The sequence below is a fragment of the Leptidea sinapis genome, chromosome 3 (genome assembly GCF_905404315.1).
Source record: "Leptidea sinapis chromosome 3, ilLepSina1.1, whole genome shotgun sequence".
NCBI lineage: Eukaryota > Metazoa > Arthropoda > Insecta > Lepidoptera > Pieridae > Leptidea > Leptidea sinapis.
Genome location: NC_066267.1, coordinates 14,173,098 through 14,461,455, shown reverse-complemented (window position 1 = coordinate 14,461,455; position 288,358 = coordinate 14,173,098). Strand labels below are relative to the sequence as shown.

Here is a 288,358-nt window from a genome sequence, read left to right as displayed (position 1 = left end):
GCGCATATACAACTGCGTAAAAAGTCTATCTGTTCATAATTATTATGTGATTGATACCTTAATGCATGATATGTGATAAAGTAAGTTGAATAAATAATCTGCGAGTAAGAGTAATAAAAGTTGCGAGGAGGTTAAATATAATTTGAAGGCTCTTCCTCCTCGCGTCGGTTTCCTCAGTGCTGAGGGTCGTGATCATCTCGACAGAGTACTTTGTTGCGTATTATTTGCCGCCATCTGCCCCTGTCGGAAGCAGAGTGTAAACCATCGTGGACAGTGGTTTCAAGGGCAGTGCGAATCTGATTGGTCCATCGCATGGGGTTCCTTCCTCTTGGTCTTCTTCCCTCCACCTTCCTCATTACCATCAGTCTCTCCAGCTTGTCTTCATCCCTTCTGACGATGTGGCCGAAGTATTCTAGGACCCTACGCAAGCAGATGGTAGAGAGCCTAGTCACAATGCCCAGCCGTATCAGGGCATCGAAACATTAGTTCGGTGTGCTGTCCAAGGTATGCCCAACATCCTTCTCCAGCACCACATTTCGAAGGCATCGATTCGATTTCGGTCGGCTTTCTTTAATGTCTATGTTTCAGCGCCATATATGAAAATGGAAAACACCAGTGAACGCACAAGATTGGTCTTGGTTTTTATGCTGATGGTTCTACTCTTCCATATCTTCTCTAATTGTGACATGGCGCCTTTTGCCATGCCGATCCTACGACGAATCTCTCCCTCGCAAGAACCATCGTTGCAGATTTCAGAGCAAAGGTATTTGAATCTGTTGACCATTTCTAATTGTAGTGTTCCGGTAAGCTCGAACCTGCCAAACCGATCCACAACCATAACCTTAGTTTTAGACCTGTTTATAGCGAGACCCAGCTCAGCGCTGACGCTCTCCATCCTGCTAAGAAGTTCATGCATTTCAGCCTATCCAGCTATCTCATTTTTTGTCTGCTTACTTAAATTCTCCGGTTTTTGTTGGAAAAAGATCACATTGATTTGACAATATTTATAGCGGAATATTCAATACTTTAGACGGAGTTCCATACGTAATTGGTCATTGTCTTTTAATAGCCGGTAACGTGACATAAGGTATCATATGTGGGACCCCAGTACGCGTGGATTACATGTTGGGAAGTCCGTAGTTAAAGGAAAGGGGAAAGAGGGACATTGCTTAAATACATCAAAGTTATATATATATCGGCGCAAATACTACAACACTCCTATTATAAAAACGAGAATACTACAATTTAACAATTTTCGTTAGAATTAGTTCATAAATCATCATGCGTGCTCGAGCTGTCGGACCACTTTGGGACGTCGTTACGCTGCCTGTGGAATATACGAAGGTGACAAAATACTAGTTGCAGTTTTCTTTCGATGATCCAATTATCAGTGATCACCAGCAAGTCAACAATTGTAACGTCATCAGTAGTGACATCACACCTTTTAAAAATAACATAGAGGGTCTTTCTCCGTCATAAATAAAAATATATAGAAAACACTTATATGTCAAATTCATACAAAAACCAGGCTTAAACGAATCAATACTCCAATCCCTATTAAATATAGAAATAAACCATTTTGAATATGGAAATAACCGTACAATTATATATTATGTAAATAATAATAACAATAAGTACAGTAAACATTGAAGTATGCTTTAACTACTAGTTTCTGTAGTTACTTGGAATTTTCCCACTGGAAATTTTTAGTGACCAACTAGTGTGGCGTTACCATTATATCCGTGGAATAACCACCTCAACTGAAATAACACAGAAATAAGCAAATGAAAACAAGTGGCCCGGATGAGTGCCCTTAACACGCTCCGGGTAAAGGTATCTAATTATGTTAACATTAAATGTATCCGTAAGGGCACAACGTTCAGAAAAATCTGCTTATATTTTGTATTAACATTTAGGAATCTGTGAGTTTGATATAGATTATTTTAAATTATGTAATTTTTTTTATATGTATCCACGGACGAGTAAAAAGAAGGACTCCGCGCCGTGATGTAAGCAAGTGAAGCACCGTTATGCTAGTGTGTGTGCGGTTACGGGGGATACTAGTTACACAAATTTTTCTCCCTTAAATAATAATATATGGCCACAAATACTTATGTAGTATCGTTTTTACGCTTTTAAAATATTTTATTGAGACGCAAACTGATCTGTCACAGACGATTTCAATTCTCATAATGGCCGGCTGTAGTAGTGTAAGTGGGTGCGTGGGACTATGTATTTACACGTTAATCGGCTTGTTTTGGTGCTACGTTGTTATGTAAGGTGACACAGAGTCCTTATTTTTTTTCTAGTCCGTGTATGTATGAATCAAAGTCTCAGTTTATTCTGAGAGTTACTACGATTTGTAATTTATGTCAGCGAGGAGGTGTACACATTACAACCTACACACACACAAATACATAACGCTTTTTAGTTGCATAAAAGTAATCAATAACTTTTTAATATCTTAGTATATATAACTTTTATCAATTTTAGTTATGTCTTTATGTATGTTTCCTTTTACGCTTACTTACATTTCAGTTAACTATCGGCAGAAAGTATTGGACTATAACTAATAACAAACTATATTGGACATAACTATGGATAGATAAGATCTTGTCATTAAACGGTGATATTTATCTATCCGTTACTAGAGATACGTTAGAGAAAACGGCCGTTAAACTTTAAGAACCCCTAAAAAGCTTGATGTACTGTATGTAAAAGCTGACCGCATACAACGAGGAGCGGCTCGAATCATCGACAATCAAGTCATCTCCGATCGGCTTGATTCTTTAGCATTGCGTATAGATGTGGATTCGCTCTGCATCTTCTACCGCATTTATCACGGAGAGTGCTCAAAGGAGCTGTTCGGGTTGATCCCAGCGGCGGAATTCCACCACCGGACATTACGTGCAAAGTACCATCCGCATCACGTAGACGTCTGGCATTCCACAGCCACGCGTTTTGTTAGCAATTTCTTGCGTCGCACACCCACACTGTGGAATCAATTACCGGCTGCGGTCTTCCCGAACAGTACAACTTAGGGACCTTCAATAAAAAAGCATAGTCCCACCTTAAAGGCCGGCAACGCATTTCGTGACACACCTGTTGTGGCGTATGTCCATGGGCGGTCGCCTCACCTCTCTCCTCTTGGCCTCTTCCCCGGTTGCCCCCTCTTATAATATATAAAAAAATACTTTATGAAGCTTATCTATGTAAGTAGCCGCTTAAAATTAGATTATATAAATATTTATCGTATCGTAAACATAGTATGTAGTTTAGTTATCAATAAAAAATAATTATCCACTAAACTTTAACAATTACAAATTAGTACATTAGTTGTCTTAGCAGATATAATTATATTAATAAATGATTTTTTAAAAAGTATTTTGTAACGATGTTTATGTTTATTAATAATATAAAATAAATATAATATATAATATTAATAAGCTGGCTGTTCATTTAAGTCTGGGTAGTATTATTTCTAAAACGAGCTGTTTGGTCTGTCTAATCTTTTAGAAAAAACCCTTCCATATTTTATATGACCAAAAAATAAAAATGACTTATAATAAAACTCTTCGCCACAAACTTTGATATTACACTAGCCATGTGGCGTTCCTTCACAGTGCTGTTTTCATTGAAAGAAATTCTACAATAAATTCCCTAACCCTGTTTTTTTGATGGTCTTAATACGGTTAAGACAAGGCATCAAAAAAATCACCTTCCTTAAAAGCCAGCATAGCTCCTGTGACCCCTCTGGCTATTTTCTGGTTATTGGGCGATCTATATGATTTACAACATGATCCCAGAAAATGTTCAAAAGAAAATTCAAAATTATTATTAAAAATGTTTGCGTGGTAAAGGTTACTATAACGTAAACAATTTTCTTAATGATACCGCAAACTGGGAACTGAGCGAATGCCCTCGGGCAAATTTATTGTACGATACTACCGGACCAGTGCTGAAGCCTTTGAAAATGATAAAAAGTGAAAAAAAAATATTAGGATGAAACCCATCGGAAACGGAAGAGAATATAACAAAAATGAAAGGAAAAATAAACTACAGGCGATCTGAGGTCAGAAAGTGGAAAAGGGGGGGTATTTTAAGATAAAAAACGGTTAATATCGATTTCCGGCAAGTCCTATGGAAAAAAGTCAAATCGTAAAGTTGTAGGTAACAAAAATATCTACAATATTTGTATTTACAATTGTTTCACATGATCTCAAAATTTTTGTGAAAAATTCAAAAAACCAAGTTTTTGGTTTTTATTTTAATCTTTTCCGCAACTAATTTTTTTTCTTTTTCTTTTGGTGGGTTTATTTCGAATGGGTGGTAGTTTGTGACGTAAAATAAGTGATTTTATATTATATTTCGAAAAAAAATATTTGAATTTAAATTTTCAGATGAATCACCGCCATCACATCAAATGGCGGTGAAAATTATTGATTTTACTAAAATACGCTCACAGGTTATTCCTTACAATATTATGAATACAAACTATTTTATAAATGTGAAGTGATGGTAAGTATATTTTATTGAAAAAAGGGTTTAAAATCACTTATTGAACGTCAATAACTACCACATGTTTGAAATAGTATGCCTCAGACCTGAGAAGAATGGGCGCAAGAAACTCAACAAGAAAATATCAATATTAATAACATAAACTTTTCTAGTGAAATATTGTGGTATATAGGAATAAAGAACCACTTCGGTCCTAAATTATTTACAACATAACGTGCTATCAAATGCACAGTTCACGGATAATACAGTCGGCAATATATTATTCCGATGATCGTACAGAATACAAAAATGGCTAGGAGTATAATTTAAATAAATTAGTGCAATTATTCATCTTTTACGAATAAATAAAAAAACAATCGAATATTATTCCATGCTGAATAAATTATTACACTTTACAAGTGATTTATATACGTAATATTTTAGCTTATAAAATTATTATATTTCACAAATGATTTATACACGTAATCTTTTACGATCAGCAATAAAACATGAAAGGATTATAACGTCAAAAATTGAATGTCGCTACAAGCGCAGATTAGCGACATGATTAATGAGAACCCAGATGGGGATTACAAAATCGATAATCTCTGCAGTTTTCTGGTTATCCACAAAAATTGATTCATTACCAAGGAGTTTCCATGTCTTTAAAACTGTAAAAGTAAGGTAAATAAAACGTTATATTTTTTGGAAAAAGCACAAAATCAACAATTATTCTAGGCCACTTATTATTATGAACAAATGAATTTCTGATATTGTAACGAATGTTGAACTATTACTAGAATTATAGTATTCGATGGGTACTGCCTTAAAGGAATCTTAACCTTGACATACGTAGTAAATAGATGTGTTTACAAAAACATGTTGTTTTTCTTTGTAATGGCTAGACCAGTGTTTCCCAAACTGGGCCTCACAGAGAGGCAATTTGATAGTTAAGGGGGTTATTTAAAAATGGACTCGACACGACTTTAACCTTTTCGCTTTGGGTTATTTAAATGCAATGCTAGATATAGGTGACAAATTTAACAAAAAAGGCAATTTCCAAGAATGTACAAGAAAACTTTCACTTCTGCTTCCATCTTTATATTTAGCTCAATGTGGATTTAGTGCTGTTAAATGATATACTGATTAAAAAAAATGACTAGATATAACGCAACGCGGAGACTTGAGATCGAAGCTAAGTAAATTGGAATCTAATATAAAATATATATGTGTATATGTGCATGTTGCATCAACCGCAAGTGCAACTAAATGTATATAGAAAAATCAAAATTAAAATTATTTTGAATGTCAAGTTTTTCATTATAATATGTTTTGAAATATTAATTACGATGTTTTGATTACAATTTTATAGTGATTTGTTCCTAAAAATTATCTATATTTCTTAGAGGAACAAAAAAAATGAACTAAGAAATATGTATGGTGGGCATAAAAATTTGAGAAAAGTTAAGGTAACGCATGGCCTAAAAACGGTTGGGAAATACTGAACTAGACTGTTTAAAACATTCGACAATTCGTACGACTAGTTAAGTCAGTAATATACTGCATATATACATAAATCAGTCGCTGTAATATATTATAAGTCATTAGCAAATTTGGCACTAATCACCAAATAAGATCAGATCTTAATTTGAATAAAGCCCGGTGACTTCAAACTGCACCCGTGCGCCTAAGACAATCCGTGGGTAACACTGAAAATGTTTAGAACTGGCCAGTTAGAAACATTGCTAATGAAAAATTTTTTGAATTTCAATTTTAGAACTCTTTGGTAACATTATGTAGTATATTGCATTCATTTGTCATTTGTTTTTGTGAATTGTCGGCAAATCTAAAACTCTTGTTACACGTGAAAATGAACCTACGGCGAGAAAATTTTCGGTCAATGATTTATTATGACTTTCGCTGTGGGCTTACTCAACAACAAAGCTATGATCGGCTGTGATTAACATTTCTTAATGAAGCCCCATCTCATGCCGCTTGGTTTAAGGAGTTTAAGCGTGGACGTAGCAATCTCAATAATGATCCGCGTGAGGGACGTCCTTTGACAGCGACTACTGAAGATAACATCAGTGCTGTGAGGCGCATGATAGGGGAAGATAAGAGAGTAACCTATCAGCAGATACGGGCAAGCCTAGGCATTGGTATGAGTTCAAAAAATATAACACGAACATTAAGGCGTCAGGAAGCGTTGTACCAGATGGTTTCTCATACTTTAACCAACGACCAAAAACACCTTCGCATGGACTGGTGTCGCCAAATGTTAGATAAGTTCAACGGCCGTGACTCAAATGCTGTATTATACATGGTCACAGGTGATGAAAAATGGATATATTGCTACAAACAAAAAACCAAAAAACAATCAGCTCAGTGGGTGTTTCCTTTTGAGGATCGGCCAACTAAGGTAAAGAAAGGAAGAAGTCAAGGAAAAAAGATGATTGCCTCATTCTTTAGTCGGAAAGGTCATTTCGCGAGAGTTGTGCTAGAAGATGGACAGAAAGTTACTGCCGACTTGTATGTTGACGACAGCAGTGCCCTCGAATCAGGATCCTCCTTAACCACGACAATGCTTCAGCGCACTCCGCAAAAGGGACTGTTGAATATTTGACTATGGCAATTGTCGAGATAATGATTGATCCGCCATACAGTCCTGACCTGGCGCCCTGTGACTTTTGTTTATCCCCAAGAACTAATGATAAAATTCGAGGTATTTGCTTTACGAGCCCTGAAGATGCAGTGAAAGCGTACTAAAATGCCATAGACGAGACCCCTAAGGAAGAATGGGCCCACTGCTTTTCTAAGTGGTTCCATCGAATGCGACGATATGTAGAGAGGAACGGAGATTACTTCGAAAAACAATAAAAGTATTGGCAACTTTCTACATTAAGCCGTTATTCATTTTCTAAACATTTTCAGTGTTACCAAAGTAATTTTTTTTTTATGGAATAGGAGGACAAACGAGCGTACGAGTCACCTGGTGTTAAGTGATCACCGCCGCCCACATTCTCTTGCAACACCAGAGGAATCACAAGAGCGTTACCGGCCTTTAAGGAAGGTGTACGCGCTTTTTTTGAAGGTACCCATGTCGTATTGTCCCGGAAACACCGCACAAGGAAGCTCATTCCACAGCTTTGTAGTACGACGAAGAAAGCTCCTTGAAAACCGCACTGTGGAGGACCGCCACACATCCAGATGGTGGGGATGAAATCCTAACTTGTGGCGTGTCGTGCGAAGGTGGAATTCGGCGGCAGGAATCAGGTTAAACAGCTCTTCGGAACACTCCCCGTGATAGATGCGGTAGAAGACACACAATGAAGCGACGTCTCTACGCAATGCCAAGACATCCAGCCGTTCACAGAGCACTGAGTCCCCGACAATTCGAGCTGCTCTACGTTGCACCCGTCAAATGGATCGAGCAGATACTGGGGTGCGCCAGACCAGAGATGACAGCAATACTCCATGTGTGGCCGGACCTGCGCTTTGTAGAGCGCTAGAATGTGGGCCGGCTTGAAGTATTGCCGTGCTCTATTAAATTACACTCTTAATCCTCTTGATGCAAAGGGTGTAACCGTTAAACCAAAAGTCCGATACCTGCATTATTCATTTAAAATGTTTGTTCAACTCCCTGCCTTTTTTTTTATAAAAATAAGGGATACGACGAGCAGGATATTCGGCTGATGGTAAATGATACGCCCTGCCGACTGCAATGCAATGCCATTCAGGATTCTTGTAAAACCCAAAATTTCTGAGCGGCACTAAAACTGTGCTCGTTACCTTGAGACATAAGATGTTATGTCTCATTTGCCAAGAAATTTCACAAGCTCGGCGCTTATCAGACTGAAACACAGTCATGCTTACACATAATTGCTTCACGGCATAAATAGGCGCCGTTGTGGTATCCATAATCTAGCCGGCATTCTGTGCAAAGGCAAAGGAGCTACTGGTAACTTTACAATTTATAACCTACCAACCCCAATAACTGCATATTATGAAAATGACTTGAGACTTAGCTCTTACAAATTTATTATTTTATTTTATTTCACTCATTTTTATACTTCTAAATAATTAGCAGCACTAAAATTTGTTATATTTTTTTTTATATGCCAGTTTTAATGCATATATACCTACAATGATAAATATTCACTGTTAAGTGAAAAGGCAATTTTTCTTTGATTAAATCGAGAACGTGTAATTGATTTTGTGACACCTAAGCTCTAGAGAATAATTGAAATCTATTCATTCCCAAAATTCAATAAATGAATAATAAAAACAGTTAAATAAAAATAGCGGGTTGGCAACGATGGAAACTAAAATAATGTAATATACTACGAATTGTAGCAGACTAACGTAGCTCGTAGTAGTTCGAGTTTGCTTCGAAATACATTGCTACGGCACTCCAGCATACAATCAACTTTATTCTTACCAATTAAAACTTCCGCAGCTTATTAAAATAGAAATGACTTCGATATATCGGCGTGTCCGACTTATAGAAATATTGATACTCAGAATTAGTATAGTTGTATAATTCTAGAACATTCCACAGAGATAACTATTAGTTGTTTACTCAAATGAACTGCCTACCATGATGAGATACTTGGTGAAATACAATAGCTCTATGTCAATGGTTGCATGGTTTAATGTGAATTAAAAGAATTTAAAATAAAATATAATATTACTTACGAAAAAGATGTCGACTATTTTAATACGCTAGTACATCGCCTTAAAAAGCTCGTAAATGACATATTTTTTAAGCTTGCGTGAATAACAAAGCTATTAAACAATATATTTTATTCATTGTAAAAAATATTTAATTACTTACGCATGACTAAATCACTATTTTAAAACTTTTTTTATACGCAATCAGCTAATTTATGTTAAGCGTTACTTTCCTAGCAACTTTAATTTATTTATATATTTATGAAAATTTTATATATTTATGAAAATTTAATATATGTTCACAAAAATCGTCACCTTTTTGCTCTTAATAGTGATTTTCATTATTATAACACTAGAAATAAGGGATTGCTTGTAACTAATTCTAGTAGGCTTCATAAGATACATAATAGCTTTAAGGGTAAATGTATACACTTCTACAATAAAGTCCCAGCCACTGTTCAGGCATTATCTATAAATAAATTTAAATGTTTTATAAAAAATTGCTCTGTCGTAAATCCTATTACTCCACTGCTGAATATCTAAATGATCGGACAGCCTGGGACTAGATTGTGATTATTTTATAGCAACTGTACAATATTGTATATTTTTATTGAAAAGAGCGCAAAAAAAAGAATGCTGGGAGAGTTTCTTGCGCCGCTTCTTCTCTCTCAGAGCGCCATTTGTTTCCGAAGCGGTAGTAGTATCTAGTAGTATAAGAAATGACATCAAAAAGAATTCTAAAGGAATCAATTTTGAGAAGATAAATGCCTTTTTATGCCTTTTTATGCCTTTTTTTATTCTTTTGTTTTAATTTTTATTCTTATTAGTATAACTATTAGTGAAAATTTTAAATTAGCGTTAAGTACTTTATTATGTACCTACTTGTTAACAACCTATCTGTAAGTTTAATAAAATAAAATAAAAATATCCTTGCGACGTTGCCAGTCCGTTTCCACGCTACTTCGCGAATTTGCTAGGCCGCTACGGCACCATACTTTCGCCCCACCAAAGATGAATTCATTGCCTGAGCGCAACGTATTCAGTTAGATATATTTAATAGAATATTGTAGACAGTGGAACAAATAGCCGGTACACAATACCCACTAGTCTGTTGGTGAGATTCCGCTAACCACATACAGTGTGTATGACATATTGTTGTTTGTTATATTGTTTGCAAGCAGCTATTTCCTTCGAGACCATATTTTATGTTTTCCCTGTTGGAAACAGCGATAATTTATTTCATCCACATTGAGACCAGACCAGAGAAAACGTTTTCTTTAAACACAGATATAGAAACAGAAAATCAGAGGTGTTATGTGTCGGCGTGATATTAATGCTTCAGATGTAACCATTAGTTATTTTAATTAAAGTCATAAAATAATAAAATTTGAAAATAAAATTTTGGAACGATGCGGGATTCGAACCTCTCGCGTTTCGTGCGAGTGTTCTTCCAACTGAGGCAACCATTCGAGTAACGTCACATTCATCTTTCTTATCATAAAAAACTTATTTTCAAATTCACTCTAGCCTTTAGGTTACCTGTTTATAGGTCAAAACAATAATCAATAACAAATGACTACATTTTGTTATTATTATATTCATACGATGCCTCATTGACTAAGTGAAACTAAATCTATTATCACTTAAATTTTACTGCGAATTTAGGTTCGTGTTACTACCAATTTAATTTTGTGTGACAAAGTGTCATTGTGAAACGTTGTTGAGCTTCAGTAAGCCAATCAAATAAGATCTCTCCGGCTGTCAAAGGACACAAATAACGCAGTTACTCGAACAATCAATGAAGAGTAATTTCATCAAGCTAACAATTCGTGAACAAATTAACATTAATATTAGCTGCAGCATCTTTCACCATCTCATTGTTTCATCTCGTGACCGGATGATATATTAAAATGGTATTAATATCTACAATTAATATACCCCCATTATATTCCAATATACTCTAAGGCTGAGATCTATAGATAGACTCAGACTTTGTGATAATATTAGGGAAAAAAATTGTCTTGAAGGCCAAAATTATATAAAAAATAGGCGCCTATTTCTGCCGAAAAGCGGAAATGTAAGCATTACTGTGTTTCGTTCTGACGGGCGCCGTAGCGAGTGAAATTACTGGGCAAATGAGACTTGACATCTTATGTCTCAAGATGATGAGCGCAGTTGTAGTGTAGTGGTTTTTCAAGAATCCTGAGCGGCACTGCATTGTAATGGGCTAGGTGTATCAATTACAATCAGCTGAACGTCCTGTTCGTCTCGTCCCTTATTTTCATAAAAAAGGTAATTATAGTATGATAAATGTGCAACTATATTGTAAAAATATTCGTTCAGATCTTAAGATAAACTTAACCGTATTTTACGCAATATTTTATAGAAAACATTTATGCAAACCAGCAAATACTGTTTTAAGCCATTTATATTTAGCTCTATCTCCCAAACCAGGGCAGCATGTATTCTGGCAGCGATATCTTTACAAATATAAATTTTCCCTAAAAGTTGCCTTTGAAAAGCAATGTATACAATTTAAAAGTTACAACACTAAGGCCTTTTTATAAAATAACTTAAGTTACAAAAGACTTGTAAAGAAATCGATTACCGAATTGTTTCATTTACTAACGGTGTAATTGTAAATGCGTCTATACTCTAAAACCTGTATTAATACTTAGAATCAATAAACGTATAAAAATTTAAAATATTTTCATAGATTGTAATAGCAAATCTTATATGCACTTGTATTACATGTGTATATGACAAACTCTACATAAATTAGATTTCAAAGAGCTGATGTTTGTTTAAACTTCAACCACACTTTACCCTCGCACGATCTTAATTGTACTTAATAAGTTAAGTTACGGCACTCAACACTTGAAATCCCAAACACTTAAAGTTAGAATTCGATTGCTTTAATTTGAATTTATAATTATTAGCGTTATAAGACAACATTTTTCGCTTGAAACATTCCAACAGTTTATGAAAACTGGACAATACTGTTACTTATAGGTTTACGACGAGATATTTTGAAATTTGAAGATTGTACTTTCCAAGTGATTAAAGATATTTACCTAGTTTGGCGTGGAATAAAATGACATTTACAAGAACACGTTGAGGTCGATATGACATCGGGTTACCCAACTATTTAGAGCTTTTAATAAAAAGAGGTAATGCGTATGCGAATATATAGTTGCCTTTTAGCTTACTATAATAATATAATTGAAATATCTTTAAAGCTCTTCATGCTTGGAAATATTCTTCGATACTCTAATAATTATTTTTATAATAGTAAGAGTTTGCAAGTTATTCTCACACTTTATTGGAAGCCCGTCTTAAAACAATTAAAAAGTAATATAATGTTAAATATTTACAAGTTTCATATGAAACGAGAACAGCAGCAAAACTCTGTGTATTATAAGGCAGTTATTAGCCTGAACATCCGTGATTCTTAATATTACTTTACCTTGGCATAGTAACATTGCGTTAGAATATTTACACAAATAAAATATGAAAACAAAATTAAATTTTATGAACGATGCGGGACTCGAACCCACTACCTCTGGCGTTCCGTACCAGTGTTCTGCCAACTGAGCTGTTCGAGTGACGTATCCTCATAAAATCTTTCATGCTTGTTTCAACTCTCAGGTTGTGGCTTCATCTACAGATGACTACCTACTTTACAGTTGATTACCTGCTCCCCAATATTTTCATATTAGGAAATTGACTTGAGATTCGCTCTTGTAAATCAAAACAATTTTGTTATGTTTTTAAAGTTATAACCCTCACTTCTCTCAGCTCAGTTGGCAGCGCACTGGCACGGAACGCCAGAGGTCGTGGGTTCGAGTCCCGCATCGTTCATAAAATTTCGTTTTCTAATTTTATGTGTGTATTAATGCTAGAAGTGAGGGTTCACTTTAAAAATATAACAAATCGTTAAGAATATTCATTTCACAAAAGCCTCAAAACCGCACTGTAGTTAAACACCACACATTAAGATGTAAATAATTAGGTAATTGAATTTGTGCTTCAGCAATCATTTAAACAAAACTCTATTAAATACTACTTCCGACTCAGCTGATATGAATTTAAAATATAAGTCGCTTGGTAATAGCTCTGTCTTATAAAATCGCCGCATTAATGCGTGGACAATTATAAAAGCATAATTTTTGATGTTCAAAAAGTGATTATGAATCCTATTTTGAAAAAAAAATTGATTAATAAGTTTATATACAAAATATATAAATAATTAGTTCTATAACTATTAGGGCGACAGTTACTATGTAGAAGGGGTTGGTAATTTAAACGCACTTAATAAAATTTAAATATGTATTTTACAGTTTCCACAAATAATTATAATAATAACTGACTCAATACAATTTGGGCAGCGCTGCGTTACCCCTTAGAATTCACAATAAGTAATGCCTACTCGAAAAAAAAAAATTCAAATTCCTAATATCTATATTTGATATTAAAATACAAAATTACTTAAATCTACTTATTAAGGCAAATTTACAATTAAGCTTTATATATGTAAGTATCAGAAAACTTATTTCTACAACCCTATCTACGTGTTGGGGGATAAAACTTTATTATGCTTAAAAAACTAATACATGAGGTCTGTGGAGGGGGAAATCCAGGAAACTGGGAAAACCAGGCTATGCTTTGGCTATTAATCGTAACATATCACTTAACCTAACTTAAGACTAATGACTAGAACTTAAAAGTAACTTAAAACTAAGGTAAATAAATACATAGATATGTATACATAGATATATAATATATAAATATAAGAGGGGTGTGTTTTCTTGGGAGAGGAAATGCCTACTCGAACTTAGCGTCTACCGTGATGATGCTACTAACTGTTAGTTAGCACGGCTGTAGTGCCAACTAACTTACACGAATCAAGTTAACTAAAGATTGGAATATAATATGCTGTTATAGTTATTTCTAATTAATGATAATTATATAAAATAACATTACTAGCACAGTAAGTAGTTAAATTAATGTAATTATTAATTGGGATATCTTATGACAGTTCATGACGTTGGTATCGTAAAACTTAAATTAATCAATATAATATTGCTGACAACTATACACTCAAAATTAGACTACTAAAGTCTAGAACAGATTAAACACTCGAGATTTGATATTGTTCAATGGAACATGACAAGCCTTTGTAGTCGAAAAGCAATATGCTGATGAAATTGTCACATCGGAAATTTGATTATTGAGTATTCAATTCGTGTGATGTTTTATTAAACAGATCTATTGATTTCTCGATGTTTAATTGCTAATGTTTCTATAATCTACTAAATTGTGAAGATTAAATATGTGTTTGGACTCTTTAGGCAAAGAAATTATTCTTGAAAGGCTTCACTGCTATTTTAGATATAATAAATAAATCATATTTTAATAATAATTCAATACATCATTGTGGTTATTATTGTAACTTATAAATATATAAGCTGATCCGACGAACGGAATTGGATAATACACTCATAAATCATATAAGAGAAAATCATTTTTTTCGCACTTTTTCATTTATACAATAAATAACAATGACAATACGTTGATTACTAAAACTTAACTGAATGTAAGTTTGTTTGTTACGCTTTAACGCCAGAGTTACTAAACCGATTTTAGTGAAATTTGGTACAGCGATATTATCCCGAAAAAGTCCGTGGTTCTCGCGGTATTTATGAAAAACTGAAATTCATGTCACACTTTTCAAATTATCTTTTTTTCTTAGAAGGTAGAGATTTAAGATTAAAAACGTTTTGTTGCAAATTTTAAAGGCTTTAATTCTTAGAAACTAAAATTATACAATAGTAACATTTTTAACTTAAAAAAGATAAAACAATGAAAATAGACATTTTTAGTTTAGTGTAAAAAAATTCAACTATATTGCCTCCTCGAGCTCTGATTACAGCTTCGAGCCGGTTTGGCATACTGAACACTAGGTTTCGGAGCCGATGTTGGGGAATATTCTCCCATTCTTCTACCAGGGCCTGCTTTAGTGCCCTGAGGGTAGTAGGTGGTGGTCTGCGAATTCTGACAAGCCTCCCAAGCTCATCCCAGGCGTGTTCAATCGGGTTGAGATCAGGACTTCTTGATGGCCAAGCCATCACGCTGATACCGACCTCCTGAATATACTCTTGTACGATATGAGCCGTGTGTGGCCGGGCATTATCATGCATCAGCATCGATCCATCACCCATATTTGCAAAATATGGCCCTGCATACTCATTGAGAATCTCTTGAGCATATCTTTGCCCAGTGAGGGTGCCATTTTCTATGGCTACTAGCTCTGTGCGACCTTCTGAAGATATTGCAGCCCATACATGTACACTGCCTCCACCATATTGGACTCTTTCTGAGATGCAGGCTTGAAGGTATCGCTCACCAGGTAGCCTGTAAAAACTTCGCCTTCCATCAGAAGTGTAAAGGTAGAATCGAGACTCATCTGCAAACAAAATTCTTGACCATTCTTCTTCATCCCACTGCATGTGTTCACGGGCGTATCGCAGTCTCGCTACTCGATGCTGTCTCTCGAGTTTTGGGCCACTCGCTGGTCTTCGGGGTTTCAAATTTGCTTAGCAAGTCTTCTTCTCACTGTACTGTCACTAATGTAGTCCCTCCGGGTCTGAAGTAGCTGTTGCTGGACTTCAACTGCATTTTGGTGGCGATTTCTTAACACAGTGGAAATAATATAACGATCTTCTTGGGCACTGGAACACCTGGGTCTGCCATTACAAGGTCTCCTCAGATGGTGTCCAGTCTCTTCGTACCTTCGCTTTACCTTCTGGACCGTTCGTACCGTCACACCCACCATTCTTGCAGTGCGACGCATACTGATCCCTAGTTCCAGAAAAGCCATGATCCTAGCACATTCTTCAACTGAAAGAGGCATGATAAATAAATTTTATGTGCTTTTTAGCATAAATTTTTAAAACAAGACCCATCGATCTTGAAAAAAATTTAAAACAGAAAGAAAAATGTGAATGGTAAAATTGTTATTCGGAAACGTCCACTTTGAAAAAGGAATGGTTTTGTTTTTGAAGTTTTTTTTTCAGCCAATTCTTAAAAGAAGGTTACCGACTATAAAGTTTTTATGTACAAAATTAAATTCTCTTTGGAGTCCTTTTTATTTCGAAAGTATATCTTGTGAACTTAAAACGTTATCCCAATTTTAAAAGTGTGATACTTACTTTTGAAGGCCAGTGTATATCAATAGTAGGTTTAGTTTGCCATAGCAATCTTCCTCGAAAAGATTCATATAATATGTTCGCAATGGGAGCAAAAACAGGAACCGGAACGAGAGCACAAACGGGAACCGGAACTGGAATAGAACATGAGATAATCATCAATTCCAAACATGCTTATTATTTTTAAGAACCCTTTATCTACGCGGACGAAGTTACGGGCATCAGCTAGTCAAGAAATAAGGTAAAAGTAAGAACTATACAAGTATTGATTGTTTGTATTGTGTAATTGATAGTATTGTACCTTAAGATAATTTAAGTTGTATTTAATATTTTGATAGAATTTTAGCCATCGAATTGAAGTGTTCTTTAACGGCCGTTTTCAATAACCTTAGTTTAACTTACTAGAGGTAGACAAACCTATATTTTTACGCTTACTTACATTTCAATAACCTATCGACATAAAGCATTAGACTATGACATAACTATGGATAGATAAGATCTTGTCATTAAACGGTGACAGCAATGTATCCGTAACTAGAGATACGTTATTGAAAATGGCCGTAAATTGACATAGAGTTTACATAAAAGAGTGGCCGTTGAGTTTCTTGTACGTTCTTCTCACGAGGAGGACAATTCAAAATCACTTAGCTTAAGCCTGATTGAATAAATTTATTTGACTTTGACTTTAATAACATATTTGCTGATTCGTTAAAAGGTATTGGATTGAAAACTTAAGGTCTGATTATTGTAACACGTAAATACACTAGCTAATGCGACAAACGGCAGTAATCCGATACACTTTATTAGATAATTAACTTAAGGGCGGATTATTATATAGAAATAACCCGCTGAGTTTCTTCTGCCCTGTTCTTCTCAAATCTGAGGCATACTATTTCCAATGGTTGGAAGTTTTTTGACGTTCAATGAGTGATATAAAATCCTATTTTGTATAAAAATATTTTAATTTGAATATAATGGAAGGCCTACCAACAGTTCTTTTTCCAGTACGTGGTTGTCATTCGAGGACCTTACTTCCCCAATCTAGCCATCGGTCATCTGTTCTTTGAGCTGTGTACCCTGCCCATTGCCACTTCAGTTTCGCAATCATCCATATATTACAAAACATTATGCAAGATGAGAATTATAAGTCATTTCTACTTAAGCCATGTATGTTCTAGTTTTACATTAGATTTATTAATCCCATAAATTTATACAAACCGTTTGTACATCGCTATGAATATAACATGAAGCCTTTTCGTGTCCATTCGAGAGTAAAGCATTATATAAAAGTTTCGACATAATAAATTTATCTCACTTCGTTGTAGTCGAATGTTTTAGGTTACAGATTAAATAAAATATGACCGGTTTTCCGAAAAGCTTTTAAGAGACGCTGTCAAATGCCATGTATTTGTAAAGTTTAATATATTTGCGGTCTGGTTAAATTTTGTATTATTTTATTTTGTTTTATTTATTATTGTAGAATGCCAGTGGGAGGCTCTTTTGCACACGATTCGGCGAGATTATGTGTAAGCATTATTGTGTTTCTATTATTACTAGGTAAATTAGACTTAACATCTTGTGTCTTAAGGTGACGACCGAATTTTTCCAGTTTTTCGGGAATCCTGAGCCGCAATGAACATCCTGCTCGTCTCGTCCCCTATTCCCATAAAAAAAATAGGTTACCGTAGTGTGCAAAGACAATATTTTGTGTTTCGGTTTGAAGGGTGCCCTTGCTTGTTAAATTATTGGGTTTAAGATACTTTACATCTTACGGTGATGGTCATATAGTGGAACTTCATTATAATGGGCAGGAAGCATTACCTACCATTCACTTAATATCTTACTTATCTTGTTAATTTTTCCGATAAACCTTAGCCTTAGAAACTGTTATTAAAACAATACAATTAATTCAAATTCAAATATTTTTATTAAAAATAGGATTTAAAACCTTTTTGAACCTCAAATTTACAATGTATGCCTCCGACCTGAGAAGACCGGGAGCCATAAACTCAGCGGGCTTATTTTTTTCAATAAAATTTCATAACAATATAATACCGTAAAATTTATTATTACAGAGACTGAGGGCAGTCGCTCCATTCGCGATCTGTGGTATCATTAAAAAAATCATTTATGTTATAGTAACCTTTACCTAACAGACGTTTTTAACAAATCTTTTGAACTTGGTAACACGGTTACGTTTTGTACATTTTCTAGCATCATTTTGTAATAGTTATTTATGCAACTGTTGTGTAATAAGCGGTATTAAAACACGAATGCGGATTTATCTCACGAGGCGAAGCCGAGTGTGATAATAGTATCACATGAGTGTTTTAATACCTAATTATCAACAGTTGCATACAAGACTTTATCTACACCCAGAATATGAATCCTCTAAAAGATTCTGGAACAGTTAGCTTACTGCTAACATTAAAACACCAGTCCTAGTAGTAACCTAATATCATTCGTTACTGATTATATACAAACAAAGTAAGAATTAATGAAACAATTATTTATTTTAGTAGTAATTTACATTTTGTATAGTGCAATAATTAAAATTCACTCGAATATAATGTTCTTTTGCATCGTTTAAAATGAATTGCTCATTTTTTGTAAACAAAACAATAAAAATATCTAAGAAAAATGGCGGGGATTCGACAAACTTTTTTTTACGGCGCGCGACGTTCTGGTAGTGTGGAACGCGCGTAAACGAAAATGTTCTTTTTTTAAATTCATACAGATACCACGCATCGAGCAATAAGAATGTGGCTGTCTGTTGAAACTCTTTGCGAATGAAAGGATAAAAAAAACATAGGAGTGTTGTTATGAAATTCAGTACAACATTATAACACTCTTTTGGATGATGTAATAGTTATTAGAACATTGGGTGTTTTATTGTTGGCAATAAGCTAACTGTTTCAGAATCTTTAATAGAGGATTTAAAGCATGGGTGTAGATAAAAGCATAAACATCGCCCAACAAACGACTTACTAACTCGACTTAACCGAGTAGTAGGAGTAACAGGTTTATGTTTGATCTTTTAATGATAAAAATATTACGACATATTACTAAATATTAATACTAATTATACACTGTGTAACTATCGGAATGCTATTTATTGCTCTCATTTCTACGTGACCTAAATACAGACATCACAATTACTGTAGCAACGGACCCGGTGTAAGATGGATATACGAATTATTAGAGTACATGCTGCATGTGTTTCAAGTAAAAAGGTTTTGTTGATTTTTGAAGTAAAAACTTCTTTAGCGGCGTTGAGCACTTTTCTTGGGATGGGTATAAAATGCTAAACTCGCGTCAGGACGCGTGACCTGATCTAAAATTCGTAAGACAGTCATTGAAATTATGGATGAAAGATTTATACTTTTAACTAATTATGGTTCGGCTAGTTCAACTTATTGATCATACGGTTATTGGGCCAGTGGTTGAATCACTGTGATTGCGAAGCCGAATACTGCGAGGTCGCGGGATCGAATCTCAGCCGTAAAATATTTAAATATAAATAATAAATAACGAATACAGTACATTCACACCTTTTAATGAAACCAATCAAAATTACCGTTTATAAACTGTCAACCACTGACGTCACGCAACCTTTGAAGTGACAAGGATCCTTTCCCGCTCCAACCAGGTATATATATTTAACGTTTCCATCGACGTCTTATAGCTAAATTACGTTAACTGAGCACTGGTAATCAAATGAGAGAAACCCACACGTACTCAGCCACTCGAACACTCGGTGTGAGTGGATTCAATCAATCTAACAATACAAGCCTGAACCAACCGTATTACTAATTACACTATTGTTTGTCTAACGTACTGTTTAACCTCTTCACTATCCTTAGGGTTATCTAAATAGGGAGCAGATGTAATAAGAGACCGTGTGACTATTAGGGTGATTACTAAATAATTATATTATTCGAAATAGCCAATTTAATGGAAAAAATATCGACAAGCATACGATATAAGAAGAAATCAAGTATTTTTACATTACGAAGGTCACACTTGTAGCGAATGAGTGAAGAAAGAATGACTTATCAAATATATTAGGCAAGTGTGTGTGGGCAAGTCAGACGCGAGAGACCTCGTAGAACATTCGTCGACCAAATTGGGGACGTTTTGAGGAAAGGTAAGGTCAAAAGAGTAATGAATGTAGAGGAAGCGCGTGAGGTTTGTAAGAATAGAAGCAAGTGGCATTCTATTGTCTCTGCCTACCCCGACGGGAACAAGGTATGTGTGTGTGTGTATATGAAGGTCATGTCAAATGTGATTAGTAAGGATTTTGCGCGTTGGCTATTTTAGAGTTCACAATAATCACAATTTCAAATGTAATTTGTACCAAAATTTATGAACTATGCGAAATCCGTACCTCTCGGATTCCGTCCGAGCGCTCTTACAAACTGACCCAACCATCCAAGTCACGCATCGACCGTAAATCTTGGTATGTCTTGTTCAACTCTCAGGTGGTGCCTAATCCCAATTTAGAAATGATTGTCTTTCGTTCAATTCATTCGTGTCATTAGTAATTATATTATGTGGATCGGACGGCGATCCATTGCTGGAAAATCTGTTTACAGAGTGTACGTGCTTAAGGGGTGATTTCTCACACTGTGTTATCATTTCTGAATTAATGAATTAATCATTGACAAAATTTGCATTCAATTCACAATTCTATTCATTTATCGCTTATTCTCGGACTACTCAACCTCCCACCACTTCTTTAATAACTATTATGACTGTAATTTTAGGGCTTATTGATACTTAATAAAAAATCGTAATTACGTCTATATAAATGAAGTAGCAAAAACAACTTTATCTTTTTTCTATGCCTTCTTAACACGAGTGGAGGGGGTACGAAGCAGAGTACAAAGAAAACCACGAACACTAACGAACAACAACGGGTCAGCATTTGTTAAATAATTTTTAGATGTGCATTGTGCAAGAACCTCTTAACTGCATAATATGAAGTCCTTGTACATGTTGCTAGGATGATACGATTTCAACCACTATTAAGGAAATTACTATCACCGCTGCCATATTTATATTATCCTGGTGTCTATCTATTAATACTTCATGAGCATAACGTCAGAATGTATTATTATGGTATAATCATGTCATACATAAAACAATCCCTTCTTCAACAATGATTGCCTTGTACCAAAACACTGTATAATGCTTTATGTGTCTGCCTCTTTTTACTCTCGCATTTTCGATCCATCGACTTTGTAATCACAACGATGCTAAAGAAGTTTTCAATTTAAAAACTATTGAAGAATTGTTAATTGTTGCAGGAACAGTTGTAACATTAGTTCTAGGATATATTGTATGAGGCACGCACGATCCTGTAAGCAAACTGTGTAAACAGTTATGCAGCAAATTGTATTAATTTAAGAAGTAACTGTTTGGTCATAAAAGATAATAAATAGAGGAATAATTTATATTATAAATAATATAGACGAATAAAAAACTAATACTACCAGTGAATGCGAAAACGGAAAACCTACATACATGAACGTTTTATGAAACGCTTGCAAAATGAATGGTGAAATAAAAATATGTTCGCATTGGTATTAGAAGTTGTACAGAACTCATGCGGCCGGAATGCTTTGAACTCTTTGAGGCGAAATATACTGAATGATGTATTTTAGGATTTGATTTTGTTGAATTTCTATTTGCATCCTTTTATTGAAATGAATTGAAATCAAATATAGAGATGCGCTGCTGTGATTCTATTTAATTTTATATAAATAAACTATTTTAGGAAACTATAGCCAAGCTAGCGAAATTGATTCATCTTACAAACTACCCCAACACATAGCTAATGTACTGATACCTGACTCATGTGAAGAGACATCAAATTATCAAGCAATGAAAGTATGGTAAGCTTTTATGTTGTGTAACTTATCTCCAACCTCCCTCAATAGAGTGTACCAATATAATAAAACAAAAATTGCAACCACACAATATGCCTCTAGAAAATGCAGATATTATACATCACTGCTTTGCATCTAGATATCTAATGTGGAATAGTTAATTCGTAGAGTAGCTACAGGTTCTCCAGTGCCCCCCTTGGAGACGATATTTTTATGGATAACGCTATAAATTAATTTAGCCATCTGATCGTCACTTATTCAAAATGTAGAAAAGGCAGGCTTAGTCAATTGTCAATAAGAGTTAAAAGCTACAATTCCGATTTAGAGTGGAAGAATTCGAAGTTAGCAGACAAATGCAACGAACAGTTGTGTAAATCCGATTACATTTATTGGTTCGTGCAAAGCGCTGAAGTTGCCTCAAATGGATGTTGCTTTAACTTTCCTCATTTAATAAATCTTCCCTTTGTTTTTATCGGGCAACTTATGTTTTAAGAGAAATTGTAATTTAATACACTGGGAAAGTAACCTGTGCGGCTTTTTCAGACGATGTGATCCTAATTTCGAGATAAAATGTACTTCAGACAAAAAACGGCTAGCAATTATTCATTTGGTAAAAATAATTAATAATGTAATTTAAAAAATACAATCAATTTAGCTTTAACGTTATTCTAGTTAATTTTTCTATATTGACATGTTTTCTTTTCTATGAGAATGTTTAGTTTTGAATAATGTCAGTTGTGAAGTAAAATTTTATTTCTAATTCTATTAGATATTCATATATTATATACTAGACATTCCCACCCGCTTCGCTGGGTGAATTTTAAAAGTAAATTATTTAATTAAGGAACCTTGGAATTCGAAAAATAATATAGCCATAAACCATCTAGGATAAATATCGCATCGAATTGTTGGTAGTTTCATGTCGATACGATCAGTGGTTTAGGCGTGAAAGAGCCTCAAACAAAGACCGTTTTCATTATATATAATATAAAGGTGGTAAATATATATTGCAAAACGTAATTCGATGATTAAATTTAATCTTTTAGCACTTATGTGTCCAGCAATGTATTACCACTTCACAATAATTTTGGACACATTGTTACGAATGGAAAAGCAATGGCTTTCCACTGATCAATAGATTATCACAAAATTTGAATACTCGATATTCGGAAACGACAGTTTCATTAGTATATTGCTTTCCGATTACAAAAGGCCTGTCATGTTCTATTGAACAATATTCAATCTCGTGTGTTAACGTGTTCTCGATTTATTAGAATAGTTTGAATAAAATTAGTATCGTTTTAAATGGCTAGTGTTAGGCACCGTTATGTTATGACATATTTCGTAATAGACCTTAAGGGGTAGATGAATTCATAAGTTTGTGACAGAGGCGTGCATATCACATTATAGGCATTTAGGCCTACCTCGTTGCGAACCTAAAAAATATAGCACTTGTGTTAAAGTTAATTTAGTTTAATTCGCTTCCGTTAATTTATTTCCAAACTTCTATTGAACACCCTGTCATAAAAAATTTCCTAACACTAGATACTAGTTTGTTAGTTAGTTTAGCTGAGCTGTTTACTCACTTAGCCTCTTGATTGGGCCATTGTGCGTTTTTAAAATGTCTTCTTCCTCCAACCAGCCCAGATCATTCCAGAAGTCTAGCAGTCTTTTTAAGTTTCTGGTGGTTGGAGTACTTAATACCTACGGTAAACAATCTTCACTTATTCCAAAGCTCAACTACGACTAGTTAGATCCACAGTGCCTACCTTGCCAAAAAACCAATGCACGCCGCTAGTTTGTGATTACTCTGAAACATTATACCATCTAAGGTTTCCGTATCGTACTGCAGTAATTAAATTCATGCAATGTTTCTCCTTTAATAAGATAAATCAAAGTTTGAAAAAAGAAAATATAGTCAACAGATACAGTAAACTGTATAATATTATAATCTTTAAAGTATATTTGCTTTGCCCCTTAAAGTTGATTTGATACTCATGTTTTATATGTTTCGATAGTTAAGAAGACGGAAGTAACTGCAAGAAACATGGATCCTTGTAATGATCAACTGTCTCCGGTGCCGTACTCTTCGCTTCTAGCGAAATTAAAAATATGACGTAATTATTCACAGATGGCTTACAGTATTTGTAGGGTAAAGGGGCAGGTCTCTTAAATTGCTAGATCAACACAGTATTGGTAGTTGAAACATTATGGAAACCAAATGAACGTTGTAATAATATTGTGCCAAACAATTTGTTATGTTTTTTTTTTTAAAGTGATAACCCTCACTTCTAGGATTAATACACAAATAAAATTTGAAAAACAAAATTTTATGAACAATTCGGGACTCGAACCAACGACCACCGGCGTTCCTTGCCGGCGCTCTAACCAACTGAGCTAACCGTTTGAGTGACATATCGTCATAAAATCTTGTATGCTTTGTTCAACTCTCAATATTATACTATGGAAAAATTAAGAGTGATAACCCTAATGCTCTAATGAAGAGTATCTAGTTTTATAAAAGTCTTCGAAACAAGATAACTGCTAAGTGTCCAAAAACTTTTTCAATTTTACAAAATAATAAGAGGATAACGCTAACGCTCAATGGGTTTGTAGGTAGCTATTTCAACAAAAAGGCCTTTGGTACTGTTTTAACTTATATAATTACTAGCTTTTATCTACGACTTCGTCCGCGTGGGATAGCTGTTACTATATGCAGCATTTTTTATTTGTTAGGAAACTTTGCATTTGAAATAACACACGCACGAACTAGCCCAATTTTGTACCAAATATAATCATACTCAAAGTGAAAGCATGACGTTGTTTGGACTTAACATACATAAGAAATTTTCATCCGTTACGTCATCCCTACACAGAAATTTTAAAAACGCCAGACTAAATATTTATTTACTTCTTATCAAGTGCCTCAATACAAAGTTAGGAGTCATCTTAAACAATGACGAACTGCCATACAAACTTTCAACCACTATTTCAACCCCTCCATTCATTTTTTCCCAACAAAGGTAGCTTAAAATATCCTTTCCAAAAATCTATTCTATTTCTGTATTAAATTTAATCGAAATCGGTTGAGTGGCTTAGGCATGAAATCGTTACAAATAAACTTACGCTCATATTTATAATATGAGTAGGGATTGTAATACTGTGGCCCAAGGGTTGATATTAAAATAAACTTTATATTGCAACATCACGTAATAATTTATAATATCAATCTTGAACTCCCGACAAATATTATTACAACAATGAATAAAAATACTCATATTGTTATGACATTATCAACACATAATGTTATGATAAAGAACCAGATTATATAATTGTAAGAGAAACAAATATTTTCTCCAATAATAACCTACAATTATACTCAGGCAAATATAATTTTACTGATAAGAATCTCAGCAGTTATGTTTTTATCTAAACAAATTACAAATTATAATGTGAACATAAAGTTTAATGTTTGTTGAACATTATATCTTCAGAGTTCAGAGAAACAACAGTTTTCAGGCAACAGTTATCTGTAACAATTGGTTTTATTATCAAATCATTGTTTTCTTATTGCAATGCTTCTTAAATAATTAATACGTCTGGATAGAGTCTCTTGCTGTTAGACAACTGATATAAACAGGCCAGGAATAATACTTTAGTGTGCTTGAATTGCTGTAGAGGGAGGTTAGTTCTAAACACAATTTTTTTCGACGTTTTCACTGTTGTCATAGTCTATCTAGACCTATAAATGGTTTACGGCTGTTTTCAATATCATATCTCTAGTTACGGATATATTCCTGTTACCGTTTTATGACAAGATCTTATCTATCCATAGTTATGTCCAATATAGTTATAGTCCAATGCTTTGTTTGAACGCGCTAATCTCGGGTACTACTGGTCCGATTTGAATGATTCTTTCAGTGTTGGGTAGTCCATTTATTGAGGAAGGCTATAGGCTATGTTTTTTTTTTCAAAATTAGGGATCCGTAATAAAGATGCTATTTTGTAACACAAGGTGTAAAATCGAAAACCTATTTTTGCGTGCGCTGCAAAAACTATTGACAATAGAACAAAATGATGATACAGGCTATAATATAGGCAATATTTTATTACTAATTAAACTATCGCGTGAATTATACTTTATATGGCAAAACAACGTTTGCCGGGTCAGCTAGTTTATTATATACAGAACAACGTCTGTCGGGTCAACTAGTAATTTAATAAATAAAACTCACAAAGATCATTCATATGAATGAACATGAAAATTATAACTTAATTTTTATTATTGGTTAGTATATATATAGTATATTATTGTAGCATTGTGAAAAAAGACGAAATTGTACTTTAAAATATACAAACTAGATCTACCTATAATACACACTTATTTAATATTAACACATTTAACTTCCAGATCTTCCAGACGTTCACCTCATCTCAGCAGTTTATTGCTGCTGCTATACAGCTGCTACATGGCACAAAGGAACAGACATAAACTGATGATGCCTACTACTCGGCTAAGTCGAGTTAGTAAGTCTTTTGTGGGTCGATGTATATGCTTTTACAACAAGATCCCAGAAAATTTCAAAACAAAAGTATTACGTTATTCAAAAGAATTGTTAAAAACCTTTGTGTGGTAAAGGTTACTATAACATTCTTTCAGACTTTCTTAATGATACCACAGATTGGGAATGGAGCGACCGCCCTCAGGCTATTAAATAATAAGTTTAATTGTACAATGTTACTTTGTTAATGTTACTTTAATTGTAAAACATATTTTTGATGAAAAAAAAAGCCCGGTGAGTTTGTTGCGCCCATTCTTCTCATACCTGAGGCATTCATTTTGGAATGGGTGGTAGTTGACTTTCAATAAGTGATTTCACATCCTATTTTGAATAAAATTATTTGAATTTGAATGTTTTATGTTTTTTTTGCATATTCTTTATAACATCATGAAATTTGATCAATTTCGATAGGTTATTGAAATGTAAGTAAGCGTAAGAGGATAGAGATTTGTCTACCTCTAGTAAGTTAAACTAAGGATAGATAGGTTATTGAAAACGGCGACTAAGCAATGCTTGTTGCCCGGTACAACGGCGGTACGGTGGAGGACTGGCAACGTCGCAAATATAAAAATTTGTGGAGCGGCAATATCGTGAAAATTGTCATAGTGGTGCGGCGATAGCTAATAATGTCGCGTCTGTTCTTCTTAGATCTAATGTGGTAATCGAATGGGTACTAATTAAAAAAAAATCATAAGTATAATAATATGTAATTATCGAAACTTTGTTGTGCGGTACGGTGCAGAAGTGGCATCGTTACGAAGATAAAGATCATTGGTACGGCGGCCGCGTGTAAATTACTACTCTATATTCTGTGGTAGGTTTGCTAGGTCGCGAATAAAAAAAATTGTCGTTGGTGAGATAACAGGCTGGCAACGTTTTGAAGATAAAGCTTAGTAGTGCTTTTGATAGTGCTGTGACCACCTGCATGGCGGTCTAGCGCCGAGGTCTTGTGCAGATCTTTTCGAATGACTGGTAAATTTTAAAACATTAAAATTCTATTGGAAATAAAATCATTTGACTCTGAATTGTTATGACGCCACACCTTAGAGTTTAGACTATTTTATGGTAATACGTTAATACTTGAATCATTCTTCTAAAAACTCTTAGTCTGACAATCATATAGACAAAAAAATCATCTTAACTTAGAATATTCACGTCTAAAGCAATACATATAGTTTCTATGTTGGTATGATTGCATCTCGTGGAGGCTTTCAATTTAGTTGGGAAGCAATTTCCTCAAGATAAACTGTTTTGAGCTGTTTGACTCTTAGTGGAAATACCTTTTAAAACGTGCTGGAAATATTCTGTGCCTGCTTTAACGTCTATTTATTTTAAAACTGCTAAAGTTTTATTATTTTTAATTGGCTGGTTATGCCATAATATTTTCAATTACATCTTAAATGTTATAAATTATGATAAGTAGCGGTATATTTTTTTTGGCCTTATGTTTTCAATTTGTTGAACCTCTTGTTGCCCTCATCCAACCAGATCCGGTAATCTTGACCAGATTATCGGATCATCAAATCAAATGTGATATGCAGGGCTATGTCGATGACTTTGGTTCTCTCATTCGATCTCGCAGGGAAATCCAGGTATAGCCCTCTTTGCGACTATGAGCTTTCTTATCAGGCCCATAGTAAGCCACCGCAGCTGCGTTCCGTATGTCGTCACTGGCAACACAGACTGGTTAAAAACTTTCGTCTTCAGTCCCTCTAGTATTTTAATATGAGTACTTAAAATATATGACCGTATTACGGTAGAGCATATCAAAAAACAATATTTCATTTAAAATTAACAATACCGTTAATTAATTAATGGTTCTTGCGAAAAGTACGCAAAAAATATATAATAGTCACTGCTGTTTGAAGCGTATGACACAAAAAAGATGACGGTAATTGCAGGAAATATCATTGTACTGCAAACGAAAGAAATAAGTATATATTGCTCGGAAAATTGTTTGACATCTTTAGCAAATTACCTCCGCACCAACGGATCATTGAACATACCTGTAACAAAAGTCTTTGAGCGTTTTGAAACGTATTGTTGAAACAAAAATTATAGCTATTCGAAGGTTCTCGTAAGTAGGTATTACATAGGGAAAAAAGATCTCTTAGAAATCCCTTTGCACGTTTTTGCCGAACCTTTCTTCGGGATAATATCTTGAAATTATTAAGAGAATAGTAATAATTTTAACTTGCTTTTGAAGTACACATTTCCATATAAGTGGCAGTAGTGGAATATTTTAATAAGTTTGTTCTAGTTTGAATTTTTAGAGTAAATTTTCACGGTAACAGGAATCCAAATTCGACGGCCTTACGTTAGTTGGTCAAATAGACCATTTGTATCATACTTTAGTTACTTTAATATTGTAACTCATTTGTCTACGGAACCACAACCAATGGACGAGAACAACGAGACAGAGAGACATGAATTTAGAATTAGTTTCTTATAACAATCGTTACTGATAAGCAAACGCTGGCGTTACGCGAACGGCGATATATCGACTTGGGTAGTAAGCTGGTGAATGCCGTAGCGTTACGAACGAACGTTAGCGTTACGAAAACGGTGATTTCTTGATTATTTTGTATATTCATTTCGTTCTTGAACGATTTAGAAATTGATATTTTGTTTTATATCACTTCTGTGGTCAGCACACTCGTTTTTATACTTTTAAATTCGCTACTTGCTTTTTAAGATTGCCCAAGTTGTTTTTTTACGAAAGTAAATTTATGAAATTAATTTAAACCGATGCTATTTTTAAATTTCAAAAGGGGTCTGATATTTTATAATTAATGAGCAAAATGTTAATTTTGTTTCTCTTAGAAATAAGATGTAATTGTCTTTCATTAATAAATTAAACTTCAGCTTATTGCTATTTCTTAAAAGCTTTCAAGGGAATGGGAAACATCAAAGATAAGATAAGAATTTTGTTTTTGTTTTTTTCTTGTAAGTGAAGCTGTTTGAATAGTTCTTTTGAGGGCGTGTTGCAGATCCAATTTTTGTTAGTCTTAGGCAACAAAAATATATTGTACGAGTACCTTTAGCTTATGGAATGGTCTACGCTACCCTCCAACTGGATACCGCAGGCATAGTCAAAAAGTGCGGCAACTAATACAACGCCCAAGTTAGCGTTCTCAAGCCAGTCTCGAATAATGTGTGACGTCGACGTGCCAATGTTCTGATAATTGAAATTAAAATGCTGGGTTGCGTAGTAAAACTTTGTAAAAATAATACTACAAGAAATAAGAAAGATACTGGGATCTCATATCATCAGTAAGTGTTTTGTATTTTATTAATTTCAATGTAAAACAACACCAAGCGTATGTTACAAAATTTGACAGATGTCATTGAGTGTCAATACCACGCACACAAGCATCTAAAAGTTGACGTAATTAAAAATATATTGTTCTTACGTAATGCGGTATCTTTGGAGCGCAGTGGCGAACAATCCTTAATCAATTAAAAAAACAACGTGTTTACGGTTCATTAAACCAAACACAGCGGAGGTACAAAGTAACGTACTTATATTTGACCAGAGGTTGGAACTTGTGGACACTCAGTCTTCTTGTCACGGACGAGTAAAAAAAGAAGGACTCCGCGCCGCGATATTAGCAAGTAAAGTACCGTTATGCTAGTGAGTGTGCGGTCATAAATCATATATGGCCACAAATACTTATATAGTATCGTTTTTACACGTTTTCACAACGCACGACGGCATTTTTAAAATATTTTATTTAGACGCAAACTGATCTGTCACAGTCGATGACGATTCTCATAATGGCCGCCTATCGGCCTGTAGTATTAAGTGTAGTAAGTGTGTGCGTGCTTTTTTTACTAGTCCGTGTCTTCTTGGGTATCACGCTAGATAAAAAGCTTCAGTGAGGTCCACGTATTGCCCAATTAGCAGATAGACTCAGCTCTGCGACATACGCCGTTAGAAAGATTAGAGAGTACACGAATGTTGCGACCGCTGGATTAGTGTTCTTCAGTTATTTTCACAGTATCATGATGTACTACGGTATTCCGTAACGATTACTGTGGGGTCATGCTGGTCTGCTGACATTGATATAGTGTTTGCTCTGAAAAAGAGAGCTGTTCGTGCTATATATCAGATTGTTTATAGACAGACTCTCAAAGAAAAATAAAGAAACAAATATTATGACTGTTCATTGTTAGTACATTAATGAAAATTTAATATATGTTCACAAAAATCGTCACCTTTTGCTCTTAAAAGTGATTTTCATTATTAAAACACAAGAAATAAGGGATTGCTTGTAACTAATACTAGAAGGCTTCATAAGATACATAATAGCTTTAAAGGTAAATGTATATGTACACTTTTATAATAAAGTCCCTGCCACTGATCTGGCATCATCTAAAAATAAATTTAAATGTTTCATTAAAAATGGCTCTGTCGTAAATTCTACTACTCCACAGCCGAATATTTAAGTGATCAGACAGCCTGGGACTAGATTATGATTATTATAAAGCTATTGTTTTATAATGCAATGACAGTACAATATTGTATATTTCTTTAAAAAGAGCGCAAAAAAAGAATGCTGGGAGATTTTCTTGCACTGCTTCTTCTCTCTCAGAGCGCCTTTTGTTTCCGAAGCGGTAGTAGTATGAAGTATATTAGAAATGAATTCTAAGGAAATCAATTTTGAGATAATAAATGCCTTTTATGGCTTTTTAATCTAAGATTGTAACCCTGTTGTAGATTTGAATGTATCGTACAATTTATGAATCATTTTCAAATAAAATAATATTAAATGTTTTATATAATTATTATATACACTGCCTGTTATAAAATTTTAAACGCTTGATAAAAACACGTCATTTAAATCAACTCGTTTAACTTTCATTTCTTTATGTCCTTCACTATTTGAATGAACGTTTAAAAGTCTAATATTATAATAAATACTATGTATTACAAACAGTGAACGCATATAAAACATTAAAATAGATTCATTCAGAAACAATTATAAAATTTCACATCATATTTTATGAAAATTCTTATGATTTCCTAAAGTAAGCCACCTGGGAGCTATCAATGAAAACCTGAGTTTCTAAGCCCTTAGAAATACAACAACATAATGTACAGTGAAATTGAATATCTAATTTAGGTCTACAGAAAAGTCCACGATGGCATGGTCGATCTCTTAAGGATAACATACAATATCCTACTTTTTTAATACTAAAATATTGGCAAATATAAAGCGGTAGTGTAAAAGCTGTTTACACAAATAATTAATCCTTAGCATTTTATCACAACATATTATAAAATCATTCAGATATACGTTTTCGTTTAATTTTAAACTCATTAACTTTAATTACACATTTCCTATGGCTTTATACTACATGATTCCCGATTACATACTAGAAAGAAAACTAGTTAAAAGACACAGAAAAGGTAATAGTCCTTAATACTACCAATAATATCTGCTGTTTCTTTCAAATTCAGTCAAAAGACAAGAATTTCTTGATAGCTTTTAGGATAAGCAAATAGCTGTTAAAATATTGATCTTTTAATCTGCTATCCCTAATCTGCCCTTTGAATAGACATTAGGTTTTTAACTGTCATATAAATTGATCTTTTACAGTATTTCAATTGTTATTCATAACAAGTTACTTCAGTTACTGTTATTAAATAATAGATTGACATATTATTGGTATTAAATTAAACTTGAATTCGTAGAAAGGTGTCATTTAATAGTATTGTTCCTTAGATCATTTATACGTCTAGATAGACTGTGACAGCTGTGAAAACGCAAAAAAAAATTGAGTTTACGGTTAGCATCTATTTTGAGCAATACACGCACACTGACACAAAGTGACATACAAATTGCCAGTGTAAGGCGTAGCTTGTCACGCACACTAAATTAATAAACCTGAACTGTTTTCATCGGTTATCTAGCAGCAAGAGGCTCTATTAAGAGGCTGTTGTTCTATATAATAAATTAAAAATTACGTTTTTCCTCTATAATAACGTGACTCTAAAAAATCCTTCCCTTAATAATTTTATGGGTAACAAGGAACGTCAAAACAGAATTGTGTTTTGTGCTATTAATACACAGATAAGCTTTATAGTTACATAAAAGATTTATATTTTTTAAGTGTTTTTTGTTGTTGTAAAATATGTATTTTAATGTAGGTAAGTATTAATTATCTTGCATGTCAAATATATGAAAAAAAAGTATAAATCTTTCATTCATGATTTCAACGAGTGTCTCATGAATTTTCACGAATTTTCAGGCCACGTGTCCTGACGCGAGTTTAACATTTTATACCTATCCCTAGAAAAGTGCTCAACACCGCTAAAGAAGTTACACTTCAAAAAACAATTTTCACACGTAAAAGCCTATTTTACTAAATAGTTATGAATTATTCATAGAAGTTTAAAATTTAGACTAAAGTAATACAGTGTACCTCGTATTTGAACAGAGTTCTATTCAAACTCAGAACGGCCAATACATCAGAATTGTTACCCTATAATAGAACTTTGTAATAGTTACTCAAACATAAATCAATATTAATGAAATGAAGCTGTTTCTCCGTGAAACTTTACTCATTACCTGATCTTGCTGCCATGGCGGTATGTTATATTCAGATTTATGACATTAATGTTAGAAGTAATTAGATACTGTAGTTGAAGTTTCCTTGATGGTAAGGAAATGCATATTTGACACAAAACGCAAATAATTAATACTATTGATTATATGTTTTTTATGGGAAAGGATTACAAATGATCTCACAGTTCCGTAACGGGCGTAACCAGCCCTGTACTTTCCCCGGGGCGTAAAAAGAATAGGGGAGTCCCAGGCCCATGGGTGTCGTAAGAGGTGACTAAGGGCTTTTTAGAAGTGGGTCAGTCACGCTGCCATCTTATGACGTCAGCACAATCGGGCCAGACTCGTCCGGGTTAATTCCCACACTCGCACAGAATACCGGCGTGAAGTAGCGGCCTAGCGCCGCTATGTTTCAGGCCATCCCTTCCCCCCCCCCCCTCCTCTCTCCACACCTTCCATAAAGGCCGGCAACGCTCTTGTGATTCCTCTGGTGTTGCAAGAGAATGTGGGCGACGGTGATCACTTAAAACCAGGTGACCCGTACGCTCGTTTGTCCTCTTATTACATGAAAAAAAACCTGATGTCAATTGATTACCACCGCCCATATTTTTTTGCAACTGTCTTGAAAGAAAAATAATCACTGTGCTTTTGAAGGTACACGTAACGTCATATCGTCATATCTACCAGTGGGAGGCTCTTTTGCACAGGATGCCGCCTAGATTATGGGTACCGCAACGGCGCCTATTTTTGCCGTAAAGCAGTAATGTGTGAGCATTACTGTATTTCTGTCGGGCGCCGTAGCTAGTCAAATTACTGGGCAGATAAGAACCATCATCTTATATCTCAAGGTGACGAGCGCAGTTGTAGTGCCTCTCAGAATTTTTGGGTTTTTTAATAATCCTGAGTGGCACAGCATATGTATTTATGTTATTTATATTTTGCCTTGTTGATCGACAATTGATTATTTGTATAATGTCGTATATTACATTGATATAAATAAAATTTATTGAGAGACTATTAATTATATTCTTTTAAATTCCTGCACCGCACTTTTACCGCACCATGAAATAATTTACCATTCCCACCATCTGAATGTGTATTCCCACAGTGGCGTCTTGAAGTAACTTCCCCCCTGTTCAAACAAACTGTGCGTTTTTCCAGTATGATATAACTTAGCTGTCTACGAAAAGCACGTAGATCCAACTAAGAAACCAGTCGCTCTATTACCTTCCTATAGAGTATTACTGGCGGTAATCATTAATTACCGCTATTGTTCGGGCTTTTTCAAACAAACTTCATATCTAATTGATAAAATATAGTATCAATTTATAACATACTTTCTTGTGTTATTTGCTCATTTTAATTTATCTATGACATTATAACGGTTCATTTACGTGCCACGAAACTATGTTTTTGTACAGATTGAGATAAGTAAGCATTAACAAATAATATTTTTATCAAACATAATATCCAGTGTGCTCAATGCCGCTATCCCGAGGAATCACCAAACTAGCACATAATTGAAACCATTTCTTAACGGTTTATATAAAGCATTTATTTCTACAAAAAATAATTGTATATCTACACAATATGAGAAGTAAAATTAATTTTTCTTTACCATGGCCATGCTAATCATTCACTCTAGTACTCAAAAATTGTACGATAAATTATTAACTATTTACCAATACTATTTACCATGAAATAGTTTTTTTTTTTGTTAAGAAAGTTATATTATGTTTATGGTAAATTAAAAATGCTTCTAATAATTCAGAATTATAACTATCTTGTACCTCAAGGCTGCTTGCCTTAATATGTAAATAAATATATATAAGTTTAATTAATTTCCTCTATTCAATGCTTAAATTTCGAAATTTAAATTTGCACGAGGTTATTTCTCAGTCAAAGATATACTTAATCAGTTAAAGTAATAAGATGCTAACTTTGGGTGCTTAGGATCTAAGTCTCAAGAGCCTTTACTTATTAACAACTTAGATCGCTTTTAGGGTAAAGTGTGGTTAAAGTTTAAGCAAATATCAGCTTATGTTCCAATTTGATTTTTAAAGTTTGTTTTGTTTATGAAAAGAAATTATTTGATATGTTATTTCGTTCAATATAAAATATTAACATAAGGTTTTATACAATTTATGATTGAAAGTGCCCAACATGCTGGTAACATAATTAGGAAATAAAATCAAAAAGGGTTTTTAAGCTTCTAAGAATAAATTTCAAACAACACAAAGACTAATATTCAAATAGAAATCGGGCAGAGTAGCGTCCTAAATAGTCAACGGTTGCAGCGAAAATGTGTCGACGCCAGGGAGACGTCGCCTTTTATAGACGTCTTCACCCTGTCCAACTGTCACTGTCAACACAATATAAATAATTAGTCACTACAAACAATCAATAAGAAAACGGACAGAGTTTCAGTGAGATGTTCTACTGTGAACTACGATGACGAACGAAGTAATCGTCACCAACTGTTCTGCTACCGCTTATATAGCGGTCTGTCAGCTGTAAGTAGAGAGAGGTGACGTCACGTCTTGAAAATTTTCTTGTGTTTCTAAGAATATATTAACAGACCAGACATCCATGCAAAGTTTTATAAGTGTTTATCTTTTTTCATTCACATTTAAAACCTTCTTCTTGTTAAGCAAGATTTTGAAGAATGAAGAAAGAAAGAAGTGATAACTTCTTATAGGAGGGTAAACCGCTTCCTTTCTCACATGCATACGGCAGCGGTACGCAGGCTCTCTCATTATAAGCAATTGTAAGTAAGATTTAATAATAATAATACTAATAATGTACATACACATAATTATATATTTAAGTACATTATATATTTAAGTTCAAGTATTGTAATATTTTATAAGCAATAAAATATTTTATAAATAAATAACCTTTCCTCACATTATCATATACATAAAATTTTAGTCATAACCTAAGCTTTTCATAAATTAACAACATTTCATAGTTCTACTTAAAGTTACCACTTCTGTCGGGCGTCCCGAGACGCTCAGGTTTTTTTATTTAATTGATTGATTACTTTTGCAATAAAGATGTACAAATGTGCAACTATGTGTTTTAATTTGTGTAAAATCACGCATAAAGAAATAAATATACAATTCAAATCGTAGTACAAATCCTGCAAAGTATTCTTTGATAGCCACAAATAAGTCATAAGATAAAATGACATATTCAATGTTCTGTAGGACAACTTGAATAATTTTCCCACAGCTTAGGATCAACGGCGTTATTAAATGCGCACAAAAGAAATATAGAGGAGTCACTGGCAGATGGCGCGGGGTTGAAGTTCATTAGGAGAGACAATATACTTAGTCTTGCCATAAATATTGAAACAAATTAAGAACGTCATTTTTTTTTCTATTGACTGAACAGCATCTGTCGGTTCAGCTAGTATAATATAAATCCACTACAACCAGCTACAACCTGAGAGTTGAACAAAGCAAACAGAATTTTATAACGAGGCGGTACTCGAACGGTTAGCTCAGTTGGTTAGAGCACCGGCACAGAACGCCGGAGGTCGTGGATTCGAACTCCGCATCGTTCATAAAATTTTGTTTTTCAAATTTTATTTGTATAATATAAATTGATTGCGAATCCCAATTAAGTTATCACTTCTGCCGTGCGGTCTTAAGCACACACTCTATTTTTATCTCATTATAAGAATCTTGAGTATATAATTAGAATTATGGTTCAGTCAGCTATAATTCACTTAATTTTTATTTAAAGCGACCATCATCACCAGTGGGAGGCTCCTTTGCACAGGAAGCCAGCTAGATTATGGGTACCACAACGGCGCTTATTTCTGCCGTGAAGCAGTAATGTGTAAACATTACTGTGATTCGGTCTGAATGACGCCGTAGCTACTGAGATTACTGGGCAAACGAGACAACATCTTATGTCTCAAGGTGACGAGCGTAATTGTAGTGCCCCTCAGATTTTTTGGGTTTTTCAAGAATCCTGAGTGGCACTGTATTGTAATGGGTAGGGCGTATAAATTACCATCAGCTGAACGTCCGGCTCGTTTCATCCCTTATTTTCATAAAAAAAACAGCTAATGAAAGGCGTGTATATAAAAGCCTTAATGTGCAAGACTTTCATCTTTAATATTTAATAAATCCTTTCTCTACTTGAATGGTGTCTGATTAAAAGCTTATTAATATAACTCTAACATAATTATTACGTGGTTCACTTAGCGCTGCTGCCGAGATATTACTTAACATTATTATGCATGAGAAATGCTTTTAGTGGTAGACATTATGATTATTGACTTTAGACAGATCAGTCGTATATGTACTATTGGTTTACTGATGCCCTGTTATATAATACGGCGTGTATATAAAAATATGTATATATATATTTAACCGCTAAAAGTGTTGTGGATAAAATAATATGATGCTTAAAAATTTGTAGCATTTGACTTGTTGAGTAGAAAACGAGTATGTTGGATTTTTATGACAATGAAGGACGAGACCCTGCACATTACAATGCAGTGCCGCTCAGGATTCTTGAAAAAACTAAAAATTCTGAGAGGCACAACAATTGCGGTCGTCACCTTGAGACTTACGATGTTAAGTCATTTGCCCAGTAATTTCACTAGCTACAAACTAGAAACACAATAATGCTTACACATTACCGCTTCATGGCAGAAAAGGCGCCGTCGTGGTACCCATAATCTAGCCGGCATCCTGTGCGAGGGAGCCTCACATAGGTAAAGAAGAATGTATAGAAAAGGCATAAGAAATGTAAATTACTGAACGGATAATAGGCATCGCAACCTATCCTCTCTTTCAACAACAGACGAAACACGAGCGGTGTCAGCTATTAAGTGAGTTACGAACGCTTTGCTTAAACCAACACAATATCGTATCAACCTGGAAACACAGAAGCTCGTTCCACAGTCTGCTTGTTACCGGAAGAAACTCACCTGCGAAGTTGTGCAAAGGGATAGGGTGTGAAATACCTCTGTCATACACGCTAGTGTCATATACGCTTGGGTATTTGGGATACGATCTTCTGCTAGGCAGAAATAAATTCCAGATTTTTATTAGAAATTTATACCAGACAATATTTGCAGCGAACTCTTAAATGAAATATTTCGTATGAAATCTTGAAATATATTTACTATGAATTGTCAGTATACTTCGGCAACAAAATAGAAAAGCATTCTGTAACATACAATCTGTACTGGAATTCATACTATTGTCTATCTTCAGGAAATTGCAACGATTTCGAACGAAATGAAAGACTTTGAAATACTTTCGTACCTCCTTATTTATGGAAACTTTATCTATACTGTATCTATCTGTAAGCTCTGTCTGTTTCATTTATTCTAAGGTTTTGTGAATGGTAACGCCTTTTCGTTTGTATCATCATCATCAGCCGTAAAATGTCCACTGCTCGGTAAAGGCCTCCTCCTAAAATTTCCACGACGATCGGTCCTGCGCTGCCCTCATCCAACGCATTCCAGCGATCTTGACCAAATCGTCGGTCCATCTTGTGGGGGGCATACCAACACTGCGTCTTCCGGTACGTGGTCGCCATTCGAGGACTTTACTGCCCCAACGGCCATCTGTCCGTCAAGCTACGTGCCCTGCCCACTGCCACTTCACTTTCGCAATCGCTTGGACTATGTCGGTTACTTTGGATCTCCTCATTTCTGATTCGATCTCGCAGGGAAACTCCGAGCATAGCCCTCTCCATTGCCCTCTGAGCGACCATGAGCTTTCTCATAAGGCCCATAGTTAGCGAACACGTCTGCGTACTCTAAGTCATCACTGGCAACAAACACTGGTTGAAAACCTTCGTCTTCAGACACTACGGTATTGGGGACGAGAAAATTTTACGGAGCTTCCCGAACGCTGCCTAACCCAGTTGGATTCCTCCTCGTTTTTATACTGTGATTTAATAATTAAAGATTCTCCTTAACCCCCCGCTTCCCGCACTCTTTCCCTAAGTCCCTCGGCATACCTACAGTCATCATCTGAGGATCACCGCGAATGAAGTTCGAATCAAGGCCGCTATTTATTACGCACACGCATCGTGGCTTACCGCTTATTTTCTACTTAATACTTAATTATTAAGACAATAGAACAACCAGTAAGTGAAAGTGATTGGTGTAAGAAGAACGCTGGAGATTTACACTGTTTCGTCATCTTCGAGCCAGAACAGCAGGCGGTCATCTTATCCTGAACGTCGATAAAGGTAAGACATGTCTTCCGAATTCCTTAATCGCATCTATGTGTATGGTTTTTGAGGCGAATTACCAGCCTCCTTTATACAGTCCAATTAAAATTCAAATTTATAAAACCACTTTTTCGCAAATTCGACTAAACAAATGGTCGTTTATCCTCCAGTGTTCAATACAAGTTTTATTACAATCTTACACAAATTCTACATTTTTGAAATCTTTGTCTATCTGTCTGTAGCTGATGAAAGGCTTGAAAGATATTGCTGAAAATCCTGAAAATGATGATAATGTGATCGCCAAATATATAAGTCTATAATAAAATGACGATATTTTCCTCGCGTATTCATCAGAGTTCAATTCGTAATCGTGCAAATATGTAAAACGATATTAGGGTTAAAAAGCAACCATTAATAATAAAAGCATTGTTAAGAAACTCAATTATAACTTTCCAAATATTTAAATTGTTAATTGTATTTATTTTTTATTCATTTTATAACTTCATTATTACTCAACTAATTTGTCAATGAAACTTATCTATTGTCACTCGAACTTTTATTAAAAATAACGCATTGCTGTAATGAAAGAGCCGGAGCCTACTGGTACAGGTATTATTTGCCTAAAATAAGACTCCGCCCACTAGTCGCTGTTAAGTTATGTTTTTAAGAGAAACAAATGATTTATAGTATTATCCGGTATAGTTACCAACTTGGCTCGGCTAAACAACATTAAAGACAGATGTGCACACTACTTACCGTAATCATAAGAAATTGCAAGCTGATTGCATTGTAAAAAAACTAAGAAAATAATGTAAATTATGAAGAAAATAATGTAAAAGGAATACTTATCGCTTTTTACTCCCGCTGCAGGTGATGATACCCCTCAGTATCATATAATTGATGATTTCACAGGATGATGGGAATGATGACGGAGAAGTATCAATAGTGGGTAGCTATAAGTATGTTTTGTAAGTATTTAGTGATTTTTTGTTTGTAAGACATAAGTGTGGGTTAAAACCTATGACGGAAAGTCAATCTATTTTTGTAATTTAGATTGGTATCCCTTTAAATTATTAATACGTCAGAACTGTTTTATTTTTGTAACTGATTCCATCTAAAGTTATATTTAAAAGTTTAAATGTGTATAAGTAGTCGTTATTGTCTTTTTCTATGTCTATTTCACTTCAAGTTCCTTTTTTAATATGAATATTAAATGTTCTCAATGCTATACTGGTATAGATCTTACAATTATATAAAATGACGAACAAATAAACTATTTCTCGAAAGTTTGTGTAGGACGGGGAGATAGGGACAGAGCAAAAGAAAAGTTTATTATACCAAATCATTTTCACACAATATGACAACATCAATTGTCTAGGAGATCGTATCGAACAGCCTGCGGGTATTGTTATCGTGCTAAAGCACTAATGAGATTTCTATCCCCATTAAACCAAACAAAGCCATATTGTCTTAAATATTCCAACAATAATAGTTCTCGTTTAAATACGTCACAAATTGCTGTCTGTGGAGTTATCTGGTAAATTACTGGCTACTCGAATGATATATCTGTCTGTCTAAATTGAGCAAAAGGTTTTTTATTCAAGAGGCTCACGTTGGGCAGGCAACACCAGGGGTCAAGAAATGGGTTTCCGGCCTTTAAAGTGGGAGTGTGCTCTTTTCTTAAGTCGTGTTGTTAACTGATTCCACAAAATGGCTGTACAAAGCAAGAAATTTCTTGAAAAAAGGTGTTGAGGAATCATGTGGCTTGCAGGTCCGATCCAGGAAAATAATAACAGTAATCAATATTTCAAACGTGTAATTTATAAGGTTTATCTTATAGCCTCTGAAAATATACTCAGATATCTTGAGGACAGGTTTTTATTAAGCTGTTATTCTTGAAAAATGTATCACATACTTAAATTATATAATAAGTGTAGTAATGCACAAATTAAGTTTAAGTTTCGCTAAAAAATTATTTTTGATAACTTTATTATTTATAAAATTTACTTAAGTATATGAAGCAATAATTATCCTCGGTGCTGTATTGAAACTATATATTTATTAATATATTTTTCAGAAAACGTTAAGTTCTAATTGATAAGCAGATTAAGGAATTTTATGATGTAAATTAAATTGTAGGCCTAAGGTGACCATCGAGATTCAAAACTCAACTAATAAAGTCGGGAACAGATTAAATAACCGAGATTTAATGTGGAGAAATGAAGCAAACAGGTCTTTTTAACGGAAAGAAATATTCTAAGAAAATGATTCGTAAAAAATATTATAATTATTATTTCTATAATATTGAGTTTTCTAGTTAATAGTAATTAGCAAATTCGGTCCATTAAATCCAACTTAGATCCGTCGTATATGAAATTACTTTACTACTGAGTGAGTAATTAAGTTAGTATTGACTTAATGAATAATTGAAACAACAATTATTATCGTTATATTTTAGATTTTTAAGAAAAAATCTGAACATAGAGCCCTATTATGTTGTGGTAGAACCGTAGTTCTAGTGGTTAAGGATGCATGGTGAAAACTGAACAAAAATCGGATAAAAAATAAATAAATCATGACGTTATATTTATTGTAATTCTCTCATTGTAATTCTCTCATTATTCTTCAAGGGCTCTTACGATTTGCCCAGAATTGCCCAAACAGCCCGTGTCAATCGGACGGAATTGTCGCGACCCTTGTCAAGCCATAGCTAGAAGGTCGCTTAATATTCTGTTAGGACCGATTATTTCCACATCAGGGAAAATTCATGCAAAGTCATAATTTGCTACACATTTTGCGACGGACACGAACGAATATTTTAATCTTTCTTCTTTTATTTCGAATGTAATTCCTTTAACTTATTTGAAATTTATTAATGTTATTTTGCTTTCTTACGTTTGCACAAACTTTTATAATAAGCAAGCATCATTTGGAGGCACGTTGGTGCCCCCGCCAAGTCGTGCAAGAACAAGCGGCACGGCTATACCATCCTTTTCCCGATGGAGTCAAGTTCATTCAAGTTTAAAAATTATAACTAGTGAAAATTTCTTAATTTTGTCACTGACTGACTGACTGACTGACTGACCGATCATCAAAAGATTAAGGCACTTCTAGAAGATACAGAAGCCCTAAATTAATAATACTATTTAATAATAATTATAATTAGTGTATCAATCAAGGGAAAATCAAATTAACGTGGCACTTTCGAGAGTCACAAGTTTTTAAAGAAAAAACGTTGGACTATTTACAAAAAGAAATGAGGTGCCATTAAAAACATTACTTGTACAAAAACCAAGTCTCGCAACTCAGTTCTTCTAACGTAAAAGGTTGTGAGATCCATGTAATACCAAGTCGGTCAATGTATTTAGTCCCTACTTAATGGAGCTTCTGTATTAAGTTATAACGTAATTAGCTTAATCCGTGAGTAAGTATACTTTGTCACTGTCTTTATTGCTGTGTATAAAAGACAATCATTCATTCCATCACGGTTTAAGTAATGAGACCCCTTCTTTATTACGGGCATTAGACCTACACTAGTTCGTTGTTCGTTGAAGTCGAATATTCGCTATCCACCGTAGTTCGTAGCGCAGCGTGCTACGCATAATGCTACGATGGATACTACATATTTTGTATGGAAACTGGATTCCACACTTATTAAATAGAATAGATTTCAATCAATAAAATGATGATCTATAGTAAAAACTACTAAAAAATGTTTACCATTATACGAAGTTCTATTAATAATGCTGTTATACCATGCCAATAAGAATGGCTATATTTTTATTAAAATGTCACGTTATGCGCTGGTAATTCTGTAGTAGTGGACTGTATAGGGCTTGCCTGATCTAGTCTATGTACTGAATCTATGCGTATATTGACATAGTTAAAAGGCACAATAAAATTATTGAATATATGCAAATATATGCGTTCAAATCCTTGTACAATCCTAACAGAACAAAAAATAAAACGGTGAGAATTGAGCTTTTGTAGTCAGTCGAATTTGTTAAGCAAAAGCTTCAGTTCTGAAAAATGCTTTGAAATTGAAATTTTAACACCTCTACTATCGTTTCCGACGCACGAGCCAGGTCAATCCTATTACGTTGTTATTCTTCTTTTCAAATACCAAGCGGACCATTCTATGTGTGATTTCATTTTAATTCCTGACAGAAGTAACGCTCAGTACTTTTGTCAGAAAAATCAATTGAAATATTTTTTTATCCGTTAAAAAATAATGGTTTTAATTTTTCAATTTGCTCAGTATTATTTTTTGACAATCTCCAAGTGTGTTTGTTTATTTATTGCTACTTTCCTTATAAATAAATTATTTATAACATTTTCAGAATCGGCCCTTGTTCACTAGCGGCCCCAAATACAATTTTAGATTTGTCATTAATTTTTTGTTAAACATTAGTAAACGAAATTCTATGTGTACTTAGTAATTGAGTTACGACATCTGATTGCATGATTTCCGAAAAACAGTAATGTCACATTTTAAATAATATATTAAATAAAAAATTTCTTATGTCAGATGTTTCAACTTTATTATTTCTTTCACATGTTGACCCTATCGATCGAATGGCCAAAGCATTAGCCAGTTAGTTTATTAAATGTTGTAACAAACGCTTCGGTTGAATATCATTCAGGCTGCTACTGAAACTGCCACGTTAAGAATAAGCTTCTAACCGCCGTACTCATAGTCGTTTTAGGAATACTTGAATAGCTACTTAGTATAGGATTAAATTTCAAATCACTCCTATAGTCACCTAAGGATTCCTTAATAGGTCTAAGGACTACATACCTTTAAGTATCGTCGGAACTATACTTAAATGGTAAAGGAATGGTTTTGACGTAAAATATTGAGATAATCGTGTCTATTTCTGTAATAATAAATGCAATATTATTTACTAACTACTAATATTTTACTACTACTATTACTAATATTAAACTTTAATTTAACTAATTAATCAGTGATTAGTTACAATATACACTTCATTTTTAAAAGTTATTGATAGTTTACTCATTTTCTATATGATGAGGCTGTATACGTCTTCAACTAAAGTGAGAAGGCTTCCATCGCTTTCTGTGGAGGTACAGAAGAAGGTTCCACTTCCTGTTTTAAACAGGCTGCCACATTCATTGGCTCAAGCTTTATAAGCGTAACTAATCTTTTGTTATGAATTTCACGAAAATATTCCTAAAACACAAAATCACAACAATCACAGTCTAAGACACTGATATGATACTGACTCAATGGACTACGAATATTGTCACAGTAAAAAATATCCAGTTTATTTTATTCGTTGTTTTCAGACAATTATGGAATTTCAATATATAATAAATTAATATGTAAATAAATTTAAAAAAATATAATGTAAAATGTGTGTTACTGAAAAATTAATTTGTCATATTAGATTTTATACTGGTTTCACAAATATTTTATCTATATCCCTGTCAATAATTAAAGTTCAGCTATATGCTTACATAAATGTGTCCTAAACTAAAGAAACCAAAAGTGCCGTGTCTGGAATAAGTGCTTATTACACTTAACTGAATTTAGTCGTCTAAATTCAGTTAGCTACTTACAAATTAGAAGCTTCTGATCACACTGTCCTAAATTAAGTTACTGTATCAGTTACCACCAAAAAATTGGGCATAACTTAGCCCTAGCCGTTGGCTCAATTAAAAAAGAAGAACATTGGTAACGGACTATTTATTACTGCGCGGAAAGCGAGCAAATATGGGTGTTTTAGAACCAACGGACTTCAGAAATAATCTACGAATGGATTGGATATCGTTTAAAACATTATTCAATCTTATATTTTTTTTTATTTTATTCAAAACCAAGATACTATCCTACGAGACAGTTTTAGTTCAAAAGATAGATTGGTCTTAACAATGAGATTTATTGTAACACGAAACTCATACCAAGATTTAAAATGCAGTTCTGTAATGACCCAAATTCAGTTCTGTAATCGCAACCCCTGCTGACATAAATTATCCCTGAAACTTATTGGGCTATTACTATTATTCGGGAACATAAAAGAAATCTTTGATACGTTCTCCATGCACAAATAGCTATGAGCGACTGAAATCAGTAACTTAATGCAATATGGACTTTCTAAATGTGTTTCTAATTATTCTTCTAAATGAATTAGTCAATCAAAAACCACACTTATTTCTAAATTGAGGATGCTAGCTTGCTGAATGCGATTATACTTGTCTAAATTCAGTAACCACTGAATTCAGACGACTAAATTAAGTGAAGTGTAATAAGTGCTATAGAACTCTCCTTAGTAGATTAATAATACTTATCTAAGTACTCCTTAGCACTAAGATAAGGAACGACTATGAGTATGGCGGTAAACTAGCGAACACACACTTAGATACATCAAAATTGGTCACAAATTATCTGGCTGTCAGATCGTCTATAGTATATTTTAAATCCACGGCATTAAGGATAAGGTTTATCTAACTACTGTCACTTAAAAACATAAATAATTGGGAAATATATTCTCATTTAATACTCACGAATGATTCAAGAATCTTTTCGCTTGAGACTACCTGCTAACTACCTGCAGAATCTTGGTTTTAATTTTAAGCTTTGAGAAAACATTTCTAGCTACGCCCGTGAATATCTTAATGAAGTTCAGAGTGTTTTATGCAAAGAGTCTTCAATATATTTTAATCATATATTTTTGATGCTTCAAATTTTATTTAGAAATGTTAAAGAATTATGCAAATTCAATTTATAACCAAATTTTTTTAAAGATGCGGGATTTGAACCCATGGCCTCTCGGGTTACCAACTGAGTCAAATTTTCGAGTGGCGCATGGTTCGTAAATCTTAGTATGTCTTGTTATACTCTTAGGTTGTGGCTTCATCTGGAGATGATCCAGGAGATCCAGGTCGCGTGTATAATTAATCCTAGAAATGATGACTATCACTTTAAAAATAACAAATTGTTTATCTTAGGAATTATTAAAGAATGTGTAATTTACAACACTAAGGTTAGTTATCTCTATATATATATAACTTTGTTTTCTAAACGACACTCATACTTATATAACTGAGAAATAAATTTTCAGTTTTCACCAGCGAAAAGCTAATATTTAGCGTTTTTTTTTAGTATAATTTGTTAAAAAACAAAAGATTCTTTAAAAAAAAAAACAAATTGTTAGTAAGAGCGACATCTCAATTCAATCTCCAAATATGCAAATATTGGGTTTGAGCATGTCATCAACTGTAAAGTAGATCCTGTAGATGGAGCCACAACCTGAGAGTTGAACAAGACATACCAAGATTTATGAACGATACGTCACTCGAACGGATGGCTCCGTGGAAGGTGGTCCTGCATCGTTCATAAATTTTGTTTATAAATTTAATTTGTAGTTAGTCCTAGAAGTGAGGGTTATCATTTAAAAAAATAACTTATTCTTTAAAAGAATTAAGGTCATTTAAATTATACCCCAAAATCTACGTGAACAAAGGTGCGATCCCATCTAGATTATGTAATGTAAAGAGCATATTATTGTGTAATGTGTGTCATGAAATTTTAAAGTTTAGTAACTCATTATTTTCTTTCAATACACAGAGGAGAGTAATATTGTAAAAACTCCATAGAAGATAAAATTATTTGAATATGGAATTTAACGTTGAAATTCGTATACACTGCAAAGAATATGGTTAATTTAACACTCAAATATTTTCATGTTGAGTTTAAATATAAAAATGTCACTAAGTGCTTTGAGTCCAGAGCTTGTTAATGCAGATGATTGAGATATTATTTACATACTACCAAAATAATGAAAAGATAAGTAGCTAATGATAATTTTGATAAATGGAACACCAGGATCAGACATAAACTTATAATGCCTACTACTCGGCTAAGACGAGTAAGTAAGTCTTTTGTGGGGCGATATATATGCTTTTACAACAGGATGCCAGAATATGTTCGAAACAAAAGTATTACGATATTCAATAGAATTGTTAAGAAACGTTTGTTAAGAAAGGTTCCTATAACTTTCTAATGGGTTTCTTATTGATGCCACAGATTGGGACTCAGGCTATTAAATAATAATTTTAATTGTACAATATTAATTTTGTAAACATATTTTTTATATAATCTCAGGTCTGAAGCATTCTTTTTGAAATGGGTAGTAGTTTTTGACTTTCAATAAATGATGTCACATCCTATTTTCAATATAAATATTTGAATTTGGAGAGTAACTAAAGTCTAAAGACTATAACAATCCCCTCAGTGTAATATTTTATTTGTACACAGTATTAACTAAATAAATCCTTATTTTTGTATTGCCTTTTCTTTCAGATGCCTCGCAGGTGTGAAAAGTAGAGTATTTCTACCTCTGGAATAAAGCCGGCTTAGCCTTAGGCTTGAATACCTGGAGTCGCTCAGGACTTTATGGTGCGTACAGTCTGGTGAAACGTAATAATATGAAATGTGTCATGCAATGAAAGAATTCGCCGTACACTTCGCTGCAATGTATCATGAAAGTTAACATACTATGTAACATGAGATTATGATTATTTAATAGCAATAACAGTACAATATTTTATATTTTATTAAAAAGATCGCAATAAAGAATGTTGGGAAAGATTCTTGCGCCTTCTTCCTCTCACTTAGAGCGCCATTTTTTTACGATGCGGTGGCAGTGTTAGAAATGACATTAAAAAGAATTTCAAAGGAATCAATTTTGAGAGAATTAACGCCTTTTATGCCTGTTTAACAATATCTCATAGTTTGGAGTTTGGACGACTTGTGTCTTGACGCGCACCCAACGAGCATTCCAATCCGCGCACGGAGCGACCCGTGATTTTGTCGGTTTTTTTAACGAATACAAAGCGGCGCGTCTGCGGCTGAATGGCTTCGTAGTGAGGTTCATACTTCATAGTGAAGGCGCGGTATGAGCGCGCTATGCGTCCACGTTTGCAGCGAACAAGCAATGAAAGGTAGAATATTACATTTCATGTTAAATTTCACCAGTCTGTACGCACTTTTACAATACTCGTTTAGCTCATGAGCATTTGCTACTAGAGTAAAGACAAACAAGAGAGAATAACATATCTGAGGAAGATACAGCAAGATAGAAAACGAAAGCGAATCTATTAATACTCTAACTGATTTTTAATGACAAGTTGGAATTTGCTCTTTACTATTTTGAACATTAAACCACGAGAACACACATTGACACATCAAAATTGGTTAAAAAAATGCATTATAATACAGTGCTTTTCTGCCTGGGGCCATTCTTATTTAATTCCATCCGGTTCCGTCCAAGCGCTCTTACAAACTGAGCCAACCGTTCGAGTGACGTATGGTTCGTAAATTTTATTATTTTTTTTCTTTGGATAGGGTGGCAATTTGTCTAGTCCTAATGAGTCCTAGAAACACCGCGCCCAAAATTGAAGTATTGTATTCGTCACTCACACTTATAGCTCGTCTGCAAACCCCGCCGCATTAACAAACCGTATCTTCTTGACGGTAGTATCCAAAACAGCATCAGCATATGCATTAGTGAGCCGCAATCTCAGAGGAGATGAAAAGACGTTTATCAGGCTCACGGCAAAGTCTACAAGTTCTTTCGTTTTAGATTCGACCACACTGAGGTGCCTGCTAGGCGACAGTGCCCAATAAGCATCCTGATGACTATGCATAAGTTTTTCCTGCTCAGTGTTAGGGCTTCGGATGTTTGGCTAAAGCGCCAGGGCGTATCCCCAGAGGCATGGGTTCCAATCCCGCATCGTACGAAAATAAATTTAAACAACAGAATAACAAATTTTGAAATGAAAGCTATATATTATATTTTAAGATGAAATACAAATCTATAGATGCGGGACTCAAACCCGCGCCTCTCGGGCTCCGTCCGAGCGCTCTTACCAACTGAGCCAACCATCCGAGTGACGCATCGAACTAAAATCTTAGTATGACTTGTTCAACTTTCAGGTTGTGGCTCCATCTACAGGATCTGCTTTAAAGGTGACTCAACCCCAATATTTGCATATTAGCAAATTTGCTTAATTTGTTTAGTTAATCCTAAAAAGAAAACTTATGAATAAAAAGATGATGAATTATCTTTTTCTATTACAATTGATTAACAATAAACATTTCTTTATATTACGCTTTTTAAATTATATATTACTCCTTATTTATATACACATGATAATATTCTTGGACATTATTTATATTATAATTGCCTTAACAAATATCAAAGGCTTAACGCAGATATTCAACTTTAACCCTAAAACTATCAGTGAGAGGGTCTTTGCACACGATGCCGGCTAGATTATAGGTACCACAACGGCGCCTGTTTCTGCTGTGAAGCTATAATATGCAATTATTATTATGTTTCAGTCTGAAGGGTGCAGTGGCTAGTGAAACTACAAATGAGACATAACATCTTATGGTTCAAGGTGACAAGCGCAATTGTAGTGCTGCTCAAAATTTTTGGGTTTTTCAATAATTCTGTGGCACTGCATTGTAATGGGCACGGCGTATCAATTTTATTGATTTCTACACTACTTTGTTTAAAGTAACATCTTGTAAAAACTGTATTAATTGAAAATAATTGTTCTTTTCTTTTTAAATATTATGTAATTTAATTTTAAGCGGCTTCACACACAGATAAGCTTCCTAAAGTTTAAGTGTGTGTTAATATATTGTAAGCTATAACTATATTGTATTTTAAATAAATATTATAAAAAAATCAATTATCATCACCTGAACGTCCTGCTCGTCTCGTCCCTTACTGTCATAATTTTTTTTATAAACTGGAGCGTTGATTGCGTATGCGTAGCCTTTTCATACAAAATTTGATCACATTATGTATAAAAAACATCTGAAAACAACATAAATATTCACATTTTTCCAATAATTAAGGAACTGAAAATAAATAATCGTTTTATGTACGCTTTCGACAAAATGAAACTATGCAATGAAAAATGTAAAAGAGCTTGTAGAGTATTCATACAGTTCGATAGCTTTGAGCTCTCTGAACCAGTTAAACTGAATATTTCATGCTATTGATAATATGGAAATATATTAAAATTACCTTTATTGTCTTATATATATTATTGTATTATATATATTACTAGCTGACCCAGCAAACGTCATATTGCAATATAACATATGAAAAAAAAAAATTAAAATTTTGATGCAATCGATTCTCAGACCTACCAAATATATCGTACTACAATTATTATTGTATTCGATTGCCATCTTGCAACCCTATATCGGTTTGGTGGATGCAACACAATAATATTAAAATCGTGATACAAAAATAGTTATAGATCATAGAAGGGCGAAAATTTAAACTTGTATGTATTTTTCAATGCTGAATCACAATAAAAAAAAATTGAGGTGGACTACCCCTAATATTTAGGGGGATGAAAAATAGATAGTAGCCGATTCTCAGACCTACTGAATATGCATATAAAATTTGGTATAAACCAGTTTAGCCGTTTCGGAGGAGTAAGGTAACTAACATTGTGACACGAGAATATTATTTATTATAAGATAAGATATGCAGGTACTTATTTTGAGTTATTCAAGTGCGCATGCCCCAATCAGAAGCTATGAGGAACAGGGAAAAAAAAAAGTGCACAAAAAATTCTCAGGCCTGATTTTGATAGCAACTAGAACAGCACCAAATGAACGCGTTGATTAAAAGAAACACAGCCTGAATTAAGTTTTTTTTAGATACTGTCACAATAATTTCAAAATATTAATTAAAAAGCTGTAAATAGCATTGTCCTATAGCAATTCTAACTTACTACACGGCCTCATTATTTCTGGAACTCGCTGTAACGTGAAACCCCCTTCCGTTCCCCTTTTCACACCCTCGCGCTCGCCTTGTTGCGTCACTACGGTTTGCAGTTTCATTACTGTTACATGTGATATTTTCGTTTAATGGCTGCTTTGTTATTGAGAATTCTAAAGAATTTATTTGTTAATAGTGCTGAAGTATCTGTTGCAATATTTACTTACGTTTTTTACTTTACCCAGATTCTTTCATAATTTTTTTCATAATTATAACAATGATCAGCATTACAACACATACAAAGATAAAATAAACCGTTATTTATTTATTAATAATAATATTCTAGTGATACATGTTTTGCACTAGTAACAATGCAACTATATGACGTCATCAACGTCAGGTCTATTTTACTGTAGTGACAAAGGTACGATAAAGCCAAACATTTTAAAAGATAAAGTTTATGTGTATTTCTGGTATAGTATAACGATTATGACAGTTTTTAGAAAACTCGCTAATGTTCATACTAATATATATACATAACATATCAAGAATTTATTGATAGTCACAGTTTAAATGTTATTTTCTTTTATTTAGTTAAAACATATTAATTAAACCAATACCATCCATCCTTATCAAAATTTATTAAGCCGAGAACAGATTATACAACCGAGATTTGATATTGTTCAATAGAAACTACCGGCCTTTGTAATCGGAAAGCAGTATGCTGATGAAATTGTCACATCGGAAGTTTGGATATTGAGTAGATAATTTGTGATGTTTAATAGCTTACTCATTAAAATTGACATTTAAACAATTTGTTATTTTTTAAAGTGACTTCTAGGATTAATTACACTAATTAATTTTGAAAATAAAATTGACAACCAAAACCTGAGAGTTGAACAAGTCTTATGATCGTTACACCAGTGGAAGGCTCCTTTGCAGAGGATGGCGGCTACTTTATGGGAACCATAACGGCGCCTATTTCTGCCGTGAAGCAGAAATGTGTAAACATTACTGTGTTTCGGTCAGAAGGGCGCCGTAGATAGTGAAATTACTGGGCAAATGAGACCAAAATCTTAAGTCTCAAGGTGACGAGCACAATTGAAGTGCCGCTCAGAATTTTTGGGTTTTTCAAGAATCCTGAGCGGCACTACATTGTAATAGGCAGGGCGTATCAATTACAAACAGCTGAACGTCTTCTTAAAAAAGACACTTTCAATGGGCTCATGCATTCTGACGGCTTGTCGTATTTTGACGTTGTTTGAAGTTGAGTGATATTAATCTTATTTTATTAGTCTATGTACCTATGGTGGTATCCATCCATCCAAAATCCAACCTCCTTTAACAATTAAACATAAGCTGTATTAAAGACTCGATGAAAGTCCCGCGAGACATGGCTGTGATCTGAGAGTCATTCGTTTTCGTTTACGTATCGAATTTTTCTTTCTTTTCCAACACTCTTGGGAGTTTGAACCGCTCTTTGTAATTTCTAAGATCTCAAGAAATATACAACATCAACCTATTTTGAGGTTAAATGAAAGATTTAGTCACTTCATACATATATAATTATTTTAAAAATAATTAAATACTAGGCTGAACCATAAATCCATAAAAATAACAATACTATTAAATTCCACATTGTAATATCGTTTACGTAATCTTCAATGCTGTAAAAAGCCATCGGCATAGACTTAGGCGTTTACTAAAACATTTAAATTTCTTTATTGATAATTCAGATACACTTTTTGGTTATTTATTGTAAAATTTAATACTTGTTATTCTGCATGCAAAAGAATTGTTTATTTTACAGAGCCTAGTAGGGGGCAGTTATAAGCTTGTAGTTATTTCTAGTGTTTACAATATGGTTGTCGCTTGTTTTTCTGTATAAATTATAATGTTTATGTTAGGAGATTGCTATAAATATATTGGCCGTACGTATGGTGTGGGGACGAACCATAGATTAAGAAATTTACTACGACCTGAAAGCTCGATAGTGCATGACCAATTATATTTGTCAATATGTACGTTCGCTAATGGCAACTTTGAAAATACTCAGGAGATAATGCCAAGAGTGGCTGACTGTTTACGACTTGTCAATCAAAATCAGTTACAGTAACAACAAACTCCCTTTCCTTTTCTATCTTGCTGTACATATCTCCGTTAGATATGTTTTGATGATGATCGTTTGTTTGTCCATACGCTAGTATATTGTAAGCGTATGAGACGAACCCGCGCCTCTGTACGCTCGAGGTAACGCTTTTACTGCTAAGCTCAATGATATTATAGTATTAAAAGATATTAAATGTCATAATGGCTAAGCTTAAAAATTAAACTTTTATAATAAAACCCAGAAGTGAATGAAATCTGTTAAAAATAACATAATTGTTTAAATAAAACACTTCTCGCAGTGCCCCTGAAAACTTCACGAAACGTCGGGTTAGCTAAAATATTTATAAAAATGTAACTTTTACGCAAAAACTAATGTGAAAGAACAGTAACAAATTTTATTAAAATGGGTAACACTCGCGTTACTCAAAGAAAATACTAAATTAATTGTTTAAGTATTAAAATTTTACTGCTAGTCTTATATATAAAATTATCGTGTCACAATGTTCGTTCCCATACTCCTCCGAAACGGCTTGACCGATTCTCATGAAATTTTGTGAGCATATTGAGTAGGTCTGAGAATCGGCCAACATCTATTTTTCATACCCCTAAATGTTAAGGGTGGTCCACACGAATTTTTGTTTTTAATTTTTTTGACATTTTTTTTTAAATTTGTTTCATTATGAGTCAGCATTAAAAAATACGTACAACTTCAAATTTACTTTTAATCAACAGTTACTTTTGTATCGCGATTTTAATATCGGCAATACAACGTTTGCTGGGTCAGCTAGTTATATATAACAATGAAAATGGTCTTTATTTGAGGCTCAATCACTCCTAAACCACTGATCGTATCGAAATAAAACTACCACCATTCGATGCAAAATTAATCCTAGATGGTTTATGGCTACTTGTTTTTCAAATTCCAACATTTCTTCATTCATTTATTTCCTTTTAAAATTCGCCCAGCGATGCGGTCAGGAACGGCTTTTTCAATACAAAAAAGATAGTATTCAGTTAAGTTTCTATTTTAAATTGAGATCTGTCACTTCTGGGATTAATTATTATACAAAACCTGAAGATGAGCCACAACCCGAGAGTTGAACAAGGTATATACCAAAATTTACGTCCCACGGAACCCGAGAGGTCGCGGGTTCGAGTCCCGCATCGTTCACAAATTTTATTTGTATTCAGTTAGGTTCCCTGTCAAATACATCGTTAAATACAGTCGAGAATAAAAAGCGCCTGAATCCTGAAGATAAACTAACAAAGCCATATTGTCTACTGACTCTATGTCGCATCGCACAGTAAATGGGATTTTAATACACGTCACCGAAGGATTATGTTGTCGTTGCAAATTGTAGGCAAAATATTGAGGTTAACTTTATTCAGGCTATAAGGCGTCTATCGTCAAAAATTTCTATTGTCTCTCAGGTTATTAAATCGAACAGTATTTTATAAAAGCTTTAGTGATTTAATTCAAATATTGTCCTGGAAACACTGCACAATGAAGCTCATTCCACATCTTGGATGAACATTGAAGAAATTTCCTTGAAAACCGCCAAGTGGAGGAACGCCACACATCCAGATGGTGGGGATAATATGTTAATTCGTGGCGATATGATATATACACATATCTTCTTGAGGATATGTGTTAAGTATTGTAAGAACTATCGATCAGAACTCAAAAAAATATAATGGGTTATTAAAATACAATATCACAAATATATTATATATAAAAATATCAATTTAAATCTCTTTTTCTCTGACTTATAAAAACGATTAAACACTGGTTATTAATAATTAATAAATTGCAAATAGTCAACCCCTCACCTCCTAACGTCAAATTACCGATATATCAATGTAATAGGAATCCACTTACAATAAAAAAAAATATGAGTCATTTAATAAAACCAAAAAAGACATTCCAAAAGACATAACAGATCTCTGTTCGCTTCATCCAAATCTATATAAATATTGATGTTGTCAAGGAATCAATTTTTTTATTTACCTTAATTTGTTAATTGTTCATTTTGTTTTTTGCCTACTTAATCTTAGTAGCTTAACTAATTTTGTACTGTATTTATATGTATAATTGTCAAGTTAGTATAGTAAGTAAATATCTTTAAACCGAAGTTAATAGTTTTATGGTATATATATATAGTTATATATATAGTTGCTTCAAGCTAACCGCTGCAACTGTGCAAACTATTGATTTCTACAGCCTTAAATTCAGTATATTTCCTATTTGAGGTCTGTTATATTGAAAACATAAATTATATTCGAACAGCTCAATTTTGGTATCAACAATACGGTTCCTAGCGGTCTGTTAGAGGGTGCTCGTTAGTGCGGAGATAATTTGCTAAAGATGTCAAAGAATTTTGCCAGCAATATATTTCCTTTTGCAATACGTTGATATTTCTCGTAATTAGCGTCTTCTTTCCTGTATCTTTTGTATGAGGATCCAGCCGAATTTTGTTTATGTATTTATTATATTCATATATTTTTCCTAAAATGATTCTGTTATTTATACGTTATAGGTTTCCAAAACACAAGTATACTTTCACAAATATTTTTTTATAAATTCCAGCTGCGTTTATTTGTAAACCTGTCCAGATCTAGTTCAACCATCTAAATGAAAAAAAAAGAAGTTAAAACATTTATAAAAGTACTGCAAGAAGGGTTAGTCTTCGTTCGTAGGTATTATTATTTTTTCTTTTGTTTCCTTGTTTATTGTATATGTAAGTATCTAAGAATTTTTTATCAGCAAAAGTAAATTAATGATACCAAATCATCGACAACCTTAAATATGGGAAACTCTGTGCGATTCTACAATAAACTCCCATCAAAATCTACAGAGCTATAAATCTTTCAATTTAAAACTTTTAAAGAAATTTAATATGTAAGAGCCTATTATGGAATAGATGTTTATGTAAATGAAAATTTTGGTGAAATGTTACACCATCTGGCAATGATTGCTTGGTAATGTCTTTTAAACGAGTTCAAATGCTAGTCTTGATCTCGATTAAACACAAAGCGATTTCAACAATACTGTTTGAATGTGCTGACATAAACTGAGTTAACATGTCATAAACAATAGAATGTATCAAATACTTGTCAAAACTGCCATCGATAAGTATGAACAAAATCATTTTTTATGACGATATGAGACGAGCAGGACGTTCAGCTGATGGTAATTAATACGCCCTACCCATTCCAATGCAGTGCCGCTCGGGATTCTTGAAAAACCGAATAATTCTAAGTGGCACTACAATTGCGCTCGTTACCGTGAGACGTAAGATGTTATGTTTCAGAAACACAGTAAAGTTTACACATTACTACTTCACGGCAGAAATAGTCGCCGTTGTGGTACTCATAATCTAACCGGCTTCCTGTGCAAAAGAGCCTCCCACTGATCTTAATTGTTAAATGTCAATGTACCTATTACGATAACGACACTCACTGCTCTTGAACGCGAGCAATATGTTGTCAGTATTTCAACGCGTTTAGGATATAATTACTGTGTTAGTTCGTGATGGTGAAATCACAATTTAATCTGTAAACTCGTTTAGACGCGTTATCTTAGTTCAAATTTTAATCGGGTTCTACTTCAATGGTGAAATCGGGCCTAAGTGTAGGTATAGTGAAATAATTTACAGATTGACGATTTAAGGTGATCCTTGTGATTTTACTGAATAAAGATACTCTGTACCTGAAGTATAGATAGCAGAATTACTATTGGACTGGTGTTCAAGTGCCGTTGATTAAAACTCACAGTAATTTTCTGTCTCCAAAGATAAACTCAACGTAAGCCGTGAATACGAATACGAAGAAAAGCTTCCAACTTTACTTGGCTCTTGAAATTTTCTTATATAATTTCGCTTTTGAATTTAACAACTTTATGAACTTTGAGACCTCCATATCGAATTGAGGGAAGAATATTTCTTCCGAGTTTCGGAGATAATAATATTTCATTCGGGAACTGAAATTGAGTTTCTTACATTCCTGAATTCATATTTAGCGTTCATGAAATCATCCAGGCTCCTTTGCACAGGTTGCCGGATAGATTATGGGTACCACAACGGCGCCTATTTCTGCCGTGAAGTAGTAATGTGTAAGCATTACTGTATTTCAGTCTGAAGTGCGCCGTAGCTATTGAAATTACTGGGCAAATGAGGCTTAACATCTTATGTCTCAAGGTGACAAGCGCTGTTGTAGAACCTCCAAAATTTTCGGGTCTTTCAAGAATCCTGCGCGGCACTGAATTGCAATGGGCAGGACGTATCCAACTTCCATCAGCTGAACGTCCGACTCGTCATGTTAATTTCATAAAAAAAATTTCGTTAACATTATTACTTTATGGTAATACAATTCTCGGTGAAGGGCTAGATTATCTGGTGCGTAGAGAAGTCGTTTCATTGTGTGTCTTCTATCTCATTTTCAATCGGCATTGAAATAAGGATATCCCACTGGGTGTCTGGCATTCCTCTACCACGCCGTTTTCAAGGAACTTTCCTTCACGTACAACCAAACTATGGAATGAGCATCTTGTGGGGTTTTCCAGGACGATTCGACATACGTGTCTTGACCAAAAGCGCGTAAATCTTCCTTAAACGCCGGGAACGCTCCTGTCATTACTTTGGTGATGCAAGAGAATTTGGGCGGCAGTGATCACAGCACCAGGTGACCCGTACACTCGTTTGTATTGTTGTTCGTCTCTTCCATAAAAAAAAAACTTTTTTAGACGTGTTGGCGTGAGTGTTAAAGCATTATTAAATTCACGCATTAACTTGCCATTTAATAGTTACTAATGGGTTTGGTTTTTGCTTATCTTTACATATTTATGGCCGGGGCTATAACTGAATAAGCAATCGCTATTAATATAGTTTCCGATGGCAAAATTAACATTTTGAAAGTCACTATCAGTTCTAACCAATAATTCTAACTAGGCATAGGACGCTTGCCGGCGATCTCTACGTGAATCCAGAGCAAAGCTACGTAACATAAATTAACATTGCAGATATGAATAACTTAAACACAGTTCAAACTTACTAAGTTAGAAGCTGTTACTAACATAATATCATATATATTATCTGCTGCATATGTTAATTGTGACGAACTTCATACTAGTGTGCTATAACTAGATAAGCTCTGTCCAAACTGAGGCGAATAACGCCCGGGACGCGGAACGTTTAGACCAATTCGCTCGCTCGCTTAGCCTCTCAAACTGACGCGACTGCCCGCTTGTCATTTTTGGTTCTTCAGTGGAGAAACATCATGCATTGTGAGATCAAACAATCCCGCCGGGCGTCCCGTTCTTGTTTCGCTTCAATTTGAACACGTCCATACAAGTTAGTTGCCACAATCGGCGCGAGCGACTTCCGGCCCGCGTCTCGCGCGATATTAGCCTCAGTTTGAACAGAGCTTAATTTATAAGTATAGAACTAACGAGACTTTCCAGAGTTCTTATTAATGTTTGGAAAATTTGCTTAAACATAAAGTTTTAATGTATTAATTTCGATTAATAATATGAATGAAAATTAATTATTGCGTAAGAAATTATTTTACAAATTATATAGGTGAACCTATCACATGTACAAGATTCATTAATTCGTGGTAGTACCAACCACCTGTCCTTTTGGTCGTGAAAAAATGCACAAACTACCTTCTCCGATCCCGAATCTCACATGAGATTTCCCTTTTATTATGTTTGATTTCTCTTTTCAAAAAAAACAACAATTCTGCAGTATTTTTTAAGAGTAAAAAGAAGTAAAAGAAGTCGAAAAGGAAAATTTTCGAGAAGAAGCGGTGCGCGAGGAGCAGAGTATCTTTACCAACAATCAACGTGATTCCCGGCAGAGCAGTCGGGTTTACCACTGAGTATACATTATAGTAGTAAAGTCCTCGAATGGCGACCACGTACCGGCGGCCTCGTGTTGGTAGGCCCCCCACCAGATGGACCGACGGTCTGGTCAACAATACGTTGGATAAGGGCAACGCAGGACCGATCGTCGTGAAAATCTTTTGGGGAGGCATTTGTCCAGCGGCTGATGATACATTATAGAAGTACAATCTTATAATTATACATGTAAGTTTTTAGTTAAGTACTAACGTGGCGTCACCAAATGGCCCTACAGAAGACCAGTTTTCAAACCAGCAAACATGCTGAGTTGAGACCATTTTTGTAACATAGACAGAATTTGGTTTGCTTATTATTTGTCTCTTTTATAAGTTTTTTTTAAGTTATTTGTATATTTATGTGTACTATAAGTTTCTAATAAACATATTTCATGACGTAGCTTTACTAACTTTGCACTTACGTTGCAATTGTAGTACTAATAAAAATAAACACAAGACTAATCAAATCACAAACAGAGCCAGTTACTGAAACATAAATTAACATTGCAGATATGAATAACTTAAACACAGTTCAAGCTAATATTAAGTTAGGAGCTGTTACTAACTTATGATATATATTGGAAGTCTGCTGCACATGTTAATTGTTACGAACTTGACAGTAGCTAGCAAGGTATAACTAGGTATTTGTAGGTATAGAGAACAAACGAGACTTCCAAGAGAAAAGGAGGACAAACCAGCGTTCGAAACACCTGGTGTTAAGTGATCACCGCTGCACACATACTCTTGCAACACCAGAGGAATCACACGAGCTTGTTTAGAAGTTCTCCTGTGACATAAGGCTTTAATGTATGATCCCCCTAAGTAATATTAATGAAAAACTCTTTGTTGCAATAAAAAATTATGTTACGAATAAGAATACCTTATTGCATGTATTAGAACATAGATCATAAGTTTGTAGTTGTTCCAACAACTAAGAGAGCATTTAAATTTTAACATTTCATAAATTTGTAAGCGTTTTCTTTAAATATACTAGACTCCAAAAAATATTTTTAGAATTTTGTTTTACAATTTTTTTTAATTACTGTTTAGCGATTTGTCTATTTATTTGTGCACTTAAATATAGAGAACTGTTAAACCAAATACCTTTTACACCATATTATGGCAAACTTCCCGAAGCATTTATCATTTGCTTCATTCCAATCGTCTCAAAAACAAAACAGCGGCCAAGTGCAGTCGGACTCGCTCATGACGGGAAAGGAAAATGATATTAAATTATTTTTATTATTATTTATATTTATTAAAAGGCAAAAAATTGTTGCTCAAAATCATACAGCGCAAATGAGATCTCATCATTTATACGTATTAAAAAAATCTACGTACTAGATCACGTTCAAACTAATTTTCGAAGGACGTTTGCATCGTAATGTACATCATATATATTTTTTAGTTTTATCGTTCTCTTATTTTAGAAGTTACAGGGGGCACACACATTTTACCTCTTTGTAAGTGTCTCTCGCGCAAATTATACAGCTTAGAAAAAAATTATATTTCCTTAAATGTTTTTTCTATTTTTGTGTGAAAATGTTAATGCGGTTCACAGAATAAATCTTCTTTCCAAGTTTTAACACTACAGTTCTAATAGTTTCGGAAAAAAGTGGCCGTGAAACATGGACGGACAGGCAGACAGACATGACGAATCTATTAGAGTTCCGTTTTTTGCCATTTGGCTACGGAACCTTAAAAAGTATCACTTTTATTAAAATAATACACTGAGTTTTTCATAACCGTGACTACACCGCGATTCTACCGAGATATTAAACAAGGTTATAATCCAGTAACCCACTTACAACTAACACCAGAGCTGTAACATCGTTATATATTTACAGTAAACTGGGGCACTCGGAAATTCAGGAACTCTCGCTGCAGCCAGGTCCGGATTAGACCGTAAGCAAATTATGTAATTGCTTAGAGCAAGACGTCCCGGAGGCCACAACAAGAGTGTTATATATGACGGAGCAATGAGAAAGGGGATCACTTGCAACACGTTATCGACATAATCGTGCCAAACAATGCATAAGCTTGGACAGGAGACAACTGAGAGCCCTCACGGGGTTCCTCTCCGGCCATTGCAAACTGTATGTGCACCTTGCCAGAATGGGTCTCAGTGAATCAAACCTGTGCAGATTATACACATCCGTCTGGAATGCGAAGCCATTGCCAGAATCAGGCTGAGGATCCTACGCCTTTTAAAAGTAATAGATTTCGAGGATATAATTTAAATTTCGGCACTGTAAAACGTTTCCTAGTTAGTAGCCTCGATTATTTTACTAATCTCATTTTTTATACACAGGGAGTTGAGGGAAGGCGCGCAAGCGCAAGCAGGGGGCACAATAAATCCTAGGATTTAAGTTCAATTTAATCCCCAAATCATATTAATAATAATTACACAGAGGTCAAGTGATTCGTTGTCAGCCTGTGTCGGTTCGGGAAAACTACAGCCGGTAATTGATGTCACAAAATGGCTGTAAGGTCCAAGAAATTTCTCGCAGAAGGCGCGGTTGTAATTAATTTGCCAGACTTGAAGATAATGTAGGTAGATTGTCACAATTTGAGGTAATGTCCGGTGGTGGAATTCGGCTGCTGGTATCAAACCCGAACAAGTTCTCCAAGCACCCCATGATATTTGCGGTAGAAAATGCATATATTTTTAATTATTGTTATGCCTACTTCACGTACATATATTTCACGTTGTAAGTATCTAAGGTACGAATGGTAAGGTCTGAATGTAATTATTACTATTTAGTAATAATTACATTCAGAAATTTAAATATTATCAATACTAGTTTTCTAAATAGTCGTGGTTTGCTTAAAGCATCAAGTAGTCTCAATCCGGCCCTGGCTTCAGCTGTTGCAATATTAATAGGAATTTACTTTTAAGTTTAGTTAAGAATTGATTCAGAAGTTCTTCAGCTTATCAACCTTTAAAAAGTCAGTAAAACAATCATGCACTTTATTAAAAAATATTGATTAATAATATCTTAAATTTCACATTAGACCTTTTATTTTCAAGCATCTCTAGTACTCGTATACAGTATAAATATTGTAGCATATGTACCTAATATCAAAGCTTACACTATCCTTCCAAAAGTTAATTTGTATAAAAATTCTATTTATTTAAAATAATTTATAAAATTATCTAGCTAACATTCCATAATTTATATTATTATTAATAAACGTTTTATGTCAAACTTAAATCTCATTTTATGTTATTTCAAAATTCAAATAAATTTTATTCAATTAGGCTTAAATTAAGCGCTTTTGAATTATCTCTATAAATATTTCTTTAAAATTACCAAATCTACCAGATGATCGGAAAAAGTTGAGCTCGTGAGAAGTATATACAAGAAACTCAAGGGCAACATTTTACAATGGCTGTAATATACATTTCAAGTTAGTTTATAAGGTGCTGCATCTAATATAGAATAAACTGTATAAATATAAATTATCGTATATTGGATGGATGGATTGGATGGATTAACCTTTAGAGCTTGAATTCATTGTTTGTGTAAGGATGCTTCGTGAACATGATGATAGTGATTACTTTCATAATTAGCAATTGCATCCAACAAATGAAAAGAAAAGAAAAAGAAAATTGGATCTCACGATCTACTAGCAGGACGACGCGGTAGGCGACGCGAGGTGGGGAACGCGGTTAGGGGGAATGGTCGCTTCTCAACTCAGGACCCGAGTTAACTTGACCAGCCTGTATACGCCAACATTATAGAGTTTTAAGTTTTATAAAACAAAAATTCAAGCATTTGTTATAACATCAAACGGTGAAGGAAAACTAATAAAAAAAACCAGAAATGGCCATCTGAACTTCTCTATGGAATACTGTTTAAGTATACCACGGTTGATCTTCTCTCTCTTGTAACTCCTTAATATACATACAACAATGTTATATAGTTTTTGCAGGCATATACTTCTTCCAAGCAATCAATAAAAGCTTTTATTGATGTATTTTATTTTTCATTTCTTCTAGCAGTATCATTATTCACTCACAAGACACCTGTGTCTAGGCGAGTACATAAGGCAGTAATTACTGTGAAAAATAACCCTGTATCCAGTTTCCATTAATCTTTTCTCTTCCAAACGCAAAGGTTTTACTAAGTTTCCACTCGCCGTCCGTCCGATTTTCTGTTTGTCAGCGGGCTCTATCTAAAAAAATAAATGCGTTGTTAGACAATTGAAATCTTAAAATAATATAAAATCTCGTGTCCCGGTGTTTGTTACCAAACTCCTCCGAAACGGCTAAACCAATAGGTTTGAAAATTTGTGTGTAGTCGTAGGGTAGGTTTGATAATCGGCCAACATTTATTTTTCGTACACCTAAATGACCATGAAATATATTTTTTTTTGACATTTTTTTTTTATTATGACTCAGCATAAAAAATACATACAACTTTAAATACCGGTCTACGATCAACACTTATTTTTGCATCGCGATTTTAATATAATTCTATTCCATTCATAGACACGCAATAGTTCAAGATGGCAATCGAATTAATGATTATTGTAGTACGATAATTTTGATCTACGATATATTTGGAAGGTTTGAGAATCGGTTGTTATTTATTTTTTATATCAAAAAAATTTTAATTATTGATTTTTTTTATTGCTTTATATGGCAATACAACGTTTGCTGGGTCAGCTAGTATATGTATATTTTTTCTAATATATGAGCGAGCTAACGGCCAGAGGCTCACATTATGATAACTTGTGAGACAACCGCTTATGGACATCCGCAACACCTGGGGTCATGAGAAGAGGTACCGGCCTTTAATTTAAGTAAAAACATTATTGTATTTCGGTCTGCAGGGCGTCGAAGCTAGTATTTTTTTTTTTAGTTTCTAAATTATATTATTAATTATTTACATACAATACAGACACAGAGGCAAAGACAGCTAAACTAGTATGAACTGTGTTTCAGCTGTCAGTGACTTCTCGGTACCAGACATAATTACCTACATAGTCAAATCAAATTATCAAAATCAGATAATTAAAAAAATTATAATTGAAAATATAAATGACTGGGCAAATGCGACTTAAAATCTTATGTCTCAAGGTGACGAGCGCAATTGTAGTGCCGACATAATTTTTGGGTTTTTGAAGAATCCTGAGTGGCACTTCATTATACAGGGCAGTACGCATCAATTACCATCAGCTAAACGTCCTGCTCCTCTCGTCCCTTATTGTCGTAAAAAAAGTTATCTATATATTGTGACTGATTGTTTCAATGTTCTCCAGAAACGCCTGAGTTATTAGGTCTTTTTAGTTCAGTAACTAGAAAGTAAGTACCTATATTCTGATAAGTATATTCTAATGGGTAGGTAGGACTGGCATATTATGCAGGCGTTTCTATTTTTTTTATTTATTTATTTGGAGAAAATAAAAAACAGAACAATTATCTAAAATCTAGGTACAAATAAGTGGCTTATAATATATAATACTTAAACAATTGTTCCTTAGAAATTTCTCACTAAGACTTAAAGTTTCTAATGTGACAAGTACAATTTAATTAACTATATATTACTGGAAAAGTTTAGGTTCATGTTTTGCAGTAATTCTCTTGTTTATTGCATTTTTAAATTGTGCTAAATTAATTATATTAAAATCTATATCAATATCAACAGAGACAAAGTTTTTATTGAATGAATTCATAAGTCTATTAAATGGAGCACGGAAACCTGCATTCGTGCGACATCTATTAACTATAAATGGTTCTTGCGATCTAGTACCAAGTGTAGGTATTCTAAAATTAATATCTTGCAATAGTTTGATTTTTTAAAACGCAGTCATGTCTAGTAATGATTTAATAGTTCATGAGAACTTAATCTAGTTTTATTTAGTCGAAAATGTATAGCACGCAAAAACTTTTTCTGAATTATTTCTATTTTATCACCATAAATAGAGTAATAAGGATTCCAAATCACAGATGCATATTCAAGATATGGTCTTATAAGAGTTTTATAAAGAATCATGTATGATAAAGGCTTTTTAAATGGTTTGGCGGTACGAACAACAAAACCTAAGATTTGATATGCTTTAGTGGTAATATTGTCGATATGAATATCTAATATAAGTTTTTCATCCAGTATTAATCCAAGATGCTTAATTATAGTTACTTTTTGAATTTGGGTATTTGGATTTGGTACTTGGACACTACTATGTTACAAGAGTACGTACTTTAGTCTACTCCATTATTGTTATATTATGTTGTACAGGAAAAAAAAATCTTGAGAACCATCTTGTGGAGAAACCACACACACCCCGATGATGAAGATAATATTCAAGCTGTGATCGTATGATGGATTTCGGTGTTAGGAATCTGTTCAAACAGCCCTTCGGAACACTCACTATAAATATTATGTTCTATTTTATGAACGTTACTAAGTCTTTTGTAATAGTTAAGTAACTTAGCCTGAAAGCCTTTAAATTTAATTTTCGGGAAGATAGTTTACCGGCAACCTTTTTAGTTAACCAAAGCGGCTAGTTGGACATTGCCTTGGAAATATTAACCAAATATAATATAATTAGAACACGAATTGACTTAAGCAATACTGTTTAGACATATTGAATGACTTATTATATTAAAGTACCTTACGCTAAAATGTTGAAATTTGTATTTCTTGTTACTGTTAAGATTAAAAATAAAATACTTTTTAAAGGATTAAAACGCATGCCTATAATTGTACCTGTGTTTTAACATTAGGTTTTAACATTCTTATTAATATTTTATTTAACCCGACGTGACCTTTTTAGAGCACGTTTTTAAACAAAAATCAAATCAAAATCCACGATGTGACCAGAGTCCTAATGCCTAAATGATCCAAGGTATACCTATCATACTACTGCAATATAACCCCGATCGCATCATTCTGCACCTGTCATCCGTTAAACTTAAGCGGGATTATCTCTATTGATTGATTATACTATCCACAGCCCGTGCCGCTTCCTCATATTTATCCTTTAGTACAGATACGAGTAGCAACGCTGCGGTGTTTAATTTTGTGTGATATTTAAAAAAAAGTAATGGTATAAATTTAGTTGGGCACGTCTTTAGGGATGGGTATAAAGCACCGAACACGCGTGACCATCACGCATCGGACATAATATAACTAAGTAACTACTTAACTGTTACCTTTATGAAATCGAATAAAATATTTTCGTTTCTTATTTTAGTTAAGTACGTAGGTCACACTAAAAGTTTTGCGTAACCTAAACAAACAACATGTAAAAACAAAAATATTATTATGTTTATTGCTTTTCAAAACACTGTCCTTTACATTTCAAACATTTTTTCATGCGATCGAACCATTTTCAAAAAGGAGGACCACAGATCTGAAGGCATGTTTTTTACGTGCTGATTGAACGCTGCCTGTTCGGAATTGGTAGAAGTGAAACCTCTCATCAAATATTTGATTTTGGGGAAAATACAGAAATCACAGGGTGCTAGGTCGGGGATATGTGCAGGATGGGTGACGAGTTGTACTTTTTCGGAACCTAAAAATGGCTTGCTTTTGTTGGCCGTGTATGAAGAAGCGTTTTCATAATGTGGGAGAACGATTTTTGGTCGTCTTTCGCGCACTTTTTTTAACACCCTGGGAAAACAAATGGTAGAATACTACTCGGCATTTTGATTTTCAAGTGGAATTGTTCAGATGGGACCCGGAGCTGAGAAAAACAATTTGATCATTTTTTACCAACGTATCTCGCCTGCCTCGCTTTTCTTGGTCTGTTCTCATTTTAAACACCCATTCACAAGAATACTGTTTTTTTTTCGGGTTCAAAACAAGAAATCCACGTTTCGTCTCCCGTGGCAATGTCATAAACAGCATTAGAATGTCAAAGCAACTTCATTAGCATCTGTGAGCACCATTCCACGCGAGCCCGCTTCTGCTCCGCTGTCAGTTTATGAGGGATCCAACGACAAGAAAGTTTCCGAACTTTCAACTACAACAACAACTTCGTGTAAAATTTTCTGAATTTGGCTCATACCAATCCCCAATAGTCCTCAAATTGTCTCATTGGTGATCCGCGGGTTTTTTTCAATTAGCCGCTTAACAGTAGCCACATTAGTTTCGTAGACAGCAGTTGAAGGCGGCCCTCCACGAAATTCGTCAAGTAAAGAAACCCGACCTCTCTCATATTCAGTAAACCTTCGCCTCACGGTGCTCAAGCAAGGCGCTTCTCTTCCAATAGCATTTTGAAGACGAGCGGCACAGTCTTGCGGAGAGAGAGAGAACTTTTAAAATCATAAAAAAATATCGCACTAAATTATTTTCGACTTAATCCCATTTTCGTTGCGTACGTCGAACTTTGATGTGTGATAAAAAACAATTGATAAATGATTTCCCGCCAATTGTCTTTTTTTATTACAGGTTGCAACGTTTAAAAAAATATAACATACCTACGTCATACACCCTCCTTTTTCCACTTCCCGACCTCAGATCGCCCTTAATTTATTTTTCTTTCACTTTTGTTACATTCTCTTCCTTTTTCAATAGGTTTCATTCTGCTATTTTTTTCAAAGGCTTCAGCACTGGTCTATAGGTAATATAGGTAATTAAACAAGATTCCTAACTAACGATCGTTATTTATTTACAGCCGTTTTCAATCTATATAAAATCTATCATTTTACGCTTACTTACATTTCAATAACCAAAAATAAAGGATTGGACTATACCTATATTGTACAAAACTATGGATAGATAAGATCTTGTCATTAAACGGTCCAAATATGACATTTGGCTGAATGCGCATACAGTGCAGAGCCAAAAAAAATATATGACATTTGACTCTTGTCATATGTCACTTATCACTTGTGATTTGTCAGCTGAGGCTGCATTCGACAAATGACAATTCGTGTCGTCAATCGTGATTCGTAGGTATTTCGTTATTCGTATAAAATATAGTGATTTTAATCTCTTTGATTCGTATTGGTCATTGGAATTTGTTAAAATATCTCTAGATTGATTAAAGATAGATTATTATAGTTTAAATTTCAAAATTCAAATCTTGTAAGGATTAAAAAATACAATATTATTGGAAATCGCGAATTATTAGAGTTTTATATATATTATTCTAAAATATAGCCTTCGCTTGCAAAATGTCTTTTGTAAAGCACTTTGTAAGGCGGGTGAGTGTTTTAATTATAATAAGCTGTGAAAAATGGAAATAAGTATCTATAATACAATTGGTCATAAGTTCATAACATCATGGTCTTGAACTTCTTGGTGTTTACGTACCTAACAAAAATCTTTCGTTTTAGGTTGTCGCACCGGTTGTTTCCGTTACTAAAAAGTCGAATTTCTCTACTAGTAAGTACTAATTATATACCTTATTGTTTGTAGGAATAATTTATTTTGAAATATACACGTAAACTTATAATGAATACCAAACTATGAGCTGATTATTTCAATTTGAACTATAACCTAATGACGTAATAAATATATTGTTAGTGAACTCGCGCTATCCAGCTGAATATCAAATGAAACTTAAACATTTGAATTAGTTTCACATTACCGGCTATTCACGTCATCATCCTGTTAAAATGGTTGATTGAGATAAAATTTCCATGTTAACATGATACCCACTAGATCAAAGTATAGAACTACAGTATTTAACACAATAACCAATTAATTTAATTTCAGTCATTTTTCATTCTACCTAGAGCTAGCAGGAATGTGTTCAGTAATGCAGTAGATATCTTATAGTATAAATGATGTGCCTTAAGATACTTTTATTTTAAACCATAAACCAATGTATGCAATTATAACTTTAGCTATAAAAAATATCAACCCTAATCATCATCAAAAAAAATTTTTTCTACCCATTTAATATACAAATATTGCATTTGTAAAGATTATTCTAAAGGCTTATTGTTGATCTTAAAGTGGTCTTTATATTATTAATTAGCTGATGCCCGCAACTTCGTCCATGTAGATAAAAGGTTTATAAAAATAATAAGAAAGTTTGGAGGTGACGATTATCTCATGTCCTATACCAGTTACGGTTCCCAACATATTATATGATTCTTATTTTGAGGAAGATTGCCCTGTCAAACTAAACATAATAATTGTATACCTAGTTATAGGTAATTGACATGGAACCATGGATTTTTCCGGTAGAAAATGTAGCCTATGTCCTTTCCCAAGCTCTAGTCTATCTCTGTACCAAATTTCATCAATATCAAAGAATTAAGTGTATTTTTTAAATACAGTAGATATTATAACCAAATTTAGTGTGGTATTGGGTCATAAAATTATATTTTACACTTCAGTTTTAAGAAAATAACTAACATTTCAGCTGCAGCTGCCTTTGTACCGAGAGTGCAAAAACCAGCCCCAGATTTTGCAGCAACAGCAGTTGTGAACGGAGAATTCAATCAACTAAAACTTGCAGACTTCTCTGGAAAATATGTTGTTCTTGTATTCTATCCTCTAGATTTGTAAGTTTATTTTATATCATTCAAATTTGTAATTCATAAAAAGTTTTTTATATTGAATTAACATAACACAGTAGATTATTGACCAGACTTATCAATGTATCTATGAGCCAATTGAATAATCAGAATGTTTGAATTCTGATAATAGAATTTTTCAAGAAAAGTTGACTGTTACATAATATTATTTTTATTCTACACAATATGTGCTCATATAAAACAACAGCACATACAAATTTTATCTTATATATAATGAATAACATTTTGTGTTTATTATCTGAGGCTTAAACTATTGCTAATAGACACTTGTTAAATAATTGTATTAGAGCTAAAACACTAATTATCTCATCAATAAAGCTGATGTGACTTAAGTGGCTTCAACCCTGCTATAAACCTATTTTAAGTCTTTGATAGCAAAGAAAATGGCCAACATTAATCAGCTGTTTCATATTTGGACATTTGTTTTTCAATGTCAGTCAGTTCATAGCGGTTATTATTTACAATACCTACCAACCTACAGACTAGCTTTGCTACTCAAAACTTTGAATTTTCAACTTATTTTGACATTGACATTCAAAATATGTCTCTTTCCATAGACAGTTCCTCGTTAAATCAGTTAAAATCATGTTCTTTTGTGCGTAATGGCAACATTGCACACACTAGAGACTTTTTAGTTATTCCAGTTTTATCAAATGATTGTGAGTGATTTATCGAACATTCAACTGGGTCTGAACATGTTTTATTAACAATGAGGTGGTAAGACACGAATTTTTGTCATAGTTTGGTTCAATACCAACTGCAAATTTAACATAAATAAAATTGAAAAGATAATTAGTTTGTGTAGCCACTTTAGTTTTATTTGGTTCAAAATATTTGATAATAGTCAACTGATACAAAGTAAGGTCAGAGCAAAATCTCATTTGTCTTGTTCCATAAAAAAAAGATTTTTATTTGCATTTCCGATTGCTTGCCGAATAATTTCAAAACAGCTGCTCTACCTTAAAATGGTTCCACATTGTATAAGTTTTGCATTTATCTTTCTTTTGCAGTTTTCTTGTATTTCCTGCTGTTGGATCAATTGATTTGGTGTAACTTGTTAAAATATATATGCTGCATCTTTTTATTTTAATAAATCCTCATATCTCCAGTAAAGCTTCGCATCTGTCTGTCTGCATCAATAATCATTATCATTTTTAACCATGAAATCCTTTAATTTCAGTACATTTGTGTGCCCGACAGAACTAATAGCATACAGTGAGAGAGCGAAAGATTTTGCTAGCATTGATTGTCAAGTACTTGGAGTATCAACTGACTCGGAATTTAGTCATCTTGCATGGATTAATACACCAAGAAAGGTAAAATTATTCATATATATATAAGTACTTATATATTTTATGACAGTAAGGGACGAGGCGACTAGGACATTCAGCTGATGGTAATTGATACACCGTGCCCATTATAATGCAGTTACACTCAGGATTCTTGAAAAATCAAGTCACCTTGAGGCAAGATGTTAAGGTCTCATTTGCCCAGTCATTTCACTAGCTAAAGTACCCTTCACGCTGAAACACATTAATGCTTTATTGCATTTGTAAAAAGGATAATATTATCCTTTTTACATTTTATTTTTATTTTTCCTATAACTGCTTGCATTATTCTGATTTCGTTGGAGCCACAACCTGAGAGTTGAACAAAACATACCAATAATTACGATCCATGCGTCACTCGATCTATTGGTATGAGCGCTCGGACGGAACCCGAGAGGCGCGGGTTGGAGTCCCGCTTCGTTCATTACCAAATTTAATTTGTAACCAAAATTTATTTGTAACAAATTGTTTATATTTAGAAGTGCTTTTTCTCCGGGAATACAATATAAAGATGAATATTTACATGAGTTCTTTTTAGAGAGATTCTTATCAGCAGAATTAGCACTCATTCAATCACGCAGTTACCAGTGGTAGGCTCCTTTGCACAGGATGCCGGCTAGGTTATGGGTACCACAACGGCGCCTATTTCTGCCGTGAAGCAGTAATGTGTAAGCATTACTGTTTCGGTCTGAAGGGCGCCGTAGCTAATGAAATTAAAGCCAAATGAGAAAATAATAATCTTATGTCTCAAGGTGACGAGCGCAGTTGTAGTGCCATTCAGAATTTTTGGGGGTTTTCAAGAATCCTGAGCGGCACTGCATTGTAATGGGCAGGGCGTATCAACTACCATCAGCTGAACGTCCTGCTCGTCTTGGCCCTTATTTTCTTAAAAAAAGTTATTATTAACTTGTTTTTTTTTTTTGCTATTTTAGTCTTCTTAATTATTATATTACTAACTTGGTGAATTAGGTCAGGTCACGAAATGTTATGTAATTTTTGTTTTGTTGTTATAACTATTTTATTGTCATATTATTATTTTAGTATGGTAACCTTTCATATCTGTATAACCTTTAAGTAGTATGACAATCCACTAGATCACTTGGGGTTCTCCGGAAGATCAGCTCTGATCATATCACCTGTCGGTATGACCAGTATTATGCTGAGGTGAACTCCATTTCTGCATGTTAATAAATAAGTCTGCTTGTATACTTTAAGTTGCGGAATAAAAAAAATAAAAAAAATTCCAGGATGGTGGCTTAGGAAAATTGGACATCCCCTTGTTAGCTGATTATAAGAAAAAAATGTCACAGGATTATGATGTACTGCTGGATGATGGTTTTGCACTGCGAGGTTAGTAATTGTAATCTGTAGTTATAGGCACATCTGCTTTTAGTATGCAGTCTATTATCAAAAAATATTTAATAGAATGCAGATTGAATTATCTATCAATTGGTCCTGATTCTGCATTTCAATTCGCCATTTTTGAGTTCCAAATCCCTATTTTATAATAAACGCCTATCTGTCATATAAACTGACAAACAGACATAAACTTATACCCCCTTATTCATAATAGTCTGCTAACTTAAAGCATTGCTAATTCTCACTCTGTCTTCTCCTATTGACCTAAGTCAGAATGAGAAAAAACACTCCTAAGCGGCTGTTTAAAGTTAGTGGACCATTATGAATAAGGGGGATGTCTACTACTCGGCTAAGTCGAGTTAGTACGTCTTTTGTGGGGCGATGTATATGCTTTTATAACAAGATCCCAGAAAATGTTCAAAACAAAAGTATTGCGATATTCAAAAGAATTTTTAAGAAACGTTTATGTGGTAAAGGTTACTACAACATAAATGACTTTGTAAATGATGCCACAGATTGGGAATGGAGCGTCCGTCAGGCTATTAAATAATTATTTTTTTTTATACAATATTACTTTGTTAACATATTTTTTTAATGAAATAATTTTATTGCACGCATTCTTGAGAAGAATCTCAGGTCTGAGGCATTCATTTTGGAATGGGTGGTAGTTTTTGACTTTCAATAAGTGATCTCACATCCTATTTTGAATAAAAATATAATAATTATATATATATTCATTAAAGCTGTGTTACCAACTAAGCACTCACGTATTGCTGAAGAGCTAGAAGCATTATTAGATTTTTTTCTCAGAAACGCTCACAATAAAACCTTATATTTTAAGCAAAGTTGACATTTCATTCTCTACCTAGAATAAAAAAAAATTCGAACGAAAATGGCTGTACGGGCTCCTACCCTTTGCCTCTCCTAATAATGGACGAAGAAACCAAAACCGGATGGTACAGATGCGTGACGCCATCTTGTAACCGACTTCCGTTGCATGTCGTCCAGTTACCTCATAGACGCGCCTAAAGAAGTTTTACTTTAAAAATAAAAATATGTCATCACATAGTTGGATTCAAGGAACAACGCATTATGGATGCCAAATATGAAAAGGAAGGATGACAAAACCAAAGAATATACAACATTATTTAGGCCAATGATTCGTAAAATAGCATAATATTTGTATGTTGTGCTTTAGGTTCATTTACGTAGGTTAATCTTAAGTGTAGGAATTTCATTGCAATAAGCTGTCCATAATATTAAGTTTTATTAACCGACTTCAAAAAGGAGGAGGTTCTCAATTCGATTGGTATTTTTTTAACCGAATTCAAAAAAGGAGGTCTCTATTCGTCGGTAATTTTTTTGTTATGTTTGTTACCTCAGAACTTTCGCCTGGGTGAATCGATTTTGATAATTCTTTTCTTATTTCGAAGCTGGTGCTTTCCGTGTGGTTCTCTAATTATTGCAATTTTTGTACTTTTTAGTGCATATTATATCTATTGTTTTGGAATAGTTTTTTTTTTTGACATTGATTATTTTTTTGTTAAGCTTTTTAATTATATACATAGTTGTTGGTGAGATGTGTTCGTGTCGCACGCGAAACGTGACAAGGCGAGAGGCGAAGGAGGGGACCGCGGCGGGGGGACACCGATTACAAATATAACAATTATTTGTTACTAGAATTAGATTAATAAGATTGTAAATGGTCGAAATTATTTTTTTACTTTTTAGTGCATATTATATCTGACGAGGAAAGAACCTCTGTATTGTTTTTAAAAGGTGTGACGTCATTACTGTTGACATCACATATTGGTTCTTCCAAAGAAAACTACACGAGTAAGTATTTTATTACTTTCGTTTATTCAACGGGCAGCGTTACGACGTCCCAGAGAGGTCCGTACCGTACGACAGCCCGAGCACGACAGACTCGAGTGTCGACCGTGCGGCTGTTTTTATAGGACCCGGCGCACGTGTCCTATAAATACAGCCGCAATTTTTCGCAGAGTTCTCGGTGATTCTCGTAGGGGATTCGGAGGTTCTCGTAGAGGTTTCGGAGGTTCTCGCAGATTCTCGTAGGTTCTTGACCTGCAAGTATAGAAAAATTTTCGGAGTAGTGCATCTGTTATCAACTTGAGTTGCTTTGTTGTAGTTACATAAACACAAATGCTCTAATTATAACTGAGGGTTCTCAGTGGTTCTCGTAGAGTTCTTGGAGATTCTCATAGATTCTCGTTGAACTGCAAAAATATAAAGTTTTATGAGGCTTTTCGGAGGTTCTCGAAGAGTTCTCGGAGGGTCTCGTAGAGTTCTCGGAGGGTCTCGTAGAGTTCTTGGAGGGTCTCGTAGAGTTCTCGGAGAGTCTCGTAGAGTTCTCGTTGAACTGCAAAAATATAAAGTTTTATAAGGCTTTTCGGAGGTTCTCGAAGAGTTCTCGGAGGGTCTCGTAGAGTTCTCGGAGGGTCTCGTAGAGTTCTCGGAGAGCCTCGTAGAGTTCTCGGAGAGTCTCGTAGAGTTCTCGGAGGGTCTCGTAGAGTTCTCGTAGATTAATAAAAGGTTTTCATCAGGATGTTTTGATTTATAGAATAAAACTGTTCACATTGTGTATCCATCAAGAGTCCGTGGTTAGCACAAGTGTGTAACGTGAGTAGGTCAGAGGTAACACGCTCCAGACACTCGTATGGATCTGTGGTGTGTACGTGTCTAATCACAATTCCACAAGGCTTCCCAACGGTATCTCCATGGTTCTCTTATGGATACATCATGGGTCCGTGGTTATCCAAGTTTATGACATGATTAGCTCAGAGGTACCACTCTTCAGATATTCATACGGATCTGTGGCGTCTACGTGTCTACTCACGATTCCACAAGGCGTCGCAACGGTATCTCTGATGGATACATCAAGCATACGTGGTTATCACAAATGTATGACGTTGTTAGCCTGAGCTACTACCGCCAGAGGTACCACGTTTCAGGCAATTTTCTCGTAGGACTCCCTCGTGGATTTATAAAAGATATTCGTCTGGTTGTTTCAATTGTTGAATAGAGGTACTTCCAGCCCTTAAGCGTCGCTGTATCATGCGAATACTGCGCAAGGTATTATGTAACATCACACGTCGTTCTGCACTACGCATTGCAGCGCACTCGTTCCAGTCTAATTAAGTAGACTTGAATCCTTTATCTTCGCTTCGGTAGATAAAGCACATAAGTGCACCTAAATTTTCTGCATCGTCTCCATCATTTTCATCAAGAAATGACTTGGTATCCCTCCCATCTGATTTCTATAATATGGATATGCTTGCAGTCCTTGTGACCCTGCTTCCAATGGCGTATTGTTATCTACCAACGGTCCCTTCTGCTGGATGTTGGTTGGCCGCAGTTGATCAGGTCGTATCCCACTTCTGATGACGAGGAAAGAACCTCTGTATTGTTTTTAAAAGGTGTGACGTCATTACTGTTGACATCACAATTGCTATTTTGCTGAAGATCACTCATTGGTTGTTACAAAGAAAACTACACGAGTAAGTATTTTATTAATTTCGTTTATTCAACGGGCAGCGTTGCGACGTCCCAGAGAGGTCCGTACCGTACGACAGCCCCAGCACGACTGACTCGAGTGTCGACCGTGCGGCTGTATTTATAAGACCCGGCGCACGTGCTACTCCACGTGTTTTAGCGCCGATATATCTATTGTTTCGGAATAGTTTTTTTTTGACCTTGATAATTTTTTGTTAAGCTTTTTATTTATATACATAGTTGTAGGTGAGATGTGCTGGTGTCGCACGCGAAACGTGACAAGGCGAGAGGCGATGGGACACCGATTTCAAAAATAACAATTATTTGTTACTAGAATTAGATTAATAAGATTGTAAATGGTCGAAATTCTTTTTTACTTTTTAGTGCATTTTATATCTATTGTTTTTGAATAGTTTTTTTTTTGACATCGATTTTTTTTGTCAAGCTTTTTATTTATGTATGTATGAGATTTATGATTGGATTTACGTGATTCTTCTTTAGTTTGATGCGGGATAACAAACCCTGAAAGATATTTATGACCCGCAGTTAAGATTACTCAAAAAAATTGTATCAAAACATGTACTAAATAAAAATAAGGAAAATTATTATTATTAAAGCTAAATTTTCTATTTTAACCAAAATTAATAATAAATCCCACCCTGTTAGTAGAAATAATAGACCCTTAGGTTTAAGACTACTTAATAATACCAGATATCATTCACAAACTGCCCAAAGAACTGCAAGAAATGTACATAAATACCACGAAAACCAAAACTCGCTTTAAAAGATACTTCTTGAAAAAATAAATGTTTTGAAAAATTTAATTGAAAATTTAAAAGAAATTGAATGGCCATAGGTAAATAAATACCCAGATAAACCCGTGAGGTTTTCGTGTTACTTATTTCATAAAAGTGTTATGTATTTGTTCTGTATTGGCCAATAGACTAAAAAAAAATTGCCATTTGGTCCCAAAATTTAAGATAGCTTGGCCCAAGTAGGCCATTTTATGAACATTTTTGTTTACGTGTACGATATAATATTAGTTTGTGAACGGCTTTTTTAAGAGATTTCTTTTATGTTGATTATATATTATTATTGAAATGTTAACTACTGGGCCAAACTTTCTTCAATTTCATGGGACTAAATGGCAACTATTCGCATGAAACTAAAGAAAATCATAAATCTCAGTGTCATTGGTACATAAAAAACATTAATATAAAAAAAAAAGAAATAAGAACCTCCTCCCTTTTGAAGTCGGTTAATAAAATGAAATATACTCATAGTCAAATCATTGTTTCAGGTCTGTTCATAATCGACAGGAATGGGATATTAAGGCACATGTCAGTGAATGACTTGCCTGTTGGACGATCAGTCGAGGAAACACTCAGATTGGTTAAAGCCTTCCAATTTGCTGATAAACATGGCGAAGGTAATGCTATAAACTTTATGTACCTTTGAGTTTTGCCCTGTGCTTCCCCGGGGCATAAAAAATACGGAAGTCAAAGAACAATGGCGACCAGTCATTCCTGCCACTATGTCTAATAGATTTTTTTTTAAATTAGTAGGTACGTTATACCTTTTATTATTGACTTTCTATCGAGGAGCATAATGTTGAGAACTCTTATCTTATTTCGAATTTGCATAATTAAATTTCAAAAATTTACATTTTAATGTCTGGACGTATTTTAAGGTTACAAAAAGAAATAATTGCACAATGTTGCAATATTTATTTTTATGTATTTAGGTTATAATTTTAAAATGATATTTTGGTAATTTCCGAAACACAACATATGGTTGTTATTTTTAGTTGGCAACACCATTGTTTACATTTTTGATCTCGAATTATATTTCCGAGTAAATATTAGCAATAAGTTTTTTAGCATTTATTCTAATTAAACCTCAACCTTTTCTGGGGTGAGGGCAAATATTAAAATATCTACTGTGACTTTTGACATATTTTATAAGTGTCATTATTTTAACTTATTTTCGGTACTGAATTGAATTAAGTGAGTTTTTTAAAAATTGATTTGATTATCCTGCATTTTCCATATTCTATGACAGACTGAAAAAAAAATCAATATGGATTAAGTATCAACGTTCATAATGTAATTATTATGTCCTTAGAAGAAAGGTCTTGTTTTGACACTATAACATTATTACTATTATAACACTAGAAATAAGGGATTGCTTGTAACTAATTCTAGTAGGCTTCATAAGATACATAATAGCTTTAAGGGTAAATGTATACACTTCTACAATAAAGTCCCAGCCACTGTTCAGGCATTATCTATAAATAAATTTAAATGTTTTATAAAGAAATGGCTCTGTCGTAAATCCTATTACTCCACTGCTGAATATCTAAATGATCGGACAGCCTGGGACTAGATTGTGATTATTTTATAGCGACTGTACAATATTGTATATTTTTATTGAAAAGAGCGCAGAAAAAAGAATGCTGGGAGAGTTTCTTGCGCCGCTTCTTCTCTCTCAGAGCGCCATTTGTTTCCGAAGCGGTAGTAGTATCTAGTAGTATAAGAAATGACATCAAAAAGAATTCTAAAGGAATCAATTTTGAGAAAATAAATGCCTTTTATGCCTTTTACTACATACCAATATCTTAGATAATTTATACGTCTAGATCACGTCTAGAGCACTACTTCTGTGTGCGTGACTAGCTACGTCTTAAACTTGCGAATTTTATGCCACTATGTGTTAGTGTGCGTGGATTGCTCATAATAGAGTCAACCTCAGTTTTATATATTACTAGCTGACTAGACAGATTGTTCTGTAGATAATAACAAACATACTACTATACTATATACTACTATACTGTTTTATAGGAATTTGCCAATAATATTTAAAAAACATCAAGAATTATTTCGTAAAAAATGCTCCCTGTTGTTTTAATGAAATTGTTTCACAGTGGAACTGTCAAACCGTGCGTCACTGAGTTTTCTCATAGAAAATATGTCCATACAAAACAAATATTGAAAATAAAAATAATTATGGGTCACAAATCGAAATAAAAACTATCCTATGTCTCAAGTTGGACCAAACTGCACTCGATGAAGTAATCCCTATTTTTTTTTATGATAATAAGGGACGAGACGAGCAAGACGTTCAGCTGATGGTAATTGATACGCCCTGCCCATACCAATGCAGTGCCGCTCAGGATTCTTGAAAAACTCAAAAATTTTGAGCGGCACTACAATTGCGCTCGTCACCTTGAGACATAAGATGTTAAGTCTCATTTGCACAGTAATTTCACTAGCTACGACGCCCTTCAGACCGAAACGCAGTAATGCTTACACATTACTGCTTCACGGCAGAAATAGGCGCCGTTGTGGTACCCATAATCTAGCCGGCATCCTGTGCAAAGGAGCCTCCCACTGGTAAATTAGCTAATATTAAACTCCGTTCATTAGTTTAGGAGTCCATCGCGGACAAACAACGAGTCACTTTATATATATTAGATGTAATTAATATATATTAGATTATATAGACTTATAAATAAATAAGACCGACATATTATTTCTATAAATGTTATGTGTATATATATTGTTTGTTATATATACTACAACTTATATTTTTACAGTGTGTCCTGCCAATTGGAATCCAGAAACAAACTCAGATACAATCAAACCAAGCCCACAGGAGAGTAAAGAATACTTCAAGAAAGCTAATTAATTATAATGATTTAGTGTATACTGCATAATAATGTAAAGGGAAAAATGTAATTTTAAATATATATTGCTAGATAATATTGTAATTGTTTTAATTGGTGAACACTGTTTTAAGCTCGCAAAATTATTAATTATAAATAGTATAATAATAATACTGACACACTCTTACACAAATTATCTTGCCCCAAACTAGGCATAGCCTGTACTATGGATCCAAGACAATGATATATTTAATACAATATACTTACTTAACAATACATGAATACATATAAACATCCATGACTCGGAAACAAACATTAATATTCATCATATAAATGATTGCACCTACCGGGATTCGAACCCGGGACCTCCAACTCAATAGGCAGGGTCACTAACCACTGGGCTATAGGGGTCGTCCTATAGTATGGATACGTATATAGAGCTGCTCGATTTGTCGGAGGCCCAGTGCTCTGTGAACGGTTGGAACACTTGGTGTTGCGTAGAGACGTCGCTTCATTATGTGTCTTCTACCGCTTTTATCCCACCATCTGGATGGTTCGCATTCCTCCACGGTGCGGTTTTCAAGGAACATGGGTACCTTTAAAAAAGTACGTGCACCTTTCTTAAGACCGTCAACGCTCCTGTGATTCCTCTGGTGTTGCAAGGGATCAGCACAGTCTTAACAACATTTAGTAACCTTATAGGTAAATAAATGTAAAGTTGCGGAGCTTTTTAATAAACTGAAATTTGTTACATATTACTATAGTGCGAACTGAGTCATAAAACATTACGTCAAAGGGATGTGACAATGCCGCACAACTCGTTATCGATAAAGGGATGCCACTCGGATGCAGGTAGCTGATGCAGAAGCAAAATTACATTCATACAAAGACGCCGATTACCACACTGAAATGGATACATATATGGCGTGGTTAAAGGACTTTACGAGTTTTGGAGAAACGATCCATTATCGTTTTAGATAATGTAAGCTACCATTCCAAGCAATTAGAACCCATACCGACAATGTCATGGAAAAAAAGTACCATACGGCTCCTTTTTTCCAACAGAAAAACATTCTCTTTTCAAATGCCGACATAAAAAAATAATTAATATTTAAAGTAAAACAAAGCAATCGAAAAAAGATTTTGTGCCAATAACCAACTGGCAATTGAGCATGGTCACGTAGTTATTCGGCTGCCACCGTATCACTGCCAATATAATCCTATTGAATTGGTATTGGCACAAGTAAAGGGCGAAGTAGCATCAAAAAACAGTACTTTCAAAATAGTAGACGTCGATATCCTTGTACATGATGCTATCGTGAATGTATCCAAAGAGGACTGGGCAAAATGTGTGAAGCATGCAGAGGAGTTACAGAATCGCGATTTAGCCAAGGCCATTTTAAGAGGTCAGAGAATACAGCCTCTGATAATAAATTTACATGAAGATGAAAGCGATAGCTGCTCAGACATAGACGTAGATTAATATTTTAAGCTGATCTTTGATTCTGTTTAAAATTTGTTATATGTTAATTTGAGCTGTACCTATAACATTTAATATATTGTATGTTTGAAAGCAGATATTAAAAATACACCCTAAAAATATTTTGCATTATTTTGTTAACCTTTCCTTAAGTATCGACAAATCCCTTCTTTGTTGCACCCAACACTAGCAGTGCGAGCGAGAGTTCCGATATGCCAATAAGTGTGGGCGAGAGATCTGATAGAAATGATTTATGACTCAGTTCGCACGTTTGTAATGGCCCAACTATAGCTTGCTTAGCATTACTAAGGAATACATGATATACATTTTCCTACAGAGAGAAGTATGCGTTAATTTTTTCTTTAAGAGGGTAACACTGAAAGTTGTTTGAACTGGCCACTTGTAAGCAATATGTAATAAAAAATAAGCTATAATTTAGCACTTATTTATTAATTAATTATAAGCACATGTCATCAGTAAGTATTTTATTAATTTCAATGTAAAATAACACGAAAGGTATGTTACAAAATTTGAAAGATGCCATTGAGTGTCAAGATGCCACGCACACACAAGCATCTAATAGTTGCCGTAATGAAACAGCTATAATTGTTCTTAGGTAGTGCGGTATCTAGTTGAAGCGCAGCGGAGACCAATCCTTAATCTAAGCGTATGCTATTATATATGTTAAAACAAATTTGTTAGATTCCTGTACACGAGGCTTTATGGGGTTTACCCATTTTACCCATTAATGTACCCTACACTATTTGTTTTGGGTATGGTCGGATACACTGAGATAAGGTCTAGAAGGGAATTAGCGCTTGTTCTATATATTTTTAAAATTATAAGAGGCAAGTTATTTAATGCGGACATATTAGGGCAGGTTAATCTTCGAGTGCCGGACCGGTACGTGTGGCGCAGGCGTAGGCCGCCACTGCTGGCGTTGCCACGCGGGCGCACCAACCTGGTCGAGAAGGCGCCGATGGAGCGCGCTCGGTACTCTCAACATCGTATCCGAGCAGATCGACCTGTTTTGTTGTACTCTCAGTGAATTCACAAGGATTGCAATGTGGGCTATATGTTATGATAGTTATACATAATAATTATTAGATTAGGTTCTTTAGTATTAATTTTTTAATATAAGATTAAGTGTATATAATTAGATAAGGTACCATATGTTATTTTTTAGTTTATACTCATTTTAAACGTTAATTTATTTTTATAAGATGAATGTTACACTAGCGCATTAGGAATAATCCTGTAAAGCCAGATGTAAGTGTTGAAAACAAATAAATAAATGTTTCTAGAACTGCTGAACTTAGATATTATATTTAGAGTAAAACGGTTAGAACTAGTGTGAATTTTCGGTACTTATTTAATGTCAAGACCTTTTAGTCATTATAATATTGCGTTTGATATCAAGAGATTCGAGCATTTAAAGAAACAACGATTAAAATTAACTAATATCCTACTTTCTACTAAAACGCGGAAGTTTGTAAGACTGTATGGATGTATGTTAGTTACGCTTTCACGCAAAAACTTCTGAGTTGATTTTAATGAAACTACATTTATATAATATAGCTTACACATCAGAATAGGACATAGGCTATCTGATTAAGATTAAGATAAAAAATATAGTGTGAATTATCCTAAATATAACGATAAGTGTCAAGTAGGAATAAAGTTGCCATCTGCGAGCTATTGTGGAGTGCACTGTTAAAACCGTTGGAATCACACGTATATAATGTATAATGGAAATGTTTATCTTTAATAGTCCTACAATAAAGTCTGCGACAGCATAATATAATATCTTTTATGTGTATTATTGCCAAAATAGTGAACCATAAATACTTACCTAGAATAATAATTGATAATTTGTTACAAACGCACGTTTGGTAATAACAAATTGATCCTTATATCAAAACAAATACTTTTATCGCATATGTTATTTAAAGTGGATTAACTTTGTCTTTTACACTACATTATTTGAACAAATATTTTATATAATTCCGACGATGAACAACCGAGTGCGCGATACTATGGTGCGGTCCGGCAGCAGGCAAACAACTTATTAAATTTAACTCAAATAAGAAATTTTAACACGAGGCCGGGACATCACATAGGCTACATTTTCTTACGCTGGATGCAGGCATATATATTTTTGCTGCTTTAAAAAGTCCACGTGGACGACGTCGCGGGCAGCAGCAAATCTATAATATAATAAGCAACAGATGAAGTAAACTGGAGTACCCCAACAGACTCTATTACTACGTATCTTGATAAAAACATATTGTCATCGGTAATTTATTGCTATTTGGTAATAAAATGTTTATCGTTTATCGCAAAATTTAACGATAATATGTTACTTTATCTAGAATGACATAACAGTGCTTATAAGTATGTTATTATTTTTACCACTGATATTAATTTAATCATAGTTACGTCGAAAATTACTTCACGAACTAAATATTATGATTAATATTTGGTAGATGAGGTTCGAGCTTTTCTAGTGGCATAATTTGAAGACAATATTAGATTTTAATTCCTTGATATTATCTATTAGAACTGTTTTGATAATAGCAAAAACAATAGCAAAACTGCGCCTCATTAAGGTAATATCATAGACTAAAGTATAATAGCGAATAGACTACTTGACGGCCCGATAATCCGTGCTTTATATACCTACATAAAATTATCTATTTTTTTATTTATTTAAAATACACTGTAGTATATAGCTTGAAATACAATAACACATACTTAAACTTTAAGATAGAAGAAGCTATATAGGTAAATGTAGCCGCTTAAAATTAAATTAGGTACCTACATAAATAAAAAAATAAAAAGCATTTATTTCTGCTACTATAAATTAATATTAATTAGAACTAAATTAACTATAATAAATAAATTAGGTAGTAGTTTCCAAAACACACTATCTCTGGCTCTTCTCACCCAGTCCGGTCCAACTCGTTGGGTAATAACAGAAAAACAACCGACTTCAAAAACAATAGATATAATGTGCACTAAAAAGTATAAAAATAATTGCGTATTTTTATACTATCTACTAAATGAATCTCATTCTAGTTACTATTATTGTTATTTTTGGAATCGGTGTCCTTCCGCCGCAACCCGCTCTCGCCTCTCGCCTCCTCACGACTCAAGCACATCTCACCTATAACTATCATTGTATGTAGTAACAAACTTATCTTGGATGACACCGACTCCAAAAATTACAATAATCGTAACTAGAATAAGATTCATTAATTAGATTGTATAAAAATACGCAATTATTTTTATACTTTTTACTGCACATTATACCTATTGTTATTTATTTATTTTTTTATTTTTAGTTTTATTGTTATTTTATTTTATTTTATGATTTTTAGTGAATTTGAAGTACAGTAACTAGCAATTTGTCTAAATATGTGTAAATATACTAAATTTATCAATGCAGCAATGGACGTAAGTAGGTACTTTGCAATTTGATTACAGGCAGTGTTCCGTTACTTTGTCATGGATTCCGTAATCAGAACCTAACCAAACTATCTTTGAAGTAAATGCTTACCAATAAAAAAAGGATCAACGAAATCGGTTGGCGCGATATTGAGTTATTCGTAAACTTATCATCCACTTTGCTATACGTATGTATAGCAAAATTTAAGATTTTTATGGTTTGCTCATGGATGCCACTGTCAGATCTGGACCAACTTACAACGGCACCACTCGGGAAGCACCAGCTTTCAAATAAAAAAAGAATTATCAAAATCGGTTCACCCAGTCGAAAGTTTTTAGGTAACAAACATAAAAAAAATACCGACGAATTGAGAACCTCCTCCTTTTTTGAAGTCGGTTAAAAAGGTACCAAATACTTAATCTAGAGATCAAAGCGCATAGAAAGTACCTAATTGACGCGCATATTAGTGTGGTTTGTGCGTGTGTGTGTGTATAGTTTATGTGTAGTGATTGTGTAGTAAAAAAGTTTTATCTCATAATATTCAATCATTATTATTAGAAGTTACTAATCTATTAGATTTAAACATGAACACCTAGCTACGCAACAGACAGAAATAAATTTGATATAATAATTTAATTTAAATGTGGCAACTTGAAATAAAAGTGTTTATTTATTACGATTTAATAACTCACAAGTGCTAACCCTGACTGCTCTGTCGGCACATGTAATCGTTGTTAAGCGTACTCTCACCATACCGCACCGCTGATTTTGTACTGAAGGTAAGGTACGATATAACCTAAATATTTCTCAAGGGATATGTTACCAATAGTACTTAGTTATAACAATTGGGGCATTCCACGTGAAGCGAACAGGTAAAAAATGTTTCCAATTTTAGTTTTATCGATTATGTAATTCATATCTTATAAAATAAAATTCTCGTGTCCCGGTGTTCGTTACCAAACTCCTCCGAAACGCCTAAACCAAGTTGTTTGAAAATTTGTGTGTAAGTATATCGGGTACGTCTGTGAATCGGCCAATATCCGTTCGTATTTGTTTTTTTTTATCATTATTTCATTGTGATTCAACATTAAAAAATACATACTAATTCAAATTTTAACCCTTCTACGATCAACACCTATTTTTGTATCGCGATTTAAATATTATTCTATTCCATTCACAGATACGCAATAGAGTTGCAAGATGGCAATCGAATATAATGATTATTGTTGTACGATAAATTTTATGTACGATCTGTTTGGTAGGTCTGAGAATCATATTCATCTATTTTTTATACCCGAAAAATTTTAATTATTGAATTTTATTTTCATCATTGCATGGCAATACAACGTTTGCTGGGTCAGCTAGTAATATATAGATATATTATATATATTATTATCTATTATATATTATCCCCGAACCAGATACACAATATTTTTGCGGTACTATTAATATAATTCGCGAGCTAACGGGTACTGAAATTTTGACTAAATTAACTAAGTATGCGCTTCTTCAAACCCAAGTACCAAATGTCACAACATAATATAATCAAATAAACAAAATTGTGGAATATATGCTTAAATTAACATGCTTCCTGACTGTATTTTTGGAAATAAAAAAACTAGGTATTTTTTTTAATCTTTTTTTATTTTTCAAACTTTATGTGGAATGCCCACAAACCTCTACAATATACCACTGGACTGGCAGCTGTCAAAGTGATTTTTTCCCTGTTTGATATTCGCCATTTTGGCGCTGTTGGCCATGTAGTGAGAGTCTGCGGTACTAAGACTAGTGAAGACAACCTCAGCTAACATCGATAGATGGTGGGAAACTATTTACAAAAAAAAAACGTGTACTTTATAACGTCGATTCTTGAAGTATAAATAACACGAAAAACTATCGAAATTAATTCAAAATACAAAAATACTTCAGAACATTGAACGTTCCTTCGCAGCCATTTGTATTAATCGTCAAAATTAGTTCTCTGGACGCTCGCGAGCGGCGCTTCAAATAGGAAAAAATTTGCTGTCAAACATATGGAACAGCCTGTCTAGTGGTATTTATACAGGTCAGTGGGAATGCCCCTTGTATTAATTGGCCGAAGGCAGCTGTCTTTATCTGCTTTAAGTAGGTATATTGCAAAAAAATTTTATGTGTGGTCTTCCTTAATTGATATGAACTGTCGTATCAAAATTTTATTGATTACGATAAATAATATTATGATCTCGATAAGAAGGTTTATATATTTCGTAACATTACCGAAATACCTTTTTTAGCAATATGTGTCGTATAGAATTTTGTTTACTCGTGTTTAGGTAAGTTTTTCAATTTTCTAAGGATGTCAAATATGTGCATCTGTCTGTGACTGTAGTGGAATAAAATGTGGGAATAAGACAGCCTAGCGAAACTCTCTAAGAAAAAAGTGAATCACTCGATTGTATGAAACGTGCAGTCATTTATAGATTGACAGATGACAGCTATAATCTTGTATAAAACGGAGATAGCCGAAATCCACTAAGTTTTAAGCAACTGTTCACTTTTTAACTTAGTCGGATTATACTTCGTCGCCAATCGCTATACTGTAATTACTACTATTTCAAACTTATGTGAAACTACTGCACCTTTCATACTAAAGTAAATTTCAATTTTTATTTAGCCGCCTATTATTACGTAGTATTTACAGCCTCTCTGACTTGCATAGTTACTAAAACAGTGTCTCGTCAAACTTAATGTAAATAATAACCAATATTATATGAAAAATTAAAGAATACAGATAAAAATTTGCTACGGCTATCGAGATTTGACATCGTATATATATTTTTTAATTTTCAAGAGTTTTCGTACACTCGTAAGTGACTTTTGTTACCGTATAACGCTGCAAATTTGCCAACTTTGTACAAATTTGCCTATTTCGTCTCAATTACGATAAGTCGCGTTTGCTTAATTTTTTCTTGTTTTCTACCATTCGGTAGTAACTAATTGTTATTAGGGCAATCGATACACCGTCAGTTGTGCGAAAAAAACCGTTAAGGGAAAAAGGAAAGGTCGGATCTTTTTTGCATCCCGCAACCTTTGATATTTTAACTATGGGAACGGTGTTTCTGTGAAGAAATTACATACCAAGTTAAGAAGGTCCTGTCGTTTTTCCGTATTCTTTGTTTTTTTTTTAATTAAAAGATTGGTTTTTATTAAAATAAGTGGGTAGGCAATGCTGTGCAGTGTTTTTGAAACTTGAGTGACACAACTTAGCCTTTGTCTAGGGTTGTCACAACTTGAATATCATTAATAACACATTTTACTAAGATTTAATTGAGTCAGTATTTTCTCACTGATTTGCAAAGACTTCTCCAAAGATTAAACTGAAAACAAAATCATTAGATGTTTTTAGACTGACGTTGTTGACTTTTGATAAAGTGTTCTATGGTCACTGACCTCTGCTATAAACCACTTGACTGGCGGCTGTCAAAGTATTTTTGTGTCTGTTTGATATTCGCCATTTTGGCGCTGTTGGCCATGTAGCGAGAGTCTGCGGTATTAAAACCAGTGATGACAACCTCAGAAAACATCGATAGATGATAAACATAACCATTTACAAAAAAATATGTGTAGGTACTTTATTAAGATGATTCTTGAAGTATAAATAACACGTAAAACAAACGAAATTAATTCAAAATGCAAAATTACTAACCGAGCAAAGCTTAAGCTTAATTATATTTTTTTTTTATTGTTCAAAACATACAAGAGACAAACTGCTAAACAATTTAAGCCATCCTCATGAAATTTTGTTTATGTGAGAAATAGCAAGTTATCTTAAACTAAACTTTAAATATTTTAATATTAAATAATTATTATTCTAAAAATATCCCATTAAAGTCGAAAAAAATTTACATATGACTGAATTAAATGGCAAAGCAGACAAAGCAATATAAAAACAAAGAAAAACAATAGAAATAATGAAAGAATGAGACAATGAGACACCCAGGCTATGCTCATTAGTAAAAGGCATTTCCTAGAGTATGTGCACGGTGCAACGGCACTCATTCCCAAGAAATGTCTCTTACATTGCCCGAAACCAATGCTTTTGTGTTTCTGGTATCTCTAACAGAATGTGGCAAGTCATTTATGGTTGTGGGCAATATATAGTTCCATTTTCTTATGCCATATATGTTTATTGGCTTTTGGCAACTCAAACCTAGGGGTGCGCCAAAGTTCACCTAAAATTTCAACTCCGATAATTGGAAATCCGAAAATGTTCTTCCTAACATTTTTCATCCTAACAATCACAATTCCTAATGATAATTGTTCTAATGTTAATAATTCCGAAGCATTCAGCTTCATTATGTCAGTAGCAATTAACATCTATTATACTTTTATTTGTTTTCCTATATTTTCTCAACATAACCATCGTTTATACTATTATTCAGTCATATCTTTTTTGTTTAGATTTCTTTTTATTCATAATGGACCCACCCATCAGCGATTGGGTACGCGTGAGCAAGCTCTTGCCCTTGCTGAGAGCAAAGGAATGATTTTAAGGCAAAAAAATTGTAATTATCATAAAAACCAATGACGATTGTATATTCATCCAATCGGACTGTGGGCTCTTTTATATGCAGTAAAAAGCATGCAGAGTAAAATCTAATGTTAGCCGAGGAAATTGTACTTGGTTTGACAAGTATTTTATCAACTACAATTCATTAAAATTGGTTAGGTTAGGATATATTAGAACAGTTAAAGCACCGAACCAAACCAGAACCAAATTGTAGGCGTTTCCCCCCATTAACAAATTAGGGAGGGGGGAGGGTAGACTTTTATTTTGGTTTTTCTTGAAAACTGTGTATTACGTTGTAATAAAAGTGGCAGCACTATAATCGTGGACCAAAGCTATATCAACTAAAATTCATTAAAATTGGTTGGGTTGGGTTATGTAAGAACAGTTAAAACAACGCCAGAACCAAATTGTAGGCGTTTCCCCCCATTAACAAATTAGGGAGGGGGGAGGTTAGACTTTTATTTTGGTTTGAGTATGAGTGAAAATATTATGGTGAGTATGTTTAGGGATAAAAGCGTTATGATAAAAAACAGTAGGAGTTTAAATGTATTTACATTAATGATGTTATTAATTACAATTTTCGGAAAGATCGTGTTATGAGCATCGCCGGTAGCACTACAAATAGTATGAATGAAAACTTTAGGATGAAAATTTTTAGGAAGAATGATCATTCGGATTACAAATAGTTAGGAAGAACAATTTCGGGTAATGAACTTTAGGTGAGCCAATATGGACCCCAAATCTAGTATAGTTAGCCAACTTACGCAAATTGGCGTTACGCACCCTAAACACACACACCCGTCACCGTGTTCTTGATTGGCTCTCAGTGTTAATACGCACTGTCGTAAAACGTAAAAAAAACAGTATACAGTAAAACAGTAATCTATTAATATTTATGCTTGTAAAGAGTGTAATTTGTTAGTTGCCCTAATAAATAAATAATCTAATCTTCATATTATATCATATTATGATAGATTTAATGGCACCATATACATAATTATTATGGCTATTCGGTAATAACTGAAAATAACATAATATGGTCTTTGCTGAAGCTAAATTCGTAACTCAAAAGAAAAGTACCGACCAGAATCCAAACTAGATATCTACTAAGTAAATATTACTGTACGATATTATTTTGCAACGAAATTTTATGAGTTTTTTGTTGTTGTATCTAATTATTTATTATATCTTAGTCTTACAACAAAGAGGGAGCCCGCTGAGTTTCTTGCGCGCGTTCCTTTCGACATTCAATGAGTGATTTTAATCATATTTTGAATAGAAACAGGAGCCCCTATACCATACCATAACATCACGCTTAAAAATTGTCTGAAGCAAAACTTTGCCTACGTGTCTATTAGGCACAGTTTTCATTCGGTTGTGTTTCGACCGCGCTTTGAATACAACGCTACGCAATGACAAAGTGCTCAGTGAAATGCTGTCCAAATATCAGCATATCCAAACTAAAAAAGGATGGAGTGTCGTATTTCAATTAAGTGTCCCTTTAAATTATAAAAATTGTGTATTATTCTTGATGTTTTTAATGATTTTGCTGAATAATTATACTTTTATTGCTTAAACAAAGTTCTTGCCTAATCTAGCGCATAGCGTAGTGTAACTACTTCTAATGAGCGTATACTTAATAGACTTCAAACACTACTGCCACAAAATAAAATATAAATTTGAATGAATGTTTTAATCTTATCAGTATAAGTTAACTATCCGTTCCCATCCGCTTCGCTGGGCGAATTTTAAAAGGAAATAAATGAATGAAGCAACCTTGGAATTCGAAAAATAACCATAGTAGCCATAAACCATCTGAGATAAATTCCGCATCGAATGGTTTCATGTTCATACTATCAGTGGTTTAAGCGTGATTGCGCCTCAAACAAAAACCATTTTCATTATATCTAATAAATAAAATTCTCATGTCGCGGTGTTTGTAGTTTTTATTTAATTTTGAGTGCATTTTGGGTAGGTCTGAGAATCGGACAACAAATAGATACAACTTCAAATTTTCACCCATCTACGATCAACAGTTACTTTTGTATCGCAATTTTAATATCGGCAATACAACGTTTGCTGGGTCAGCTAGTATTTATATAGATGTATACGTATATACAACGCCGCTCGGATATTTTTTGACGACCTTTAAATAAGCGAGGGAAGTCTAATTGTTTATGGTACGTCAATGAGTTCAACAAACAAAGTCATTGCTTAGTTATTACTCAATATAATACGGGTGACTCAGATCGTATTGTCAGCTGAATATTACGATATTTCTAATGATGTATGTATGTTTTCAAACAGTATAAGCATCATAGATGCATCAACCTTAAACGGAGCGCAGCCATCGAGTCGAAACAATGAGCTAAAGCAGTTTCCTTCCGACTTCTTATTTGGAGCAGCTACTTCTTCGTACCAGATCGAAGGGGCATGGAATGAAGGAGGTAAGAAACTATTAGGATCTTGCGGCTCCGAGTCAAAGGTAGAACATCTTCCCTAATAGCGCGGATAAACGCAATTTTTGCGCTAGACGCGTGCAGGGTTGTCTACATCGCATCTGCTAACAAATATTTTTTGTGCATAATATATTCTTGTCTCTGTGCTCCTTCTTCTTTTGCAATAATCGATAATAGTTACAACATATTCTCCTCTACCATTATAAAACTGAGGCATGTGTATCGGGGAGCAGCAACTGCTAAGGCATGATATGTCATGCCACGGCATGTGGTACATTACCGCGGTATTTCAGCGACGAGTGTGCGCTGACTGACGGCAAAATCCTTTGCCATCCCGTCCCGGTCTGCGTTGGTCTTTAATTTGACAAAAAATCCTTACAACCTTAATTGAAAATTCTGAGATTAACAAAAATATTTCCTTTGCAAGTGTATAATATAAATAATGCCCCACAGGTAAAGGTTGGTCAATGTGGGACCACCTCGTCCGTACAGCCCCAGAACATATAGCAGATAACACGACAGGAGACGTCGCTTCGAACTCCTACTACTTTTACAAACGCGATGTCCAAATACTCAAAGAACTCGGGGTCAATATCTACAGATTTTCCATTTCTTGGCCTAGAATACTTCCATATGGCCGCCCTGACTATGTCAACCGGGAAGGGGTGGATTATTATAATAATTTGATCAACGAACTATTAGCAAATGATATAACTCCATTTGTAACCATGTATCATTGGGAGTTGCCACAGAACTTAAACGAAAGAGGCGGTTGGCTTACAAGAGACACGGACGATGAAAATATTATAGATTGGTTTGGCGATTACGCTCGTGTTTTATATCGCGAATTTGGGGATAGGGTGAAGCATTGGTTGACGATTAATGAACCATACATTCACTGCAATCATGGGTATGGTTACGCAAACCATGCACCTCGACGATCTTCGCCTGGTGAGGGTTACTACGAATGTGGAAGGAACATTCTTCTAGCCCATGCGAGGGCCTATCATATTTATAAGGAGGAGTTCTCACAAGGAGGACAAGTCGGTATTGTTTTGAGTTGTGATTGGGCTATGCCAAGCACTGATTCTGAGGCTGATGCTCAAGCTGTTCTGGACTATTTCGATTTTCATGTAAGTATTAGGGTTGAAAAATACCAAATTTATTGAATTAGACGTATTTTTGCGGAAATCCATAACCACCCAAATGTTGTTAGTCTTCTTGAGTGTAAATTGCGCTAAGATTTGTCTGAAATTAATTCGACGCGTTTTCGGACGGTCTCGTGCCTAAATATCGAGTCAACATCTCCTGAGGATGCCTCGTTTAGAGAAATTTACACTTAAGAAGACTAACAACATTTTGAAATATACATCCTTATCAATCAGTTAAAAATTGCATAATCAATTTAAAAACAAGATTATCTTATTAATCATGCTAAGTGTGATTAATTCTGTATTTATTTACATTAAAAACTCAAATTGATAGTAATTATCAGCTTCATTGCAATCGTACCCTAATGCAGTTATATGGATAAATTCTCGAAGATCTCTGAATAATAGTTCTTTTTCAGTTTGGAATATACATGGATCCAATATTCTCTCCTCAAGGAAACCAGCCGCAATCACTTATCGACCGCATCGCAAATATGAGTGCTGCACAGGGTTACAGCGAATCTCGCCTTCGTCCATTTACTGAAGAACAGATAGATTATATGAGAGGGACTTCAGATTTCCTTGCCCTTAATCATTATACTAGTTATATCGTATATAAGAATGAGTCTGTAAATGGAATGTATGTAGTCCCTTCTCATAATGACGATGCTCAAATTGGCATGTATAGGGATCCATCTTGGCTGCAATCGATAAGTCCTTGGTTATATGTAAGTTGAACTATTACGGCCTTACAAATAAACTTGGTATAAATTTATAATTGATGATAAACAAAAAAATGCAAAATGTTTACATTATCGTTGACAACACTGTCAATACGATGATAATTCTGAAGTTTTCCGAATGACAAGCTGCCTTGCAAATAAACGTTATACGTCCGAGCAAACAATTCGTAAGCAAAATGTCTATTTGTAAACATTTTACATATTCTTGTTTTATGCTTAGTTATAACTTAATGCCAACTTTATTTGTAAGGCCGTTAGACATTACACTGATTTTAAATTTGTAATCATTGACGTATTATAAACAACTAGGCTCCCAATCGCCTATTAAAACGTCGGCAAAATTGTCCAGGCGCCGTTGTATATACGTATACATTAACTTACTTAGATAACATTAAAACCTTATTTCGTAGCAGTAATGTTCAAAGTCTATTGTATACGCTCATAGGAAGCACATTGCGATGTTTTTTATTTCAACAATTTAAATGTAAATATGATGATTTAAAACGTCAAGTTTTTTCATTTAAAGGGGCACACCTGAAATACAATACTCCATCCTGTTTAAGTTTGGCTATACTGTTATTTGGACAGTTTTTCACTGAATACTTTGTTATTTCGTGGCGTTGTATTCAAAGCGCGGTTATAACAAAACTGAACAAAAACAGGCAGAGTTATACTTCAGGCAATTTTTGAGCGTGATTGTGAGTCTAATTGTTTATTGTTTGTCAATGTTTGAAATAGAATCTAATTTAAGTGCACGATGACTAAGCTTTTCATTTGGTGAGAAGAACTCTAGTAATTCTTCTCTTGGAAACTAGAATAGAATAGACATATATTTATCTACCTTAGGAAGTGACAATAACATCCCTAATAATACTATAAATGTGAATGTAAGTTTGTTTGTTACGCTTTTACGCCCAATAAACCGAGCCGGTTTTGATGAAATTTGGTACAGCGATAGACTAAGGCTTGGGAAAGATCATAGCCATTTTATCCCGGAAAAATCCGTGGTTCCCGCGGGTTTTGTGAATAACTGAAAGTAACGTCGATGAGCTATAACTATACAAATAGTAGGTATAGTTTGCCATAGCAATCTTCCTCGAAATTAGATTAGTATAGTTTGTGGGGACCGGGAGCGAAAACGGGAACCGAAACTGGAATAGGAAGTCGAGGGCATCAGCTAGTAAATTGTTATCCCAGAAAAGATATCAATCACTTAATATAAATAATAATATAATAACTTATAAACTGTTTAATAAAATAACATAATATTGTCACTCGCTATGGTAAATAAATATACTTCAATTCGATTCCAAAATGAAAGCCTTTATGTTTTTACCCTTTGATAATTTATACCTCTAACTGTTAGACAACGTTGTTTGTCTGTTTGTATATCAATTGGTGTTAATGTGCGTGAATTGCTTCACATAGAAGGTAACTGTTAACCTCAATTTATTTGACGTTTTTACACGTAACTCATACAGATATATAATTACCCATACTGTCTATTGTTTTCTATTCTATCCTTCAAAGTTCTTATTGAGTTAAGGGATAAAATTCTCCAACAATTTTTGTGTTAGAAGTTTAGTTCTACCATATTAAATTATTTTATTAGAAGCCCCTGTAGATCCGCATATTTGAATAACTGATGGACAAACAAAACGTCGGTCGCTTGTCACGCACACAAAAGTAATAAGCCTGGCATATTTTCATCGGTTGTCTAAAGGGCTCTATCTGGACGTATAAAATATTATCTAACCAGTTACCTTTCATCTAGTGTTTATTTGATCCAAGCCTTCACTGATACCTGAGATTATAATATAATTAATGTTTTTTTTTAATCTTTCCAACAGGGCTATCCAGCAGGATTGCATAACCTCTTAGTATACATCAAGAATAAGTATAACAGTCCAACAATTTACATAACAGAGAACGGTTTCTCATCAAATCCTGGCCTGATCGATAACGACAGGGTTACATACTATCGTGGATATTTGAATGCTGTGTTGGATGCTTTAGATGATGGCGTTGATGTAAGGGGCTATTGTGCTTGGAGTTTGATGGACAATTTCGAATGGGCTGCAGGTTTTACGTAAGTAAAAGTACAAATTAAAACACTTTATTTCCGAAACACGAAACGAAAATACTATTGCCGCATAGATCACATCGCGTGTGTCTTCTATTGCATTTATCACGGGAGTATTCCGAACAGCTGTTACACCTGTAAAGGGAAAAGTGTAGATAATATTGTAATTGTTTAATCGGTGAACACTGTTTGCTTGCACAATTATTAATTACAAATAGTATGGATACATACATAGAGCTGCTCGAATTGTCTGAGGCCCAGTGCTCTGTGAATCGCTGGATCACTTGGCGTTGCGTAGAGACATCGCTTTATTGTGCGACTTCTACCGCTTTTATAGCGGGCAGTGTTCCGAAGAGCTGTTTCACCTGATTCCTGCCGCCGAATCCCACCTTCGCACGACACGCCACGAGTTAGGATATCATCCCCACCATCTAGATGTGTGGCGTGCCTCCACAGTGCGGTTTTCAAGGAACTTTGATCCACGTACAATGAAGCTTTGATAAAAGCTTTCCTGTGCGGTGTTTCCTGGACTATACGACATGGGAAACTTCAAGCCGGCAACGCTCTTGTGTTCCCTCTGGTATTTCAGGAGAATGTGGGCGGCGGTGATCACTTAACATCAGGTAACCCGTACGCTCGTTTGTCCTCTCTTCCATAAAAAAATGCCACCGATTCTTTTCGTCAGTAAGAACAGTAGGCTTAAAATATAATGTCTCATAAACAGGAACAACCGTGCACGAAAGAACATCTCTAACATGGATTGCTGTATCTACGTTAAATATGTTTTCTTAAGATATAAAAGTGTAAGGTATCTATTGTTACTGTAACCGATTTTGATTGAGAAATCGTAAAAAGTCAGCAAAGCGTCTCATTAGCTCAGTATTATGAGTATTAAACCACTAATATATAATAAAACAATAATATATTCTGAGGCTGGGTGGCACCAACTACCTTATTGCTAACAAACATGTTAAAGTACCGGCTAATCAAAAAAATGTGTTGCACCATTAGAAGTTTTTTAGATGACGTCATAACTTTAACTGTTGACCGTAACCGTCCAATCTTCGTCGGTTAAAGCTATTGTTAATGTTAAATAGCTAAACAGCGACCTGTCAAAAATTTCTAGTAAATATTCGATATTGACTTGATATGTCACTTTTAAATTTAATTTTGCCAAGGAATACGATGGTGCAACACATTCCGCAGTCAATGTTAAAGTAAGCGTTTCTGTTAACATTAAATTTGACTTAAACCTTAACTATGAGTAACTTGACGAACATGCCCTGTGCTCCCCTAGGCATAAATAGAACAGTGAAGTCCCAGGCCCAAGGGTGTCGTCATAGGCGACTTAGGGCATTTACCAGTAGGAGGCTTCTTTGCAGGTTGCCAGCTTGATTATGGGTACCGCAACGACGTCTTTTACTACCGTGAAACAGTAATGTGTAAGCCTTACTCTGTTTCGGTCTGAAGGTTACCGTAGCTAGTGAAATTATTCGGCAAATGAGACTCAACATCTTATGTCTCAAGGTGACAAGCGCAATTGTAGTGCCTCTCAGAATTTTTCGGTTTTTTGAGAATCCTGAGCGGCACTGCATTGTACCAACTGAACGTCGTGCTCGTCTCGGCCCTTATTGTCATAAAAAAAGTAGTAAAAGTTTAGACAGTTTGAAAATCGTTAATCATCTTTATTTGGGCCTATTGGTAATACAATATTGAATGATGTCTTCCCCTTTCTTTAACTCCTGACAACTGTGTGCCTTTATCATCCAAACTCGATACCGCCGTGTTGTTGGATATCGTTCACCCTATGGTCTGCTCCAGTGCATCTTCTACTGTTATCTCTACGCCTCCTCCGTATCATCCGTGTTTAATCCAATGCGTTGTTGGCTAGATGACAGCAATACTCAATATATGGCCGAACATGCGCTTTGTAGAACGCTAGAATGTAAGCCGACTTGAAGTATGGCCGTGCTCTATTTATGACGCCCAGCTTCTTGCTTCTTCCAGACGACCGCGGTAATTGGCAATCGCTCGATATTCGAGATCCAGTTACTAGGTGAGCCATTTAGGCACATGTTGTAGAATGTGTCCGTACTGTAGTAATAGTTGTAAAACTATGTGGTGTTTTATATACTCTTGTGATATAAACTTTTGTAAATAGCAATGAAGGCATTTTAGGCTGAGATTTATGATCCGATTTCCGTTATTCTTCATTAGTTGATGCAGATTTTTTGCCATTTGGTCCCATAAAAATTTGACATAGTTTGGCTCAGTAGTTTTAATTTTATGAACATTTTGTGTGAATATTTTTGTTTACGTGGATGATGTTAGTATAGTTTGAGTACTGCTCTTTTAGGAGTTTTCATGTAGTTTGATTATATATTATAATTACTAACCCGTTTCCCATAAATTGGGTCTTAGGCTACCTGTCATTCATAGCTAACAAACGTTTTTTACGATATTTCAGTGTCTCACAAGAACGTTAAATATGAGATCTAAATTGTTTAAGGCACGCAGAACCTTTCGTAGGCCAACCTATACCTACTTAAAAAAATACTATTTAATATATGACAATTAAAATCAACGAATTCTTATAGTTTACCTTATTAATGACACTAAAAAATAAAAAATAAAATACGTTTAAAAAACCCGACTTCAAAAACTCAATAGTATATGATAACTTTATAGACATTTAATTTAATACACCTCTAATGCCAAGCAAAATGTAATAGCAGATACCTACACTCGCCACGCGTGACTTTAAACAGGATAGCTTCGTCTAAAACCAAACAACCCAAGCGGGCAAGCACCGACTTAAATCCATCAATAGGTAGCACATAAAAATAATAGTATGTTATTAATAATAAAGATATAAGATTTGAATTACAGGTGTATTAAATTAAATCTCTATAAAGGTATTTTATACTTTTGAGTTTTTGAAGACGGTTCTTATAACAGTAGTCTTTTTTTAAGTCGATATCTTGTTTTTATATTTTTTGCTTTACTAACGTCGATAGTTCAGCTGTGTGTAACTATTTCGGCTTACAAGATCCGTTGACCCACAGACTTCTCATGGTGTGGACGAACTTTTTCATAATTTTGAAACATTTCTTCACTTGGATTTTATATTGAGAACTAAATCAGGAAATCGAGGGTTTTATCTTTTTATTTTTAACTTATCAATTAATTAATCATTTGCTATCAGATGTCAAATGACCTTGCGAGTTACATGAATAATAAATAGTCACCACAGACCGTGTGCTTGCAAACAAATGCGAAAAAAAAACATAAGATAAGATCTCAAAAACGGTTAACGCACCTTTTGATATTAATTATTATGTAGATGAATCCTTATCAATATACATAATTTATTCAAACAAAACAAATATTCTTATAACTATATTTACAACACTATGATTACATTAAATTAAAACTATCATTACGTGGAAGCGTACCAAGAATACTGCCAACATTACCACTTTGGATAGCTTGGCTGATCCGTTGACCGAAATAGCTGCCAGCGCTTGGGTTGCCAGTAGCCCTATTGAGGCGAGAAGATAGTACTTTGTACATTCTCTCCTCTGGGCCCCACGGGCCAAATGTACCGACACCAAGATGTAAGACGGCGCAAAGATGTAAGACTCACGGAGACCAACATATTTGCGTCGTTTGCTGTCTTCGGCAGTCGAAGCAGCAGCCCCAGCACCAACTGAGGTAACATGGACATAAGGAGCCAGAGTTTCGACCCAAGTCGCGTCCCAGACCAGCGCCCTTCCCCGTACCCAAGCCACCAGGGTCATTCCATCAGGATGCTTGCCATCGCGGCGGGCAATACCATTAGGCTCTAAAACAGCTGGTATATTAAAAGTGACAAATGCCCTGCGGATGACTTCATTAATACTGGCGTGATGACTGATACGGCCTGCCGATTTTAGGTAGGATAGCCCGTGATGCCCAACTGCATCTACCTGTTTTAAACCTAGCCGGAATGATACGCATATTGACAGTGTCATATTGTCAAGTAGCATTCCAATCGGCGCAGAAGGCAAAGCTTGTAACTAAAAGCCCGACTCATTTTGTGTCACGGTCAAAAGACGAGCAGGCTCTGTTCTGTTAGAAGATGTGATCAAAATATCATCAAAGGCTGACTTACAAAGCAGTACGTATTGTAAGTATCCTTATCAATTGGGGTAGATAAGTTTTATTACACTCGTATTATAAATGATAGTTAAAATTGTGTCACCATTATGATAAAGAATAGTCTAAAATTTAAAGCATATATTTGACTTGGTTCTAAGTAAATCTGAATGTGAAGTTGTAGCATCACCTATTCACTTAGAGTCGAAGATGCCCATCATAAATCATTGGAAATCCCTCTTACATTATCTCAAATTGTATTTTTTAAAGAGGAAGAGCATCTTATACTTATAAATCATGCAAGTAATTTCGAGCTGATAAGTAAAGATTTGTTAGAAATACCTAGTCTTGCCATAAATACTGAAATAAAAGATAAAAATTCTGAACGGCACTACAATTGCGCTCGTCTATTTGAGGCACAAGACGTTACGTCTCGTTTGCCCAGTAATTTCACTACGTACGGCGCCCTTCTGGCCGAAACACAATAATGGTTACACACTATTGCTTCACGGCAGAAATAGGCGCTATTGTGGTACCCATAATCTAGCCGGCATCCTGTGCAAAGGAGCCTCCCACTGGTGAATTAAATTCAGTTAGTAATATATTCCTTGTTTCTTACTCATTTTCTAGATGTGCTAGTCATATTGTTTGTGTGTGTTAACAATGTAGATTTTTGATAGATAAAATATTTGCAATATAAAACTTGTCAACATTATTTTTACCACCATAGTCTGCTTTTAAGACTTGAGAAAGTAGTTGTAACTTTACACAAAACGTATGAGCAGTGCATATTTCGCTGGTACTGCTATCACCATGCCTATGTCTGTTGTAAGTAAGTTGTTGTAAGTAGCAGTTGCACTATTTGGATGTGCAGTGTTCGTTCAGGATAGTGTTATCACTTTAGTTATTTCTGTTGTAACTGTTTCACTCATTAGATGTCCTGTCTATTTATATTTCACTGATTAGTTGTCTTGTAGCTATTGCTCTTACTGTATTTGTAATAATCCTTCACGGCAGTACTGCCATTACAGCTATTATAGTAACAGTTGATCTAACTGTATTTGTAATAATCCTTCACGGTAGTACTACCATAACAGCTATTATTCTAGTAGCAGTTGATCCAACTGTATTCTATTTCTTTCTGATTTCAATTCTATTGATTCTGGTCTAACTGTTCAGGGTAGTTCTGCCATCAGACCTGTTTTTGCAGTAAAAGTAGGACTAACTACCTACTAAATTTTGCCAGACGTTTCACTTTATACGTTTATATTACAATTTAAATAGTGTTTTGTTATAGTCAGACGATAAGCCGAAAATGCTCGATGATGAAGTGAATGCACTTATTCGATCAAAATATGTAAAAAAAAAATATATATCTTAACGTCCTAATGACTTATTAATTTTTCTATATATTTCAGCGTCAGGTTTGGACTTTACCAAGTAGACATGAACGACCCCGAAAGACCACGTACTCCACGAAAATCAGCGCTAGTATACAAGGAGATCATCAGGAGTAGAGTGATAGATCCAGAATATAATCCTGACCCATACGAGACAGACGGAAGCTACGTCATCAAAACCTCCTGCGTCTTTGTAATAACTCTAGCATTACTTAATATTGTATTATAGAATAAATAATTATGGACTATTTACCTGTTTCATAACGTAGTTCGAATGACGATCCAGTGCAGTTTTACTAACGGTTAACTCCCATATATAAATTAAATATGCGAAGTTTTGCAATCTTAATATTAAAATTAAAGGAAAAATATCAAATTCTTGTAGAGGAATAAGGAATATATATTTTTGCAAGTGCAATATTTACGCGCCATGTACCGTAAGAGCTAGGGATAGAACTATGCTACGTGGGGAGAGTAATTTTTTTAACAGTTTATGAACAAACCTGATATTTAACCCTATATTTTCTTATTGTTTTTTAATTAAAATTTTTAATTAATGCTTATATTTTTGGATTTTCGACATTCTGTTTGTATATTTCTGAGTCTTTATTTCTCGAATACAGTATACGATATAATGCATAATAATTAAACACAAGTTACACACTTACGCACTTTAGATACACATATTCATATTAACATGCACAAATGCTTGTAGAAATGACTGGATATTCACTGATTTGCAGCAGTTCCTTTATTGCAGAATACTAAATAAAATGGAATATTACAGTACGATGCTTGTTTCATTATTGTACCTGATCTGTAATCTATTTTGTAGTCGCGTTATCAAACAAAATATGAATGCCCAGCGTTTAATCTCTAAGCTACTTTATGGTAGAAACAATCTCCAATATTTAAAGGTAACACCAGCGATTGCTATGTTTTTAACCGACTTCCAAAAGGAGGAGGTTATCAATTCGATCGGTTTTTTTTTATTATGTATGTACACCGATTACTCTGAGATTTATGATCCGATTTACGTAATTCTTCTTATGTTTGATGCGAAATAGATGCCATTTGGTCCCATAAAAAAATTACATAGTTTGGCCTAGTACTAGGTTTTCATTTTATGAAAACTTTCGTCTACCTGGAAGACATAATTGTTTTCTGTGTACGGCTTTTTTTTAGAGTTACTTTGGTATATGAGGATCTGCACTCGATCTTCTGATCTCATATTTAAATAATAGGATTCAGAGGGTCGAGGTGAATAGCAGGAGATCTCCTGGGACTCCTCTCGGTACCACAAGGGTCTATTCTTGGACATCTTGGACATAGTCATAAAACTAAATCTATTAAATGCAGCGCGCCAAATGTCAAAAATGTAGATGCGAATATTTTATTAAATGGAGAGGTGGTAAAACCAGTGGAATCTGCTGTATTTCTTGGCATTACTCTTGATTCCAAATTGCAATGGGTATATTAAAGGATTGGTGAATAGGCTTAGTTCTGCAGCATATGCGGTTAAGAAAATTAGACGGTTAACTGACATAGATACGGCGAGATTAGTATACTTTAGTTATTTTCATAGTATTATGTCCTATGGTATATAGTTATGGGGCAGTGCGGCCGATATTAATACCATCTTTGTGCTGCAGAAGAGGGCTATTCGCGCGATTTATAACCTAGGTCCTAAAGAATCATTAAGAGAAAAATTTAAAGAAATAAACATTTTGACTGTTGCTTCTCAATACAATTTTGATAATGTTCATAAGCACATTGAGAAATTTTCTAGAAACTGTGATATTCATAATGTTAACAAGAGGAACAAACATAAACTTGTTATGTCTACTACTCGGTTGGGTCGAGTTAGTAAGTCTTTTGTTGGGCGATGTATATGCTTCTACAATATGATCCCATAAAATATACAAAACAAATGTGTTACGAAATTTAAAAGAATTGTTAAAAAACGTTTGTGTGGGAAAGGTTATTATAGCATAAACGATTTTCTTAATGACACCACGGACTGGGAATAAAGCGAACACCCTCAGGCTCTTTAATTATAAATGTTTATTGTACGATATCACATTGTAATCCATATTTTATATTAAAAAAAAAGCCGGCTGAGTTTCTTGCTCCCATTCTTCTCAGGTCTGAGGCAGTCTCTTTTGAATGGGTGGTAGTTTTTGACGTTCAATAAGTGATTTTAAATCCTATTTTGAATAAAAATATTTGAATTTGAATTTGAAATTTGAATATTAATATTAAAGGTAAAGGTTTGCATAAGAGGTGTATTAATTTAATTTTTTTCGTTATTTGATTTTTTTCAGTTTTTGAAGTCGGTTTTTTAAACGTATTTTTATTTCCTTTCATTTTGTGTGTGAATACGGCATATACTGATCTGACTATGGTCATTATTTAGATCTTTTTATAAGAGTATTTTTACCAGTGTGAGGCTTCTTTGCAACGGAGCCCGGCTAGATAATGGGTACCACAACGGCGCCTATTTCTGCCGTGAAGCAGTAATATGTAAGCATTATTATGTTTCGGTCTGAAGAGTGCAATACTAGTGAAATTACTTTGCAAATGAGACTTGACAACTTATATCTCAAAGTGACGAGCGCAGTTGTAGTGCCGCTCAGAATTTTTAGGTTTTTCAATAATCCTGAGCGGCGCTGCGGCAGGGCGTTTCAATTAAAATATGCAATTATAACCTTAAATATTTCTGACTAAGACTTATATGTTTTACATATTTTAAAATTGTGAAGATAGGAAGTGTGTATATAAATTATTAAATCCTACTCTACATGAGAGTGACGCTGAAAGCTATTGGCAAAACTGGCAAATTGTAAGCAATATTATAAAAAGAAGCTTAAATTTTTAAAATGGAACTCCTTAAAAATGTTATTTGTCATTTACTATTTTTAACCGACTTCAAAAAAGGAGGAGGTTCTCAATTCATCGGCATGTTTTTTTATGTTTGTTACCTCAAAACTTTCGACTGGGTGAACCGATTTAGATAATTATTTGAAATAATCAAAGTCAAAGTCAAAAAATATTGACAATTATATTGACATAAAATCGAAAGACGGCTCGTCAACGTCAATCACATAAATACGATTCAGATACATACATATTAATAACATAAAAGTTAAACATATTTTCAAAACAATGCAAACTAGTGAAACAACACAAGGCTAAACCATATAAGTAATTCATAAAAAAACAACTATAATACTATTCAATTCCACATTGTTATATCGTTTACGTAATCTTCAATACTGTAATAAGCCCTCTACATAAGTCTGCGTTTAATAAAAGATTTAAATTTATTTATTGGTAATTCAGATAAACTTTTTGGTAATTTATTGTAAAATTTAATACTATCGCATGCAAAAGAATTGTTTATTTTACAGAGCCTAGTAGGGGGCACTAGAAGCTTGTAGTTATTTCTGGTGTTCAAATTATGTTTGTCGCTTATTTTACTGTATAAATTATAATGTTTATGTAAGTGCAAGAGATTGCTATAAATATATTGGCCGTACATGGTCATAATATGAATATCCTAAAATTTTTCCCTTAGAGATTCTCGTGGGCTCATTTGGTATATGGCACGTACAGCTCTTTTTTGAAGTACGAAGATATTATTTACTTCCGCTGCATTACCCCATAGTATAATTCCATACGACATAACGCTATGAAAATAACTAAAATAAACAATTCTTGCTATATCTATGTCAGTAAGTTCCCGTATCTTTTTTACAGCAAAAGCTGATGAACTCAATTTACTAGTTAAATTGTGTAAGTGAGGCCCCCATTGAAGTTTCGAATCTAATTTTAGTCAAAGTCAAAAAAATCTTTATTCACTGTAAAACTTTATAAGTTATTTAGTGCAAGTTAGGTTATACCCAAAAATACTGCAAAATCATAAATTTTCAAATCTATGTCATTAATATTTACTTTTGTATGTACTTGTCTTACATTAGGCAACGTAAATTTCAAACATTTTGTTTTAATTTTATTCAATAATAAATTATTCATATTGAACCAGTTTGATGCTCTTAACAAAGCATTATTTACTTTTTCACACTGATCTTGCTGACGTTTGATTTTAAATAACAAGTATCATCGACAAATAAGACTACATGACACTTGTTATTTATGAAAAATGGCAGATCGTTAATATATACCAGAAACAGGATAGGTCCCAGTATTGAGCCTTGAGGTACGCCCTTTGAGACCAAGGAACCAGAGGATTGCTTTCCATTTATATAATTGCTGTTCGTTAGTCTCGCTAAAACTCGAGAACGGCTGGACCGATTTGGCAAATTTAGGTCTTAAATTATTTGTGGAAGTCCAGAGAAGGTTTAAAATGTGAATAAATAGGAAAATGCTGCAAAATTAAATAAAAACAACAAATTTGTTTTTCCTTTGATGTGTCCATACATAATTCTCCTGTGAAACAATTTCATTGAGACAGCAGGGTGCAAGTAATTTTTGATGTTATGATATATTATTGACAAATTCATATAAAAACATTATTTAATTTATTATATACAGAACAACGTCTGTCGGGTCACCTAGTATTGTATAAAAATACGCAATTATTTTTATACTTTTTAGTGTATATTATATATATTGTTTTAGAATAGTGTTTTTGAAGTCGGTTGTTTTTTTGTTAAATTTTTATATTTTATGTAATTATTGAGTTAATTTTTTTTAAATTAAAATTTGTTTGTGTCATGTCTGCATGAATTCGCGAGAAAATTTTCGTGCAAAGGTTTTCTTAAATTACTTTCGATGCCATTTAAGTTAGCAAGAAAGTTATGAATTATGGAAGACTAAGATTGGCTAAGCTAGACCACTGTTGACAGCTGCTTTAATGACTTTAAATGTGGTGGCACTAATCCCAACCATTATGTGCCTTTTACGGCGACGACCAAACATAACATTGGTGTTGTCCGGCGTAACAGAGACTGATAAAAATAGAGTGGCCTATCAGCAGATTCTGAAAAGGTAAAGCATAAGTCAAGTGCACGAAATCTTCTATGAACGGTCACAAAGTTTAATTCCCAGTGCCTATTAATTTGACCGGGGTCCAAATACTCCATCGTATTGAGTGGTGCCGGTAAAGTGGTTGAAATATAAGTATATAACGGAGGTGACTCAAATGCTGTGCTTCAAATACTTACGGGTGATGAAAGCTGGATTTATTGGTATGATTCCGAAACTAAAAGACAGTCTACTCAGTGGGTGTTTCCTTGGATCTTAGAATAATAAAATATAAGTCTTCTCTTGTATGGTTCATTTCATTAGTTTTGATTTAGAGTGATTTCATAGCTCCTAGCGCGATTGTTTCAAGCGAATGAATGTATTTATTGAACTTTCAAAAAGATAAATTGGAATGTTTAAATGAATTTATATTTATTTCATATTATTCGCTAATTGCTAAACGATAAAAGAGATAAAAGCTAATTCGAAGCTTTGTGCTAAATTGCCGCACGTCTAGCGGATTGGTACATTGTCTACACTGACTGTTTTCTTTTGCTAACTCAATTTTGATATATTTATGAATTTGAAAATTATGGATTTTAATTAAATAATTAATTTTACTATACTTCTGTGGATTACTTGTATTTTCATTTACTGTATATAACTGAAATCCATACGGTATGACTGTACGTCATTCAAGTGACCCGCAGGGTCGTTTTTTTTATGAAATAGTCCCGGAAACACCGCACAAGGACTCATTCCACAGCTTTGTAGTACGTGGAAGAAAGCTCCTTGAAAACCGCACTGTGGTGGACCGTCACACATCCAGATTGTGGGGATGGTATCCTAACTTGTGTCGTGTCGTGCGAAGGTGGAAAGCGGCTGCAGGAATCAGGTTAAACAGCTGTTCGGAACATTCCCCGTGATAAATGCGGTAGAAGACACACAATGAAGCGACGACTCTATGCAACGCCAGGTGATCCAGCTGTTCACAGAGCACTAGGTCCCTGACAATTTGAGCTGCTCTGCGTTGTATGCGGTGAAATGGCTTGAAGTATTGCCGTGCTCTACAAATGACGCCCAGCTTCTTCGAAGCCAATTTGGTTTTGCCTCCAGATGGCCACGGAATTGGCAATCACGAGATCCAGTATTCCGATACTAGACGAGGCCTTAAGGGAAGTGTTGTCGAAGAGCAGTGATACGACCTGTATGCTGCGCCCAGTGAGGAAGCTGGAGGAGGAGATGTGGGCATAGTATTTTTTCTGCTTCATAGCGTCCACGCAGGCGACGTCCCGAGCATCAGCTAGTACTTAATATTTTTCAATCTTGCATCGCTTGGACCCTGAACATGTAGGTAGTTGCATTGCAATTACTGATGGCTGGCTAAATACTAGTACCGAGATAGCATAATAATATGATGCCGTGCTCGATATGAGAAACTGGACAGTTATATAATTTCTAGTCGCACTGTTGCTTAATCTAATAAGTAATTGTTTGTTACTCATTTGATATTAAATTGTGCTGGTAATTTTACTTTGATCCTCATTTTTTGTGATATTCAATCGTATATGATAGGTCACCCAAGTCGAGAGTGCAACAAGTCGGATCCTTGAATGATTAATTACAAGTTGTTAAATGAAGAGAAATAAATTACTTCCTCCATCATGTGTTTTCTTTAAATTGCTTTTATATATTTTCTTTGTTGAAAAGTATTTATTTACGAAAACTACGTCTGAATACTTAATTAGTTTCTGCAAGGTTAGTTTTTTGTGTTACAATTTCCTCATAACCTGCAGATAACTTGTTTTTTGATTAATACAGCATGGAACTTTGGTATCAATATTATTGATTACATCATTCTATAGATATAAATGTGATCTTAACGTACATTCGGTAATTTATTTATTTTTATGTTTAGGTGTAAATACCATCTGTGAGAGAAATTTCTTAAATATAGATGAACCTACTTCATACAAAATATTGGGTTTACTCATTAATTTATTTTAATATTTGCTTTTTATAAAATAAATAAGTGTTAGGTTTGGCTCAGCTAGCTTTCTAATAAGAAGCGTCTCAAATAATCCAAAATCTAATATACGTACTATGAAAATCACACCTTCTCTGAAAGTTTTTTGCTTGTCTTGTTATGAACGAAAACGAAATTCTCCAGTTAAAATCTATAAACTACCATGTGAAAACTTGTATAAGTTTTTTTAATGACTTAGAACAGACTTCATTAGTTCTCTGTGTTTTATTTGAACCTGATATGAATTTTATGGAATGCTGGAATAAATACATAGTAACATGCATACACATCCGTAAACGTAAAATAGTAAAGCCATATACTTTGAAATCATGCTGGAAAAAACTGTTGTCAGCTCTGACTACGCAAATGACCAGGAAAAACATAACCGAAATTGGAAATGGAAGAGGACGAAGCATCCTTACACAAACAATAAATTCAAGCTCTTAACCCGGCGAGCATGAGGTGAAAAATAATTACATATAGAATGAGGCAGGGTATGACATACCCATAATTTGATGTATCATGATATATAACTTATTATTTATCTCTTAATTTTGTTCATCTTATTCAGGCAAATAATTAATACTTTATTAGAATTCAGTAAAAGAAGTTTTTAATCATGAAATATTTTTTAATTATTAATCTTACGTGTTATAACCGTCCATAACGACCTATATGCTGCGCCCAGTGAGGAGGCTGGAGATCCACTTGCATAAGCTCTTGGCAAGCCCAAATGATGGAAGTTTTGTAAGAAGCGCCTTATACCATACAAAATCAAAGGCCTTCGCTATATCCAGGCTAACTGCCAGGCCTTCCCCCTTACTTTCGATAGCCGCCGCCCATCTATCTATTGGGTATACCAGAAGATCACCTACGGACCGACCATTTGTCGGTCGTTGATCAACTGGTGACCCTCTATGTATAGAAGCAGGAATACGCCAAGAGCTGGCGGTTAATTATGCTCTCCATGATTCTGGAGAGCAAGGAGGTAATAGCTGTAGTCCTGTAGTTTGCCAGATCTGAACTGTCTGTTTTTTTTTGGATTGGATTGACAAGGGCTGACTTCCATGAGTCAGGAACTACGCCTTTTGTATATGAGTGCCGGAATAAACGCGTTAGCACCGGTGTCAGCACAGGGGCACACGGTCTGAGCACGATTGGAGAAATGCCATCTGGCCCGCTCAACTTCCTGACTTCTAACGAAAACAGAGCTCGCCTAACAGTTTTCTGTCTGAACTGTACTTAAGGCATAGAGCTCTGACACCGCGGGATGGTCAGCGGTGTCAGTTTTCCGTTGTCTAGTTGGAGGCAAAAAGAGCGCACAGGATCGGCTTTCTCTTTTGCCGTCTGGGCCAGGGTGTCATTCCTCATGTGCAACGGGGGCAGGGACGGCTGGTTGAAGTTACCAAGAGCAGCATTCGACAACGACCAGAACTTGCGTGTACCTGTCGGGAAACTGGAAAGCTGCTCGCCGATTTTGACGACGTGCTTCGATTTCGCACGGGTGATTTGCCGCTTAAAAATGTGAAGGCACGATTATATTTCCTCTTAAGAACCTTGCAGTTCGGATCCTTTGAGCCCAGCGACGCAACCCAAGTTCGATACGTCTGTTTTTTGCAGTCAGATGCTGTTTTAACTGACGCATCGAACCAGGGTTGTGATCTGCCACCGATCAGTACTACAGAGCTTGGTATAAAAATATCCATGCCCTGTAGTACCATATCGGCTACTGCAACGGCGCAGGTACTAGGATCATCCGAAGGGAAACAAACCTTGCCCTAAGAGTAGGATGCAAAAAAGGAACGCATCCTATCCAATCTGCTGACTTGTAGTGCCAAACGCGGCGGTTTGCTGGCGGTCTGCGACTTGGGCGTCGGACAGGCACTACACTCCTGACCAGGCAAATTTACTTTTCCGGTTCTACATAATATATTGAACAACTACTTCTTCAATGAAGAGAAAAAATATATTTAAAAAACAAATTTATATCAAATTATTATTAATGAATCCCAAAACCTACGTTAAAGTTCATTTTCAAAATTATGGTTAATTTATACACTCTCAATCGTTTTAGATAGATGATTGTATGACCGTGAAAAACCTCGATAAAGTTTGATTTGGGTCCAGTGGCATAACTATACCATCTGGGGCCCGTGGCAAATTCTTTTGATGGGGACCTATCAGTAAAGGTCATCACGATGTACTCAATTTAATTTGAATGACCTTCGAGATTTTCAGCGTACTCAATTACACGTTGTATATGTCCCACAAATGGCCATAAGCCTCCTCTCTTAGGCGAGAGGGAATGGTCTGTGGTCCCCATGCTAGTCTAATGCGTATTGGAGACTTCACATTCATCCATAGAACCTGATATCTCAATGCATTCATCATCTATACTATCTAGAAGCTAATAACCAGGAATACCTATGATGTATATTTTTAATAATACTACTATATATGTTTTGCGAGTATGTCTTTATTATTACATATAATAAGATAATTTTGTTCATTGAATAAATAAATAAATCTATTCGCTAGCTTTTCGGTGAATGAACGACATCGTGAGGTAACCTGCATACATTTACAATGAAATACAAATAACAATTTGATTTCAATAAGATATTTATTAAGAAATTTTTTTCTGTTCCGCAGTAGTGGCTATGACATTATCAAAGTTTAAAGATCGGGCCATAGATTTTTCAATAGACAGAATAGCCAAGTTACATAACCTGTCTATTGTTACTACATTATTCCCGAATACTTACGTTATACATTTTTTCTATTGACAGGACAGCGTCAGCTAGTATTTGAAAAGAATATATTTAAGAATATTATAAAAGTTGTTTTTAAAGGAAATGGCAGGTATAAGGTATTTTGTATTTAATCAATTAATGCGTTTATCGTCACCATTGACGTTCGTTCGGAGTATGTATTATACTATGTAATTATAGAAAGGAAATTATTTTGAGCATTTTCAATGTGTTCTTAATCAATTTTAAGGAAATTAATTCATTGATTAACATATTACTGAATAGTATAAATAAAACAATGCCTTTAAGATTATTGCAATCGGGACCGTCTCGATAACACATTCATGATGGGTGGTTGTAAATTTGTTTATTTTTTAATACAAATGGCTTTCTTTATTCAAAGTTCGTATAAATATTTCTCATACGCCATTCTTATTGCCTTTTTGTTACCAACTAAGCATTTGTTTTTATGTTGAGCTTTGTTTCAGATGTTTACAGTGACGGGAATAATAACGTTGATGACAAGATTGTTGGAGGCAGGAAAGTAAATATTACGGAATATCCCTTTTATGTACTGGTAGTTGCAAAACTACCTGATGGACGAGAAAGCTATTGTGGAGGATCTATTATAAATGGCTCTCGTGTTATCACTGCTGCACACTGTGTCGACGGGTATGATTTTCTTTTACTTTAATATTACCTGAACAAGTCCGCTCGGCATCAAACTTTTTAATTTGTGTTTAAATTATCTTGCATGTTTTAATATGTACGGAGTGAGTACGTTAATTAAACTTTAATTTGGGCTATTTCTGGTAGCAAAATGGTTTTTCTTAAGTTCTGCGTCGAGATAATTCAACATTAAAAAGGCATAAAAGCCATTTATTTTCTTAAAATTGATTCCTTTACAATTCTTTTTGATATCATTTCTAAAACTACCACCGCTTCAGTAAAAAATGCCGTTATTAGAGAGAAGAAATTCTGCTTTGTTTACCAGATAAGTGCCATCGGCCATTGGACTTCATTGGCGTCACAGAGTACCTTATATTAAATGGCGTCTTGATTTTCGTGCCGTTAAGTCTTATATTTTCTTTAACGCTGTTAGCGTTTGAAAAATAAAATTATTATATTTTAAATAATGTTATATTAGTAACATGAAATAACATTAAGTGTTACTTAATTTCGTTCCAAGTAATTGTTCTGCAAAAATATTAAAAGGTTTTCTTTACTACCTACAAGTTAAACGTGATTATTTCATATTTTTTTATTTATAAAATAAAAAATCGAATAATGTCGGAGAGTGATGAAAACGTGCGTGATAAAAGTCTACATGAGGGTGGGTCGACATCGTCTTCCTCCACCAGTAGCGCTGAGCCACCGCCACGACCTCGCAAACGTAAGCTGCCAAGAAAGGAGGTAGCAAACAACAGAGTAAGGTACTAGACCACCTTGCTGAATAAGTAAGTCAAATTCAGTACTATTTGGCTTCAAGTGCGTAGCCTGCTCCGGGATGATACCCAGAACCCGGAATGTATCCTCATTCATTAGAAACGAATGTAGAAAACACGGCGCCAGTCCAACAGGATACGCCCCCGGTTGAGGTGCTCGCCGAGTCGGCCCCTAAATTTTATTTTACAAATTTAAAAGAACCTACAATTTTAAGTAAGTCTTCTGAACATTTAAAATTATTAAATTCACTTTAATATTTCGATTCTGAAAATTGGACTAACGTATGTCACGCCTAAATTCAAAGTCATAGTATATTGCCCGGCCTGGTTTTGTTGAACTCGAGGTGAACGATGAGATTAAACAGTTTGATAAAGGAAATAATTTAGTTACAAGTGATAAGTTTTTAGGCCCGATTACTCGTGTGATAGAAAGTAATACTTTAAAGACGGGGGTATTTCATTTATTGCAGTGGGTTCAAGACAATGATAATTTTGATAAAGATGATTTGCTCGGAAAAATTAAATGTTATTTTTTCGGGTGATTTTCAAAAAATATCTCTTGACTGTTTACAATTGCTTTGTAGGCATCGAGCTGATATTATTGAAAAAATATTTAGAACAAATTTAAAAAAGATATCTCTATCCTGTCAATTTTTATGCAATAAAGAACAATTTTCTCCTTAGGCCTCGGATAACGGCGGAAGCTCATAACAGCAGTTTTACCTACCACTAAAACTCATATTATGCTCGGAGCCTTATTCGAGGCCTTACAGGCAGGCAGAATTTACCTGCCTGGAGATAGTTAAGTTAGATATAAGTAGCTAATTGAAACCACAATAAAGTCCAATGGCCGATGGCACTCACCTGGTGAACAAGGCGGCCGAAAGTTGCCACATTTACGAAAAATAAAGAAACTGCAACGACTAAAGATGGCCGGTAACATAAGATGTCATCTCAATATTGCTTAATAGGCCTCGAATAATGACGGAAGGACATATTCAAAATTCAAATTCAAAAACACTTTATTCATGAAGGTCACGGAAATGACACTTATGAATGTCAAAAAAAAATTGTTTCTTATTGAATTTACCACTACTTCGTAAAGGGTTGAGCTAGTGAGAAGAAGTAGCAAGAAACTCATTGCCAATCCTTTAAGTCAAGATTAACATTTTAATTGATTTACAAATCATTTCAATTGCAATATATGCAAAGTGACGCAACAAAAATACGAGTAAGTCAAAAAAAAGAAAAAAAGTATATTAATAATTATAAACACGAGAGTTATTGAGTATAATAGATGCATCAATCCACACATACCGTAAATAAATAGAGGCATTATGTGAGTGCTATTTGACGGTTATATGTGAAATTTAACTTTAAAGGGAATAATAAAAATAACAAACACATCGAGCAGACCTCCCGGTAACAAGATCATCCAGCCACCACATAATAATCATTATTATTGATATTCAGTTGTGAAGGAATAGGATTTAAGACAGCACTATTTTTTTATTAAACATTTAAATTTATTTATAGACTTACAATAATAACGCTTAGAACGAGAGTCCCAACTATATTGATATCGAATCCGAGGTTCTCGAGGGTGCAGAGAACGAATTTGGGATCATTTTTGACGATTTTGGTTCCATGTGGAACAACAATTTCCGAAAGATGCCTATATGTTGTTTGGCATTAGGGTTATCATTATAACCACCACGAATACGTATAGCCCCAAAATAAATTTTTCACCGCAGCCATCTTGGACTTAAAAAATGATCCCAAATCGTGAACCTTGGATAGATCCACATTGTTCAAATCATAATTTTGCACAACGGCCATCTTGGATTTCAAAAATGATCCCAATTCGTTCTCTGCACCTTCGAGAACCTCGGATACGATATCCATATTGTTGCAAACATAATTTTGCACGGCGGCCATCTTGGACTTCATAAATATCCCAAATTCGTTCTCTGCACCCTAGAAAACCTCGAATATAGCTCGTAATGGCGCCTCTATCTTCTCGCTTTTTCGTTTCATCGAGTTCCAAAAAACAACGATTCTAAAAAACTTCTTTACTTACACTTAAAAAAATGTTGCAACAATAATAAAATACGTGATGTTTTTATTACATTCTTAATTTATATTTTATTTCTTCTTTCTTATAACATATAATCTAGCATTTCTTACAATTTACTGATTTAGGTAAATGTCTATTCACTTGCAACATTATTTGGCTGTCTGTGTGCGTGTTGGCGAATGTAAGTACATGATGCTGACACCTTAATTATAATGTTTCTTCTATATTCATGATGTTTTTAGATAATGCCTGAACTTTGGGACTTTATTATAAAAGTGTATACATTTACCCTTAAAGATAATAGGTATCTTATGAAAATTACAAGAAATGGTTACAAGCAATACCTTATTTCTAGTGTAATAATAATGAATATCACTAAAGGTGACAATTTTTGTGAACGTATATTAAATTTTCACAAATGAACTGAACTGTGTTTGTAATGAACTCAAAGTCATAATATTTATTTCTTTAAATTTTTTTTGAGTGACTGTCTACAACTAACCTACTACATAGCACGAACAGGTCTCTTTTACAAAACACTATTTCAATTTCAGCAGCATGACCCCACTGCGAAATGCTGTACGTCATGTTATGAAATTAACTGAAGTCGGTACACTAATCTAGAAGTAGCAACATTCGTTTAATCTCTAATCTTTCTAACGGCGCATTTAACTTTTAGTGAAAGATCCACTCAATCATCAAGTCAACCACCATGGAATTATAAGAGTTTTATTGGCCCTCTATGTGGGTGTACACCAGTTTTATTGAAGGACAATAATCACGCATGATTTATTTTCCAGTTTCCAGAGTGTTGAAGTAAGACCGTGTGTAACATCAAAACGCGAGTCGTTGAAGGTATGTTTAAGTTTTTTATCAGTATATTAATTTTATTATTAATAGTATTTCATCCAACAGTTGTATAATGAGGGTAAAAAACACGAGTGGGTTGCGTCATACATCGCAATGAATGCCGCCACGAGCGTTTTTGATCTAGTTATTCAACGTATCGCATACAATATTTTTTCTACGACTAGGTAATTTTAAATAAAACAGAAATTAAACAAACAAATACCACTAGTTTTCGCGTTGCCGTTTAAATAAGCGGGAATAGTAGAATGTATCATAAGAGAGCAAAATAATATTTATACGACGAGGACGCTTTATATTTAGGACGCTGAGTTTCTTGCGCCCATGATTCTCAGGTCTGAGGCAGTCTCTTTTGAATGGGTGGTAGATTTTGACGTTCAATAAGTGATTTTAAATCCTATTTTGAATAAAAATATTTGAATTTGAATTTGAATTGAATCTAGAGCAAAGTGAGAGTTCCTAGAGTAGCTCTCAGTCGCTACGCTCGGGATTCTTTAGTAGAATTCTGAACGCAGCGAGGGATCCAAAGTTAGTCGCGAGCCAAAAATATACAGGATGGACCAAAAGTCCGTTTACATTTGAATCGGTTGCCGCGTCTAGCAGCGGCGGCGGAGGGGAGTGGAAGGGTTACGCATTGCAAGAGCGGCCAATGGGAATTTAGTACCATGGCGTCGTTTAGCAGTAGTCAACGTGCATTTTGTGTACGCGAGTACTATCGAAACAACGATTCTGCGACCTTAGCTCAACGAAAGTTTTGCAATCATTACAAGATACGACACAAAAATCAAGCTCCATCAGGTGTATTAATTAAAAAATGGGTGCTCAAGTTTGAGAAGACGGGTTCAACAATGGATTTACGTCGATCTGGCCGGCCTAGAACGTCGAGGGACCCCGAAAACGTGGAGCGAGTAAAATCGTCTGTTCGTGACCAATCTGGACTATCAACTCGAAAGCGGTCTGCTGTCCTTAACGTGCCAAGATAATGATGTATTAAACCGCATTCTCAAGAAAGATTTAAGTCTACAATCCTATAAAATCCAAATGGTGCAGGAATTAAGGCCTCAGGACCATACCACTAGGTTGCAGTTTGCGAACGAAGTGCTAGAGCGATTCACCAGTTTTACAAACATTTTTTTCTCAACAAGGCACACTTCCACCTAAATGGGCATCTTAATAGACAAAATTGTCGTTATTGGAAAGACACTATGTCATGGTGATCAAAAACCCCTGCATTCCAGCCAACCAACCCAGTAACTCTTGACGAATTAAAGGATCGTATTCGCACAGAAATCCAAAACATCTCAACAGAAACATCTAAAGCTGTCATCGAAAATTTCCGCTCTAGCCAGAATAATGAAGGATTGCATATGGATGATGTGATTTATAAGAAATAAATTCCCCTTTTGTTTACTATCGAAAACAACAAACAATTTTGATCTACTGTAATTAGTTTTTTTTTAATCATCATTCCAATTATAAACGGACTTTTGGTTCACCCTGTATTTTGCGCTCGAGTGATACATTCTACCTTTCATCACCCACTATGAGGAAATAAAACACGCCTCATATTTTATTAAGTAACAAAACATAGAGTTATAACTAAATTTAAATAGTATCTAATAATAAAACAACTTAAAACTTACTACATTTTTATTAGGAAAATTTATTGTTACAGTTTTATGAGGAATATTTCGCATTTGTTCTCTATATAATGAAGTCTGCCCGAAGGTAGACATATTCGATCCATCAGTCCCTAGGTTCAGAAGACTTTTTTTTTTTTATGGAATAGGAGGACAAACGAGCGTACCTGGTGTTATGTGATCACCGCCGCCCACATTCTCTTGCAACACCAGAGGAATCACAACAGCGTTGCCGGCTTTTAAGGAAGGTGTACGCGCTTTTTTTGAATGTACCCATGTCGTATTGTCCCGGAAACACCGCACAAGGAAGCTCATTTCACAACTTTGTAGTACGAGGGAGAAAGCTAGAATTAGACTTCTTCTAGAAAAAGCGGATTATTGGCTTGAGGACTTTGGGGTTGAATTGTGTTCATCTATAGCTTAAGTTATTGTTTTTAGTTTTATATAAAATCTAGAACACATTTAAAAGCATGCTGTGTTCACTTCCAAAAGGAGGCACTCGCCCCTACCTGTTAACGTATCTTTCTGTTTTATACAATACTTAGAATGTATCCCGTTTAATGAACAAAAAAAAAAGTATAGAGACTTGTAGATCTTATATTTTGCTTGGTTGAAATAATGTTCGAATCTGGCTCATTTTGAGGAAAATATGACAGCGAATCTTGTTGTTTGGAAGTAGACGGGCACGGTGACAGTGGCATGGATGGATTAACTGAAGGTTGCAATTTAATGTTTTCCACGATGCGTTCACATGTTTTCGCCTTGTTCTCAATGGAATCTTCTATATATGTACCCCTTTGCTACAGCCCTCGACCTCCATCCTCCATGTCAGTTGAGAACAGTTAAGTGCGCTCCAGAATCTGCCAAAAGCATACCAGACGTACGACGAAAATAATGTCCTGTATACAGCTTGATATCTGGTAACTTCAAATAAGTAGCGGTTTCTTGTGGCATGTTAGAAATTTTATTTTTCCCATTACTTGTTTGAAGCACTTGCCACTTGGAGAATTACCATGTTGTATACTTATCCCTGATGAGTGGTTTCATTTTTCCTTCAAGAAATTGCAAAGGTAAACCCATACAGCCAACGCGGGAAGATTCAAAATTACCTAAAATATATATGTAATATGTATGTAATACGTATTACATCATATTTCTATGAACCTACCATGTACCTTATCTAGCTTTATAGTTATTATATATAATAGTAGCGATATGATCAGATATATCCTATATAGGAAATAATCCGTCGGAATCTTAGTTTTTAATCATCTATCACATAGTGATAGTATGTAATAAAAAAATACAGTTTACTACAATGATGCATGATTTAATAATAGAATTTTTTTATTGTGGTATAATGAAATATTTATCTCTCTCTCTATTCTGTATTCTAGATCATGTTGAAAATCAATGTTTTAAAAATGAAAATTTGTTTCATGTATTTGAAATTTTAAATTTTTCGTTTATTTCAAAGATTACATATATATGTTATTATGTGTTATATGCTATCTCTTTTATGTAATGAGTACACAGCTCTCAAAAACTAAATAAAAAACAGCTATTAGCGTTTGGTGTTTCGGTCACGGTCAACCCTGAATAATCTATTGCATCAAACGTTGCCTATAGTTGGAGCGTTATGTTACTTGTCAGTTATGACTCATCATGACTGACTCTTTGACTAATTAGTTTGAATTTTCTCGTGCATTGAAATACAAGATAGCCGCCGCGTAAATTTATCATTGCAACAAAATGGATATTGTTACGTAACGTTGGGAACGTTGGGTAGCAGAGACCAATTATAGCGTCATTTTAGAAAAAAAAAGAGGATACGATGATACTAATACTGATCTTGCATGGACAATCGTTCTATACAAGCCAGTTAGTTCACTATAAGTGTTAAATAAATGTTTTATATTTTCAAAGAGAATGAAAGACAAGTTTTTCATAATTTATATTTTACAGGACAGACCATATTTTAGTGGAAAATATAAAGTACATGAAAAATATTCAAGAAAAACTCTTAGCTACGACGTAGCTATGATAACATTAGACAAGGAAATTGAAATGGGAGACTGTGCACAACCTGTTGAGTTAATAGGACCCGATGAAGATATTCCTGCAGGCACAAATGTTACAGTAATGGGATTTGGAAAAATATCGGTAAATAGCTTTACATACTCCCATGGCGATCTGTCGTCGTTGGCACACCAGAAATATTTACTAATTCACATAACCCGCCCTTTTTTAATTAGTAGTAATATAATAAACAGCTCGGATCGACGTGTTGGTGCCAAAAGTCCAAATGTCCAAAACAAGTATTATTATATCGCCTGCAGGGTTGTTTAACTGTATAAGAAATATGAAAAGGGGAAAGTCACGTGAGCACGACGGTCTAAGTGTGGAACACGTATTATATGGAGGGTGTTTCTTACATGAACTAGTTTATTCTTTTGCATTTGATACTATACAGTATGACATTCCTATTATGGTCTCGGATGGAGGGGACTGGTATTCCCCGTGATATACTAGAACTAATGATTAAATGGGGTAGCAGTAGCAGCTTCTCCAAAGAGTATAAGCTGAGTCTGGCGTTAGACAGGGTGGTCTCACGTCGCCAACACTATTTAATCTTTATATGAATGGACTTATAGATGAACTCACCGGGTCCAAAGTCGGCTGTTATATGTGCAATCAACCTGTCAATAAGTTGAGTTACGCGGATGACATGGTCCTGCTGAGTCCCTCAAAAAAGGGCTTACGGAAACTTATAAATATTTGGTAACAGTATGCCTCAACTAATGGGGATGTATGCCTAAACAACAACTCAAATACGTGGGGCACATCATAAGAAATACTATGCCCTGTACTTTCCCCGGGGCGTAAAAAGAATATGGGAGGGTGTCAAGGGTGTCGTAAGAGGCGACTAAGGGCGTCTTAGAAGTGGGAAAGTCACGCTGCCGTCTTATGACGTCAGCACAATCGGGCCAGACTCGTGCGGGCTAATTACCACACTCGCACAGAATACCGGTGTGAAGTAGTGGCCTAGTGCCGCTATGTTTCGCATAGGTTAGTGTCGAGGACCAGAGGCCATTCCCCTCCCCCCACCCACACTGGAATATGACAGCGGAACTAAAAAGATTTTACCTCAGGAGAGTACCAGCTCTACCAGAGTCAGAGAGCATTCTCGCTCGAGCTGCCCGTCGTATTCTGGGGCTCCACAGCACGGTTCTGTTCCACGGCATCCCGCTCCACGCTCGACGTAGACCTTTGCAATATCAGGGGAATTCACTCCAATCTAAAAGACGTCCACCACCACCTTGAGACGGTACATCCGGCGAGACGCAGATATCTTGACCTAGCGATACCCCGGGTACAAAATTGAGCACAATTTTTTGCCTCATGCCGGGGTATGTGTGTACGTTAGGGAGGATATCTGCTGTCGCCGTTTCGGCAATTTTGAGGGTAGGGACCTATCTACTCTCTGGCTCCGTGTAGATTTTGAGGACCGCATCCGTATCTATGCGTGTGTCTACAGGTCCCATAGTGGTAACGCAGAAACGGATCACCTCATGGGCTGCGTTCAAGCGGCAATTGACGACGTTCTTGCACAGATCCCCTCCGCTGAAATCGTAGTCTTAGGTGATTTCAACGACACAATGCCGAATGGCTTGGATCATGTACCACAGACTACGCAGGGCATTCCACTATATTAAAGAAGGCGAATAGCGGACCTCTTATATCTATTGAATATTGCCAACGGATCTATAGACTGTCCACACTTACTAGAACGCATATGCTTACGAGTCCCTCGGGCACGTGTTAGAAGACCAGAACTGTTACATGTCCCAATGGCATCAACATACTATCGACAAAATTCATTCCTCTTAAGGGCATGGAGGTATTATAATGACATGATTAGAGACTGTAGCATAGATATAGATTTATTTAATGCAACAGTAATGAAATTAAAACACCAGCTCAGCAAATTATTTTTCAAATAATATCGACTATATATATTTATAATTTAGTATAATATAGTGTAGGCTGAAGAGTATATGAATAAGCAAAACATAATTTATTATTCAAACAAAACAAATCTTATAACTTTATTTACAATACTATGACTACATCAAATTAAAACTATCAATTCGTAGAAGCGTACCAAGAATACTGGCAGCAATACCGCGTTGGATAGCAAGGCTGATCCGTTGACCGAAATAGCTACCAGCGCTTGGGTTTCCAGTAGCTTTATTGAGGCGCGAGGATAGTATTTTGAACATTCTCCGAGCCTCTGGGTATTCAACAAATGTCAGTCTTTATTGAACACATGCGTGTATGCACGTCCGTTTATGTATTAAATTTTTGTGTATAATAGATTGGTATTTGTATAGCTAACGAATCCCACTTACCATGTCGCTAGATTAGATTTATTTTATGTTCGATTTGCATATATATTAATCTAGTCATCATTTATTTTGTAATTAGTTAGTAAATATCAATAAAAAATTGGAAATAGCCTTCTATGTAAATATTTCCCAATCTGTTACTGTATTTAGCTGTAAGTTTTCCAATTACAATAAAATAATAGTTATTTATGCAACTGTTGTGTAATAAGGGGTATTAAAACACGACTTTATCTCACGAGGCGAAACCGAGGGTAATGATAGTATCACATGAGTGTTTTAATACCTAATTATCAACAGTTGCGTATGCGTAGTCTTGTATAAGACTTTATATACACCCAGAATATGAATCCTCTAAAAGATTCTGAAACAGTTAGTCCTAGTAGTAACCTAATATTATCCATTACTAATTATATACAAATAAACTAAGTATTAATGAAAAAGTTATTTATTTTAGTAGTAATTTACAGTTTGTATAGTGCAATAATTAAAATTTACTTGAATATTATTTTTATTTTGCAGCGTTTAAAATAAATAACTCATTTTTTGTAAACAAAACAATAAAAATATCGAAAAAAATGGCGGGGATTCGAATAACCTACTTTTTTTTACGGCGTGCGACGTTCTGGTAGTGTGGAACGCGCGTAAACGAAAATGTTCTTTTTTTGAAATTCATACAGATACAATGTGCAATAAGATTGTGGCTGTCTGTTCAAACTCTTTGAGCATGAAGGGATTGAAAAAAAAATTGTAGTGGTGTTATGAAATTCAGTACAACATTACAACCCTCGTTTGGATGATGTAGTGGTTATAAGAACATTGGGTGTTTTAATGTTGGCACTAAGCTAACTGTTTCAGAATTTTTAATAAAGGATTTAAAGTATCGGTGTGGATAAAATAAAAAACATGTGACTGCCTTCATCAGCCATGCCATTTAGTAACCTGTCAATTCAAAAGCTTCTGTTAACAGAAAATATTTTTAAAAATAAAACCTTAATATTTCAACTTATTTCATTTAATTTTTCAGCAAGATGGACCTCTCAGTGATGACTTGAAGGCAGTTGACTTAAAAATGTATTCTGATCAATACTGTCATAAATTCTATGGTCGTTTACCAACAGCCACGCTAATATGTGCAGGACACAACAAAGACAACCAGAATACTTGCGGGGTAAATAAATAATTATATTATAATATAATAAGTTTCCTACTCGTGTTTATTATGACAACAATTTATTTAATTATCTTTATTGTTATTTATTGCTGCCAAACTATTCTTCCACTTTATTATTGTACCTTAAAAATTCTCGAGTTTATTTTTCAAACAAATGATTGTATTATTATTTTACACGCATATCATCAAAGGCATCAAAGTTCATCGAATCGAAATGCAGTGAGTGAAAGGTATACTCTTGACATTCTGTATTGTAAAGGCAAAGCGTGAACCGGATCCGAAAATAGAGGGTAATGGCAGAGGAGGTTTTAGTCTGTAGTATATCTCCATACAAGATCTCACAATCTTTGCATACTTTGCTGACGCTAGAACATCTTAATATTCTGTCTCTTTTTCTTCACATCTTTCTTCATTTATTTCAGAATTTCGGCAAATTTTTTTTTATGTAACAGCAAACCTTTTGACTGTTTACTTGCAATAAGCAGAGTCATGGTCACCTAGGTGATTTGCAGTATCAAATGCATTACAATACTTATAAGTACTTAAGTATACGATTTATGATAACGAATATTATATACTTATTTTTTTTCTACAGGGCGATTCTGGTGGACCTATTGTATTCTACAAGACTAAAAAACAATGTTGTTTGGTGACTGCTGGTAGGTACTGCGCGAAGGCCAACTACCCGAAGCTATTTACCAAATTAAGCAATAAAGAAGTACACGAATGGATAATAAAACATTCAAGTAATTAATGTGATGCCTCCTTATTATTGTTTGGTGTGAAAATAAAGTAAAAATGAAAATGAAAATGATTTTTTTTTTATTTGCGTAAACTTACAAAAAGCATCTGTGAATAGTCATAAAATGTTCACAAGTGCGCAAAAGCGTCAAAAAGTTAATTACGTAAGTAATTAAAATCCGTCACTGGATGTTTCAGGGTCGCAGAGAATCGCAATATGCATGGTACCGTACTCCAAACCTCTTTATCCTCAATATATTCCTTAATACTATAGTAACTTTTTTCCATTAAACATGTCTTAAATGATTTGTTAGGCAATTCTGTTATGGTCGCTATAGAGCTTATTAATGACTTATTTGACCAAAAATTACTTATTTGCCTTAGTGGTTCTAAAAATGGGTATAGCAATTTTATGTTTTTGTCTGGTATCAAAGTTATGCTGTTTACACTTTTTAACATATTTATGCATATTTTTCCCAGTATACATAATATTTTGATAGACATATTTTGATGGCAGTGTAAGTATATTTATTTCTTTAAACAAATTTCGTAATGAGTCTCGACTTCCAAGACCGTATATAGCGCGAACAGCTCTCTTCTGTAAAATGAAACTGCTACCAATATCGGCCGCCGTACCCCAGAGCAAAACACCGTAAGACATAACACTGTGGAAGTACGCAAAATAAACTAGTCTAGCCGTTGCTATATCCGATAGTTGCCTCATTTTCCAAACGGCGTAGGAAGCCGAACTTAATTTAGAAGACAATTTCTCAATATGGGTCCCCCATTGTTATTAAGAATCTAGGAACGACGAACTCCTAGAAAAATTGTATCAGAAACTAAGTCTAGAGTTACATTATTTAGTTTAACTATTTGTTCAGTAAATGTAACATTTGGTAAAGAGAATTTAAAACATTTCATTTTACCTTCATTCAACAAAAGATTATTTGCAAAAAACCAGTTAGAAACAACGTTGAGGGCATTATTAGTTTCAATGATCTCTCTGTCTTTTCTATTTACTCTTAATATCAACGATGTCTCATCGGCGAACAAAACTATATCTGACATTTTATCTACTAGATATGGAAGATCATTGATTTAAGCTAGGAATAGGAAAGGACCCAGTATAGAACCCTGAGGCACTCCCATTTTTATTGAGGAACCTGCAGAAGTAACACTGTGGATGGCCACTATTTACTCCCGACCAAACAAATAGGAAATTATCATATCCAAAGATGTTACAGAGACTCCATAGAATTTCAGTTTTAAAATTAACGTAAGATGATCGACGTAGTCGGATGTCTTCGAGAGATAACAGAACACTCCCAGAGCATCGTGCGATGCCTCCCAGGCCATTAGCATAGATTTGATAAGAGTAGACCCCGCATCTTGAGTGCACTGGCCTTTTTTAAATCCAAATTGGTTTTTATGTAATATTCCATTCATATTAAAGTGTGCCAACAGTTGCTCGAACCTGATTTTTCAAATATTTTACTTAACGCTAGCAGTATGCATATGGGCTTATAATTAGTAGGATTATTCGAGCAGTCAGGCTTGACTATGGGCACTACCTTGCTTATCTTCATTTAATCGGGAAGGACACCATCACTTAGACAGCAATTAAAAATGCAAAAGCAAAAGCTTTGCATGCTCAGGCCAGAAAGTTTGAAAAGGAAAAACAGTGGCAATTTGTATGGTCGCGGAATGGAAATATCTTCATGAGGAAAAATATATCAAGTGATGTTGTATATATATGGATGTTTGTTTCCGAGTCATGGATGTTTAAATGTATTTATGTATGATTATATGTATGTTTATATGAATTTATGTATGTTTAAGTAAGTATATTGTATTAAATTTATCGTTGTCTTGTAACCCATAACACAGGCTATATATGCTTAAATTCGGGCAAGATAATTTGTGTAAAAAGTGTGTCAATATTATTAAAATATTAAATATAAAAAACTCAGACATTTATCGTAAATTAGTATACTTTAGTCATATTCGGTGATATTATATATATTTTTTTATTGCTTGTTTACTGGTATTTAACTTTTAAAATGTCGTCGTTACGAATTTATTACCAAAATGTACGAGGTATAAAGACAAAATATGATGATGTTCATTTTTCAATCTTAAACTCAGATTATGATGTAATAGCTTTTACAGAGACCTGGTTAAATTCTAATATATACGATAGTGAAATTATTGACGAAAGGTATCATCTATTCCGCCGGGATCGAGAAACGACTGAGTCCAACTATAAACATGACGGAGGTGGTGTTATGATTGCTGTGCGGAAAAATATAAATGTTATAGAATGTTTGAGTGGGAAGGTACTTCTGAATGTCGTTGGATTAATATAGTATATAAATCTGGATCTGTAACTCAAACCCTCTCAGTATGTACCATGTATTTGCCGTCTGCAAGCAGATTTGATGTACTAGAGAGATTCACTGATCAAGCATCTGCTGCAATGCTAGAAAAAGAGCATACTTTAATTCTTGGCGACTTTAATATACCTGCGCTAAACTGGCTACCATCCCAGGGCAATTTATTGCCTGAGAACTATAACTCTCCTATAGGTACATGTCTCATAGATTTCATGTCCGAGAACAACTTGTTGTCCAAACGGTGTCCGTAACTCCTTTAATAAAACCTTAGACCTAGTTCTTAGCAATGTCGGTAATACGCAAGTTATCAATTGTTCGGTTTGTTTAAGTAAGTTGGACAAATTCCATCCCCCATTAGAAATCTCCGTCGACTTGGGTGTCGAGGAGTTGGTCACCTCAAAAAGGTGCAAGAGGCCAGATTTCTTTTCAGCCGATTACGATCAGGTCAATAGTGACCTTGAAAAGATTACTTGGACCGAAGTACTCTCCAACAGCTTAGGCGTTAATGGCATGGTGTCATGTTTCTATTCTGTAATTAAGGATATTATTAAAACACGTATACCATTAAAACCTATCAAAAGTAATCAATATCCACATTGGTACACTAGAAAGCTAATCAAACGAGTCAAGGAGAAAGAAATATACAGAATTCGATTTAAAAAATTTGGTAATCCGCTGGATGAAATCGAGTTCAAGTTGCTGAGATTTAGGTGTGAAATACTTATAAATTCTTGCTATAAAAGTTATACCGACAGAGTAGAAGCTAGTATAAAGTCAAACACTAAATATTTCTGGACCTACCTGAAGCAACGACGTAATAATAAGTGTGAATTTCCTGCATCTATGGTTTACAATAATCAAACGTTTACGGATGGTGTTAGTATATGCGATCAATTTGTGAATCATTTCTCCAGTATATATAACATGTCTATTTCAGATGTTTCATCCTCTTCTGACCAGATATCAGACAGCATGCATAATTTTATGGAAAATTGGTCTTATCGTACCTGTTTTTAAAGATGGTAATAGAAGGGATGTCACAAAATATCGACCAATTTCTAAGCTGCCTATACTGGCTAAAATATTCAAGTCACTTCTTTGCCCTCATATTAACTGGCATATGAAGTCTATTTAAACCATGAGGCAGCATGGCTTCTATAAAAAAAGATCCACTTCGTCGAATCTAGTCACTTATGTTGAAAATTTATCATCTCAAGTTGATAGAAATATACAAGTAGATGGGCTGTATACGGATTTCTCTAAAGCGTTCGACCTAGTCGACCATAACATTCTTATTGACAAGCTAAAGTATTACGGTTTCGTCGGAAATATTGTTAACTGGTTTGCCTCTTACCTAAGAGACAGACATTTGACAGTAGTTTTGGGTGGTTTCGAATCTTCTATTTCTTACACGGCGCGCTCTGGAGTGCCCCAGGAATCCATTCTTGGTCCGGTGCTTTTTAACATATTTATCAATGACATTGTAAACTGCTTTGTCAACTCAGAAATTTTGCTTTTCGCCGATGACTTGAAAGCGTTTAGTGCGATCAACTCTGTAAAGGACTCCTACTTGTTGCAGGATGATCTAAATTGTTTAAGTCGCTGGTGTATTGCTAATAAAATGGTAATGAATCATAATAAATGCTATCGTATTTCGTTTCATAGAAAAGTTCATCCGATTCAATTCGTATATAGTATAAATGGCCATGATGTTCAAAATGTAAATTACATTAGAGACTTAGTTATCGTTATGGATCATAAACTAAGCTTTATTGCTCATATCGATAACATAATATGTAAGAAAGCATCAAAGATCACTGGGTTCATTAAGCGTAGCTCCAAAGGCTTCCGGAATTCGAACACTAAATTATGGTTTTTAACGCTCTTACCAGGAGTATTCTTGAGTATACTTCAGTTGCCTGGAATCCTCACTATAATATACATTCTATGAGAATTGAACGAAACCAAAAGCGCTTTCTGCACTATGTAAGTTTTGGCGATAAGTTATGTAATATAAATTCTAGCTACTATTCCAGACTCCGACACTATAACTTATTGACTCTGTCAGACCGTAGAAAACTATTAGACCTATGTTTTTTACATAGACTTCTCAATGAAGGCTTAGATGCGTCTGACTTACTTTATCAAATATCTGTAAGAATTCCACGACCGTATAGTCGTGTTATAAACTATATGCCTTTCAAAGCTGGCGTCTCAAAAACAAACCTAGGGCTCTCAGCAGCTATCAATAGGATGTTAACTTTATATAATAGCATAAATAAAGTTCTCGACATTGATATAGTAGGTGATAGTTTTCCTAAATTTAAAAAAAAAGATAACGGACCACTTTCATTCACAATATAGTGACGAAATGGTTTAGTATCTTTTGAGTATTTCGTATTATTTCATTTTATTCGTATTTGGGTTTCTGAAAATTTTATTATTAGGTTTCTTTGTTTTGTTTCTTTTTAAGTTAGCTCTAATTGTATATTATCTGTTCATTGTACTATATTTTGAAAATTTTATTATTAGGTTTTTTTGATTTTATTTTTATCTTAGCTCTAATTTGTGTTATTTGTTCATTGTACTAGATTTAGAAAATTTTATTATTAGGGTTTTTTGATTTTATTTTTATGTTAGCTGAAAATGTGTGTTATTTGTTCATTGTACTAGAACCAGCTAGTTGACTGTTACAGCTTGTTGGATCTTATAATATCTTGGCCCTCTTCTTTTTCGTTTCTTCTGCTTCTAACTAGTATCTCTTTTGCAAGCTGTGGCAATCTCTAAGTGGGTCTACAATTTAACAATTAATATGTAAGTACCTCATTTTGTTTAGTTTAATAATGATTAATTGTAACCCGTTGATTGTCCTTAATAAATAATATAAAAAAAAGACCGCCAAAATCGGAGCAATAGTTTGTATAATAGACTTAACAGCCTTAACAGACAGTCCCCATAAGTCTTCCGTACTTTTCATTTTTATACTTCTAAAAGCTTTTATTATATCATTCTTAGTTACAAATTTAAAACTAAATGTGGTCAAATTAGGTTTAATACTGTTCTTTAAAAGAAATTCAGCTAAGTCACTAATTTTACACAATGCTATCTCATAGAAAGATCTACAATTATCAAATGAATCTACCTTCGCCTGCAATATGTCATATTTATCCAGTGTAGACTTGAGTTGTTGGTCGAGTTGAACCAAGTCCCGTTTTTAGGTCGTGTTACTGTCCACAACCCTTTTTGCTTCAACCTCATACTCCCCGCGTTCATATTCAAGCTGTTCACATCTAGTTTTATATATCTGAATATCCTTAAGGGCCGATCACAATTTATGATCGACATCCTGTGCAGCAGCAGCAGCCATTCTACGGGCCTTTCTTTATAGTTCAAGCGGGGTGGGCAATTATGAGCAAATGAGAGTATACTATACGAATCTTTGATAATGTCTATAAATACACCTGACTATAAATAGTTTTTACTAATTATAATATAATACACAAAATACTTCCCTCGCTTTTCTGAGTACATCAAATTTGCAGTTCAGTTTGGGTCGGTTCCTACAAGTTGAAGTACTCCAATTTTTAACTTCTTGAGATTCTTGATTTCTCGTCATTCCACACTTATTACTTAAATATAATTTAAAAATTGCAACACAAAATTAAATTATAAATAATTATTTTTAACTGTAATTTTCGTACTACAGAACTTGGAATAAAAATATCCATGCCCTGCAGTATTACATCGGCTACTGCAATGGCGCAGGCACTGGGATCATCCGAAGGGAAACAAACCTTGCCCCAAGGGTAGGATGCAAAAAAGGAACGCATCCTATCCCAATCTGTTGACTTGTAGTGCCAAACTCGGCGGGTCGCTGGTGGTCTGCGACGTGGGCGTTGGATAGGCACTACACTCCTGACCAGGCAATGGCCGGGCGTTTCGAGCGGGGCCTCGACAGAAACTTGGTAACGATCAGGGTGTGTAGTCAGCAAAAGATCCAATAAGGTGTGGCTGTCCACATCCGGGAGCCGCGTTGGCGACTCAACCAATTGGGACAGACCATACGCCAATGCAAAATTATGCAGAGAGTTGATGGTAGGCCCACCATCAATTTTTAATAAGCGATGCGAATCCGATGCAGTTCAGCTTAGGTATCTAAACTGAATCACTAAAATTCGTACCATGAAGTGCTTTTTACTGTATGGCGTTTGGATCGCTTATGAAGAATGAACAAAATTAAATTGCGTTTCGAAACCTAAGATGATATGATTTTAGCGGTTTTTTTGCGTAGAAAATACTAAAAATACATTTTAAAATTGCGCAATTGCGTCAAATTATAAACCACTAAGCCCTTTTTTTTACTTATTAAATAGTAGTAAAATAAATAAATATAGTTCTTTGAATTACAAATCAAATGTTTGCTTATGTGTTTTCGTAAAAATATCGAGTTATGAACGCGTATTTTGTATATTATTGAATCAAAGAAGTACCGAATTCAACACCTCCATTGATGTTTGATTTGACAGGACTATTAGGAGTTTGATAATAACATAGCAGATACAGTTATATAGTATATTTGGTAAAAATAGCACATTAATAATAGAAAAACACAGCTTTCAGCCTCAGCTGACACAACAGATTTAAAGATAGTTTTTGGTTTTCTTTTGACACAGAAAAACCAGCAGTCACTCTAAAAATCCAAACATAAGTCATGATTCATACCAGCCAGTCAATGAACAATTGTACTTCTTTGCTCTAACAAGGACCACACAGTACATTTTTTTAATTCGTTCTTGCGAACAGGCTATAGCCCGGGCACTTACTGCCTCGTCTTTAGTATTTTCATTTTTGGTATTTATTTTCAGTATTTTGTTACAAAAAAGTCCAATAAAGTATTCTCATCTCATCTTTAAATCAATAAAATTTTTCTTTTCTATGTTTTCACTATTTTTAAAAGTTATTAACAACACGATTCACTTTCCTCTAAGGAAGTAGCAACTTTTTTCGAATCGGTCACTTTGACAAATAAGCTATCCAGTTTAGGTTGAAATAACACCTCATGGTACGAATAAATGAACGAACTAAATCAGTTTACGATTCAGTTGATATCATTTTTTACATTCAATTGATATCATTGCGATTTATTCAGTTGATTTGATGACAATCTAAATTAGATAGCTCTAATCACGTCGTGGTACGAAATAGCGAAGCAGTTCATTTTAGGTTGTCAATTGAATCGCAATAAGAGTTCATGGTAGGCGCGCAGATGGCCCTGCGTAGTCTGTGGTACGTGACCCAAGCCATTTGGCATTGTGCCCGTTGAAAACACCCAGCGGAGGGGATCTGTGCAAGCACGTCGTCAATTGCCGCTTGAACGCAGCCCATGAGATGATCGGTTTCTGCGTTACCACTATGGGACCTGTAGACACACGCATAGATGCGGACGCGGTCCTCTAATCCCCTTATTCATAATGGTCCGCTAACTTAAAACAGCCCCTAAGGAGTGTTTTTCTCATTCTGACTTAGGACAATAGAAGAAGACAGAGTGAGAATTAGCAATGCTTTAAGTTAGCAGACTATTATGAATAAGGGGGTAAATCTACGCGGAGCCAGAGAGTAGACAGATCCCTACCCTCAAAATAGCCGAGACGACGACAGCAGATATCCTTCCTGACGCAGAAACATACCCCGGCATGAGGCAAAAAATTATGCTCAATTTTGTACCCGAAGGACGTTAAATATGACGTATCGCTAGGTCGAGATATCTGCGTCTCCGTAAGGAAACACGAAGTGTCAAGGTGGTGGTGGACAGCGTTAAATTGGAGTGAATTCCCCTGATGTTGCAAAAGTCCACATTAAGCGTGGAACGGGGTGCCGTGGTGTGACTGCCCGGGCTGTTTGTCCTTTGACATGCGCGGTTCTGTGCCCTCCCCAGAATACGACGGGCAGCCCGAGCGAGAATGATTGGGGAGGGATTCTCCGACTCTGGTGGAGTCGGTACGCTCCTGGGGTAAGATCTCTTTAAGTACCGCTGTCATATTTTGGTGGAATGGGGGGGAGATGGCCACTAGTCCTTGATACTAATCTATGCGAAACATAGTGGCACTAGGCTGCTATAACACGCCGTTATTCTGTGCGAGTTTGGTAAGTAGCCTAGCCATGGTTGTTTACTGTACCGTATCTGTATCATAATTTATTATTCATGTATCATAATTTAACCATCCCAAGGACTTAAATAGATTAGAGGTATTTGATCATATTTGTTTGATCTTTTTAGTTTTTTTTTATTGTTATCAAAATATTTTATTGCAAGTCACATTGTACAATAGGGTGGTATAATAAATGGGTAAATGCCCTGCAGGGCACAGCAATGTTATACATTAAATAAATAAGTCTTATATATTTTAAGCATTCTTATGATATTAAAAATACAATACTATATTATAACAAATTCTCAGACTTAGTGTAATTAAAAAATTCGGGTAAATCGTAAAAGCATTTTGAAACTAAGAAATTTTTAAGATGTCTTGTAAATAGAGAAGGCTTCTCTTTATTTTTGATATCTTATTGATTGTGTGAAGAGAGTACATCTCGGTGTGTTGTCATCATTTCATTATTATTGCAAGGTTTTACTTAACACTTGTTTGTGGGTTGGTTGGTATTTAACTATTTGTTTATGGTCAAATATTGCAAGTGAAGATTTTAACAGGATTAACGCTGCAGCCTGGATTATCTATTCAATGAGGAACTCTTCAACGCTTAGTAACATGGTCACGAAATTAAGTGTTTTTACTACAACCTGTTGCTCCAGTGACGATTACGAGGGAACTCCATAATGGTTAGTAGCAAGTACGCGACAATGTATGAAAATTTATTTCGTTAACTAATTTAATTCATTAATTAAAAATAATGATTTAGTGCTAATTCGGAAACATTTCACAAAAGATCACTTCGCCACGTGTTTCGCCTCTCCACGAGACATATTCAGGATCTGTTGACCCTCCAAAAGCTGCAACGAGACTTCTATAATTTTCTTAAATTCGTATACCAAAACATGATCTTCACCATGAAACTCAGCTGCAGATCGTACTGTCTCCTTACGAGGGAACCCCTCAACGAATAGTAAGATGAACATGAATATTATGTAATATATTATATAATATTTACTATTTGTTTATGCTTAAGTTAAAAAAGCGTTTTCATTGAAAAGTTATCATCAATACATGGTTGTAAATATCTAATAATGTGAAATAAATATTTAAGAATATATATTATCTTTCAAATACATAAACTAAACGGAGAGATATAATTTATATTAATAGATGTTTATAATGTTAATGCGGACACTTTGGGACTTTTAGATGAAATCCTGTATCTACGGTTATTATTTATTACTAGCTGACCCGACAGACGTTGTTCTGTACATAATAAATAAAATAAAAATACTGGTCTTTTATGGATTTGTCCATTATATTTCATAGCATCAAGAATTATTTCGTAATATATGCTCCCTGTTGTTATAATGAAATTGTTTCACAGCAGAACTGTCAAACCGTGCGTCAATAAATTCTATCATAGAAAATATGTCCATACAAAACAAATATTGGAATTTCAAATAATTATGGGTCTCAAATCGAAATAAAAGCTATCCTATCTCTCAAGTTGGACTAAACTGCACTCCATGAAGTAATCCCCATTTAAATCCGTTCATTAGTTTAGGAGTCCATCGCTGACAAACAACGTGTCACGTAATTTATATATATACTATATCCAATAAAAAAATAGGTTGGGTTATTGTTAATTTTTTATTTTCATTTTGAGTGAAGCTTAAGTACTAATAATTTGTATAAATATGTGTAGACCTACAAAATTTTTCAGTGCAGCAAGGAACGCCTGCGCATTGCAATTTGATTACATACAGTTAGAAATACTGCCATAAATCGCACCGTGAAGTCGTTAAGAGTTCCATCATATTCGACTACGACAATAACTTGACCATAACGACGTTACGGTAGGTGACTCAAATATCCGGCTACCATAAAAAGATTCGGCCGAGTATCGTTAATTTGCTCCTTAATCATTAAATAATTGAAGAGTTCCGTTACTTTGTCATGGATCCCATAATAAGAACCAAACCAAACTCTCGCCAAACTACCTTCGAAGTATATCCTTTCCAATAAAAAAAGAATCATCGAAATTGGTTGGCGCGATATTGAGTTATTCGTCCATTTGTCGCACATACAGTCATGTCAGTCATACTTATAGCAAATAATAAAAGACTTTTATGGTTTTCTCATAGATGCCATTGTCAGATCTGGAAATCTCCAAATTACAATAGAACCACACGGGAAGCACCAGCTTTCAAATAAAAAAAGAATTATCAAAATGGGTTCACCCAGTCAAAAGTTCTGAGGTAACAAAAACAAAAAAAAATATGTACACTTTCTTAAGGCCGCCAACGCACCTGTGATCCCTCCAGTGCTGCAGAATTTTTATGGGCGGATTGATCAATTGTCATCAAATGATCCGTACGCTTAAGTCCTACTTATCCTCCTAAAAAACAAACATAGGCGAAGAGGCAACAAAGAAAATGCAACAATTATTTAAATATTATAATTATTAAAATTTGTCAACAAATACAATTGATTTTATGCAAAATTTTTTTATAAGTCATTCGGTTCTGGATTATAATTGGGATCAATTATTCTGCTTCTTATAATTTCCTTATATACTAAGGCTGATTTCCGAGGAAATACCGGCCTGTTGGGGTCATCCGTATCCAGTTGGTACAAACCCATTCTCATTCTGAAACAAATATTTAAAATATATATTAACAAAAATGCTATACACCCACCCCTCTGTAAAACTGGAGTTACACATTTAAAGGTAAGTTTGACACATTTAAATAAAATAATCCCAACAAAAAATAAAACGCATACAAAATTCTCGAATAAATTGTTGCGAGAATTATAATCATTCGCGAATCAATTTGTGTGTTTTACAGCTACGATTTGAGCATCGCAATAATTAATATTAGCAAGGAAAGCTCAGGGGTTTTTCAATAATACCGCGAAATGACTTTCTTGCCACGGCGGCTGCAAAGTCTCATTTAATTCCTTTTGTGATGAAAATGTTCATGGACGGCGACTGTTTATCTCCTCTATTTCACAAAAAAATAACCTAGTTTGTCCAATATTTGGAATTGATAGAACGATTGTTATTCCAGAGATAGTCTCCCAATAAACAACAATTGTTAGATAGTTCTCGGTAGTGTTCTATTTTGAGAACATATTAAAGTCTTTAATACCATACGTTCAATTGAAAGTATGCTAATGAAATCGCGAGAAATATGAGAGAAGCTGTTCCGTTTATTTGACGTCTGCTTGTATGTCAGTGACTTGAATTCATATAAATTAAAATATACAAAAAGAGTAACATCATCACATTTAGATTTCCACCTAAACTAAATTAAATAATCTTTTGAATGCGACGTACCGTACAGTCGCTAACTAAAACATATCGCAGCGTGAGTACTATTATAATCTATGCAAAAGTCAATGGTAGCTAACTATATTATCAACCCACGTTATAAATGAATTAAAAGAATCCCTGTATATTAAAATTTACTGCCAATTTACACTTTTAAAGAAGACTTGATGGAATAGTATATAAATCAAACAAAATACCTTAGTATAAAGAATATCAGAAGTTTCTCTTCGTCACACCAAGATAGAGCTTTTTAGATGTCTGTGATGATTTTAAATAGTAGGTTCTAGTTCGTAGCTGTGTTATATTCATAAGGTATTGATAAATCTGTGCAAACTATGATTTATTCGTACTTAAATAACCGATCTATCAATGCGCAGAGGCGACGAAAGCATGAAAAAAATAATTGTGGTTAAAAAATACCGAAGGCAAAAAACAAGCGGTCGTTCTCCAATAAAATTCACCGACGAAATTAAAGACTCTTCATCCAAATTCTCCACGGTTGACGCGCTGGGCAGAATCTGGTGAGGGCAGATGATTCGCTCTAGATCTGACCTCGACCTGAGACATGAGGGACCGACCCCAGGAAGAGAATTTTCGAATACTTAGAGTTGGTTCTTTAATAGAAGTTTACTTACAAATATCCATAATCCCACTCAAATGTATCCATTAGACTCCAGGCAGTATACATCCTCACATCAACACCTTCCTCCAAAGCGTCCAAGACGGCATTCAGATAGCCTCTGAAATAAGCTACTTTATCTTCATCGTAGAAGCCCAATTTATCCACAGAACCATTTTCGGTAATGTATATAGTAGGATCATTGTACTCCTTCTTAATGTGCAGGAGGAGGTTGTATAGCCCTGGTGCGAATCCCTGTTGAGAAATATAAATAAAATGAAAGTACAATAGTCGGGGATCAACAGAATGTGCCCAGATTGATCTTTTGGTGTTGCATGAAGATAATATGAATAATCATGCGTCTTTAACTGACTTAAAGAGATGTTTGGACTTGTCGATTAATATTTCTTGCACTGAAATTAATAGCTACGGCTCTTCAGTACAAGTGCAGCTAATTAGAATAGCATAGAATAAAAATTTATTGATAACAAAAACTACCACCACACAATTATTAAAATGATACAAACCAGAATAAATAATAATTTCTTAGAACTAACAATTAAAACAAATTAAATAATACAATTTATAGCTTAAAACGAAAAAGGTACTGTGCGGCAGTAAATGTCACCAAATGGAGCTAACTCAGTAAAAAGCTGCAATGGCGTGGTGCCAATGTAGCACTGGTTTTCAGTAGCCCCTACATTATGAGTCTGGGAGTAGCAGCGACTAGTAATTTTTAAATTATAATTATGAATATAATTCTATTTATATAAATAAATAACGGCAGTATAGATATAATTTTTGTATTAAACTCTTAAAAAAAATAATTGTGGTTAAAAAATACCGAAGGCAAAAAACACGCGGTCGTTCTCCAACAAAATGCACCGACGAAATTAAAAACTCGTCATCCAAATTCTCCACGGTTGACGCGCTGGGCAGAATCTGGTGAGGGCAGATGATTCGCTCTAGATCTGACCTCGACCCTAAGACATGAGGGACCGACCCCATAAATAATAAAATATTTAACGTTAAAATAAGATCATTTACGGTCTTAACAACGGAAAAATCATAAAAATAAGAGGTTATTAATAATAAATAAGTGTTAATATAATTACGTGCCCTTATATTTTATACAGAGACAAATTTAAAGGAAAGACAACAGTTTTATTATTTTATTTCTGAGGGGACAATTAACTTCAATGACGTAATTATAAACTCAAAATCCGATAGTGTTTTGGAATTCTAAGAATTCTCAGTCCATGATTTTAAGTAAGCTTCAAAGGAACATTATTTGGAACACAGAAAGTAAATAACGTCCCTTGATGATGACGAATGATGTATTAACGTAAAACAGTGTCATTTATATCCAAGTGCCTTAAGTCCCATACTGTGTAGTATATGGTTCTAAAATTACATGTATGCCGTATGACATAATGCTATGAAAGTAAGTAAAATAGACCGTTCGTTAAGGAGTGAATCTTTTAATGCGTAGGTATGGAACAGAACTACTTCTCCTTAACTATATGGGGCCCCCATTAAAGTTTGGAATTTAACGTTATTCCATGAAAAGCAGTGGTATCAACTATCATTCTTCAGAAGTACATTAATTTACACCTGTTTAACATTAGGCAAAGTGAATTTAAAAATACTTTGATTTATTAGCTTCAAACCACTACAGGAAGAGCATTGTTACAATAGCACACCTTAATCTGCGCGGCGGCCATCTTGAATATTTAATAAATATTTTGAAGCAAATAGTGTAGATGAGGTCCTCTCTTGCAAATGGATTATGATTTGAAGGGATAATTTTTGAATTGAATTAGGTTCTATAAAAAAACCCATTATATCGAAAACAATATCCAATTCAACTATCAGATTGCTTATAAACAATGTCTTTGCCGACACTGTTGCACATAGTTGTCAACATAATTTTAAGTATTGTGACATTCTAAATAAATGTAACACTACCAAACCAGATCATTAGATATTGGGCAATTTAATTAATACGTATACTTCTAACATTGCGTTTCATCCAAAACTTTCATCTTCCTGAAACTATTATTAAAGTAAGTACAAATCTAGAACATGTTCGCCATAAATGGGCGACAAAAGTGGTAGGAGTAGGACCTGTACAGTAGGTGCAGTGGGGGCGGAGATGCTCCCGTAGTGATCGCCTATAGAGCTGACAGGGTTAGTACTTGTGAGTTATGAAATGTAGTAATTTAATTTTATAATAATTTTGTTTCAATCCGCCCTATAAGTAATTTTGAACAAATTTTGAGCAATTAAGTCATTAAGTAAAGCCCCTCACAAGATGGACCGATAATCTGGTCAAGATCGCCGGAATACGTTGGATGAGGGCAGCGCAGAACCGATCGTTGTGGAAATCTTTGGGGAAGCCTTTGTCCAGCAGTGGACGTTTTCCGGCTGATGATGATGAAGTCATTGGTTTGTGCTGTGTTGATTTGTATGTAGGTGTTTATCCTCAGGCTTGGTAACAGTAGTTTACATGTATGTGACTTGATGTTAGTGAAGCTACACATAAAAAAAAATAATCGAAGATTTGTTAATTGATTTTGTTAAGCGTACATTATTAATGTACCCTTATTGGATCTCTTTCTTGTAAGGCTGTAATTTTTTCCGCATGTCCGAAACTATTTCACAGGAGAAAGTGCTACTACGTAATAAACATCACGTCATGATCTGCAGTTTCTTGAAGTCCAAAAAATAATTTAGGTATATTTGAGACTTAGATATAAAAAAATGTATATATATGACTTACATATATCCACATACTCGACTCTGTAGTCCAGTCGGGATCAGTGTAGGTACCGATGTACAGGTCACCTTCAAACGAAGGCACTACAAAGCTATCTTTCAAGGAATCATTTCTGTATACATAATAACTGGAGTAATGATTCAGGCCGAAGAAATCCGAAGTTCCTCTGATATAGTTTATCTGTTCAGGCGTGAAAGGTCTCAGACGGGACTGCTTATAACCTTCGAGAGCACTAGCATTGCCAACCCTATCAATGAGTCGCTGCGGATAGTTGCCTTGTGGTGAGTAAATTGGATGTGCATACTGTCCCAGCTGAAATGACCAATATTTTTATATTAGATATCAATAAACGCTTTTTTCGCTCCAGTGCTCTGTGAACAGCTTGATCGCACGGAGAGTTTTCCGAAGGGCTGTTTAACCTGATTTCTGCCGCTGGATTCCACCATCGCATGACACGTAGCGTAATCAGGACGATACCCAATTCCCCTGTTCCAAGAGAATGTTGGCGGTGGTGATCAGATCGGATGACCCGTTAATTTGTCCTGCTCTTTCCAGAAATATTGAAATAAAATGAATCGATATAGACATAGTTTAATCACTTGGAAGTTCTTTAAATGGCAACAAAGAGAGATGCCAAACAAGAGGCCAAAATTAAAAAGCCCAGTAAGTCTGACTAACTAGTTTGTTCATTAATATAATCTGTAGATTGCAATGGGTTCCATCGCATATTGGTTTAAGGGGCAGTGAGGAGGCGGACAGACTGGCTACGCAAGCAACACTGAAGGGTAAAAAGTTGTATATTAAACCGGATTTTACTGAATTCTTACCAAAATATAAAAGGAAATGCCAGGATTTATGGGGAGAGTACTTTGATCGTAGATCTTTAGAAAAAGGAATTTGGTATAGAACTTTGCAGTCTCAGCCTCCTCATATACCGTGGTTTTTTAATGTAAAGATTAAAAGATAAGTAAGAGTAAAAGGTTGATTGTTATTGCTCACAGACTGAGATCCGGACACATGCCTTTGAATAAGTTTAAATTTTTTAAGGAAAATTGTGGACTCACCTCTATGTGACTTATGTGGAACAATTGAGGATGTTGAGCACTTGTTAAAGGAATGTGTCCGATTTCAGTCTAGTAGAGACAAAATTGTAGGGCTTATGGGTTTGAACAGATTTGATATGGGCATGTTTGTAAATATACTTGCCCGCCCTGCATCTAAGGATGCTATAAGTCTGTTTGAATCCGTCTTATTGCTTGAACACTATAGATATAATTTGCTTTTGGTTTTATTAACTTTTTTTTTTAGTTTGTTAAGTTAAGAATTTTATTTTTCTTTTATCTTTTTAATGTACTTAGATTATAATGGGGCTGACATGTACATACGTATAAAAGCCCCTAAATCAATAAAGAAAAAAAAACATAACGTGCAACAAAGGAAAAGCGTGAAATTCTATTCGGTTCTTGTATTCCCTATTAAATCTAATCAAATGATCTCGGTCTATTTAACCGTACGTACCGTAAAGACCAAATAATCTTCAGCTGCTTCCGCATCGTCTTGAGAATCCGTGGAAGGGAAAGCCATATCGCAATTCAAGATCACACCGACCTTACCACCTTGCGATTTAAACTCATCGTAATAAATGTGGTACATTCTTGCATGAGCGAGAAGCACATTGCGACCGCATTCGTAGAAGCCTTCACTAGGAGATTCAATTCTGGGTGCGTGTTTTCCAAAGGCGTGGCCAAGGCTACAGATAATAAATGGCTCATTTATTGTTAGCCAAGTCTTTACTCTGTCCCCGAAATTTTGATAAACAACTCTGGCATAATCTCCTAACCAAGTTGCAATATCTTCATTCAACCAACCACCAAGTTCAGCTAGGCGAAGAGGCAGATCCCAGTGGTAAATAGTTATCATTGGTGTTATGCCATTGGCGAGCAGTTCATCGATAAGGTTATTGTAGTATGCTATTCCTTCAGGGTTAACATAATCCGGTGTGCCGAGAGGCAGTATTCTAGGCCATGATACGGAAAATCTGTACACATTCACGCCTAGCTCCTTCAGTAGGCCAACGTCTCTTTTATATTGGTTATATGAATCCGCTGCAACTTCATGAGTGGTACCGTCGAAAATAAATGTAGAATCGGTCTCTATATGGTAGTCCCACATCGACCAACCGCGACCTGAATAAAAAATTACCGTGATCAAATTTTAAAATTAAATTCAAGCTATTTCAGTATGAGGTTATATAGAATTCAAGCGAGATCGGTTCTACAGCATTGCTTTTTTTTACCGTCAAGCAGGAGTGTATACCTAAGCAATATTTGTGTTTCGCTGTGAAGGGCGTCGTAGCTAGGGTAATAAATTGTCCGTAACCGTTTTTTTGTTTTTTTTCGTGGGGTTGATTAGAATTTTGGGTTTTTCAATAATCCTGAGCGATATGCATTGTAATGGGCAGGGAGAAACGTTTATTATCAGGTGAACGTCCTGCTTGTCTGTTCTCTCCTCGAGACGAACTAACTGCACGCATATTGTTCGTTACTAGGTGATACCACAACACGGAGATTGTGTTCTGGGAGTGAGAGTATAAATTTAACTACAATCGTTTCAGCCGGAAGATGTCTACGATTGCCTCCCTGAAAGAGGCTGTTTTACCGTAATCGGCACACTTGGCAAGTGGGATATCGATCACAGATGATGGCGGTGCTCTCTCATGAAGATGCTGATGCCCATCCTCCGTTCTTTGTATCCCTTAGTCAACTCCTACGACATCCACGGGAGAAGATGCGATGGTGCTCTTCTGGTGCAGTTAACGGCAATGTAAATCGATTTTTGTGTTCCAGATCGCTATTCATATTGAATTATAAGAGAAAAATTTCGGTGTTTGCTAACTTATTCCTAGTTGACAAAGATCCCTCTATTACTTACATTTTAAAATCGGAGAGTCTAGCGCCACTGATTCAAAAATTAATTTTGAATTTGGAAATTCAATTTGTATAACATATTAAGTGTGTGTTTAGCCCTACATGAGTCTTATAATACGAAATTCAACTATGGTCATCGAGCAAGTTGCTTTGCATGACTTAGAGAAGGTGATATTTGATCCGAGTCAGTTTCACCCGAACCAGCGTTACATAGCCGATCGTGACCACTAATCCTTATTCAATGCTCATAAAATAAAGTACTCAGTTTGCTTAAAGAAGTTTTCATTTCAAAAACTTAAAGAAATAAACATATTCACTGTTGACTCATAATATGCGCCTCGCACCATTTCCGGCGACGTACTATGGAATATGGACCGCTACCAGAATGCGTCCGACGGTTCGGCCGTATCAAATCATGTATGTAGGCTAATAGTTAAGATGTTTCACCTCAAAAGTCACTCGAATCTTATCTTTGCAAGTCATGATGATATTGACAATGCCAGAGATGGATTTATTATCTTTCGATACTATCAGAGATATCTCTTTTTTTTTACGTTTTTTCTATGAGCTATTTAGTTAAAGGCAATTATTTTGTTAATAAAATCGAAAATCTGTTTATTTTAAACATTCATAATTATATTAGATGTGATATATCAGAGGGAGGCTTTGACCAATGGGAGGCTCCTTTGCACAGGATGCCGACTAGATTATGGGTACCACAAGGGCGCCTATTTCTGCCGTGAAACAGTAATGTGTAAACATTACTGTGTTTCGGTCTGAAGGGCGCCGTAGCTAGTGAAATTACTGGGCAAAAGAGAATTAACATATTGTCTCAAGGAGACGAGCGCAATTGTAGTGCCGCACAGAAATTTTGGTTTTTTCAAGAATCCTGAGTGGCACTGCATTGTAATGGGCAGTTCGTATGAATTACCACCACGTACACGTCCTGTCCGTCTCGTCCCTTATTGTTATAAAAAAGAAACAAGAGGCGTGCATACTATGCAGGCAAATAGGCAATGCCTACCTCTTTAAGTACTTTAAGAAATGTAGCACTAGTGTACAAATAGATTTAATTTAATATTTATTTATTATTTATTAAGGCACACCCCATCATATACAATACAATTTTCTTAATCTAATGTTACAATTAGTAGTTCTTAAGTATACGACAATTACGGTGTACATAAAAATTACAAAAAATACTCCCTAATTACTTCTGAAAAATAGAACTAAAAAATGCTATAGCTATAATAAAAACAAAATAAAAAAATGAAAGTACAAATTATAACTTTAACTTTTAATTAAATAATTAAAATAATGAAGACGAAAAAAAAAGAAAAACTAATTATTTGACAAATGCAGATTGAGTACCAGCTAAGTGTTTAACAACACTTTCTTTAAACCTGACCAGCCCACCACCGAATATATCAAGTTCTGAATTGGTATCGTTTAACTTATTGTACTCGCGAAGAATTCGAGCGAGAGGTGCCTGAACTCCCAGGTTGGTTTTTACAGAAGGAACTTGGAAGATTCTCTTGATTTTGAACCTTGGGAATAAATATGGGACTGCAAGGTTAATATTCTGTTAGAAGTTGAAGAAGAACTACATTGTATTTGACCGTTTAAGAGTTTGTACAAAAATATTACTCTGGCAAGAGATCTCCGATCGAGCAATGAAATCATATTAAATTTCCTGAGGCGCTGATGGTACGGGTGTCTATGAGAGAATCCAGTACTAATGTATGCAAGGTGTCGTGTGAATGCTCTTTGAATACTCTCGATGCGTTGCGAATGGATGGTATATAGGAGATTCCATATAATGCTACCATATTCGATATGACTGCGCACTAGAGCGTTATATAGAATTGTTTTCGTTTTGGAGGCAATTTGAGTTTCGCTTTAGAAATCCTAACATTCGTGCGGATGTGGTAGCTACTTTATTAACTTGTGCAATAAACGTTAGTTTGTTATCAATAGTTACCCCCAGGTCACGAATTTCCTGCATTTCTTTTAATGGTGCGCCACCGAGCTCATACACTGTAACAAGCGGTTTTTTTTCTAGTGTACTTAATATGAAAACATTTGCTTGCATTTAGGATCATACAATTTAATAGGCACCAATCTTTTATACCATTGAGATCACTTTGAGCAAAAGCAGCATCAGAGGCAGAGTTGATAACTTTATAAATTTTTAAATCATCGGTGAAGAGAGATTTTTTAGAGAGAGACCTTTACAATATTTGATATGATTGCTAACGTCATTCACAAATATCAAAAAGAGCAACGGTCCTAGGTGGGATCCCTGGGGAACACCAGATCGCGCAATGTATGAAGTAGATTCAGTGCCTCCTACAACTACTGACTGAAGTCTATTTTGAAGATATGACTCGAACCATTTCAGTAAGTTATCTCTATCTGTAGATATTATATTGGGAACGGCCGTAAGTAAGTTGTGCAACGACACAAAGTATCCAACAAAATTCGTTACTTTTGAAATTGATTTCTAAGGATTTTCATTTGTATTTTCTAATGCACCAAAAAGTGTATATACATATATTAGTAGACAGTATAAATATGTTATTTATGTATAGCGCAGTATCGTACCTGATTGAAAAATAAATAAATACAGTGACATTAAAGATCGGTATTGGATTAATAAAATTAATTATTAAAAGCCCACGACATCAGTGAGCAAGTGCAGGTCCACAAACAAAACAGAAATCTGACAAAGACACAAAATATTGTTTTCGTCTTTTTCATTCAGTTTTTGTATGTGATCTTTTTCGCACACGATATATTTGTTTGTCACATCCATGTAGGACTTCATCCTAGAACCGGAATTACTAAATTTATTTTCCTCAAAACACATTTCGTATCATTGTTATTTTCGAAGAGATGGCCTTGTTGCTAATGCTTTAAAAAAAATTGACGATAACAAAATAAATACCTCCTTGGTTCCATCCTCCTTCAACTTGAAATGCTGCTGTTGCTGCACCAAATAAAAAATCAGCCGGAAAACTTCTATTTTGATTAAACTCTTTGTTTGTGTGCTTCAATTTGGCGGCACTTGTTATGTAAATGAAACTATAAAAAAAAAACAATAAATTATTTTTAAGCCGCGTGTATCACTTATTATATTAAAAAAATACTTTTTAAGATATCTATAAAAAATAATTTGCCATGGTCATCCATTTGACGAAATAGTTAATGTTGAAATAATAGTTAAACGCATTTCAATAACTATCTAACATTAATAAATTAATGTACATCAATTTGCTATGAAACGTTGCTCGCATTTGTGCAATGTCAAAAATCAGATACTTATATAATAAAACAATCTTTTTTTATAGCTCTAATAATCTCTTTCACCTATATATGTAAAAATGAACCCCTATTTCTCTTGGTTACGCTTAAACTTGAGAACACTTTAACCGATTTCATTCAACAATTTTTAAAGATTTCTAATACTTAGTAGAAGATTTTTATTTAAAAACAAATTAAGAATATTTATTTTTTATTTATTTATTACACTTTTTTGACACCACATTAACAAAATATAACTTAATTACTAACATACATAATTACATGATATGGTGCAAATGGCGGCCTTATCACTATATAGTGATCTCTTCCAGGCAACCATTTGTAATACAATAAAAGAGAAAGGCAGTACATTACTTTTAATTATTATAAGGTAAGAAGTGTCAAAAATATAGACACATATAATATATACTATACTAAAATATAGATAAATTTATATAGATGATATATTGTGCAGAAACAACAAAAAAATTAAAAAACTTAACGAATACCTTTATTATAAACTTTTTAATGTTAACTTAGCCCCAGCGTTATTTGAAATAACTAATAACTGTGAGTTATTTGACAGTAAGAGACAGATCGCACACTGCCAGCTCAGTAGACATAAATATGTCTACTGTGCCGCCAGGCTTAGATAATAAATTAATTAGTTTTTGCTGTACAGAACAACGTCTGTCTGGTCAGCTATTTAAATAAAACTAGATAAAGTGAAGATTAAAGGTACTAGCTGGCCCAAACGACGTTCTTCTGTCGTAGCAATAGTTAATGGCAACGGTTGCTTTGGGTGTAGGTGGCTTGGTTAGTGCGTTGAGGGTTGAAATTTCGAAAGATTTGAACATATTTTTTGAACAAAATCATTTAACAGCTACATCTATATATATTAAAATGAATTGCTGCTCGTAAGTCTCGCTAATACTCAAGAACGGCTGGACCGATTTGGCTAATTTTGGTCTTGAATTATTTGTGGAAGTCCAGGGAAGGTTTAAAAGGTGAATAAATATGAAAGTGTTCGGAATTAAATAAAAACAACAATTTTGTTTTTCCATCGATGTGTAGGTATCGTTCAGAAATCAGAAAGAATAGCTCAAAATGAATAACTAATTAGAATTTTTATATCTTTCCAACTTTCTCAGCAGGTAAAATATAAAATGAATTTTAGCTCAAATAAAATTTGAAAACAATATTTTTATGAACGATAAATCATAAGTTTTGACATATGTCTACGCGGACGAAGTCGCGGGTATCAGCTAGTAATATATAAAAATATCACTACAATTCTTAATTTTAAAAAATACTTTCAGATATTAATAAAAATAAATGAATAGAAACAGTTTTTTGGGCAATAACTTCATAAGTTAAAGCTTCAGGGTTATACAAAAATGACAGATAAAAATAATAAACTGTAAAAAATAAAAAATAGTAACCCTATTTTAATTTTTTTAATAATTATTCAATGTAATGAAACAATACTCACCATAATAACAGTGCTGTTTTCCCAAAATACTTCATCTCGGCACTCCGATGTACGTTTGTTACAATTTATCTAAACGATCTTTATATACACTTTTTCAATGATAAAATATTTCTTCGAATAAATTGAATAAAGATAGGATAGATACTAGGAATGTTTAAGAGGACATATATTGCAAACCTTTTCTGTTCAGACTATTTTTTAAATCTCTATTAACTTCACACTCCAAAACAATATGGCAAGACTTTCATTTTTTTAAAAATGAAATTTTGACATAATTATATTGCAAACCTTTTCGGTTAGGACATTTTTTTAAATTTCTATTAACTTCACACTCGAAATCAATATCAACTCTCATAATCAACTCTCTACCAATGGGAGACTCCTTTGCACAGGATGCCGGCTAGATTATGGGTACCACAACGGCGCCTATTTCTGCCGTGAAGCAGTAATGAGTAAGCATTACTGTGTTTCGGTCTGAAGGGCGCCGTAGCTAGTGTTTTTGTTAGTGTTAATTACTGGGCAAATGAGACTTAACATCTTCTGTCTCAAGGTGACGAGCGCAATTGTAGTGCCGCTCAGTTTTTGGGTTTTTCAAGAATCCTGAAGGCACTGCATTGTAATGGGCAGGCGTATCAATTACCATCAGTTGAACGTCCTGTCGTCTCGTCCCGTATTGGCATAAAAAAAAAAGTATATGGCAACCTTTTCGGTTAGGACATTTTTTAATATCACTATTAACTTCACACTCCATAAACAATATGGCTTATGGCAACAGTATTTCATTTGACAATATGAATGAATACTTGAGCACATAGACAAAATAAAGTCAATACTCAAACTTAAGCTCTCAGAATAATATATTTAAAACTAGCAATTTTGTTAGAATGTTGACCATTAATTTAATATTAAATATTATAACATTAAAAAAACAAAATATATTTGATAATACCAATGGGTTGACAATCTCTGATTGGTACTGTTATAAGATTATGTTTAACTTTGAATGTTATATCATTTTGTCATTTTTCATTGCTTTATCTTCTAGTGCTTCCGGCCAGTAAGTGAAGCTAATCTTGTATTGAGTACAATATTTTTGTTTTGAATGTTTTTTTTAACGTTTGAATTTAGTATTTTCTTTAATTAACGCGAGTATTACATATTTAAATAAAAATATTTTTATAGGATTAAAACGCGTGTAATTAATAAAAAATAACATTGTTTATACATTAGATTTTGCATAAGATTTATTATAATAATTAGTTTTAGTTAACCTCACGTTTCGAGACGGTGTACCGTTTTCATTACTGAAAACGCGATCTGGGATGGTCTCGAAACGTTCGGTTAACGAATATAATAATAAAAATGTAACTATTACGCAAAATTTAATGTAAAAACACAGTTTCAATAAACAAGCGTTTTAATTCTTTATCCGTAAGTAGTGAAATTACTAGGCAAATGAGACTTAACAGCTTATGTAAATAATATAATAAAAATTGATCTCCTGACTGCAGATCACTAATAATCAGGGTCAATTAAGAGTTTCGATCATATAAGCACAGTGGATAATGCGAATTATGTAAACCATTCACCAGTGGGAGACTTCCTTGCACACGATGCCGGCTAGATTATGGATACAACGGCGCCTTTTTCTGCCGTGAAGTAGGAATTTTTTAGCATTATTGAGTTTCGGTCTGAAAGGCGGGGTAGCTAGTGAAATTGTTGGCCAAATGAGACCTATCACCTTATGTCTCAAGGTGACGATCGCAATTATGGTAGTAGCGTATAAATTACCATCAGCTGAATGTCCTGCTCGTCAGGGTAAGTTGTAATAAAAAAAACCCGCCCCGAACGTGGACATTACGTTTATGGACCAGTACTGAAAGTGCCTATGAAAATGATAAAAAGTGAAAAAAAAAATAATAATAGTAGGATGAAACCCCTTGGAAAAGGAAGAGGAAATAACAAAATGAATGGAAAATTAATTATGGGCAATCTGAGGTCGGTTTTTAGTTAGGAAGTTTTTAGTTTTTTATTTTTATCTTCCAGAAAATATTTTTTTTCCACGAAATTTGCTAAAAAGTTACCCCAAATACTCTGTTTTTTTTATTTGGCATATTTATTATTTTGAGGTCACAGAAAAATTTTGTTTGAGGATGAGATTTTTTTTCAATTGAGCAACATTTTAGCAAACAAAATAACCGTATTTATGCTCAAAGCTCTAAGGAAGCTTCCCAATTAGTCGATAGAGTGCAACGTGGGCACTATCCGACTTCAGTGATGGATTGGTTTGGTATTAGCTATGAAGGAGTGACTGAGCCATACTTATTTCGAAACGTCGGCACAAGTGTATCAAGATACCATTCTTGAGAAGGTAATGAAGCCCCAAAATAACACCATGTTCAATAACCAAGAATGGTTCCAGCAAGACTCGGCGCCGGGTCATAAAGCTCGGTCTACGCAGTCTTGGTTGAAATGAACGTTTCGGACTTCATCAGAGCTGAAGACTGGCCGTCGTGGAGACCTGATCTTAAATCGTTGGATTTATGGTCAGTTTTAGAGAGTACGGCTTGCTCTCAACGCCATGATAATTTGGAGTCCCTAAATTAATCCGTTCGATTGGCATTGAAGAAATTTCCCATGGAACGACGTGCTTCTATTGATAACTTGCCTCAATGTTTAATGGACTGTGTTGCAGGCAATAGAGACCACTTCGAATAAGGTTTTTATATCTTAAATTGTTTAATATTTATGTATTAAACTAACACATTGTAAAAGCAATAAATTTTATTTGCAATAGAATTTTAAATACTGAAATTTATGGCACGATTCCTTATTATAAATGTATATACGATATAACATTGTAATCCATATTTTTATATAAAATGCCCGCTGAGTTTCTTGCCCCCGTTCTGCTGGTCTGAGGCAGTCTATTTTAAATGGGTGGTGGTTTTTGACGTTCCATAAGTGATTTTGAATCCTATTTTGATTAAAAATATTTGAATTTGAACACGGTAAGTTTAATGCACAATAACTGCCAAAATAGATGATTTAGATTAGATAGACATGATTTAATATTTAAACACGTTCACTTCGTGCGTGATATGAGTTTAATGCACAATAAAACTGGTAAACTAGATTAATCCTTATATACTTAGAACATACAATTGTGCCGTCTACTTCAACTGTAAATTTAGTTAAAATCAAGCAGACTGATCAGCACCATTTGTCCCGTGCGTTTTTTTTGCGACCCGACAAAGGGAAAGGGCTACCCTCATGCGTGGTAAATGTTCATGCATACCAGTGTAGCCTTAGTCTACGTGATGAGGGACTCACGTAAAACCTAAGTGCCTCCCACTAATAACGACGTGAGGTTGGCTTTGGGCAAGTGCCCTCTAAGCCTTCATCGAAAGCTACCTTCTCTCGGGGAGAGAGAGAGCCGCAAAACCCCGTGCGTTTCTCCATTTTATATACTTTTTGTGACGGAAAACGTCAAAACCATTCGAAATATTTGAACAAATACGAACAGCAACTTCGACAACGATCAAAACTTATTCTAATAATTAACAAAAACACGAGTAAATTATCTCTACTCAACATCTCGTCTTATTATGTGTCTGTTGAAGCTAGCGTGGTTACTTACATCACGTAGTTATACACATCTATGGTATTTTTCTTTAAGAATCTCAAACATGGCAACTTAATTTTCTCAAATTTTACCGAATTTTGATAATTGATATAGAGTAATTTGTCGTTTTACAATCTTGTGGACGAGATCGTTTGTCGAAGATATTTTCAAGTAACTTCGCTTACTGCTTAGATTAAGAATTGATCCTTAATCCTATATCTTAAGCTTATTAAGTCAATTGGGGTTCTAGATTAACGTTAATGAGTAACAATTAATCAAATGAGAGAAGTTCAATGCTTAATACAAAACAAATTTGTGTTTTAGTCTTATTGAATTACATTCTGAGATTTTTTCTTTTGAATATGTAGAGGAAATGTGCACAACGTTTTTTTAAACAAATTATTATATAGTATGAGTTTGTGCAATCACTGCAAATATCAGAATCAGAATAATTATATTAAATGTGGTATGCCTAAAATACCTATTTTCCGTTGTTTTTTTTTTGTTGTTCTTTATTGGAAGCCTGTGGCCATTATTTTTTAAGTGAATAGTTGTTTTGAAAATTTGTTTAGATTTGGTAATTGAATTCAAATCGAAACTTTCAAATTATTTTTATACTTTACTATTTTAGCTTACCAATAACTAGTCTTTTTAATTTGCAGTCAGTAAAATGTTAAAATTACAGTTAACCTTGATTCATTGACTGCTGAGAAATACAATTTTGTGTTTATTGTTTTATTCAAAATAATACAAGTAAATCAGTGTTACAACAAAATAATCAGGCTTATTCTTGCTACATTTTTGTTTGTCTGCGCGACAAGTCAAGTCTTCGACGAGTATTTTGTCACTCGTAGTGTGCATGCCAGGGTAAAAGAGAAATTAGCCGGCGTAGACAACATTTCTCTCGTCGCAAGGTATCTCCAGTTGCGCATGCTAGCCCAGCTGGTCCGGTCTAACGGACATGACATCGTAATTCTGAGCTTAAAACTGACGGCAGCAGTGTGTTGTAGCCACAGATCACGGAAAGTTCTGAATTGTGTGGTTGTACCGCGTAGTCCTTTCAGTGTAAGTCGTAGCGGTCCCGTAGAGTTCAAAGTATTCTTAGCAGTTTAGTAGAAATAATCCAGTAGCGACAACTGGCATAAATTCTTTGAACTATGCTGATATTGAAGGCAGCAGTGCGGGTTGAGTATAATAATAATAATAATAATAAATCTTTATTTGTTGCAAAGAAAAAATAAAATTTTGCTTAAAATTACCCTCGAGTGGGCTTAGTTGCGCGTGAATCGCATCTTTCGTATCGAAGTAAGGACAAATGTTACTAAGAAAGTTTTCAGCTCTTCACATAGATGGCGTTGAATTAAAACTTTAACTTTTTCATTGGCAATGTCAACGAGCAAGTGAATACAATTTGTATTATACATAATTTAATGTGCGATTATTTACTGTTGAAGTATTGTAGTGTGAACAAGTACATTTTCAGTCCGAATTTTTGGAAAGCCACATTTAATGCCAAAAAAAGAAAGGGAATGAGGAAAGGAGAAATGCTCTCAATTTATCAGCCAATCACAGTGCTTAAAACTCGTTAAATATATTTTTAATGAAAAAAGTATAAGGAGTGCCGCTTGCGCCTCTCTCCCCAAGAGAAGGTCACTTTCGATGAAGACTTGGTGGGCACTTGCCCAAAGCAAACCTCAGGTGTGAAGTGGGTAGGCACCTAGGTTTTACGTGAGTCCCACATAACGAACGCAGACTTAGGCATCGTTAGTATGCATGAACATTTACCACCTCCCACCCGTCGTTATTCCAGAGGGTGGCCCTTTCCCTTGTTTAGGCGCAAAAAGAAGAGAAAAGTGCTTGCACCTCTCTTCCCTAAGATATGGTCGCTTCCGATGAAAGTTTAGAGGGCACATTGCCCAAAGCATTCCTCAGGTGGTGTATAGTGGGTAGGCACTTAGGTTCTTACGGGAGTCCCACATAACCAACGCAGACTTAGGCTGCGTTGGTATGCATGAGCATTCACCACCTCTCTCCCGTCAATGGGATAGGGATAACCCCTTTCCCATTGTCTGGGCGCAAAAAAAAAGATGAAATTGCTATCGCTCCAGTCCTCGTTCATGTGAAATTTAACATTATTTATAAACTCCTAACGGCCCAATCCATTTTCCGCTTTAAGGCTTTAAATTGCTCACTGGTGCGTCAGGAACGCAGACTTTCACCGGGGCTTAGAGCTCCCCACCATCATACAACACAAAAAGTGCTTGTCTGAAACTTTCTTTAAGTCCTCAGACAATCACCCTTATTCCCTGATTAAGGTGGCAGCGGATAAGGTCACCCCCTCCTTCTCGTCGCCATATCAGGAGGCCCAGAAACGCCCTCACCCCTAAACTAACTCTCATCTGACCTGGATCGCTTCTTGGCATCCGGGGATAATCAGACGCATTTCATTCACTCAACTCCAGTTTGTGATCATCCTTCTGGTATCACTAGTCGCAATTAGACCTATGCTCCCAGCGGATACTCCATAGGGAGTGCCGCTTGCGCCTCTCTCTCCCGAAGAGAAGCTCGCCTTGTATAAAACTCAACGGCTTAAAAAAAGTGGCCGTTGACTTTTTGTATGTTCATCTCACGAGCTCGACTTTTTCCTAACTTATAGTTTAGCACCGCTCTAGTGCCACATGCACCGTACTAATATTCATAATGATTGAAATAATATTTCGTCGCTTTGTGCCGAGGTGCAGTCCTGCACAGCGCCGGTGTACCTAATGCGTTGCGGCCTTTATTTTATTTAAAATTACTGTACGACCTCGTCAGCGTATTAGTAGTAGGTACTTATATTAAGTTGAATTTAAAATGAAATAACCTACGATTTAATGAACGGATACATTCAGGTTTAATTATTTTAATTTCAATTAACGCATAATATATTAATATATTTGTGCGTATTTCTTGTAATCATGTACATTGTCAGTAAAATATAATATATTTTGTAGTCGATGCTTTGGATAACTATTTTGTTATTTACGTAAGAAATACATATTATGTTCCTCCAAAGTGTTAGTGTTTGTTACCTTCACAATATCAAGTTCTATTTTATTTATAGTGTTAGCGTAAGGTTTGAGTAGAGTGATATTATGTTGATTAATTGTGCTCAAGTATAAATAATGAACTTTAGTTTTGTTTAATGAAGAACTTGCAAAATTGTTTGAGTGCGTGAAGTTCATAGTGCTGACGAAAATAGAAATCCATCCATTTTTACTTTTATATTATATATTATTTTATATTATGACCACTTAGTGATTCTTACCTCGTTTCAATTAGTTTGTTGAAATATACATTTATCTTTGAAAAAGCGTTCATATATCGTCAATGTAAATTGCAAGATAGATGCATCGGAGTGTCGAGATGATATATTTTGGGAAAACAATACTATTACTATGGTGAGTGTTGTTGTTAACATTAATAATAGATACCTATATATCTTATTTTTATATCTTTTACAGTTAATTGCTTTTCGGTGTTTTTGCATTATCATGAACTGAAACTATTAGACAAAAAGAGATAACAAAATATCTTTTAATTATTAAAATAAGTATAGTGATAATTTATTATTCTTTCTGTAGTTTGATGCACATAACAAGTGCCACCAAATTGAGGTACACATACAAAGGATTGAAACAAAATAGAACTTTTCCGCCTGAATTTTTATTTGGCGTAGCAACATCAGCATTTCAAATTGAAGGAGGATGGAGCCAAGGAGGTACGGATTTTATTTATTATTTTATTATTATTTATTTATTCTTTTATTTTTAGAGAATTAGCAATGAGGCCATCAGCTCAACCATACTTTTGAGTTTTTGAAGTCGGTTTCTCTAACCGTAGTTTTTTTTTATTTTTTGCTTTTTAGTGTTACTAAGCAGGTTTCTATGTTGCCATAAGATTTCATTGCTTTTTATTGTTATATATTAAATAGTAAATTTTTTTTAAGTAGCTATGTGTAGGTCTACAAAAGGTTCCGCGTGCCTTACATTAGATCCCCTATTTCACGTTCTTTTGTTCTTCTTCTTTTACTCTTTCTCTTCCTCGTCTTCTTTTACCATCACTTGGGTACCATTCTGTAACTCACTTGCACCATTAACCCACTTTATCTAGCAGCACGTGTCCTGCCCATCTCCACTTTTGTTGGTCGGTTCATTTGATTATGTTGTTTCGTTTAATTTTATCATTTAGTTACGTAACTTTCCTCGGGACAGTCTTTCTCATATTATTCTGTCATTTTTAACATAGAAGTACTAACATTATATTAATTACATCATTCACCAGACACTTGGCTTTTTTAGCAAGTGAAATTAGCCACAGATGTCCTTACGCGCCCTTCTTAAAGATGTAATCCCTAAACACGCGCCGTAAAATGTTTGATATACATACATATACATACATACAAAATAGTTAACAATTATGTCAATTGTACGGAGCTACTCGGTAAAATATCTTTCACCCTACCTTCGAGGCATCTGCCTAAAAGTATTCATAATACATTACATACATACATACATTATACATAGACAAAACTCTCCGATTATCAGAACTGGTGAACAATATAACATGCTTGTTAGAAAACACCCAAATGGATATATTCAATGAGTCACTTAGCTCACTTAAAAATAAAATACTAACATACTTTAAAGTCATACTATAAACCTAGTAACATAAATTAATTTTCACATTTACTTTCATTTATACTTAGTTATAAAACACTTACTTTAAATTATTTATTTAATTAAATTGCGTTACATGCGACTTAGTTACTAAACAAAATTGTAGTACTAAATAATTATCACATGCACCTCGTAATAAGGCATAGCAATGAACGACAGAGGGGCAGACATTCAAATATATTTTTCCTCTAGGTATTCATTAATAGAATAGTAAAATTTTTCCAAAAGTAATTTTTTCAAAGAGCTTATGAATTTTTTAATATTGGTTTCGGCTTTTAAGTGTTCTGGTGACTTATTACAAATTTTAACTGACATTGGGAAGGGACCGGAACTGTGTAATGTTAATTTAGATTTAGTTTGCATAAGATTATTTTTATAGCGAGGTGTGATATTTAATTATTATTAGTCAATGCTGTGAATTTCTCTTATACGTGTGCATATTAGAATTGTAAATAAATTTAAGTCAATATATTTTGTAAATGTATTATTTTATTTTTATTTTATTTATTTATACTTTAATAAAACGGCGTAAGCCAATTACAATATTAAAGTAAGAATTAATTGCAAACTAAACATATTACACAAATAATAGTTAATAAATACAAAGATTACTGTAAATAACTAACAATTAATTAACATCCAACTACCGTTCATCCATTCCTCTCACAAAAACGCAAGCACTCTGTTAAAATCGTCTGCCATCCATCCGCAAATAAATCACAAGCAGGGTTGGCTTCGAGAAGAGCGTTGAGAGCAGAGAGAGACCTCGGTATAGGTGAGTTGGTGCGAGCCACAGTACGATATGTCGGACTCGCGAACAATCTATGCCTGCGCCTCGAACAGTAATTGTCCGGTACAAAGATTCTACATAGCTCAACATGCAAACTCGGCGCATCTATATCACCTCTGAGAACTCTGCACATAACTGTGAGCTGCTGTCGTTTTCGCCTAACCTCGAGGGAGTTGTAGCCTAATGTACCCAGAAGAAATTTTGTGGGATACATATAGGGGTAGTATCCATGCATACGTTTGTAAAGGTACCTAAGAAAAGCTTTTTGCACGTTTTCACGCAGAAGGAGTACATAAGTACTTTCATGCGGATACCACACACACATAGCTGTTTCTAGCTTGCTGCGCACTAAAGCACCAAATAAAAGCTTTATGACTGAATGTGAAATCACCAGAATTCCTCAAAATAAAGCCTAAAATTCTATAGGATTCCTTGGCCAGAGTGGTAATATGATCATGGAAGGTTAACTTTCGATCGAATGTGACACCCAGGTCTTTGATAGTTTCTGGTCGAGATATCGAATCACCACCAATTTTTAATCAAACTCAATAGAGAATTTCGGTCGAAAGTCAACCGTATGGCATTTAATACGTCCAAATGTCATGGCATAGCATTTGGACGTATTAAATGCCATACGGTTTCTCAACCTCCACTGGAACACAGCTTGCACATAATTTTGGAGTGCCATGCAATCTGAATCAGATTTGATTTCTTTGAAGAGTTTCAGGTCATCAGCATAGACCATATATACTGAGAATTATCAAGAACATCTGGAAGATCATTTATCATTAAAAGAAACAGAAGAGGCCCTAGTATCGATCCCTGACTAACCCCAGATCGCGTATGGTAATGATTGGATTCGAACAGACCAAGCCGGACATATTGTTGTCGGTCACGCAAGTAGTCTGCGATAAGTCGGAGAAGTCTCGGTGCAAAGCCAATAGCGCTAAGTTTTTGTAACAATACGTCATTATTGACCCTGTCAAATGCTTTCTGGAAGTCAAAGTAGAGCACGTCAACCTGAGAACCACGATCTAGTTTGTCTGAGATAAAATCAACTAGTGACAACAAGTTAGTCTCTACAGATCTTTTCGGCCTAAAACCATGCTGTTCGCCACAAATGTATTTGTCCACTTGCGCGTAAATGTAGTTGTGAATAATGCTTTCAAATACATTTGCGGGCGAATACAACACTGTAATAGGACGGTACTCTTCAACTTTCGATTTATCAGAGCTTTTTGTTACTGGAGTAACTCTCGACAACTTCCATTGGGACGGATATTCTCCCGATTCCAAGGCAAGATTGAAAATATGACAAAGAATATGACGAATTGTATGCCACAAAAGTTCTTTTTTGCCAGCTTTAGAACTGCAGGAGGAATACAATCCGGTCCTACGGAACTGCTCTGCTTCAACTTGTTGATTCCACCTATAACATCATCAGGTGTAATATGAAAGATGTTTACATAATTGCTGTCATACGTCCTATCGAAACCATAAGCTTCATCTGTATCGAGTACAGGTATATCTGGCAAAAAAGTGCTTGAAAACAAGTATTAATAATTAATTAATATATATTATGTTGAAGTGCCTAATAAATAAATAAATTATGACCAACACAAAACCAATATGCTGTTGTGTTAAGCTTATTAGCATATTTAGAACGTGCCACATTTAGCAGTGCCATTATTCAAATTCAAATATGTCTATGGCAGTTTGAATTTTTTTTTAAAGTTTTGTGATAAATAATTCGATAGCTAGAATGTTAAATATATTTTGCAAACGTAAATTTAATCATATTTGTAAATGCTTATATAATTAGTTATGTTTTTAAAGTAATAACCCTCACTTCTAGGATAAATGCGCAAATAAAATTTGAAAAACAACAAAATTTTATGAACGATGCGGGATTCGAACCCACGGCCTCCGGCATTCCGTGACGGTGCTCTAACCAACTGAGCTAACCGTTCGAGTGTAGTATCTTATAATTTAATGCTCATATAATGACTGTAAGTAACAAAAAAAAATACCCAAGTCTAGTTCGACGCCAAATGTTTACGTGTCGGTCGTTAGAAATTAAAACTAAATGGTTTATTCTTAAATATAATTAACCTTAAATTTATCCTTCGTCACACCTCGCTTGCTCTGGTGTAAAAACAGATAAACAAAACATTCGTTTAACTTAATACCTCTTAGAAACAACGTTAAGCAAAAGTACTTAGTGCCGTTTCGCCCACCTAAGCGTGCCGCAAAAAAATAAAAATAAATACTTTGTTGGAAATAATAGATGCCGCACAAACGCTGAATTTTGTGCACCGTTTTTTTTAAGAAAATAAGGGACGAGACGAGCAGAACACTCAGCTGATGGTAATTGATACGCCCTACCCAATGCAGTACCCCTCAGGATTCTTGAAAAACCCAAAAATTTTGAGCGGCACTACAATTGGGCCCTACTTGAGACATAAGATGTTAAGTCTCATTTGCCCAGTAATTTCAGTAGCTACGGTGCCCTTCAGACAGAAACACAGTAATGTTTATACATTACTACTCCACGACAGAAATAGGCGCCGTTGTGGTACCCATTATCTAGCCGGATTCCTGTGCCAAGGAGCCTCCCACTGGTGAACCGTTGTTTAGACTCCTTAAAAATTTTAACAAAAAAACAACCGACTTCAAAAACACTATTCCAAAACAATAGATATAATATGCACTAAAAAGTATTCTGGTTACGATTATTGTGATGTTTGGAGTCGACTAATTAATTAGATTGTATAAAGATACGCAATTATTTTTATTATTTTTAGTGCATATTATATCTATTGTTTTGCAATAGTGTTTTTGAAGTTGGTTGTTGTTTGTTAGTTTGTCATGGATTCCATAATCAGAACCTAACCAAACTCTCACCAAACTCCCCAACTAGTATATATCCTTTGCATTAAAAAAAGAATTATCGAAATCGGTTGGCAGGATATTGAGTTATTCGTAAAGTTGTCTCGCACATACTTATAGCAAATTTAAGACTTTTATGGTTTTCTCATGGTTGCCAATGTCAGATCTGGACCAAGACCACTTGAGAAGCACAAGCATTCAATTAAAAAAAAGGAATTGTAAAATTGGTTCACCCAGTCAAAAGTTCTGACGTAACAAACATACTGACGAATTGAGAACCTCCTCCTTTTTCGAAGTCGGAAGTTATAATAAGTACTTTACAGATATAGATATTTTCAATGATCGTAAATCTGTGATAATGATGATGCGTGCGTCCTTACTGATGAACATATATTATAGTGTTATATACATTAAATGTAATTTAATACAGCTGTCATGAGCTACACAATGCTATCACCGAGGTCTCTCTCTGCTCTCAACGCTCTTCTCGAAGCCAACCCTGCTTGTGATTTATTTGCGGATGGATGGCAGACGATTTTAACAGAGTGCTTGCGTTTTTGTGAGAGGAATGGATGAACGGTATTTAGATTTTAATTAATTGTTAGTTAAAAAAAATTGTTAGCTATTTACAGTAAACTGTATATTTATAAACTATTATTTGTGTTATACGTTTAGTTTGTAATTAATTCTTACTTTAATATTGTAATTGGCTTGCGCCGTTTTATTAAAGTATAAATAAATAAATTATTAAATAGTTAACAAACACAAAAATTGCATTTTTATGTAGGTTGCGGAACCCCGCGTATTAAAACTTTGTAAAAATAATATTACAAGAAATAAGAAAGATCCTGTGATCACATATTATCATCAGTTAGTATTTTGTATGTTCATAATTTCAATGTAAAGTAACACGAAGCATATTATGTAACAAAATTTGAAAGATGCCATTGAGTGTCAAGATGCCACGCCAAGAAGCATGTAATAGTTGCCGTAGTATAAAAGCTAGTGTTCTTATGTAGTGCGGTATCTAGTTTGAGCGCAGCGGCGATCAATCCTTAATCTAAGATTTCATCTGTGGCTAACGTAATTGTTTTTACAATTAATTAAGGTTTTTATTTTTCAGTAAGTTATAGTAAAGTCTAATTGTGTTACTGTTGTAATAAACTAAATAAAAATAAAACCAAATATCGCTGATAATATTGAAAGATAATAATTTCTATTCTATATATGCTATCCATCCATAGCATTGTCAATATCATCATGATATGCAAAGATAAGATTCGAGTGACTTTTGAAGTGACACATCTTAAGTGATGAGAGAGTTGACAGATAAGAGATAATAAGAATTAATAATAATATTGACACACTTTTTTACACAAATTATCTTGCCCCAAATTAAGCATATATATAGCCTGTGTTATGGGTTGCAAGACAACGATATATTTAATACAATAAATATACATAAATACAGATAAACATACAGAAATACATTTAAACATCCATGACTCGGAAATAAACATCCATATTTATCATATTATAAATGCTTGCACCTACCGGGATTCGAACCCGAAAGAATTGGAGAACAGAACTAAACTAAACAGTCAGTAATATGAAGCTGATAAGATCAACCATTAAAAGAGAAAACGCACTTTTGACACAAATATAAAGACTTTGAATATAAGTACTTATAATAAAAACAATTTGTTATTTTTTAAAGTGATAACCCTCACTTCTGGGATTAATAACACAAATTAAATTTGAAAACAAAATGTATGAAGGACTCGAACGGTTAGCTAAGTGCAAAGAGTGCTCGCACGGAACGCGAGAGTTCGCGAGTTCAAGTCCCGCATCGTTCATAAATTTAATTTGAGTACTTATAATAAATAAAATGGAACTAAAAAAATCATCTGTAGGCGCGTTATCAAAATATTATGATGAGAGTGAAATTTTAAGATGCGCGCGCATTAACAGGTTGAAGTTGGTTCCTTAAATTTTTTGTCGTTTGCGTCATTCTTTTCTAAGATATCCATTATTAAGACAGGCAAAGGGTTCAAGCCCATACAGCCATATTCATTATTTAATAATTAATTGTCAAAGCAATCTTTGCAAGATTTTACAAAATATTTCTTTCTAATGACGTAGAATAGCAGGAGTAATAAATAATTTTAATGATTTTTGCTTCGTTAGGCCAAAGAAAAATAACTTCTTGCGTGCTTATGTATGCACACAAACACTTTTTTTTGAAGTTGATGCCAAATAACTTAAAAATAGGTACCTTCCTATCTTATCTAAAGTAGTGATAGATACACTGATAGATTATAATATAAATGTATAATTATGATAATAGTTACCTGGCCTGTAGTATAAGAAGTTTTCGAGATTTGGTTTTTTTTTATAAAAATAAGGGACGAGATGAGCACGACGTTCAGCTAATGTAAATTGATACGCCTTGCCCATTACAGACATAAGATGTTAAGTCACATTTGCCCAGTAATTTCACTAGCTACGGTGCCCTTCAGACCGAAACACAGTAATGCTTACACATTACTGCTTCACGGCAGAAATAGGTGCCGTTGTGGTACCCATAAACTAGCCGGCATCCTGTGAAAAGGAGCCTCCCACTGGAGCTACCAGAACATGAACTGGACCCAATGGGAACAAAGAAAAGTAGCACATATGGGTTCTGCCATACGTTTATGTTATAAAATCCCAATCACTGTTCAGACATTATCTATAAATAAATTTAAAATGTTTTATTAAAAAATGGCTCTTTCATAAATCCTATTACTCCATAGCTGAATATTTAAGTGATCAGACAGCCTGGGACTAGACTGCGATTATTTTATAGCAATAGTAATGACATTACAAAAAAAGGAGCGGTAGTAGTATCTAGTATATTAAACATGACATCAAAAAGAATTCTATAGGAATTTTGAGAAAATAAATGTCTTTTATGCCTTTCTACGTTATCAGGAGATACTTTCACGAATTATATGTGAAAAATTTCGATAACTTGGGTTTCATTATTGCAATTGTAATAGGATCTATAATATTTTCAGTAATAAGTCATGTTAAATGGAAGACTTATCAACAAGTAATAAGAAACGTATTAATACTTGATAAAGATTCTAAAATATGAGCGATGCATCATTCTTTTCGGAATGATATAGTTGCCTTAATAACCGATATCTATAATATCGGTTAATTTAAATTTAATTAATTTTATAGTAACCTTTAGCATTCAAAATCATGTCTTAAGAATTATTTTTATTTTTGTAACGCAATATGTAAATGCACATTTTCGTGGTTTCTGTTGAGACACTTACTTAGCGCAGTTATGTATAGCACAAAATCGTATTTACATTGCCCCATATCATTATACATTAGGACCTTAAACTGCGAAGGTATACTGGTATGGTGACAATACAACCAACAAACAAATAATACGCGTGCAGTAAATACACCTTCCGCTTACGGTTATATTGCTGATATATTTTACTTTAATAAGAGACAAGACGAGCAAATAATTCAGCTTTCAGTAAATGATACGCACTAAAAAATTAAAAATCAAGACCAAAAAATTACAGATTTCAAAATTTGATCACGCCTTTTTTGTTATTCAGGGCGCAGTTGGTCGATGTGGGACTACCATATAAAGACTGATCCTCAGTATATTTCCGACGGTTTCAAGTATGAAGTTGCTGCGGATTCATATAACCAATATAAAAGAGACGTCTGCCTACTAAAGGAGCTGGGTGTGAATGTATACAGATTTTCCATATCATGGCCCAGAATACTACCTCTCGGCACACCGGATTATGTTAACCCTGAAGGAATATCATATTACAATAACCTTATCGATGAACTTCTCGATAATGGTATAACACCAATGATAACTATTTACCACTGGGATCTGCCTCTTCGCCTAGCCGAACTTGGTGGTTAGTTGAACGAAGATATTGCAAATTGGTTAGGAGATTATGCCAGAGTAGCTTATCAAAATTTCGGAGACAGAGTAAAGACCTGGCTAACAATAAATGAGCCATTTATTCACTGTAGCCTTTGCTATGCATCTGGCAAACACGCGCCTAGAATTGTTTCTCCTGGTGAAGGCTTCTACGAATGCGGTCGCAATGTGCTTCTCGCTCATGCAAGAATGTACCACATTTATTACGATGAGTTCAAATCGCAATGCGGCAAATTCGGTCTGATCTTCAGCAGCGATATGGCCTTCCCTCTCACAGATTCTCGTGGCGATGCGGAAGCAGTTGAAGATTATTTTGCCTTTACGGTACGTACCAAACCAAAATTAAATAGACTAATTACATGTTCTAAAATCGGCGGTAAGAATTTTTTTTATCTTTTATTTGGGACATATGAAAACTAATAGACCTAGAGTTCCACTTTTTATAACAAAAATTAAAAATTTTGTAATGCTCGAAAAAGCTAGCATCTAAAATACATAAGATAAATTTACAATACCGAAGCATACTTAGTACAAAATAAAAATAATATTTTTTAAGTATACATAAATTCAAATTCAAATTCAAATATTTTTATTCAAAATAGGATTTAAAATCACTTATTGAACGTCAAAATCTACCACCAAAAGAGACTGCCTCAGACCTGAGAAGAATGGGCGCAAGAAACTCAGCGGGATTTTTTTTTTAATATAAAATATGGATTTCAATGTAATATCGTACAATAAACATTTATAATTAAAGAGCCTGAGGGTGTTCGCTTCATTCCCAGTCCGTGGTGTCATTAAGAAAATCGTTTATGCTATAATAACCTTCTTACACGGTGCTTGTGGCAGCTAGGACAGGAACAAGATGATGAACTTATCAAAAACATCAATCAAAATGATTTTTATGTGGATGATTTAATAACAGGAGCAATTAATTTACATACAAAAGTCAGTATCCAATGCATTAAAATTAGGTTGTTTTAATCTTCGAAAATATAAGAGCAATCATCCGTATGTATTTGATAACCTTGACATAAATAAGCAAGACAGTCTAAATATCAGCGAGTCTTCGAGTACTCTTGGTCTTGGATGGAAACCCTCTAGCGACACTACATTTTCCTATAAGGGTGACACAGGAACCAGATGTCCCTATAACGAAACGTTTTATAATGTCAAATTCCTTTAAAATATTTGATCCTTTAGGTGTTCTCAGCCCAGTAATAGTAGTACCATGGAAAGAAAAACTGGACTGGGACCAACCAGTATCCTCCGAAATAAAAAAGATTTGGAATAAATTTACGGACAACTTAAAATTCTTATCTAATTTACAAATTCCGAGGTTGGCGTTATGTGATTCTCCTAAATATATAGAATTACATTCGTTTAGTGACGCTTCTCAGTCCGCATTTGAAGCATGTGTTTATATTTAGTCAATTAGCACAAATGGTGACCTCACCATCCAATTTCTATGTGCTAAGTCTAAAGTAGCACCATGAAAGCCGACTAGCATCCCACGATTAGAGTTATGTGCTGCTTTGCTCGCTACTAAGCTTACTAAGTTTGTAGTCGATTCCTTGATATACAAGCCCGCGAGGATTGTGTACTGGTGTGACTCGAGTGTGGTTCTGAGCTGGATTAAAGGTGATATCACTAGACTGAAAACATTTGTAGCTAATCGTATAAGCGAAATATTGGAACATACTTCACCGCTATCATGGAGATACGTTCCAACCGATTAAAATCCTGCGGTTTTTTTTTTGTTATGGAATAGGAGGACAAACGAGCGTACTGGTCACCTGTTGTTAAGTGATCACCGCCGCTAACAATATCTTGCAACACCAGAGGAATCACAGGAGCGTTGCCGGCTTTTAAGGAAGGTGTACGCGCTTATTTTGAAGGTAACGATCGAGCTGATACTGGGGTGCGCCAGACCAGAGATGACAGCAATACTCCATGTGTGGCCGGACCTGCGCTTTGTAGAGCGCTAGTATGTGGGCCGGCTTGAAGTATTGCCGTGCTCTGTTAATGACGCCCAGTTTCTTTGAAGCCAATTTGGCGTTGCCCTCCAGATGACCACGAAATTGGCAATCGCTCGAGATTTCGAGACCCAGTATTTCATTTCAAGAGGGGTAAATGCAAAAAAAAATGTTTTTGTCACTTTGGTGGTCGGGACGCACATTTTTACTTGAAAATGAAATCAAATGGCGAGTATTGAATGCCAAGGAATCTGATCCTTACCCGAATTGAAAGTGCACTCTGCAACAATTAGTAAACCTTTTTTAGATTTTGAAAGATATTCTTCTCTCAATAAACTACAACGTTTATTTGCTTACGTGCAAAGATTCATATTTAACACTAGAAATAGCAATGCGAAACGCGCAGGTTTATTAACAGTTGAGGAATTACGTGATTCATGGCATTCATTATGTATTATCGCTCAAACTCAATCCTTCACTACTGAATACGACCTGCTAACTAAAAATAAACCTTTAAGTAATAAAAGCAAAATTTTGAGTTTGTCTCCGTTCTTAAATAATAAAATAATGCAAGTTGGAGGTCGGTTGGATGCGGCTAATTATTATTCATATGAGAAAAGGCACCCCATTTTACTTCATGCCTCGCACAGGTTAACAAGACTGCACTTTGAAAGAGTATAATGTGCACGCGGGTCCTTTACTGTTATTATCTATTGTGAGGGAAACAGTGTGGCCAGTAAACGGACGACATCTCGCATGGCGAACAGTTAATAACTGTGTTCGGTGTAGACGTGTACGCGGTGAAACGTTGCAACCTAAAATGGGTAATCTACCACTCCAACGTATAACCCCAGGTCATCCGTTTTTGTCAGTGGGACTGGACTTCGCGGGACCGTTCACGATCGTAAATCGTAAGGGCTGTGGAAGTCGTTTATTTTTTTTTTTTATTTTTTTTTATTTATTTTACACACAAAAAAGTATTTTACAATTTACTTAAATTTAAGTACAAATATAAACCCATTCGGATTTTACCGTGTACTACACTCGTCGCATGTTATAAATAACTAAGAGAAAACTAAGAATATACTTTATGACATAATATCAGTACTTCAAACTAATTACAATATGACTTCAAAGCATTAATAACATGAAACACTTATTCTAATTTTTACAAACTTATTATATAAGATTACAAACAAACAAACCTTTCTTACCGCATACTTATTTACAAGTACCCTTTAATTCACTAACGTTTGTGTATTATTGTTCTCTGTTGAGGGTAAGGTAGTTTTATTACGACATATACAGGATGTTTGTGTTTCATACTTATCTATTTATTATTTATTATGTAATTATCAAGATAATATTTTTTTGATTTCACCTTTATATTTTTAATTGTTATCAGGAGATCAGATTTAATAATAATATAAATAATTTCACTTTTATATTTTTTATTGTTATCAGAAAACAGGAGTTTTAAAGATGTAGGAAGTTTATTTATTAGAAATGGTACCTTGTAATTTAGTTTATTTCTACCATAGCCATTAAAAATCTAAGTAAAAGTAGTTTTGACTCCCGAATACTGCGGGTACATACTTTGTTATTATCGATTTTTTTATTCACTTTAAGATTTTCGTTAAAATATTCTTCACTTAATGTCGCAAGTTTTATCTTTTCATGGCATGGTAGTATTTTGCAGAATTCTAATAATTTAGGGTCTAAATTCTTAAGTTTTTTTTTAATATTTTTTCTTGCAAAGTGTCTATGTGGCTTTTATAAGTTCTTCCATAGCTCGAGAGCCCGTAACTGATAATTGATTCAGCTAGTGAATTGTATAGTAATAGAAGCGTTTTAAATGGAACCCTATTCCTAATAACAGCGAACTTTGCAAGAAGGGCTCTTAGCTTGTCATATACTATATCAATGTGCATTTTGCAGTGTTATCAATGACAAGGCCCAGGTATAATTGATTACTTACAACCTCAATAGCCTCACAGTTACAGCCTTTGTGTAGAGTATGTTTGTTGGTGTGTAAGCAATTGTGGCTATGTAATATTAGTCTAGGCTCGTATTTTGCTCTATTATGGCTTGAACTTATATACATAAGCTTGGTTTCTTTATCATTAATTACTAGGCCACAGTCATGTGACCATTTAATTATTTTGTCAAAGTCAAGCTGTAGTTTCTGCATTGCATCTTTCGGATTATCCCCGTAGGCTAGCAGACAGGTGTCATCCGCGAATTGGAACAGGTCACACTGTGTAACTACATTTGGTGGGCTATTTACATAGGTTATGTAGTGTAATGGCCCGATTACTGAGCCCTGTGCTGTGCCTTCAGACACAGATATTGAGTCGCTGTATGTTTTGTTTATTTTAACAATGAATTTTCTATTGTCTAGGTAGCTTTTGCACCACTCAAGCATATTACCGCGTATACCACTGTCCTCAAGGCAGTGTAGTAATGTGTGATGCTGTAAAGTGTCAAAAGCCCTGCTATAGTCTAGAAATGCGACCATTATGTGTCTTTTTTGTCTAGCTGTTCGTATATTTTGTCCGTAAATGCACTGAGTAATTGTGTCGTATATTTTTGCGGCACGAAGCCATATTGGGTGCTGTTTAAGATGTTATTTTTTTTGAAAAACTCTTGGATTTCGTTACAAATATACTTTTCGACCATTTTGTCTACTATTGGAAGTATTGTTATTGGTCTATAATTTTCATAACACTTTTGACTTCCTTTTTTGTAGATTGGTCTTACTACACCAATCTTTAAGTTACTAGGATATACGCATTCACCTACACTTTTATCTATTAAATTCGCTATAATTTTACTAATTTTTGTACATATTTTTTTAATGTCTTTACTCTTATACGATCTCTTCTATAGCTCTTATATGATCGAAACCGGGAGATTTATTAACAATTATGGATTTAATAATATTTTCTACATCTGTTGCAGTTGCTGTTCTCATACGCATTGATACATTTGCAGCATTATTGTATGTAGATTTACTAAGTAATGTTTGTGAACAATTTGGTATAAGATCTATAATACTATTTTTAAAGTTGTTTGCAAAATTATTGGCTAAGTCAGCGTTATTTATATTTTGATTTCCAAAAGCATTATTTATTGCATCATCAATGGATTTTTTCTTCCAGTCATTTCATTAAGAATTCCCCATAGCTTCCTATGGTCTTTATTATTCATGACTATTTCTTATATTTGAAATTTATTTTTGGTTTTTTGTTGAATTTTCTTGTTATATTATTATATATATCTATAGAGCAATCAGAGTCCATACACAACTTATCCCAGTCAATTTGATTGATGCGTTCATAAATTCTGTTATTATCTAGGCAGATTTTTAATAAAATGCTACATGTGGTTGTTCGTTTGTCTGCGTTATAAATGCATCCGTCTCGAAGCTGTGAGTGATTTAACTAAGGATGCATTCATAATGACACTTCGGCGTTTTGTAGCGCGCAGAGGCAGACCAACGGAAATATTTTGTGATAACGGAACTAACTTCGTAGCAGCCGCAAGGAAGTTAGGATCATTTATCAAGCAAAATCAAAATTCTATCCAGTTTAAGTTTATTCCGGCTTACTCTCCTCATTTGGGTGGTATATGGGGAGCCGGCGTTAAATCGGCAAAATTCCACTTAAAACGCGTCGTTGGCAATGAGTTCGATTCAGGCAGGCAACGCGAGCACACGTGCCGCGTTATCTGTCCTCCTTCGAATATTTTTATTACCTGCGTTGTCGCGCTGTCTGCTCGGGCCGCCTGGGCTGGCTATTGTTATCGCGCGCTATTCTTCGGGACTCTTTGAGTCTCGCACTTGTTACGTTCCTTCGCGGAACGTAGCTTAGTTATTATCTATGTTAATTACCTGGTTTTACGATTGTGTTAGTTGGCACCTGTGCTGTTTTTTGCGATTCTGCACGCTAATCGTGTGTGTTTGTGAGTTGCAGTTCGTGCCGTGTGTGTCTTCTCCGTGGGGGCCTGCACAGCGTGCATCGGGGTTCCGGCCCAGCCAGTCTGCATCCAGCAAAGCTAAGTCTTAGGCTTAATTATTATTATTAATTTCTTTTAATTTTTGCATATTTTATTATTATTAATATTATTTATTAATGTGCAAGTGTACAACTTAGCTATAGTTGTCCACTTAATTATTATATTCCCCCTCTGCCTGACTCGGGCAGCGGGGGTTGTTACCCGCTCAATTTAGCTAAATATTACAACCATGGCTTCACCAATGGTTGCCGACGAGGGCTTTTTCAGCGTTCTACTTGATAGGTTCCTTACGGAGAAGATCGCTCCGCTAATGTAAGAAACAATCAACGAGACAGTGGATGCCACTATTAAAGCGAAATCCAACAAATATAACTCATCGTCTGACGTTTCGGGTTCCGACGGGGAATCCGAAATGGAATTAGGCAACATCTCCAATGTTAGTTCCGTGGCCTCGGTCAAACCGAGAAAAGTGATCACCCGATCAGCCCGCCCGCCTGTCCTTCAGGCTTACTTCGACGCGCAGGCGACCCCTTAGGTCCCCGCGGTCACTCCTGACCGCACGGAGGCCCCTCAGGCTTCCAGTGCTTCACCGGCCCAGCCGGAAACCGCTGTACCGTCGAGAGCGGAAAGTGTCGCGTCGGACACGGACGGCTTCACCACCGTGAGCCGTAAAAAGAAGCGCGGTCGCGAATCGCCTTCTGTCGATGGCACGCCCGCCAAGAAAGCCGCGGCCACGAATATCTCCACTCCCGCGCCCGCGCCCGCTAAAGCCCGCATACCGCCTCCGACCAAGCGCCCGCCCCCTATTTTTATAGGAGACCGAGGCCGCTGGTTGGTGATCAAAAATAGGATCCCAAAGACGCTCTCCTTCCAGGCGAGGGTGTACCAATCTTTTATCAAATTAGAGACCAAAGAGGTAGCGGACCACTGCGCCTTGACATCTCTTCTTAGAGAGCTGAGTGTGGGTTTCCACACGTACGCCCTGCCTGAGGAGAAGCGTCTGAGGTTCGTTATTAGGAACGTCCCGAGAGAGATAGACGAGGCCGACATTCTGTCTGACCTCAAAGAGCAGGGTTACCGTGCACACGAGGTATGCGCGGCACCAACAACAAACAACCATTTAACATGGTTCTCGTCGTGCTCAACCTCACGCAAGAGGGAAAGGAAATTTTCAATATTAAATCGGTTTGCTCCCTTCAGGGCATCCGGGCCGAAGCACCTCGCAGCCGCGGGGGGCCTGGTCAGTGTCACAGATGCCAGTTATACAGGCACTCGGCACGGAACTGTGAACACACCCCGAGGTCTGTGAAGTGCCTCGGCAAACATGGCACGCCGGAGTGCCCTCGACCAGCGCAATGCGCGGAGCCCCCGGCCTGCGTCTTGTGCGGGGAGAAGGGGGACCCCGCGAGCTATCGCGGGTGTCCCAAGGCACCCAAACACAAGCGTCACCCAGGGCGCCGCCAGCCGCAAGGCAGAGCAGAGAAGGTGGAGATCACTCTGACCTTCAAACCTGCAGCGCCTCCTAAGGTAAACGCCTGGGCGAGATCTCCTCCGGCTGCCAACGCTGCCACAGAGCCCACTCTCGCAGTCCCCGCGCCCCTCCGGCCACCGCTAGCGTCCCGCCCGGCGGTGTGGGTCCCGTGACCAAGGCCACCGGCGCCCGCGTCCGCGTCAACAGGCAACCAAGGCGGCAGCGCCTTTGCCTTCATGTTTGAGCTTTCAGAGCTGTTCGATATTGACGAAATCACAGCCCTGGCCAGCAGGCTCGAGGCTGTCCGGGACGACCCGCCGTCGCTCCTGCAAGTTATGGCAGACAACGCCAAAATATTCCGTGCCCTCACCGATATAGGGCGAAAGTATAAAAACATTCGCGATGCCTAATTACGTAAGCGGACGGGTTAAACCACATACGCTCCGTATAGCGTATTTTAACGCCCAAGGCCTTAAGCCACAACTAGACTTGGTGAAGGAGTTCGCTCACGAACATCAATTAGACCTATTCTTAGTGCAAGAGACACTTCTAAATCCACGTATACGCGATCCGCGTATCGCTAATTATAACTTAGTCAGGAATGATCGCACAACCCGTATGGGCGGTACCCTCATTTATTTTAAAAGGTCTCTACACTGCATACCTATAGATCCTCCGGTCCTCACTAACATCGAGGCCTCTGCCATCCGAGTCAGTATGGCGAATCACCAGCCGATCACTGTTATTTCAGCTTATCTTACGCCTAACAAACAAGTATTAGACACAGATATAGAAGCATTACTCGGCCACGGGGCCGCAGTCATAGTGGGCGGCGATCTTAACGCCAAACACTCCAGCTGGAACAGTAGAGCCACAAATAGAAACGGAATCTTATTAGATTCGCTGACAAACACGTTTAACTTTTCAGTAATAGCACCCGACGAACCAACACGTTATCCGGATAACGTCGCGCACCGACCCGACATTCTAGACGTTGCGTTACTCAAAAACGTAACGCTCAATGTAAATTCAATCGAGGTTTTTCACGAATTAGAGTCAGACCACCGGCCCGTCGTCCTAAATCTAGGCCCACCGGTTAACTTTCAACCACCGACGAAAACAGTGATCGACTGGCAACGGCTGGAAAAGGATCTCGAGTCTATCAAGTCCGACGACCTTGACCTTATACGTCGACACGGCTCACAGTGCTATCTCTCATGTGACGTCACATATACAGAATAGGATCAAGGCCTGCTCCAGGCAGGTTCCGACGATGCAACCGCATCGCCTAAACCTGCCTCCAGAGGTCAGGAACTTACTCACACAGAAGCACAGAGCCACTAGACTTTACGATAGGTATCCGTCGGTCGAGAATAGGCGCCACCTCCGCTACCTACAGCGGGTGGTACGGGAACGTATCGCGGAACTCCGCGGCGAACGTTGGGACCGCTTGCTCGGCAACCTTAAGCCATCACATGTGGCTTTCTGGAAGCTGCCTCGCGCGTTCAAACAGGAGCCGCCCAATGTCATGCCTCCTTTGGACGGACCGGGACTGCAGCAGGCGCTCGATGACGATGAAAAGGCTGAATGCCTCGCCGATAGTCTCGAGAGTCAGTGCTCTCCAAATGCAGCAGCCGACCCGACACACGTTGACGAAGTTGATCATGAAGTTGAACGTCGCTCCGCTCTGAGCCCTTCAGGCGATGTAATAAAACCCACCTTTTACGAAGAGGTGAAGCTAATCATTAAGGAGCATCACTCCAAGAAGGCCCCGGGGCCCGACACTATAAACAATAGGGTTCTTAAAATCCTACCCTCGACTCTTATTACTTTATTGGTTACTATTTTTAATATTCTATTGTCCAATAGCGCGTTCCCCGAACAATGGAAGGATTCCATTGTTATCGGTATCCCAAAACCCAATAAACCTAAAGCTAATCCGAGTAGCTATAGGCCTATTAGCTTAATTAACTCGATCGGGGAACTTTACGAAAGAATAATTCTCGCGCGTCTTAATCATTACATCGCGGAGCTCAACCTGATACCCGACATACAGTTCGGATTCAGAACCGCTCACTCGTGTCCCCAGCAGGCTAACCGACTTACCGAGTACATTCTCGTACGGCGTCAACTTCACGCTACCACGGCAGCCGTGTTTTTCGATGTCACCAAGGCATTCGACAAGGTATGGCACAACGGCTTAGTATTCAAGCTGTATCAACTGGGAGTGCCAGACAGGCTCGTGCGCATCATACGAGCCTACCTTACTGATCGCTCCTTCCGATTTCGAGGAGAGGGCACCCTATCCTCACCCAGACCCATCAGGTCTGGCGTGCCACAGGGTTCAGTCCTCTCTCCCACTCTTTTCTCGCTCTTCACGAGCGACATTCCCAAGTTTCCGAATGTCCAGCTCGCTCAGTACGCTGACGATACGGCACTCTACTTTGGCTCCGCTCTATTGAACCGCGCAACCTTGAGCAGGAACATTAAAGTGCTTCAAGCCGCCGTCGATGAACTAGGCAACTGGTTCAGAAAATGGCGGATTGAAGTGAACCCCACCAAGAGTGCAGCGGTACTCTTCGGTAACGCGAATAGCATCTGCGCTAAAAAACGACCGACCGACGTCATTAAATTGTATGAAACACCCATACCGTGGGTGAAGGATTACAAATACTTAGGAGTCACGTTCAACAGCAATATGAACTTCAAGAAACATATTGATACGGTATGCAATAGAGCCCGATTTGTCCTCAGTCACCTTTATCCACTTGTGTGTGGGCGAAGCAAACTTCCGCTCAAACACAAAGTGATGCTGTACAAAACCATCGTACGGCCCATACTGTCATACGCAAGCGTCGTTTTCGCGCACACCCGACCGAGCTACTTACGTCGTTTGCAAGTAGTTCAAAATAAATTCACGCGCATGGCAACCGGAGCCCCGTGGTTCATCCGAAACGTTGACCTTCACCGCGACCTAGAGCTTCCGACGATAGCTCAACACTTTAAAGAGACCTCGCGACGCTTCTTTGACAAGGCGCCTAACCATCCCAACATCTTGGTTAGGAAGGCATGCGGGTACACCCCCCTTCACCATAGTCTCAACCCAATAAGACGTCCCAGACACGTAACGGTAGACCCGGATGACGACATCACCATCGCGAACGCGACACCCACACAAACACCGACACAGACACGCACACACCGCCTTCACAGGCGTAGGCGCGGTCAACCACCGCAAACCACTGGCACTCGTCACTCTGACGATGGCCAGCGGCCCGTACCCTAGATACACCACACATTGTTTTGATACCCGACGAGACGTTAGTCCTCGTCCTGTAATCGCTTCACTACACTCGCTCACACACGGACTGACTGACGGACTGACATACACCACTTACACAATCACAAACACACTCCACAAACGGACACAAACACAAACATACATGCACACAAACTATTACACTACGTACATACATACAAACACACATACATACAATCATAAACACATACATACACACTTACATACATTACGCAAAACAACACCACACTCGCCGGCGAGTGTGTTCTTATCACCTTTCATCTTTCATCTTCATTTTAATTCTCTCTCCTTCCCACAAGCACACAGCCGGTCTGAGGTTCGAGTCTCCTTAGGAGACGCCCCGCGACTGTTGTTGCGTAGTCTTTGCGGCCTCCACGGCCCACGTCCTACTTCGCTGTGAAAGCCAGGGCTGCTAACAGCACTGAGGAGGTTTTAGTCGGTATGGGGTGTCCGCTTACGCGGACACTCGAGTCCGACATATTACGCCCCGTTCCGGGGCGTAAATACGTAACCGTATTTATTCCTCTCAAAAAAAAAAAGTCGTTGGCAATAGCCACCTCACTTTTGAGGAACTTAACACTTTGTTTGCACAAGTGGAGGCGATTTTGAACAGCCGTCCCTTGTGCCCCCTATCATCTTCTCCTAATGACCTCCTTTCCCTTTCCCCAGGACACTTCCTGATCGGGAGACTGTTAACTGCTCCACCGTCGCAACATCTGGGTGACTCTAAAGAAAATAAACTTCAATGCTATGAACGCTTAGAAAAAATGCAACAACACTTCTGGCAAAGGTGGCAGCGTGAATATCTGTCTGAGATGCAGGAGAGAACAAAATGTAAAAGCAGTACATCAATGCTGAACATAGGAGATATGGTACTCTTGGCAGATGACAATGCTGCTCCACTCTCTTGGAAGCTCGGGAGAAGACTACGCCTCATCACGGGAGCTGATGAAACAGCGAGAGTGGCAAACATCACTGCTGCCGACAGCCGAGGAACTTCAAGGTTGAAAGTGATCTTACAACGGCCGGGAGGATGTTCAAACTTAACGCCCGCACAAATATTACGCCAAATCACCATCGCGGGAACATTGCCGTCACCCGCATCAGGCGCTTGAAGATTCTTTATACATCTGTCATGTAATCTGTCACTCTCAATCTGTACTCATGTCACTGAATCTATTATCATTGTACAATTCACATCTTTTTTTGAATTATATTAATTTATTAAGTATCTGGGCATTTAATTTACACCAACGAACATCGAACGATTCGACCGCATGATCGGCCTGACAACTGTGTTCCGTATTTTTAAGTGATCTAAATATAATTAAGTAAATTTTTGAAGATCTTTGTAGTGAAATATGTGTGAAACAGTGAAGTAATTAAGTGAGAGTGTTAGTTTGGAGATTCGTACTGTAATTAATCTAAAATTCTTAATTTTAAAATCTGACAACACAATTGAATAACTTATAAACATTCAAGATAATCGCACGAAACCTTATTAAATAATGCAAACTAAGTGAGTATTACTTGAAATATAAATTATTCTGCAAAACTATATTAAAATGCAGTCATAAAAAGACGAAATTATAACAATTAGTTCCTTATACCGTTAGAGTAGTTCAAAAGTGAAACGTACAAACGTGTCGAGTTCAAGACCATGTCTTCGTGGTCAAAGCCTACTTAACGTGTTTAAAAGACAAGGACAATTTACAATTTACCATCTTATTCTCAAAAGTAAACGACTATGGAAAATGTTACAACTAGACGTCCTTTATTAAAAACTTTATCTGAGCAAGATCTTCAATATTTATCTGACGATGATTCAATACTAAGTTCCAGCGTAATAAATATTTCAACACACAGTGCACCTGACAGAACATTAATGGACTTTGAAGAAATACATGAACTTAAACACCTAATCAATAAACTGAATGCAGAACTTACCATTGCACACCAGGAAATTGAAAACTTAAATTCAGAGAATACAGCATTGAAATGTGATATTCGTGAGAAAGACAAAACAATTTCACTGTTGAAAAAAATATCTTCTGATCCACGTTCATCATCCGTGGAGACTCCCGTCCATAGGGTTTCTAACTCTCATATTACGCCACTATCTCAAAGAATAACACATTGCAACATTAAAACACCAAGATGTTCACCATTGCAATCCGATAGTACATGTAGTAATCTTTACAAGAAATGTACTACGCCACTGAGAAATAACGAGTAGATAGTACCCGATCAACAAAACAAATTATACCGCACAAATGAAACCTTTAAATTTGTAAATAAACAATGTTTCTATCACGACTTCGAGAGCAACAGATCAATAAGGGTACTTCTAAAATATCTTATATTTTTATAATAGGCGATCAACAACTATGTAACTTGTCGAGTGCATTGCATCAAAGTAGGCTCAATTCGTTGAATAATACTTATTCAATCTATGGGTTAATAAAACCGTTTGTTGATTCGTCAGCAATATTAAGTAATTGTGAAAACTTCTATAAAAATGTTTCTAAGCATGATATTGTAATAATCGGAATTGGGGCAAATGATACAAATCCCTATAAATTGTTCTCTGAGCTTAGCCATGTTTTATCTATTCTTAAAAACACTAGAGTTATTGTAGTAAATATATATGAAAATCAATTCCTAAACTGTGGTTTGTTAAATAAAGATATAAAATTAATAACACAAAACTATAACTATATACCATACCATATAACTGTAGTTTGTTCATTCAAACTACAATTACAATCTAAGAAATACACAGGAAAACCGAATAAGAAACTTGTGCTCAAAATTAAACATAGAATTAGACTATATTCACTATAAAAAATATATATAGACGGTATTAAAACAATTATAAAATCTAATAACAAGGAAAAAACATATAAGAAGAGGACCATCCCATACTACTTTCATTCTCAAAAATATTTACTAAATTCACATAAACCTTTGAATAAACCTACTTCAATGAGTCGAGAGAAAAAGGGGACAATCCCCTATTACTTTAAATTATTATTATTACCATCAAAACAATCTGGTTTAAATTTTCCTAACGATGACCAGCAGCTGAATAAACAGTTTTCCAATGCTAACGTGCAAACTAATATTAATAACAGGCTACCCATGAGCGGGGTAGACAATTTAAAAGATGATACTTCTACTAAAAGTAATATTTCCACGACACCTGACAATCTTTTTCGTGTACAATAAATTAAATATAATGCATCAGAATATTGATGGACTCATCAATAAATCAGATCTTCTACTATTAACGTTAGATTCTTTTATTGATAAAAAAATTACAGTTGACGTTTTATGCATCACTGAGTACAACATGACAATTCATGATACCAGCTTGCTTAATATCACTAATTATACACTAGGAGCTCATTTAACAAGAAATAATAGATATGGAGGCTCATGTATATTAGTTCACAAGCAACATAAGTTTAAATCTCTTCCCGTTACTAAATTTTGTCAAAGCAATATAATAGAATGCTGTGCAGTGGAACTTTTACAACATAAAATTATAATATTATGTATTTATAGACCGCCAAAAACAACAAAGTGATTTTAATACCTTTTTTCTCAATCTTGATTCTCTCCTACAAGAGTTCTGCTATAGTAAAAAGAAAATAATTCTTTGCGGTGATTTCAATATCAATACTCTTAATGACACCAAAGTATCTAGGACTTTTATTCAGCTTTTAAAAACATTTAATCTTAAACTAGCTTTTAATGAACCTACAAGACTAATCAGTGGATCTTGCATTGATCATTTTATCCATAATATTAAAGGGTGCAAAGATAACATTTTTGACTGTGCTTTATCTGATCATACGGCGCAATTATTATCGTGTCCGGTTAAAGTAAGCTACTGTTTGAAATATTGGTTTTCAGAAGCACGTGACTATAGTAAAGAAAACCTGGAAAAATTTAGAGAATATCTAGGTTGTCTTAGATTCAATGAGGTTTATGAGACTAACAATCCTGAGTCTGCTTTTAATCATTTTTACGATCTATTTATACTTTTCTATTCATTATGTTTTCCAGTAATAAAAATAAAAAACTACCTGCAAAAACGACCAAGGTGGATTTCTAGGGGCATTAAAAATTGTTCTAAGAAAAAACGTGCATTACTATGTATTGCCATAGTACATATAAAAAAAATCGTGGTGATAATAATAAAGTAAACTGAAAGAATACTCTAAACGGTTAAACAAAATCATACAATGAACGCAAAAATCTCAGAACACTTATCAAATCAACTGTGCTACTAATAAATCCAAGGCAACATGGAACATTGTGATATCTAATTATGATAAAATAAACGCTCCCAAGGAAGAGATAAATCGAATAATTATTGGTAGTAAGATAATTGAAGATCCGTTAGAAATAGCAAATTCTTTTAATGATTTCTTTACTAAGCAATATCCTAATAATGACATCCAAAATGACAATACTTCAGTTACCAAAGTGATTAAAGGTAATAATTACAATTCTTTATTTTTAAAACCTACTACCCCATTTGATGTTAATAAGACTATTAAATCGCTCAACAATACAAATAGTACTGGATATGATCAAATAACTAATATGATTTTAAAATTTGTATCTCTAACATTCTCACCGGTACTGAGCTTTATCATTAATCTATGTATTTCTGAAGGTGTGTTTCCCGATAAACTGAAGACTGTAATAGTAAAACCACTCTTCAAGAAACTTAACAAGGAATCGATGAATAACTATAGACCCATAGCACTTGTCCCCATTCTTTCTAAAGTATTTGAAAAGGTTATCTATGAGTCTTTGAATAGTTATTTTGAAAAAAATAAATTGTTTGCAGAGGAACAATTTGGTTTTCGAAAGAATAAAAATATAAACATGGCAGTCTACAAATTTCTTAATTCTGTCATACGTAATTTTAATGATAGGGTTCCAGCCTGTGCTTTATTTGTGGATTTAACCAAGGCCTTTGATTTTGTTGACCACAAAATATTATCAAAGAAACTTTATGCCTACGGTGTAAGAGGTAACGTATTAGACCTTCTTAATTCATACTTAACAGATAGAAAACAAATAACACAGATTACTAAGGTCAACCTAAAATATAAAAAGCTTGTTAATTACCATTCACACTCGAAAGTAATTTAACGCGGCGTTCCTCAAGGAAGTGTCTTAGGGCCACTATTATTTATTATATATATCAATGATCTACCAAAATCTGTAACTCACCATGACATGGTCTTGTTTGCTGATGATAGTACAGTTATATTTGCAAACAAAACCTTAAATGACCTTATTATTATTGTTAAGAATACACTAGATATTATAATAAACTGGCTTAATCGTAATTATATTAATTATTGTAGTATCGTAATTATTGTATTCGTAAAAAGTAATTTAAATTTATTTCATAATCGCAAGAGCAAAAGACATGCCATTGAGCTCCAACAGCCACCCAGTAATTGTGTTCATTTTACAAAAAGGTTATTATAGAAACGGAGGAGATCCCGAATTTAAAAAAAAATTAAAAATGTTCCTAATAGATATTACATACATATTATACAATCAGTGATTACCTTACGGACAATTTTTAACTATTATAAATATTGTTTTTGACATCTATTTAGTTTTTTGACATTTAGATTTTCGACATTTAGATGATAATATGAAGAACATTATATAATAGTATAGTAATATGTCTTTTTTAAAGTTGCATGCTGTAATTAAGCTTAAATATTTTTGTTTATATTCAACACCTGTATATCACCCAAATTCGCAAATAAAGAAAATTGAATTGAATTGAATTGAACCATTCTATCCGCTAAAAATAGAACACTTATGCTGCGTTGTTTGTTCAGGGATATTGTACAATGGAGTTTCAGTATGATTAAGATTTAATAAGTCTGTAAGTTAAGAAAGTAATTCAAGAGGCAGCCTGAAAGCCGTGTGTGCAGTTTTGCCTCCCTCCAATAGTGCGGCAGCGATGACGCGACAGTTATGTCCCAATGTTTATCGTCCTCTAGTTGTCCAGGTATACACTAATTGAAATGTTGAATGGAGGATACCGTTGACAGTTTTTAAATATTCTCAGGATGTCGGCCCTCTAACCTCATGTAGTAATAAGCGTAGGTGGTAGCACTCGGTGTTATTTGGATGTATCGTATAGACCCTACCGAGAAAAACGGCAAAACACACGTTTGTTTTATGGAAGCCACCTTAAATATTTATTTTATTCTGTTTTTGGTATTTCTTGTTATAGCGGTAAAAGGATCTGTGAAAATTTCAACTTTCTAACTATCACGGTTCATGAACCTGGTGACGGACAGTCAGATAGACAGACAGATAGGCAGACGGACGGACAGCGGAGTCTTAGTAATACTGTCCTGTTTTTGCCCTTTGGGTACGGAACCCTAAAAAAAATTGAGGTGGGCACTCCATACCATACATGTAACCAAATGTCAAAAAAATCTATTTAATCCCCTATTTTAGAGCTCAAAAAAGCGTTTCCCCATACACACTTTGCACCCCTATTTAGCTTCTGCCTGCAACTCCGTCCGCGTGGGTCTCGTTTAAATATTGTAGCGCCATACAAACCTCCACACCCCCCATTTCCCACACCACCCATGATTTCCGGGATAAAAACTATCTTATGTCCTTCCCCGGGTCTCAAACTATCTCTATACCAAATTTCATCATCAAAATCGGTTCATACAAACTTTGCACCCCTTTTTAACCCCTTTAGAGGTGATTTTTTTCAAAACGCTGAATGTTATTTTCCTGTATTGTAATAAGGAGTCCATACGCAAAGTTTCAAGTCTCTTACTTATAATTTTACTCCTTCCCCATACAAATTTTGCACCCCTTTCTAACCCCTTTAGGGGTGAATTTTTTCAAAATGCTGAAATTAGTTTTCTTGTATTGTAATAAGGAGTCCATACGAAAAGTTTCAATTCTCTTACTTATAATTTTACTCCATCCCCACACAAAAAAAATTGCACCCCTTTTAACCCCTTTAGGGGTGAGTTTTTTCAAAATGCTAAAATTCGTTTTCTTGTATTGTAATAAGGAGTCCATACGCAAAGTTTCAAGTCTCTTACTTAATATTTTACTCCATCCCCATACAAACTTTCAACCCCCATTTCACTCCTTTAAGGGTATAATTTTCAAAAATCCCTTCTTAGTTGATATTCGCATTATGTAAACTACCTGTTGTGAAAAAATCAGCTTTCTAGGTTGAACGGTTTGGGCTGCGCGTTGATTTAAGTGAGTGAATCAGTCAGTCAGGACTTTTACGTTTATATATTATATCGATTATATACCATATCCAATAAAAGATTCGGTTGTGTTTTTGTTAATTTTTAATTTTCATTTTGAGTGAAGCTTATGTAATAATAATTTGTATAAATATGTGTAGACCTACAAAGTTGTTCAATGCAGCAAGGAACGCCAGCGCATTGCAATTTGTTTACATACAGTTAGAAATTCTGCCATAAATCGCACCGTTATTGTGAGTCGTTAAGAGTTCCATCATAATCGACTACGACAATAACTTTGAAAATAACGAAGTTACGGTAGGTGACTCAAATACCCGGCTAGCATAAAAAGATTCGGCCATTAAATAATTGAAGAGTTCCGCTACTTTGTCATGGAGGATCCATATAGATAGGTAATAAGAACCAAACCAAACTCTCACCAAACTACCTTCGAAGTATATCCTTTCCAATAAAAAAGTATCATCGAAATTGGTTGGCGCGATATTGAGTTATTCGTTCATTTGTCGCACCCATACTTATAGCAAATAATATAAGACTTTTATGGTTTTCTCATAGATGCCATTGTCAGATCTTGAAATCTCCAAATTACAATGGAACCACACGGGAAGCACCAGCTTTCAAATAAAAAGAATTATCAAAATGGGTTCACCCAGTCAAAAGTGAGGTAACAAAAACAAAAAAAATGGACCAATTGAGAACCTCCTTCTTTTATTAAGTCGGTTTCAAAAAGTGTACACTTTCTTAAGGCCGCCAACGCAAATATGATTCCTCCGGTGCTGCAGAACTACTATGGGCGGATTGATCAATTGTCATCAAATGATCCGTACGCTTTAGTCTTACTATTCCTACAAAAATATACATAGCCAAAGAGGCAACGAAGAAAATGCAACAATTATTTAAATATTCTATTTATTCAAATTTGTCAACAAACACAATTGATTCCCCCGCCACCCGCGGAGCTATCAAGACTCAAATACTGTGTTCTCCTATAATAAATTTCTTAATAGTAGTTTTTTAAAAGTATTTCTCACTTAAACTGATAGACTTTGAAAGTTAAAGAGTGTATCTAAAAAGTGACGTAAAAAAATTAAAGAAAAATGAAGTGCTAAAGTGTAAAAACATTTCATAATATAAATATAGATAATCAAATCGAATCAAAATATATTTATTTTCTCTCACAATAAAAACTTACAATACACAGTTAAGTAAAATCTATATTGATACATTGTTATAATTTGTTAGAGACCGGCGCTTGAAATAGGTAACAAAATACCTGTGCTACAAGTCACCGGGCCCCCAAAGCACATGGTTCAAATGATGGAGCGAATATACAAAAATAAATATATTATAACGAAACTTTATTAGATAAACAAAATTTAATTAGATACAGAAAGTAATTGGTGTTAGTGTAGATGATGGTTATGTGAAGGTGTGTGTATGTGTGTGTGTGTGTTTTTTTTTTCTGAGGGGAAAAATACTATTATAATAATAGTACTAATAGCCGTTTGTAGCATCCCAAGCTTCCTGTGATTCCAGCAGTATGGTTATAATATTTTCTGGCTGAATCCTGATTGTGCTTTTTATCGCCTCTTCCCATTTACTTCGGGCAGCTTCAAATCGTGGACAGACAAAGAATACGTGCTCCGCGTTTTCATTGATCCCAGTGCACGTAGGGCATTCCGGAGAGTCGTCATGCTTAAACCGGTAGAGGTATTCGCGAAAGCAACCATGTCCTAAAAGCATTTGTGTGAGATAGTACCCAACTTCTCTGCGTTTGCGGTTTAACCATACTTCTACTTTTGGTATAGGCCGATTAGTCCATCTACCTTTACTTGAGGCGTCCCAGTGAGCCTGCCAATGACCCTAGCTCCTTTTTCTTTCCTTACACCTCAGTTCGGTTGGAGTCAGGTGGGAGCTATCTCTTCTGAGGTAGTAAAGAGACCTTTGTTCTTCGGCGAGTATTTGTAGAGGTAACATACCAACGATGATGCACACTGCGTCCTCGGAGACAGTTCGGAATGCTCTTGCTACCCGCAATGCACTTAGTCTGTATACAGATGCAGCTTTACGCCGAGATTCCTGATTAGTAAGTGCATTTGATGTTTGGTCGAAAGACCAGTTGATCTGTTCGATGTATTTAGCAACTATTACGATAGCCACATCGTCCGCGAAAGCAACTAGTCGTGTTTTGGCTGGAAAGTCTTGTTTCAGTAATGCGTCATACACGATGTTCCAAAGCAGAGGGCCCAACACTGTAAACTGTAAATGGAGGCGTACCGCAAGGGGGTACGCCTCCATTTACTCTGAACTCTTTAGGTCCAATGTCAGTGTCATACTTAAGAACGCGGTCCGAGAAGTAGCTCGCTACTATATTCCGCATATAGGTAGGTACATTGAACTGGGCTAATGCTTCCATAATCACATCCCATTTGGCTGAATTGAACGCATTTTTCATATCTAGCGTTGCAACCAGACAGTACTCTTTTGTGCCTCTTTTCCATCTGGCTCCAGAAATAGCCCGCTGTGCAGTACTGATCACGATTCGGAATCCATACTGGTTATCAGCAAGTTGTGGTTCTACAACACTTTCTATGCGTCTGTGTATGATACGCTCCAGTACTTTTCCGGCGGTATCTAGCATGCATAGTGGCCGGTATGATGATGGCTCACTTTTTGGCTTGTGTCCTTTATAGAGAAGCACTAGTCTTTGTACTTTCCATCTTCTTGGGAAGGTTCCTTCACGGAGACAGGTGTTGTAGACGTCCAGGAAGAGTTCTGGAGCCGTTTTAATGGCAGCTCTTAATGCCACGTTTGGAATCCCATCTAAACCAGGGGCCTTAGTGTTCCCTATTCTTGAACAAGCTTCTAGGAGTTCATCTTGTGTAATAGGTGGTATAGTGTTAGGTTCCTGCCGCTCCACAAAGTAGTTTAGCTCGTTCTGCTGGGGAAAGAGCACTGTTACGATCGTTTGTAACAATTCAGGGTCGGTTGGCGAAGAAGGTGGTTGCCTCTTTAGTCGCAACATGACAATTTTGTAGGGTTTTCCCCACGGGTCATGCTCTACTTCCTCGAGAAGATCATTCCAGCATTTCTTCTTGCTGTCTTGGATTGCATTCTTAAGCCTTCGACGAGCTTCTTTATATTTTTGCATCATCATGTCGAAGTAGGTGGTAGTCTTCTTTCGCGCGCGTTGTGCTTTTCTTCTAGCTTTGATACACTCTTTACGGTACGTGGCTATCGTGTCATTCCACCAAAATACTGGTGGAAACCTGTTCGGACAGCGTTTTCGCGGCATGGAGGTATCACAAGCAGACATCATCCTCCTAGTGATAGAAGTTGCTTTTTCGTTGGCATTGCATATTTGATCCATTGGCTGACCGTCGAATGCAAACTGAAATGTTCTTAAGTCAAAAGCACCAGTTTTCCACCCCACTGGATTAGTCTTCCTGGTTAGAGAAGTTAGAACCTTAGGAAGTGTAGTAAGAACTTCCCAGTATATGGCTTGGTGATCACTGGCTGTGTAGACCTCAGTGACCTTCCAGGAATAGTTACCTTTTATCAGGTGGGTGCTTACAAACGTTAGATCTACAATAGAGTTAGCTTCCCCTTTTTTGTATGTGGCTTCGTTACCAGTATTAAGTAGCACTACATCCAGTGACGCCATAACTTCCAAGACGAGAAATACGCCTGGAGTTCGACCTGTTCCTCCAGGGGAACCGTTCGTAACACCTCTCCCCAGGTGCCACGCAGCCCTCGACACGGTCTCAATGGTCTGTGTGTGTGTGTGTGTGTATGTAGGGACTTGGTGTATGTGTTGTAGAAAATTTTTACCTTATAATATTAAGTAAACTTTCAGTTTCAGTGTAGTCCAAGTGTTTCAGCCATTCAAATAGAAGTTTTTTACTTTTTTGATAGTTTACTTTGTGTGATTTTAACTCTTTATTTATCTTATTAAACAAAAAGCTACTTAAATAACACAGGAATCTATTGATGAAGAATGTATTTAATTTTGGTACGCTAAATAGTTTATATTTAATACGTCTATTTTGGGCTTCCTTTATGTCTTCCACATTAACCAGACCATGAAATCGTAACATTAATCTCAGAACGAAGATTTGCCTCACAGTTAGTACATTACTGTCTTGATATTAAACTTGAACGGAAATTACTCACCTTAAGGATGGCTCTTTGAGCTCTTTCTACTGTTATCAATTGAGTTTTTGCAGCACCTCTCCACGTGACAATACAGTAAGAAACTAGAGATTCGCACAAGGCATGGTAAATAATCTTCATTAGTTTAGGATCTACCGAATGACGAATATTGTTAAAAAAGGCTATCAGTTTACGAATTCGCGTAGTTAAAAGAAGAATATGTGGTTCAAAAGTTAAATTATTATCTAAGATGACACCTAAATATTTCACTGTTGTAGTTCTGTTGATAATTGGACAGTTACATGAAGATGAAGTGGACAGCGCAGTACAGGAACAATAATGAGATATGATATTAAAACCATCTACTGAACGTTGGATGTTTTTATTAATTGAGAAAGTCATATAGTTCGTTTTATCGGTATTTAAGCTAAGTAGATTGGCTTGAAGCCAGTTAGAAATTTTATCAAAACCAATTTGAGCAGTTACAAAGGCTTCGTCCCAACTCTCTCCCCAGAATATGCAAGCAGTATCGTCAGCGAATGTAATTATGCGGCCGTTGTGTAGTGACATGTTACATAACTGGTTGATGTAAACTAAAAAGAGAGTTGGACCGATTACACTTCCTTGAGGGACGCCATAGATAACATCGCGAGGGCTACTGGTGTTATTATCAATACGCAAACACTGAGATCTCCCCTTTAAATAATCCTCAAATAAGTCCAACTGGTGGCCTCATACACCCAACTGGTCGAGCTTTTTTACTAGAATCTCAATTGATATCGTGTCGAATGCTTTGTGCAATATCTAAAAAAATTGTAAGACATTTCTGCCCTGCGTCCAACTTCCCTGCAAATGTGTTTGTTAGCTCAAAGACTACGTCAGCAGTAGATCGAGTTTTCCTAAATCCGAACTGATTATTAGATATAATGTGATTTTTTTCTAAGTAATTTACGAGTGTATTATTAAGGATTCTTTCAAGTATCTTAGAAAGGGTAGGCAGTATAGCAATAGGTCGATAATTTTGGATAACTGTCTTTTCCCCACTTTTATAGATTGGTGTTATAACTGATTTCTTAAATACGTTTGGAAATTTTGATTTTGCAATAGATAGGTTGAAAATATGGACTAGCGGGCTAGCTAAGATCTCTTTATTCTCTTTTATTATTTTGGAATTAATATTGTTCCACCCAACCGAACTAGTATTTTTGAGAGAGTTTATTAATATTTTAACTTCGCTAATGTCAGTTTCCAAAAGGCCAAACGATGAAGGAGGAGAAGTGAACGTTACTAACCGAGGACATGTTGGGTAAATTGAATTATTTATTGAATTTGCCATGTTTTTTCCTATATTCGCAAAGTAATCATTCATAGAATCAACTGCGGTTAGTGGTGTAGGGTTATTGGCTAATAATTCATGACTAGTGTTTGATTTGGATTTAAAGTTTGTGATCAATTTTATAACATCCTAAGTCTTTTTTACACTTGTTTTACTTGCCATTTCCAGTTCTGACTTTTCGTATTGGGTTTTTAATTTACGGAGCAATCCTGTACAGAAATTTCTGTATCTTCGATAAGTCACGCTAAGAATTTCATTTAGAGTATCCGTTTTCAGCTTAGCGTGCATTTTGTCCCTCGTTTTCAAGCAAAGTAATAGGCCAGGGGTCATCCATGGTTTTTAAGGCTTCTTTCTACGTGGTAAAGTTAGCGTGCAAGAATGTTTATCAATAATTTTTTGTAAGCATCTTTACTAGCATAGAAGCAGACTCGTTGGGGTCATTTGAAGTCAGGACTGGCACAAAGTCGACTTGTTTCAGGTCCGATGAGATACCATGGTAATCAATTTTAGTAATTTTATGTTTTGATGTGTTTTGGTCAATGCGCCTCCTTAGATCGATAGACAACATTACGCTATAATGATCTGTCAAACTATTTTTTAAAACCAGGGTTATGCAAGTGAGGGTGGTTTTTACTAAGACATGATCGAGACAGTTTTGAAGTCTAGTAGTAGGCTGGAAGCAGTCCATGCGCGGAAGTAAGATTGAGATATTTTTGTGAATTGGGATCTGTATTATTATGTTTAATATCAATATTTACAACTCCTATTAACACAATGTTTTTACTTTTACTTAGGGATTCTAACAAGTTATTTAAAGATTTTATAAATACATCAATATGACGGAAAGCTGGTGGTCTGTATATGGATATGATTGTTACAGCATTTTGTATTGAAGTTACAAGGCAGTTGGCCTCATTGAATGTAGGTTCAAAACTGTTTGTTATTAAGTCTTGTTTCACATATAAACAATACCGTCATTTTGATTATAATAGATATTCTTCTTAGTCGGACACTCTTGTCAGAGTGGTCGTGGTTGCGCTGACGAGGTACATGGTGGAGTGTTCGGTGGGTCAACATCCTTTCTGAGGGTAGATCTCCTGGCGATGTGCTTCCATTTCTGACGGTTAGAGGCGTTGCGAGTACACTGGACTATGGTGGACTCAGTAGCCTTTGTGATGGCGTCTATCCAGCGGGTTGGCGATCGACCGCGTGCTCTCTTGCCTTCCACCTGGCCCTGAACTACCAGTCTCTCCATCGAGTTCTCATTTCTAGAGACGTGACCAAAGAACTTCAGTATTCTTAGTTGCACAATTGACGATAGTCTGTCTTTAATACGAAGCTCTTTGAGGATGGATACATTGGTACGAAATGCCGTCCACGGGATCTTTAGGAGGCGTCTCCAGCACCACATCTCTAATGCATCGATTTTACAGCGGTCCTGCAGTCTCAGAGACCAAGTTTCGGCTCCATAGAGAAAGATTGGAAACACAAGGCATTTCATCAATCTGACTTTAGTCTTCTTGGTAATCCTCCTGTCCCTCCAAATCTTTCCCAGTTGTTCCACTGCAGACCTGGTGATGGCGCACCGTCGTCTGATCTCGTCGCCACATCCTCCAGTATTTGATATAGTAGAACCAAGATAAATATAGGTCTGAACCACTTCACAGTTGGCTACATAGGGTACGTTGGTTCCAATTTGTTCGGCCCGGTCTACTATCATCACCTTCGTCTTGTCTCGGTTAATAATAAGTCCGAATTGGAGACTGGTACTTTCTAGACGGTTTAGAAAATTTTCCATATCTTCTCTAGTCTGTGCGAGAAGGGTAGTATCATCAGCGTATCTGAGGTTATTTATCACGCGTCCCCCAACAGATATTCCTTTGTTCCAATCTTCCAAGACAATGCGCATAATATACTCTGTGTAGATGCTAAAGAGTAATGGCGATAAGATGCATCCTTGTCGTACACCGGCCTCAGTCTTGAATTCGCTTGAAAGGGTATCATCCACTCGTACCGCTGCAGTACCGTGCTCATACAACCTCCTCAATAGAACTATTAAATGGGATGGTACACCCATTTCCGCAAGTATCTTCCAAAGGTGTGTCCATATGACCGTGTCAAATGCTTTGCGAAAGTCCACAAAGCAGATATAAAGGGTTGTATTGAATTCTCTGGCCTTCTCAATAATCTGACGCAGTATAAGAATTTGTTCCCGAGTGCCTCTTCCCTTAACAAATCCGGCTTGCTCGGGTGCAATCTGCCTTGAGAGGTAGGCCAACAGCCTTGTAGTAATTATGTGGAGCATCACCTTACTTGCATGAGATATCAAGGATATGAGTCGGTAGTTGATGCATTTCTTGGTGGACCCTTTTTTGTGCAGTGGAATGAAAATGGATTTTGACCAATCGTCAGGCCATATTCCAGTCTCCCATATTTTACAGCAAATGGTATATAAAATATCAACTCCAGGTTCTCCCATCGCTTTGAGGACTTCTATTGGGATCTCATCACAACCTATGGCTTTATTGCATTTGAGGTCTGTAATTGCTGCTCGTACTTCATCCCGCATGATGTCGGGTTCACGGTCAAGTATGTTGTGGGGAGAACATGTGAAGCTTAGTACCAAATTATTGGAAAATAATGATTGACAATATTCCTTCCACACATTCACGATATCCTTTATCTCCGTAACCGTATTCCCAGCGGAGTCCTCAACAGCCCACGTCTTAGGTTTAAATTGGCGTGTTATGTATCGCACCTTATCATGCAGATCTTTGGTTTGATATTTGTCGGAGTGCTGTTCCAGTTCATGACATATCTTACTCAGATGGTTATTGCGGTCACGTCGGCAAGCAGCTTGTATGATAGCTGACTTGGCATTTAGCTTCGTAATGCTAGCACCACTGGCTTTAAGTTTTCGGCGCTCTTCAACCAAATGCCAGGTTTCTTCCGTCATCCAATGTTGTCGTTTTGGTAAGACTGTTTTCGGTTGTGACTCAGCAATCGCCTCCACAATATATGTTTTTGCCGAGATCCACAAGTAGTTAGAGTCATTGTTTCCGATACCTGCTCTCCATGCGGCATGTCTGTTCTGTATCGAGGTGGTTAGTGACTTTCGATCTTTCACCTCCATTCTTCTAGCCATTTTAATTTGTCTTGCTCTTTGCAATTTCAATCGCAGGTTCCCAATGAGCAGTTGATGGTCGGAATGACAATCAGCACCGAGAAGGGTATGTGTATTGGCAATTGAACTTTTCCATCTGGTTCTCACTAATATGTAATCTATCTGATTGCGGTGGTTGCCATCAGGGGAGGTCCAGGTATATAGGCGTCTAGGATGGTGTTTGGACATCGTGTTTGCTATGGCCATGTTGTTATCGGCTGCAAACTCTATGAGTCGTTCACCCCTTGGGTTACGAACACCATGGCCATAGTTCCCAACAATATGTCGTATGCCCGTATTCATTGTGGTGTTTCCCACCTTGGCGTTAAAGTCCCCAATGATGATTAATAGCTCTCTTTTGGGGATCTTAGCTATTGAAGACTCAAGTTGACAATAGAAGTCTTCTACTTCTTCATCTTTGGCAGAACTTGTAGGAGCATAGACTTGAATTATGTTGAGTGGGGTTGGTGATGCGCTAAGTTTAATGGAAATAATTCTATCATTAATTGGGTGATATCCAAGCACCAGCATAATAGATATTAGAACATGTCATTGAGTAGTTATCAATATGAGGTAAGTTGGGATTGGAGGAGAGCCAACATTACGTTAGTAGTAATGTCCGGTGGGATCTTGATTCTAGCTAATAAACATTAAAAATTCAGATATATTACGACCTATACTTCTTATATTTTGTGTAATTATTTTTAAACTGTTTATAGATGTTTCAAAATATAAATTACAATCTTCCGGCTCACAGGAGAAAGAGTTAAATAAATTCATTTCATCTAAGTTTGACGTAGTAGAACGTATGTCATCCATAATAAAAGATATAAAGAAGAGTTGTAGTTACGATTGAAGCGTACAATGAGATAACAAGTAGAATAGAAATCATTCGCGTATAATAATGTGTTAGTTGGAACGCATTTAATACTATTGTTATTGCTTATCTTAAAAAATGTTAAATTGGTTATCATAATATCTAAGCTGATAATAGAACAATGTTATTTGATGTGGACGAACCGTAAGTTTGTAAGTGAACGACACTAAACGTCTCCACATAAGTAGATAAAAAATGCACAGATCTTTGTTTGGAATGAAGTAGTAACTTATTTGTGTGGGAGTGTAGTGGTGAGTTATTATAATGAGAATGTAGCGGTACGCTTTTTCTGTGGGATAAGTATTGTGTAAAATAATAGTAAAGATATATGAATCTAATAATAAAAGTTGAGAGGCTAAGCATTAAATTTAAGAGTCTTTTTGTATAATTGCATATAGTCACTAGTCAGAGAGAGTTTGCACTAGAAATATCTGCCTTACAATTTATGCGAATCGATGGGTGTCCTTCTTTCTGCCGCAAGTACAGTTTTCCAAAAGATATCCAACAACTAGCAGTGCGGTGTTTTTTTACATATTCTCTAGCTAGATGATGAAGGTGTCTTGTTCTACTTGACAAATTATCCAAAACGTAGACTGGCTTACATTCGCCCTGAATCTTAAGGTGAGTAGTGTTAAGCTTATTTTTATTAGTTTTGTTAAAAGTACTCACTGACTTCATAAGCTTTTCCTTCAAAATTGATGTAGTAAAGTCCACAATTACAGAACCTGGTTCGTTGGACTTCTTTTTAATCCGAAATATGTTCAGTTACGGATTTCAGTATCTGGAATAGGCTGGCTTACAGTCTCGCCTAAGTTTTTCAGATAGACGCACAAATTGCCTTTTGTTTCAGTTGGAGAAGGCGGGATATTTCTTAATTCAACTGAAGAAGATGTAGAGTTTCTCTCAAGTACTTCAATTTTATTTTCATCATATTTATCAGACATAAAATCAAGAGATTTTTGAGTGTTAAGGTTTTGCTGTTTGATAGTACCGATATCTTGTTCTAATTTTTCATATTGCATATATTGTTTTCTTTGTATCTCACACAGCAATTCTTTTAACTTAGCATTGGCTATCTCATCATGTTTCCTCTTATTCCTCCTCGTGACATAGGAACGTTGATCCGAATCGGATGCGATTTTATCCGTATCAGAGTCTTGAGTACATTTACTGATAGATATCTTGGGCGTTGATAGTTTATCTGCCATTCCGATGATTTAAGTATACTATTATTAATACAAATCGCTATTGCTAATACAAATTGAACAGGCGTTATATAGTATAAAGCAACCAGGCATTTTAGATTGAGGGTAAATGAATATTATTGTCTCATTACAATTTACGTAAAATCACTGTATTTAAAACTTGTTTATTTTGTATTTCACTGACTGTGACCGAAAATACACTTTTCACTGATTATATGCTGAGTAATTTATATCTCAACACCACTTTAAATTAGTATGTAACACTTTAAACTATTTTTAATCAATTAAATTTGCAGCAACGTGACTCAACACGACTATTCCTAATGTAAAAGTTTTAAGTGCGGTTGAACAAAATACGTTAGTGCAGTGTGCAAATGAATGACTCATCACAAGTGACTATCATAATAATAAATCTCAGATAAATAAACCCACTGCGTTATCACAGTATAATGAAATATTTGACAAATTGACTAATTTCGACATAATATTCGCAAGTTCGTACGGCGTAGCGTGTATAGTACCGAACATCGGAGCGTGTGACGCCGAGTACGATCCCCGTTGGAAATTTATTTATATATTTATTTTATTTCTCTTTCCTAATTTAAGACGTTTTCGTTATAAGTTTTCTTTGGTTATCGTTTTTCTTTTTTATTATTGTCAAAATTATTAATATTAACAATTTTCCTTCAGACAAAAAAATAAGAGCAACAACAAACAAAATGACCATGAAAATATTACCATTCGAAAAAGGCTTAAAAATCTAATTCTTTAAGCATTATATCCACCTCAAATATATCGCTTCTAGACACAACTGTAATGAGTCTACCTGACACATCACTAGATGAAACAATTACTTGCCTAAACGATAAAATAAAGGAGCTTACGATTGAGCTTCGCTCTCACCAGGAAATTGAAAATATCAGCCATGACAATAGACAGTTAACGTTGGAAGTAGAGAAATGCAATAGAATTATTCAAATTTATAAAAAATTAGGAGAAGAGAATCATACAAATCCTGCTCAAAACACGGGTAGGAAAGAAAAAAAAATATCAGTAACTACTAGCAATACGCCGATACAGTTAACTTTTGACAAAAAAAAAGGAGTAAAAAAAATGGTACAAATATTTTACTCCCAGAAACAGCGCAGACACAGGAATCAAATCAGGTGACAACAGACACAGATAAATTTAAATAAATCACTTTTGACTGAGAAAAAGTATCATGTTACTGAACTAAAACAGAACAAGAGAGCAATTCAAAATAAGCCTGAGGGAGTAGTTGAGGGCAAAATCTAAAAAGAGGACCTACTGAAGCTTTCACTGTTATTTCAGCTTATCTTCTGCCTAACAAATAAATATAAGACACAGATATCAATGCATTACTCGGCCACGGCCACAGTCATTGTGGGCGGCGATCTTAACGCCAAACACTCCAGCTGGAACAGTAGAGCCACAAATAGAAACGGAATTTTATTAGATTATCTTACAGACACGCTGAACTTTCCAGAAATAGCACCTGACGAACCAACACGACATCCGGATATCATCGCGCACCGACCCGATATACTAGACGTTGCCTTACTTAAAAACGTAACGCTCAATGTAAATTCAATCGAAGTTTTTCACGAATTAGAGTCAGACCACCGGCCCGTTGTCCTAAATCTTGGCCCACCGGTTAACTTTCAACCACCAACGAAAACAGTGATCGACTGGCAACGGCTGGAAAAGGATCTCGAGACTATCAAGTCCGACGACCTTGACCTTATTCCGGTATAAGGTCAATCATCGTCATCGACTCGGTTGACTCGGCTCACAGTGCTATCTCTCATGTGACGTCACATATTCAGAATAGGATCAAGGCCTGCTCCAGGCAGGTCAACGATGCAACCGCATTGCCTAAATCTGCCACCAGAGGTCAGGGACTTACTCACGCAGAAACACAGAGCCACTAGAGTTTACGATAGATATCCGTCGGTCGAGAATAGGCGCCACCTCCGCTACCTAAAGCGGGTGGTACGGGAACGTATCGCGGTACTCCGCGGCGAACGTTGGGACCGCTTGCTCGGCAACCTTAAGCCATCACATGTGGCTTTCTGGAAGCTGCCTCGCGCGTTCAAACAGCAGCCGCCCACTGTCATGCCTCCTTTGGATAGACCGGGACTGCAGCCGGCGCTCGATGACGATGAGAAGGCTGAATGCCTCGCCGATAGTGTCGAGAGTCAGTGCTCTCCAAATGCAGCAGCCAACCCGACACACGTTGACGAAGTTGATCGTGAAGTTGAACGTCGCTCCGCTCTGAGCCCTTCAGGCGATGTAATAAAACCCACCTCTTACGAAGAGGTGACTAATTATTAAGGAGCTTTTCTCCCTCGACTCTTATTACTTTATTAGTTACCATTTTTAATATTATTTTGTCTAAAAGCGCGTTCCCCGAACAATGGAAGGATTCCATTGTTTTCAGTATCCCAAAACCCAACAAACATAAAGCTAATCCGAGTAGCTATAGGCCAATTAGCTTAATTAACTCGATCGGGAAACTTTACGAAAGATTAATTCTCGCGCGTCTTAATCATTACATCGCGGAGCTTAACCTGATACGCGACATACAGTTCGGATTCAGAACCACTCACTCGTGTCCCCAGCAGGCTCACCGACTCACCGAGTAAATTCTCATATGGCGTCAATTTCACGCTACCACGGCAGCCGTGTTTTTCGAAATGGCCTTCGACAAGGTATGGCACAACGGCTTAGTATTCAAGCTGTATCAACTGCGAGTGCCAGACAGGCTCGTGCGCATCATACGAGCCTACCTTAGTGATCGCTGCTTCCGATATCGAGTAGAGGGCACCCTATCTTCATCGAGACCCATCAGGTCTAGTGTGCCACAGGGTTCAGTCCTCTCTCCCACTTTTTTCTCGTTCTTCACTAGCGACATTCCCAAGTTTCCGAGTGTCCAGCAGGCTCAGTACGCTGATGATACGGTACTCTACTTTGATTCCGCTCTTTTGAACCGCTCAACCTTGAGCAAGAACATTAAAGTGCTTCAAGCCGCCATCGATGAACTAGGCAACTGGTTCAGAAAATGGCGGATTGAAGTGAACCCCACCAAGAGTGCAGCGGTACTCTTCGGTAACGCGAATAGCATCCGCGCTTAAAAAAAGACCGACCGACGTTATTAAATTGTATGGAACACCCATACCGTGGGTGAAGGATTACAAGTACTTAGGAGTCACGTTCAACAGCAATATGAACTTCAAGAAACATATCGATACGGTACGCAATGGAGCCCGATTTGTCCTCAGTCGCCTTTATCCACTTGTGTGTGGGCGGAGCAAACTTCCGCTCAAACACAAAGTGACGCTGTACAAAACCATCGTACGGCCTAGACTGTCATACGCAAGCGTCGTGTTCGCGCACACCCGACCGAGCTACTTACATCGTTTGCAAGTAGTTCAAAATAAATTCACACGCATGGCGTGGTTCATCCGAAACGTAGATCTTCACCGCGATCTAGAGCTTCCGACGATAGCTCAACACTTTAAAGAGATCTCGCGACGCTTCTTTGACAAGGCGCCTAACCATCCCAACATCTTGGTTAGGAATGCATATGGGTACACCCCCCGTTACCATAGTCTCAACCCAATATGACGTCCCAGGCACGTCACGGTAGACCCTGATGACAACATCATCACGCGAACGCGGCACCTACACGAACACCGACACAGACACGCACACACCGCCTTCGCAGGCGTAGGCGCGGTCAACCGCCGCAAGCCACTGGCACTCGTCACTCTGACGATGGCCAGCGGCCCGCAACCTAGATACACCACATATTTTTTGATACCCGACGAGACGTTAGTCCTCGTCCTGTAAGCGTTTCACTCCACTCACACTCACTCACAGACTGACATACACCACTTACACAATCACAAACACACTCCACAAACAGACACAAACTCAAACATACATGCACACAAACTTTTACACTACTTACATACATCACAAACATACATACATGCATACACTCATTAACACATACATACACACTTACATACATTACACAAAACATCACCACACTCGCCGGCGAGTGAGTTCTTCTCATCTTTTCATCTTTCATTTTCATTTTCAATCTCTCTCCTTCCCACAAGCACACAGCCGGTCCGAGGTTCGAGTCTCCTTAGGAGACGCCCCGCGACTGTTGTTGCGTAGTCTTTGCGGCCTCCACGGCCCATGTCCTATGTCGCTGTAAAAGCATGGCTAACAGCATAGAGGAGGTTTTAGTCGGTATTGGGTGTCCGCTTACGCAGACACTCGAGTCCGATATATTACGCCCCGTTCCGGGGCGTAATTACGTAACTGCATTTCCTCCTCTCGAAAAAAAAAAAATACTTTTTTTTATTAGGTTCACAAAACGGATATACTCTTAATATTGTATAAATCAGAAAAATACGTTAACATGTTGGGGCTAGTGCCTCCTTCTGGAAGTGAACACAGCATGCTTTTAAATGTGATCTAGATTTTATATAAAACTAAAAACATTAACTTAAACTAGATGAACACAATTCAACCCCACAGTCCCCTAGCCAATAATCCGCTTTTTCTAGCAGAAGTCTTCTGAACCTCGGGACTGACGGATTGAATATGTCTACCTTCTGACAGACTTCATTATATAAAGAACAAATGCGATATAAACTAGAATGTTGACCATAATTTGTGCGTGTTATGGGTAGACTGAACGTTTTCCTATTAATAATACGGCTGCAATACCGTGGGACAGCCAAGGTAATTTTTCTTAATAATAGAGGACTGTCTATGTGGCCATGAATCAGTTTGTGTAAAAAGACAAGGTCTAACACTTTCCTACGCTGTACAAGAGACGTCATGCCAAAATGCACAAGTCTATATTCGTAGCAGTCTAATCGACGACAAAGATTACTTGAATATGAGAGATGATATAAGAATTTCGCACCTGTTCTAACCTCTTAATATGAACTTTGTAAGAAGAGTTCCACACCGGACTGCAATACTCTAAAAGACTACGCACGTAGCTGTTAAAAAGTATCTTCGACACATCAGGGTCGTTGCAAAATATAGTTTGTCTAATCACAAAACCTGAAAGACGAGATGCCTTTTTGGAAATGTAGTCAATGTGCTCTCTTAAATCTCATTTTGTGTCAACCATGACGCCTAAATCTCGCATTGTACTAATTTCTGTTAGTGGACACGCATTTATGAAGTAAGTTAGTAGTGAAGAATTTCATTTTCGAGAAAAGTTTAAAGTAAAAACATTTTGAAGAATTTAAAACCATCCTATTACTAACACACCAATCGCAGATCGTATTTAGATCACTTTGTAATATGATCGTATCTTCTGTAGATTTAATTTCACGATAAATTTTTAAGTCGTCTGCAAATATTTAAAATTTTAATTTAGTCGCTAGATCGTTCCAGAGACGAAGAAAAAAAGGGGCCCTAAATGGGAGCCCTGTGGAACCCCTGATGGCACGGCTCTTGAAATTGACTTAAAGCCACGGATATGGATAATTTGGGAACGGTTCTGCAAATAGGATTCGCATCACCGCAGTAGAGAGCCACATATTCCTTCGTGACCAAGTTTTTCTATGAGCAGTACGTGGTCAAACACACCGAAGGCTTTTGATAAATCAGTGTAAATAGCATGCAATTCATGACCATCTGTGAAAGCTTGAGTAATGTCACTAACAAAATCCACAAGATTCGATGTAGTTAATCTACCAGGTAGAAATCCATGCGGTATGAGCAAGGGTTTAAGGTGGAAAAAAATATTTTTCTGAACGAGTAATTCAAACAGCTTACCGATAGCAGACAAAATTGAGATGGGCCGGTAGTTAGTAATATCTCGAGGATCTCCCTTCTTGTGAATTGGACTGATGTGCGCAACCTTCCATCTTGAGGGAAAAGTTCCACATAGTAAAGACTTATTGAAGATGATTCGTAGCGGCTCAGCCAATTTTGTGCCACAGGCCTTTAAGAAACTAGGAGGTATAGAATCTGGACCAGGACTTTTATTTACATCTAGGCTTTTCAGCGCTGATATGACATCTGAGTTTGTGAAACGACATAAACTAAGTGACATGTGGCATTCGACGATTTCATTGTGTTTAGTTCTTGGATTTTGGTCATGCTGATAGGTTGAGTGAAAGTATTCTGAAAAAAAATTGGCAATCTGCTGGCCACCTTGAACGCTTTGATCTAAGTAAGTCAGTTCATCCGGTATGTCGCTGCTATTTGATCTTAGAGATTTTATGAAAGACCAAAAGTATTTAGGATCCTTCTTGATTAAATTTTTGGCTTCTGATTTCAACCTATTTATATCAGTCGTTAGGATTTTGTCACATCTCTCGCGGAGTAACCTATATATAAACTGATCCATTGGATTGCCAAACATTTTAAATCTACGATGGTACTTTGCCTTTTCCTCCAAACTCTGGATCAACAACGATCGACTGAACCAAAATAGGAAATTGCTCCGACCTTTCGTACTCATTGGAACATTCTTATTAATGATGGATGTAAGTATGTCATAGAAAACGTCTACTGTCTCATCGACTGTTAAACTAGGATCGAGAGTTTCCTCCCAGTTAATGTTATCTAGCTCGTTTCTAATGATGTCATATTAATTAGCTTTGCTTAAATAAGCCTGGGTGTTTTTTTTATTTTTGGGGGCCTCAATGTTGCACCCACAATATTAACGGAAATACCTAGTACCGGGTGATGCGTCTCCAAATCCACTAGTGGGACACCCTGGGTCACTGATACTAGTTTCGGTGAGTTTGAAATAACTATAATCTAAGAATCTGCCATTTAAGTTTGGTACTGCACACATTTGGTGGAGATCTTTGAGAAAAGAGACAGAAAGAGAATCGATAAGCAAGGCGTCTGTCTTATCTGTAGGAGAGCTAGGAATCAGAGAGCATAAGTTTCAGTCTGTACAGTGAGACCAGTGGAGGTACGGCCTATTATAATCACCTACTAAAAGAAGTATAGAATCTTTTAACATTTTGTGTTGTATAACATTTATTACATTATTCATTAAATTTTCTAAAGAAACATACTTAGGATAAAGGGAGGAACGTATAAAGTACAAATACATAATTCCACTTTTGAGTTACCGTGGCCAAACTTACCCGTAATCCATAGGTTCTCGTTAGTAGACTAATGTTTATGTTTTCAGTCGTAACAGGAATTCGAATTTCCTGGCAATATTCCATTCTTCGATGTTTTCGGGAAGTTCTTTTGACCCTGCTAATTTCAGACTTATTTTAACTTTGCTTCAACAGCTACAAAGGCATTTTTGTAAATTAATGAACAAAAATCAACAATTAATGCGGGTACTAGACTCATTGAGCACATCGTCACATTGCATTTGACTGCGTCCACCATGAAACTTTACTCCTAAAACTAAAGCATTATGGAGTGAAAAATAGAGCCCTAAATCTGTTATAATCGGTCTTCAGGTAAACCTGTGGGAATAGGTGTTTCACAGGGTTCTATTCTCGGTCCTTTCTTGTTTCTTATATATATTAACGATCTACCGTTTGTGGTAGATGATAGCAATGAGGTTGTATTGTTTGCTGATGATACTTTACTTATTTTTAAAGTGAAGCGACGTGCAGATATTGATGACGAGGTAAACAACGCACTCTCAAAGATAGTGCGTTGGTTTGAGACGAATAATCTGCACTTAAACAGTAAAAATACAAAGTGTTTACGATTCATTTCACCACACACAGCGGAGGCACAAACCAACGTACTTATAAATGCCCAGAGATTGGAACTTGTGGACACTACGGTCTTCTTGGGTATCACGTTAGATAAAAAAGCTTCAGTGGGGTCCACATATTGCCCATCTAGCAGATAGACTCAGCTCTGCGGCATATGCCGTTAGAAAGATTAGAGAGTACACGAATGATGCGACCGCTAGATTAGTGTGCTTCAGTTATTTTTACAGCATCATGACGTACGGTATTTTACTTTCATGCTACTGACATTGATATAGTGTTTGCTCTGCAGGAGCTGTTCATGCTATATATCAGCTTGGTTATACACAGTCTCTCAAAGAAAAATTTAAAGAAATAAATATTATGACTGTTCATTGTCAGTACATTTATGAAAATTTAATATACATTCACAAAAATCGTCACCTTTTGCTCTCAATTAACTGATTCTAGTAGGCTTAAGTGTTTCTAATAGCTTTAAGGGTAAATGTATACACTTCTATAAAGTCCCAGCCACTGTTCAGGCATTATCTATAAATAAATTTAAATGTTTTATAAAAAATATCCATTTTTTTCGTAAGTCCTATTACTCCACAGCTGAATATCTAAATGATCGGACAGCGCGGGACTAGATTGTGTATATTTTATAGCGATAATAAATAATTTTATTGAAAAGAACGCAAAAAAAAGAATGCTGGGAGAGTTTCTTGCGCCGCTTCTTCTCTCTCAGTGCGCCGTTTGTTTTCGAAGCGGTATTAGTATTTAATATATTAAAAATGACCTCAAAAAGAATTCTAAAGGAATCAATTTTGAGAAAATTTATGCCTTTCCATGCATTTCTGTCTAATTAAGGGTCAGATAATTTCTGACGTTATTAATCCTATAGTTGATGAAATTAAGGTAAATGACTCTGACAGCAAAAGAGGGTGATACAGCTGCTGTGTTGATTAGGATCCATTTCTTCAGGTATGGCTTGTTGTTGTTGCACATATACATCTGAGCCTTACCTTCAACTACCTCTCCCGTTAGTAGGGGACTTGCTCCTTCACATATATTCGCGGTATGATTCTATAATAAAATAACGTCTTAGTAATCACATTATCTGACATCAAGGGGGAGCATTCGTACAGTATGAATCCACTCCATTCATATCTGTACGAAGGTGCCCCAACCCAAATATTTGACAAACCAATGTAATATTAAAATAGCCGTCAAAGTTAGCCCAAAACGAACACTGACATTATAAAATATGGCATCAACTCATGAGCCATAAGAAATTAGAACACAATTTGATAAAAAAAATTTGGTATTAGAAACGTTCAAAGGTACATCGAAAAAATACTTACGCAACGTGAAAACACGTAACGCCTCGTTGCAACGAAACTCGTAGTTGTACTATCACGCCGCTCCCGCGGTTAGACTATACGCATAAAAGGGGGAGTCACGCACATAAATACAAACGCATGAGTGCGTTGGATAGTAATAATATAACCACTGCACGATTGCTCCATCTATACGAATCCTTCCTGCTCTCCCTAACTTCAAAAAATTCGCATACACTTTTTGAAAGGACTGTAAGCTCTTGTGATTCCTATGGTATTTAAATAGCGTTCTGTCAAACAATTCTATTAAATAAAATACTTGACGAACTTGCCCTGTGCTTCTCAGAGGCATTTAAAGAATAGTGAAGTCCCAGGCCCAAGGGTGTCGTAATAGACGCCTTAGGGCTTCTTTGCAGGTTGCCGGCTAGATTATGAGTACCGCAACGGCGCCTTTTACTAACGTAAAACAGTAATGTGTAAATATTACTGTGTTTTGATCTGAAGGTCACTCTAACTAGTGAAATTATTGAGCAAATGAGATTTAACATCTTATGTCTCAATATGTCGAGCGCAATTGTACTTAGTGTCGCTCAGTACTTTTGAGTTTTTCATGAATCCTAACGGGCACTGCATTGATAATGACATAATGAGCAGGGCTATACCATCAGCTAAACATCGTGCTCGTGTCGCCCCTTGTTGTCATATAAATAGTAAGTTTTTTGAAATAGGCGTTCCTTTGCGGAAATCCATAATTATTCCAAAACATTTGAGTTTCCTTTAGTGTTAATTCCGCCAATATTTGTCTTTAAACAAATCGACACGTGTTTCGCCTCTACACGAGGACAGGACGTGTTGTCTCGTTAATGTGTCCTTCCGAACGAATCACAATATTAATCGAATATGTAATGGCAACGATCTATTAAATAATTCCGAAAAATCCGGCGTTTATAAACTAAGTTGTGACACTTGTAACGGGGTATATATCGATCAAACAGGTCCAACATTCGAAATTAGACTAAAGGAACATATAGCCGCATTTAGGAATAATCATCCCGAAAAATCACACTTCGCGAAACATTTAATTGACACCGGTCACTTACTCGGAAACAATAATAATTTGAATATTTTACATACATGTGAAAAAGGATTTCACTTGAATGTGTTAGAGCAATTAGAAATAAAACACAAAAATAACATGTGTATATTGTTGAATGAACAAACAAATTTGGTCCCTTCACCATTGTTACGTATCTCTTCCGGGGGTAATACGTCACATAGCCGACCAATCAGCGCGTCATTTCACGAGATGAGGGTATGAAAGTCTCGTGCTAGATTTTGGCGTGACAACACGTCCTGAGGATGCCTCGTGTAGAGGCGAAACACGTGGCGTTTGTTTAAAGACAAATATTGGCGGAATTAACATTAAAGAAAACTAAAACATTTGAATAAAAATTGTAGTAAAAGTTTAGACAATTCGAAAATCGTTAATCATGTTTATTTGGATCTTTTGGTGATACAATATGGAATGAGGTCTTCCCCTTTATTAACTCTGATGACTATGTGCCTGTATCATCGAATCTTGATACCTTCGTGTTGTTGGATATCGTTCACCCTACGGTCTACTCTTCTTGTCCTTTCTAATAATATACCGGCTTTCACTTTTTCTTTCCTATGATTAAAGTACTTCAGGTCGAATAATAGCATTCCCGGTCATCAGTAATTCCATGCATTGCTCTCTTCATACCCCTCTGGGTGACTCGAAGTCTACAGATTCCCTTCTTTGTATAGTTTTGTATAAGAGCCATCCTTTTTTTTTTCATACATTAGCACGCACATGACTCACTAGTCGAAAAATTTATTATCCTTGTTTAATTGGCTAGATGACAGCCATACTCAATATATGCGCTTTGTAGAGCACTAGAATGTGTGCCAACTTGAAGAGTGGCTGTGATCTATTTATGAGGCCCAGCTACATGCTTGTTCCAGTACCGCGGAATTGGCAATCGCTCGATATTTCGAGATCCAGTTGCTAGGTGAGCCATTAAAGGAAGTAATTTCGAAAGTTTCCGTAACATCGTACAAGTTATAAAACTATGTGGTGTTTTATATACTTTTGTGTGTTTTACTTTATTAATAGAAATTATGGCATCTTGACAGTCGATATCTTGTGGATTATTTTGTGCTTTCGTAACGTCAATTTTAAGACAACTCTGTCGAAATTTAAGCTGTCTAACTATTTCAGATTACAAGATCCGCTGACTCACAGACATCTCATGGTGTGGACGGACATTTTTCATAATTTTGCAACATTTCTTGACTTCCAATTTTAAAATCAGGAAATCGAGGGCTTTATCTTTTTATTTTTAAGTTATCAATAAATTTATCATTTGCTATCAGATGTCAAATGACCTTGCGGGTTACATGAATGATTCACAGTCATCACAGCATACATCACTGCGACAAAAACATAACAATAGGGTCTCAAAAACGGTTAACGCACCTTTTAACATTAATTATAATGTTGATGACTTAAATATAATTTTTTGTAAATATTGCAGCGTCAGGTTTACCAAGTAGACAAGAACGACCCCGAAAGACCACGTACTCCACGAAAACAGTGCTAGTATACAAGGAGATCATCAGGAGTAGAGTGATAGATCCAGAATATAATCCAGACCCATACGAGACAGATGGAAGCTACGTCATCAAAACCTCCTGCGTCTTTGTAATAACTCTAGCATTACTTAATATTATATTATAGAATAAATAATTATGAACTATTTACCTTTTTCATTACGTAGTTCGAATGACGATCCAGTGCTGTTTTTATTACCGGTTAACTCCCATAGATAAATAAAATATGCGAAGTTTTGCAATCTTAATATTAAAACAAAAGGAAAATTTTTAACCGACTTCCAAAAGGAGGAGGTTATCAATTCGATCAGTTTTTTTAAATATGTATGTACACCGATTACTCTGAGATTTATGATTTACGATTTAAGTAATTCTTCTTTTGTTTGATGCGAAATAGATGCCATTTGGTCTCATAAAAATTTTACATAATTTGGCCTAGTAGTTTTCATTTTATGAACATTTATATGAAAATTTTCGTCTACCTGTATGTCATAATTTTTTTCTGTGTACGGCGTTTTTTAGAGTTTTCATTTAAGTTGATTATATATTATTATTAACTGACACTAAAACGTAAAAAATAAAAAATAAACTACGTTTAAAAACACCGACTTCAAAAACTGAAAAGTATCAAATAACTAAAAATTTAATTTAATCACCTCTTATGCAAACCTTTACCTTTAATATGAATAAAATACTATTATTTGTATGTGCTACATATTGATAGCTTTGAAGTCGGTGCCAAGCCAAATGTAATAAAGGTACACTACACTCGCCAAGCGTGACTTTGAGCGGGATAGCTTCGTCTAGAAAAAAACAACCCATGCGGACAGACACGCATGGCCTGACAACCTAAATAAATACAGTAAGTAAGCTGTTTATAATATTAAATTTTATTTTGTTTAGGGCTTGGCACTGACTCAAAACCTGTCAATAGGTAGCACATATAAATAATAGTATTTTATTAATATTAAAGGTAAAGGTTTGGATAAGGGGTGTATTAAACTAAATTTTTAGTTATTTGATACTTTTCAGTTTTTGAAGTCGGTCTTTTTATACGTAGTTTATTTTTTATTTCCTTTCACTTTGTGTGTGAATACGGTATATAATGATCTGACTATGTTTATAATTTAGATCTTTTTATTAGAGTATTTTCACCAGTGTGAGGCTCCTTTGCACAGGATGCCGGCTAGATTATGGGTACCACAACGGCGCCTATTTCTGTCGCGAAGCAGTAATGTGTAAGCATTATTATATTTCGGTCTGAAGAGAGCCATACTGCCGTCAATAGCATAAACACAGTAAGTCGGGTTTTGGCCAAAAATGAGTTAGATATACAGCTGCAATCACGAAAACGAGCTCTACATTTGTGTCTATCGTCTATCCATTCGTTTGTATCTCTCTTTAAACCAAAGTTAAAAATTTAAAATTAACAGTAAGTAAAGATTTTTTTAATAATGCATAGCATATGGTATAGTATGGTATAGGGGCTCCTGTTTCCGCAATTAAACCACTAGCATGGGTCCATTTTGCGTGCAGTAATGGCCGGTTACTCCAACCAGCCCAGCTCCTTCCAGAAGTTCAGAACATTCCTGGGGTGTTCACAGACTTCTTGGAGCGACCTTGTATTGGTTAAGGTTTTTGCCCGTTGCACCCCCGCACATTCATGTTTTCAAGGTGTTTGTTCCAAAGCAACTTACTATCCAGTATAACACCCAGGTATTTAACTTCTTTAGTAAGGCTTAGTTCGGTGTTGAACAGCTTTGGTAATGTTAGATTACCAAGGCTGCGTTTGTTAGTGAATAGTATTAGTTCCGTCTTTGACGGATTAGCTGTGAGTTTGTGTTGCGCGCACCATTCTTCCAAAATCTTAAAAGCAGATCTCATGAGGCTACATAAGACGTTCTCGACTGGTCCTGTTATTAGAATGGCGAGGTCGTCAGCATAGCCCACCGTGTACAGTTTCTTTTTGTTTAGCCTTGTGATGAGCTCATCTACCACAAGGTTCCAGAGCAGCGGCGAGAGTACCCCTCCTTGTGGGCAGCCCGTTGCCACCACACGTCTAGTACTGGTGTTCACAGTAAATCGTATCGCCCTATGCCTCAACATGCTGTCTATCCACCCGGCAATTGTAGGATCTACATCATGAGCGGCTAGCGCTCGGCCTATGCTAGTGAAAGGGGTTTTGTCGAAGGCGCCTTCGATATCAATAAAAGCACCTAAGGTTGATTGCTTACGTGATAATCCTTTCATTGCGAGAGATGTTACGCAATAGAGTGCGGATTCGGTTGATCTGCCCTGAGTATAGGCGTGTTGGTTGTCATGTAGCGGTTTTTGTATGAGGGCATTTTCCCTAATATCCCTATCGCAGAGTCTCTCTAGAGTCTTCAACAAAAATGATGTGAGAGTGATTGGCCTGTACGATTTGGGATTTGTGTAATCACTTTTGCCAGGCTTAGGGATAAATACCACTTTTACCTCCCTCCACTGGAGCGGTATGTATTTGTAGGCCAGGCATGCCCTATAGATTGCAGTTAAATGCGTTACTAGCGGCCCCATACCGCTCCATTGTAGCAGTCCTTGGAAGATCCCGTCCAGGCCTCCTGATTTAAATGGAAGAAAGCTGTTAATTGCCCACATTACCTTGTCTTTGTCTACCACCCTCTGAGCTGTGGTCCAATCCGTTTGATCCGGTGTGTTGCTCTGCGACGCCACTTCCTCCCACGTCTGGTTGTTGGTGATGCGGCATCCAGGGAAGTGAGTTTGCAGGAGTAGTTCGCAGGTCTCGGGGTCGGATTTGGTGTATGTGCCGTTAGATTTTTTCAAGCAACCTAGATTACGCTCTGGGTCACGTGAAAGGATGTTTTTTACTTTAGCCGCTTGGTTTGTGGATTCAATGTTAGTACAGAAGCGTCTCCAGCTTTCTCTCTTCCTTTCGTGGATGCGCCTCTTGAAACGATATTGGGCCTGTTTATATGCATCCCAGTCGTCTGGTGCCCGAGTATTTTTGGCTCTGTTGAACAGCTTCCTTACTTTGCAGCGCAGCCTATCTAACTCTGGACCCCACCACACACTTTTGTCGATTGAGTTGGGCTTTGTCGAAGTAAGAGGACACGTCTGTTCATAGCTGTTGATAAGTGTTTGAGTTATGTTAGTTACATGAGTTTCTATACCTGCGGTACCGTTATAATCGTCTGGTAGGGAAATGGCCATAAGCTCATTTCTCACCAATCTGTCGTATTTGGTGCGGTCCGTTTTGCGCGGGTTCCGCCTTGGCAGGGCAGGTTTGATGTTTAAGCGAAGGTTGAACCTAATCCATCTGTGATCCGAGCATGAAGGTTCGTCTGACACGTGCCAGTCATTGACGAGAGAAGAGACATGGTCGGTTGCCAGTGTTAGGTCGATTATAGTTTGGGCTCGCGCCGTAACGTAGGTAGGCTCGGAGCCCCTGTTAAGTATATTAATGTTTGTTGAGAAAAGGTATGTAAGTAAGTCCTCACCTCTTTTATTGGTATTTTGGCTGCCCCAGATGGTGTGATGTGCGTTGGAGTCAGCGGAGATGATTAGTTCCAGCCTCTCTGTCTCGCAGTAGCTGACTAGCGCGGTGAGCTCCGGTGTTGGTACCTCCTCTCCCCCCGGCAAATAGACCGACGCTATGACCACGTCTGATAGGCCTAGGCGGTCATCTGCCTGGAGCTTCACAGCGGTTAGATCTCTGGAACATAGCTCATTTATAATGGTGGTCGTTACATGTCGTGGAGTATAAATAAATAGCATGCATATGCAAATAATGCATAGCATAATTACAGTATGTATACACTTACTGCAGAGGTTTTTTTGAGAGTTGCTCTGCGAAAATACAGTTTGGTATCTATACTGCTAATATGTTATGTCACTTACTATATATAAATTGGGATATACTGTTTTTATGCTTAGCATTTGAATATTTATAAATTGATTAATTAGTCTTAAAAGCAGTATATGGCGATACTGTAATCTTGTTTAGTAGATGTTATAAGCATTTCCTCTAGGTTCCTTATTATACTGTAAGCATGTAGCTATACTGTATTCATGTTAAGACAACAGTTGTTGTCTTTACCATGAAAGCAGTAAAGTAGCTACTGTGCTTATGCTTAGGAAGAAAATACACATAAAGAGCTCTAATCTTATTATAAGAACAGTAGTTATGTCATTCTTACTACAAATTTTAGTTGCTGCGAGAATATAATGCTACGTCTTAATTACAATTCCCACATAATGACGTACAACCCTGCTATATCTCACTACCGTCGTGAACATGCCCCACGTCGTTTGTATTCACCCAGTGATATAACTATTACAATGATGCATAGTGATTTTAACAAATTATATCCAGACCTTGCTTGCTCTTACGAAGTTTACCGAAGAGTCGTAAAGAAACTTAACATGTCCTTCGCTGTGCTGGGCAATGAAGAGTGCGAACTTTGTGCTGTGTACAACGTACATTCTTGCGAATTTAACAAAGCTTCTAATACAACTTGTGCTACATGTAACAATCATGTCCAACATCGCCAACGCTATATAGACAGTAGGAAGGCATACAAATTAGACAAGAAAAACGTAAAAGAAGATAAAGATGACATAATTTACGCATGTGTAGATCTCCAAAAGGTAGTAATGCTACCTCGCATGGACAGTTAAAAAAGTAGCAATTTTCTGCCCGCGCATTATTGCATTTAATGAGACTTTTGCCCCTTTAGGTTAAATTTACAAAACAAAATTCTCCTTTCGCTGTTTATGGCACGAAGCCATTTCAGGCCGAAATGTCCATGACATTGTTTCAACATTTAGAGTTTTTTTGTCTAAACAATCGGAACAAAACTGATTTTGTGATTTGGGCGGACAACTGTTCGTCACAGAATAAGAACTAGTTAAGTAAGAAGTACATAGTGTTATTTAGTGTTCTTGTCAATGTTGCCAACAGTGATTTAATTGAAGCACGTTCTATTACTTTAAAGTAGATATCTAGAACCAGGACATACTTTTAATTCAGCTGACAGCTTCCATCATCAAGTTGAGCAATCACTTACAAAAATGAAAAATGTTTGCGACTTTAATGACTATATTGAAGCCGTTCGATCCTCTAACTCGGGAATTAATATCCCAAAGTTACTGTATTTCCGTGATTTTACAAATTTTGTGAATCATTCGGAGCAAAAAATGCGTGCCATGAAAGACAGGGAGTATATTAAGAATTTCACTGTAGTTAAAGTTATCCGCGGAGAGTATAACTTGTTTTATAAAAGATCTCACGCTGTTGAGGCATTCAGAAGTTTAAACTTTTTACAATACAAAATTTTAAAAAGCAAACAGTTTGCTTGTGCTGAACAGAAAAGTTCACCAAGAGGTATCGCCTCTACACGAAAAGAGGAAATAGTCAAAGATCTCGTTCCCTTGATGTTACCTAGCCGACGGCAATTCTGGTTCGACTTGCCAGTTGATGATGCATCCTTAGTCCTTTCTGAAGAACTTGAAGATTAGTTCTCATCGTTTTGTTTTCGTTGATCCTTAATTAATAATATGTTAAAATTCGTTGTTAAAGAAGACAGTAACTGTCTTACGTTTTAAGGATTACTGTTTTGTTAACTATTTTATGGTTTATACCAAAATAATTACTTATATAAGTTATAAATTTTTCTTTTCATAGCTATAAGCGCATATCTTTGAGAAACGTAAGTGTTATTTAACTTTTACACTGTTACAGAAGAAACTTTTATGTCGCAGGCTAAATGGTTATAGCTTTTATTATTTGCGGATTTTATGAAAATGCTGATATAGATTATAGAAGAAAAAATTTACAGTTAGTTTACAACTATAATAAAAGTCATAATCTACATTATGTATCTCATTTCTCCTTATAAGAAAATCTGTGATTTAAGGCACTTAATTAATATTGAGGAGACGGAGACACATTAAGTTAACTTAATTCATATTCACGGTTGTGACAATTTGTAACGCTTAAGACTAAGTTAATTGAGTAAAGTGAAACTTTATTTTTCATTTGTTACATTCATTAGCATAAGAGCTGCTTAATAATCGTAAGAACAAATGTGATAAAAACAAAAATATATATTGATTTTCTTAACTAATTTCAACTTTCTGCAATTTGAAAACAATATAGTTTTTAAAATACATGCATTTTTAAAATAATTTATTGTTTTATTGTAACAATTACAGCTTGATTAAATAAAACTTATAACCCATATAAATTTAAAAATTTGTATGGATACCTAGCATAAAGCAAGTAAAATTCACTCTTACTGTATTTATGCTAAGTGACCTCTACCACAGATCTACAGCAGATACACAGCATAACTAATATTATTTATATATTCTGCGTCTATATATTGCGGATTTGATTTACAAAAAACCATTAGATAGGCGCTGAGATTATCTTTCATTTAAGGAAGGTATCAACCATCATGATTTGACCACAAATAAAAATTTTATTGATGATTTTCGCAACCAAACATTAACCGCGTTTTTCTCGAAACTGCCTAAACCTAACTTACTGTGATTTATGCTATTGACGGCAGCATACTATATAGTGAAATTACTGGGCAAATGAGACTTGACAACTTATATCTCAAAGTGACGAGCGCAGTTGTAGTGCCGCTCAGAATTTTTAGGTTTTTCAATAATCCTGAGCAGCACTGCATTGTAATGGGCAGGGCGTTTCAATTACCAACAGCTAAACGTCCTGCCCTTTTAAATACAATATGGTTATGAAAATACTAAGAATAAAAAGTAACGGTAAAAATATGCAATTATAACCTTAAATATTTCTGACTAAGACTTAAATGTTTTATATATTTTAAAATTGTGAAGATAACGTGTGACGTGTGTATAAATTATTAAATCCTACTCTATATGAGGGTGACGCTGAAAGCTATTTGCAAATCTGGCAAATTGTAAGTAATATTATGAAAAGAAGCTTAAATTTTTGTTATATTTAACCGACTTCAAAAAAGGAGGAGGTTCTCAATTCGTCGCCATGTTTTTTTATGTTTGTTACCTCAAAACTTTCGACCGGGTGAACCGATTTTGATAATTATTTGAAATAATCGTAACTAGAATGAGATTAATTAATTATATTCTATAAAAATACGCAATTATTTTTATACTTTTTAGTGCATATTATGTATATTGTTTTCGGGATAGTGTTTTTGAAGTCGGTTGTTTTTTTGTTAATTTTTTTTAAATTGTAATTTGTTTGTGTCATGTCAGCATGAATTCGCGAGAAACTTTTCGTGCAAAGGTTTTCTTCAATTACTTTCGATGCCATTTAAGTTAGCAAGAAAGTTTTGAATTATGGAAGACTAAGATTGGCTAAGCTAGACCACTGTTGACAGCTGCTTTAATGACTTTAAACGTAGTGGCACTAATCCCAACCATTATGTGCCTTTTACGGCGACGACCAAACATAACATTGGTGTTGTCCGGCGTAACAGAGACTGATAAAAATAGAGTGGCCTATCAGCAGATTCTGAAAAGGTAAAGCATAAGTCAAGTGCATGAAATCTTCTATGAACGGTCACAAAGTTTAATTCCCAGTGCCTATTAATTTGACCGGGGTCCAAATACTCCATCGTATTGAGTGGTGCCGGTAAAGTGGTTGAAATATAAGTATATAACGGAGGTGACTCAAATGCTGTGCTTCAAATACTTACGGGTGATGAAAGCTGGATTTATTGGTATGATTCCGAAACGAAAAGACAGTCTACTCAGTGGGTGTTTCCTTGGATCGTAGAATAATAAAATATAAGTCTTCTCTTGTATGGTTCATTTCATTAGTTTTGATTTAGAGTGATTTCATAGCTCCTAGCGCGATTGTTTCAAGCGAATGAATGTATTTATTGAACTTTCAAAAAGATAAATTGGAATGTTTAAATGAATTTATATTTATTTCATATTATTCGCGAATTGCTAAACGATAAAAGAGATAAAAGCTAATTCGAAGCTTTGTGCTAAATTGCCGCACGTCTAGCGGATTGGTACATTATCTACACAGACTGTTTTTTTTTGCTAACTCAATTTTGATATATTTATGAATTTGAAAATTATGGATTTTAATTAAATAATTAATTTTACTATACTTCTGTGGATTACTTGTATTTTCATTTACTGCATATAACTGAAATCCATACGGTATTACTGTACGTCATTCAAGTGACCCGCAGGGTCGTTTTTTTTATGGAATAGTCCCGGAAACACAACACAAGGACTTATTCCACAGCTTTGTAGTACGTGGAAGAAAGCTCCTTGAAAACCGCACTGTGGTGGACCGTCACACATCCAGATGGTGGGGATGATATCCTAACTTGTGGCGTGTCGTGCGAAGGTGAAAACCGGCGGCAGGAATCAGGTTAAACAGCTGTTCGGAACATTCCCCGCGATAAATGCGGTAGAAGACACACAATGAAGCGACGACTCTATGCAACGCCAGGTGATCCAGCTGTTCACAGAGCACTGGGTCCCTGACAATTTGAGCTGCTCTGCGTTGTATGCGGTCAAATGGCTTGAAGTATTGCCGCGCTCTATAAATGACGCCCAGCTTCTTCGAAGCCAATTTGGTTTTGCCTCCAGATGGCCACGGAATTGGCAATCACGAGATCCAGTATTCCGATAGTAGACGAGGCCTTAAGGGAAGTGTTGTCGAAGAGCAGTGATACGACATATGGGGTTTTTTTAGTGGTAAACGCGCAAACTTGAGACTTCTGGGGGTTAAATTGGACAAGGTTCAATTTACCCCATTCCGCGACCTTCTCAAGAGAGGACTCGATAGAAGTTTCACGCGGCACTTGTCGACGATTTCCCGAGAGAGGCCTGCATGGCCCGTATATACGGCATCACCAGTGCTGTCGTCTGCATGGGTCGTCGTGTATGTTGGAGGTGTCCAACATATCATTGATATGCAGAAGAAACAGCGTGAAGATAGCACACAGCCTTGGGGCACTCCAGCGTTCACGGGCTTCGGGTTCGAGCAATAACCGTCGACAACGACCTGTATGCTGCGCCCAGTGAGGAAGCTGGAGGAGGAGATGTGGGCTTAGTATTTTTGCTGCTTCATAACGTCCACGCAGGCGACGTCCCGAGCATCAGCTAGTACTTAATAATTTTCAATCTTGCATCGCTTGGACCCTGAACATGTAGGTAGTTGCATTGCAATTACTGATGGCTGCCTAAATACTAGTACCGAGATAGCATAATAATATGATGCCGTGCTCGATATGAGAAACTGGACAGTTATATAATTTCTAGTCGCACTGTTGCTTAATCTAATAAGTAATTGTTTGTTACTCATTTGATATTAAATTGTGCTGGTAATTTTACTTTGATCCTCATTTTTTGTGATATTCAATCGTATATGATAGGTCACCCAAGTCGAGAGTGCAACAAGTCGGATCCTTGAATGATTAATTACAAGTTGTTAAATGAAGAGAAATAAATTACTTCCTCCATCATGTGTTTTCTTTAAATTGCTTTTATATATTTTCTTTGTTGAAAAGTATTTATTTACGAAAACTACGTCTGAATACTTAATTAGTTTCTGCAAGGTTAGTTTTTTGTGTTACAATTTCCTCATAACCTGCAGATAACTTGTTTTTTAATTAATACAACATGGAACTTTGGTATCAATATTATTGATTACATCATTCTATAGATATTAATGTGATCTTAACGTACATTCGGTAATTTATTTATTTTTATGTTTAGGTGTAAATACCATCTGTGAGAGAAATGTCTTAAATATAGATGAACCTACTTCATACAAAATATTGGGTTTACTCATTAATTTATTTTAATAAATGCTTTTTTTAAAATAAATTATTGTTAGGTTTGGCTCAGCTAGCTTTCTAATAAGAAGCGTCTCAAATAATCCAAAATAAAATATACGTACTATGCAAAATCACACCTTCTCTGAAAGTTTTTTGCTTGTCTTGTTATGAACGAAAACGAAATTCTCCAGTTAAAATCTATAAACTACCATGTGAAAACTTGTATAAGTTTTTTTAATGACTTAGAACAGACTTCATTAGTTCTCTGTGTTTTATTTGCCAGAACCTGATATGAATTTTATGGAATGCTGGAATAAATACATAGTAACATGCATACACATCCGTAAACGTAAAATAGTAAAGCCATATACTTTGAAATCATGCTGGAAAAAACTGTTGTCAGCTCTGACTACGCAAATGACCAGGAAAACATAACCGAAATTGGAAATGGAAGAGGACGAAGCATCCTTACACAAACAATAAATTCAAGCTCTTAACCCAGCGAGCATGAGGTGAAAAATAATTACATATAGAATGAGGCAGGGTATGACATACCCATAATTTGATGTATCGTGATATATAACTTATTATTTATCTCTTAATTTTGTTCATCTTATTCAGGCAAATAATTAATACTTTATTAGAATTCAGTAAAAGAAGTTTTTAATCATGAAATATTTTTTAATTATTAATCTTACGTGTTATAACCGTCCATAACGACCTATATGCTGCGCCCAGTGAGGAGGCTGGAGATCCACTTGCATAAGCTCTTGGCAAGCCCAAATGATGGAAGTTTTGTAAGAAGCGCCTTATACCATACAAGATCAAAGGCCTTCGTTATTTCCAGGCTAACTGCCAGGCCTTCCCCCTTACTTTAGATAGCCGCCGCCCATCTATCTATTAGGTATACCAGAAGATCACCTAAGGACCGACCATTTGTCGGTCGTTGATCAACTGGTGACCCTCTATGTATAGAAGCAGGAATACGCCAAGAGCTGGCGGTTAATTATGCTCTCCATAATTCTGGAGAGCAAGGAGGTAATAGCTGTAGTCCTGTAGTTTGCCAGATCTGAACTGTCTGTTTTTTTTTTTGGATTGGATTGACAAGGGCTGACTTCCATGAGTCAGGAACTACGCATTTGTATATGAGTGCCGGAATAAACGCGTTAGCACCGGTGTCAGCACAGGGGCACACGGTCTGAGCACGATTGGAGAAATGCCATCTGGCCCGCTCAACTTCCTGACTTCTAACGAAAACAGAGCTCGCCTAACAGTTTTCTGTCTGAACTGTACTTAAGGCATAGAGCTCTGACACCGCGGGATGGTCAGCGGTGTCAGTTTTCCGTTGTCGAGTTGGAGGCAAAAAGAGCGCACAGGAGATCGTCTTTCTCTTTTGCCGTCTGGGCCAGGGTGTCATTCCTCATGTGCAACGGGGGCAGGGACGGCTGGTTGAAGTTACCAAGAGCAGCATTCGACAACGACCAGAACTTGCGTGTACCTGTCGGGAAACTGGAAAGCTGCTCGCCGATTTTGACGACGTGCTTCGATTTCGCACGGGCGATTTGCCGCTTAAAAATGTGAAGGCACGATTATATTTCCTCTTAAGAACCTTGCAGTTCGGATCCTTTGAGCCCAGCGACGCAACCCAAGTTCAATACGTCTGTTTTTGCAGTCAGATGCTGTTTTAACTGACGCATCGAACCAGGGTTGTGATCTGCCACCGATCAGTACTACAGAGCTTGGTATAAAAATATCCATGCCCTGTAGTACCATATCGGCTACTGCAACGGCGCAGGTACTAGGATCATCCGAAGGGAAACAAACCTTGCCCTAAGAGTAGGATGCAAAAAAGGAACGCATCCTATCCCAATCTGCTGACTTGTAGTGCCAAACGCGGCGGTTTGCTGGCGGTCTGCGACTTGGGCGTCGGACAGGCACTACACTCCTGACCAGGCAAATTTACTTTTCCGGTTCTACATAATATATTGAACAACTACTTCTTCAATGAAGAGAAAAAATATATTTAAAAAACAAATTTATATTAAATTATTATTAATGAATCCCAAAACCTACGTAAAAGTTCATTTTCAAAATTATGGTTAATTTATACACCCTCAATCGTTTTAGATAGATGATTGTATGACCGTGAAAAACCTCGATAAAGTTTGATTTGGGTCCAGTGGCATAACTATACCATCTGGGGCCCGTGGCAAATTCTTTTGATGGGGACCTATCAGTAAAGGTCATCACGATGCACTCAATTTAATTTGAATGACCTTCGAGATTTTCAGCGTACTCAATTACACGTTGTATATGTCCCACAAATGGCCATAAGCCTCCTCTCTTAGGCGAGAGGGAATGGTCTGTGGTCCCCATGCTAGTCTAATGCGTATTGGAGACTTCACATTCATCCATAGAACATGATATCTCAATGCTTTCATCATCTATGCTATCTAGAAGCTAATAACCAGGAATACCTATGATGTATATTTTTAATAATACTACTATATATGTTTTGCGAGTATGTCTTTATTATTACATATAATAAGATAATTTTGTTCATTGAATAAATAAATAAATCTATTCGCTAGCTTTTCGGTGAATGAACGACATCGTGAGGTAACCTGCATACATTTACAATGAAATACAAATAAAAATTTGATTTCAATAAGATATTTATTAAGAAATTTTTTTCTGTTCCGCAGTAGTGGCTATGACATTATCAAAGTTTAAAGATCGGGCCATAGATTTTTCAATAGACAGAATAGCCAAGTTACATAACCTGTCTATTGTTACTACATTATACCCGAATACTTACGTTATACATTTTTTCTATTGACAGGACAGCGTCAGCTAGTATTTGAAAAGAATATATTTAAGAATATTATAAAAGTTGTTTTTAAAGGAAATGGCAGGTATTAGGTATTTTGTATTTAATCAATTAATGCGTTTATCGTCACCATTGACGTTCGTTCGGAGTATGTATTATACTATGTAATTATAGAAAGGAAATTATTTTGAGCATTTTCAATGTGTTCTTAATCAATTTTAAGGAAATTAATTCATTGATTAACATATTACTGAATAGTATAAATAAAACAGTGTTTAAGCCTTTAAGATTATTGCAATCGGGACCGTCTCGATAACACATTCATGATGGGTGGTTGTAAATTTGTTTATTTTTTAATACAAATGGCTTTCTTTATTCAAAGTTCGTATAAATATTTCTCATACGCCATTCTTATTGCCTTCTTGTTACCAACTAAGCATTTGTTTTTATGTTGAGCTTTGTTTCAGATGTTTACAGTGACGGGAATAATGACGTTGATGACAAGATTGTTGGAGGCAGGAAAGTAAATATAACGGAATATCCCTTTTATGTACTGGTAGTTGCAAAACTACGTGATGGACGAGAAAGCTATTGTGGAGGATCTATTATAAATGGCTCTCGTGTTCTCACTGCTGCACACTGTGTCGACGGGTATGATTTTCTTTTACTTTAATATTACCTGAACAAGTCCGCTCGGCATCAAACTTTTTAATTTGTGTTTAAATTATCTTGCATGTTTTAATATGTACGGAGTGAGTACGTTAATTAAACTTTAATTTGGGCTATTTCTGGTAGCAAAATGGTTTTTTTTAAGTTCTGCGTCGAGATAATTCAACATTAAAAAGGCATAAAAGCCATTTATTTTCTTAAAATTGATTCCTTTACAATTCTTTTTGATATCATTTCTAAAACTACCACCGCTTCAGTAACAAATGCCGTTATTAGAGAGAAGAAATTCTGCTTTGTTTACCAGATAAGTGCCATCGGCCATTGGACTTCATTGGCGTCACAGAGTACCTTATATTAAATGGCGTCTTGATTTTCGTGCCGTTAAGTCTTATATTTTCTTTAACGCTGTTAGCGTTTGAAAAATAAAATTATTATATTTTAAATAATGTTATATTAGTAACATGAAATAACATTAAGTGTTACTTAATTTCGTTCCTAGTAATTGTTCTGCAAAAATATTAAAAGGTTTTCTTTACTACCTACAAGTTAATCGTGATTATTTCATATTTTTTTATTTATAAAATAAAAAATCGAATAATGTCGGAGAGTGATGAAAACGTGCGTGATAAAAGTCTACATGAGGGTGGGTCGACATGGTCTTCCTCCACCAGTAGCGCTGAGCCACCGCCACGACCTCGCAAACGTAAGCTGCCAAGAAAGGAGGTAGCAAACAACAGAGTAAGGTACTAGACCACCTTGCTGAATAAGTAAGTCAAATTCAGTACTATTTGGCTTCAAGTGCGTAGCCTGCTCCGGGATGATACCCAGAACCCGGAATGTATCCTCATTCATTAGAAACGAATGTAGAAAACACGGCGCCAGTCCAACAGGATACGCCCCCGGTTGAGGTGCTCGCCGAGTCGGCCCCTAAATTTTATTTTACAAATTTAAAAGAACCTACAATTTTAAGTAAGTCTTCTGAACATTTAAAATTATTAAATTCACTTCAATATTTCGATTCTGAAAATTGGACTAACGTATGTCACGCCTAAATTCAAAGTCATAGTATATTGCCCGGCCTGGTTTTGTTGAACTCGAGGTGAACGATGAGATTAAACAGTTTGATAAAGGAAATAATTTAGTTACAAGTGATAAGTTTTTAGGCCCGATTACTCGTGTGATAGAAAGTAATACTTTAAAGACGGGGGTATTTCATTTATTGCAGTGGGTTCAAGACAATGATAATTTTGATAAAGATGATTTGCTCGGAAAAATTAAATGTTATTTTTTCGGGTGATTTTCAAAAAATATCTCTTGACTGTTTACAATTGCTTTGTAGGCATCGAGCTGATATTATTGAAAAATATTTAGAACAAATTTAAAAAAGATATCTCTATCCTGTCAATTTTTATGCAATAAAGAACAATTTTCTCCTTAGGCCTCGGATAACGGCGGAAGCTCATAATAGCAGTTTTACCTACCACTAAAACTCATATTATGCTCGGAGCCTTATTCGAGGCCTTACAGGCAGGCAGAATTTACCTGCCTGGAGATAGTTAAGTTAGATATAAGTAGCTAATTGAAACCACAATAAAGTCCAATGGCCGATGGCACTCACCTGGTGAACAAGGCGGCCGAAAGTTGCCACATTTACGAAAAATAAAGAAACTGCAACGACTAAAGATGGCCGGTAACATAAGATGTCATCTCAATATTGCTTAATAGGCCTCGAATAATGACGGAAGGACATATTCAAAATTCAAATTCAAATTCAAAAACACTTTATTCATGAAGGTCACGGAAATGACACTTATGAATGTCAAAAAAAAAATTGTTTCTTATTGAATTTACCGCTACTTCGTAAAGGGTTGAGCTAGTGAGAAGAAGTAGCAAGAAACTCATTGCCAATCCTTTAAGTCAAGATTAACATTTTAATTGTTTTACAAATCATTTCAATTGCAATATATGCAAAGTGACGCAACAAAAATACGAGTAAGTCAAAAAAAAGAAAAAAAGTAAATTAATACTTATAAACACGAGAGTTATTGAGTATAATAGATGCATCAATCCACACATACCGTAAATAAATAGAGGCATTATGTGAGTGTTATTTGACGGTTATATGTGAAATTTAACTTTAAAGGAAATAATAAAAATAAAAATCACATCGAGCAGACCGGTAACAAGATCATCCAGCCACCACATAATAATCATTATTATTGATATTCAGTTGTGAAGGAATAGGATTTAAGACAGCACTATTTTTTAATTAAACATTTAAATTTATTTATAGACTTACAATAATAACGCTTAGAACGAGAGTCCCAACTATATTGATATCGAATCCGAGGTTCTCGAGGGTGCAGAGAACTAATTTGGGATCATTTTTGACGATTTTGGTTCCATGTGGAACAACAATTTCCGAAAGATGCCTATATGTTGTTTGGCATTAGGGTTATCATTATAACCACCACGAATACGTATAGCCCCAAAATAAATTTTTCACCGCAGCCATCTTGGACTTAAAAAATGATCCCAAGTCGTGAACCTTGGATAGATCCACATTGTTCAAATCATAATTTTGCACAACGGCCATCTTGGATTTCAAAAATGATCCCAAATTCGTTCTCTGCACCTTCGAGAACCTCGGATACGATATCCATATTGTTGCAAACATAATTTTGCACGGCGGCCATCTTGGACTTCATAAATATCCCAAATTCGTTCTCTGCACCCTAGAAAACCTCGAATATAGCTCGTAATGGCGCCTCTATCTTCTCGCTTTTTCGTTTCATCGAGTTCCAAAAAACAACGATTCTAAAAAACTTCTTTACTTACACTTAAAAAATTGTTGCAACAATAATAAAATACGTGATGTTTTTATTACATTCTTAATTTATATTTTATTTCTTCTTTCTTATAACATATAATCTAGCATTTCTTACAATTTACTGATTTAGGTAAATGCCTATTCACTTGCAACATTATTTGGCTGTCTGTGTGCGTGTTGGCGAATGTAAGTACATGATGCTGACACCTTAATTATAATGTTACTTCTATATTCATGATGTTTTTAGATAATGCCTGAACTTTGGGACTTTATTATAAAAGTGTATACATTTACCCTTAAAGATAATAGGTATCTTATGAAACTTACAAGAAATAGTTACAAGCAATACCTTATTTCTAGTGTAATAATAATGAATATCACTAAAGGTGACAATTTTTGTGAACGTATATTAAATTTTCACAAATGTACTGAACTGTGTTTGTAATGAACTCAAAGTCATAATATTTATTTCTTTAAATTTTTTTTGAGTGACCGTCTACAACTAACCTACTACATAGCACGAACAGGTCTCTTTTACAAAACACTATTTCAATGTCAGCAGCATGACCCCACTGCGAAATGCTGTACGTCATGTTATGAAATTAACTGAAGTCGGTACACTAATCTAGAAGTAGCAACATTCGTTTAATCTCTAATCTTTCTAACGGCGCATTTAACTTTTAGTGAAAGATCCACTCAATCATCAAGTCAACCACCATGGAATTATAAGAGTTTTATTGGCCCTCTATGTGGGTGTACACCAGTTTTATTGAAGGACAATAATCACGCATGATTTATTTTCCAGTTTCCAGAGTGTTGAAGTAAGACCGTGTGTAACATCAAAACGCGAGTCGTTGAAGGTATGTTTAAGTTTTTTATCAGTATATTAATTTTATTATTAATAGTATTTCATCCAACAGTTGTATAATGAGGGTAAAAAACACGAGTGGGTTGCGTCATACATCGCAATGAATGCCGCCACGAGCGTTTTTGATCTAGTTATTCAACGTATCGCATACAATATTTTTTCTACGACTAGGTAATTTTAAATAAAACAGAAATTAAACAAACAAATACCTCTAGTTTTCGCGTTGCCGTTTAAATAAGCGGGAATAGTAGAATGTATCATAAGAGAGCAAAATAATATTTATACGACGAGGACGCTTTATATTTAGGACGCTGAGTTTCTTGCGCCCATTCTTCTCAGGTCTGAGGCAGTCTCTTTTGAATGGGTGGTAGATTTTGACGTTCAATAAGTGATTTTAAATCCTATTTTGAATAAAAATATTTGAATTTGAATTTGAATTGAATCTAGAGCAAAGTGAGAGTTCCTAGAGTAGCTCTCAGTCGCTACGCTCGGGATTTAGTAGAATTCTGAACGCAGCGAGGGATCCAAAGTTAGTCGCGAGCCAAAAATATACAGGATGGACCAAAAGTCCGTTTACATTTGAATCGGTTGCCGCGTCTAGCAGCGGCGGCGGAGGGGGGTGGAAGGGTTACGCATTGCAAGAGCGGCCAATGGGAATTTAGTACCATGGCGTCGTTTAGCGGTAGTCAACGTGCATTTTGTGTACGCGAGTACTATCGAAACAACGATTCTGCGACCTTAGCTCAACGAAAGTTTTGCAATCATTACAAGATACGACACAAAAATCAAGCTCCATCAGGTGTATTAATTAAAAAATGGGTGCTCAAGTTTGAGAAGACGGGTTCAACAATGGATTTACGTCGATCTGGCCGGCCTAGAACGTCGAGGGACCCCGAAAACGTGGAGCGAGTAAAATCGTCTGTTCGTGACCAATCTGGACTATCAACTCGAAAGCGGTCTGCTGTCCTTAACGTGCCAAGATAATTATGTATTAAACCGCATTCTCAAGAAAGATTTAAGTCTACAATCCTATAAAATCCAAATGGTGCAGGAATTAAGGCCTCAGGACCATACCACTAGGTTGCAGTTTGCGAACGAAATGGTAGAGCGATTCACCAGTTTTACAAACATTTTTTTCTCAACAAGGCACACTTCCACCTAAATGGGCATCTTAATAGACAAAATTGTCGTTATTGGAAAGACACTATGTCATGGTGATCAAAAACCCCTGCATTCCAGCCAACCAACCCAGTAACTCTTGACGAATTAAAGGATCGCATTCGCACAGAAATCCAAAACATCTCAACAGAAACATGTAAAGCTGTCATCGAAAATTTCCGCTCTAGATTGCAGCAATGCCAGTATAATGAAGGATTGCATATGGATGATGTGATTTATAAGAAATAAATTCTCCTTTTGTTTACTATCGAAAACAATTTTGATCTACTGTAATTGGTTTTTTTTTTATCATTATTCCAATTATAAACGGACTTTTGGTTCACCCTGTATTTTGCGCTCGAGTGATACATTCTACCTTTCATCACCCGCTATGAGGAAATAAAACACGCCTCATATTTTATTAAGTAACAAAACATAGAGTTATAACTAAATTTAAATAGTATCTAATAATAAAACAACTTAAAACTTACTACATTTTTATTAGGAAAATTTATTGTTACAGTTTTATGAGGAATATTTCGCATTTGTTCTCTATATAATGAAGTCTGTCCGAAGGTAGACATATTCGATCCATCAGTCCCTAGGTTCACAAGACTTTTTTTTTATGGAATAGGAGGACAAACGAGCGTACCTGGTGTTATGTGATCACCGCCGCCCACATTCTCTTGCAACACCAGAGGAATCACAACAGCGTTGCCGGCCTTTAAGGAAGGTGTACGCGCTTTTTTTGAAGGTACCCATGTCGTATTGTCCCGGAAACACCGCACAAGGAAGCTCATTTCACAGCTTTGTAGTACGAGGGAGAAAGCTAGAATTAGACTTCTGCTAGAAAAAGCGGATTATTGGCTTGAGGACTTTGGGGTTGAATTGTGTTCATCTATAGCTTAAGTTTTTGTTTTTAGTTTTATATAAAATCTAGAACACATTTAAAAGCATGCTGTGTTCACTTCCAAAAGGAGGCACTCGCCCCTACCTGTTAACGTATCTTTCTGTTTTATACAATACTTAGAATGTATCCCGTTTAATGAACAAAAAAAAAAAGAATAAAGACTTGTAGATCTTATATTTTGCTTGGTTGAAATAATGTTCAAATCTGGCTCATTTTGAGGAAAATATGACAGCGAATCTTGTTGTTTGGAAGTAGACGGGCACGGTGACAGTGGCATGGATGGATTAACTGAAGGTTGCAATTTAATGTTTTCCACGATGCGTTCACATGTTTTCGCCTTGTTCTCAATGGAATCTTCTATATATGTACCCCTTTGCTACAGCCCTCGACTTCAATCCTCCATGTCAGTTGAGAACAGTTAAGTGCGCTCCAGAATCTGCCAAAAGCATACCAGACGTACGACGAAAATAATGTCCTGTATACAGCTTGATATCTGGTAACTTCAAATAAGTAGCGGTTTCTTGTGGCATGTTAGAAATTTTATTTTTCCCATTACTTGTTTGAAGCACTTGCCACTTGGAGAATTACCATGTTGTATACTTATCCCTGATGAGTGGTTTCATTTTTCCTTCAAGAAATTGCAAACGTAAACCCATACAGCCAACGCGGGAAGATTGAAAATTACCTAAAATATATATGTAATATGTATGTAATACGTATTACATCATATTTCTATGAACCTACCATGTACCTTATCTAGCTTTATAGTTATTATATATAATAGTAGCGATATGATCAGATATATCCTATATAGGAAATAATCCGTCGGAATCTTAGTTTTTAATCATCTATCACATAGTGATAGTATGTAATAAAAAAATACAGTTTACTACAATGATGCATGATTTAATAATAGAATTTTTTTATTGTGGTATAATGAAATATTTATCTCTCTATTCTGTATTCTAGATCATGTTGAAAATCAATGTTTTAAAAATGAAAATTTGTTTCATGTATTTGAAATTTTAAATTTTTCGTTTATTTCAAAGATTACATATATATGTTATTATGTGTTATATGCTATCTCTTTTATGTAATGAGTACACAGCTCTCAAAAACTAAATAAAAAACAGCTATTAGCGTTTGGTGTTTCGGTCACGGTCAACCCTGAATAATCTATTGCATCAAACGTTGCCTATAGTTGGAGCGTTATGTTACTTGTCAGTTATGACTCATCATGACTGACTCTTTGACTAATTAGTTTGAATTTTCTCGTGCATTGAAATACAAGATAGCCGCCGCGTAAATTTATCATTGCAACAAAATGGATATTGTTACGTAACGTTGGGAACGTTGGGTAGCAGAGACCAATTATAGCGTCATTTTAGAAAAAAAAAGAGGATACGATGATACTAATACTGATCTTGCATGGACAATCGTTCTATACAAGCCAGTTAGTTCACTATAAGTGTTAAATAAATGTTTTATATTTTCAAAGAGAATGAAAGACAAGTTTTTCATAATTTATATTTTACAGGACAGACCATATTTTAGTGGAAAATATAAAGTACATGAAAAATATTCAAGAAAAACTCTTAGCTACGACGTAGCTATGATAACATTAGACAAGGAAATTGAAATGGGAGACTGTGCACAACCTGTTGAGTTAATAGGACCCGATGAAGATATTCCTGCAGGCACAAATGTTACAGTAATGGGATTTGGAAAAATATCGGTAAATAGCTTTACATACTCCCATGGCGATCTGTCGTCGTTGGCACACCAGAAATATTTACTAATTCACATAACCCGCCCTTTTTTAATTAGTAGTAATATAATAAACAGCTCGGATCGACGTGTTGGTGCCAAAAGTCCAAATGTCCAAAACAAGTATTATTATATCGCCTGCAGGGTTGTTTAACTGTATAAGAAATATGAAAAGGGGAAAGTCACGTGAGCACGACGGTCTAAGTGTGGAACACGTATTATATGGAGGGTGTTTCTTACATGAACTAGTTTATTCTTTTGCATTTGATACTATACAGTATGACATTCCTATTATGGTCTCGGATGGAGGGGACTGGTATTCCCCGTGATATACTAGAACTAATGATTAAATGGGGTAGCAGTAGCAGCTTCTCCAAAGAGTATAAGCTGAGTCTGGCGTTAGACAGGGTGGTCTCACGTCGCCAACACTATTTAATCTTTATATGAATGGACTTATAGATGAACTCACCGGGTCCAAAGTCGGCTGTTATATGTGCAATCAACCTGTCAATAAGTTGAGTTACGCGGATGACATGGTCCTGCTGAGTCCCTCAAAAAAGGGCTTACGGAAACTTATAAATATTTGGTAACAGTATGCCTCAACTAATGGGGATGTATGCCTAAACAACAACTCAAATACGTGGGGCACATCATAAGAAATACTATGCCCTGTACTTTCCCCGGGGCGTAAAAAGAATATGGGAGGGTGTCAAGGGTGTCGTAAGAGGCGACTAAGGGCGTCTTAGAAGTGGGAAAGTCACGCTGCCGTCTTATGACGTCAGCACAATCGGGCCAGACTCGTGCGGGCTAATTACCACACTCGCACAGAATACCGGTGTGAAGTAGTGGCCTAGTGCCGCTATGTTTCGCATAGGTTAGTGTCGAGGACCAGAGGCCATTCCCCTCCCCCCACCCACACTGGAATATGACAGCGGAACTAAAAAGATTTTACCTCAGGAGAGTACCAGCTCTACCAGAGTCAGAGAGCATTCTCGCTCGAGCTGCCCGTCGTATTCTGGGGCTCCACAGCACGGTTCTGTTCCACGGCATCCCGCTCCACGCTCGACGTAGACCTTTGCAATATCAGGGGAATTCACTCCAATCTAAAAGACGTCCACCACCACCTTGAGACGGTACATCCGGCGAGACGCAGATATCTTGACCTAGCGATACCCCGGGTACAAAATTGAGCACAATTTTTTGCCTCATGCCGGGGTATGTGTGTACGTTAGGGAGGATATCTGCTGTCGCCGTTTCGGCAATTTTGAGGGTAGGGACCTATCTACTCTCTGGCTCCGTGTAGATTTTGAGGACCGCATCCGTATCTATGCGTGTGTCTACAGGTCCCATAGTGGTAACGCAGAAACGGATCACCTCATGGGCTGCGTTCAAGCGGCAATTGACGACGTTCTTGCACAGATCCCCTCCGCTGAAATCGTAGTCTTAGGTGATTTCAACGACACAATGCCGAATGGCTTGGATCATGTACCACAGACTACGCAGGGCATTCCACTATATTAAAGAAGGCGAATAGCGGACCTCTTATATCTATTGAATATTGCCAACGGATCTATAGACTGTCCACACTTACTAGAACGCATATGCTTACGAGTCCCTCGGGCACGTGTTAGAAGACCAGAACTGTTACATGTCCCAATGGCATCAACATACTATCGACAAAATTCATTCCTCTTAAGGGCATGGAGGTATTATAATGACATGATTAGAGACTGTAGCATAGATATAGATTTATTTAATGCAACAGTAATGAAATTAAAACACCAGCTCAGCAAATTATTTTTCAAATAATATCGACTATATATATTTATAATTTAGTATAATATAGTGTAGGCTGAAGAGTATATGAATAAGCAAAACATAATTTATTATTCAAACAAAACAAATCTTATAACTTTATTTACAATACTATGACTACATCAAATTAAAACTATCAATTCGTAGAAGCGTACCAAGAATACTGGCAGCAATACCGCGTTGGATAGCAAGGCTGATCCGTTGACCGAAATAGCTACCAGCGCTTGGGTTTCCAGTAGCTTTATTGAGGCGCGAGGATAGTATTTTGAACATTCTCCGAGCCTCTGGGTATTCAACAAATGTCAGTCTTTATTGAACACATGCGTGTATGCACGTCCGTTTATGTATTAAATTTTTGTGTATAATAGATTGGTATTTGTATAGCTAACGAATCCCACTTACCATGTCGCTAGATTAGATTTATTTTATGTTCGATTTGCATATATATTAATCTAGTCATCATTTATTTTGTAATTAGTTAGTAAATATCAATAAAAAATTGGAAATAGCCTTCTATGTAAATATTTCCCAATCTGTTACTGTATTTAGCTGTAAGTTTTCCAATTACAATAAAATAATAGTTATTTATGCAACTGTTGTGTAATAAGGGGTATTAAAACACGACTTTATCTCACGAGGCGAAACCGAGGGTAATGATAGTATCACATGAGTGTTTTAATACCTAATTATCAACAGTTGCGTATGCGTAGTCTTGTATAAGACTTTATATACACCCAGAATATGAATCCTCTAAAAGATTCTGAAACAGTTAGTCCTAGTAGTAACCTAATATTATCCATTACTAATTATATACAAATAAACTAAGTATTAATGAAAAAGTTATTTATTTTAGTAGTAATTTACAGTTTGTATAGTGCAATAATTAAAATTTACTTGAATATTATTTTTATTTTGCAGCGTTTAAAATAAATAACTCATTTTTTGTAAACAAAACAATAAAAATATCGAAAAAAATGGCGGGGATTCGAATAACCTACTTTTTTTTACGGCGTGCGACGTTCTGGTAGTGTGGAACGCGCGTAAACGAAAATGTTCTTTTTTTGAAATTCATACAGATACAATGTGCAATAAGATTGTGGCTGTCTGTTCAAACTCTTTGAGCATGAAGGGATTGAAAAAAAAATTGTAGTGGTGTTATGAAATTCAGTACAACATTACAACCCTCGTTTGGATGATGTAGTGGTTATAAGAACATTGGGTGTTTTAATGTTGGCACTAAGCTAACTGTTTCAGAATTTTTAATAAAGGATTTAAAGTATCGGTGTGGATAAAATAAAAAACATGTGACTGCCTTCATCAGCCATGCCATTTAGTAACCTGTCAATTCAAAAGCTTCTGTTAACAGAAAATATTTTTAAAAATAAAACCTTAATATTTCAACTTATTTCATTTAATTTTTCAGCAAGATGGACCTCTCAGTGATGACTTGAAGGCAGTTGACTTAAAAATGTATTCTGATCAATACTGTCATAAATTCTATGGTCGTTTACCAACAGCCACGCTAATATGTGCAGGACACAACAAAGACAACCAGAATACTTGCGGGGTAAATAAATAATTATATTATAATATAATAAGTTTCCTACTCGTGTTTATTATGACAACAATTTATTTAATTATCTTTATTGTTATTTATTGCTGCCAAACTATTCTTCCACTTTATTATTGTACCTTAAAAATTCTCGAGTTTATTTTTCAAACAAATGATTGTATTATTATTTTACACGCATATCATCAAAGGCATCAAAGTTCATCGAATCGAAATGCAGTGAGTGAAAGGTATACTCTTGACATTCTGTATTGTAAAGGCAAAGCGTGAACCGGATCCGAAAATAGAGGGTAATGGCAGAGGAGGTTTTAGTCTGTAGTATATCTCCATACAAGATCTCACAATCTTTGCATACTTTGCTGACGCTAGAACATCTTAATATTCTGTCTCTTTTTCTTCACATCTTTCTTCATTTATTTCAGAATTTCGGCAAATTTTTTTTTATGTAACAGCAAACCTTTTGACTGTTTACTTGCAATAAGCAGAGTCATGGTCACCTAGGTGATTTGCAGTATCAAATGCATTACAATACTTATAAGTACTTAAGTATACGATTTATGATAACGAATATTATATACTTATTTTTTTTCTACAGGGCGATTCTGGTGGACCTATTGTATTCTACAAGACTAAAAAACAATGTTGTTTGGTGACTGCTGGTAGGTACTGCGCGAAGGCCAACTACCCGAAGCTATTTACCAAATTAAGCAATAAAGAAGTACACGAATGGATAATAAAACATTCAAGTAATTAATGTGATGCCTCCTTATTATTGTTTGGTGTGAAAATAAAGTAAAAATGAAAATGAAAATGATTTTTTTTTTATTTGCGTAAACTTACAAAAAGCATCTGTGAATAGTCATAAAATGTTCACAAGTGCGCAAAAGCGTCAAAAAGTTAATTACGTAAGTAATTAAAATCCGTCACTGGATGTTTCAGGGTCGCAGAGAATCGCAATATGCATGGTACCGTACTCCAAACCTCTTTATCCTCAATATATTCCTTAATACTATAGTAACTTTTTTCCATTAAACATGTCTTAAATGATTTGTTAGGCAATTCTGTTATGGTCGCTATAGAGCTTATTAATGACTTATTTGACCAAAAATTACTTATTTGCCTTAGTGGTTCTAAAAATGGGTATAGCAATTTTATGTTTTTGTCTGGTATCAAAGTTATGCTGTTTACACTTTTTAACATATTTATGCATATTTTTCCCAGTATACATAATATTTTGATAGACATATTTTGATGGCACTGTAAGTATATTTATTTCTTTAAACAAATTTCGTAATGAGTCTCGACTTCCAAGACCGTATATAGCGCGAACAGCTCTCTTCTGTAAAATGAAACTGCTACCAATATCGGCCGCCGTACCCCAGAGCAAAACACCGTAAGACATAACACTGTGGAAGTACGCAAAATAAACTAGTCTAGCCGTTGCTATATCCGATAGTTGCCTCATTTTCCAAACGGCGTAGGAAGCCGAACTTAATTTAGAAGACAATTTCTCAATATGGGTCCCCCATTGTTATTAAGAATCTAGGAACGACGAACTCCTAGAAAAATTGTATCAGAAACTAAGTCTAGAGTTACATTATTTAGTTTAACTATTTGTTCAGTAAATGTAACATTTGGTAAAGAGAATTTAAAACATTTCATTTTACCTTCATTCAACAAAAGATTATTTGCAAAAAACCAGTTAGAAACAACGTTGAGGGCATTATTAGTTTCAATGATCTCTCTGTCTTTTCTATTTACTCTTAATATCAACGATGTCTCATCGGCGAACAAAACTATATCTGACATTTTATCTACTAGATATGGAAGATCATTGATTTAAGCTAGGAATAGGAAAGGACCCAGTATAGAACCCTGAGGCACTCCCATTTTTATTGAGGAACCTGCAGAAGTAACACTGTGGATGGTCACTATTTACTCCCGACCAAACAAATAGGAAATTATCATATCCAAAGATGTTACAGAGACTCCATAGAATTTCAGTTTTAAAATTAACGTAAGATGATCGACGTAGTCGGATGTCTTCGAGAGATAACAGAACACTCCCACAGCATCGTGCAATGCCTCCCAGGCCATTAGCATAGATTTGATAAGAGTAGACCCCGCATCTTGAGTGCACTGGCCTTTTTTAAATCCAAATTGGTTTTTATGTAATATTCCATTCATATTAAAGTGTGCCAACAGTTGCTCGAACCTGATTTTTCAAATATTTTACTTAACGCTAGCAGTATGCATATGGGCTTATAATTAGTAGGATTATTCGAGCAGTCAGGCTTGACTATGGGCACTACCTTGCTTATCTTCATTTAATCGGGAAGGACACCATCACTTAGACAGCAATTAAAAATGCAAAAGCAAAAGCTTTGCATGCTCAGGCCAGAAAGTTTGAAAAGGAAAAACAGTGGCAATTTGTATGGTCGCGGAATGGAAATATCTTCATGAGGAAAAATATATCAAGTGATGTTGTATATATATGGATGTTTGTTTCCGAGTCATGGATGTTTAAATGTATTTATGTATGATTATATGTATGTTTATATGAATTTATGTATGTTTAAGTAAGTATATTGTATTAAATTTATCGTTGTCTTGTAACCCATAACACAGGCTATATATGCTTAAATTCGGGCAAGATAATTTGTGTAAAAAGTGTGTCAATATTATTAAAATATTAAATATAAAAAACTCAGACATTTATCGTAAATTAGTATACTTTAGTCATATTCGGTGATATTATATATATTTTTTTATTGCTTGTTTACTGGTATTTAACTTTTAAAATGTCGTCGTTACGAATTTATTACCAAAATGTACGAGGTATAAAGACAAAATATGATGATGTTCATTTTTCAATCTTAAACTCAGATTATGATGTAATAGCTTTTACAGAGACCTGGTTAAATTCTAATATATACGATAGTGAAATTATTGACGAAAGGTATCATCTATTCCGCCGGGATCGAGAAACGACTGAGTCCAACTATAAACATGACGGAGGTGGTGTTATGATTGCTGTGCGGAAAAATATAAATGTTATAGAATGTTTGAGTGGGAAGGTACTTCTGAATGTCGTTGGATTAATATAGTATATAAATCTGGATCTGTAACTCAAACCCTCTCAGTATGTACCATGTATTTGCCGTCTGCAAGCAGATTTGATGTACTAGAGAGATTCACTGATCAAGCATCTGCTGCAATGCTAGAAAAAGAGCATACTTTAATTCTTGGCGACTTTAATATACCTGCGCTAAACTGGCTACCATCCCAGGGCAATTTATTGCCTGAGAACTATAACTCTCCTATAGGTACATGTCTCATAGATTTCATGTCCGAGAACAACTTGTTGTCCAAACGGTGTCCGTAACTCCTTTAATAAAACCTTAGACCTAGTTCTTAGCAATGTCGGTAATACGCAAGTTATCAATTGTTCGGTTTGTTTAAGTAAGTTGGACAAATTCCATCCCCCATTAGAAATCTCCGTCGACTTGGGTGTCGAGGAGTTGGTCACCTCAAAAAGGTGCAAGAGGCCAGATTTCTTTTCAGCCGATTACGATCAGGTCAATAGTGACCTTGAAAAGATTACTTGGACCGAAGTACTCTCCAACAGCTTAGGCGTTAATGGCATGGTGTCATGTTTCTATTCTGTAATTAAGGATATTATTAAAACACGTATACCATTAAAACCTATCAAAAGTAATCAATATCCACATTGGTACACTAGAAAGCTAATCAAACGAGTCAAGGAGAAAGAGATATACAGAATTCGATTTAAAAAATTTGGTAATCCGCTTGATGAAATCGAGTTCAAGTTGCTGAGATTTAGGTGTGAAATACTTATAAATTCTTGCTATAAAAGTTATACCGACAGAGTAGAAGCTAGTATAAAGTCAAACACTAAATATTTCTGGACCTACCTGAAGCAACGACGTAATAATAAGTGTGAATTTCCTGCATCTATGGTTTACAATAATCAAACGTTTACGGATGGTGTTAGTATATGCGATCAATTTGTGAATCATTTCTCCAGTATATATAACATGTCTATTTCAGATGTTTCATCCTCTTCTGACCAGATATCAGACAGCATGCATAATTTTATGGAAAATTGGTCTTATCGTACCTGTTTTTAAAGATGGTAATAGAAGGGATGTCACAAAATATCGACCAATTTCTAAGCTGCCTATACTGGCTAAAATATTCAAGTCACTTCTTTGCCCTCATATTAACTGGCATATGAAGTCTATTTAAACCATGAGGCAGCATGGCTTCTATAAAAAAAGATCCACTTCGTCGAATCTAGTCACTTATGTTGAAAATTTATCATCTCAAGTTGATAGAAATATACAAGTAGATGGGCTGTATACGGATTTCTCTAAAGCGTTCGACCTAGTCGACCATAACATTCTTATTGACAAGCTAAAGTATTACGGTTTCGTCGGAAATATTGTTAACTGGTTTGCCTCTTACCTAAGAGACAGACATTTGACAGTAGTTTTGGGTGGTTTCGAATCTTCTATTTCTTACACGGTGCGCTCTGGAGTGCCCCAGGAATCCATTCTTGGTCCGGTGCTTTTTAACATATTTATCAATGACATTGTAAACTGCTTTGTCAACTCAGAAATTTTGCTTTTCGCCGATGACTTGTAAGCGTTTAGTGCGATCAACTCTGTAAAGGACTCCTACTTGTTGCAGGATGATCTAAATTGTTTAAGTCGCTGGTGTATTGCTAATAAAATGGTAATGAATCATAATAAATGCTATCGTATTTCGTTTCATAGAAAAGTTCATCCGATTCAATTCGTATATAGTATAAATGGCCATGATGTTCAAAATGTAAATTACATTAGAGACTTAGTTATCGTTATGGATCATAAACTAAGCTTTATTGCTCATATCGATAACATAATATGTAAGAAAGCATCAAAGATCACTGGGTTCATTAAGCGTAGCTCCAAAGGCTTCCGGAATTCGAACACTAAATTATGGTTTTTAACGCTCTTACCAGGAGTATTCTTGAGTATACTTCAGTTGCCTGGAATCCTCACTATAATATACATTCTATGAGAATTGAACGAATCCAAAAGCGCTTTCTGCACTATGTAAGTTTTGGCGATAAGTTATGTAATATAAATTCTAGCTACTATTCCAGACTCCGACACTATAACTTATTGACTCTGTCAGACCGTAGAAAACTATTAGACCTATGTTTTTTACATAGACTTCTCAATGAAGGCTTAGATGCGTCTGACTTACTTTATAAAATATCTGTAAGAATTCCACGACCGTATAGTCGTGTTATAAACTATATGCCTTTCAAAGCTGGCGTCTCAAAAACAAACCTAGGGCTCTCAGCAGCTATCAATAGGATGTTAACTTTATATAATAGCATAAATAAAGTTCTCGACATTGATATAGTAGGTGATAGTTTTCCTAAATTTAAAAAAAAAGATAACGGACCACTTTCATTCACAATATAGTGACGAAATGGTTTAGTATCTTTTGAGTATTTCGTATTATTTCATTTTATTCGTATTTGGGTTTCTGAAAATTTTATTATTAGGTTTCTTTGTTTTGTTTCTTTTTAAGTTAGCTCTAATTGTATATTATCTGTTCATTGTACTATATTTTGAAAATTTTATTATTAGGTTTTTTTGATTTTATTTTTATCTTAGCTCTAATTTGTGTTATTTGTTCATTGTACTAGATTTAGAAAATTTTATTATTAGGGTTTTTTGATTTTATTTTTATGTTAGCTCAAAATGTGTGTTATTTGTTCATTGTACTAGAACCAGCTAGTTGACTGTTACAGCTTGTTGGATCTTATAATATCTTGGCCCTCTTCTTTTTCGTTTCTTCTGCTTCTAACTAGTATCTCTTTTGCAAGCTGTGGCAATCTCTAAGTGGGTCTACAATTTAACAATTAATATGTAAGTACCTCATTTTGTTTAGTTTAATAATGATTAATTGTAACCCGTTGATTGTCCTTAATAAATAATATAAAAAAAAGATCGCCAAAATCGGAGCAATAGTTTGTATAATAGACTTAACAGCCTTAACAGACAGTCCCCATAAGTCTTCCGTACTTTTCATTTTTATACTTCTGAAAGCTTTTATTATATCATTCTTAGTTACAAATTTAAAACTAAATGTGGTCAAATTAGGTTTAATACTGTTCTTTAAAAGAAATTCAGCTAAGTCACTAATTTTACACAATGCTATCTCATAGAAAGATCTACAATTATCAAATGAATCTACCTTCGCCTGCAATATGTCATATTTATCCAGTGTAGGCTTGAGTTGTTGGTCGAGTTGAACCAAGTCCCGTTTTTAGGTCGTGTTACTGTCCACAACCCTTTTTGCTTCAACCTCATACTCCCCGCGTTCATATTCAAGCTGTTCACATCTAGTTTTATATATCTGAATATCCTTAAGGGCCGATCACAATTTATGATCGACATCCTGTGCAGCAGCAGCAGCCATTCTACGGGCCTTTCTTTATAGTTCAAGCGGGGTGGGCAATTATGAGCAAATGAGAGTATACTATACGAATCTTTGATAATGTCTATAAATACACCTGACTATAAATAGTTTTTACTAATTATAATATAATACACAAAATACTTCCCTCGCTTTTCTGAGTACATCAAATTTGCAGTTCAGTTTGGGTCGGTTCCTACAAGTTGAAGTACTCCAATTTTTAACTTCTTGAGATTCTTGATTTCTCGTCATTCCACACTTATTACTTAAATATAATTTAAAAATTGCAACACAAAATTAAATTATAAATAATTATTTTTAACTGTAATTTTCGTACTACAGAACTTGGAATAAAAATATCCATGCCCTGCAGTATTACATCGGCTACTGCAATGGCGCAGGCACTGGGATCATCCGAAGGGAAACAAACCTTGCCCCAAGGGTAGGATGCAAAAAAGGAACGCATCCTATCCCAATCTGTTGACTTGTAGTGCCAAACTCGGCGGGTCGCTGGTGGTCTGCGACGTGGGCGTTGGATAGGCACTACACTCCTGACCAGGCAATGGCCGGGCGTTTCGAGCGGGGCCTCGACAGAAACTTGGTAACGATCAGGGTGTGTAGTCAGCAAAAGATCCAATAAGGTGTGGCTGTCCACATCCGGGAGCCGCGTTGGCGACTCAACCAATTGGGACAGACCATACGCCAATGCAAAATTATGCAGAGAGTTGATGGTAGGCCCACCATCAATTTTTAATAAGCGATGCGAATCCGATGCAGTTCAGCTTAGGTATCTAAACTGAATCACTAAAATTCGTACCATGAAGTGCTTTTTACTGTATGGCGTTTGGATCGCTTATGAAGAATGAACAAAATTAAATTGCGTTTCGAAACCTAAGATGATATGATTTTAGCGGTTTTTTTGCGTAGAAAATACTAAAAATACATTTTAAAATTGCGCAATTGCGTCAAATTATAAACCACTAAGCCCTTTTTTTTACTTATTAAATAGTAGTAAAATAAATAAATATAGTTCTTTGAATTACAAATCAAATGTTTGCTTATGTGTTTTCGTAAAAATATCGAGTTATGAACGCGTATTTTGTATATTATTGAATCAAAGAAGTACCGAATTCAACACCTCCATTGATGTTTGATTTGACAGGACTATTAGGAGTTTGATAATAACATAGCAGATACAGTTATATAGTATATTTGGTAAAAATAGCACATTAATAATAGAAAAACACAGCTTTCAGCCTCAGCTGACACAACAGATTTAAAGATAGTTATTGGTTTTCTTTTGACACAGAAAAACCAGCAGTCACTCTAAAAATCCAAACATAAGTCATGATTCATACCAGCCAGTCAATGAACAATTGTACTTCTTTGCTCTAACAAGGACCACACAGTACATTTTTTTAATTCGTTCTTGCGAACAGGCTATAGCCCGGGCACTTACTGCCTCGTCTTTAGTATTTTCATTTTTGGTATTTATTTTCAGTATTTTGTTACAAAAAAGTCCAATAAAGTATTCTCATCTCATCTTTAAATCAATAAAATTTTTCTTTTCTATGTTTTCACTATTTTTAAAAGTTATTAACAACACGATTCACTTTCCTCTAAGGAAGTAGCAACTTTTTTCGAATCGGTCACTTTGACAAATAAGCTATCCAGTTTAGGTTGAAATAACACCTCATGGTACGAATAAATGAACGAACTAAATCAGTTTACGATTCAGTTGATATCATTTTTTACATTCAATTGATATCATTGCGATTTATTCAGTTGATTTGATGACAATCTAAATTAGATAGCTCTAATCACGTCGTGGTACGAAATAGCGAAGCAGTTCATTTTAGGTTGTCAATTGAATCGCAATAAGAGTTCATGGTAGGCGCGCAGATGGCCCTGCGTAGTCTGTGGTACGTGACCCACGCCATTTGGCATTGTGCCCGTTGAAAACACCCAGCGGAGGGGATCTGTGCAAGCACGTCGTCAATTGCCGCTTGAACGCAGCCCATGAGATGATCGGTTTCTGCGTTACCACTATGGGACCTGTAGACACACGCATAGATGCGGACGCGGTCCTCTAATCCCCTTATTCATAATGGTCCGCTAACTTAAAACAGCCCCTAAGGAGTGTTTTTCTCATTCTGACTTAGGACAATAGAAGAAGACAGAGTGAGAATTAGCAATGCTTTAAGTTAGCAGACTATTATGAATAAGGGGGTAAATCTACGCGGAGCCAGAGAGTAGACAGATCCCTACCCTCAAAATAGCCGAGACGACGACAGCAGATATCCTTCCTGACGCAGAAACATACCCCGGCATGAGGCAAAAAATTATGCTCAATTTTGTACCCGAAGGACGTTAAATATGACGTATCGCTAGGTCGAGATATCTGCGTCTCCGTAAGGAAACACGAAGTGTCAAGGTGGTGGTGGACAGCGTTAAATTGGAGTGAATTCCCCTGATGTTGCAAAAGTCCACATTAAGCGTGGAACGGGGTGCCGTGGTGTGACTGCCCGGGCTGTTTGTCCTTTGACATGCGCGGTTCTGTGCCCTCCCCAGAATACGACGGGCAGCCCGAGCGAGAATGATTGGGGAGGGATTCTCCGACTCTGGTGGAGTCGGTACGCTCCTGGGGTAAGATCTCTTTAAGTACCGCTGTCATATTTTGGTGGAATGGGGGGGAGATGGCCACTAGTCCTTGATACTAATCTATGCGAAACATAGTGGCACTAGGCTGCTATAACACGCCGTTATTCTGTGCGAGTTTGGTAAGTAGCCTAGCCATGGTTGTTTACTGTACCGTATCTGTATCATAATTTATTATTCATGTATCATAATTTAACCATCCCAAGGACTTAAATAGATTAGAGGTATTTGATCATATTTGTTTGATCTTTTTAGTTTTTTTTTTATTGTTATCAAAATATTTTATTGCAATTCACATTGTACAATAGGGTGGTATAATAAATGGGTAAATGCCCTGCAGGGCACAGCAATGTTATACATTAAATAAATAAGTCTTATATATTTTAAGCATTCTTATGATATTAAAAATACAATACTATATTATAACAAATTCTCAGACTTAGTGTAATTAAAAAATTCGGGTAAATCGTAAAAGCATTTTGAAACTAAGAAATTTTTAAGATGTCTTGTAAATAGAGAAGGCTTCTCTTTATTTTTGATATCTTATTGATTGTGTGAAGAGAGTACATCTCGGTGTGTTGTCATCATTTCATTATTATTGCAAGGTTTTACTTAACACTTGTTTGTGGGTTGGTTGGTATTTAACTATTTGTTTATGGTCAAATATTGCAAGTGAAGATTTTAACAGGATTAACGCTGCAGCCAGGATTATCTATTCAATGAGGAACTCTTCAACGCTTAGTAACATGGTCACGAAATTAAGTGTTTTTACTACAACCTGTTGCTCCAGTGACGATTACGAGGGAACTCCATAATGGTTAGTAGCAAGTACGCGACAATGTATGAAAATTTATTTCGTTAACTAATTTAATTCATTAATTAAAAATAATGATTTAGTGCTAATTCGGAAACATTTCACAAAAGATCACTTCGCCACGTGTTTCGCCTCTCCACGAGACATCTTCAGGATCTGTTGACCCTCCAAAAGCTGCAACGAGACTTCTATAATTTTCTTAAATTCGTATACCAAAACATGATCTTCACCATGAAACTCAGCTGCAGATCGTACTGTCTCCTTACGAGGGAACCCCTCAACGAATAGTAAGATGAACATGAATATTATGTAATATATTATATAATATTTACTATTTGTTTATGCTTAAGTTAAAAAAGCGTTTTCATTGAAAAGTTATCATCAATACATGGTTCTAAATATCTAATAATGTGAAATAAATATTTAAGAATATATATTATCTTTCAAATACATAAACTAAACGGAGAGATATCATTTATATTAATAGATGTTTATAATGTTAATGCGGACACTTTGGGACTTTTAGATGAAATCCTGTATCTACGGTTATTATTTATTACTAGCTGACCCGACAGACGTTGTTCTGTACATAATAAATAAAATAAAAATACTGGTCTTTTATGGATTTGTCCATTATATTTCATAGCATCAAGAATTATTTCGTAATATATGCTCCCTGTTGTTATAATGAAATTGTTTCACAGCAGAACTGTCAAACCGTGCGTCAATAAATTCTATCATAGAAAATATGTCCATACAAAACAAATATTGGAATTTCAAATAATTATGGGTCTCAAATCGAAATAAAAGCTATCCTATCTCTCAAGTTGGACTAAACTGCACTCCATGAAGTAATCCCCATTTAAATCCGTTCATTAGTTTAGGAGTCCATCGCTGACAAACAACGTGTCACGTAATTTATATATATACTATATCCAATAAAAAAATAGGTTGGGTTATTGTTAATTTTTTATTTTCATTTTGAGTGAAGCTTAAGTACTAATAATTTGTATAAATATGTGTAGACCTACAAAATTTTTCAGTGCAGCAAGGAACGCCTGCGCATTGCAATTTGATTACATACAGTTAGAAATACTGCCATAAATCGCACCGTGAAGTCGTTAAGAGTTCCATCATATTCGACTACGACAATAACTTGACCATAACGACGTTACGGTAGGTGACTCAAATATCCGGCTACCATAAAAAGATTCGGCCGAGTATCGTTAATTTGCTCCTTAATCATTAAATAATTGAAGAGTTCCGTTACTTTGTCATGGATCCCATAATAAGAACCAAACCAAACTCTCGCCAAACTACCTTCGAAGTATATCCTTTCCAATAAAAAAAGAATCATCGAAATTGGTTGGCGCGATATTGAGTTATTCGTCCATTTGTCGCACATACAGTCATGTCAGTCATACTTATAGCAAATAATAAAAGACTTTTATGGTTTTCTCATAGATGCCATTGTCAGATCTGGAAATCTCCAAATTACAATAGAACCACACGGGAAGCACCAGCTTTCAAATAAAAAAAGAATTATCAAAATGGGTTCACCCAGTCAAAAGTTCTGAGGTAACAAAAACAAAAAAAAATATGTACACTTTCTTAAGGCCGCCAACGCACCTGTGATCCCTCCAGTGCTGCAGAATTTTTATGGGCGGATTGATCAATTGTCATCAAATGATCCGTACGCTTAAGTCCTACTTATCCTCCTAAAAAACAAACATAGGCGAAGAGGCAACAAAGAAAATGCAACAATTATTTAAATATTATAATTATTAAAATTTGTCAACAAATACAATTGATTTTATGCAAAATTTTTTTTATAAGTCATTCGGTTCTGGATTATAATTGGGATCAATTATTCTGCTTCTTATAATTTCCTTATATACTAAGGCTGATTTCCGAGGAAATACCGGCCTGTTGGGGTCATCCGTATCCAGTTGGTACAAACCCATTCTCATTCTGAAACAAATATTTAAAATATATATTAACAAAAATGCTATACACCCACCCCTCTGTAAAACTGGAGTTACACATTTAAAGGTAAGTTTGACACATTTAAATAAAATAATCCCAACAAAAAATAAAACGCATACAAAATTCTCGAATAAATTGTTGCGAGAATTATAATCATTCGCGAATCAATTTGTGTGTTTTACAGCTACGATTTGAGCATCGCAATAATTAATATTAGCAAGGAAAGCTCAGGGGTTTTTCAATAATACCGCGAAATGACTTTCTTGCCACGGCGGCTGCAAAGTCTCATTTAATTCCTTTTGTGATGAAAATGTTCATGGACGGCGACTGTTTATCTCCTCTATTTCACAAAAAAATAACCTAGTTTGTCCAATATTTGGAATTGATAGAACGATTGTTATTCCAGAGATAGTCTCCCAATAAACAACAATTGTTAGATAGTTCTCGGTAGTGTTCTATTTTGAGAACATATTAAAGTCTTTAATACCATACGTTCAATTGAAAGTATGCTAATGAAATCGCGAGAAATATGAGAGAAGCTGTTCCGTTTATTTGACGTCTGCTTGTATGTCAGTGACTTGAATTCATATAAATTAAAATATACAAAAAGAGTAACATCATCACATTTAGATTTCCACCTAAACTAAATTAAATAATCTTTTGAATGCGACGTACCGTACAGTCGCTAACTAAAACATATCGCAGCGTGAGATGCTATTATAATCTATGCAAAAGTCAATGGTAGCTAACTATATTATCAACCCACGTTATAAATGAATTAAAAGAATCCCTGTATATTAAAATTTACTGCCAATTTACACTTTTAAAGAAGACTTGATGGAATAGTATATAAATCAAACAAAATACCTTAGTATAAAGAATATCAGAAGTTTCTCTTCGTCACACCAAGATAGAGCTTTTTAGATGTCTGTGATGATTTTAAATAGTAGGTTCTAGTTCGTAGCTGTGTTATATTCATAAGGTATTGATAAATCTGTGCAAACTATGATTTATTCGTACTTAAATAACCGATCTATCAATGCGCAGAGGCGACGAAAGCATGAAAAAAATAATTGTGGTTAAAAAATACCGAAGGCAAAAAACAAGCGGTCGTTCTCCAATAAAATGCACCGACGAAATTAAAGACTCTTCATCCAAATTCTCCACGGTTGACGCGCTGGGCAGAATCTGGTGAGGGCAGATGATTCGCTCTAGATCTGACCTCGACCTGAGACATGAGGGACCGACCCCAGGAAGAGAATTTTCGAATACTTAGAGTTGGTTCTTTAATAGAAGTTTACTTACAAATATCCATAATCCCACTCAAATGTATCCATTAGACTCCAGGCAGTATACATCCTCACATCAACACCTTCCTCCAAAGCGTCCAAGACGGCATTCAGATAGCCTCTGAAATAAGCTACTTTATCTTCATCGTAGAAGCCCAATTTATCCACAGAACCATTTTCGGTAATGTATATAGTAGGATCATTGTACTCCTTCTTAATGTGCAGGAGGAGGTTGTATAGCCCTGGTGCGAATCCCTGTTGAGAAATATAAATAAAATGAAAGTACAATAGTCGGGGATCAACAGAATGTGCCCAGATTGATCTTTTGGTGTTGCATGAAGATAATATGAATAATCATGCGTCTTTAACTGACTTAAAGAGATGTTTGGACTTGTCGATTAATATTTCTTGCACTGAAATTAATAGCTACGGCTCTTCAGTACAAGTGCAGCTAATTAGAATAGCATAGAATAAAAATTTATTGATAACAAAAACTACCACCACACAATTATTAAAATGATACAAACCAGAATAAATAATAATTTCTTAGAACTAACAATTAAAACAAATTAAATAATACAATTTATAGCTTAAAACGAAAAAGGTACTGTGCGGCAGTAAATGTCACCAAATGGAGCTAACTCAGTAAAAAGCTGCAATGGCGTGGTGCCAATGTAGCACTGGTTTTCAGTAGCCCCTACATTATGAGTCTGGGAGTAGCAGCGACTAGTAATTTTTAAATTATAATTATGAATATAATTCTATTTATATAAATAAATAACGGCAGTATAGATATAATTTTTGTATTAAACCCTTAAAAAAAATAATTGTGGTTAAAAAATACCGAAGGCAAAAAACACGCGGTCGTTCTCCAACAAAATGCACCGACGAAATTAAAAACTCGTCATCCAAATTCTCCACGGTTGACGCGCTGGGCAGAATCTGGTGAGGGCAGATGATTCGCTCTAGATCTGACCTCGACCCTAAGACATGAGGGACCGACCCCATAAATAATAAAATATTTAACGTTAAAATAAGATCATTTACGGTCTTAACAACGGAAAAATCATAAAAATAAGAGGTTATTAATAATAAATAAGTGTTAATATAATTACGTGCCCTTATATTTTATACAGAGACAAATTTAAAGGAAAGACAACAGTTTTATTATTTTATTTCTGAGGGGACAATTAACTTCAATGACGTAATTATAAACTCAAAATCCGATAGTGTTTTGGAATTCTAAGAATTCTCAGTCCATGATTTTAAGTAAGCTTCAAAGGAACATTATTTGGAACACAGAAAGTAAATAACGTCCCTTGATGATGACGAATGATGTATTAACGTAAAACAGTGTCATTTATATCCAAGTGCCTTAAGTCCCATACTGTGTAGTATATGGTTCTAAAATTACATGTATGCCGTATGACATAATGCTATGAAAGTAAGTAAAATAGACCGTTCGTTAAGGAGTGAATCTTTTAATGCGTAGGTATGGAACAGAACTACTTCTCCTTAACTATATGGGGCCCCCATTAAAGTTTGGAATTTAACGTTATTCCATGAAAAGCAGTGGTATCAACTATCATTCTTCAGAAGTACATTAATTTACACCTGTTTAACATTAGGCAAAGTGAATTTAAAAATACTTTGATTTATTAGCTTCAAACCACTACAGGAAGAGCATTGTTACAATAGCACACCTTAATCTGCGCGGCGGCCATCTTGAATATTTAATAAATATTTTGAAGCAAATAGTGTAGATGAGGTCCTCTCTTGCAAATGGATTATGATTTGAAGGGATAATTTTTGAATTGAATTAGGTTCTATAAAAAAACCCATTATATCGAAAACAATATCCAATTCAACTATCAGATTGCTTATAAACAATGTCTTTGCCGACACTGTTGCACATAGTTGTCAACATAATTTTAAGTATTGTGACATTCTAAATAAATGTAACACTACCAAACCAGATCATTAGATATTGGGCAATTTAATTAATACGTATACTTCTAACATTGCGTTTCATCCAAAACTTTCATCTTCCTGAAACTATTATTAAAGTAAGTACAAATCTAGAACATGTTCGCCATAAATGGGCGACAAAAGTGGTAGGAGTAGGACCTGTACAGTAGGTGCAGTGGGGGCGGAGATGCTCCCGTAGTGATCGCCTATAGAGCTGACAGGGTTAGTACTTGTGAGTTATGAAATGTAGTAATTTAATTTTATAATAATTTTGTTTCAATCCGCCCTATAAGTAATTTTGAACAAATTTTGAGCAATTAAGTCATTAAGTAAAGCCCCTCACAAGATGGACCGATAATCTGGTCAAGATCGCCGGAATACGTTGGATGAGGGCAGCGCAGAACCGATCGTTGTGGAAATCTTTGGGGAAGCCTTTGTCCAGCAGTGGACGTTTTCCGGCTGATGATGATGAAGTCATTGGTTTGTGCTGTGTTGATTTGTATGTAGGTGTTTATCCTCAGGCTTGGTAACAGTAGTTTACATGTATGTGACTTGATGTTAGTGAAGCTACACATAAAAAAAAAATAATCGAAGATTTGTTAATTGATTTTGTTAAGCGTACATTATTAATGTACCCTTATTGGATCTCTTTCTTGTAAGGCTGTAATTTTTTCCGCATGTCCGAAACTATTTCACAGGAGAAAGTGCTACTACGTAATAAACATCACGTCATGATCTGCAGTTTCTTGAAGTCCAAAAAATTATTTAGGTATATTTGAGACTTAGATATAAAAAAATGTATATATATGACTTACATATATCCACATACTCGACTCTGTAGTCCAGTCGGGATCAGTGTAGGTACCGATGTACAGGTCACCTTCAAACGAAGGCACTACAAAGCTATCTTTCAAGGAATCATTTCTGTATACATAATAACTGGAGTAATGATTCAGGCCGAAGAAATCCGAAGTTCCTCTGATATAGTTTATCTGTTCAGGCGTGAAAGGTCTCAGACGGGACTGCTTATAACCTTCGAGAGCACTAGCATTGCCAACCCTATCAATGAGTCGCTGCGGATAGTTGCCTTGTGGTGAGTAAATTGGATGTGCATACTGTCCCAGCTGAAATGACCAATATTTTTATATTAGATATCAATAAACGCTTTTTTCGCTCCAGTGCTCTGTGAACAGCTTGATCGCACGGAGAGTTTTCCGAAGGGCTGTTTAACCTGATTTCTGCCGCTGGATTCCACCATCGCATGACACGTAGCGTAATCAGGACGATACCCAATTCCCCTGTTCCAAGAGAATGTTGGCGGTGGTGATCAGATCGGATGACCCGTTAATTTGTCCTGCTCTTTCCAGAAATATTGAAATAAAATGAATCGATATAGACATAGTTTAATCACTTGGAAGTTCTTTAAATGGCAACAAAGAGAGATGCCAAACAAGAGGCCAAAATTAAAAAGCCCAGTAAGTCTGACTAACTAGTTTGTTCATTAATATAACCTGTAGATTGCAATGGGTTCCATCGCATATTGGTTTAAGGGGCAGTGAGGAGGCGGACAGACTGGCTACGCAAGCAACACTGAAGGGTAAAAAGTTGTATATTAAACCGGATTTTACTGAATTCTTACCAAAATATAAAAGGAAATGCCAGGATTTATGGGGAGAGTACTTTGATCGTAGATCTTTAGAAAAAGGAATTTGGTATAGAACTTTGCAGTCTCAGCCTCCTCATATACCGTGGTTTTTTAATGTAAAGATTAAAAGATAAGTAAGAGTAAAAGGTTGATTGTTATTGCTCACAGACTGAGATCCGGACACATGCCTTTGAATAAGTTTAAATTTTTTAAGGAAAATTGTGGACTCACCTCTATGTGACTTATGTGGAACAATTGAGGATGTTGAGCACTTGTTAAAGGAATGTGTCCGATTTCAGTCTAGTAGAGACAAAATTGTAGGGCTTATGGGTTTGAACAGATTTGATATGGGCATGTTTGTAAATATACTTGCCCGCCCTGCATCTAAGGATGCTATAAGTCTGTTTGAATCCGTCTTATTGCTTGAACACTATAGATATAATTTGCTTTTGGTTTTATTAACTTTTTTTTTTAGTTTGTTAAGTTAAGAATTTTATTTTTCTTTTATCTTTTTAATGTACTTAGATTATAATGGGGCTGACATGTACATACGTATAAAAGCCCCTAAATCAATAAAGAAAAAAAAACATAACGTGCAACAAAGGAAAAGCGTGAAATTCTATTCGGTTCTTGTATTCCCTATTAAATCTAATCAAATGATCTCGGTCTATTTAACCGTACGTACCGTAAAGACCAAATAATCTTCAGCTGCTTCCGCATCGTCTTGAGAATCCGTGGAAGGGAAAGCCATATCGCAATTCAAGATCACACCGACCTTACCACCTTGCGATTTAAACTCATCGTAATAAATGTGGTACATTCTTGCATGAGCGAGAAGCACATTGCGACCGCATTCGTAGAAGCCTTCACTAGGAGATTCAATTCTGGGTGCGTGTTTTCCAAAGGCGTGGCCAAGGCTACAGATAATAAATGGCTCATTTATTGTTAGCCAAGTCTTTACTCTGTCCCCGAAATTTTGATAAACAACTCTGGCATAATCTCCTAACCAAGTTGCAATATCTTCATTCAACCAACCACCAAGTTCAGCTAGGCGAAGAGGCAGATCCCAGTGGTAAATAGTTATCATTGGTGTTATGCCATTGGCGAGCAGTTCATCGATAAGGTTATTGTAGTATGCTATTCCTTCAGGGTTAACATAATCCGGTGTGCCGAGAGGCAGTATTCTAGGCCATGATACGGAAAATCTGTACACATTCACGCCTAGCTCCTTCAGTAGGCCAACGTCTCTTTTATATTGGTTATATGAATCCGCTGCAACTTCATGAGTGGTACCGTCGAAAATAAATGTAGAATCGGTCTCTATATGGTAGTCCCACATCGACCAACCGCGACCTGAATAAAAAATTACCGTGATCAAATTTTAAAATTAAATTCAAGCTATTTCAGTATGAGGTTATATAGAATTCAAGCGAGATCGGTTCTACAGCATTGCTTTTTTTTACCGTCAAGCAGGAGTGTATACCTAAGCAATATTTGTGTTTCGCTGTGAAGGGCGTCGTAGCTAGGGTAATAAATTGTCCGTAACCGTTTTTTTGTTTTTTTTCGTGGGGTTGATTAGAATTTTGGGTTTTTCAATAATCCTGAGCGATATGCATTGTAATGGGCAGGGAGAAACGTTTATTATCAGGTGAACGTCCTGCTTGTCTGTTCTCTCCTCGAGACGAACTAACTGCACGCATATTGTTCGTTACTAGGTGATACCACAACACGGAGATTGTGTTCTGGGAGTGAGAGTATAAATTTAACTACAATCGTTTCAGCCGGAAGATGTCTACGATTGCCTCCCTGAAAGAGGCTGTTTTACCGTAATCGGCACACTTGGCAAGTGGGATATCGATCACAGATGATGGCGGTGCTCTCTCATGAAGATGCTGATGCCCATCCTCCGTTCTTTGTATCCCTTAGTCAACTCCTACGACATCCACGGGAGAAGATGCGATGGTGCTCTTCTGGTGCAGTTAACGGCAATGTAAATCGATTTTTGTGTTCCAGATCGCTATTCATATTGAATTATAAGAGAAAAATTTCGGTGTTTGCTAACTTATTCCTAGTTGACAAAGATCCCTCTATTACTTACATTTTAAAATCGGAGAGTCTAGCGCCACTGATTCAAAAATTAATTTTGAATTTGGAAATTCAATTTGTATAACATATTAAGTGTGTGTTTAGCCCTACATGAGTCTTATAATACGAAATTCAACTATGGTCATCGAGCAAGTTGCTTTGCATGACTTAGAGAAGGTGATATTTGATCCGAGTCAGTTTCACCCGAACCAGCGTTACATAGCCGATCGTGACCACTAATCCTTATTCAATGCTCATAAAATAAAGTACTCAGTTTGCTTAAAGAAGTTTTCATTTCAAAAACTTAAAGAAATAAACATATTCACTGTTGACTCATAATATGCGCCTCGCACCATTTCCGGCGACGTACTATGGAATATGGACCGCTACCAGAATGCGTCCGACGGTTCGGCCGTATCAAATCATGTATGTAGGCTAATAGTTAAGATGTTTCACCTCAAAAGTCACTCGAATCTTATCTTTGCAAGTCATGATGATATTGACAATGCCAGAGATGGATTTATTATCTTTCGATACTATCAGAGATATCTCTTTTTTTTTACGTTTTTTCTATGAGCTATTTAGTTAAAGGCAATTATTTTGTTAATAAAATCGAAAATCTGTTTATTTTAAACATTCATAATTATATTAGATGTGATATATCAGAGGGAGGCTTTGACCAATGGGAGGCTCCTTTGCACAGGATGCCGACTAGATTATGGGTACCACAAGGGCGCCTATTTCTGCCGTGAAACAGTAATGTGTAAACATTACTGTGTTTCGGTCTGAAGGGCGCCGTAGCTAGTGAAATTACTGGGCAAAAGAGAATTAACATATTGTCTCAAGGAGACGAGCGCAATTGTAGTGCCGCACAGAAATTTTGGTTTTTTCAAGAATCCTGAGTGGCACTGCATTGTAATGGGCAGTTCGTATGAATTACCACCACGTACACGTCCTGTCCGTCTCGTCCCTTATTGTTATAAAAAAGAAACAAGAGGCGTGCATACTATGCAGGCAAATAGGCAATGCCTACCTCTTTAAGTACTTTAAGAAATGTAGCACTAGTGTACAAATAGATTTAATTTAATATTTATTTATTATTTATTAAGGCACACCCCATCATATACAATACAATTTTCTTAATCTAATGTTACAATTAGTAGTTCTTAAGTATACGACAATTACGGTGTACATAAAAATTACAAAAAATACTCCCTAATTACTTCTGAAAAATAGAACTAAAAAATGCTATAGCTATAATAAAAACAAAATAAAAAAATGAAAGTACAAATTATAACTTTAACTTTTAATTAAATAATTAAAATAATGAAGACGAAAAAAAAAGAAAAACTAATTATTTGACAAATGCAGATTGAGTACCAGCTAAGTGTTTAACAACACTTTCTTTAAACCTGACCAGCCCACCACCGAATATATCAAGTTCTGAATTGGTATCGTTTAACTTATTGTACTCGCGAAGAATTCGAGCGAGAGGTGCCTGAACTCCCAGGTTGGTTTTTACAGAAGGAACTTGGAAGATTCTCTTGATTTTGAACCTTGGGAATAAATATGGGACTGCAAGGTTAATATTCTGTTAGAAGTTGAAGAAGAACTACATTGTATTTGACCGTTTAAGAGTTTGTACAAAAATATTACTCTGGCAAGAGATCTCCGATCGAGCAATGAAATCATATTAAATTTCCTGAGGCGCTGATGGTACGGGTGTCTATGAGAGAATCCAGTACTAATGTATGCAAGGTGTCGTGTGAATGCTCTTTGAATACTCTCGATGCGTTGCGAATGGATGGTATATAGGAGATTCCATATAATGCTACCATATTCGATATGACTGCGCACTAGAGCGTTATATAGAATTGTTTTCGTTTTGGAGGCAATTTGAGTTTCGCTTTAGAAATCCTAACATTCGTGCGGATGTGGTAGCTACTTTATTAACTTGTGCAATAAACGTTAGTTTGTTATCAATAGTTACCCCCAGGTCACGAATTTCCTGCATTTCTTTTAATGGTGCGCCACCGAGCTCATACACTGTAACAAGCGGTTTTTTTTCTAGTGTACTTAATATGAAAACATTTGCTTGCATTTAGGATCATACAATTTAATAGGCACCAATCTTTTATACCATTGAGATCACTTTGAGCAAAAGCAGCATCAGAGGCAGAGTTGATAACTTTATAAATTTTTAAATCATCGGTGAAGAGAGATTTTTTAGAGAGAGACCTTTACAATATTTGATATGATTGCTAACGTCATTCACAAATATCAAAAAGAGCAACGGTCCTAGGTGGGATCCCTGGGGAACACCAGATCGCGCAATGTATGAAGTAGATTCAGTGCCTCCTACAACTACTGACTGAAGTCTATTTTGAAGATATGACTCGAACCATTTCAGTAAGTTATCTCTATCTGTAGATATTATATTGGGAACGGCCGTAAGTAAGTTGTGCAACGACACAAAGTATCCAACAAAATTCGTTACTTTTGAAATTGATTTCTAAGGATTTTCATTTGTATTTTCTAATGCACCAAAAAGTGTATATACATATATTAGTAGACAGTATAAATATGTTATTTATGTATAGCGCAGTATCGTACCTGATTGAAAAATAAATAAATACAGTGACATTAAAGATCGGTATTGGATTAATAAAATTAATTATTAAAAGCCCACGACATCAGTGAGCAAGTGCAGGTCCACAAACAAAACAGAAATCTGACAAAGACACAAAATATTGTTTTCGTCTTTTTCATTCAGTTTTTGTATGTGATCTTTTTCGCACACGATATATTTGTTTGTCACATCCATGTAGGACTTCATCCTAGAACCGGAATTACTAAATTTATTTTCCTCAAAACACATTTCGTATCATTGTTATTTTCGAAGAGATGGCCTTGTTGCTAATGCTTTAAAAAAAATTGACGATAACAAAATAAATACCTCCTTGGTTCCATCCTCCTTCAACTTGAAATGCTGCTGTTGCTGCACCAAATAAAAAATCAGCCGGAAAACTTCTATTTTGATTAAACTCTTTGTTTGTGTGCTTCAATTTGGCGGCACTTGTTATGTAAATGAAACTATAAAAAAAAAAACAATAAATTATTTTTAAGCCGCGTGTATCACTTATTATATTAAAAAAATACTTTTTAAGATATCTATAAAAAATAATTTGCCATGGTCATCCATTTGACGAAATAGTTAATGTTGAAATAATAGTTAAACGCATTTCAATAACTATCTAACATTAATAAATTAATGTACATCAATTTGCTATGAAACGTTGCTCGCATTTGTGCAATGTCAAAAATCAGATACTTATATAATAAAACAATCTTTTTTTATAGCTCTAATAATCTCTTTCACCTATATATGTAAAAATGAACCCCTATTTCTCTTGGTTACGCTTAAACTTGAGAACACTTTAACCGATTTCATTCAACAATTTTTAAAGATTTCTAATACTTAGTAGAAGATTTTTATTTAAAAACAAATTAAGAATATTTATTTTTTATTTATTTATTACACTTTTTTGACACCACATTAACAAAATATAACTTAATTACTAACATACATAATTACATGATATGGTGCAAATGGCGGCCTTATCACTATATAGTGATCTCTTCCAGGCAACCATTTGTAATACAATAAAAGAGAAAGGCAGTACATTACTTTTAATTATTATAAGGTAAGAAGTGTCAAAAATATAGACACATATAATATATACTATACTAAAATATAGATAAATTTATATAGATGATATATTGTGCAGAAACAACAAAAAAATTAAAAAACTTAACGAATACCTTTATTATAAACTTTTTAATGTTAACTTAGCCCCAGCGTTATTTGAAATAACTAATAACTGTGAGTTATTTGACAGTAAGAGACAGATCGCACACTGCCAGCTCAGTAGACATAAATATGTCTACTGTGCCGCCAGGCTTAGATAATAAATTAATTAGTTTTTGCTGTACAGAACAACGTCTGTCTGGTCAGCTATTTAAATAAAACTAGATAAAGTGAAGATTAAAGGTACTAGCTGGCCCAAACGACGTTCTTCTGTCGTAGCAATAGTTAATGGCAACGGTTGCTTTGGGTGTAGGTGGCTTGGTTAGTGCGTTGAGGGTTGAAATTTCGAAAGATTTGAACATATTTTTTGAACAAAATCATTTAACAGCTACATCTATATATATTAAAATGAATTGCTGTTCGTAAGTCTCGCTAATACTCAAGAACGGCTGGACCGATTTGGCTAATTTTGGTCTTGAATTATTTGTGGAAGTCCAGGGAAGGTTTAAAAGGTGAATAAATATGAAAGTGTTCGGAATTAAATAAAAACAACAATTTTGTTTTTCCATCGATGTGTAGGTATCGTTCAGAAATCAGAAAGAATAGCTCAAAATGAATAACTAATTAGAATTTTTATATCTTTCCAACTTTCTCAGCAGGTAAAATATAAAATGAATTTTAGCTCAAATAAAATTTGAAAACAATATTTTTATGAACGATAAATCATAAGTTTTGACATATGTCTACGCGGACGAAGTCGCGGGTATCAGCTAGTAATATATAAAAATATCACTACAATTCTTAATTTTAAAAAATACTTTCAGATATTAATAAAAATAAATGAATAGAAACAGTTTTTTGGGCAATAACTTCATAAGTTAAAGCTTCAGGGTTATACAAAAATGACAGATAAAAATAATAAACTGTAAAAAATAAAAAATAGTAACCCTATTTTAATTTTTTTAATAATTATTCAATGTAATGAAACAATACTCACCATAATAACAGTGCTGTTTTCCCAAAATACTTCATCTCGGCACTCCGATGTACGTTTGTTACAATTTATCTAAACGATCTTTATATACACTTTTTCAATGATAAAATATTTCTTCGAATAAATTGAATAAAGATAGGATAGATACTAGGAATGTTTAAGAGGACATATATTGCAAACCTTTTCTGTTCAGACTATTTTTTAAATCTCTATTAACTTCACACTCCAAAACAATATGGCAAGACTTTCATTTTTTTAAAAATGAAATTTTGACATAATTATATTGCAAACCTTTTCGGTTAGGACATTTTTTTAAATTTCTATTAACTTCACACTCGAAATCAATATCAACTCTCATAATCAACTCTCTACCAATGGGAGACTCCTTTGCACAGGATGCCGGCTAGATTATGGGTACCACAACGGCGCCTATTTCTGCCGTGAAGCAGTAATGAGTAAGCATTACTGTGTTTCGGTCTGAAGGGCGCCGTAGCTAGTGTTTTTGTTAGTGTTAATTACTGGGCAAATGAGACTTAACATCTTCTGTCTCAAGGTGACGAGCGCAATTGTAGTGCCGCTCAGTTTTTGGGTTTTTCAAGAATCCTGAAGGCACTGCATTGTAATGGGCAGGCGTATCAATTACCATCAGTTGAACGTCCTGTCGTCTCGTCCCGTATTGGCATAAAAAAAAAAGTATATGGCAACCTTTTCGGTTAGGACATTTTTTAATATCACTATTAACTTCACACTCCATAAACAATATGGCTTATGGCAACAGTATTTCATTTAACAATATGAATGAATACTTGAGCACATAGACAAAATAAAGTCAATACTCAAACTTAAGCTCTCAGAATAATATATTTAAAACTAGCAATTTTGTTAGAATGTTGACCATTAATTTAATATTAAATATTATAACATTAAAAAAACAAAATATATTTGATAATACCAATGGGTTGACAATCTCTGATTGGTACTGTTATAAGATTATGTTTAACTTTGAATGTTATATCATTTTGTCATTTTTCATTGCTTTATCTTCTAGTGCTTCCGGCCAGTAAGTGAAGCTAATCTTGTATTGAGTACAATATTTTTGTTTTGAATGTTTTTTTTAACGTTTGAATTTAGTATTTTCTTTAATTAACGCGAGTATTACATATTTAAATAAAAATATTTTTATAGGATTAAAACGCGTGTAATTAATAAAAAATAACATTGTTTATACATTAGATTTTGCATAAGATTTATTATAATAATTAGTTTTAGTTAACCTCACGTTTCGAGACGGTGTACCGTTTTCATTACTGAAAACGCGATCTGGGATGGTCTCGAAACGTTCGGTTAACGAATATAATAATAAAAATGTAACTATTACGCAAAATTTAATGTAAAAACACAGTTTCAATAAACAAGCGTTTTAATTCTTTATCCGTAAGTAGTGAAATTACTAGGCAAATGAGACTTAACAGCTTATGTAAATAATATAATAAAAATTGATCTCCTGACTGCAGATCACTAATAATCAGGGTCAATTAAGAGTTTCGATCATATAAGCACAGTGGATAATGCGAATTATGTAAACCATTCACCAGTGGGAGACTTCCTTGCACACGATGCCGGCTAGATTATGGATACAACGGCGCCTTTTTCTGCCGTGAAGTAGGAATTTTTTAGCATTATTGAGTTTCGGTCTGAAAGGCGGGGTAGCTAGTGAAATTGTTGGCCAAATGAGACCTATCACCTTATGTCTCAAGGTGACGATCGCAATTATGGTAGTAGCGTATAAATTACCATCAGCTGAATGTCCTGCTCGTCAGGGTAAGTTGTAATAAAAAAAACCCGCCCCGAACGTGGACATTACGTTTATGGACCAGTACTGAAAGTGCCTATGAAAATGATAAAAAGTGAAAAAAAAAATAATAATAGTAGGATGAAACCCCTTGGAAAAGGAAGAGGAAATAACAAAATGAATGGAAAATTAATTATGGGCAATCTGAGGTCGGTTTTTAGTTAGGAAGTTTTTAGTTTTTTATTTTTATCTTCCAGAAAATATTTTTTTTCCACGAAATTTGCTAAAAAGTTACCCCAAATACTCTGTTTTTTTTATTTGGCATATTTATTATTTTGAGGTCACAGAAAAATTTTGTTTGAGGATGAGATTTTTTTTCAATTGAGCAACATTTTAGCAAACAAAATAACCGTATTTATGCTCAAAGCTCTAAGGAAGCTTCCCAATTAGTCGATAGAGTGCAACGTGGGCACTATCCGACTTCAGTGATGGATTGGTTTGGTATTAGCTATGAAGGAGTGACTGAGCCATACTTATTTCGAAACATCGGCACAAGTGTATCAAGATACCATTCTTGAGAAGGTAATGAAGCCCCAAAATAACACCATGTTCAATAACCAAGAATGGTTCCAGCAAGACTCGGCGCCGGGTCATAAAGCTCGGTCTACGCAGTCTTGGTTGAAATGAACGTTTCGGACTTCATCAGAGCTGAAGACTGGCCGTCGTGGAGACCTGATCTTAAATCGTTGGATTTATGGTCAGTTTTAGAGAGTACGGCTTGCTCTCAACGCCATGATAATTTGGAGTCCCTAAATTAATCCGTTCGATTGGCATTGAAGAAATTTCCCATGGAACGACGTGCTTCTATTGATAACTTGCCTCAATGTTTAATGGACTGTGTTGCAGGCAATAGAGACCACTTCGAATAAGGTTTTTATATCTTAAATTGTTTAATATTTATGTATTAAACTAACACATTGTAAAAGCAATAAATTTTATTTGCAATAGAATTTTAAATACTGAAATTTATGGCACGATTCCTTATTATAAATGTATATACGATATAACATTGTAATCCATATTTTTATATAAAATGCCCGCTGAGTTTCTTGCCCCCGTTCTGCTGGTCTGAGGCAGTCTATTTTAAATGGGTGGTGGTTTTTGACGTTCCATAAGTGATTTTGAATCCTATTTTGATTAAAAATATTTGAATTTGAACACGGTAAGTTTAATGCACAATAACTGCCAAAATAGATGATTTAGATTAGATAGACATGATTTAATATTTAAACACGTTCACTTCGTGCGTGATATGAGTTTAATGCACAATAAAACTGGTAAACTAGATTAATCCTTATATACTTAGAACATACAATTGTGCCGTCTACTTCAACTGTAAATTTAGTTAAAATCAAGCAGACTGATCAGCACCATTTGTCCCGTGCGTTTTTTTTGCGACCCGACAAAGGGAAAGGGCTACCCTCATGCGTGGTAAATGTTCATGCATACCAGTGTAGCCTTAGTCTACGTGATGAGGGACTCACGTAAAACCTAAGTGCCTCCCACTAATAACGACGTGAGGTTGGCTTTGGGCAAGTGCCCTCTAAGCCTTCATCGAAAGCTACCTTCTCTCGGGGAGAGAGAGAGCCGCAAAACCCCGTGCGTTTCTCCATTTTATATACTTTTTGTGACGGAAAACGTCAAAACCATTCGAAATATTTGAACAAATACGAACAGCAACTTCGACAACGATCAAAACTTATTCTAATAATTAACAAAAACACGAGTAAATTATCTCTACTCAACATCTCGTCTTATTATGTGTCTGTTGAAGCTAGCGTGGTTACTTACATCACGTAGTTATACACATCTATGGTATTTTTCTTTAAGAATCTCAAACATGGCAACTTAATTTTCTCAAATTTTACCGAATTTTGATAATTGATATAGAGTAATTTGTCGTTTTACAATCTTGTGGACGAGATCGTTTGTCGAAGATATTTTCAAGTAACTTCGCTTACTGCTTAGATTAAGAATTGATCCTTAATCCTATATCTTAAGCTTATTAAGTCAATTGGGGTTCTAGATTAACGTTAATGAGTAACAATTAATCAAATGAGAGAAGTTCAATGCTTAATACAAAACAAATTTGTGTTTTAGTCTTATTGAATTACATTCTGAGATTTTTTCTTTTGAATATGTAGAGGAAATGTGCACAACGTTTTTTTAAACAAATTATTATATAGTATGAGTTTGTGCAATCACTGCAAATATCAGAATCAGAATAATTATATTAAATGTGGTATGCCTAAAATACCTATTTTCCGTTGTTTTTTTTTTGTTGTTCTTTATTGGAAGCCTGTGGCCATTATTTTTTAAGTGAATAGTTGTTTTGAAAATTTGTTTAGATTTGGTAATTGAATTCAAATCGAAACTTTCAAATTATTTTTATACTTTACTATTTTAGCTTACCAATAACTAGTCTTTTTAATTTGCAGTCAGTAAAATGTTAAAATTACAGTTAACCTTGATTCATTGACTGCTGAGAAATACAATTTTGTGTTTATTGTTTTATTCAAAATAATACAAGTAAATCAGTGTTACAACAAAATAATCAGGCTTATTCTTGCTACATTTTTGTTTGTCTGCGCGACAAGTCAAGTCTTCGACGAGTATTTTGTCACTCGTAGTGTGCATGCCAGGGTAAAAGAGAAATTAGCCGGCGTAGACAACATTTCTCTCGTCGCAAGGTATCTCCAGTTGCGCATGCTAGCCCAGCTGGTCCGGTCTAACGGACATGACATCGTAATTCTGAGCTTAAAACTGACGGCAGCAGTGTGTTGTAGCCACAGATCACGGAAAGTTCTGAATTGTGTGGTTGTACCGCGTAGTCCTTTCAGTGTAAGTCGTAGCGGTCCCGTAGAGTTCAAAGTATTCTTAGCAGTTTAGTAGAAATAATCCAGTAGCGACAACTGGCATAAATTCTTTGAACTATGCTGATATTGAAGGCAGCAGTGCGGGTTGAGTATAATAATAATAATAATAATAAATCTTTATTTGTTGCAAAGAAAAAATAAAATTTTGCTTAAAATTACCCTCGAGTGGGCTTAGTTGCGCGTGAATCGCATCTTTCGTATCGAAGTAAGGACAAATGTTACTAAGAAAGTTTTCAGCTCTTCACATAGATGGCGTTGAATTAAAACTTTAACTTTTTCATTGGCAATGTCAACGAGCAAGTGAATACAATTTGTATTATACATAATTTAATGTGCGATTATTTACTGTTGAAGTATTGTAGTGTGAACAAGTACATTTTCAGTCCGAATTTTTGGAAAGCCACATTTAATGCCAAAAAAAGAAAGGGAATGAGGAAAGGAGAAATGCTCTCAATTTATCAGCCAATCACAGTGCTTAAAACTCGTTAAATATATTTTTAATGAAAAAAGTATAAGGAGTGCCGCTTGCGCCTCTCTCCCCAAGAGAAGGTCACTTTCGATGAAGACTTGGTGGGCACTTGCCCAAAGCAAACCTCAGGTGTGAAGTGGGTAGGCACCTAGGTTTTACGTGAGTCCCACATAACGAACGCAGACTTAGGCATCGTTAGTATGCATGAACATTTACCACCTCCCACCCGTCGTTATTCCAGAGGGTGGCCCTTTCCCTTGTTTAGGCGCAAAAAGAAGAGAAAAGTGCTTGCACCTCTCTTCCCTAAGATATGGTCGCTTCCGATGAAAGTTTAGAGGGCACATTGCCCAAAGCATTCCTCAGGTGGTGTATAGTGGGTAGGCACTTAGGTTCTTACGGGAGTCCCACATAACCAACGCAGACTTAGGCTGCGTTGGTATGCATGAGCATTCACCACCTCTCTCCCGTCAATGGGATAGGGATAACCCCTTTCCCATTGTCTGGGCGCAAAAAAAAAGATGAAATTGCTATCGCTCCAGTCCTCGTTCATGTGAAATTTAACATTATTTATAAACTCCTAACGGCCCAATCCATTTTCCGCTTTAAGGCTTTAAATTGCTCACTGGTGCGTCAGGAACGCAGACTTTCACCGGGGCTTAGAGCTCCCCACCATCATACAACACAAAAAGTGCTTGTCTGAAACTTTCTTTAAGTCCTCAGACAATCACCCTTATTCCCTGATTAAGGTGGCAGCGGATAAGGTCACCCCCTCCTTCTCGTCGCCATATCAGGAGGCCCAGAAACGCCCTCACCCCTAAACTAACTCTCATCTGACCTGGATCGCTTCTTGGCATCCGGGGATAATCAGACGCATTTCATTCACTCAACTCCAGTTTGTGATCATCCTTCTGGTATCACTAGTCGCAATTAGACCTATGCTCCCAGCGGATACTCCATAGGGAGTGCCGCTTGCGCCTCTCTCTCCCGAAGAGAAGCTCGCCTTGTATAAAACTCAACGGCTTAAAAAAAGTGGCCGTTGACTTTTTGTATGTTCATCTCACGAGCTCGACTTTTTCCTAACTTATAGTTTAGCACCGCTCTAGTGCCACATGCACCGTACTAATATTCATAATGATTGAAATAATATTTCGTCGCTTTGTGCCGAGGTGCAGTCCTGCACAGCGCCGGTGTACCTAATGCGTTGCGGCCTTTATTTTATTTAAAATTACTGTACGACCTCGTCAGCGTATTAGTAGTAGGTACTTATATTAAGTTGAATTTAAAATGAAATAACCTACGATTTAATGAACGGATACATTCAGGTTTAATTATTTTAATTTCAATTAACGCATAATATATTAATATATTTGTGCGTATTTCTTGTAATCATGTACATTGTCAGTAAAATATAATATATTTTGTAGTCGATGCTTTGGATAACTATTTTGTTATTTACGTAAGAAATACATATTATGTTCCTCCAAAGTGTTAGTGTTTGTTACCTTCACAATATCAAGTTCTATTTTATTTATAGTGTTAGCGTAAGGTTTGAGTAGAGTGATATTATGTTGATTAATTGTGCTCAAGTATAAATAATGAACTTTAGTTTTGTTTAATGAAGAACTTGCAAAATTGTTTGAGTGCGTGAAGTTCATAGTGCTGACGAAAATAGAAATCCATCCATTTTTACTTTTATATTATATATTATTTTATATTATGACCACTTAGTGATTCTTACCTCGTTTCAATTAGTTTGTTGAAATATACATTTATCTTTGAAAAAGCGTTCATATATCGTCAATGTAAATTGCAAGATAGATGCATCGGAGTGTCGAGATGATATATTTTGGGAAAACAATACTATTACTATGGTGAGTGTTGTTGTTAACATTAATAATAGATACCTATATATCTTATTTTTATATCTTTTACAGTTAATTGCTTTTCGGTGTTTTTGCATTATCATGAACTGAAACTATTAGACAAAAAGAGATAACAAAATATCTTTTAATTATTAAAATAAGTATAGTGATAATTTATTATTCTTTCTGTAGTTTGATGCACATAACAAGTGCCACCAAATTGAGGTACACATACAAAGGATTGAAACAAAATAGAACTTTTCCGCCTGAATTTTTATTTGGCGTAGCAACATCAGCATTTCAAATTGAAGGAGGATGGAGCCAAGGAGGTACGGATTTTATTTATTATTTTATTATTATTTATTTATTCTTTTATTTTTAGAGAATTAGCAATGAGGCCATCAGCTCAACCATACTTTTGAGTTTTTGAAGTCGGTTTCTCTAACCGTAGTTTTTTTTTATTTTTTGCTTTTTAGTGTTACTAAGCAGGTTTCTATGTTGCCATAAGATTTCATTGCTTTTTATTGTTATATATTAAATAGTAAATTTTTTTTAAGTAGCTATGTGTAGGTCTACAAAAGGTTCCGCGTGCCTTACATTAGATCCCCTATTTCACGTTCTTTTGTTCTTCTTCTTTTACTCTTTCTCTTCCTCGTCTTCTTTTACCATCACTTGGGTACCATTCTGTAACTCACTTGCACCATTAACCCACTTTATCTAGCAGCACGTGTCCTGCCCATCTCCACTTTTGTTGGTCGGTTCATTTGATTATGTTGTTTCGTTTAATTTTATCATTTAGTTACGTAACTTTCCTCGGGACAGTCTTTCTCATATTATTCTGTCATTTTTAACATAGAAGTACTAACATTATATTAATTACATCATTCACCAGACACTTGGCTTTTTTAGCAAGTGAAATTAGCCACAGATGTCCTTACGCGCCCTTCTTAAAGATGTAATCCCTAAACACGCGCCGTAAAATGTTTGATATACATACATATACATACATACAAAATAGTTAACAATTATGTCAATTGTACGGAGCTACTCGGTAAAATATCTTTCACCCTACCTTCGAGGCATCTGCCTAAAAGTATTCATAATACATTACATACATACATACATTATACATAGACAAAACTCTCCGATTATCAGAACTGGTGAACAATATAACATGCTTGTTAGAAAACACCCAAATGGATATATTCAATGAGTCACTTAGCTCACTTAAAAATAAAATACTAACATACTTTAAAGTCATACTATAAACCTAGTAACATAAATTAATTTTCACATTTACTTTCATTTATACTTAGTTATAAAACACTTACTTTAAATTATTTATTTAATTAAATTGCGTTACATGCGACTTAGTTACTAAACAAAATTGTAGTACTAAATAATTATCACATGCACCTCGTAATAAGGCATAGCAATGAACGACAGAGGGGCAGACATTCAAATATATTTTTCCTCTAGGTATTCATTAATAGAATAGTAAAATTTTTCCAAAAGTAATTTTTTCAAAGAGCTTATGAATTTTTTAATATTGGTTTCGGCTTTTAAGTGTTCTGGTGACTTATTACAAATTTTAACTGACATTGGGAAGGGACCGGAACTGTGTAATGTTAATTTAGATTTAGTTTGCATAAGATTATTTTTATAGCGAGGTGTGATATTTAATTATTATTAGTCAATGCTGTGAATTTCTCTTATACGTGTGCATATTAGAATTGTAAATAAATTTAAGTCAATATATTTTGTAAATGTATTATTTTATTTTTATTTTATTTATTTATACTTTAATAAAACGGCGTAAGCCAATTACAATATTAAAGTAAGAATTAATTGCAAACTAAACATATTACACAAATAATAGTTAATAAATACAAAGATTACTGTAAATAACTAACAATTAATTAACATCCAACTACCGTTCATCCATTCCTCTCACAAAAACGCAAGCACTCTGTTAAAATCGTCTGCCATCCATCCGCAAATAAATCACAAGCAGGGTTGGCTTCGAGAAGAGCGTTGAGAGCAGAGAGAGACCTCGGTATAGGTGAGTTGGTGCGAGCCACAGTACGATATGTCGGACTCGCGAACAATCTATGCCTGCGCCTCGAACAGTAATTGTCCGGTACAAAGATTCTACATAGCTCAACATGCAAACTCGGCGCATCTATATCACCTCTGAGAACTCTGCACATAACTGTGAGCTGCTGTCGTTTTCGCCTAACCTCGAGGGAGTTGTAGCCTAATGTACCCAGAAGAAATTTTGTGGGATACATATAGGGGTAGTATCCATGCATACGTTTGTAAAGGTACCTAAGAAAAGCTTTTTGCACGTTTTCACGCAGAAGGAGTACATAAGTACTTTCATGTGGATACCACACACACATAGCTGTTTCTAGCTTGCTGCGCACTAAAGCACCAAATAAAAGCTTTATGACTGAATGTGAAATCACCAGAATTCCTCAAAATAAAGCCTAAAATTCTATAGGATTCCTTGGCCAGAGTGGTAATATGATCATGGAAGGTTAACTTTCGATCGAATGTGACACCCAGGTCTTTGATAGTTTCTGGTCGAGATATCGAATCACCACCAATTTTTAATCAAACTCAATAGAGAATTTCGGTCGAAAGTCAACCGTATGGCATTTAATACGTCCAAATGTCATGGCATAGCATTTGGACGTATTAAATGCCATACGGTTTCTCAACCTCCACTGGAACACAGCTTGCACATAATTTTGGAGTGCCATGCAATCTGAATCAGATTTGATTTCTTTGAAGAGTTTCAGGTCATCAGCATAGACCATATATACTGAGAATTATCAAGAACATCTGGAAGATCATTTATCATTAAAAGAAACAGAAGAGGCCCTAGTATCGATCCCTGACTAACCCCAGATCGCGTATGGTAATGATTGGATTCGAACAGACCAAGCCGGACATATTGTTGTCGGTCACGCAAGTAGTCTGCGATAAGTCGGAGAAGTCTCGGTGCAAAGCCAATAGCGCTAAGTTTTTGTAACAATACGTCATTATTGACCCTGTCAAATGCTTTCTGGAAGTCAAAGTAGAGCACGTCAACCTGAGAACCACGATCTAGTTTGTCTGAGATAAAATCAACTAGTGACAACAAGTTAGTCTCTACAGATCTTTTCGGCCTAAAACCATGCTGTTCGCCACAAATGTATTTGTCCACTTGCGCGTAAATGTAGTTGTGAATAATGCTTTCAAATACATTTGCGGGCGAATACAACACTGTAATAGGACGGTACTCTTCAACTTTCGATTTATCAGAGCTTTTTGTTACTGGAGTAACTCTCGACAACTTCCATTGGGACGGATATTCTCCCGATTCCAAGGCAAGATTGAAAATATGACAAAGAATATGACGAATTGTATGCCACAAAAGTTCTTTTTTGCCAGCTTTAGAACTGCAGGAGGAATACAATCCGGTCCTACGGAACTGCTCTGCTTCAACTTGTTGATTCCACCTATAACATCATCAGGTGTAATATGAAAGATGTTTACATAATTGCTGTCATACGTCCTATCGAAACCATAAGCTTCATCTGTATCGAGTACAGGTATATCTGGCAAAAAAGTGCTTGAAAACAAGTATTAATAATTAATTAATATATATTATGTTGAAGTGCCTAATAAATAAATAAATTATGACCAACACAAAACCAATATGCTGTTGTGTTAAGCTTATTAGCATATTTAGAACGTGCCACATTTAGCAGTGCCATTATTCAAATTCAAATATGTCTATGGCAGTTTGAATTTTTTTTTAAAGTTTTGTGATAAATAATTCGATAGCTAGAATGTTAAATATATTTTGCAAACGTAAATTTAATCATATTTGTAAATGCTTATATAATTAGTTATGTTTTTAAAGTAATAACCCTCACTTCTAGGATAAATGCGCAAATAAAATTTGAAAAACAACAAAATTTTATGAACGATGCGGGATTCGAACCCACGGCCTCCGGCATTCCGTGACGGTGCTCTAACCAACTGAGCTAACCGTTCGAGTGTAGTATCTTATAATTTAATGCTCATATAATGACTGTAAGTAACAAAAAAAAATACCCAAGTCTAGTTCGACGCCAAATGTTTACGTGTCGGTCGTTAGAAATTAAAACTAAATGGTTTATTCTTAAATATAATTAACCTTAAATTTATCCTTCGTCACACCTCGCTTGCTCTGGTGTAAAAACAGATAAACAAAACATTCGTTTAACTTAATACCTCTTAGAAACAACGTTAAGCAAAAGTACTTAGTGCCGTTTCGCCCACCTAAGCGTGCCGCAAAAAAATAAAAATAAATACTTTGTTGGAAATAATAGATGCCGCACAAACGCTGAATTTTGTGCACCGTTTTTTTTAAGAAAATAAGGGACGAGACGAGCAGAACACTCAGCTGATGGTAATTGATACGCCCTACCCAATGCAGTACCCCTCAGGATTCTTGAAAAACCCAAAAATTTTGAGCGGCACTACAATTGGGCCCTACTTGAGACATAAGATGTTAAGTCTCATTTGCCCAGTAATTTCAGTAGCTACGGTGCCCTTCAGACAGAAACACAGTAATGTTTATACATTACTACTCCACGACAGAAATAGGCGCCGTTGTGGTACCCATTATCTAGCCGGATTCCTGTGCCAAGGAGCCTCCCACTGGTGAACCGTTGTTTAGACTCCTTAAAAATTTTAACAAAAAAACAACCGACTTCAAAAACACTATTCCAAAACAATAGATATAATATGCACTAAAAAGTATTCTGGTTACGATTATTGTGATGTTTGGAGTCGACTAATTAATTAGATTGTATAAAGATACGCAATTATTTTTATTATTTTTAGTGCATATTATATCTATTGTTTTGCAATAGTGTTTTTGAAGTTGGTTGTTGTTTGTTAGTTTGTCATGGATTCCATAATCAGAACCTAACCAAACTCTCACCAAACTCCCCAACTAGTATATATCCTTTGCATTAAAAAAAGAATTATCGAAATCGGTTGGCAGGATATTGAGTTATTCGTAAAGTTGTCTCGCACATACTTATAGCAAATTTAAGACTTTTATGGTTTTCTCATGGTTGCCAATGTCAGATCTGGACCAAGACCACTTGAGAAGCACCAGCATTCAATTAAAAAAAAGGAATTGTAAAATTGGTTCACCCAGTCAAAAGTTCTGACGTAACAAACATACTGACGAATTGAGAACCTCCTCCTTTTTCGAAGTCGGAAGTTATAATAAGTACTTTACAGATATAGATATTTTCAATGATCGTAAATCTGTGATAATGATGATGCGTGCGTCCTTACTGATGAACATATATTATAGTGTTATATACATTAAATGTAATTTAATACAGCTGTCATGAGCTACACAATGCTATCACCGAGGTCTCTCTCTGCTCTCAACGCTCTTCTCGAAGCCAACCCTGCTTGTGATTTATTTGCGGATGGATGGCAGACGATTTTAACAGAGTGCTTGCGTTTTTGTGAGAGGAATGGATGAACGGTATTTAGATTTTAATTAATTGTTAGTTAAAAAAAATTGTTAGCTATTTACAGTAAACTGTATATTTATAAACTATTATTTGTGTTATACGTTTAGTTTGTAATTAATTCTTACTTTAATATTGTAATTGGCTTGCGCCGTTTTATTAAAGTATAAATAAATAAATTATTAAATAGTTAACAAACACAAAAATTGCATTTTTATGTAGGTTGCGGAACCCCGCGTATTAAAACTTTGTAAAAATAATATTACAAGAAATAAGAAAGATCCTGTGATCACATATTATCATCAGTTAGTATTTTGTATGTTCATAATTTCAATGTAAAGTAACACGAAGCATATTATGTAACAAAATTTGAAAGATGCCATTGAGTGTCAAGATGCCACGCAAAGAAGCACGTAATAGTTGCCGTAATAAAAAAAACTTGTGTTCTTATGTAGTGCGGTATCTAGTTGGAGCGCAGCGGCGATCAATCCTTATTCTAAGATTTCATCTGTGGCTAACGTAATTGTTTTTACAATTAATTAAGGTTTTTATTTTTCAGTAAGTTATAGTAAAGTGTAATTGTGTTACTGTTGTAATAAACTAAATAAAAATAAAACCAAATTTCGCTGATAATATTGAAAGATAATAATTTCTATTCTATATATGCTATCCATCCATAGCATTGTCAATATCATCATGATATGCAAAGATAAGATTCGAGTGACTTTTGAAGTGACACATCTTAAGTGATGAGAGAGTTGACAGATAAGAGATAAAATAAGAATTAATAATAATAATATTGACACACTTTTTTACACAAATTATCTTGCCCCAAATTAAGCATATATATAGCCTGTGTTATGGGTTGCAAGACAACGATATATTTAATACAATAAATATACATAAATACATATAAACATACAGAAATACATTTAAACATCCATGACTCGGAAATAAACATCCATATTTATCATATTATAAATGCTTGCACCTACCGGGATTCGAACCCGAAAGAATTGGAGAACAGAACTGAACTAAACAGTCAGTAATATGAAGCTGATAAGATCAACCATTAAAAGAGAAAACGCACTTTTGACACAAATATAAAGACTTTGAATATAAGTACTTATAATAAAAACAATTTGTTATTTTTTAAAGTGATAAGCCTCACTTCTGGGATTAATAACACAAATTAAATTTGAAAACAAAATGTATGAAGGACTTGAACGGTTAGCTAAGTGCAAAGAGTGCTCGCACGGAACGCGAGAGTTCGTGAGTTCAAGTCCCGCATCGTTCATAAATTTAATTTGAGTACTTATAATAAATAAAATGGAACTAAAAAAAATTGAAGTTATACATATGTAGGCGCGTTATCAAAATATTATGATGAGAGTGAAATTTTAAGATGCGCGCGCATTAACAGGTTGAAGTTGGTTCCTTAAATTTTTTGTCGTTTGCGTCATTCGTTTCTATATATAATATATCCATTATTAAGACAGGCAAAGGGTTCAAGCCCATACAGCCATATTCATTATTTAATAATTAATTGTCAAAGCAATATTTGCAAGATGTTACAAAATATTTCTTTCTAATAACGTAGAATAGCAGGAGTAATAAATCATTTTAATGATTTTTGCTTCGTTAGGCCAAAGAAAAATAACTTCTTGCGTGCTTATGTATGCACACAAACACTTTTTTTTGAAGTTGAAGCCAAATAACTTAAAAATAGGTACCTTCCTATCTTATCTAAAGTAGTGATAGATATACTGATAGATTATAATATAAATGTATAATTATGATAATAGTTACCTGGCCTGTAGTATAAGAAGTTTTCGAGATTTGTTTTTTTTTTATAAAAAAAAGTTCGGCTAATGTAAATTGATACGCCTTGCCCATTACAGACATAAGATGTTAAGTCACATTTGCCCAGTAATTTCACTAGCTACGGCGCCCTTCAGACCGAAACACAGTAATGCTTACACATTACTGCTTCACGGCAGAAATTGGTGCCGTTGTGGTACCCATAAACTAGCCGGCATCCTGTGAAAAGGAGCCTCCCACTGGACCTACCAGAACATGAACTGGACCCAATGGGAACAAAGAAAAGTAGCACATATGTGTTCTACCATACGTTTATGTTATAAAATCCCAATCACTGTTCAGACATTATCTATAAATAAATTTAAAATGTTTTATTAAAAAATGGCTCTGTCACAAATCCTATTACTCCACAGCTGAATATTTAAGTGATCAGACAGCCTGGGACTAGACTGCGATTATTTTGTAGCAATAGCAATGACATTACAAAAAAAGGAGCGGTAGTAGTATCTAGTATATTAAACATGACATCAAAAAGAATTATATAGGAATGTTGAGAAAATAAATGTCTTTTATGCCTTTCTACGTTATCAGGAGATACTTTCACGAATTATATGTGAAAAATTTCGATAACTTGGGTTTCATTATTGCAATTGTAATAGGATCTATAATATTTTCAGTAATAAGTCATGTTGAATGGAAGACTTATCAACAAGTAATAAGAAATGTATTAATACTTGATAAAGATTCTAAAATATGAGCGATGCATCATTCTTTTCGGAATGATATAGTTGCCTTGATAACCGATATCTATAACATCGGTTATTTTAAATTTAATTAATTTTATTTTATTAAACCTATAGCATTCAAAATCATGTCTTAAGAATTATTTTTATTTTTGTAACGCAATATGTAAATGCACATTTTCGTGGTTTCTGTTGACACACTTACTTAGCGTAGTTACGAGTATGTATAGCACAAAATCGTATTTACATTGCTCCATATCATTATACATTAGGACCTTAACTGCGAAGGTATACGGTATGGTATGGTGACAATACAACCAACAAACAAATAATACGCGTGCAGTAAATTCACCTTCCGCTCACGGATATATTGCTGATATATTTTACTTTAAGAAGAGACAAGACGAGCAAAAAATTCAGCTTTCAGTAAATGATACGCACTGAAAAATTAAAAATCAAGACCAAAATATTACAGATTTCAAAATTTGATCACGCCTTTTTTGTTATTCAGGGCGCAGTTGGTCGATGTGGGACTACCATATAAAGACTGATCCTCAATATATTTCCGACGGTTTCAAGTATGAAGTTGCTGCGGATTCATATAACCAATATAAAAGAGACGTCCGCCTACTAAAGGAGCTGGGTGTTAATGTATACAGATTTTCCATATCATGGCCCAGAATACTACCTCTCGGCACACCGGATTATGTTAACCCTGAAGGAATATCATATTACAATAACCTTATCGATGAACTTCTCGACAATGGTATAACACCAATGATAACTATTTACCACTGGGATCTGCCTCTTCGCCTAGCCGAACTTGGTGGTTGGTTGAACGAAGATATTGCAAATTGGTTAGGAGATTATGCCAGAGTAGCTTATCAAAATTTCGGAGACAGAGTAAAGACCTGGCTAACAATAAATGAGCCATTTATTCACTGTAGCCTTGGCTATGCATCTGGCAAACACGCGCCCAGAATTGTTTCTCCTGGTGAAGGCTTCTACGAATGCGGTCGCAATGTGCTTCTCGCTCATGCAAGAATGTACCACATTTATTACGATGAGTTCAAATCGCAAGGCGGCAAAGTCAGTCTGATCTTCAGCAGCGATATGGCCTTCCCTCTCACAGATTCTCGTGACGATGCGGAAGCAGTTGAAGATTATTTTGCCTTTACGGTACGTACCAAACCAAAATTAAATAGACTAATTAAATGTTCTAAAATCAGCGGTAAGATTTTTTTTTATCTTTTATTTGGGATATATGAAAACTAATAGACCTAGAATTCCACTTTTTATAACAAAAATAAAAAATTTTGTAATGCTCGAAAAAGCTAGCATCTAAAATACATAAGATAAATTTACAATACCGAAGCATACTAAGTACAAATAAAAAATAATATTTTTTAAGTATACATAAATTCAAATTCAAATTCAAATATTTTTATTCAAAATAGGATTTAAAATCACTTATTGAACGTCAAAATCTACCACCCATTCAAAAGAGACTGCCTCAAACCTGAGAAGAATGGGCGCAAGAAACTAAGCGGGATTTTTTTTTTAATATAAAATATGGATTTCAATGTAATATCGTACAATAAACATTTATAATTAAAGAGCCTGAGGGTGTTCGCTTCATTCCCAGTCCGTGGTTTCATTAAGAAAATCGTTTATGCTATAATAACCTTCCCCACACAAACGTTTTTTAACAATTCTTTTAAATTTCGTAACACATTTGTTTTGTACATTTTCTGGGATCATATTGTAGAAGCATATACATCGCCCAACAAAAGACTTACTAACTCGACCCAACCGAGTAGTAGGCACGACAAGTTTATGTTTGTTCCTCGTGTTAACATTATGAATGAACATAATATGCTGTTAAAATCAATTAACTTGTGTAGGGTTCCACATATTATTTCAAGAATAAAAATAAATTGTTTTATGTAAAAAATGCGGCAGCATAATACAAAGAATAACGAAAATAAAGATTACAATCATTTACCGTAATGAATTAGTTATCTTTATAGGATTTACAAATATTACTTACATTACAAATATAAGTCATGCACATTTAGGCTATAACTGCTTTTTAATTATATTGGTGACGTTCAAATTTAATCTGTAAGCTTTAAATTAATGAATCATATTTTTACACTCCTAGTATACAAAAAATTTGTCAACAATCTTATCTACATCTCCAATAGTCTTATTTAGCTTTAGATTCATAGTTTGGTAAGGTATAGGAAAAATAAGTTTTTTGCTTTCCTGTAAAATTTGATCGAAGTCCCTTACTGGGTTTTGATTTTCGACAGCAGAATTTTATTATACGAAGTTGGAATTCGGTAACAGGAATCTCTACTGACCAATGCCTATAATAATTGCCGTAGCAAATACACAATATATTGACGACTTTACGCCATGTGATCAAGCCGTCCCCAAAGCTCTGGAGCCCTGAACGCCATTAAATTGAAAGTTGTTTAGTAATTAAAAAATTATGTACATTTCAGCTTGGCCAGTATGCGCATCCAATCTTCTCACCACAAGGCAACTATCCTCAGCGACTCATATATAGGGTTGGTAATGCTAGTTCGGCTCAAGGTTATAAACACTCCCGCCTTAAACCCTTCACACCTGAACAGATAAACTATATCAGAGGAACTGCAGATTTTTTCGCCCTGAATAGTTACTCCAGTTATTATATATACAGAAATGATTCGTTGAAAGAACTCTTTGCAACGCCTTCATATGAAGATGATCTATACATCGGTACCTACACTGAGCCCCAGTGGACGATAGAAACTAGTCCGTGGATGTATGTAAGTAAATGAAAATAAAACCTGCACATGCACACTGCACCTTTTTGTATGCTATTTTCAAAAGCGAGAGTCGATTTTATTTTACCTCAGCTGAGAAGGTATAGTAATTGTAAAATTGATGGTTCTCTAAATTTATTTTCACATTGCATAACTGGGCGGATTCATTTAAGAAATAACTACCAGAGCCTTTGCTTCCAAGATAAATTGCGTCTACTGTGTACGTTCTCCGCGCCTGGCATGATAGCAATATGTTAGACTCACTGTGACTGCCATATTTGTGACGTTTTCGACAGTAGATGCAGCGGGCCAAGAACCAACTGAAGTAGTCTGGATAAGAGAAGTAACGATTTATAAAAAAAAAAAAAAAAAATGGTATGCGAGTTGAATGCAGAGTTCAGAAATGCGCTAGTGCTGTGACCCAATTATAATCGATAACCATAATCATGAGTGCGTCGAAAAAGGTAAACACTAAACCAGTGTTTAACTTTTACCATTTCACACTAGGATAAAATGATGAAAAAATTATTTTATTATTTTTTCATTATTTTATCTACACCCAAGCTTTAAGTCCTCTATTAAAGATTCTGAAGCAGCTTATTGCCACCATTAAAACACCCAATGTTCTAATAACCATTACATCATCCAAACGAGTGTTGTAATGTTGTACTGAATTTCATAACAAGACTCCTATGTTTTTTTTTTCGATCCCTTCATGCGCAAAGAGTTTCAACAGACAGCCACATTCTTATTGCTCAATGCGTGGTATCTGAATGAATTTCAAAAAAAGAACATTTTAGTTTACGCGCGTTCCAAACTGCCAGAACGAACGAACAGGTTATTCGAATAAAAAGAGTAGGTTATTCGAATCCCCGTCATTTTTCTTCGATATTTTTACTGTTTTGTTAACAAAAAATGAGCGATTCATTTTAAACGCTGCAAAAGAACATTATATTCGAGTGAATTTTAATTATTGCACTATACAAAATGTAAATTACCTATAAAATAAATAATTGTTTCATTAATACTTAGTTTATTTGTATATAATCAGTAATGAATGATATTAGGTTACTACTAGGACTGGTATTTTAATGTTAGCAGTAAGCTAACTGTTCCAGAATCTTTTAGAGGATTCATATTCTGGGTGTAGATAAAGACTTGTATGAAACTGTTGATTATTAGGTATTAAAACACTCATAATAATGAAATCTCAAATTTTATACTGCATTTCATTAATACGCAAGTCTAAAACATTTTACGGCATTTCTCGTGCTTATCGATGAATAAAAACTCATTTCATTTGGAACGGAACCTGATAGACTCGGATCAGTCATTATTAAAATAAATGACACGGGATCGCAACTTTGATATTAACGCGATAAAACGGTAAGCGAACGATAACTGACAAGAACGGCACAGCACTGCTGCACTTAAGGCGTGTGAGGTGCGGACAGCCGGTGGAGATGCTCGCGCTCTTTACCTCAGGCACCGACTGCATTCAACTCGCGTGATATCTGTGATGTGACAGCTCGTGATTTAACTAATTAGCTTTCGGCATACTAACTTAATCAACTTTGATATTGAATCAATTGAAATGGAACAAAAATTTTATTGAGACCGTACATAATTTATTACAGAATTTTCCTGATACATGATAAACACTACTGTTTATCATGTATCAGGAAAATTCTTCATATTAGTGATCCTATCAGGAATAATACATAAAACTGTCATCTTCCCTTCTTTGAGCGTGCCCTGTTGCTGCGTCCGCAATTATTTGCACTTATTCTGAACCATAACTATTTATGGAAAGTTCATGAAATATTTATTGATATGACCAAACAGCTCTCGTCAGCACTTTCCATCATATATGCGGTTAAAGACTCATTATTCTCCGCATCTTTACGCACCGCCGATAGATCGAGCTATGCACTTTCTGTTGGCTCCCCGACTTTCATATATTTATTTTCTTTCTAATTTTCAACAGGGATTCGCCCCAGGTTTATACAATCTTCTAGTGTACCTTAAGAAGGAGTACAATGATCCTGTTATATACATCACCGAAAATGGTTCGTCCGATAAAATGGGCTTCTACGATGAAGATAAAATAGATTATTACAGAGGCTATCTGAATGCTGTTTTGGATGCTATCGATGACGGTGTAGATGTGAGGATGTATTGTGCCTGGAGTCTAATGGATACATTTGAGTGGAATCATGGATATTTGTAAGTACCTTTATATAGAGGTCTAGACAAAATGGTACCTTTTAAGCATAATGTGAAAACTGACTTACTTAGAGTCCATTTTATGTGATAGCACTGGAGACAGCTTTTATTATTATTAGTAAATTATAACAAAATATGAATTAAATAATTTATGCATTATTACGATAACGTTTTTATTGTAAAGTCAAAAAGATACGTTTATTGAATAATTTCAGCGATCGTGCTTCACAGTTCTAAGTTAAACAATTTGATAATGCGAAAATCCAAATCCAAATGTACGTCGTATCCAAAATATTATTTAAATTTATTTATTTTGTTTATAATAGAGCATAATGTGAAGTGAAAATAATATATATATTCCTCAGATGAGTATTTTATGGCAATTTTATTAATTTAAATTTTAAATATTTATTTCAGAATTCGAATGGGCTTGTATGAACTGGATATCAATGACCCAAACAGGCTGATATTTTCTCGGAAATCAGCCTTAATTTATAAGGAAATTATAAGAAGCAGAAAAATTGATCCCGACTATAATCCAGAACTAAATGGTTTATAATATTTTAGCAAACTATTCAATTGTACCTACTTGTTGGCAAATTTTAATAAATACGATGTTAAATAATTGTTGTATTTTCTTCGCTGTCCCCTCGTTCTTCAGCGTGTTTACGTGACCTACGTAACGCTAAAAGTTTTGTATAATTTAAAAAAAAGACATGTTAAAACCAAAATTTTATGTTTATTGCTTTTCAAAATATTCTCCTTTACATTTTAAACATTTCTTCATGCGATCAAACCATTTTTTAAAACCGGAGCACCACAGATCTGAAGGCATGTTTTCTATGTGCTGATTGAACGCTATCACTGCCTCTTCGGAGTTGGTAAAAGTGAAACCTCTCATCAAATCTTTTATTTTGGGGAAAATGCAGAATTCACAGGGTGCTAGGTCGGGGCTATGTGCAAGATGGATGACGAGTTGTAATTTTTCGGAAGCTAAAAATGACTGAGTTTTGTTGGCGTGTGTGAAGAAGCGTTGTCTTGATGTAGGAGAACGCGGCTTTTTGGTCGTCTTTCGTGAACTTTTTTTAACACCCTGGGTAATCAAATCGTAGAATACCACTCGATATTAACACTCTTTTGATCATCAAGTGTAATCGTGCAGATGGGATCCGTAGCTGAGAAAAGAAATGCGATAATTTTTTACCAACGTTTCTCCCCTGCCTCACTTTTGTTGGCCTGTTCTCATTTTCAAACACCCATTCACAAGATTGCTGTTTTTTTTCGGGTTCAAAACAATAAATCCACGTTTTGTCTCCTGTGACAATGTTATAAACAGCATTCGAATGTCCGTGACAACAAAGTTCCCGAACTTTCAATTCTTCGTGTAAAATTTTCTGAATTTGGATCATACCAATCCCCAATAGTCTCACCCAATAGTCAATCCTCGAATTGTCTCATAGGTAATCCGCGGCTTTTCTTCAATTTGCCGCTTAACAGTAGCCACATTATTTTCGTTGATGGTAGTTGAAGGCCATCCTTCACGAAATTCGTTTCGTTATGTAAAGAAACCAGACCTCTCTCAAATTCAGCAAACCATCGCCTCACGGTGCTCAAGCAAAGTGCTTCTCTCCCAAAAGCATTTGAAGACGCGCGGCACAGTCTTGCGGAGAGAGAGAACTTTTAATATCATAAAAAATCATCGCTCTAAAATCTTTTCGACTTAATTCCATTTTCGTTGCGTACGTAGAACTTTGATGTGTGATAAAAACAAATGACAAATGATTTCCCGCCAATTGTTTTTTTATTACTAAGAAGTGCAAAACTTTTAGTGTGCTCCATGTACGAGTATATCACCTTTGTTAATATTTTGGAATTGAAAGACATTATAATATGTCTTTCAAATAATTAATGGTAGCTGATCAACGCTGCCCAAACATACTTCTTCAATATCCGAGGAATCAAAGGTTACGTTACAAAACGTTAGTGGGCTTTAGGAAAGTGTACGCGCTTTTTAGAAGGTACCCATGTCGTAGTCCAGGAAGCAGCACGTAAAGTTCAAACCTTACTTCTTTTTTTTTATTTGATATTCTTTATTTGGTTACTATGGCCCTATTAAAAGTCATAATAATACAGTCAGATATAATTATAATTAATGTCCAAGTTACGTCAGTTGGTGCTGGGGCTGCTGCTTCGACTGCCGAAGACAGCAAGCGTCTCAAATATGTTGGCCTCAGTGAGTCATACATCTTTGTGCCGTTTGGTGTCGAGACACTTTACCCGTGGGGCCCAGAGGCGCGGAGTATGTTCAAAATACTATCTTCGCGCCTCAATAAGGGTACTGGAAACCCAAGCGCTGGCAGCTATTTCGGTCAACGGATCAGCCTTGCTACCCAACGCGGTAATGCTGCCAGTATTCTTGGTACGCTTCCACGTAATGATAGTTTTAATTTTATGTAGTCGTAGTATTGTAAATATAGTTATAAGATTTGTTTTGTTTGAATAATAAATTTTATTATAATTAATACATAAATAACATAAAATAAATACATAAATTATCTAAATTATTGAATTTTAAATTATAATTAATAACAAAAGCTCCATAGTCCTGAGTCCCTGTGTGCAACGTGCAGTTTACAACAACGGTTTACATAAACACAGTCGAGCCGATCCGCCAGTGCAGTCAGCATGCTGTTGTTGCTCCCTCGCTCTCGTAACATCAGTGACGCGCCTCTCTTTCGCATTATTGTGTAGAAACAGTCAACAGCTTCGGCAAACATCGCTGAGGCGCCACAATAGCGAGGAAGCCTCAACACCATCCTAAACGCATTGTTGTACTGGACCCGATGGGCACTGTACGATCTTTGCGTATAGTCAGTCCACAGGCTGCAGGTATAGAATGGGGTGCAGTAGGCCCTAAAAATAGTAATCTTAACATCTGAAGAGCACCTTGCAAACCTACGGATCACCATATTAGCTCTTACCGACATCACCCTTTGTTTCCGCTCAACATCTGCGTCATCAATCAGGGAAGGTGTTAGTAAATAGCTAAGATATTTAAACAGATCAACCGTTTCTAACGGTATTCCATTTAGCCTTATAGGTGGCATTTCTGTTACTTTTCTAGGCCCTCCCTGAAAGACCATGCACTTGCTCTTTTATAACATTATAAATCAGCCCGTGTTCAGCTGCATAGCCCTCACAAGTGCTTATCAACTTTCTGAGTTCACAGACCGAAGCTCTCAGCAGAACCATGTCGTCCGCGTAGCTTATGTTATTGAAACATACGTCGTCTATGTGACAACCGACATGCTGTTTGCTGAGCGCCTCAATCATACCATTTATATAGAGATTAAAAATGGAGGGCGAGCTCAACCCCCCCTGCCTTACCCCCCCGCGTTCCAATTTTCACATTATTCAACTGGTTCCCATACCAATACGTAAAGATGTTAATAAGCTCATTAGGAATATTGGATGTTCTCATCTTTTCCCATAGGATGTCATATGAGACCAAATCGAAGGCCATGGAAAGGTCAAGGAAGCAAGCGTAAACCGATGTATTTCTACCCCTATAGTATTTGACAGCACTCTTCAAGCACAATATCGCATCAATCAATCAATCCCTGCCGAAAACCAAACTGGTTAACATGCAACTGAAAGTATCTATTTAATTGTGAATTTAGAATGCTGTCAAATACTTTAGCTATAACAGTAGCAGTAAAAATATAGACCTATAGTTGTTTATATCTGAATAATTTCCATTTTTGTTTTTCACTACAGGTACTACAATAGTCTTCATCATGTCCGTCGGTAGGTATGAGTGGGAAATACACAAGTTGTACAGCATGGCCAGCACCCTGTACATATTAGGTCTAGCGTGCTGATCATGCTCCACACTCAGCCCATCATGGCCAAGGGATTCGCCCTTGGTGATCGAATTAATTGCTTTTAATACATCCTTAGCCATAATTCTAGTATTTATACACTCCCCACTCACCCGACCTGATGTCTGGGACCAGGCTGACCTATCAATTGATTTGTGTGCTTCCAAAAACCTCTGAAATCCTTCGCGCAGTGCTTAGAAGCGAGTACGTCCATTTTTAATTGATCTTGATGTTTTTGACACCATCTTTGTCTTGACTTAAAAATTCTCCGCACATCTTTTGATATATACTTCCTACGGAAGGACCCCCCGACCACAACCATTCCTGAATGAACAATGGTCACCGTTTCAGCTTCTATAAGCTTGCCTATTTTTGTTATGTTTGGGTAAATTTTGGGATTTCCGTAAACGTGACCCTTGCCTAGGGGTATAAGCTTTGGGGGTTGCTGACCCAAGTTTGGTCTATACCCAACGTTTTGCGAGATACCGAAATTAAAATTAAATGAAGAATAAACGAGCGAAAGGCTCAACTGATGTAAAGTGATCACCGCCGCATACATTCTTTAGCAACGCCAGAGGAGTCACAGAAGCGTTGTCGGGCTTTAAGGAAGGTGTACGTGCTTTTTTTGAAGGTTCCATGTCGTATCATCCCGGAAAATCATTCATTCAATTTAAGCTCATTCCACAGCTCGGTTGTACGTGGAAGAAATTTCATTAAAAACCGCCTTGTGGAGGAACGCCGCACATTCAGAAGTTGGGGATGATATCTCTACACAATGCCAGGTGATCAACCGCTCACAGAGTACTGGATCCCCTTTTTTTTTGGATCGGATGGACAAGGGTTGAATTCCATGAGTCGGGAATAGGGATTACAGCATTGTACCTAGGTAACACTGAAAATGTTTAGAAAATGAAAAACGGCTTAATATAGAAAGTTGCAAATACTTTTATTATTTTTCGAAGTAATCTCCGTTCTTCTCTACACATCGTCGCATTCGATAGAACCACTGAGAATAGCAGTGGGCCCATTCTTCCTTAGGGGTCTCTTCTATGGCATTTTCGTACGCTTTTACCGCATCTTCAGGGCTCGTAAAGCGAATACCTCGAATTTTATCTTTAGTTCTTGGGAATTAATAAAAGTTGCAGGGCGCCAGGTCAGGACTGTATGACGGATAACTCATTATCTCGACACCTACCATAGTCAAATATTCAACAGCCCGTTTTGCGGAGAGCATTGTCGTGGTGAAGGAGGATTCTGCTTCGAGGGCGCTGCTGTCGAATTTTTCCTAGACAACAGGCAAACAGCGATTGACATACCAGTCTGCAGTAACTGTCCTTCCATCTTCTAGTCACAAATGTCGCAAAGTGACCTTTCTGACCAAAGAATGATGCAATCATCTTTTTTCCTTGACTTCTTCCTTTCTTTACCTTAGTTGGCCGATCCTCGAAAGGAAACACCCACTGAGCTGATTGTCTTTTGGTTTCGAGTTCCTCGCAATATATCCAGCTTTCATCACCTCTGACGATGTCGAAAACAGCATTTGAGTTTGAGTAGATAAGTTAAACGGTGGTGCCGTTTAACTTATCTAACATTTGGCGACACCTGTTCATGCGAAGATGTTTCTGGTCGTCGGTTAAAATATAGGGAATCCATCTGGTACAAAGCTTCCTGCCGCCTAAATGTTCGTGTAATATTTTTTGAACAAACTAGGCTTGCCCGTATCTGCTGATAGGTCACTCTCTCATCTTCGTCTATGTTATCACTAATGTTATCTTCAGTAGTCGCTGTTAATGGACGTCCCTCACGAGGATCATCATTGAGATTGCTACGTCCACGCTTAAACTCGTTAAACCAATTGTAAATAGTGGCACGAGACGGGGCTTCATTGATAAATGCTAATCGCAGCCTATAGCTTTATATCATAGCTTTGTTGTTGAGTAAGCCCACAACGAAAGTCATAATAAATCATTGACCGAAAGTTTTCTCGCGTTAGGTTCATGCAATATACTACATTAGGTTACCAAAGAGTTCTAAAATTGAAATTAAAAATTCAGTGTTACCCACGTAATTATATCATAATATTTTAAAATTATCCATTAATACGGCTTTACTCACGTTCTTGTTGGTGCCGGTACCGACTAGTTTCGGACTATTCGGAGATCCTTCATCCCTGATGAAGATACTCACCCTGGTGAGTGTGGTGGGTTCGCGATAACGTTCCACCTCTTACTGCGGACTTGAGGTCGTAGTGCGCGGCTGGACAGGGCGGGGGGCGCGGGGTGCGCCGGTGATGACGAGCATGGTATCACTGACACTGTATGACTATTAGTGTCCACGGGTGCACAGAATATACTCACAATGTCCACTACGTGATCATCGGCACTATGGGTCTTATTGCGAGACGCGTTTTGTAACACAGGTTTCCAAGTTGGTGACAGAGCCTAACCCTTGTCTCTATTAAAATTATGTCGACGGTCAATTTCTATGGCTTCTAGCAGCGTGCGAGACACAAAGTTTTTATTGCAAGCCAATACTTTCACCTTATCGAACTTAATATAATGTGACGTGTCGAAGCTTAGAGCGTGCTCTGCCACTGCCGAGGTATTGCTATCTAACTTGCGTACACTGCGTAGGTGCTCGGTGAGTTTGGTTTTTATGTTGCGTCCCGTTTCACCAATGTAGCTTTTGCCGCACTCGCATGAAATTTTGTTGACACCAGGGCTCTCCAGACGGTTCCGATCCTTAGGAGATCGTAGAAGACTACCAATCTGCTTCAGGGGGCGGAAAATTGTCCTAATTGTCTACGGCATAATAGGTGTCCAATTTTAATAATATAATATTTTTGTTTATATTTTGTATAAACTGTAATTTTTTGCAATTATTTTGTGATATTGTTCTAAAAATTTTATTTCGTAATTATTATTATTTGAGATAAAGGGTAACTTCAACCCTTGAGCTAATTGAGTCACAGATATCGGTACTACTGGTGAGGGGTAAAGGATTGGCTTATTTAATTTATTTTAGAGTCGTACTGAAATTTAAACTTTACTTCTTCTGTCACTATACTTAGGGCATTTTCAATTGTATAGCAACTCGTTTATATATATATATATATGTCCTTATCATATCTTCCCTTAGTTATAAAGGAATACGTAAAGCGCTGTATTGTTATAGACTATCATTTATATATCATCACTTGTCTTGTAAAAAGTTCGGAAGAATCGACCTCACAGGAGGATATTTCTTCACCACGATAACGCCTCATCGTACATTGCCAGGCGAACGATCGACTATTTACCTTTTTCGTTCCGGTAAACTGATCGCGTGGTATGCTTCAGATCGAAGCGATTTTGGCGCTCGCGCAGTGTTCTATCAAAGCGTATTATTTTACGTGTATTAATAGATTGCTATAATTAGGATGATTTAAGTGTATGAATCAGAAAGCTATTAAATCAAGCTATAAGACTAAATAAACCATCTTATAAACAAAATAAAGGTCAGAACTTGGTGAGAGAGTGGGGTGCCGGCACTACGGCACTATCGGTTTTGGTGTATCTGAAAAATCTAGTGCCCTGCCAATTTTGCAAGGTTGGCGACATCACGCGTGGAATGATTGGGTCATTCGCCGTATTGCCCCGTCTTGCGATTTTTGCTTATTCCGGAAAATATAAAAACAACTTCGAGGAATACGTTGCATGGACGGCAAGGCAGCTGTAGCTGCGCTTCAAAAGGCTTAAAAACTTGCTTGTTTAATCAGTTTTTTTTATTTTCTAAGAACTTTCAGTTTGACCATCGTATATATGAATAATATACGAAAAAATATTTATTTTAAAGATGGTACGTATATTTTACAAATTTTCTACAAATGATAAAGATACAATAACACATAATCACGTATTCGCTCCGAACCAATGCCTATAATTACTGGAAGAGGTTTTTTTTTAAATAAGCTACCTGAACAATTTTATAAATGTAACCTGGCAATCTATTGAAATGTTACAATTTAAGGACCGAGTATTGCATTTTTAGAGGATGCAATTTTATTTATGAAACATATGTGGGGGTTAATAGAAGCTTAACCCTTAGTTTGTGGGGTTGCAGCCCTTGTCCCCTTTTACCCCCTTGTTACCTTTTTCGCGATATCTCGGAAACTATGCATCCTACAAAAAAATCGGTAGGACATAATTTGTAGCAATTTGCTTGCTACAAATATATTCAGTAACTTTTTGCCCTTAACTTAAAATTAAAGAAGTTATAAGCAAAAAAGTGAGAATATTTCTATAACTTTTTTTTGTTTTTTGCTCTATAACATATTTAAAAAAATACCTTAGACCAATTTTGTAGTAGTTGTAAAAGACCATCTTTTAAGGAAAAATATTCTTTATATTTTTTTTATAATTTCCTTCATTTAAAACGCTGTTACAGTGCTCCAAAGTTGACCGGGTTCATCTTGCTCATAATGCTCATGAGAATCTGGTCAAAACGAAATGCTTAACTTAGTTTTATCATCTTTAGAGACCCTAGGCGCGTTTTTTTATGTGGTATTCCCAGTAGGCCTACTCTACAGACATTTTGCCGATGAGGTAATCCTCGACAGAATCATATTTCCAATCAGTTATTAGCTAGCTATTCTATTCCGTTTTTCTTCGATGGTCCAGGCTGTGGCTCAGAATGTAATTGAACGATTGTGAAGGTTTGGGGAATGACAGGAATTGAAATTGGAGTCATAGTAAATAGTTAATATAAACTTGCTTGAACCTTCGGCCAATTGTACTAGCCTTAAAAATTTATTTCAAAGTTTTAATTTGTTCAATGTATTTTGGGAACCTACTAGAATCACTTCTACAACAGCAACCTGTTTAGATAATATTTTTACAGATGTTACTATTACTAGTAAACTCATAATTAATAATCTTCAGTCCGACCATAGTGGGCAACTTATAAAAGTAAATACAAGATTGGACAATGTCAGACCAAAAAAGGTGACGATTATACCAGTTACGGGTAGCCGTCTTGAGAGGTTTAGAAATAATTTGGTAAATACGATACCATTTTTACACTGTGGTGAAACTGCTAATTTTCACTATAACTTAGTCTTCAATTCCTTCTGTGAGGAATTTGACAGGATTTTTACTCCAGTAACGGTGACAGTAAACAACAAACATAGTTTTAATGATTGGGCAACAATGGGTATCCACAAAAGTCGTAAACGCTTATATGACCTTTATTATGAGAAACATTACAATAATAGTGAAGAATTTAAAATATATGTAAAAAAATACTCCAAGCTTTTTAAAATAGTTTGTCATGAAGCGAAAACACGTTTCATTGCAGATAAAATTAAAAACAGTAATAATAAAGTAAAAGCGACTTGGAGTGTAATTAACAATGAAACTGGTAGATCGAATTGCCGTAACACCTCTATCTGTTTAAATATTAATAATCGCGTTATAAATTCGGAAATAGAAATTGCAAATGAATTTGATAAATACTTCTCCGAAATCCCGATTGTCACGACCAAATACCTTAACGCTTCGCCAAAAGCAGCATATGATATGCTTAAATTACACGTACCAGTATCTTCTACTGACTTGAAATTTAAGTATGTTACAGGTAGCGATATAATAAAAATCTTCAAATTAATTAACCTAAAAAATACAAAAGACCTATGGGGCCATTCGACTAATATTGTTAAATACATACTTGACATTATAGCACCTGAATTAGCAATAATATTTAATGAATGCATAGATGAGGGTGTGTTCCCTGACCTCATGAAATACAGCTAAGTTATACCTTTGTTTAAATCGGGCAGTTCTTTTGACCCTGCTAATTTCAGACCTATTTCAGTGCTGCCTGTTTTTAGTAAAATTTTTGAAAAACTTTTGCTTCAACAGCTACAAATGCATTTTTGTAAATTAATGAACAAAAATCAGTTTGGTTTCACTAGGGGTTTATCAACAATTAATGCGGGTACTAGACTCATTGAGCACATCTTTGACGCCTGGGAAGAGTCACAGGATGCATTGGGCATTTTTTGTGATTTGTCAAAAGCATTTGACTGCGTCCACCATGAAACTTTACTCCTAAAACTAAAGCATTATGGAGTGAAAAATAGAGCCCTAAATCTGTTAAAATCATATTTAAGCGAAAGAGTTCAGATAGTCGATGTAAATGGCAAACGGTCTTCGGGTAAACCTGTGCGAATAGGTGTTCCACAGGGTTCTATTCTCGGTCCTTTCTTGTTTCTTATATATATTAACGATCTACCGTTTGTGGTAGATGATAGCCATGAGATTGTATTGTTTGCTGATGATACTTCACTTATTTTTAAAGTGAAGCGACGTGCGGATATTGATGACGAGGTAAGCAATGCACTCTCAAAGATAGTGCGTTGGTTTGAGACGAATAATCTGCACTTAAACAGTAAAAAAACAAAGTGTTTACAGTTCATTACACCAAACACAGCGGAGGTACAAACCAACGTACTTATAAATGACCAGAGATTGGAACTTGTGGACACTACGGTCTTCCTGGGTATCACGTTAGATAAAAAGCTTCAGTGAGGTCCACATATTACCCATCTAGCAGATAGACTCAGCTCTGCGGCATATGCAGTTAGAAAGATTAGAGAGTACACGAATGTTGCGACCGCTAGATTAGTGTACTTTAGTTATTTTCACAGCATCATGACGTACGGTATATTACTATGGGGTCATGCTGCTGACATTGATATAGTGTTTGCTCTGCAAAAGAGAGCTGTTCGTGCTATATATCAGCTTGGTTATAGACAGTCTCTCAAAGAAAAATTTAAAGAAATAAATATTATGACTGTTTATTGTCAGTACATTTATGAAAATTTAATATATGTTCACAAAAATCGTCACCTTTTTGCTCTTAATAGTGATTTTCATTATTATAACACTAGAAATAAGGGATTGCTTGTAACTAATTCTAGTAGGCTTCATAAGATACATAATAGCTTTAAGGGTAAATGTATACACTTCTACAATAAAGTCCCAGCCACTGTTCAGGCATTGTCTATAAATAAATTTAAATGTTTTATAAAAAAATGGCTCTGTCGTAAATCCTATTACTCCACTGCTGAATATCTAAATGATCGGACAGCCTGGGACTAGATTGTGATTATTTTATAGCAACTGTACAATATTGTATATTTTTATTGAAAAGAGCGCAAAAAAAAAAGAATGCTGGGAGAGTTTCTTGCGCCGCTTCTTCTCTCTCAGAGCGCCATTTGTTTCCGAAGCGGTAGTAGTATCTAGTAGTATAAGAAATGACATCAAAAAGAATTCTAAAGGAATCAATTTTGAGAAAATAAATGCCTTTTATGCCTTTTTTATGCCTTTAGTTGGAAGTTCATTTTCAAATCGATTTTCTTCCATTAACTTAGATATTACAATGGAGCTAGAACAATGGAGACATCTGTAGAGCATTTGACGCCTGCTTTTCTGCAGCCACACATACATCCACAATTTCCTTTGCATCCGCAGAAAATTAATTTCATGAGATCGTGAGGTGCTGGATGCTTGGACGCTTGTATAGGCATTCAAATGTTTGCATACTCTTTCCAGTCCCCATCTTCAGGATTTGGATATCTTCCGAGCCACGACTGGACCTGGCCTCGTAACAGGCAAATGTTCATTTCTCCCCAAACGGTAATTCGGACCTGCTGCTGCTTAAGATTCTCTTAGAAATTACAATAAGAAACAATAATTTGGTAAGTTCTATATAAAGGAAAACAGTTAGGGTTGAATAAGTAAAGTTGTACGGATTTAACAAAAAAAATTAAGAATGTATTTTACAATACATAAAAAGATCATAAACTTAAGTTAAACATTTCATTTTGACCGGATTTTCATGAGCATTGAAGAACCCGGTCAAGTTTGAAAAGAGAAAACTTTTCCTCAAAAGACTATCTACAAGATTGGTCTGAGGTATTTTTTTTTTTGTAAAATTTTCTCACTTTTTTGCTTATGACTTCTTTAATTTTAAATTTAGAGCAGAAATTTTATAAACATATTTGTAGTCAAAGCAATTTGCCACAAATTATGTATCTAGGATATTTTTGTAGGACACATAGTTTCACTACAAATAACTTCTATCAATCAGACTATCAAAGTGGGCGAATTTTAAGAATTTTAATCAGTACCTAATACTATGTAATATACCAAAATATCATACCATAAAGTGTTTAGTGAGAATCTACGCAATAATCTTATACGTCAATACTGATTATTTATGTAGATATAGAAGAGTTTCCTATGAATTACATTTATGTGATAAGTGATAATACGTCTTATTTAGATTTGACTGATTGACAGCACTGATTAGGAGTAAATTTTTGTTCATATATTTATTTATTTATTTTTTATTTATTTAATAAATTCCGCCAACAATGTATACACTAATATGAACACAGTATAAAACTTAAACAATAACATTAATATGGTAAGTGATGCCTCAATTATAGGCGAAAATAACATGCCATTCAATTAAATTAAGTCACAAAATAAAATAAGAACTATAATATACTGTAGAATAATTATATTAATTATTTAGATCGCGTACGGACCACATAAACAATTTACGTATCATACTAGAACAGGCATCAGAATGGCAAAGAGAAATGTACCTTACATTCGTGGTTTTTGAAAAAGCCTTCGACACGTTGAGGTTGACTGGTGTATGGTCTCGCCTACGATAATTAGTGTCCCCGAAAAAACAATAAATATCTGTAAACCTTTATACAAGAACTATGCTTGTAGTGACACATAATGGGCTCGTCTCGGATGAAATAGCGGTACATACGGGTCTTCGACAAGGGTGCCTTCTTTCACCTCTTCTTTTTGTTTTCGCTCTTGATGGAATTTAAAAAAAAAGTATGGCACAACAAGCGCCGCGGTATAGAATGGGGCATAACAAACACTCACAAAGGATTTGAATTATGCCGATGATATATGCCTCTTAAGCCAGACACGCGCAGTTCAATCTTATGCAATCCAAATTGAGCGACCTGTGCCAGGAAGCAGCGGAGGCGGGACTTAAACTGAATATAAGGACGACTCAAGAAAGGAGGTGCGGTGTAACGAGCTTAGGCCCGTTGCTCATTGGCACTGAAGTAGTGGAACGCGTCCACAAATTTTCGTTAAACAATACCTTCAAAATATCCACGGTATTCAATGGCCCAACAAAATTTCCAACGATCATCTTTTGCAACGCTGTCATGATAAAATGAACAAATGCATGCGCCACACACTCCGGAGGGATCCGAAATATTTACAGAGGCAAGCCCTGTAACCCTCAAGGAAAATGCAAACGTGGCCGTCCAAAGCAAACCTGGCGGTGGACTGTCATTGTGGAAGCGAAAGACATCGGAAAGACCTGGAGTGAAATTAAGAGCTCTCAGCTTAAATCTTTCACATTTTAAAATTTTTCACTCATTGAATAAAATAATTGAGAACCAGAAATTGAAGGTAAGATTATTAGCACATGTCAAATAATAACAATATTTTTGATGTTTAAAGAATGTCACAGATAAAAGATATAGTAGTACAGATTAGCTATAATTTCATTTACGTATCACAAATTGACGTATAAATAGTCTAACAGATTGACTAGATACTACCATTAGTGTATAGTATCAATCAACATGGCTGTGTACAAATTAATTCTCTTTTTACTAAGGTAAAATATATAGTATATTTCTTAAATTACTGCTAGGGATGTATTTATTAAAAACTAAAGTGAGTTTGTATGAGTGTCCATAATAAGTTGTTTTAGCGGGTCTGAAGAATGGTAAGTGATCACTTATGCGTAAGGAATCAGGTGTAACACAAATTTGTGGAGAAACTCGTCATTGAGTACAGAACGATTCAGATTTTATATGAATCTGAAACAAAATTGATTAAAAAATAAATTATTAATAAATTTAAAATTAACATCAATTCCTGCCTTATAGACGACAGATGAAAATTATATAAATTAACAAAAATCTTATTTAGCATTTTGAAAAATGGAATTTTTTAATCAAATTAATGAACTGTCATCGAACGAAATCTGGCTGTTTAGAATGGATCGAAATCGCGCCCAAATGAGTCAGTTACAAACAAACATACATAACAGGTGAAGCTAATAAAAAGCGTATAAAAACAATATTTCTCCAGTAACTTATCACTTTTGGACCATAGTTACATTCTCTCACAGGAAGTAGGAATACAATTACTTGTGGTGTCATAAACTAAAGTTTAGATAGTCATAAAATATTAATTCAACAATTACTGTCCCGATAGTCGTTTCCGTAAATGGTCTCATAGCAAAGAGCCTCGAGCATAATGTGAAGAGACTCTCTCCTAAAAACAGAAGGTTGCTGTTTTGGGAAAGGCACTTTAATATTTATATATTTTAAAAGTAAAATATATGATTTAAATCAAATAAAATTAATAATATACTACCATCCCAGTTCAAATTGATTTTTATAGTGATATGTATTAATAATTTAACTGCTTGCCAAGTAAAAAGTTACCTTCAAATAAATAATATTTGTTTATCTAGAATAGACAAAAACTCAAAAGAATTTGGTATTCTATTTTATACTAATAAACTCCTTTGGAAAAAAACGGGCAGTTTAAATTTTATCGTCCCTTTAGAATACCAAAAGAGGGTTTAATGATTTGAGAATGTTACTGGCACATTTATGAAGTTTTTTGGTGCAGAAAAAGTTTATTGCAAATTCAAATTTGAGAAATAGTCGGACTTTAATAAAAAATTAAGTTAATTGCGCAGCCTATCGAAACTCTCGTAAGTAAAAACCAATTCACTCGATTGTATAAAAAGTGCAGACATTGATAGATTGACAGATGACGGCTATAATCATGTAAAAAAACCATATTTTATATAACCGACTTCAATAACTGACAAGTGTCAAATAACTAAAAATTAAATTTAATACACCTCTTATGCAAACCTTTAACTTTAATATTAATTAAATACTATTATTTATATGTGATGCAACCAAATCAGTAGTAAATTCAAATTATCACGCCACATCCTAGGCCAACCGTGTCGACCAGGTTTAAATGTTTTTTAATATCTTCGGGTCACACGATTGTTTGTCCCTTTCAGGTGCATGCGTATGGCAAATCCCGTTGATAATTCGTTTTAGATTAAAATAGCATTTCATTGTTTGCGTAATATGTTTAAATGACTACAAATTTATGTTGCACGTTTTTATAAAAGAGAGAAGTTAAATAATACAATTAGGGTCAGCACTGATATTTTCGGGCGGGACGATTTAAGGGTGTCTGCGTCACGTCGCTTCCGTTGGCGATGATCACAATCTACTTTCTACCCTATAGTAATAAATAGAGACCCAGTTTTTTGTTCGGTTATACTGCGAAAACTACTAAACCGATCGGAATAATACTTATAAGTTATACCATAAGTATTTTAAGTATTTTTAATCTGTGTCTTCAAGAAGGAGTTTTTCCGACCATTTGGTAGTCTGCTCGAATTGTTGGTACACAAGGGCGGTTCGAAGGCAGATGTTGAGAACTACCGTAGCATATCTATTTTGCCCACAATGTCAAAAGTTTTCGAAAGATTCTTTCACAATATTATATATTTACACGATTAATAAATTAAAGAACAACGCGGTTTTGGTAAGCGACGTTCGGCAAACACTAACTTAGTTATTTATACTAGCTACCTTTTCGAAGGTTTAAATGCCAATAAACAAACAGATAGTATCTACACCGACTTTTGTAAGGCATTTGACAGGGTGGACCATAGAATCCTACTCGAGAAACTAGCCTTCAATGGCATTCGGGGAAACCTGTTTCGTTGGTTTAAATTGTACATTTGTAATATAATACAAAAAGTTATTATAAATGGTCATGAATCGGAGTTTGTCTCAGTTAGCTCAGGTGTACCTCAGGACTCAATTTCAGGCCCGTTATTATTTATAATGTTTGTCAATGATATTCATAAGTGCTTCAAATTTTGTAAATCCTTGCTCTACGCAGATGACCTGACACAATTACTTTTGTATTAACAACTTTGATGATCTTTTGATTTTATCTACTGACAGAATACAGCGTGCTCGTCTTTTGGCCGTGACACAAAATGAGTCGGGCTTTTGGTTACAAGCCTTGCCTTCTGCGCCGATTGGAACGCTACTTGAGAATATGACATTGTCAATATGCGTATCACTCCGGCTAGGTATAAAATTGAATGAACCACATCAATGTAGTTGTGGCGTTCAGACTGCTCTTGGGCGTCACGGGTTATCCCGCCTAAAATCGGCAGCCCGTATCAGTCATCACGCCAGCATTAATGAAGTCATCCGAAGGGCATTTGCCGCTCTTAATATACCTGTTTATAGCTGTTTTAGAGCCAAATGGTATTTATTACCCGCCGCGATGGCAAGCGTCCTGATGGAATGACGCTGGTAGCTTGGGTACAGGGAAGGGCGCTGGTGTGGGACGCTACTTGCGTCGACACTCTGGCTCCTTCTCATGTCCAAGTGACGTCAGTTGGTGCTGGGGCTGCTGCTTCGACTGCTGAATCATACATCTTTGTGCCATTTGGTGTCGAGACACTTGGCCCGTGGAGCCCTGAGGCGCGGAGAATGTTCAAAATACTACCTTCGCGACTCAATAAGGCTACTGGAAATCCAAGTGCTGGCAGTTATTTCGGTCAACGGATCAGCCTTGCTATCCAACGCGGTAATGCTGCCAGTATTCTTGGTACGCTTCCACGTAATGATAGTTTTAATTAATTATAGTATTGTAAATATAGTTATCAATTAGAGTATTTTACAATAGCTGTAATATACATAACAAATTAGTTTGTAAGGTGCTGCATCCAATATATTACGGATTGTGTTTATCTTTATATATTACTTCTAACTTAGATTAACTTTATATTATAAGTACCTATTATGAACACTGTTTGTTGTTCTTAATAAATAAATAAATAAAAAGTTATACCATAAGATGCGGCATGTTTCGGAGAAGGCTTTAGTATAATATAATATGTTGGTGATTACTTATCCGGACCTATATCTTTCTACTTTTGCCTGTTCAGCACTTGTATCGAATAATCAAAGAAAAAATGATTTACAATTTTGAGAAAAAAGGTATGATGAAAGGATTTTAAAGATTTACCCAGTTTTGATATTAATATTGAGAACTAAAACAAATCCTTTGCACAGGATGCCGGCTAGATTATGGGTACCAAAACGGCGCCATTTTGTGCCATAAAGTGTGTTATTGTTGCATCAACAAGTACTGGGCAGTTGAGATTTAAAATCTTATGTCTCAAGGTGACGGATATTCACGCTGCCACCTTTGCCAGAAGTGTTGCTGCATTTTTTCTAGTTCGCGTTCATAGTGTTGAAGTTTACTTTCCTTAGAGTCACCCAGATGATGCGACGGTGGAGCAGTTAACGGTCTT

General features: G+C 35.5%; 5 protein-coding genes and 1 long non-coding RNA gene across 13 annotated transcripts in view; 5 read left to right on the top strand and 1 right to left on the bottom strand.

Annotated features, from left to right (window-relative positions):
* Positions 1-25,812: 25,812 nt before the first annotated feature.
* LOC126979587 (uncharacterized) lies at positions 25,813-27,180 on the top strand. The gene is made up of 2 exons (XR_007732849.1): positions 25,813-25,951; positions 26,679-27,180. It is a non-coding gene; the product is annotated as an uncharacterized LOC126979587 (long non-coding RNA).
* A 41,125-nt stretch (positions 27,181-68,305) lies between these two features.
* LOC126979578 (peroxiredoxin-2-like) lies at positions 68,306-79,850 on the top strand. Its single transcript, XM_050828952.1, has 7 exons — positions 68,306-68,543; positions 68,676-68,724; positions 69,713-69,854; positions 71,068-71,203; positions 72,463-72,565; positions 77,388-77,516; positions 79,683-79,850. Exons 1-7 carry the CDS (start codon positions 68,514-68,516, stop codon positions 79,772-79,774), a joined length of 681 nt encoding a protein of 226 aa, XP_050684909.1. The 5' UTR covers positions 68,306-68,513; the 3' UTR covers positions 79,775-79,850.
* Positions 79,851-86,948: 7,098 nt separating this feature from the next.
* LOC126979528 (myrosinase 1-like) lies at positions 86,949-202,977 on the top strand. 2 transcript variants are annotated; one of them, XM_050828858.1, is made up of 7 exons: positions 86,949-86,991; positions 91,536-91,675; positions 92,141-92,820; positions 93,258-93,566; positions 95,432-95,670; positions 101,220-101,292; positions 202,824-202,977. In XM_050828858.1, exons 1-7 carry the CDS (start codon positions 86,957-86,959, stop codon positions 202,956-202,958), a joined length of 1,611 nt encoding a protein of 536 aa, XP_050684815.1. In that variant the 5' UTR covers positions 86,949-86,956; the 3' UTR covers positions 202,959-202,977. The 2 variants fall into 2 exon arrangements, with proteins under 2 accessions (XP_050684815.1, XP_050684814.1); XM_050828857.1 differs by lacking the exon at positions 202,824-202,977 and having other exon boundaries at positions 101,220-101,449.
* On the bottom strand, positions 134,306-250,900 carry LOC126979532 (myrosinase 1-like). 7 transcript variants are annotated; one of them, XM_050828871.1, is made up of 6 exons: positions 250,812-250,900; positions 248,963-249,099; positions 244,607-245,274; positions 243,092-243,400; positions 240,325-240,563; positions 134,306-134,511 (listed from the first exon to the last, which is right to left on the bottom strand). In XM_050828871.1, exons 1-6 carry the CDS (start codon positions 250,844-250,846, stop codon positions 134,370-134,372), a joined length of 1,530 nt encoding a protein of 509 aa, XP_050684828.1. In that variant the 5' UTR covers positions 250,847-250,900; the 3' UTR covers positions 134,306-134,369. The 7 variants fall into 7 exon arrangements, with proteins under 7 accessions (XP_050684828.1, XP_050684829.1, XP_050684830.1 ...); XM_050828872.1 differs by lacking the exon at positions 240,325-240,563 and adding an exon at positions 135,831-136,069; XM_050828873.1 differs by lacking the exons at positions 240,325-240,563; positions 243,092-243,400 and adding exons at positions 135,831-136,069; positions 138,597-138,905.
* A 15,763-nt stretch (positions 250,901-266,663) lies between these two features.
* LOC126979557 (lactase-like protein) lies at positions 266,664-271,629 on the top strand. Its single transcript, XM_050828919.1, has 4 exons — positions 266,664-267,141; positions 268,473-268,781; positions 270,766-271,004; positions 271,422-271,629. The coding sequence occupies exons 1-4, from the start codon at positions 266,740-266,742 to the stop codon at positions 271,561-271,563; spliced, it is 1,092 nt and encodes a 363-aa protein (XP_050684876.1). The 5' UTR covers positions 266,664-266,739; the 3' UTR covers positions 271,564-271,629.
* Positions 271,630-284,551: 12,922 nt separating this feature from the next.
* Positions 284,552-288,358, top strand: part of LOC126979527 (myrosinase 1-like) — a 15,306-nt gene continuing 11,499 nt past the window's right edge. Inside the window, exon 1 of the mRNA XM_050828856.1 lies at positions 284,552-284,590. Coding sequence (XP_050684813.1) covers positions 284,556-284,590 — 35 coding nt within the window. The 5' untranslated portion in view covers positions 284,552-284,555. The remainder of the gene's footprint in view (positions 284,591-288,358) is intronic.

Coding starts and splice junctions, on each gene's coding strand:
- LOC126979528 (XM_050828857.1), top strand. CDS start 86,957: ATGTGTCGTATAGAATTTTGTTTACTCGTGTTTAG. Junction 86,992..91,535: donor TTTTGTTTACTCGTGTTTAG/GTAAGTTTTTCA, acceptor GTTTTCAAACAG/TATAAGCATCATAGATGCAT. Junction 91,676..92,140: donor AGGGGCATGGAATGAAGGAG/GTAAGAAACTAT, acceptor AATGCCCCACAG/GTAAAGGTTGGTCAATGTGG.
- LOC126979532 (XM_050828871.1), bottom strand. CDS start 250,846: ATGAAGTATTTTGGGAAAACAGCACTGTTATTATG. Junction 249,100..250,811: donor AAAACAGCACTGTTATTATG/GTGAGTATTGTT, acceptor TTTTTTTTATAG/TTTCATTTACATAACAAGTG. Junction 245,275..248,962: donor AGGAGGATGGAACCAAGGAG/GTATTTATTTTG, acceptor TTTTTTATTCAG/GTCGCGGTTGGTCGATGTGG.
- LOC126979578 (XM_050828952.1), top strand. CDS start 68,514: ATGTCTTTTGTAAAGCACTTTGTAAGGCGG. Junction 68,725..69,712: donor AAAGTCGAATTTCTCTACTA/GTAAGTACTAAT, acceptor CTAACATTTCAG/CTGCAGCTGCCTTTGTACCG. Junction 71,204..72,462: donor GGATTAATACACCAAGAAAG/GTAAAATTATTC, acceptor AAAAAATTCCAG/GATGGTGGCTTAGGAAAATT.
- LOC126979557 (XM_050828919.1), top strand. CDS start 266,740: ATGATAACTATTTACCACTGGGATCTGCCTCTTCGCCTAGCCGAACTT. Junction 268,782..270,765: donor AAACTAGTCCGTGGATGTAT/GTAAGTAAATGA, acceptor AATTTTCAACAG/GGATTCGCCCCAGGTTTATA. Junction 271,005..271,421: donor GAGTGGAATCATGGATATTT/GTAAGTACCTTT, acceptor TATTTATTTCAG/AATTCGAATGGGCTTGTATG.